Source organism: Eublepharis macularius, chromosome 5 (assembly GCF_028583425.1).
Source record: "Eublepharis macularius isolate TG4126 chromosome 5, MPM_Emac_v1.0, whole genome shotgun sequence".
Classification (NCBI taxonomy): Eukaryota; Metazoa; Chordata; class Lepidosauria; order Squamata; family Eublepharidae; genus Eublepharis; species Eublepharis macularius.
In genome coordinates this window covers 127,411,624-127,669,187 of record NC_072794.1, presented here as the reverse complement: position 1 = coordinate 127,669,187, position 257,564 = coordinate 127,411,624, and the positions used below count along the sequence as shown (strand labels likewise).

General features: G+C 43.2%; 3 protein-coding genes across 6 annotated transcripts; 1 reads left to right on the top strand and 2 right to left on the bottom strand.

Moving 5' to 3' along the window:
- Positions 1–33,311: 33,311 nt before the first annotated feature.
- Positions 33,312–91,577, bottom strand: IGFN1 (immunoglobulin like and fibronectin type III domain containing 1). The gene is made up of 24 exons (XM_054981183.1): positions 91,381–91,577; positions 82,082–82,150; positions 77,760–77,882; positions 76,902–77,041; positions 74,987–75,086; positions 73,704–73,751; positions 73,484–73,529; positions 72,463–72,640; positions 72,016–72,132; positions 71,109–71,280; positions 70,097–70,369; positions 63,449–67,477; positions 63,216–63,340; positions 61,241–61,382; positions 59,536–59,832; positions 58,403–58,702; positions 49,660–49,833; positions 47,856–47,984; positions 45,599–45,901; positions 42,431–42,519; positions 40,778–40,973; positions 37,503–37,802; positions 36,938–37,264; positions 33,312–35,658 (listed from the first exon to the last, which is right to left on the bottom strand). The coding sequence occupies exons 2-24, from the start codon at positions 82,098–82,100 to the stop codon at positions 35,645–35,647; spliced, it is 7,641 nt and encodes a 2,546-aa protein (XP_054837158.1). The 5' UTR covers positions 82,101–82,150; positions 91,381–91,577; the 3' UTR covers positions 33,312–35,644.
- A 3,262-nt stretch (positions 91,578–94,839) lies between these two features.
- Positions 94,840–142,370, bottom strand: LOC129329603 (uncharacterized). 3 transcript variants are annotated; one of them, XM_054979066.1, is made up of 6 exons: positions 142,183–142,370; positions 104,948–105,065; positions 99,543–99,602; positions 98,381–98,542; positions 97,054–97,138; positions 94,840–96,460 (listed from the first exon to the last, which is right to left on the bottom strand). In XM_054979066.1, the coding sequence occupies exons 1-6, from the start codon at positions 142,341–142,343 to the stop codon at positions 96,204–96,206; spliced, it is 843 nt and encodes a 280-aa protein (XP_054835041.1). In that variant the 5' UTR covers positions 142,344–142,370; the 3' UTR covers positions 94,840–96,203. The 3 variants fall into 3 exon arrangements, 1 of the variants encoding a protein (XP_054835041.1); XR_008596997.1 differs by having other exon boundaries at positions 96,447–96,460; positions 98,086–98,542; XR_008596998.1 differs by lacking the exon at positions 94,840–96,460 and having other exon boundaries at positions 97,072–97,138; positions 97,712–98,542.
- Positions 142,371–143,980: 1,610 nt separating this feature from the next.
- Positions 143,981–158,500, top strand: TMEM9 (transmembrane protein 9). Of its 2 annotated transcripts, none has more exons than XM_054981259.1 (7): positions 143,981–144,040; positions 145,666–145,695; positions 146,762–146,862; positions 147,556–147,647; positions 148,786–148,894; positions 151,507–151,638; positions 154,573–158,500. In XM_054981259.1, the coding sequence occupies exons 3-7, from the start codon at positions 146,797–146,799 to the stop codon at positions 154,720–154,722; spliced, it is 549 nt and encodes a 182-aa protein (XP_054837234.1). In that variant the 5' UTR covers positions 143,981–144,040; positions 145,666–145,695; positions 146,762–146,796; the 3' UTR covers positions 154,723–158,500. The 2 variants fall into 2 exon arrangements, with proteins under 2 accessions (XP_054837234.1, XP_054837235.1); XM_054981260.1 differs by having other exon boundaries at positions 144,004–144,040; positions 145,537–145,695.
- Positions 158,501–257,564: the final 99,064 nt, after the last annotated feature.

The window sequence follows — 257,564 nt, the reverse complement described above, 5'->3', positions numbered from 1 at the left end:
TCTCAAGGGCTGTCTCTTGAGCAGTTGCAAAATAATAGGCACATTAGCAGCAGCTCCTTTGTGCTACCCCCTACTGTTGGAGGGTACATATAGTGTACAGCACCTTCTTAGGCTTTCTCCACTGTAGCCCCAGCCATGGAACAGCCTTCCAGAAAGAGTGTGGGAAGCTCACACTTCGATATCATTCTGGAGATGCTGTTTGAAGCCTGTAAAAGGTCTGCTGGGTTTGCAGGTGATGAGTTTGGAAGTTTAGGTGGTATGATGCTTCTGCCTTGGGGCAGTGGTTTTACATGGTATATTATTGCTTGAATTCTTCTTGTTCCCTGCCTTCAGGCCTCAGCTAGTTTATAGATAGATAGACAGACAGACAGACGGATGGATGGACGGACGGACGGACGGATGAACATGTGGGTGGGCGGGCGGACGGAAACTTGCTTCCTTTTCTACCATCTTTCTTCCAGCCAAGAAGAGAATAAAGGGGACTTTAAGAGTGAGAGAAACCTGAGCCTTCAAGGATGTGAAGGCTGTAGTGGGACCCCTGTAAATCCTCAGGAACTAGACTGGAATGATGAGATAATAGAGAGATGTGAGTATTATGATGGACCCTAGGACAAGAGACAAAAGGACAGAGCAGCAATTACATTGGAGAAATATGCAGAACAAGATCAAATTATGTTCTGGTGTAGTGTACTGGTGTCGGACTAGAATCTATGAGAGCCAGTTTTGAATTCCCTGTCTGCCTTTGAAGCTCACTAGATGACCCTGGGCCAGTCTCTCTCTGCCTAGCCTACCTCACAGGAGGAGAGGAGGGCAACGTAAGCCACAGGAATGTAAATATCTAAATAAATGCTTGTGTAAAGTGCCGTTAAGTCACAACTACCTTATGGTGACCCCCAGAAAGGGGCTTTCAAGGCAAGTGAGAAGCAGAGGTTTGTCATTGCCTTCCTCTGAAGAGTCTTCCTTGGTGGTCTCCCATCCAACCCTGCTTCGTTTCCAAGATCTGATGAGATCAGGCTATACCATGCTGCTTTCCCTCCCATCTAAATAAATACATGTGGGTTTTTGGTGGCTTCTGATCATATTTGTATTTTGCTTTCCAGCCTAGTTTTCCTAACATTATCTATACATGATTTATTTTTGTCAAGGATAAAAATCCACAACAACCATTCTCTGGATATGTCATTACACTAAGTACTTTTCAGCTCAGCAAGCGCAATTGAATATCAGCTCCTACTATTTATGCAGGTTCTCTCTAACATGTTCTTGACTTCTACATTGGCACCCTTATACATTCCAAAACCTTCATGTATAAAATGGCTGCAATACGTTTGCATGACATCATGTGATATGAACATTTACCTTGTGAACGCTGGCTTTTCAAATGCTAGTAATGCAACAGAAGGCGCAGGCTAATGAAAGGCTTTGGCAGCTGTGTGGGATAGCCAGGACAAGGTTACAGCTTGCCTATTCATGATGCTGCTAAGTGTTATGATAGGAAATTGTATGTTATGATTGAAATAAGTGTGAAGGTCACAATATGATTCATTATTCAGCCTCCATATACTTTTGCCTCAGTCCTCTAAATCTATCTAACAATGAAGAACTCAGCAAAGATGGTTGGTTTGTGCTTCTATTTTCCTTGCATTATCATTTGAACCATCAGTGCCCATAGTTCTGAATCTGTCATGTTCAGAATTGTTCTGAGCATCTGACAGCTTATTACCCTTGCAAACTGATCATACCAGCTTCCTTTCTGTACTGGCCAATTTGACTTCAGAAAAGACAAGTGCTGACCAGATCAACATGGTCCCAATTATTTGCTAGAATGTAACAGAAAATGTATGCAGCTTCCCTATTAAATAACCTCAGCAAAACTGCATCACCATAAGAAGGGATGGTTTCAGACGACCAACCAGATCAAAATTATCTCCATTAATTTCCATTGGCATAATGGTTACAATTTGAGGAAAGTATTGCCCAGATCCTTAAATAACAAAAAATGTTTCCCATTGGCAAAAACAAACACACACACCCAGCAACCCACCCCAAGCAAAAACAAAAAGGAGTCTTGTAGTATTTTAAAGACTAATCAATATATCATAGTATGAACTTTTGTGGGATAGCTGACTTCATCAGATACATGTGTACATTTTGATAAATGAGCAAGTATACATTTATTACTACTAATAAAAAACAGGTCTAGTAATCGATAGAACTTTGTGCGAATCACAAAAACCCTTTCTAAACCACATACTTGGCAACCATTATTTCATGTCTCTGATTACGAAGTCAAATGCTGCACAGTAAGATGAAAGTTCCCCCAATGGTCTCAGCCCTTGGCCAGTGGCTGAATATTGGGTTCAAGTGACTGAAGCCAAACAAACTATAACTGGAAAAGTGAACGTCTTGGATACAATGTATTGCTTTTTCTAACTTTAATCAATCAAGTGAAAGGAGTCTGGGGGTTCTCGTGAACACAGCCTTGCTCATAAAGTTGGAAGTTGGAGCACTTTGGTTCATCCATCTTATTCATAGGTTGCCCTTCCTTCTAGATTCAGCTGATCCATATACATTGATCAGTGCTTCTCTAACCTGTAGCTGTAATGCACTCTATATGGGATTGCCCTTAAAGGCAAATTAGCAGCTTCAGTTGTTACAAAATGTGGCAGCCTGTTTCTGAGGGCCAAGCTACAAGTGACGAATGACACTTGAACGGCAAGTGTATTTCTCCCTGTTCACTTGCCCTCCGCTCGATCCACTTGCCATTCAAGTGTCATTCGTCACTTGTAGCTTGGCCCTCAGTGTGATGATCAGCAGCGATGCACAAATTACTAAATTATTAAAACTGCTTCATTGGCTATTTACATGTTTCCAAGCTCAATTCAAGGTGCAGGCATTACAGGTCTGTAAATGGCTTAGCTACAAGCCAAATATCTAAAAGACCCTCCTCTATAGAAACATGCAAGCCAACTGTGTCTCTGCTGTGTCCCCTTTACTCTGTTCTCATGGAAGATGGTATATGCTGCCACAGTAAGTCAGAACATTTTCAGCGTTATTCCTACCCCATGGAATGGGCTTTCATAATTTGTCCAGGCTTCATCTCAATTGGCTTTGAAAAAGGCATGCAAAGCTGTCTTTCTTGGGAGCATCTTCTGTTGACGGACTGAGATGTCTAACTGAAGGATGAAAAGTTTGACAAGTATTTGTTTTGTTTTACTTTTGTTTAAGGTAAACTGAATGAATTAGTTGTGAGGTATAGATGTGGTGGTTTTCTGTAAAAAATGTTTTAATTGCTGGTGTAAACTGTCTTGAACTTTACAAAAGAGTTGAATATAAATATTTAATAAACAAACTGATAATAAAATTATTAGTAGCTCTTTAAGGATTAAAGAATAAGGCAACAGAAACACTTCAGTGGTGGAAATCCTGAAGAAAGGCTGGAAGAATTTGAAGAAGCTGCTGCTCAGGTGCTCACTCTCACACATCCAGCATGCTGAGCATTCAGTGCAACATGATAATGCCATGAGTCACTCTGCACACCCTCTCATCTAGGGACACACCCCACACACCGGGCATGTTCAAAGCATTTTTGTTCTCTCTATCTTTGGCCCCTGCCAAAGCATTGATTGCAATCAAAGGGCTTTCTGATCTCACTGCACTGCCAAAACCTTTACAATTGTTTTTGTCAGAACTTGTCAAAACTTCTCAGGTTGGCAGAATATATAAATCCTTATTTACAGTGTTCTAGAGAAATGGTAGGGAAGGCAACAGGATATCTTAGGGTAGACAGCTGTGCTGCATTAGTATCCCAACATTTTTAAAAAAATGTATCGGGAGAGAAAGATGCCTAGGGAAGGGTGTGTCCCAAAGAGCTGTGGCAGAACAATCCCAAAGGAAACTCTAGGTGTTGTAAATTGGAAAATGTAAGAAAAGGAGGAGTAAATCCATGACTGAGTCACTGGAGCAGCAAGAAAACTGGAAGCCAACAAGTAGAGTTCCCAACTATGGGATGAATACCTCCTAAGCTCATTTTGACCCCAGCCTACCTTGCAAATGCTTCAAAGGGAAATAGAAGCTGTGGAAGAAGAAAGGAAACTGGAAGCAGGACTGGACAGAGAAATTTGGACAGAGAAATTTCCTCAAAGGGGAAAAAAATGTCTCCCAAAACAACACGAGAGATAGTTGGATAGTTGACATAAAATCAAAAAGCTGTTAAAACCTTTCAGAGTACTTTTAAAAAAACAGATTTTTATATGAACACTGTAATTATAGTGGCCTTGATCCAGCACCAGAGTGAGAAATCCTGTTCTTCAGTTTCCTTAGTGCATGGAGGATAGCCTCACTGCAAGGGGGAGCAGACAAAGGTAATGCTGCTGATGGCCATTTAATAAAGCTCTGGGTGAAAGCATTGATCACCCTTTCCATTGCAGTTAGTGCACGTCTAGTGACATTTTTAAAATTACAATAAAGTTCCCCAGTGGCACAGTAGTGTAGGTAAAATGAGGTAGCCTTGGTCACGATTGTTTAAACTGTCTTTTCTTAACTTTCATATATGTATATCAATCAATAACATTAATTCTGAACCATTCATCTTACATATATTTCCATTCCCTTTAAAAAGAAAAACATGCTGGATGAGTATTCCAGAATTGTAATGATGTGAGAAGGGAATGCACATGCAGAAGTATTTTATATAGTTTACAAACTAACATAAGGATTGGAGGGTGGGACTGCTGAGTCATCATCACTAACAACGTTACAAGTGCTATCCAGTAGGTGGCCACATTCTGTACATTTCTCAAATAGCAAAGGACGCCTACCTGAGGAATATTTTCCTATAGATTAAAAGGTTGACAATGGGATTATAAGGTGCAGGCTAAATTAGGTGTATTGGAAAGCAATATCTATACTTATGAGGAGATCGAAAGACAATTATGGAAGTAAGGAAGATAAAAGTATTTCTAAACATGAGTGGTGAAAACTGCAGGATCAGATCAGTGAGCATGAAAATAAGGTCAGAAAGAATAATTAAGGAGGGGAAGCAGTTTCCTGTCTCAACCTATCTTTAACAAGTTCAATACCAGCATCACAAAGGCACTTAGGAAGGAAATATTTTATCTTATTGATCAACATAAATGCACAGAGCTATCTTCTGCCAAGTCCATCAAGGTCAGTATTGTCTACTCAGCCTGCCAGTGGCTCTCCAGGGTCTCAGGCAGACATCTTTCTCATCACCTTTACTGGAGGTGCTGGAAACTAAACGGGAAACCTTCTGAGTGCCAAGCCGCTGCTCTTCCACTGCTGCCACCCCCCCTCCCCAGCACCTTTCAAAGAGAAACAAGCAAAAGGAAGTGTCTGATTTGAATAGGAGAAGAGGAAATATCAAAGGGTTGTACATGTTAAAGAGAGTGGCTACAATCCTTACCATATTTTCCTGGGAGTAAATCCCATCGAATAAAATGAGACTGACTTCTGAGTAGATGTACTTAGGCTTGCTCCCTAAGAGGTACAGTAGGGTGTAAGAAATTTTAAAGTACACATTCCCTCTTGCTCTGAATTACAATTTAGTCAGAAGAACGTTTATTCAAGATACCATTCTGGGTTATGTTGGAATTCTGTACATACTCCCATTTATTTTATTTTTATCATAAATAACTGTTGCCTGGATTTGGCTATTGCTTTATATGCAATAATACATATGAAGAGGGCAAACTATGGCCGTCATCACACGGGCTTTTATTTAGTGCTAAAATGGCGCTATTTCCCGGCAAACACCCACCTTATTCCAACACTGTAGTGATTGTCTCTCTTCTGCTTTGTGCTTGATAGTTGCGCTATTTTGTGCCTCGGTGTGAATGCCTCACATCGATGTATTTCGCCTCGCAACGTCCTATGCCCTCCCTTCAATCCCAGAATTCATTTCTTCCTGCGACTCCCCTTTTTTAATTTTATTATGTCCTTATAACGCCATAATGACATAACACAATGCAAACTTTCTGCTGAAGTAAAAATGACTCAATTGCCATGGCAGAGTCTTCAGTGATGGGGATCACGTCAGACAGGGGCAAAGGGCTATTTATATAATTTCAAAGTTGGAAAAACAAAAGGGTCGTAATGTTTTGCTCTAACGGAATGTTTATATGCTGTTATTCCGTTATAGCGGAATTAAACGCCAGAATAATAAAAAAAGGGGGGGAGCTGCTTCTGCGCGGTTAGAGAGAACAGAACAGAGTGCTTCGGTGTGGACAGCTGGTGGCGCGAAGAGCCGTTAGGTGACCCAAAGAAACGTTACTGTGCTGATAACAGGTAGGACGCTATATGCTGCAAATTTAACGGAAGAGATGCCCGTGTGATGACGGCCTATGCTTGAGTTATTCATTTGTGGATTATTTTATTTCTGCAAATTTCAAAATTCAGATTGAATACATTCAGACATGGATTGTGATGTTTATGTATTATACTTTGTGTTTCTTCCCAACTTCTTGTTGTGCCCTATGGTCTAATTACTGAGGGTTAATTTGGGGAAAGAAGTTGATTAATAAATATAAACCACCTGCTCCTTTCCAGATTTATGGTATATGGAAACAAGACATACAGCTTGAACTAGCTATTCCTATTTGTTCTCCAAGGCCAGATTTATCTTAGATGTCCTTTTTTGCATCACTTTACTTTTTTTTTGGACAGACAAGCCCCGAACTTTCTGCTGGATATAATGGCTCCCAGACTCACCTGGGGGCCTGAGTTGCGGGTGATGTGGGGGGGAGGCGACTGGGGAAGCGGCATGGTGGCCACCATGTTGAGGAGGGGCAGGGAATGTCCAGGGGCCAGGTGATTCCACCCATGCACATCCAACGTGGGCCCCAAGTCAGATAGCTGATCCCCGTCCCTCAGCATTTGTCCCGTGGCGGCATCCCGCCCAGCCCTCCCTTGGAGTGAGCAGGCTGCGGATTGGGGCATTGGGCATCGATCCATTTGGGGGGAAACAGGGCCCTCAGGCTCAGTTTCCCTATTATGGGGATCCCCATAAGGGGTCTGGGGAGTGACGAATGGCCGGTGCATGCCCAGATGGGGGCTGTCAGTCCGCCTCACTCCCAGGTGACAGGGGATGATCCACACAGGGGTGTACACTCACCTGGCATCCCACTGACTGTCATCCCATGGTCCCCCCCCCCTCAGCAGGGGTATGAGGGGGTGTGTGGTTCATCGGCTTGGAAGATGGGTCAGCTGATGCTCGGATCTGTGCCCTATGCACGCCTTTGCTCCCTGAGCTGTAATCTCAATAAAGTTGTGGCCTCTTTACCTCCAGCACTGTGTCCGAGTGTTTCTTGTCGCCATGCTCCCTCCCCGCTCTCCTCCCCCCATTTAGCACTCGCCTGCAACTACAAAAACACATACACTTCCCCATTCTAGGCCCATGTTCCCATTTCTATATTGAAATAGAAATTATGTTGCCTGTTTGCCTGCACTTGGGCAATAGACATTGCAGCGATTTTTATTCTGTATTACACTCCTGTTGTGGAGGTGTTACATCTTTCCTGTACTCAATAAGTATATCATCACCAGAAAAAATGTGTTTTTCCACATTTGTAGCACTTGCATCTAGAAGTACTGTGTGAAACTGCCAGGAGATGTTCATTCCACCGCCATTCTCTGACACTGCTTTCACTTTTCCATTTCAGCAGTTGTGTAAATTGCCTCAGGGATATTAAATTGTGACAAATGGAAATGGAACACCTGGAGAAGGTGTTCTGAAAAGTTGATCATTAAAACACTGGTCAAAAAGCAAATTCCTGGTTTGAAAGTTTCAGTTTGGTGCAAGACAGCTTTGGAACCTGTTAATTTGCTGTCAGGACTCAGGAGGACTCATGTCTGGAATAAAGAAATGGCTGCTGTTCAGCATGTACAGTGTCTTTCCCTCTCCTGTGTGTGAAATTATTTCCAGGGTGATTTTTCACCTCCATTTCCTCTTATTTAAGAACTAAAATGGTACTGGCTTGGAATTTCATTTTCTTTCACTTAGGACTAATAAAGACAACTATTATTTTTATTTTTATTTTTTATTTTATCGTATTTATATTCCGCCCTCCCCGCAAGCAGGCTCAGGGCGGATTTATTTCCATAAACTAGCATTTATTTCCATAATTATACCCTGCCTTTCTACCAATATTGGTACTTGCCAGCTTAATTTATCATTTACCAAGTGGTATTCATCCTTTACTAAATGAACATTTGCTCCATTAGAAATGAAACTATCTGGGAAACCAATTGTTTGCTCCAGTGATAAGGAGATATTTACCACTTTTTCTCTGAATTTCCAAATTATGTGTTGTATGTGGTCCACATGTGGTTTTATGCTTGCTGCAGGTTGTTCACCTGGTAAATAGTGATTTGCTTGACACAAACCTTTTCAGACTTTAAGCACAGCATCTTGCTCTAGGACCAGGTTATCAACCTACATAGATTGATAAAATTCTGCTGAAATTGGTCCAGGCTTCCCAGTTTACATCCCATGACATCTTTTCTTCTGGTTTAGACCTCAGCAACAGATACACACTTGATGTTTCCAGTTACCTTCTTTATTAAATACAAATATTTAAAATTATGACACAAACAGGTATTTGCACAATACAGAATAATCACATATCCTCATTAAGCAAATCATCAATTAGAACTTGTGGATGTAATCTTGAACTTATCACTTCACAGTAGAGATGGGCATGAACAGAAAAAAAATGAACATGATGTTCATTGTTCGTTGCCATCCACGAACAGGGACTCATGAACGATCACGAACATGGCCCTGTTCAAAAACATGTTCGTGGTTGGCTGTTTGTGGGGGCCAGCAGGCTCTCCTCCAGCCATCATCCAAGTCAAGTTCCCTACTGCACCACTCCCAGAAACCTGACCCATTCAGGCACCAGGAAAGTTACCAATAATAAATAATAGCTTGGCCCCAGAGCCTGGCAGCAGCCCTGGAACTTGAAGGGGTAGATTCCTATCCCACCACACACAAAGAAAATTCAAGCTCCAATGCACTCTATCAAAATGCCAACAGCAACTCTCTCCCTCTCCACTGTCAGCAAACTAAGCCAGAGCTGGGAGCCACCCTCCCCCCTGCTCTTTGCTCCCTTGTAACAAATTTGGAGCTCCACACTTGAAAGGAAGACCTGCTTATCAAGCTAAATTGGGCTTAAATTGGGGTTTCCAGGGCAACAGCAGGAGTTCAGCCAGAGTTCAGACAATCCCTGCCTAAGTTGCAAAGGGAATTGATTGCAGGTGCCAGACTGTCTGGCTTGACGAACAGCAAGACAAACAGCAACTAATGAGGCTTGCAATGACCACCTGTTCATTTAGAATGGGGCCTCACGAACAGCTTGTTCGTGAACAGTAGATTGGGCTGTTCGTGGCTTTTTTTTTTGTTCGTATTGCTGTTCGTGCCCATCTCTACTTCTGAGTAGGCAAAATATGAGACAGACTAAAGTATTATTTTGAAATGAAACAATGGATTTTCCAAAACATTACCTAACACTTTTCAATCATTGGTTTAAAAAGATATGCATAACTAAGCACCAAGTAAAAAAACAGGCTCTGATTGGGAAGGGAGGTGCCTTATAGCCAAATTAAAGCTGCTCCTTAAATCATATGACATTACAGCATAAAGTTAAAGATTCCCCTGGGCTTTCCCTCATATCACCCAGACCCAAACCAGACATCATATGAAATCAAATCACGTGGTTTGCCTAATTCCTGAGGCCCCTGGGATGACCAGGGCCCCCAGCAATTGGCCCCTTAGGTCATCCTTCTCAGTGGCAAGTCTGAGTTTTGCAGTTTCCTCTGTGTCTTGTACCCACCCTGTTTCCTTCTGCACTGCAGGTGGCCGCCAGTATGGAGTTTAGTGCAGTAGGACAAGCCTACATCCTCTAATTGTATGAAGTAGGAATATGAAAATCCTCTCAAACAAAGATTCAGTTCTCTAGGCAGGGATCTGAGCATATAGGCATCCATTAATTCAAAAAGCAATCCCAAGGCAGAGCAAGGTCCATGAGACATTGCAGCAGACACTGATTTAAGACAATGTGTAATCATGCATGGTTTAGAGCTAATAAAAAGTACACTCCATTTATAGAACAAGATTCTTGGGTAAACAGTTCTGCTATTAGGAAGAAAGGGGGAAGCAAGGTGGGCCTATTTCTAAGGTGGGATTATTTCTAATAAGGAAAAAAGACAGGATGTCTCCAGACAGGGAGAGGTGTCTTGGGAGACAGTCTTGGTTACCTCATTGGGCCAGGTTTTGGCAGGCAATTCATACAGTCCACATGACATCACTGGGACAGTCTGGCCTGTTAGAAGGAAATGCTAATGTGGGTATAGTTCTTTCTTTTGAAGGGTGTTAACACAGCAGAGTCCTCCTGTTCTGAGTAATAATAGTCTGACTGATCATTTGCAATGTCTGCGCCATGGTCTGATTTCCCAATATCTATTGAGGCCGTTTTCTCGGTATATGGCAAGATTGATTGTGGATTTATTCACCGCTCCTTTCTAGTGGAAATGGCCAGAAAGCTTGTTTTTTAACCTAATGTGCCACACAGAGGAGCTGTTTCCATGTCCAAGATGGGGAAGGAAAAGAAGCGTGATCCAAAATGGAGATTGGCAACGCAAACACCCTTTTCCTGTGGCCATGAATGCTGTTCAGTGGAGTGACAGCTTCTTGCTCTGTTTTTACACACCACCACCATCTTGCATTTCTAATAATTATTGCTGGTCGATCATTCCAAAGATAAGGTTTGCTTTGGAGATGTTACTTCATCACCCCCAGACCCACATCTCCAGTTCTCCATTGCACTGCTGTCTCCCCTACAAGGCAACTGTCTACTGTGAGTTTGCTATTGCAGTTTCCATTCTTCCTTGCCCATTTAGCCCTATCCCTTCACATGGGCACCCATTTATTGTATTGTGTGGAATGTTTGGACAACTGATTATGAGATCATTTTTCACATGTTGAGAAACAAACCGTTCTTAGGGGAGTGGATTGTGCCTTGGATGACTCTGATCAGGCCTGTTTCAGATATAGGCATGTAGCCGTGCACTTAAGAAGTCCTAAGGGTATAGTGGGTGGAACTAACTATACTCCTGGATGAAGATACATCACAAATAACATTTTAGGTTTATTACTGGGTCTAGTACACAAGTAACACTATTACAGAATCTCTATTTTCATTGTAAGCTTTTATTATTAAAACACGATTATTCAGCTTTCTTAATATTAGCTTAATATTTGCTTTCTTAATATTAGCTTGATCAACAGAAAATTATACCATCTATAACTACATGAGTCCAAGAAAGTATTTTACCCAAGTCATAGGCAAGGAGCTCCTCCTAGGAAGACACTCCTGATCAGTTTAGCTTCTCATATTTATAGGCTTTCAAAAGGTCTCACATTATAGGCTAAGTATTTTATAACTTCAAACACCAGACAAGGATATCTGTATTCGAAACATCTTCCTTCCCCACCCCCAGTTACTAAAATTCTTCTTTGCCCCAGTTTATTCTTCTTATTTATATACTTTGAGATAAAGTCTAACAAGCTCTGGATCCAGTTAAATGTGGCCTGGTTTACAGCAAGTTCTGGCTTGGTTTTTTCAGGGAGAGCTGATCATTGAGGATATTAAGAAGAGGATATTAATGCCTTGAAACATTAAGAGCCATCAGTACCTGAAGGTATGATCCTTTTTCGCTAAAATGACTCAGAATCTGCATAAGTTGAGCTGTGTCCTGCTATAAAGAAGCCAGAAAATCAACGGCTAGAGATGCAGAAGGAGGCAGGATATGCAACCAGAACTCTTTTTTGCATATCAGACTATCCTTGTTTGGGATTAACAACAGCTACAAAGCAAGGAAAAACATCTTCCTCTCCAGCCATTCCACATATTCTCCAAGGAGGCTCTTGCTTAAGGCTTGTTGGCCATATTAAGAACAGTTATTTTGCTACCCTGCACTGAAAAATGCTGAATGTTCATATATGAGACTGTAAAAGGTCATATATCGCATATAAAATCCCTTCCTTGCAATCCATGTATGAGAATTCTTGCATGTTGGCCAGAAAAAGTACCGCCAGTTCTCTCATCTGGATTTATTGGAGACAATACCTGCCATATGATAATTCATCTGAAAGTATTTGATAGTTTACATGCAGATATCTTGTTAGAAACTTGACTTAACAGCCACAGGCATATGGACATGAGAGGGTAGCTGACCCTAACCTTAGAACGCATAACAATGTCACAAAGCAACTGTCACATTCTGAACTAAAATTTTAATTTTGAAATTTGGTATGAAAATTTCACATTTTGAAATGTCTCTGGATTTCCAAACCTTTTCCAGCATTTATAGCAATGGATTATTATTTTTGACACTGCCATGTTTGTTTGCTCCAGTTCTGTATCTTCTGAATGTCCAGCCCTTTATGTGCTGCTTAATCTGCCTCTTTCCCCCCACTTAGGACAAGAAGGGAAACTAATAAAAAAAGCATTTTGACAAGGCTTTGCTTTCTGCCAACCAAAACAACCCTGCAAAGTGCGTTACAAAAAATTGTACTATTTTTATTGCTCATTTGCCCTGCCCAAGAATAAAAGACTTTGCTTTAAGACTTTGAGAACATGCATCCTTTTGTCATTCTCAAGGCTGGGAAAACTAAAGCCGAAGATATTATTATGGCACAAGTTCCACCCTGAAAGATGCACCTACCTAACACAATGGAATTCACTGTCCATTCCAGTTTGTACATTTTTGGACACAGATGTATACTTCCATGTACCATTCAATGTTTCACCACTATGTGAGCCTTTCATGAGCGCTCTCGTTTAAAATTATTATACAGGGGGAAGATTTTACCACCCTGTGCACATCAAATGACTCAAGCATACTCACATTCTTCCTATCAATAAACACTGAGGTCCACTAGCAAGGTGCGATGGTTATAGTATTGGACTAAGATTTGGGAGACCCACATTTGAATCTCCACACGGCCATGGAAGCTTGCAGCATGACCTTGGGCCAGGCACTCTCTGTCTGCCTACCTGACTCACATGATCATTAAGGGGATAAAATGCATAAAAAGAGAACAATGCTGTAATGGGTCCCCATTAGGAAGTAAAGCTGTGCATAAGTATCTAAACACTCCCCCCAATTAAGATGGCCTGAATGGTGATTTAAAAGTATTTGTGAAGTATTTTGTTCTTGTTCCTCATCTAACACAGCAAGGGCTTCAGCATGCTCTTCTGAAGATGTCCAGACTCAGACTCCATGCCACTCGGTCTCCATGCTCCTAGCATTTTCAACAGACGTCTCTATGCTGAGCATGTTTAGTGCAGATAAAACACCATGAGTGAAGACCCTTTGTTGGGATTATCATACATTTGTGTATTTGTCATATTTATATCACGTCTACATAGCTGATATTGTGCTATGTCAGTCTGAGTTCCGGCAAATAACACACAGACACCATCTCTTGGTTGGAATGGCCACAACTTTATTGATTACAGCTAGATGGAGCATTGGCCATGCATATGGGCAACGGCTCCTTGTTGGCATCGGAAAGCCCACTCACTGTCCAATGCATATCACTCCAGCCCCATACTGGTGCACCACAGCAAGTGCTGTTCTGCCGACAGCCATGCTGGTTGGCCCTTGCCTCCCAGTCCACAGGAGTGAGCTGCCCAAATGCCCCACTCACCCTTTTAGGATCTGGCCCAATGCCTCAAAACTGCCAAACCCGTAAGTGAAGCCCCTTTGTCAGGATTATCATACATTTATATGTTTGTTATATTTATATCATGTCTACATATACTATCGCTACATCAAGAACGGCTGATATTATTTGAATACTTTGAGCTGAGTTTCTCTCACAAGCTCCCACATGTCTAGTTGTATTTTGCAAAGCTTTTTAATCTTGCAGTATCGCTACAAACATGCAGTCAAGTGACATTCTCCCGTCTTCCATTCTTCTCTGGGAATCCAAGATCTTGCTCATTCTCTTCCTTTACTCCACTGGAACTCCAGTGTTACTTACTCAGTTTATATCGATTTATTAGGAATCTCCTTACTTTCCCGTCCTTGGTACTTTGCTGTTGTATTACAGGCTGCTGTGCTTGAGCAACATACCCTTGCTGGGAAATTGCTTTAGGTATTATAGATAAGCCATGTGAAAGCAGCTCCCTAGGCATTGCCACATTTGTGCTAGCTTGTTATATTCTGCCCTGTCGAAGTTCTCAGCTGAGCTGCCTGTAAATTTGGCATCACTATTGTCTTTGTTCTCTATGCCATGCAGTCAGTGACAGTCAAGGCCGCTAGCCACTTTCATGCTAAGAAACATCAGAGAATAATATTAGTCAGCCTTGGGAGTGGCTACTGTGCGTCTTATAGTCCTGCTATGGCCTCACACCCAATCTATTGTAAGGAGCAGAAGGGAAGAAAATATTGTATGTATATTTATGTATGCATGTATGCATGTATGCATGTATTTATTTATTTATTTATTTATTTCAAATTTCTATTCCGCCCTTCCCATGAGCGGGCTCAGGGCAGATAACAACACATTAAAATACAAAATACAATAAAAACAACATATTAAAATACAATAAAAATCCATACACATTTAAAACAGGATGGTGGACAGCCTTCGCAGGGAGGGTGTAAAGTGGTGGAAGGAAAATGTGATTTAAAATAATAGGTCTTAGCATTGGTCAAAGAATTAGCTACTTTACATGAACCTGGTATATAATACTAGCCTAAACAAAGATGGGATCCACGGTTGTGCAATGGCACTCAATTAGTACATTCCTATATTGAGACTAGTGACAAGTTAACTGCTGCTTTGTCAATCTATGAGCATTAGGCTGACAGAGAGAAGATTTCATACATTTGGAGGCTGTGTTGGCCAGTGGCGGACCTACATTTTTGGGACCCTGAAGCTTGAACTGTTATGGGTGCCAATGAAGGATTTGAGAATCCAGCTGCCAAAATGTAGGCTATGAATATATTCTGGCAAGCTCAGTGAGCCCATACAGCTGGGGGTTCGGGTGCTGCAAGCCCCTGAGAAAATTTTGAAATTTGACAGACATTTTGAGGCCATATGAAATGGGTATTAAAGCATATTCTAAGGTCAATATTAAGTACTTCAACCCATTGGCTTATGATTCTGTCACCAAAATAGCTTTATTTTAATAACAAACACTGAAAAAAACTCTTATCAATTTTGTTGAAAAATTTACTCATTTAAAAAGTTGTTGTTTCAGGGCCCCTCCAGCTTAAGGTTCATGAGTTTCATAGTAGATCCACCCCTGGTGTTGGCAGCATGAAACTTGGCTGGGCATAAGCTTTATGAGCTGGGCTGCTTTCACACCAAGCATTTCCCATGTTTCAGCTATCTGACTGTGCAAGGTTTTTTTTCCCCATATTTCCACATGACATCATCTTCTGTTTGTGCACAGACCATTAACAGCCCATTCCAACCATAAAAATATCTGCTTTATTGTGAAACTGTAAAAAATGGTGTTTCCTGAGCAGGGTGCTACTAACACACGTTTCTTACGGCTGAAAGGGAAACAGCATAATTGCAGGACTTCAATGAAGAGCTAAGCAATTACTCATCAATTATTCTTTTCATTTGTTGATGATCACAAGGACCCATCTGTTGCAGCAATGAGCATAAGAGAATCTCCTTCCTCTTAAACAAGGTGGGGGATATTCTCTGGAAGTGCCTCTGTAAATATAGGAGGGTTTGTAAAAAAAAGTGTTTAAAAGGTCTTGCATTATTCCTATGCATGCTCATGGAGGTTTTTTTAAAAAAAAAACAGAAAAGAATCCCTCATACCTCAGCCTGCCTTTTGGATAGGGGAGTAGACAGACAGACAGACAGACATTGCAAGGGTGATTTCACACATCATCGTGTTAGCAACCTGACCACCACAGAAAACATCCCTGGAGCTGAAGGAGCCCTAGGAAGTTCACTCTAAATCACAGCTCAGTTGCTCATGGGAATTCACAACAGTGTGCAATCAAAACGGAGATCCAGACAGCATCACAAATTATTGCCAGTTCTGGAGGGTTCACAGTTTCAGCACAGGCTCATCCTGTGCTGTGTCACTTTTGTTTTTTAATGTATAAAACATATCAGAACACTAAGAACAGAAAGTCCAGGAAAGCTGGGAGGCTTCATGATATTGGACTCCATAATCAGATCAACAAAGACAGTGAGGAGATGGACAAAAGAGGAAACGTGGAGTCTTATAGAGCAGATGGAGCCATAGCAGTAAAGGTACCTGTGACATTAAAAACAGTTGGGGTAGACAGATAGATGGTTCCTGGCTTTGGCCTGGAGCTGACAATGTCCAGGCCCAAGTTCTGTATCTTAAACCTTCAAAACTTTGAAAGCTCACTAGTAGGATTTCTGATAGAATATATATAAATATATGGAAAACCCTAAGAAGCCTTATCTACAGGTCAAGGTTTTAAAGTGCATTTGACAGTTTGACTTTCTAAAGAAGCAAAGGGCAGCATTCTTGAGTCTTCATTTCCCACTCTATGCTAAGTCTAAACTAGAGCTCTGAAATGACTTGAAATGAGGTATTTAAAGACTGTTATAGCAGGAAATAAATAGCAAGCATCGTAAGTGTCCACATGTCAAAACTAAGAAAGGACAATTGACTTTGGTTGCCACCCTAGTCTTGTTAATAAGGTTTACATTGTATTGTCAAAGGCTTTCACGGCCAGAGAACAATGGTTGTTGTGGATTTTCCGGGCTGTGTAGCCATGGTCTTGGCATTGTAGTTCCTGACATTTCGCCAGCAGCTGTGACTGGCATCTTCAGAGGTTGACACTGAGAGATCTCTGTCTTTTGGTGCTACACCTCTGAAGATGCCAGTCACAGCTGCTGGCGAAACGTCAGGAACTACAATGCCAAGACCATGGCTACACAGCCCAGAAAATCCACAACAACCAAGGTTTACATTGCCCTTTAAGCAGGTGCTGCAAGAGGGATTGCATCATTGAAAGGGGATTGCATCATTGCTGGAATGTTGCCCTTTCCTGGAACCCACACCCAGTTCCAGGGACTAAGGAAAAGGAAGACAAGGAACAGTATGGAGTTTTGGGGACCTTTGGGCTGACCTGTAATTCAGAATAGCATTTCTTGCTCAATACAAGGCACATGTCAGAGCTATAGACTCTGTTAAGGAACTGCTCATATGGGCATATGTTCTAAGGAGTCACAGAAGAGACAAAGTAGTGCCAAAGTAGTGCCACATGGCTTGGTTTTTGGTGTGCAGGGTCTGACACACAGGAAAGTGTTATGTGTATCTGCTGATCTGGGGTGACATGGATTGAAAACCCCTTTTTGTATGAATGTATTTTTGTAGGATAACATTGCTTATATTAATTACTAAAGACATTAACATTGTTTATATTGATTCTGCACTTGTACACTTTACATTAATATATCAAATAGAAGGTTATAAATTAATTTAATTTTAGTGAGTATTCAATTCCTGGATTGTGGTTTCCCACTTTTTGCTTCAGTTTTTCTGTCTGGGAAGGCTTGCCCTGCATGATTCTACAGTTTTTGGTTGATGCTGTGATTTGCCTTGCCCCCAAATACAACAAAGACAACAAAACAACTGTGTGTGGGTTCAACACACTCAGCACAAGACTCAGATCATTTGCACCCAGTGTGGCAAAATGAGCAGTATCACCACTGTCTACTGGATTATGTAGGAAGCAGGTCCAAGTAAAATGTCTCACTGACCCCTACCTAGAGATGTAAAATTTCCAGAAATTCTGAAGTCATAAGAAAAACAATTTTTCAGGGGGAAAAAATAGAAATTGAGAAAAATTGAAATGTATTCAATATTTTCCTGGCAATCTAAATGTATTTTACTGATTTTACAACATAAACGGTATAATTTATAATTTAACATATAAAATGGTACTATTTGGCATCTTTCTGACATTTACAATTTTAAATGTTTTTATTTTCTATCAGAAAACTTGCAAGTAGAGATGGGCATGAACTGGGAAAATACTGAACCATGTGGTTTGTGGTTCATTGTGTTTCATGAACCACTAACTTTCACGAACTTGCCCCGGTATGGTTCGTGAAAATGTTACTTCCAGGGCAACAGAAGGTCTGCAGAAAGCCCATCCCCCCTGTTGCCTAGGAAATGGATTGATCAGCACCAGGCTGTCTGCAGTGACGAACCAAAAAATGAACCAAACAAACTGGCCTAAAGTTTGTGGCAGTTCATCAGAAATGGGCTCTGATGAACCGCCTGTTCACGAACCATGAACCAGCCCAGTTCATGATGAAATTTGGTTCGTATTTCAGTTCATGCCCATCTCTACTTTCAAGTATAGCCAATGCTTGAGAGAGAGTTGCAAACTGCTGCACCATACACTACCATAGCCCATATATTTTAATATATGCCATCTGAGAGGCAAGAACAAATGAAAGTTGAAAGTAGAAACCAAATTCTGTAGTTAACAAAAGAAAGTAGATTCTCATACAGTCACAACAGGCAGAGTTACCAGCATTCTTGGATATTGTTATGTTTTATAACGTTGAAAACACCACTCACTATAAGCAAATTATAGCATATTGTTTCCAAAATTACTTACATTTAAACAAAAAAATCTTGACAATGTAGTTTGTTTATAGTATACATAGGAGTTATGATTATATAATGCTGTGACTATAGCCACCAGTCTACTCAAAGCATGGAAACAATAAAGCAAAGAGAATTCCCTGCCAGACTCAGGTAAGCAAGAAAAGGTATTTTAGCGCTTCATGTCATCAAAAACTGACCATTTTTGTACTGCAGTGCTGTAAGATCCACAACTAAAGCAGGAGGCAGTTTGGGAGCAGTTTAGAAAATAGAATTTCAAAAGGCAGAGGGACAGATCTCCTCTGTGCTAAGTATTTCATAGCATTTTGGATCAACAGAGCTACTACAAAGTGAGAACAGTTGTCATGTGATAAAACTTAAAAATTATAAAGTGGTTAAAAATGTCATGAATGCTGAGCTATGGTTAGAAATGCTGTGTAAACCAGCCATCTATTTGGCAATTCTGTTCTAGGAAAAGCAGTGGTTTCCATGATCCCTTTTTATGATGGGAAGGGGTTAGCATTCCCAGGAAATAAATAAAACCTGGGTGAGGCTTGAGCCATAAAAACTGGATGCTTTTCAGGTGTGGGAGAGCTAGCATGGGGATGAGATATTGTCTGGGAATAAGATACTTGCTTGAATTGCTTTACAATGTAAAAAAAGGGTTTTCAAAGGTATTGCTGCACCTGTTAATGATGGTTTGTGGAATTCCAGCCTTAGCACCTCTTGGCTGCCTGATACATAAACCTGCCACAAAACAATTTGCAACAATTAATTATTGGAAGGAAAGAGAGACCTTTGGTTTTTCAAGTCTTGTAAACACCAAAGTGTCTGTTCCTGCACAGTATGGACACTGCCAGGCCCTGCTTTTTGAAGATGGCTTCTGTCGCAAACCCTTTGCTTTCTCTAGCTGGTACTGTCCTTCCCCTATTTTGAGATAAAATTTTCCTTTCAAAGCGTATGAAGCTGTTTACTGGGATGGGAAGCCTTCAGTAGAATGGTTGTGTTGTTAAAGCTTTAACTTCCTTTATTGTCCCACCTTTAAGGAATGTATACGTTGTGATGTTTCCCATCCAGGTTTAAATAGAGGGAAAAACAGTGGTTTACATGTCCCTTAGAAATGAAACTGGCACATGAGGCTTAAGGGTTTTAAAAAGGAAACAAGGTTTATTTACATGTAGGTTGGATAGATAGGAAAGTAGGCAGGTACTTAAAATCTGGAGTAAGTAGGAGATTTTTGCGCAGATTACTTCACTGGCAAGAGAAACAAAACACTTGATATGGTTTAGTTTCTTAGGTTGCTGATTTAGATGAGAGAGATTGGTGTTATCAGACTTGATCTCTTTAAAGTGCTTTCTTTGTTTGACACTTTTACTGCAGACCTCAGGGTACTCCACTGAGTCAAAACCCTTTTCAGATACTGGGCAGGAGTTATACCAAAGCTATAACCTTGTTCGATGTATTGTCGAAGGCTTTCACGGCCGGAGAACGATGGTTGTTGGGGGTTTTCCGGGCTGTATTGCCGTGGTCTTGACCACGTGGTCAAGACCATGGCAATACAGCCCGGAAAACCCCCAACAACTATAACCTTGTTCCTTTGGCTGAAGGGGAGACTCCTTTCTACTCACTTCCTTTGCCCACTACAAGTTCCTAGACAGTAAAATTTAGTGCTGCCTGTCCCACTTTAGGACAAGGACTAATAGTACTGCATAAACTTGATGTTTTTACTGTAAGGGTACACTTCCCCCTTTTTTCCTCACATAGAAGATTCCCTGGCTCACCTTCTCTGGTCAGATACCAGGCTCCAACTCTCTAACTTTTTAGTTAACTCCAACTGTCAAGCCCTCATTTTGTTAGTACCGTCAACTCATCATTCTAACACCAACTGCCATTCTCTTTCTCTAGCTACAGAAGGGGGAAGAGACATGCAAATCAACTTCCCTTCCTGCTTCTGTTTCAAGCCTTTACCTGGCACTTGCTGGATGCAGCATTTGGCAATCCTAACATTTTTATGTCAATTCCATTACAGCTTCTACTCTGTATTACCCACAATCTCATGAGGTAGCCTGATCTCTCTGTGTTGGCTGCTGCTAGCTTTGATGAATTAATGAGATCAATGTATCCTTTCTTTCTTACTTACTCTATTCTTCTGACCTATAAATCTGAAGAAGTGGTCTTCAAACACAACCGAAAATATGAAGTAAGGAAGAATTCAGGCCAGAGAAGGTTAGTATGTAAGCTACAGAAAATCTGATTTCTTATAAGTTACCTGAATTCTCATGGCCTGACCTAAAAATCTGGCTAAAATGAGTAAATTTTCCACTCTTGAGTCTGTTAGCAATTTAGAAACTAAAATATCTAGTGTAGACTCTGTCCAGTGTAATGTCAGGGGGTTGAGCCATTTCTGTCTCACCTTGTTGTACCAAGGACTTGAGATGGGCATGATCTGGATTACGATTAAAAAAAACCCACGATGATGGCAATCTCCCAATCATTACCTGGTGGATTGTTGTCTTCCACGGCAAACGATCCAGCAGTCAGGACTCCAGGGTGATCGTGATAGGACCGGGAAGCTAGACATTCAGCCGCCAACAATCTGTTCCCCTGGCAACGGAGGCAGGGGAATGCCTGAGCTCTGTTTGAAACTTGATAATATTTCCCCTAGCGAGGAAAAGCTCTTCTCAGTGTTAACTCTTTCAAAAACCCCTTGCTTTGAGACCAGCTATCAAGCTGTTTTGTGCTCCTCTCCTGAGTTCATTCAGAGCTGAAAGAGTTAACTGAAAAGAGATATCTCTCTCCTCCTGGCTTCTCAGCCCAGTGCCTGCTTTTTCCAAGAGGTTGGTATGTGATTTGATGTTTCATTTGTGTTTTTCCTATTTAAAAAACCATAGGATCCGCGAGGATCCGTGTGGATCCTGGTTTTACTTTCTTCCTGTTTAAAATATGCTTTTGGAAGACTGGCTGCTTGCTTTTAAAATTGGGTGAGATGGAGGATTCTATCCCTGCTTTTTTTTAAAAGCTGGCTGAAACTTGTTGACGGGGTCTCTCTCTCTCTCTCTATTTGGAGGCAGGGACAGGTTAAAAACTCCCCCCCTCTGCTCTAAGTGCATGTGTGTGTGTAAGAAAACGCTGGGTTAAAAACTTTCCCCCCCTCTGCTCTAAGTGCGTGCATGTGTGTGTGAGAGAGAAAACGTCCCCTCCCTGAGGGGAGGCGGCTCGTCGCAGGGTTAAAAACTCCCCCCACCCCTCTGCTCTAAGTGCGTGCATGTGTGTGTGTGAGAAAACATCCCCTCACTGAGGGGAGGTGGCTCGTCACTGGGTTAAAAACTTTCCCCCTCATCTGCTCTGTGTGTGTGGGGGGGGGCGCCCCTCCAATCCCAGATCCCAGATCAGAAATGGGACTTGATCAGAGTGAATCGGTGATCTGGACTCGTCACCAGCGTGGATCCATGAACAGCTTGATCGGTATTTTTTTTTTTGGATTGTGCCCATGTCTACCAAGGACATTCAAATAAAACATGGGTTACAGATTCAGTCAGTCAGTCAAACAAGCCTTTATTGGCATATATAAAATATAAAATATTTAAATACAGAGACTCCATACAAAATGAGATTAAAATACAGATAGGAGCAGGGCAACAGTGCAGCTAAACCAGTACAGAATATTACTTGTCATGGCATATAGCCATGGCACTGTAGAGAAACTTAGCTACTATTTCAGTTATTTCCCCATTTGGGTTGTCAAGCAGGAACTGAACTTTAAAATCATCAGAAAACTTTGAAAGTTGGGCTAATATAGGATGTAGAAGATCCTGGCGTGGCGCCAGATAAAAAGGACACTAGAGAAGAACATGGGAAACAGTTTCAACACAGTCCATCAAACAAGGACAACACCTGCTATAATAAGGAATCCCATGAAATCTGCCAGATAAAATGGCTGAAGGAAGAACATTAAATCTGGCCAGAGAAAAGGCTTTACGTAAATTGGGAGCCAGGAGTTGGTGAAGGTATACTGCTGGGAAACTTACATTAGGGAAAATCCCCAAGTTTAGGGGAGAACAAGTTCTATTAGCAGAACTATAGAGAGTTTGGATTGGTCTAGCTGTTTGGCTTCTACAAACTAACAGGGCAAACTCCTTTGAAGCCAACTGATACACACACCAAAAGGAGATGTTTACATATACTAGCAAAGGAATGTTTTGATTGCTCCCCCCCTCCCCCCCCTAATTGCCTCTTCCCTCTCTTGCTCTTCTGTGTTTGTCCAGTCTCTGTATCAGGCATCTGACGAAGAGAACTTGATTCTCGAAAGCTTATGCTACAATAAAATAAAATTGGTTAGTCTTAAAGGTGCTACTGGACTCTTTTTGATTTTATAGAGAGTTTGTAACTCTAATCCCAAAAGACTGTATTTTATTTTTGAGAAGGCCTCAGACTCAGAAAGCAGGGATAAAGATTCTATAGATAAGTTCAAGGAACTTATTTTACCTTCAATACAGGCTGACCAACTAGAGTTGGCAAATTCCAATAATAAATGGTACGTATAACTGGGGAGATCAGAATTAAAATGGAGTTTCAACCAATATTTAATAGTGTGAAGCCATGCCTTTGTGGCCAACTAATTTTGACCGCACTCTAAGCATAAGGCAGCATATGGAACACACATAGGAACCCCCATGATCTTACACAGAAAGTTAGATTGAACACGTTCAACTGAATTGTCAATAGCATCAATCCAGAGCGGGGCCCCGTATAATAACTGAGCTCCAATTTTAGCATTGAAGGCTTTAAGAGCAGCAGGCACATATTGGTTACCTTGATCAGAAAAATAAAAGTGGGATATTGCTGCAGCATTAACTTTGGCTGTATTGATAGCCATCCTACGGTGAAAGGTCCATGTAGCATTAGATTGGAAATAGACACCCAGGTATTTAAAGTGCTTAACTTGTTCAAGTCTATTACCATTGACAATCCAGTTATGCAGTTTCCAGGAATTGGGGAGAACCAACACCTTAGATTTTTCATAGTTTAACTCCAGTCTGTTGGTCACACAGTATTCAAGGCAACGGTTCAATAAACGGTTCAATCCAACACAGGAAGAAGACAGAAGAACCGCATCATCCGCATATAATAACAAAGGGATAGAAACAGAGCCAAGTCTAGGACTGTGACCATCAACCAGTGACAAAAAAGGGGCAAGATCATTTAAAAAAAGATTAAACAATGGGGGGCTAAAATACACCCCTGCTTAACCCCCTTCTTAATAAGAATCCTGGGTGAGAGTCTCCTGAGGGAAGAACATCTGACCTGGCAAGACGTTGCTGAGTAAAGTCTTTTGATAAGAGATAATAACCTCTTATCTAGTGACATCCCCTCGAGCTTTGCCCAGAGAAGTTCTCTTGAGACAGAGTCAAAGGCTCCCTTAAGGTCCAGAAAGGCAATATACAGTTTAGATCTTTTCCTGCTCGTGTATTTATTAATCAAATGAGCAAGGACTAAACAATTATCCAAAGATGACTTCCCCTGGCGAAACCCCACCTGTTCTGGGCCTAATATTTTACTAGATGACATCCAAGTGCTGAGCTTAATTTGCAAGAATTTAGCGTATAGTTTCCCAATAACAGATAGAAGGCTGATTGGTCTGAAGTTAGAGGGGTTAAGATGACAACACTTCTTATAAATGGGAACAATAATCACATTGGTCCAGGCAGCTGGCATCTGGCCAGTCTTATTTACCATAGTGAAAAGAGAGGCAAGCAGAGGGGCCCACGGGTTACAGATTCAATAACACCCCAACTACAGCCACAATATCTATTTGAGAAAGGCACACCCAAAATGTGGCCTTCAGAGACTGCAGAAGGTAGTGCATTTAGTCTTGCAAGCATTTTGTTCATCTATAAGAGATCAGTGCATTTAGAGCACATCCCCCTTTCTAATGCCAGTTTGGTGCTATGATCTTCCCAGAGTGGCCAGAATATATGTAACACTGTACTGTATCTTCTTTGTAAGTCATACTGGATCATATTCTGCTAGTGGACACATCTGGTAGAAAGAACGCTCTCTTTATTCAAATTCCTGAAGGGTAGTCATGTTTACAGCAAAAATAAACAGGAATCTTGTTGCACCGCTCCAGCCTTAAGCTTGTGTAGAAGAAAACTAAGGTACTACGAGGGAGGATGCATTCAGAAAAATGTCATTATAATTTCAGATCCAGGCTTCATTTGAGAGGGATTTTTACCATGACTGCTTATTTCTGAGTACGACATTTATGGTTTAGGATGTGAATTTTTTGGTATCTGGAGTTTTGGACCAGTATTTTCAATGAAGAATGTGTACAAGGATTTGGTATAGCTGTTTAGAAAGATAATGGCACCAGATCTGCACATAGCACAATTCTCCCTCTAATCTAAAGACCCCCTAAATTTCAAGCAGATTGAACCAAGAGATTTGATTTTACAGACCCTTGAAGTAAGGCTGTGCTTTTCAGCTCAGCCACACTTCTCTATTGATTCCTATGCAGGGAAGGAATGGTGAAGTGGCAGCCAAGCATGAGAGTGCCAGCCAGCAACCAGCATTGAAAAAGTACTGTCTGCATTCATTTAATTTTGTTATGCTTATAGTAACTGACTGATTTAAAAGGTTTACCTTTCCACTGAAAACTCTGCATTTACCATCCTTCTTTGTTGTGGTCTGTTGTTTGTTTCCTTTCACAAAGTGAGGAAGGCTTCCTTGGGAGAAAACCTCCCTGTCCTTTCCTGTCTCATAGCTCTGCTATTATTCCCTAAGGGGGACTTGGGGGGGGGGGGGGTGAGGCTGTTTTTTAACCAAATGACACCAAAATTGCAGGGCGGCCTGTCTGCTAGCTCCTCCCTCCAAGGCCGTCATCACACGGGCATCTCTTCCGTTAAATTTACAGCATATAGCGTCCTACCTGTTATCGGCACAGTAACGTTTCTTTGGGTCACCTAGCGGCTCTTTGCGCCACCAGCTGTCCACACCGAAGCACTCTGTTCTGTTCTATCTAACCACGCAGAAGCAGCTCCTCCCCCCCTTTTTTTATTATTATTCTGGCGTTTAATTCCACTATAACGGAATAACAGCATATAAACATTCCGTTAGAGCAAAACATTACGACCCTTTTGTTTTTCCAACTTTGAAATTATATAAATAGCCCTTTGCCCGCAGAAAACTCCCTGTCTGACGTGATCCCCATCACTGAAGACTCTGCCATGGCGATTGAGTCATTTTTACTTCAGCAGAAAGTTTGCATTGTGTTATGTCGTTATGGCGTTATAAGGACATAAAATAAAAAAAGGGGAGTCACAGGAAGAAATGAATTCTGGGATTGAAGGGAGGACATAGGACGTTGCGAGGCGAAATACATCGATGTGAGGCATTCGCACTGAGGCACAAAATAGCGCGACTATCAAACACAAAGCAGAAGAGAGAAAATCGCTACAGTGTTGGAATAAGGTGGGTGTTTGCCGGGAAATAGCGCCATTTTAGCACTAAATAAAAGCCCGTGTGACGACGGCCCAAGTATCAAGGGAATTGGACCAAGGAGTCCGGTTCTACAGGCAGCTGAACAAGGTGCCTCAGCCATTCTACTTGTAGAGAGAAAATGGCCCTGCCCTCAAAATGGTGAGCTGTTAGGTGAAAGAACTAGCCAGACTCAGATCTGCTCCCTGGATCACTCACTACCTGGGAAAATTGGAGATTCAAAGAAAAACAATACACATGCTGCTGCCGATGGTAGGACCCAACCATGAAAAACAACATGGATTTTTCAGCAAGGGGGTTTCATAATTCCCAAGAATCCTGGATTTATTTTACCATTCTAGAATATCATGTTAGTGACCTGAACCAGTGATTTTTGTGTATATTTTCAGCTCAGAAATTTTGTAATGCACATTCCTAGATACCACAACACTACGGTTTATTTCAGCTTAGAGATGGATCAGGGGAAAAAGGCAAGGGCAGCATGCAGGCTCTTTAAATAAACCCTTGCTTGCCTGCAGATGATATTGTGTGCCTATACACTGGCACTGTGAAGCCACCAGCTCCCTTCCCCCATTGGTCTCCTGCAATCCCCCTCCTCCTCACTTCAGCTGAGGTGGAAGTAAGAAGGGCAATTTACTCATTCTTTGATATTCAGAACAATTAGGTGTTTGGTAGTCAAATTTATAAAAGATTCATCGGCCATAGTCTCTTCCTTTTGCATCAGCATAGCTCCCTAAGAATCTCTCTCTTTAACTTCCACCCCAGAGTACACACTTCTATGTACAACACTGCACTGTTATATTTTCTATTCATCCCACGTACTAATCTGGCCATACTGATCTATGCTTTTATAACCGTGCAGTTGGATTACTATAATGTGGTCTATGTTGGATTAACCTTGAAGACAACCTGAAAAAAAACTGCATCTGATTCAGAAGATGACGGCTTGAGAGACTAACCGATACTTACATTGGCTGCCAGTTTGTTTCCGAGTCCAATTCAAAGTGTCTGTTATGGCCTTTAAAGGCCTTTTTGGCTCAGGAGGACCCACATGTCCACAGGATCATCTCCTCCCATTTGTCCTCATGTGTCAACTACAGTGTTCAGGCTGCTATCTACTGGTTGTTCCACCACTTGATGTAGCCATCCTGGCAGCATCTAGTGCCTATGCCTTTTCCATTGTAGCTCCCACTTTGTGGAATAGGCGGAGGAGATGCTATCTCTAGAAATACTCAGGAGGTGCTGCAAGCCCATTTTATTTGCAACAACTTCTAATGAGGCATGGACTCATGTTGGGTGGTGGTGGTTATTTTTATGTTTACAATTGTGATTTGTAAGTCATGCGGAAATTACATTTAAATAAATAAATAAATAGATCTCTTTCTTCTTTTCCTTCTTTGCTTCACAAGTTACTCTTTATCTTCCTTTTGTACATCCTCCTTAATTTCTACCCACTTCTTTCTATTCCTTCTGAGTTTAGCAACTAGAGCACACAAGGCTTTCGCTCTTCCAGCAACTTGTTGAATGAGTCTTAGATGCAGGTGGATCATGGTTGGTTGGTGCAACAGGCTGGAAAGAATAGCACTATTATATTCCTCCATCTAGAAAGGGTAGAGGCAATGCACATAAAAGCCTACTCTCCTTCTAATCCTCCATTTTGATGTACTTGTGTGGACATTAGAAGTTCCTGCAAAGATATGGGGACATGTCACAATAATAGGTGTTGGGCTGCAGGTAGTTATTGAAAGCCACAACTGACCCACATCTGCCAAAGAGAAATATTTAGGACAAAGCCTGCTATAGCTATTGCTAGAATTAAAACATCCAATCTTATTCTGCACACTGCGTAAAAGATTTCAAAGTCTTTATTCTGAAAGGTTTATGTGAACTTGAGGGTTAAACAGCTGGTAAATAACCAAAAACAGACCTAAATAAGAGAATTCCAAAATGAAAACTTTGCCAAAAGGATTTAATTCACTGTTTTAAGTTCCTGGTTTACTTAGTATCGGACTTTTATGAACTTGGGTGTATAAGGCTTTTCCAGGCAACTCTTAGAAGTAGTCTCCCAAGCTAAGGCAGTGACAGACTGAAAGGTATGGGTAGGGCCAAGGAACAAGGCTGGGTCTGCAATAATGAGACAAGCCAACACCCAGTTTCTGAGCTGGAATGTTGGCATGAAGGCCAAAAGAGCAATAACTTTCTTTCCCCCAGGAGTCTGGTCTTGCTGTGGGCTATGGCCCTCTGAGGGTCCTGGAAAGCACCCAGATGGAGCTCATTTTGTCTCTGGAACAGGCCTTAGGAAATATAATAGCTAACAAACTTGGTGGGGTAGCAGTTAAGGGACACAATTGCTCTGAGAACTGCGGTGAGGATTTCTTTCCCCACCCAAACTCAGGTCTGTAGAGAGAGGCATTACACATCTCACATGGCAACTGGCTTCCTCTTGCCTTACTGAGTGCGACCTGAATCCAGGTGAAAAAACTCATGTGGCAGCCACTGGGGAGTCTTCTGATGCAACTCTTCCTCTGTTTCAGAGGATTGGCATTAGGCTTAATTAGATGTTTGTGAAGTGGCCAGATGAAAAGGCAATGCATTCCCACCAAGCAGAGCAGTTTGGTCTATGAGATCAAAGATGGGAAGGAGAACAGGGAGTTGTACCTGAAGCAGGATTTGTTTAGCACAGTGGCAGCATTGCATGGATGGAAGAAACGAAAGCATGCAGGTTGGGGAAGATTCTGTAGGAAGAGTGGAAAAATTAAACAGTGTAATGAGGCTATATTGGAGACCCAATCAGCAGCTCCCTAGTTCTGTCATGTGCACTGTCATCCTACCTGTCATGGTGGGCAGCCTTGGCATCGAGGTCCTGTCCAGTGAGTGCATGACCAGAGGACTGAGGTGCTGGCTGGGGATGAGTGTTGGCTCCCCTCGCAGGCCACTAATACCTTCACTTGTCTTGTGAAAGTGAATTGCATAGCGTAGATGCCACCCCTGAGCTGTCGGGTGCCACAGGCAAGGAGGCTGGGGGGGGGGAGGGGGCGGCCTGGGGACTGTCAAGCCAGTCCCAGCTCCAGGAGGGCTTGAGATGACAGTGGGGCTCTCATCCATGGTGGCAGGGCACCCTGCTGCAGACCCTGTGCCTAGGCCCCCCACTCCCAGCTTGAGGAGGGAAGGTTGGAAGAGATGGAGCTGGCAGGTTGGGGACGCAAACACAGAAAGAGACAGAGATGTGTGGGCAGCAATGGGAGAGGCATCTGAGCCATGAGCCCTTTACGACCCTTGCTGTGTGGCAAGAATGCCTGTCCTCTGGACTCTTGGCATCAGTGAGTCCCTGGCGGCAGTGACCATGGGGGATCCTGAGCCATGGGAAGACTCAACATTCTTTGAGGGGGCAGAGTAGCACCACCAGGAAATGCAGAGGGGGCTGGCAGGCTGTTGAAGTGGGAAGACCAAGAGCTGGGTGCTGCGGGTTCCAGACCGGAGGGGGATGTAGGCATGGGGCGTGGGGTGCAGGCATGGGGCCCTCACCCTGCTCAGTGCATTCCCCCACCCTCTCCACCATGTGGGTAGCGATCAAGAGGGAGTGGCTGGAGACCCACCATGGGTGGAGGGAGCTGTGTCCCAGAGTCATGAGAGTAGGGCTGGGTTGGGTGCATCTGTAGCAGCAGTTGCAGGCCACCTGGGGGATCTGTAGGCTTGCCACCAGCCCCCCTTCCATTCCCCTGTCTGCTTGGGTGGCCCTGGCCACATTGTGAGGTCATCCCCAGTGATGCAACTGGACTGCGGGGAGGCCTCCGCACTGGTAAGCACATCATGCTCTCAGGCAGATTGCAAAACCCTCCTCGTTCACCAGGGCTTTGCACCCACTTGCCATTCCTGCGGTGTGCTCCAAGCCCATCTTGGCTGGGACCCCCTAGTGGGTCCTTCCTTTGTGGTGGGGCAATTGCTGTTGGGAGAACTTTCTATTTTCAGCAAAAACAAAGATGTAGTTTTATCAGTTACAAATGTAACCAGTGCTTCTGATATTTCTCCTATAACCCAGAATAATGTGGTATAAGTCTTGGCTCCCTATTCTCTGACTGAACAAAAGTATCTTAAAGGGAAAGTGGACATTTCTCCAAGGATAGAATTGCTCATAAATCAAGGCATTTCCAGTCACAAGATTGTATATTGGATTATATAAAAGAATTTTAGAGTGCTGCTCCTAAAAATAACTCCCTGTCTCCCCCATCCAACCTAGCTCACCAGTTTTTTTCCAGCTGCTATGTTCACTCAAATTGAAGTCAGTCTTGCACCTGTAACTGCATCAGGTTAGACATTACTTCCTCCAGTGCTTTATTCCTTAAGAAAGAGGTGCCAATACTCCTGATATTTGCTGCCTTGGGAGCTCAAGTCCACCGGCACAAAAAGGTGCCAGTACTGCAGAAAGTTGTGCTGGTACTGCACACCAGTGCATACCACCAGAAAAAAACTCTGACTACTTCTATGTATCCCCTTTGTAAAACCATCTCAGCAAGTTAAGAAACAACTGAAGCCGAAGTAACAAAATAGCTTGAGAAATAAGCTGTCTCCATGATGGGGCAAGGCATGGCACCTTTCCAGACAATGAGACTGATGGAGGCAAATCAGTTGATAGGAGACATGACAATGTGGGTGAGAAAGAGATTATATTTGGTATGATGAGATGACCATGGGATTGGTTCTGTCCAGTCCTTCCCTTACTGTCCAGATTGCAGAACCAGAGTGGAGCCTTTGCATTCCAAGTTGAAAGTTCAGGAGGGTAGGCAAAAATCTTGCCAGAGTAAGACTCTGCTTCCAACATGGTGCGTGAAGCAAGTCTGTAATGATGACCAGAACCAGATTTTTTTGTAATTGTTGGTTTTGGTTTGGATGGTTGTTTTGGATTGCTCTGTCTCACTACTAGTCAGGATAAAATTACTAAATTGCCATTTAATTAAATGAGTTAACAAGCAAATAAGCAATGGCTCAGGGTTCTTTCTTCTTCTTTTGCCTTTGGGAAAAGGAGCATTCCAGTCAAGTGGCCACCACATTCTTATTCACAGTAGCTGCTTCCCTAGGATGCTCAGGGAAAGCACTGAAAGCCATTTGAATGAGTCACACTGCTACTATATCCCAACTCACAGTTTCACACATGCATTGTAGATGTAAGTACACATGAGAAGGGATAAGGTAATTCCTGATGACAAGCACACTAGAGCCAGGGTGACGTAATGGTCAGAGTGTCAGACTATACCTGGGCAAATCCCTCCTTTCATATGAAACTCCCTGGTGACTTTGAGCCAACTACTCTTTCTCTCTCTCCCTCCCACCTTCAGCCTAACCTACCTCATAGAGTTGTTGTGAGGATAAAAGTGGGAAGGGACCATGGGGGCCCACCCTGAACTCCTTGGAGGAAAGGCAGGATTTAAAAAAACCAAACAAAAAATAATAATATAAGCAGTACCATGCCACTGAAAAACAACTCCACAGCTATTTCAGTAACAAGATATTAGTATGTTTAGTATCCAAAATGTCAGGAAATACATCTACATGCCTGGGCCTGTGTATGCTAAAGATGCAGGTGGAGATTGTCAATTACAAGCAGCATACAAATGTCCACTGCTTGTAATACTTATCCTTACAACTTGAGCTGCATATTAATAACAAGATGTATTTCAAGCTGGCATCCTGCTTTTCCACCTGCACAGGTGGCATTCTTCAAACAAGGTAGATAGTAACTGTCATTGGCACACTTGCAGAACTGGATTGCTTCAAGTACTCCATCTCAATGAGAAACTGCCTTTCCTTCTTGATAGCTGAAACAGACTTTTTTGAAGAACGGCATTGTAATTTTCAATACAACTTCCCATCCCAGTCTGCAGTTCAGCAATCCAGTATCCTCATGAAAACCCAGGAGAGTCACATATGCCTCAAGGTCATGGCACACCTCTTACAAACGTGGCCTTTGCAAAAAAAAAATGCATGAGGGTTGGAGCTGGGGAGAGAAGAAGGCTTTTTATGCTGTCCACTGGGTTTTTGGGGGGGGGGTTGAGAGGCGGAACCCTTTCCTCTTCAACAAGTCAATTTCTGTTCCAGCATCCAAGCAGGTTCCTAGGCATCATGGCACATTACATACATTGAAGGAAAATGGAGCATTGTGCTATTGCTTAGGCAACACACTACTGCTTGTTAAACATCATAGATCTCAAGTAACGTTGCCTGAACATTGTAATACAATTGAAAAACTTGTAAAAAGCCACTTTTAAAATCATTTTGTAGAGGAAGATAATTATATCCTGGCTTTCCTCATGGCTCAAAGTAGCATATAATTACAATTTAAAGCATCACAATTTAAAATTTACAAAATAACCCCCCAATAACTCCCCCCCCCCAAGATTTCTGCAGTCTATACATCATTAAAATCCCTGGCAAATAAAATGGCAGTTCAGTGCCTCCTGAAAATTTCCAAAGACAATGTTTTTACTTCACTTTAAGAAACCCATTACACAAAGTAGGAGCTACAACGGAAATGGCATGGGCTCCTGTTAATGTCAGGTGAACTACCTTAAGTACAAACAGCAGGTGGTAGTCTAAGGACCAGAGGTGGCACACAGGTACATATGTGAGGAGATGGTCCTTTACACACAATGCTCCGAATATGATCTGGGAGGATTAATCTATTATGTATGCACTCGGGCATTATATATGAAAAGCCACAAATTTTGAAGCAGTAGAAGTATGTGTAAATTCACCTTATGTTAAGGTTGCCAGATCTGGTTTGAGAAATTCCAGGAGATTTGGGGGTGAACCCTGGGAAGGGTGGCATTTGGAGAAAGGGGGGACTCCATGGGGTATGATGCTGTACAGTACACCCTCCAAAGCAGCCATTTTCTCCAGGGGCACAGATCTCTGTAGTTTGCGATCAGTTGTAATTCCAGGAGACCTCGCTCAACCTGGAGTTGGCAACCCTAACTTGAGCACATTCCTCTGTGCTTTTGCAGATTCCTCACTACACTTAATCTGTGCTTATTTGCTAAACCTACATAATTTAAACATAAGAAATACTCTGTGAGAACATAATACTAGAAAAAGAATGGAAATTCCCTTATGATTTTTTTTCTGATGTCGCAATAATACATTTCAAACAGATTCTTTTTCCACAAGTTTATTGAAACCAGTTTTGGCATTCCAATGATGATATCAACAGTAATTAAAAAAACATGAATAGGGCAGTTTCAATTCTCTCTGTTTTACCAGGAAGAAGCAAATGTCCAATTTTGCATGTTCAAGGCCTTTGCTGAAGTTTTTCATGTATTTATGCTCCTTATTATTTTTCTTCATTTAAAACAACAAATAAACAGCAGAGGGAAACCATTTCCCTGCCTTAGCAACTTTTTCAATGGCAGATACAAAATCAAGACCACAAAGGCTTTATCAGAGCTCCCGCTTTTGGCCTTGGCTAGCTGTGTAGTAAACGTCCCTCTGGTGGAGAACTCAGGGATTTTTCTTCCTGATTTATCTCAAGTAGTGTTTGCCTTGCATTTTGCTTGCACGCAGTGCAATTCTAAACAGAGTTACTCCAGTTTAAGCCCATTGAAATCAGTGGACTTAGACTGGAATAACTGCTTAGGATTGCACTGATCTTGAAGCAGGAGGATTGATAGCATTAACTTGTCTAAGTATGAATTGTGTGGACTGCATTTTATTGCTCTGTCAGTGAACTTCAGCTGCTCAAATACCGCAATGAGCAGAATCTGGTTGCTTTGTGAAAACCTGAAGAGGCATGGTGAACTGCAAAGAAGCATTGATGTCCCCACACAAGGCTTCTCAACAGAAACTAAGCGGGGCCAAAGCTATGTGATATATAGTACATTTTTTGTCTATCCCAAGTCCAGTCTTTTGCATCTCTAGTTAAAGAACCTCATGTACTGCCAATCTGAATCTCTTTAGCCCACACAGTATTAATACTGAGGCAAAACCAAAACTCTTTGGAAACATCAGTATTTTGGAATCCAGTAAGCAACATTCTGAGACCTCAGTGAATGCCACTTCTTTTCTCTATGCTCCAATCCTACTGTTTGGCAGCTCATTGAGCATTGAAGTTCTAGAGTGGTACCCTTGTGAACTTGTTTTTCTTTTTAGCTATCATTCATTCAGTGCAACTTCAGTGGATTCTCCTGTCTCAGATAAAATCCACTAAAATCACCACAACTATGCCTTGAAGACTGGCAACACTTTGGGTGCAGACAGGGTGAAGGGCTGTAGCTCATTAGCAGAGCACATGCATTGCCTAGGCAAGGTTCCAGGCTCAGTCTCTAACATCTCCTGCTGTTGTTCCAGTTGGGACATCCTGAGACCCTGCAGAGCTGCTGAGTAGGGTGTGACTCAATATAAGGCAGCTTTATATGTCCATCATACATATGTCTCTTATTTAAAGAGACTGTCAACTAAATGTCTTTTTAAAAAAATAGTCATCTTTTTATTTATTAAATCATCTATAGAAAATACATACAGCAAAAATTTTGTCTTGGAGGTGGATCTCATTTTAGAAGTCATCAGGATGTAGAGCACTGTTCAGCAAGTGAAAAAAGTTTAATCTTGTTACTTGCCACCAGGACACATGTTTGAAAATCAGTAAAGCATACCCTTTCTTTAAAATTTCATTTCTGTTATCAAGTTAGTCTCAGTTAAGAATCTACCTCCAGTGCTGGAGATATTGCTTAGGTGGCATTCTCCCAAATATTTCTTGTTAAACCAATATTTAATTCAAGAAGGACGATTGATTACATTTTCATCCCCACTTTTTGTGGAATTCAAGAGAGTGTCTGAGGAGGCATCCCATACAAGTGTTGCGATGCAGGCCTCCTTAGCAAGGTTGCTACATCTTTAAACCACAACACGAGTAAGGTGTGCCCCAAGTGAAGGTTGAAACATCTCTAGTAAGACCTTGTATTCAAGAACAAAATCATTTAGTCCATACTCCACCAAATACATAAATCACATATTCCAACAGACCCCATTTGGGAGGGGACAAAACTTTTGAAATCCAAAGCGCACTAGGATGAACAGGTATCTCCTTACACAGCATCATTCTGCTTAAACAGATAATGCAGCCCTGTGAATATGCATCAAATAATTCTTTCAATACTGCAAAACCATCTTCTCTTGTGGCCCACCATCCAGCCATATTTCTCCCTGTCCCATTGTGTTGTTTCCACTGAAGTCTGAGATGAGACCAGCGTTCAGTACTGCAGAGGTCCATTGAGTAGAATTGCATGCATTGTTTTTCTTTTAAAGGCTTTCTTTTTATCAAAAATTGTAATTAAAAAAAGTCTTCCTTGATCACACGCACAACACCAAACATAGTCTTCTTAAGGCTGTTTTTCCACATGTGCCGATAACAATAAATATGCATCTTTCAGTTACTGAGTCGGTCCTACAGGAAAGCATTTTCATGCAGCTGGCTGAGCAAAGCTGGTATAGTGGAATCCATACTAAAAAGTAGATTCTTAACATAGGAAAGAAAAAGAAAGAGAACTGAAATTTCAGGATGGTATGATTACTATATTATTCAGATACTGTTTACTTAAACAGATTGTAATAAGATATAATCTACAAATTGTCTAATTTAACAAAGATTCTCATCATTCATTGGAATTAACACTATGGCTTGGACCTTAAGTTTCCTTTCTGCTTGCAATAGGCACTTATGCTCATGGATGAGGGGAAGGGCAATTTTTGCTGATTGTCCCCCTCTCGCTGTAGCCTTCCACTTTAATCCTATGATGTATCTGCAGTATTCACTGACCCACAGGATCACCATTTCAGGAGGAACTGCCTGGTTACAGTCAGACTGGGAAAGTGGGAATGCCACTGTTTATGCAGCATGTAGGACCCAAGCCAATATGCATGGGAGAGGGGGACACACTATATGCTGCTCTGAAGTCTATTCCATGAGTTATTGATTTGTAATTTGTATTCATACATTGCTGATATCAGGGAATGTACATTATCTGGGGACTCAAAAGGGATCAGAAGTGATAGAACAGAATCAATAAAATGCTGTGACCTATCGACCCTGAACTTGAAGTACAAATTCTGAGGACCTTTGAATCTCTGTTCAAATGACTCCCTTTGATTAGAACTCTGTCTAAGTACAGGTTGCACAAGTAACATTGTATGGCCTTTAACATTCACTGGTGAGCACAATCAAACTTTGCTTTCTGTTGGTGAAAGATCTTTGCTTCATTTTCCTCAGCTTATATAAAAATATCCCTCTTGTCCTTCCTGTTTTCAAAAGAAAAATTCTACAATTTTTGTCCCACTCTCCTATTTGTTTTCTTATCTGAAACTCCAAACCAAACCACAACCCTGATCTGCTTTGTTTTCTAAACTGCTTGCTGGCTGAATCCAGATAATTTTTTTTTGGAGTTTTCTAAAAGCATTGTGACAAGGTAGAGTACTACATCTTCACTGAAGGTCCTCCTGTCTAACATTTGATTCTACTGTGTGGTTGTTGATCCACCAATGAGAGATCAGCAATGGAGCAGAGCAACTGCTGAAGCTGGGAAGTCTCCCAATGTTGGCCTAGGACTTCCCTTGCCATGCTGTCTTTGAACACCTGTCCCTCTCATAAGTATGCTGATTTACCACTAAACTCAAGGAAGGACTACCAGAGAGTGTAGTATGGAGTACTATCATACCAACAGTGATCAAGTGCTAACTGGCTTCATATACTGAGCATAAGAATTGAGTGTGCCAGACCTTACCCACTCATTGGTCTTTACCTTTTATGGTGACAATAGCTTTGCTGACTGCCTGGCCGAGTGCATTGTTGGCAACCACTTTGTATTCTCCTTCATCTGATGGTGTGACTCCCGGGATCACAAGGGAACAGACCCCAAAATCATTTTTGCTGAAGAAAGAAGGATCCTGGGAGAGGCTCTTGCCATCCTTGTACCAAGTGATCTGTGGCACTGGATATCCAGTCACTGCACAGCTCATGTGACAATCAAATCCTAAAGTCACAATGTGTGGTTTCAGCTGGACAAGAAATCGCGGAGGCTGGTTTTGGTTGACCCCCTTATATCTTGGAAGCCTGACTTCAAATTTACCTGTAAGAGGCACAAAAATAAAATGAGATCACAAAGGGTTAAATTAAAGTTAAGCAAATGCCCTTCAGATATTTTGTGAATACACTTGGATCACTTCTGTTTATTCAAACAAGTTTTCTGGGGAAATTGTAACATGTAGGAGAAAAACTGACTCATGAGAGAATCCAATTACCGAATACTTCCTTTACAGTACAGGCAGTCAACAAATCAGCACTGGTTTACTTCAAAGCCCATTTACCCTTTGCTCGGTGAATACTCCAAGGTTGTACTGTTTCAGAAGGGTCACTGATTCCCATGTAGTTTTTTGCCAAAACCCTGAAATAATATTCTCGGCCTGGGACAAAATTGGAGACGGTGCACTTGTTGGTGTAAATGAGATCAGATACCATTTCCCATGATCCCTTGCTGGCATCACGTTTCATGACCATATAATAGAGGTTATTTTCTCTTTTCTCTGTTGGCGAAGGCTCCCAAATCAGAGTCACTGTATCAGGGACATTCTCAACCAGCTGAATAGGACCGGGCGATTCTGGGACATCTGCAAAATGAAAACAAATGAAGTCAGGTGCTATTGCTAGGATTTTGAACCACTTGTGCACCACCTCAAGTCCTCTCATAATTTCCTCCTATCGGAGCCCTCTATCAGAGCCATTCATTTGGCCAACACCTGAGCTTGCTCTCCAGGATGGATTTTCAAAAGAGGGCTCCTACTTTGGTCCAGTTCCACAGGCAATGTAATTTTTTTCCAAGTAAGATATTGATGGATATTAGGCCAGATGGTAGATTGTGTCTATTGCTATTAAGCTTATTATTTTGATGTCTTGTTGCTGCTAGATTTGGCTGGTTTTGTAAGCTGGCTTCAGTCACTGCTTATGGCAAGAAAGGCAGGATAAAAATGTTTTTTTTTTCAACAGGAATGCAGTGGGACAGAGTTCCGGAACCTCTTGAAAATGGTCACATGGTTGGTGGCCCCGCCCCTTGATCTCCAGACAGAGGGGAGTTTAGATTACCCTCTGCGCCATGTGACCATTTTCTCCGAGGGCAACCCACTGAGTTCCGCCACCTCTTTTCCCAGAAAAAAAGCCCTGTTAATAAATTAGTTTTAAAGTGAGGACTATGGCTTTTTTCGCATGGACAATTTTTGCCACTTTTGGCCCCATACCTCTTCGGGGTTTCTTTCAGATTTCAGATGATTAACTCCACCTTCAGATTTCAGTGTGGTGTTTCTTGAAATCTGCTGCATTAAAATCTGAAGAGGGAGATAATTGTCTGGAATTCAGAAGAAAACCCAAAGAGGTATGGGGCAAAAAGGAGCTGCTAGTTTGGAAGATGGGTACTGATGGAGATGATAAAGAAAAACGGTGTATAGGGAATCAGGAATGACACTGGAAAATCCTTGACTTGGCTCTTCTGTACATTAATCTTTTATAAAGAATAGCCACGGGAGACCCCAATTTGGATTGCAACAAAGGCTGCTTTCATACACATGGAATAATGCACTTTCGATCCACTTTCAATGCATTTTGCAACTGGATTTTACTGTAGCCATTTCCACACAGCTACTCTTTCCCATCCTTGTCCTGCTTAGTGTGTGTTTTGTTGAGTTGCTCTGAAAACTCAGCATCCACACACACTCCCCAAAAGCACTTACCTTGCACTTTGTGGTTGCAGGCAGCCTCAGCAGCTCCTAGAAAAAGTGGGTTTGGCAGAGAGGTCAGGCACTTTTGTCAGCATTGCCCACCTCCCTTTCAAATGTTTGTGTGTTTTTTTTTTGCTCTGAGCATGTATTATTACAGGCTGAGAACTTGGAGGGAGCTGCTGGGCGGCTATTGGAGGCTTCCTTGGAACACTTTTAGCATCTACATGCCCAGGAATGAAGAAAAAGTACTCTGACCAGCTGCGCCAAAAGAAAAGACTGGAGAAAGTGTGTTCGCAAAAAAAACACCTGGAAAACAGTAGGTATATGCCCTGCACCAGGTTTGCATAGCACCAGGAGGATGTGTGGAGGGAAGAGGAAAAGTCACCAGTGTTCTGTGAGTAGGCCATCCCTTTAAGGACATGTGGAAGCAGCCTGTGTGAGATGGGAAAATCCAGTTGTAAACAATCGCTAAAGTGGATTGCATGGGCAGTATTCAGTATATGTGAAAGCAGTTAAAGGCATGATCGCACTCTTCTCCCCCCACCCCAAACTGGGTGAGGTTTTTCAAACATCAAATCTCCCTTACAGAACAGATATTAGTTTGCATATCGCTCTACAGTACGTTCTCCCTAGTGGCACCTGATGCTGGAAAAATGGGACAAGACTAAAAAGTTAACCCCTCTATTCCTGATCCACATTTGTGTCTTCCCACTGCTGCTCTTTTTTGCAGGGAAAGTGTGCCAGAAACCAGATCATGGATCTTCAGCATCTTGTCTTGCTCAGCCCTGATTTTAAGACTTTAGTCTGGCTCATATTCTGCCTACTCAGAAGTAGAGATGGGCACGAACAACAATATGAACAAAAAAAGTCACGAACAGCCCAATCAGCTGTTCGAGAACAAGCTGTTCATGAGGCCCCATTCTAAATGGACAGCCGGTTGTTGCAAGCCTGTTTGTTGCTGTTCGTCAAGCCAGACAGTCTGGCACCTGCAATCAATTCCCTTGGCAACTTGGGCGGGGATTGTCTGAACTCTGTCTGAACTCCTGCTGTTGCCCTGGAAACCCCAATCTAAGCCCAATTTAGCTTGATAGGCAGGTCTTCCTTCCAAGTGTGGAGAACAAATTTGTTACAAGGAAGCAAAGACCAGGGGGGAGGGGGGCTCCCAGCTCTGGCTTTTCCGACAGTGGAGAGGGAGAGACAGCTGCTGTTGGCATTTTGATAGAGAGACAGGGAGAGTGCATTGGAGCTTGACTTTTCTTTTTGTGTGGTGGAATAGGGATCTACCCCTTCAAGTTCCAGGGCTGCTGCCAGGCTCTGGGGTAAGCTATTTTTTATTATTGGTACCTTTCCTGGTGCCTGCTCAGGTAAGGTTTCTGGGAGTGGTGCAGTAGGGATCTACCCCTTCAAGTTCCAGGGCTGCTGCCAGGCTCTGGGACCAAACTATTATTTATTATTGGTACCTTTCCTGGTGCCTGCTCTGGTCTGGTTTCTGGGGGTGGTATAGTAGGAATCTTGACCAAACTTGGATGGTGGCTGGAGGAGAGCCTGCTGGCCCCCAAGAACATTCAACCACAAACATGTTTGTGAACAGGTCATGCTCGTAAGTGTTCATGAGTCCCTGTTCATGGATGGCAATGAACAACGAACATCATGTTCAGGTTTTTTTCTGTTCGTGCCCATCTCTACTTGTGATCTCTAATTGCCTCACAAGCTTTATCCCTTTTATGGACAATCGAAAACCTGCATATCTCCTGCTTGCTTAGCTCAGAGACAATTCATTAGGCAGAATATGCTACTGAGCCTGTTTTCAAGAAGAATGAATGCGTCTTGCAAGTTCTACATGCACTGTTGCAAACCCTATGTGTGCTTGTTACCTGTGACTTGAACTAGAAAGCTGAAAGTCTCTTTCTTTCCACGCTCAGTTTGGAGGGTGATGGTATAAAGGCCACTGTCAGAAAACTCAGCTCCAGGTACAATGATCTGGGTGAGGCCTTCTCTGGTAGCAGTTGTGGCTTTATGGGGCAGAGAAAGCCCATCCTTCAACCAAATCACTTCAGGATTTGGGGAAGCCTATTGAAAAATAAACACACACTGAACCCACTCTGTTTTTAACAGTAGCATACTGTTCACCTAGGCCACTGGCACAGCCCCTTCCTTGTTCACTGGTGGGTCACACTCAATGGCTGGGCCCATGGTGAGTTCTGGGGCTGCCCTGGCCAGCCCCCCCCCCAGCGGGTCCCTCCCTTGCGGCAGGGCAGTTGCCACACACACACTCCTTGCTGTGGGCTGCACCTTCGAGGGGGGCAATGCACCCTGCCTGCTGCTCAACCATGTAGCTCACCTCACCCGCGTGCCTTCATGTGGGTGCCATGACCACAGGAGCATTTGCTTGCCACTCACTCACCTGTCATAGGGGCAGCACAGCCCTTGAAGAATGCTGGCAGGTTTGTCAGGGGAACGGTGGGATGTGCACTCCCAACTGCAGCCTCGCCTTGCTGGGCTCAGCTGCCAGTGTATCTCTCCCATGAAAGTCCTTAGGGAGCGGACGAGCAGTGCTGCAGGTACATAGGCATGCAAGTGCCTGTGGCACGGTGGACCTCAGGATTGCGCTGCCCATATATTCTACAATGCTTATACATACATTAGAACTATCCAGAACTAATGTAATATGCTGCATTGGGAGTGCCCCCCAAAAGTGTCTGGAAACTACAATGGGTTCTAAGTCTGATGATGAGAACTCTAATGGGAATGTTGTGGGGAACAGATAACTGCTAAGTTGTTTCTGGGCACAGTTATAAGTGTTGGTAATCCCCTTTAAAATCTTAAATGGTCTAGGATCTGAGTAGCTGAAGGACTGCCTCCACTCGTATATACCCAAGCATCTTAGATCTTCTGCTTGACTGCAGTTCCATGGTTCAATGGGGATGGAAATAATGGTTTCGTACCCCTCCCCCCTCAGGGTTGTGCTGTTGATCACTCACGTTACTTAGAAAATCAAAAAGAGCTACAATTTTTGACAATATTGTTCTTTGCTATATAAGTGAAGCTCTACAAACCAATCACTGAAAATTAATTAAAATGTGATAGGACTGCCAAAGGTGATCCCCTGTAAAACAATTTTTTTCAGGATCAAACCTTAGCTTATGGGGTGCCACTGGGCTATTACTGAACTTAGGTAGCTTTTTCACTTTGACTTTGAAAGGTCAACATAAGCACCCAATTATAAATCTTGTTTAGTTGGAAGCAAGATCCAATGACTTAAAATTAGGCTCCATTCCTAGTATATATGTGTATGAATGCATTTTTAGTACAAGTTGAGGTTCAAAATATTAGAGCTGCGGTGGGGACTCACTTACTAGCAGGGAAGATATTTTCAGTGGCATTACCATGGTGAATATTAAGTGAGACACAAAAAGATTACAAAATTTACCGGCAGCCTGTACAACAAAATTAAGAAATCCATTTGTGGTGTTGTAGTCTGAGTTTCAGAAAATAATGGAATGTTCTCAGCAATGAGCTATACTTACTTCAAAAGGAATGCGCACACGGATGGTATTCCCAGCTTTGACCATCATGAAGCTTTTCATAGTGTCATTTATTAGGAGCTTGGGATGGACTGAAATGAAAAAAAAACCAAGCAAATTCCAGATTTATGATGCATACCTGGAGACACCTTGAAACTATAGTGAATGCCTAGACATAACACTTACTGCATGCCTGTGCATGCCTGCGTACATACACACACATATATATGCACACACAGACACATATACACAGAGAGAGCGGACAGAGAACAGGACTTTCCTACCTTTACCCTTCCCACTGCATCCCATTGAGCTCCATGAAATTCTGCCCCTCTAGATCAGGGGACCCTCACAAACTGTGTGGATTAGAGGACCACAGTGGAATTTAGGAGTAGATAATAATTGCCCTCTTTCCTCCACCAATAAAAATGCCATTCCATTAGTGTAAGTGTTGTTACACCAGCAAAGCAGCACCTTTGGATCCAAGCCATCATTTACTTACTTACTTACTTGTTTATTTATTTATTAATTAAATGTCATTTATAACCCACCTTTCTCACTGAGACTCAAGGCGGATTACACAGTGTGAGTCAGTCCAATCAATATCACATTTCAATATATGTGTAATGGGTATATATATGCTATTTGCAACATATAAAGAAAAAAAAGATAAGTTTAAAGATGTAACAATGTTGAACCAGAGCTCAGGCAAATTCTGTATTAAACAACATAGAAACTACGCAGTAGGATCATTCTTATCACAGCAGTAGTGAAGCCTATGGTTCCTCACTGTTTACAGCAATAGTGTAAAGCCTGTGGTCCCTCCTTAACCCTTTACTGATAGATTCCCTATCCTTTAACTGATGGATCTCTTGAGACCACTTCCTTACAGTACAGCCCTCCTATCTCAGCAAAAAGCTCTCTTGAATAATTCAGTTTTGCATCATTTATGGATAGCAAGATGAGTGGGAGCTTTCCTAACCTCAGGTAGACCATTCCGTAAAGTGGGGGCCACCACAGAGAATGCCCGTGTATGGACATTTGTTGATTTTCCCCATGTGAAGGGTGGCACTTTCAGAAGGCCCTGTTCAGATGAGGGAAGTTGTTGTGGTGAAATACAGGGAGAGAGGTGGTCCTGTAGATACAATGGACCAAGCCCATGGAGAGCTTTATAGGTGATAGCCAATACCTTGAATTGGGCTTGGTAACTGATAAGAAGCCAATGGAGTGACTGTAGAATGGGAGTAATATTCATAATTCTTCTAGCTCCCAATAATAGTTGAGCTGCAGCATTCTGTACCAACTGGAGTCTCCGAGTTAACTTAGAGGGGAGACCAATGTACAGTGCATTGCAGTAGCCAAATCTCAATGTTACCATGGCATGGATTCAGGTGGCCAGATTGGCTGTGTTAAGGTAAGAGGCCATCTTCCAGGCTTGGCTGAGTTTGTGGAAAGCATTTTTTGCAGCTGCCTTAATTTGCTTTTCTAGCAGTAGCACTGGATCCAATAAAACCCTTAGGTTCTTGACTGGGTCTGCAAAGGTCAGATGAACTCCATCAAAAGTGAGAAACACAATGTCCTTCAAGATCTCTGCTTTTCCAACCAGCATCACTTCCATCTTGTCTGGGTACAGTTTCAATTTGTTTGCTTTTAGCCATTTGACCACAGCAGTTAAGCAGTGACTCAAGAGCTCTCCTGCATCCCATGGTGATTTAGATAGTGAAATATAGAGCTGGGTCGCATCTGCATATTGTTGGCATCCAATTCCATAGCTATGAATGAGTTCTCCTAAAACCTTTACATAGAGATTGAATGACATGGGGTATAAGATAGCATCATGTGGAACTCCACAAGATAATTTCCATTTCTGCAGATAGCTGGTCCCCAACAGCTATCCTTTGAGTCCATTCCAAGAGAAACTATTTAACCCAGTCTAAGGCACATCCCTTGATACCCACTTCTGCCTCCAAATGCCTCAATAAGATAGCATTGTCTACTGTATCAAAGGCTGCAGATAGATCCAGGAGGAACAACGAAGAAGCATGGCCCTTGTCTATGTGGAGATCATCAACTAATGCCAGCAGAGCAGTTATAGCCTGTCCTGAATCCCAAGTGAAATGGATTAAAAGCATCAGAGTTATCCAAGAAGATCTGGAGTTGGTCAGCTACTGCTCTAGAGATCACTTTGCCCAGAAGAGAAAAACCTGAATATATGGCACATCCAGATTTGCAGCATATTAAAAAGAATTATCTGTGCCTTTTCTCTGGTATCTGCAATAAGTGCTAGAGCTGTAAGGTATGGACCCAGCAGAGCTCTGCTGCATAAATGGGCATTTTCCTCTTCCCACAGCAACCTGCTACACTCTTTGAAATCAAGCTCCAGAGGTCAGTAAATCCCAGGGACCAGTATGGGAAGGAAATGGGACTCTGCAGGGGAAGAGTAATCACAAAAATTGCTTTTCCCCTTCATCTCCAGAGGATACACCTTCCTCACATGGAAAAGGACAGTCTTAAAAGCTAAAGTTTGAACAAATCTGTCTCAAATATACTTCATCAGTCTTTTCTTGAGACACTGCAGTCTATCACACCCCACCCTGCTTGTTCTGAATATAATATATTTTGATGCTTAGTTTTCCTTCTTCATTTTAGCCATTCAATCTTATTCTTTAAAACTTCCACCTTTGAACGAATCCTTTCTGCAACTCCCCTCACCCACCATTGCAAATTGCCCAACTGCCCACAACCCCTTGACATTCTGTGCCAATAGGCACCCTCAGAAGTGAACATGCCATATCTGTGCTGTGAGTTAATACCTAGGACAACCTTTACAATAAATACATGCATATCTATATTACTAACAGTAGTAATAGTACTATTAATAGTAGCAGCAGTAAGAATGGATTTTTTTTACAAAAATATGACATTTCTGGATTGTCTTTTATATACTAATAGACTTTGATCCAGAATAGTGTTTCTGTGTGCACAAGGATTTCTGCCCACATAGCATGTTTTCCTGCCTTTGCACCTTCTGTGGTAGCCCCAAATGCCTTCCAATCCTGTTCTTGGAAAAGGAAACTCATGCTCCATGGGTGGAAATCCTTGTGTCCATGGAAAGGGTATTCTGCATCCAAGCCATAATTCCCAATGCCCAAGTCGTCTGTTTTGACTCACCAGAGGGAGGAACAGTTTGGATGCAAGTGTCCAGTTCAACTGGATCTCCCAAACCTCCATCGTTGACTGCTCTCACACGCAGGAAATACATTTCCTTGGGTTTTAGCCCTCTCACTGTATAACTAGCCATTGGTATTGGGACAGGATTACACTGGGTCCACTTCAGAATGTCAGAGTGTCGTATTTCTACAATATAGCCCTTTGCTTGGCTTTCTTCCTCTGATTCTGGTTTCATCCATGACAAGGAGATGCTGGTGTAGTCAGCACTGACCATTTTAAGATCCCTCACTGGACCTGGAGGTTCTGGAAAAGGGATGATTAATTAAAATTTCTACATTTCAAAGACTTTTACATTTCTGCCTCCATTACCTTCATTGTTTATTGTAATGTGTATTAGTACCCTGTTATTATTTATTTATTTATATATTTATGTATTTCTTGTATTTATAGTCTACCTTTCTCAATGAGACTCAACTTACACAGTGTAAATTGATACAATCAATATAAAGAGCAATGTACTATGACTGGAATTACAGCAATCTGAATAAGAAGAGCATATTTGACATGAATGGACTGGGACCAGCATACCTGAGGGACCACCTCTCCCCATATGTACCTCAGAGAGCTCTTAAGATCTGCAAGTAAACACCTACTGGTGGTCCCTGGCCTCAGGGAGGCTTGGCTGGCCTTGACCAGGGCCAGGGCATTTTCTGTCCTGGCCCCTACCTGGTGGAACTCTGTCTGAAGATACTCGGGCCCGCCAAGATCTTGTATCTTTTCGGCAAGCCTGTAAGACAGAGATGTTCTGCCAGGCATATGGTTGAGGCCAGCACTGGATCCATCTAATTAGCCTCCCTGCTGGTCTCCTGTCAGTGGGGAGGAGAATATGGTCCATCTGCCTCTCCATGCTTGAGGAGTTAGAGGTTCACCAACCCACACCTCCACCCTTTTCTTCCCTTGTGTATGGTGGACAGGGAAAGGGGGAAGGGTGCACCACCTGGAATGTTGAAATCCATGTTGGTACTGAGTTTTATGTTACTGGTTTTATTTGTAGTAATTTATCTATGATTGTAACCCGCCCTGAGCCTGCTTGTGGGGAGGGCTAAAAATCCAATAAATCAATCAAAATCAAATTATGATACACACTGCAGAAACAATACAGAAAAATGGTATTACATCATTAGAAAACAATGCAGCAACTACAGGTCAATATGTGGAACAAAGTGAAGATGTTTCCTATACATACTGGTATCATCCAGAGTCCCTTTCCCTTTATAAAACAACTTCCTGAACCATTAGGTTATATTATAATTCTATTACCTTTTATAAAAGACTTCTTGAACAACTCCATTTTCCTAGGTATGGTGGAAAAGCTCTACTCACAGTTCTTCCTATAAGTGGCAATTGTTCCTTACTTTTTATCCACGTTAGTAAATTGTCCTCACTTTTTAATAATTCACTGGAAATCCCATAATGTTCCACTACCAACAGTATTACAATACCTTGTGTTACCATATTTGTTACATACTTGAGACTCATAAACTGTAATAAACTAACATGTAGAAATGCCACTGCTATATTTCCCTCCTTATGCTTTTTCTCATGATCAGTTCCTTGTGGGTGTGGCTAGTGAATATTTCTATCACTGCGGCTTTCCTTAACACAAGGTGCAGATTCAACAGTACTGAGGTGATTGGTTGTCACTTCTTGTGATCTATTTGACATAGAGATGGGCATGAACCAGGAAAAAAATGAACTGTGCAGTTTGTGGTTCGTCGCATTTCATGAACCTGCCCCGGTTCGTGGACCGTTTTGTTTGGTTCATAAAAACGTCACATCCAGGTCAACAAACTGTCACTTCCGAGTCAGCGGAAGGTCACTTCCGGGCCAGCAGAAGGTCTGCAGGAAGTCCATTCCTGTTGCCTAGGAAACTGATTGCTCGGTGCCAGGCTATCTGCAGTGACGAATCAAAAAATGAACCAAACGAACCAGCCTAAAGTTTGTGGCGGTTCACCAGAAATGGGCTCTGATGAACCAGTGATTCGCGAACCATGAACCAGCCCGGTTCATCACGAACTTTGGTTCGCATTTCAGTTCGTGCCCATTTCTAATTTGACATGTTAAACACAAATTTCATCAAGTGATCAGGTGCATTTATGAACATGTAAAAACATTTTGTGTGAATTAGCTTTCGACCCACAATCTATGTTGCTTTCCAGAGCCATATCCAGTAGGAGATATTGTCCAAACCACTTACTCATGGGATCACGAGCAAAAACAGCTTCTGAGGGTGAGCTAGCCTCACCCACCCCTGCATTATTGATAGCAGCCACACGGAATTCATACTGCAGGCCTTCCTTCAGATCAGTTACTGTGTACTTCCTGTCTATGGAAAGAAATAATAAAATATGATCATGAAACTTCTTTTTGCTATCTTACTGGTGTCAGTCTTTTCTTAAAGGTATCCTAGTTTGAGTTCGGTAGTAAACAGCTACAGAAGAAATAATAAGGTCTTCTTTGTATAATATAGTTGTCTGTTTCCTGGCCATAACACCACAGCAATATTTGCCTCAGCTTACACCTGTCCTATGAATCCCATCACAGAATGACCAATAAAGAGCTGTGGTGTTTTCACACGTCCAAAGCCTCTGGAAGATTGCGCAAAGTGGAACAATCCCATTTAATGGCATGATTTCTGACGTCATCATGCCATTAAAGGGGATCATGCCGGGAAATTGTGCTAGGAAGATGCTTCATGCTGTGAGTTTTGCACGATCTTCCAGATGCTTATGGGTGTGTGTGAAAACGGCCTGTGTATTACCACAGCATCGGCATCAGCACTACTAGGAAGAAGAAGGCCTGATAGAACTTCCATATGATTATCTGAAGGAGTTTGTGGTGTGGAGGTTACACAAATGAAATGTAAACAGTATAAATGAGTTGTGCTACCAGCTTCTCCTTTCAATTATCTGTGTGCATAACAACCTTATCACAAGTTTAAACAACAATAATATTAAGCCACAGTGTAAAAAATGCAGTTATTCTAAAACACACTTTGCTAAGCATGAGAAGTAAGAATTCTTTAATGAGTGATGGAATAGAAAGGTGAAATCCTGGCTGGGATATCCTGGCCCTTTAACCTTTTCCACAGCACTGATTCATAGCTTTGACCACTGTATTTCTTTCTTGCTCATGGCATAACCCCTGCCAAGTTTCATACAAGGTTCAAGTCCAATAGAACCTTAAAGACCAACAAAACAGTGCTTTTGATGGTCAAAGCTCCCTTCATCAGATACAAATAGGAATGGAGATCCCCAAGCCTTTTTATCCTAGTCAGGCCGCAGGCCAGAAGAGAAATCATCTGCAGCGGAATCAGTAGCAGCAAAGGTGATTCTTCTGGACTTTGCTACCAAGCTGGTGAGAGACAGTTTGGAGTAGTGGTTAAGAGTGTGGGACTCTAACCTGGAGAACTGGGTTTGATTCCCCACTCTCTCAGCCCCACCCACCTCACAGGGTTTTTTTTGTTGTGGGGATAATAATAACATATTTGTAAACCACTCTGAGTGGGTGTTAAGTCATCCTGAAGGGCAGTATATAAATCAAATATTGTTATCATCATCATCAGAACCAGCAAGACTTTTCTAAAACAACAATCCATTTCCCCTAGGTAAGCAGGTTTTCTACAGCCTTGTTCAAAGCCTTATTTTCTCATGGAAGAGCTACTAGTCCTAAAGAGTAAAGGAAACTTCCATATTCATAGGCAGTAAAAATCCAAAATTCAGTGCTAGCAGGATGCTGGACTAGATGGACCACTTATATGATCTAGCAGGGCTCTTCTGCTCATAACAGGATACAGCAGTGTCCAAACCAGCCTCATCTTCTCCCAGACCTAAATTAGTAACCTGCAGAGCAATCCTATGCAGTTACTCTAGTAAAAGCCCAAAGAAATAGCATTGCCCTGCTGCTGAGGCTAATCAGTCTTCTAACTTCTACCTTTAACCTCTTCTGCTCTCTTGCTCACTGAAGTCTTCCCAATATCTTCCTGATGTTGAACTGCTTACCTGTGATGGGCAAGTCACTGACGGGGGTCCAAGTGTTGCTGCCCTTTTTGCATTTCTCAATTGTGTAGCCTGAGATCCTTGAGTTGCCTGTTTTATGTGGTGGTGCCCAGGAGACACTGATGGCACCCTTGTTGGCACTGACAATTTTAGGAGGAGCAGGAGGGCCAGGAAAAACTAAGAAAAAATTATATTTATTATTGTTACAGCAATTCTACTTTATAATAAAAGGATAATTTCTAAGCACTTATATCTCTTGAACAGGTATTCAGATAAAAGTTTCTTTTCAAAAATTAGATAGTTAAGGAAGGTTGAGATTTTGTGGTGAGAGCTACAAGATGTTTAGTTATTCTCGGTAGGTTAAGTTCAGGATACATTTTATTTTCTTCTTGTTAGTAAACTGTAAGAATGCTGCTGAGGTGGCTGAGATTATATGCCATATTAAGTTTCAGTTGTGCTGATCTTTAATGCTAATAGCTGAGAACAATGGTAATAAAGGTTAAATTGTAAGCTCTCTTCTTAGCAACCATATCACTTCCATGCTCTGCATGCACTCACATAAAATAATAGCAGTGATAATGGTGAAAGGTTGCAGCCAAATAGACTGCTTAGTTGTCTAAACCTACATATACCTAATAACTTCCTCTCCTTGATTTCCTGGCCCACAATCCTTAACCTCCAAGTCTGTCAGACTTGTGGCTAGATAACGTTCTTACTCCAGACTACCTTCTGCAATTAGACAACAGTCCATTGTTTCCAAAAGGCTTTTACTGAAGAATTAGTTCATTATAGTCCACTAGCCTGATGGTTAGTTCATTATAGCCTGATGAATTAGTTCATTATAGTCCAGGATGGTACATGTGCATTGTTACCAATGACAAGCAAAGCATGAGATACAGAGTAACAGATCACAGCAGGCCCAACCTCCCCCCGCAGTTCTCAAAACAACCCCTTTGAAGACGGAAGAGCGAGAAGCTCCCAAGGCCGGTTCTTGGTGGAACGTCGGTAGCCAAAACAATCCATTTCTGCAAGATAGCTTCCTGGGAACCTTGGCACCTGGAAGAGAGAGCACTTACACACTGAAAGGATTAAAATGGAGTCAGTAAAGCAAAGGCATACATGAAAGCAGTCTGAACCTGACATTCTGCCCCCTCTAAGATGCCCCCCTCCAGGTTTATGTGGGTAGCGGGAGTGGAATGCCTTAATCAATCTAGGGGCACGAACGTGCATAGAGTTCACCCATTCATCAAATCCAGAATCAAAGTCCTTCCACCGAATGAGATAAAATAACTGGTTCCTTTGTATTTTAGAGTCTAGTATTTGTTGTACTTCATAGTGGGTTTGATCATCGATCAGAGTGGGGATTGGAGGTGCACGGGTGTGCCATTGGTTAGCAGGAGGGGCTTTTTTCAACAAACTCACGTGAAAGGTATCATGTACATGACGAAGATTCTTTGGCAGATTTAAAGCAACAGTCACTTTGTTGATTACTTTGCGAACAGGAAATGGTCCCAAAAATTTTAACGCTAGCTTGCGGCTGGTTTGGGTTGTTTTCAGATTCTTTGTGGAGAGGTAGACCAGATCACCCGGCTGTAATTCCCATTCCGCCGCGCGGTGGCGGTCAGCGTATTTTTTGTAATCCTGTTTGGCTTTGATGAGATGTTTCTTGATCTGCGTCCACTGTTGGGCTGCTTCCCCCCACCATTCGGTAACGTCGGTGGAGGCTGTAGCGGGGGGAGGAAGCGCCTCGAATGGAAAGGGCTTGAAGTGGAAACTATAGATGATTTTGAAGGGAGTTTCTCCTGTAGAGGCGTGCACGCTGTTATTATACGAGAATTCTGCCAGGGGGAGTAAATCAAACCAATTATCCTGTTGGAAATTAATATAACAGCGCAGGAACTGTTCTAATATCTGATTTGTTTTTTCTGATTGTCCGTCCGTTTCTGGGTGGTGGCTTGAACTCAGACCCTGTTCAATGCCCAGTAGTTGTAAAAGCTCCCGCCAGAAGTTGGCAACGAACTGTCCGCCGCGATCCGAGATCACCTTGGATGGAAAAGAGTGTATTTTTACAATATTTTTTATAAAGATGTCCGCTAGTTTTCTAGCCGAAGGAATAGTAGTACAAGGTATAAAATGAGCTTGCTTGGAGAATAAATCGACCACGACCAAAATACAATTGTGTCCCTTGGAGGGGGGCAAGTCTGTGATAAAGTCCATGGAAATTATTTCCCACGGTCGGCTTGGCGTTTCTAGGGGTTGTAGGAGTCCCAGAGGTTTTCCTTTTCGGGATTTGGTGCTGAGGCAGATGGGGCAAGACACTACGTATTGTGAAATGTCTTTGCGCATGCCCGGCCACCAAAATTGGCGCTGTACCAAATGAAGAGTTTTTAAGTATCCATAATGTCCCGCTGTGGGGGCATCGTGACAGCGTTGTAACACTTCTTTTCTCAAGCTTTTGGGTACATAGAAGCGATCCCCCCAGAGCCATTCCCCCTGGTTGGATTGTTGCAGTTTGTCTTTGGGCACATCCTCCCCCTCCTTTTCCACTTCAGCTTTCAACTTTTCTCTCCACCCTTGGTCAGTGTGAGGGAAATGGGTGGTGCGGCTGCGCGTTGTCACCACTCCCCCAAGTTACGTAGGTGAGAAGACTGTGTCTATCGTCTCCTCCCTTTTGCTTTTGTGCTGGGGCATACGTGATAGAGCGTCCGCCAAGAAGTTAGTTTTCCCAGGGAGGAAGTTTAATGTGAAATCGAATTTGGAGAAAAACTCCGCCCATCTCAGTTGTTTGGCGTTTAGCCGGCGAGGGCTGCGCAAGGCTTCTAAATTTTTATGATCCGTCCAGACTTCGAACGGATGGCGGGCCCCTTCTAACCAATGTCTCCAGGTAGTGAGAGCCGCTTTTACAGCAAAAGCTTCTTTCTCCCATACATTCCAATTCCTTTCCGCTTCTGAAAACTTTCTGGAAAGGAAGGCGCAGGGTTTGAGTTTTTTATCCGCCCCCCGCTGTAGTAGTACCCCCCCAATCGCCGTATCGCTGGCATCGACCTGTACTATGAACGGGCGACTTTCATCGGGGTGTTGTAGGACGGGTTCCGATACAAACTGCGTTTTTAGGTGGTCGAACGCCATTTGGCATTCTGCTGTCCAAGCCAATTTCGCACTTGGTTTTTTGGCTTGGTCCCCTTTATCTTTGGTTTTTAACAGTTCCGTTAGGGGGAGTGTGATTTGGGCGAAATTTGCAATAAACTCTCTATAGAAGTTGGCAAAGCCCAAGAAAGATTGTAATTCCTTGCGGGTTGTGGGGGTTTGCCACTGGAGTACTGCTTGTATTTTACTGGGATCCATCTTTAAACCCTCCCGGGAGATACAATAGCCCAAGTAAGTGAGTTCCGTCTTGTGAAATTCACATTTAGAGAGTTTAATAGGTAACTGGTTATTCATGAGGGTGGTTAAGACTTTCTTTACCAATTCTACGTGTTCCTCTTCGGTTTCTGAATAAATTAACACATCATCCAGATACACCACTACACCTTTATAGAGGAATTCATGCAGTACTTCATTAATCATGGACATGAAAACTGAGGGGGCTCCGGCCAAGCCGAAAGGCATAACTAAGTATTCAAATTGGCTGAGTGATGTGTTGAAGGCTGTTTTCCATTCATCCCCCTCTCGAATACGAACGTGAAAGTAAGCATCTTTCAAATCTAATTTCGTAAAGATCTTACCTTGGGCCACGACGTTGAGTAGATCTCTTATGAGCGGAATGGGGTAGGCATTGCTGGAAGAGACCGCATTAAGACCTCGGAAGTCCGTGCATAATCTTAAGCCCCCGTCTTTCTTTTTTACAAAGAGTACTGGTGCTGCATGGGGACTGTTAGCTGGTCGGATAAATCCTCTTTGAAGGTTGAGGTCGATGAAGTTGCGGAGCTCCTCTCTTTCGTTGGGACTCATAGGGTATAGGCGGCCTTTGGGCAGCGAGGCGCCTGGCAAAATTTCCACGGCACAGTCTGTCCTCCTGTGAGGAGGCAACGAGTTGGCTTCTTCTTCTGTGAAGGCTTGTGTGTACGCCCTGTATTGCTTGGGTATTAGATTGATTTCTTCTTGGGAGAGGAGAGCCAGTTCGGTTGTGGTAGGATCTTTTCCCCAATTTTGATTCCACCGATGACTTTTGCAGGACTCATGGGTGAAGGTGATGCTTCCTTCTGCCCAATTGATGTAAGGGTTATGATCGCATAACCATCGGCTTCCCAGGATCAAAGGGTACTTTGCGGTGGCACTAATAACGAAAGATCTTTTTTCCCAATGTTGCCCCATGCCTGTAATGACTGGCATGGTTTCTGTAGTTACTGGATTCATGTTAGTGCCATCCATTTGCTCGAAAATGACCGGTATGTCTAATTCTTTGACAGGGAGCACTAGTCCGTTTACCAAGGCTGGCGCAATAATGTCTCTAGAGCAGCCCGAATCAATGAGGGCTTGTACCCGGATATGCATCTTTTTGTCAGAATTTACTAAAGTCACTGGTATGAAGAGTATGGACCCGTACGGTCGGTTCGAAACTGGAACTGACTGAGGTTTGATCTGTCGGTTGGGTCCTTTCACGACAGATCCATTTCGTTTCCCAAGGAGGGGCTTTCTGGAGTCTCCCCTCCCGCCAACGCCGTCGGGTCATATTCCATAATTTCTTCCAATTCTAGCCCCCTCTCAGGGGGATTTCATCTCGGCGCTCCCCTACCTCTTGCCGCTCTGGGGGCTGGGGTAGGGCGCGTAGGCGCCGGGTAGGCAGCGGGGGCTGGGCGTCTGAGTTGGAGCAGAGGTCTTTGCACAGGCCGATAGGGACATTGCGCTGCAAAATGACCACTTTGTCCACACTGCAAACACAATCCTTGTTGCCATCTAGCATCTCTCGCTCCACGGATAGCGTAGCCAGCCCCCCGGCTCCCTCGAGCAGGAGTGGAGGATCGTCTTTGACCCGGAGGTTGTTGGTGTTGCTCCACCAAACGAACTTCCATCAGACGGTTTTCTACTTCACAGGTTAATTGTATCCACCCTAACAGCGTAGGAGGGTTATCTTGCATTAAAGCCCTGTCTAGCAATCTAGGGTTTAAACCCTGTTTGAACATGATTATTTTGGTGGATTCCTCACACCTTGGGCATTTGGCAGCAAGTTGTCGGAATTTGGCGGCATAGTCTCTAGCCGACATGTTGCCTTGCCTGATAGCCTGCAATTCTGTCCGGGCTCTGGTTTCTTCTAGGGGATCCTCATATTGAGCTCGGATTGCGTCTACCAGCCCTTGGAGGGTATCTAACTCGGGGGCCCCCACGTTATACAGTCCTACATACCAGTCAGCTGCTTTGCCGTGAAGACGTGACCCCAGATGTTCGATTTGACTAGCTTCACTTCCGAAAAGATGTCCCCAACGATTAAAAAATTGTACTACTTGTACTAGAAAAAATCCCAATTTGGAAGGGTCCCCATCGAACGTAGCATCCAACTTGACCCAACCCATCGGGAGGTCTTGTCGCGGAACCGGTGCCGGCATTGGATAGACATCGAGCGGTTCGAGGGGTTGTCGCGGGGCCGGGGCCGGCATTGGATAGACGTCTAGCGGGCCGAGGGGTCGCGGAGCTGGCGGCATCTGTGGTCTCTGTGGTAGAGGTTGTTGCGGGTGCGGTCGTGGCTGGCGCAGTGGAGGTACTCCCGGGCGCGGCTGGGGGAAAAGTCCTCTCGGTATAGGTTGCGTTGGCCGCGTTGGTGCTGGGGCCGCTGCCCCTCTTGGCCGCGGCTGATGAGGGGCCGGTCGTAATGGTTGGGGATGGAGTGGTAGTGGATGAAGCGGAGGCGTATCACCTCGCGGCCCCGGGGTTGGTCCCGCTTGCGTTGTAGGTGGAGGGGCTACCGGCTGATCAGCTTGCGTCGTGGTTGGAGGGAGGATTGGACCCCCCGGTTGTATTGGTTCCCCTCCGCCGTTGGTGGGACGGGGCTCCCCCGGTTGCGGTCCGTCACCCCCTCCACTGGTTCCGTCGTTAACTGGTCTGACCGGCTGGTCAGGCTGGGAATCATCTGGGCATGAATCATCTGGAACGGGTCCTTCTCCGGGGACCTCTTCCTCATCCCCCGTCTCTGGTGGCTGTTGCGGCCAGGGTTGGATCGGACCCTCCTGCCGAGGCAGGAGCGTTTGGAGATTGGCCAGACTCTGGCTGATGTCTGGCCATCCAGCGGGCCGCTCACGACCGCCGTCCCCCGCGACTAGCACCGACAGCAAGTGGACGGCACTGGCTAAACTTTCTTCCATATTTATGAGTCTGTTTTCCAAAAGCTGTACTCTCCCCATGGTTTCCTCACCCTCAGCAGCTTCGGCCGTCTGCGAGGTTTGCCCAGTTTCAGTCCGCGGCCCCGTGGTGAGCGTTTGCTGCCAAGGCAAGGGTGCCTCGTCTCCTCGCTCCTCTTGGGACCTCGCGGCTAAAACTCCTTTTGTCAGGCCGGTGATTGCCGATATACCTGAGTCAATGGCTAACGTTCTGCTCTGCAGTTGCACCCACTGGTGCTCACTTACTTCTTGTTGCCCCGACCACGGGGTGACTTCCGCATAATCCCAACTCAGGGTGCCACGGCGGGACGTATCCCACTCCGATTGTTCGGTCGTTCTATTCCAATATATCCAAGGTTGATCACCGGTTTGTTCAGGGATGGATTCCAGGCTACGCCGACTATCCAGCTGTAAGTGCGTGAACATCGTGCTGGCCCTCCTATCCCTGGTTTCCCTTGGTCGCGCACCCCACTGTGTCAGGGTAGGCAGCGATAGCAGTGGGAGAGCCATGGCCCGAGGCTGCGTATCAGCCCTGCTTGGAGCAAGGGTATAGATCGTTGTAACCGAGGAGTTATCCTCCCTCGGTGCAGGTACTTGAGTGTCCGAGCCTTGAGAGCCGGGAGAGGCATACGGGTCAAACAAAGGATCCCTGACAGGGACAGCTTTGGAGTCCGTCTGATCCGGCTTAGGCATTGGAAAATGGGATTGGTAACAAAATGTCAGACTTGTGGCTAGATAACGTTCTTACTCCAGACTACCTTCTGCAATTAGACAACAGTCCATTGTTTCCAAAAGGCTTTTACTGAAGAATTAGTTCATTATAGTCCACTAGCCTGAACACAAGGTCCAGGATGGTACATGTGCATTGTTACCAATGACAAGCAAAGCATGAGATACAGAGTAACAGATCACAGCAGGCCCAACCTCCCCCCGCAGTTCTCAAAACAACCCCTTTGAAGACGGAAGAGCGAGAAGCTCCCAAGGCCGGTTCTTGGTGGAACGTCGGTAGCCAAAACAATCCATTTCTGCAAGATAGCTTCCTGGGAACCTTGGCACCTGGAAGAGAGAGCACTTACACACTGAAAGGATTAAAATGGAGTCAGTAAAGCAAAGGCATACATGAAAGCAGTCTGAACCTGACACAAGTCTCCCTTGACTGTCCACTTCTTTCTTGTCTGTGGTGTACAGTTCTTCCTACTCGGTTCTTCCTACTCCTTCCTATCAGATTTTGTTCCATAAAACTTCCTCACTGCCCACTCCACTCCATTTTCTATCACCCATTGTTTCCTCAGGTCCCTGCTTTTCAGTCTACTACCTGCTACATACCACTTCCGTCAGCCAGCCTCTCTCTTATCTTGAGAGATGAGAGACCCATGCACCTTCCTTTCCACAGCTTCATGCCCCCTCTCTATCATCTTTTTGTTTTCATTTTCCATCTCCTCCTTCATTGTCCTCAAGTCTCCTTATCCAGTTTGTAAGGTTCCATTTTCTCAGTCCACTGTCTAATAGGCATTCTTCTGTCGGCTGCATTGTCTCTGTGCTCCTCTAAGTTTCTTTATGCCTCTTCCCCATCCTTGGCATACCCTTGTTGGCACTGACAATTTTAGGAGGAGCAGGAGGGCCAGTGAAACTACCAGTGAAACATTCCCTTACTACCAGTGAAAACGTTCCCATTCCAGACGCTGGACTGCAAATATCCTGATAGCTTTGTTTCCCAATAAGTTGGAAACGTTTGTGAACAACATTCCATGGCATCTCCCCAAATCCGTCAATTTGCAGCAGGGGCTTTATGGTCAAAAGTGTAATATAACACAGGTGTGTCCATTTTGTACTATGCATTTCAAGGCAGTTAGTGTCAGGATCAGAACGCTCTTTTGTATACCTATGCTTAACCGACTCCATATTTAATCAGTTCTGACAGTTAGGTTCTGTTAGGAATAAAGTAAATGCCATTTTCAAAAGTGAATTACAAGAATATTTATGAGTGATAATTCTAATTAATCCCCATGACATTGATGGCCAGTGTAAGTCTGTTTCTGAATCAAAATAAGAAGAGTTTGATAGACATTCAGCTTCATTTCTTCTATTGCTAATTAGATAATTAAAGTATTTTGGAGGATAGTGCAACAAAATGAGCAAATTGTGTAAAAGGCAGATACAAAAGGAGACATGAAAAGACAAAGAATATATATGAAAAGATAAAGACTATACAAACGCATGTGATTTTAAAAGATTACTGAAATTATGTATGTGAAACACTTTGCATGCTCAATAAGTGGTACATAAACGGTAAGCATTATTATGAGATAGAATGGGAATATCCAAATTCAGTTGAACCTAGTCTACTTTTCAGTTATGTGGCTATTCGTTAGTCGTTTGATGGGGTGTTAGACATTTCACAAATATCTGACAAACTTCCAGAAGCCCTCTATTACCTTTGGTAGCAGCCATCACCTCCTCCGATTCAAGGGCCTCACCGGTTCCCTCAGCATTCACTGCTTTCACCTTGAAGTAATAGCTTTTGTCATGTTCCACTTTGTTGGTGGTGAAAACAGTGCTGCTTCCTCTGGTTTCTCCCAATGTTAGCCAAGTTTTTCTGCCAACCTGCTGCCTCTCGATAATATACCTCTGTATTGGTTTACCCCCATCATCTTTGGGGGGCTTCCACTGGATTGTGATGCCACTTGCGGATGTGTCAACAACTTCTATTGGACCTACAGGTGGCTGTGGCTTGTCTGAATAAAGGAGAAAAACAAAGGATATGGAAAAGGTTGCCACTAGAACAGCAGCCATCTCTTTTGCAAGTAGTTGGCAAGATCTGTCCGGGTTCCCATCTGAAGATTCAGGCTGAAGACAGATGTGACATTTTTTTAAAAGCTCATATATTGAAACTGCTTTGTCACCTTTTCTTTTTATATTAATGTCAGTCTCTGGCATATCAGTGAATCAAATGGTTGATATGTTCATTTCCTTCCTTCTTTCTCCTCTGCCTGGTCTTTCCCCCCACCTTCTTGGAAACCACCGCACTCCATTGCTGGGTACCTAACCTGGAAGGGAAACATCCTCCTGCTATCTCAGGCACCAGTTGTGGAGAGCTTTGTTTCCTGACTGGAGGAGAAGAAGGCAGAAGTAATAAGTTAGTAACTGGGCAGGACTGGAAGAGAAAGACCAACACATCAGTATGCAATTTGCTGCTATGTTTCAGACCGATACTAATGTAGAAAGGGATCTGACAATGCAGCCATTCCTTTTAAATATACATCTGTCTTCAGCTATTGCCCAAGTAGAAAGCAGCTGGCTGTGAAATGCAGTATAAATCTCTATTTCCTCACCTTTCTTTCTTATTTATTTATTTCACCATTGCAAAACCATCACAAATCTAATTTAAAAGGGGGTTGTCCAGGTTGTCAACCAAGTCTGGGCCCAGGTAGAATGCAAGGCTGTGGCCTCCCCTCCCACAAAAGGCCTTCCTCATGGCAATGTGTTACAGTTCTAACCTAAAAGCCATCTACAAAGTGGTTTAATCATTTCATAAAAATGGCTGTCTGAATACTGGAGGACCTCTTACCAATCACTACTAGCTTAAGAGTAGCTTCCAGGCTTCCACTGTCATTCTTTAGCTTCACTTTATAATCCCCACAGTCCTTTCGGTTGGTGCTGGATATGGAAAGTCGGGTGAAGTTATCTGAATGGTCAGTGTGGATCCTGACATCATCCAGAAGTGCACCATCATCCTTTAGCCAAGTGGCTCTGATTGGTTTCTGGCCTTCAAATGGAATCTTGACCAAGGCATTCTTTCCTGCCTTAACCACTACAGGCTCCTTCCTCAGTTTTTCCAGGAGAGCAGTGTCAACATTGGGAGGGTCTAACCACACAGAAGCAAAGAATACAATGAGTTAACCCAAGGAACTGACTATGAATACCTTTAATAACTCACAATCTCAACAGGAAAGGCTCAGAGGTTGAGTAACAGGGATATGATAAGAGAAAGAATAGAGAAGTAAGCAAGAGGAAGTGCTTTTAAAAGGTTTTGTTAAAGAAATGGAGTCTGAGTAAGAGACTGAAACAAAAGAGTGAAGCTGCCTAATATAATGGCTCCAAACACAGAAAGTAGCATGGCAGATGGCAGAGAAGTGGGTAGGGGCAACAACAAGAAAGGTGGGGAATGAATCTGAGTACACTAGATAGCGCAAATGCGTATGTAGTGTGTAGATAGGGAAGGTATGGGGTTGTATCCAGCACAGTGTTTCTAAGGATTCAAGGACTTCAACCTGCATAGCACATCTTTCTCAACTACCTACTCCTTCAGGAGCCCAAAATGCCTCTTGAAATCCTGTTATTGGAAGTGGGGGAGCAGGAACAGGATTTCAGGGGTTCAGGTTTCTGTGGGACATGGGAGCTGAGAAATCATGCTTTGTGGGTAGATGTCCTTGCAGAAATGCTGTGCTGGATCCAACTCATAGTTTAAACACAAGGGCATTTTTATAAAGGAAATAATAAGGCTATAATATAGCAAAATGGTTCAGGAAGACACTTTATAAAGACAGTGGCACTGTGAACCATAACACTGTGTAGAGTATGTTTACCTTTTTACTCTGTATATTATCCTACTATCCCTTGCTTTGTTTTTATACTTTGTATTCTTTGATCACATTGTGTTTAATACTTTATGCCTTGTTCCAGATTGCTATAATCCTGTTGCTTTGCATTGCTCTTCTCCTATTGATTGCATTGATTTGCATTGTGCAATCCACCTTGAGTCTCAGTGAAAAGGCGGACTATAAATAAAGCAAATAAATTTTTAAAATTATGAGGAAGAATGAGAGGATTGAAATGTAATGCAAAGTATGACTGAAAGACACTGCAAAGAAGTAAGGAGGAGGACAAACAGGTGAGGTTAGTAGAGGCATTCTGAATCAACCAAAGATGTTCCACAGCTTTTGTGGCCAAACTTTGGTCTAGAATTTTGCTTGTGGTGACATAAGTATTGTATGCAGCATTTACATCTATTTAGAAAACATCATAGGAAGTAGTAACCACCATTTAATTATCTCCAAGATGATCCCTGTTCATTCCTTGTGGCACAGGAAGGTTCAGTTTATGTAGATTAATTTTAGGATGGGTTAATGCCTTGAGGGTTCTATCTCAGGACACATTGGAGAACTTTCTAGTCCCTTCAAGCACTGTGAATATATTGCATTAGGAGCATGATTCAACCTGCTGCATTTTAACATTAGTTTATTTAGTAGATGACACAACCTGACCACACTTGCCTTCAACAAAAAGAGATGCCTCTGTGCGGATGCCTTCAGTTTCAAATTTGTATTTCCCAGCATGACTGTCTTGTACTTCATCTATTATCAGCTTATGGACTGGACCATCCTTCTCAACAGAGATGCCTTCCAGTCCTGTTACCTTGTGGAGAAAGGGATAGAAGTTAAAGCAATAATCTTTTTCAGAAACTACATGCAATGCAGGAACAGCTACGGACCACAGCCCGGGCCACAGCTGCAATAGTCACAAGTGAAGACAGCCCCAAGGCCAGCCGATTTCCCTGATATGGTGTTCATAATGATCTTCAGCAGGCCCTGATCTAGTGGTTTCAAATATTGCTAAGAGATCCTGGAGAGGAGAGCAGCCAAAAAACTTTTTTCATCTGACCACCTGTTCCCATGAAGAGTCTCAAATAGAGATGGGCATGAACTGGGAAAATTGTGGTTTGTGGTGGTTCATGGTTCATGAAAAGTGACAAACCATGAACCATGAATCACCATGAATTTGCCCAGTTTGTGAACCAGTTTGCTCGGTTCACGGTTCGTCACTTCAGGGCAGCCGCAGCACTTTCCTAACTGTTTGCATTTACAAACAGCAAGAAAAGTTTCAAACTTACCTCTCTGCTGCTTTTTTTACCTGTTGGGATCTGGGAAACCTATCGAGTGAAAAAAGCAGGGTGGGAAGTTTGAAAGCAACACTTTTCTTGCTGCTTGCAAGTGGCAAGAAAAATGTTGCTTTCAAACACAGACAGCTTTTCAGCTGATGGGAGGGGGATACCCCATCAGCTGAAAAAAGCTGCCGGCATTTGAAAGCAGCTCCCATCTGCTGAAAAAAGCTGCTTTCAAATGCTGGGAGTTTTTTTCAGCTGAGGGAGGAGGAGGACGGACCCTTCGGCTGAAAAAAGCAGGTGGGTATTTGAAAGCAGCAACACTTTTCTTGCCACACAAGGAAAGTGTTGCTATTTTCAAATGTCAGCAGTTTTTTTCATCTGACATGAGGGAGATCCCTCTCCCATTAGCTGAAAAAAGCTGCTTTCAAATGCCTGCCACTTTTTTCAGTTGAGGGGAGGGGGAGGAGGGACCCCCTCCCCCTCCCCTCCGTTGAAAAAAGCAAGTGGGCATTTGAAAGCAGCAACACTTTTCTTGCTATGCTTTCAAAGCTGGCCGCTTTTTCCAGCTGATTGGGGATCCTCCTCCCATCAGCTGAAATACGGTTGGTGGTTTGAAAGCAACACTTTTCTTGCCATTTGCAAATGGCAAGAAAAGTGCTACTTTGAGCTTTGGGAAACGCAAGGGGATGCACACCTCCAGTGACAAATCAAAAAAGAACCAAACGAATTGGCCTAAAGTTCATCACGGTTCATCAGAAATGGGCTCTGACAAGTTCGCGAACCACAAACCAGTTTAGTTCGTGATTAACTTTGGTTCTTATTTTGGTTCATGCCCATCTCTAGTCTCAACTCATTTGCACAAGGAATTGTGCAGCACAATATGGCACTCAGGACACCCTTCATGCAGGTGAACATCTTCAGAGGAATTGGAGATCTTGTTCTATGGCTTTTACCTGCAAGTAGAGCAGTACAGCAGAATGCCTCTTTGAACAAGCCAATACTAAAGATTAGACTGTGAATAAAGCATGTATACTTCAGATGTTATGTTATTACAGTACAAAGTATAATTTTTTTAACAATATAGAGTAGCAAGATGTTGCACACTGCCACTAATGAATAACCATTTCTCTTGAAATGTGTCAGGAAGAAACTTCAAACATTACAGACTTGAGTTTATGCTTTTTTCAATTCAGTGTGTCCAGCAATAAAAAGTAGCAAGATCTTGCCCTTTTAGATGGCCCTATAATGCACCAGAACATAGATAATACACTTAATAAAAACATATATATGATTCAAAAAGTCTTCTCATGATGCAAATAAAACCATCCAAGGATCAAAAGAAGAATGAGTTATTGAAGACATACTTTGAAGCCATCTTTAAACCAGGTTCCCTCAAGATGATCATTGTTGAGACTGCATGATAAGACAGCTGACTTTCCTTTCTGGGCACGGACATCAAATAAACCTTGCGTGAAACGGGAATGTGGTTCTGAACAGGCAAAAAAGACAAAATAGCTAATTTTTGAAAGACATTTGTCATATATCAGACATTACAAGTATAAATTAAAACAGTATAACACAAGAAATGTACACATACCTCTCATATCCTCTTCAAGCAGACTTCCTCCTCTTCCCTTCCTGTCCCTCTTTCTTGAGACATCAGCTGAAATAAGTCCACTGGCATCAATACCAGACAGCTGTCTTTTTCTGTCACCAGCTTGGATATCACCATCATACAGCTGATTGTAACTCAGGTACTCCTCTCCAGGAACACCTGGAAGTGATCCATCAATGTGTCTGCCTCCTGCACCAACTTCTTCTAATTTCCCATCCCTGTCATAAAGGCCACCTATCGCTCCTCCACCAAGCCCAGCAACACCAGCTCCTGCAGGCCTACCATCTTTACCAAAGATTCCACCTACACTCTCAACACCATCAATGCCTGTTCCAGCTAGTACACCATCTTTCCCATACAGCCCAGCTCCAGCAGCAGGAGCTCCCCTACCAATTGTTCCAGCTAGTACACCATCTTTACCATAAAGTCCACTTTTGCCTCCAGGACTACCAATTCGACTGGCATCTTCACCATCTAACGTAACATCATTACCGTAGAGTCCACCTACACTTCCAGCACCTCCAAGTCCACCAGCACCTACTCCAGCTAGCATACCATCCTTGCCATAAAGTCCAGCTACACCTTCAGCAACTCCATGTCCACCAACAGCATCTCCAGGTAGCATACCATCCTTGCCATACAGTGCAGCAACACTTCCAGCACCTCCAGATGCACCAGCACTTGCTCCAGCTAGCATACCATCCTTGCCATACAGTCCAGCAACACCTCCAGCAACTCCAGGTCCACCAGCACCTGCTCCAGTTAGCATACCATCCTTGCCATACAGTCCAGCGACACCTCCAGCAACTCCAGGTCCACCAGCACCTACTCCAGCTAGCATACCATCCTTTCCATACAGTCCAGCAACACCCCCAGCACCTTCAGGTCCACCAGCACCTACTCCAGCTAGCATACCATCCTTGCCATACAGTCCAGCAACACCTCCAGCAACTCCAGGTCCACCAGCACCTACTCCAGCTAGCATACCATCCTTTCCATACAGTCCAGCAACACCACCAGCACCTTCAGGTCCACCAGCACGTACTCCAGCTAGCATACCATCCTTGCCATACAGTCCGGCAACACCCCCAGCACCTCCAGGTCCACCAGCACCTCCGTCAGCTAGCATACCATCCTTGCCATACAGTCCAGCTACACCACCGGCACCTCCAGGTCCATCAGCACCTGCTCCAGCTAGCACACCATCCCTGCCATAGAGTCCAGCTACAGCAACTCCAGATCCACCAACACCACCTCCAGCTAGCATACCATCCTTGCCATACAGTCCAGCTACTCCACCGGTGCCTCCAGGTCCATCAGCACCTACTCCAGCTAGCACACCATCCCTGCCATAGAGTCCAGCTACAGCAACTCCAGATCCACCAACACCACCTCCAGCTAGCATACCATCCTTGCCATAAAGTCCAGCTACACCACTGGCACCCCCAGGTCCATCAGCACCTGCTCCAGCTAGCACACCATCCCTGCCATAGAGTCCAGCTACAGCTACAGCAACTCCAGATCCACCAACACCACCTCCAGCTAGCATACCATCCTTGCTGTAGAGTCCAGCTACACCACCAGCACTTCCAGGTCCACCAGCGCCACCTCCAGCTAGCACATTATCTTTGCCAAAGAATCCAGCTATACCACCAGCACCTCCAAAGCCACCAGCACCACCTCCAGCTAGCATGCCATCCTTGCCATACAGTCCAGCTATACCTCCAGCACCTCCTGGTCCACCAGCACCACCGCCAGCTAGCATGCTATCCTTGCCATAGAGTCCAGCCACACTTCCAGCACCTCCAGATCCACCAGCAACACCTCCAGCTAGTACACCATCCTTGCCATAGAGTCCAGCCACACTTCCAGCACCTCCAGGTCCACCAACCCCAACCCCAACTAGCACACCATTCTTGCCATAGAGTCCAGCTACACCTCCAGCACCTCCAGGGCCACCAACACCGGCTCCAGCTAGCATATCATCCTTGCCATAGAGTTCAGCCACGCCTCCAGCACCTCCAGGTCCACCAACACCAACCCCCTCTAGCACACCATCCTTGCCATAGAGTCCAGCTACACCTCCAGCAGCTCCAGGTCCACCAATATCGGCTCCAACTATCATACCATCCTTGCCATAGAATCCAGCCATACCTCCAGCACCTCTAGGCCCACCAACACCAGCTCCAGCTAGCATACCATCCTTGCCATACAGTCCAGCTGCACCTCCACTGCCTTCACATCCACCAGCAGCACCACCAGCTAGCATACTATCCTTGCCATACAGTCCAGCCACACTTCCAGCACCTTCATATCCACCAGCATTACCTCTAGCTAGCATACCATCCTTGCTGTAGAGTCCAGTTACACCTCCAGCACCTCCAGGTCCACCAACACCAACTCCAGCTAGCATAGCATTCTTGCCATACAGACCACCTACACTGTGAGCTCCACCAAGTCCACCAGCACCTCCTCCAGCTAGGATACCATCATTGCCATAGAGTCCAACTACTCCTCTAACACCTCCAGGTCCACCAGCACCACCTCCTACTAGCATACCATCCTCGTCATAGAGTCTAGCTATATCTCCAGCACCTCCAGCTCCACCAGTACCTATTCCAACTAGCATAGCATCCTTGCCATCGAGTCCAGCTACACCTCCAGGTCCACCAGAACCTGCTCCAACTAGCATACCGTCCTTCCCATACAATCCAGGTACACTTCCAATACCTCCAGGTCCACCAGCACCACCTCCAGCCGGCATACCATTCCTGCCAAAAAGTCCAGCTACACCTCCAGCACCACCAGCGCCTGTTCCAGCTAGCATGCCATCCTTGCCATACAGTCCTGCTACACCTCCAGTACCACCAGCTCTACCAGCACCTGCACCAGCCAGTATACCATCTTTGCCATGGAACCCATCTACACCTCCAGCACCACCAACTCCACCACTGCTTGTTCCAGCTACCATACCACCTTTGCCAGACAACACAGCCATGCCATTAGTAGCTCCTGGTCCTCCACTTCCCACTCCTGTGAACACACCTTCCTTGCCCTGGAGTCCTCCTACATCCCCAGCACCACCAGGTGTACCTGCACCTACTCCAGATAACATATTCTTTCCATAGTATCGTCCCACACTATCATGCCCAGCTCCAAACCTACCAGCACTAGCACCATCTAATATACTATCTCTGCCATATATTCTACTCCCTGCACTATCTTTGGTGATACCAACCCCATTTAGCATACCTTCTTCTCCACAGACCCCACCTCTGGCCACCGCACCTCCAATTCCGGCTAGCATACCATCCTTGACATGGAGTCCATCTGAAGCTCCTGTAGTAATCGTACCACCATGACCTCGTACACCATCCTTATCATAAAGACCTCCAACATCATCAAGCATGGTTGCACGACCACCAGGACCACCTAGTACTCCTTTCTTGTCATAAAATCCCTCTACCTCTCCTCTTCCAGCTCCAGCACCACCAATTCCAGCTTCAGCTCCAGCATCACCAATACCATGTCCCTGTACAGCATGTAGTCCACCTACACCTCCAAATCCAGCACCAGAAGATACCCCACCCATCATAGCATCCTTACCATACAGTGCTCCCATGTCAACCAAACCACCTGGACCTCCACTAACACTACTTCCACCTAGCATAGTGTTCTGATCAAGTCCCATAAGGCCACCACTCTCCCCTGCAAATCCAAAAAACTGATTCCCTTCTGCCATATTCCTTCCTGTTCCAGAAAATTGTCCCATCTTCCCTTCTCTTCCCAGAGATCCATCTTTTCCCAAAGAATCATAAAATTCTCCACTGACATCTTGACCATTGCTAAACTGCCCATCTTTGCCCATTCTGAAGTCTGAAAGGGAATCTTGGTTTTCATGCCCTTCTCCTTGACGAAGTTTTTTAGCAACATCTTCCTCTAGTAGCTTGCCCTTCCAACCAGTCTTATCATCACTGTCTTCTTCAGTCTGTTTTCTCTTTCCTTTGGCAGCTGCATTAAAAACATATTTCTGATTAATGGGAAAACTCAAGATGATTTATACAAAATAAAATGGGACAAAATGCACAGAGCAAGACAATTACTTTGGAATGGGAACTACTTTAATAAAATAAACATTTAAACAGAAAGCCTTCCAATTCAGATCAGGAGGATGCAAAGACTAGTTTTCATTACCTATAGCAAATACTCACACTGGATGAAACTGTGAAGAGTAATTTGCAGGAATGAAAGGACCTAGTCAGGGTCTGTCCTCTGTTTAAATAACCATTCCCCATGGCCAGTTACTCCACACCTTTACAGCACAATCCTGAGGGGAGGGGCCAAAAAATGAACAGGGAGTCAACCACCTGCTATGTTGGTGCAACCCAAATGTGCCAGCAGAAAAACCTGGGAGCACTGTGGTGCAGCTGGATGCCAGTGCAGAAATGCCATGGACCATGCCAGGGCACTACAAGTACAATCTGCTGTGCTGTCAAAGAAAAAGGCAGGCCAGGGGGTGTGGCATAATAATGCAGCTCCCTAGACCACCCTAGTCTGGATACATCCCCCCCTCCCCAGAAGCAGCACAGAACTACACTTGCAAAACTGCAACATAGCCCATAGGTGTCCACTGAGTCCAGGAAAAGCCCCCCCACACCACACCCCCCCCCCCACACACACAGAAGCTGCCATGCACCTGATGCCCTAAAGACCACAGGAGGCTAACAGGCAGCTTGATCTGTACCCATTGCACCCATCAAATCCCCATCCCTGGCACTACAGCCAATTTAAACCTCAGGCCATGCACAGGCAGGCCAGATATTAAGAGCCAAGCTACAAGTGATGCCTGACACAGGTTGGACACTTGTCAGCTTCCCTCAAGTTTTGATGGGAAATGTAGGCATCCTGGTCTTGCAGCTGTAATGGAGAGCCAAGCTGTAAAACCAGGACACCTACATTTCCCATCAAAACTTGAGGGAAGCTGACAGGTGTCCAACCTGTGTAAGGCGTCACTTGTAGCTTGACTCTAAGATGCACATTATGATCCTATGTTGGCCAGCTACATGACTGTGGGATTTAACATCTTACCCCACACTGGCAGCTCAAACATGAGGAATGGGCACACCATACGGTGACACAGCTCACTGATATGACAGAGTCGGGGGTGGGAACAGCTACAGATCTGAGTCTCCCGTGGAAGGTGGACACATCCTTGAATGGGAGTGGCAGCTGAGGAGCCACTGTATCCTGGTCCAGCCCCAGTGCAACAGCCAGTGTGGCTGTTGGTGGGGCTGGGGACTTGGAATCAACTCCTAGCACGTCACCTCCCTGGCCCCTGCTGTATCCCCTTAAGGAACAGTCCAGTGGTGCAGCTGTTGCACAGTAGATAGCCATCTCAACCATGGCAGCCCTCAGGATTGGGCTGTTAGAAAGGTAAGGTTTGTGACTTGGAGAAGGGGAAAGTATCAAGGAAGGGCAGATACCTGTGCTGAAGCACATGCAAGCATTTTGCAAGTATCTTTCTCCGTTGAGCAGTATCTTGTCTGTCAAGCATAGCTAAATGTTTGATAGTAGTGCTCATAAAAACAGAAGAGGATCTGGGCTGACCAGGGAGGTTTGCACCTATCATTTGCACCATTAGTTGCTGTTAGGTGGGAAAGGGTTACACAAGTAGACTGCATTGCATTGCCTTGTTATGCCAATATAAATTAAAATCGTATGCCAATGATCAATACTGAACAATACTAGGCCTAGCTTCTATACTCTCTAGATGAACTTTTAAACTTTATATGAACTTTCAGTGTATTTTTTCTATGTGTAAGGTAATTCAACAGGTGTGCTTTCATCCTTTGACAATTAATTAAAATAGTGGACTCTACCGAGATTGATGTTCCTCTATCAGAGATTCAACCAATGGTGATCGCCCAACTTAACTTTTCTTGACACTTGTTAGAGATTTATAGTTTTCTTTTGCAGTTCTGACTATGACATAATTTTTTAACTAATTGGAAGGCTGTACTATGAAATTATGAATATTCAGTGAAGTGTCAAACCAATCAATATTTGTTTGTGCTATCATGTGAATAGACCCTAAATATTTGCATATGATTAGGTATATAATTGCAAACACAGAAAGAATAAGCAGGGTACTGATGGAAGAGATCTCTTGGGAGAATCTAGGTGAGAAACTATTTCTACCTATGTATTTCATAGAAACTTTGAGCAATGTTAAACTTAGGATTTATTGAGAAATGTTAGTGAACTTATTTCTTATTGCCTTTCTATTTTCTGTTGTTATAGGATTTATATTAATAGCCATTTATATTTTGATTGCTTGCTTCATTAAAAAACTAGGGTATATTTTCAATAAAGTGAAATAAACTCTAGATTGGTGTCTGTGTGTTTGATGGGGAGTTGCAAAGCAATATTGAACCCTATATAAATAAATGTACTGATAAACAGCTGGTTCAAAGAACTTATCTGTTTGACAGGTCTAAAGACTAACTGCTTTCGGCTTCCCCGGAGAGAGATCCATCTTTCTCCTGGCAAGTTGAAACTTGGTTTTAGACACGGGCAACTGTCCCGTTACAGCCTTATACTCTAAGATATCAAGATTAGATTGCCACTCACATTCAACCTCAAGCCAGGCGCTTGAAGAGCGGCTTCCAATGTCAATCGTATAAGTTCCTTTGTCAGAGAGCTGTGTGTTTTTGATGAGCAGACGGTGAATCAAGCCATCCTCTGAGACAGAGATATCATATTTGTCACTTGGCTCTAGATGGCAGTTTTTGTGCAACCACACAGCATTGAAGCAGGCATCATGGAGGGTGCACTGAAAGACTGCATTTCCTTGCTCGTGGCATCGCACCTCACCCAGTGGATAGCGGAAACTCATTGGAATAGCTGAAATGGAAAAACTGATGGTAAATGGGAGAGCTCTGAATTTTTGGAGGAAAGAAATCTAAATGGACCATGGAGAAAAACTTAGCTCCATTCTGTGGCATGCACACTATCTGATTTCGAAAATTACTATAAGTATCTATAACATATCCTTGGTACATATATTATATGCAAAAGTACATATTTATTGCATGCACACATTACTTGTTTTAGGTTTACACATTAAAAAAAACCAAGGGCACAACTTTATATGATATTTAGAGATGATTTCAAATTTCCTATATTTGCAGCTTCAATCCACCCCTATATATATCCATTTTCATTTTGCTTCCTCCTTGTGCAAACTGAAATCAATGTTTCTTTTCAAGCCGTTCTCAGCTTCCTTGAACTATTCCATAAACTGTGCACATTTCCAAGTTATCTGTATATCAATAAACCATTATTATACATTCAATCTATATTATATATATAAATTACAGATACTGTACATGTAAATATTGTATACATTGCATATAAAAACAGCATATAACATGCAGACAATACAATCCTCAAAGTCAACAGCAAGAAACAGATATATAAATGAATGGAAAAAGAAATGAAAGAGTGAAGTTTGTTCATTCCATAAAGGTAATGTGAGAAGTAACCGTGATATGAACACTGGTTTTTCATAGTTAAAGTTTTAAAACTAATTGTTGGTATTTCTGGATATTAAGCTCAGCATCCTGATCACAAGAGCCCCTACCTTCTGCTTCCAGATCAGTTGAGAAGACATCAACATCTTCCACTTTGATCTGGTACACCCCAGCATCTTCTGGCTGCAGATTATTGATGATGAAATTGTACTTTTTGCCAACCTTCCTTAAGCAGTGCTTCACAGTATCACTGTCAAACCCAAAATTGATCATTTGGCCATCCTGAAGGAAGAGGGAGGACGTTTACAGGAAGGTGAACAGATCATTGTCAGGTCAAGTGATTTAGAACAACATAGGGCCAATGTAAACATTTGCATCTGTGGTATTTCACCAAAGATATCTACAATCTTTTAGCATTGTTTCTGGAAAGTTAGATTGTACTGTTACCAAACTCTCCCTCAATTACTGATAAGAGGGTTGAGTCTAAGACATATACTGCATGGGCCTTTAAGGTAGTACAGTACCTGCTTGTTGCTGTGAAAAGCAAAAACATCTGCTTGCTAGATACAGACTAGAGCAGCTTTGTCTGCTTCAATTATTCCCCCTATTTTTAAAAAAATAAAAACATCAGACTTGTACATCTTACCAGCAGTCCACATAGCTTCAAGGCGTACCATTTTGGAAAATACACAGAAAGCGAGGGAGGAAATTGGAATACAAGCACTTCCTGAGAGTGAGAACGTTCCACAGATAGGGTACCACCATGGACAGCCATGTACCTCAGTTGAGTGCATGGAGGACTTCAGATAAAGATCTTGCCTGGTCCACATAGCTTAATACTATCTACTCTGTCTGACAGCAGCTCTCCAAGATTACAGGCAGAAAAAGGTCTTTCTCAGCATTTGCTGCATGATATCCTTCAACTAGTGACTCTAAGGGACTGAACCTAGGACCTGCGTGCAAGTTCTCTACCACTGAGCCCTAACCATTTCCCAATTCACTTTATTCCTTCTTTACCTTGTACAGGTAAATTCTGCTTTCTGGATTTTTCAGTTCCATCTCTAGATCAAATGAAGCATTTCCTTTTTCCTCATTGACTCTGACATGCCTCAGGTTTGTGATACTGGAGATATACTGTGAAGAACAAGGAGAAGATCCAAGGTATTAAGGGGCTCTCAGTGAAAGAAGTGGTGCTATATGGACTCAAACCAGTTTTAAGCACTGACAAATCTTTACAGCAAAAGCAACAAGCAGGATTACTAGTTTGGATGGTCTTCGGACATGTTTGGCCACATTCCTTTTCACAGCTTACTTTCTTTCTCTGGCAAAGATATGGTTTTCAAATGGAGATCTCTAGAGCCCTATGCAAATGTTCACTCCATGTCTGTTCACAGTTTGACACAGACATGGAATCCAGATTGGGATTAGTTTACCTGGGCATTGGTGTTGCAGAGATGGCCTTACCTGAGCTTGCTTGTCTTCCCTCTCCTTCCTCATTTCCTGAAGCTTCCTCAGCATCCCACGGAAGTCAACAATACCATATTTCAAGCAGACTTTTTCATAATCTTTCCTGTCTGCATTAAGCAACAATTGCCAGACTTGTTCCATGTCAATTTCCTTCTTAGGAAGAGCTGATGGTGCTCTGTGGGGCAGCCGTAAGAAGAGAAGCCCACATTGCATGTGAATGGCAAGAAATGTCTTCCCTCATTCCAACCCTTTGAATTTTATTTAAATTCATTAATTTTAAAAAATTAGACCACATCATTATTTTTAAAAATGGCATCACATCATTTTCCAGAGCATCCACCGTTGAAAAATATGCTGCATATCAAACTGAGTCAGTGTTTCAGTTGGTAAAGTTTCATTCAGTAGGTGGAAATTTTCAGTTATAATACTTTTGCTTCTCAAAATTGTGTGAGCACCAGAACTCCTTACCTGGAAAGAAGATGGGGCTTTTCTGTTGTTCAGATTCATTAAATGTGACTAAACATTTATCAAAAAAAGATATTTTAAATCAATCTGTAAGAACAATATTCTAGACAGAGTTTGATAAATGTAAACAATCACATCGTTCTCTTCTATGTCCAGGCTCTCACTAAGTGCATGAACTTAAATTTAGGAGGGAGAGGATGTGACTAGTTGCAAAGTAAAATTGAGCAAGGAATCCTACTACTGATATACCGGTAGCAAGTTCCACTGAAGGCTGATCCCTGTGGCTATTGGGAGTGCAAGAAAACAGCGTATTGTTAATGAGTAGGAGATAAATTCTCTGTGGAATTTTATTCTGTATGATTAAAAGAAAGGGGAGGGGGAATCATATATATTCTGTTCTGAGCTCCTTGGAATAAATGCAGAATAAAAATGAGCAAGAGAGCTAGGTAGACAATAGCCCTTGAAAGTGGACTATTTGCCTGCTTTATCTATGTTTGTTGCCCACACTGGAAAAAAACCCTCTTTATAGCAACCCATTCTTGGATGCACTCACCGTTTCTTTAATGTTTTTCTGAAGTCCTGAATCTCTTTCTTCAAGTCTGTAAGAGATTCCAAAAGTTCACATGCAGTGAAAATGGGAGCTATAATGCTTAGAATACAATAAGAACTTTAGGACAGTCAATGTGTAGCCAAGTGGCCACTCAAGCTCTGGTTTGTGGGTCTCCAGACTAAAATCACACAGGTCAATTTGACTGTGTAGCTGCAGCACTTACCTCCCTGACGTGCAGCAGGGACCTCCTTTGTTTTCTTCTTGAAGCCAACTGATGGGTTATGAGGGAAGGAAGAGAAGAGGTGGGGTGAGAGAGGAGGAACCTTTAATTAGCAACATAGCTGTAGAAATGCCTTTCCTAAGCAATGACAGATGCTCCAATCTAGAAATTAAGCAGACTCAATCCCCATAGAATCCAGAGGAATTAAGTGTACAGTTCATACTTATGCAGATTTCAGTGGGACAGGCATTCTTCCTTTTGCATTAGGTCATCTGGGATCTCATTTTCCACCAAAAAATACATTGAAAACATAACATTAAAATGGTGTAATGTAAAATTTACAGTCTCGTGGAAACCCCTTTGTTGGCCAACCAATGTGGGTCTTAACTTGTGACTTTTATTATTTTTATGACAAAAATATTACAATAGTACCCAAATAAGGCAAACATTTCCCCTAATGTATGCATATTTATGGCCCCCCTAGCCCATATTACTGCTAAAATCTGAGCAGTGAACTAATGTGGTTGCCTTTTCAGAATACGCTAAAATAATTTGCCCTTGATTTACATTCAGTTAAAGGACTCAGTAGTTCTCACCATTCAAAATAAGAGATGAAAGGGACATGGGGGTGCAAATAAAGATATTGTGACCAGTTTCACTTCAGTCTCTTCAGTACTTCTCTTGGTAATCTATCCCTTAGAGTCAGCTGCCCCATCAGACCCTGTTTTTATACCACATCATTCACAATGGCAGCAAGATTTACCCCACCCCCGTCCTCTGATCACAGCCCTGGAAAAACTCCCGATGATTTTCTGGTGACTCAAAATTCTGTCAAAACATCTAGTCCCTTGAGCACATTGATAGATGATCATTTACCATATTAGACTCTAAGGTCAAAAACTAAAAACACTTGACACAGGAATTAAATATAGAAAATGTTGGAGAACACAACTGGTTCTTTTCAGTATCAGTTAGTACAGGGATGTTTATTGAGCTTGATATCAGGAACAGTGGAAATACCATCCAGTGAATAGAGGATGGCAAATTCTCAGTAAACAATCTCTACAAAATTGCACTATAATGACTCAGTAATTAATTAATGACTCAGTAGTTAATTAATGGCACTTAAGAGTAAGAGGAAACTATCAATTGCTTTTAGGAAAAACATAAACTGGAATTGCTGGCCATGGCAAATTCATATTTTCACAGCTCTTCTAATATACCCCTCAGGCAATGAAGGTGAACAAGTCCAAGTTCATCACAACATGCTAGATTGTCCAACCTACCCTGTATAATCTTGAGCCCAGCAGTGCATGTGGCTTCCCCATACTGATTCACTGCAGTGCAACGGTATAAATCAGAATCGTCTGAAGTGATTTTGTTTATCTTTAAAAAGAAAATAGGAGTCAGGGCAGAGGATTGCTTTTGGTACTTCCATTGCTGGTGAAACGGGCCCACAATGTCTCCCATTCTCCCCCCCCCCCTCTTTTTTTGTCATCAAGTCACAGCCAACTCCTGGTATTTTCAGAGCAAGAGATTCAGAGGCCATAGCCTGCCTCTGCGTAGCAACCCTTGACTTCCTTGGTGATCCTATTCAGGTACTAGCCAGGGCTGACCCTGCTTAGCTTCCAAGATCTGACAAGATTGGGCTAGCCTGGGCTATCCAGGCAGGCCCATGCTCCTACCGCTTATGTAAAAACATTAGGCTGTTGATTTTACTGAAGCACTGGATTTTCTTTTGTTATACTTTAAGGAATTTGCCCATGTTCTGTAAAGCTGCCTTTCATTCTTGAACTACCACTGTAGATACATGAGGGCCCAACTAGCTACAATCTTTCCATTGTTTTAAAAATAGAAATATCATCCATTTGGGTCCCCCGATTCAGACTGTACAGGGAGTGAGAAGGGGTTTAACTCTTCCAACCTCGCACAATCCAACAAGTGACTCATATCCCCCACCCCCCACCATTATTAGTCTTGGAAGGAACAAATACAACCCCTCATCTTTTGCCTATGCTTTTATTTTCCAAGTCTAATAATAGTATATATGTGTGGAAAGATTAGTGAAATCACCAGGAATGGAAGAGTTAAACCCTTCCTTCTCCCTCCCCACTGCTAAGGGGCCTGTCTGACTGCTATTTATATTTTAGAAATGTTGAGAAGACCCAATCACAAGCCTTCTAATGTCTCATCTATTTAGCCTCTGGGACAATACAGACTTAGAAAAACGATGGTAGGAAATTCCACTTCACTGTATTAAAGGCTCTTTGATCCTAACCTCCTCCATCCACGCTGTATTCTGATCTCAGGAAAATCATCTTAAGTGTTTTCCTGCTATTCTGTATGCCATTACAATTCAAGAGTGTTGCTGCTTTAGACTTATGAAAGCTTTCTGAAAAGCAGCAAATAAAAGCAAAGACTATTTCACTACTTTCATCTTTGTTTGAGACTAGAACTTTGAGATTTTGTTTGAGCTGCAACACTATTTTATTGATCTTACTTCTCCTTTAATGATCTTACTTCACAATATTATGAAAGTCACTTGCTAAATAACAGACTAAACCAGAGCTACCATATTAATAAACTAGATAGGCAACATTTTGCTAAAAATAAAAGTAGCTGCTATACTAATACCTCATCTAACAAGGTTAGAGTACATTTAGTACATTTTTATCTCGTCTTCCTTCCATACACTTCAGTGTGCCATACATAGTTATTCCCACTTCCATTTATCCTCAGAACAGCCCTTTGAGGTAAGTTAGGATGAGAGAGAGTGAATGGTCTAAAGTGTCCCAGTGAACTGAGGAGTGCTCGAAAACACTCACTGGCTCAGTTTGTTCCTTACCTGCTGGTTGCGAGCAATACATTCTTGGGCTGCCTGCCTGTTTGTTAAGCCACTAGTGTATAGTATGATTCAGCACACTGCAATCCCTCCCCCTAGACTCAATGGTGCAGCGGTTGAGCGGGGAGGTGCAGGGGCCTGTGGCAAGGGAAAGGTGAAGTGATAGGAGTGCTGCCACCATTCTGCAAGCAAGGCTTAGTCTGTGGACAGTCACAGCAGCCAAGTTTGCCTGCTAAGTCTGCCTACTACGAAGTCTGCAGAATCCCTAATGCGTTTCATGACAAGTGGATGTCTGCACATGAGATGTCATCAAACACTCAAATTATTACACCAAACTGGTTGTCTTGGTTAATCCTCACCTGCAAGATGAACTCATTTGTGCCAGGACTGAAAGTTCTTTGGTATTTGGGGGAATCATCAATGTCCTTATTATTACGTTTCCATACCACCTCTGGTTTTGGGTCCCCCTTGACCACTGCTCGGAAAATGGCATTTTTACCTTGCAAAAGAAACAATGTCATTTGCAGAGAAACTCAAATAATAAAAGCAGAAACTCAGATAATAAAAAATGAACTGAATAACAGACTTTCCCTATGAAACATCTGATCTGCATTCATGCATTCTCCCCAACCTATTAATAAGAAATATTAGGAAAAGCACAGAACATATTGTTGGAGACTATACTGTGTATAGTACATAATGTCTGTTCCTGTAAATAAAATCCTACTATATAATTTCAGCATTGTTTAACACATCATGTTACTATGTAAGCTTGTCTCAGGTCTGTTTATAGAGATCTACTTGTTTTCAGATTTCTAAAATCCTTATGTTATTGCTTTGTTTACTGGATGTGCCATTCTCTTAATTGCATTTGACTTATACTATGCAACCTGCCTTGAGTATCAGTGAAAAAGGCAGACAATAAATAAATGAATAAAATAAAATAAACAGCAGCAGATCTTGCTTTTTTTCAAGCAAGGTTGTAAGGTGATTCCCCCACAAATTAGGTGCTATGCACACAGTACAGGTAGCGGGTTTAAATGGGCTCAGGATGTGTGTGTCGTTGTCCAAGAGGTGATGGAATATACTATTTGCTGGTACAGAGTATTTTGGCTGGGTCATAAATGACTTTCCAAATTAAATTTGTTAAATAATGTACTGTTGTCTTGGATCAGAAACAAGCCATAGGAAGATAACAGTTTCTCATGGCGACTTACCTTCCTGTAATGTTAAGGTAATTGGCTTCCGTTCAAAATCAGGAGTGCTGCACCCTTTAGGAATATCCTCAACAAACTGTGTGATATTTACCCCAGGGACAGAAGATTTCTTCACAGATTTAACTGGATGGGAATAAATATTGGTCAGGAAAAAGAAAATCTATTCAAAATTGAATGGAAGTTCAAATGTTATTTTCACAAAAATGCTTGTTTCTCACGTTGTTAGGTTTTAAAGACTACAAATGTAATATGTTAACATAGAGGTTGGCAGAAGGTCGCTCACAGGTGACCACGTACTCTCTAAGTAATGAAAAGTAGTCCTCAAGCCTTCCTTCTGTGCTGGAATAATAACTTTCTTATTCTTCCCTTTAAAACTACCACAGCAGCTTCTCTCTTTGTTTTCCATGCGAAGGAGGAGGTAGCAAACTCACCTGTGCACTTTTGCTGTGGATGAGCAAATGACAGCACCAAACACTTTTGCATCCACCTTTCCTCCTAGTTGTTCACATGTGCACACGTACACACACACACAAACTTGCTTTTGACAGGAGTGTATAGGGTTGCAGATGTATGGCTGGGATCCTGGGAGACTTGTGGGAGCCAGGCATAGGGAAACCTGGAAGTGATATGGCCATATTGAGTGATGCTCTAGGAATTCCACCAATCTCTATTGTTTTTACCTTAGAAATTGGTGGGATGCATAGAGTCTTGCTCCCAGAAATGATATTGTGTCTCCCCCCATTTCTTCCCTCTGCTCTGTTAAGCATGGGTGGGGGATGGGGAGCATGGCCCAGAAGTTGCTTGCTATAAGGAGGCAACTAGCAAAATGAGTATACTATTGACTCTTTCCCTCTGCACCAAAGCGGCTTTTTCCCTCTTCCTGGGAAAAACATAAGAGGTAACTGCATATTTTTTCCCTGTGGGGCAAATTAACATGGGGTAGGGGTGGGAGAATTGCAGGGAAAAGAGATATGCTATCATTTTTGTATAAGCTGCCATTTTGTGATTGATTCCACCCACCAAGCCACCATTTTGTGACTGGCAACTTCCAAAGCTTTTGAAAAAATTAAGTAGCTCTCAGAAACATTAAGTCTGCACTGTGCTAGATAACATATATCTGATAGAATCCTACAGCCAAAATTGGACCAGTTATTTTAAATCAACAGATAACATTCAAATCTAACCTTTTCCACAGCCATATCAATATAGTCTCTCTAATTCCTTAATCCCTTGTGTCTATGGTCGAATCCACATTACTCATTCTAAGTCGCGTGTTTCCCGCATTCCCCACGCAATCCCGAGTGCCGGTCACATTACCTCATTAAACAGACGCATTTCATTCGCATTTCTCCTGAATATGTGGTCACAGGTTTTCAACGGGAGTTTCACGGTGGCCATGAACGGGCCAATGCGCAATTTACGCGGTTTTTTTAAAAAACACCCCCCCCTTCCTGTCTCTCCGGCCGTTCCGAGAGTTCCTATTGGCTGATTCAACTTGCAAGTGCTCCGTAGTCTGCAAAAGACTGTTTTTGACTTCATAGCATTGGATTTATTGATTATGCTGTTTCTGAATCAAATCTGGTAGTTTGAAAAATCATTTTGGGGTGAATCCATCCTCAGAACGGACTCGCGAAACTTCCTTTTAAACTGTTTTTTATTTTTTTATTTTATATTACTGTAATATCGAAATTACAAAATATCGAAATAATGACACTCCAAGGAAGTGAAACTTCAGTAAAATTCAAGCACTGAACTGTCCTGCATAGGAAATGCCCACGAAAGCTTCCCACATGCTTCCAAATTTCCAAAAAAGAAACGGGAGAGAGCCATCAGGGCTGTCAGTGGGGGAAAGAGAGGCATCATTATTTTCAATGATGTTTCTTTATAAGGCAAGATCGAAATAACGGAAAAGTGCACTCAAAAATTTTTTAAAAAATGGGCGGGGAAAAAAGGTCCCGCCCAAAAAAGCTGTTTTCGAGCGGCCGTGTGACTGGAGGGACGCGCGAGAAAGACGGATTGGAAGCAGGAATGTGAATGAAGAGGAAAAAATTGCGGATTGGAGGCAAACGGAAGATATCCGATAAACATGCGGGTAATGGGTGAATGTGGATTCGACCTATGTCCTTTTCCTTCCTAACACCACTCCCATAACCAGCACTTATTTCCCTCCACCTCTAGGCCTTCTGTGACATTTTTTTCTGATAGCCAAATTACACAAGATGAATTACATGTGTACAGTACTTGAACGTACTTACATGTGTTTCCCCATTGCTTTCCTGTTCACTCACCCACTGCAGTCACTTCACGCAGTCAGTCTAGCATGGGTTTTTTCCCCATTCCTCCCAGACGATAGATGGTATCCCATGAGGCACCTTCTCTTTGGGCATGCTCAAACCTTCCTCTAGCTTTTCTGAGAGGGAGACTTGTTTACTCCACTGGACGTATTGGGGGAAAAACTCGCTGAGTTTCCTGGGGGGGGGGGGGCGCTAAAAAATGGGAGTTCCACACCTCTGCTGAAATCTTGCAGCTCAGCCCACCAGGAAGGGGGGCATCCATGCAAAGGGGAGTGGAGAATCTCCACTTAGAGAGCCGTGGCAGCTTTTCTTGATATCAGCTAGAATCAACTCTTTCCTGCCTGTTTGTTCCCAGCCACCCCTGATCTCCATTATTCCTTATGGGGGAAACTATGGAGGCTCTCCGGGAAAATGGGGGGTGGCATTTTGCAAAATAAATCTACAAAATTTTCAGGCGACCTACTGCTAACTATCCTCTAAAGACCGCCCCCCCCCCCAAGTTTCAGGGAGATTGGACTTTGGGGAGCTATTTTATGGCCCCCCCAAAGAAGTTGCCCCCAGCCACCCCACTTGTTCCTATTGTGGGGAAAAACTGACAGGAGCTGCAGAAATACATGGATCATTGACTCCCCAGAGTCCAATCTCCCTGAAACTTGAGGAGTCTTTAGAGGACAGTTAGGAACAGGTCCCCAGCAAATTTGGTAAAATTTGGTCCTAAAATGCTCCTCCCAGATCCCCAAATCGTATATTGCCAAATTTTACCCAATTTGCTCTGTATTGTCGAGCCAAACTGGAGAATGAGTACTCCCAGCTCATCTTTTTCAAGTTCATGTATCAGGCATGCTCCTGAACTTTTGCTCAGATGCTTAATCATGTTACCACGATCTTTCTTCCCACCCCCTCCTTATCCCAACCGAAGATACTGCATGGAGAGGAGGAGGAGGAAATTAAGGAGGAAGGAGGGTGAAGGAAGGAGAAGTAGGGAGGCAGCAACATCAATTAGAAAATGGGAGAATTTAAAACATGCCAGTTTGGGTGTAAGCTGGATCTAAGGGCAAAAAGAAGGGAGAGGGAAGCAGAAGCCACCCAAAATTGACCCTCTGCAATGGTGACTTGCTGGTTATGACCATGGACGCTTGCAACTGTGACTACATGGACTAGAGCTACAGGACACGTGTTCACCTGGAGTAAAATGGACACAGACCAATAGACACAGACTTGATTCTAGACACTTGCATAGCATTGTGCAATTGATCTCATCTAGTTCAGCTCTGAGCTAAGCCAATCTATTTTCCACATTGTAGCAGCTCTGATTGTTAGCATTCTACATCAGTGATAGATGTATTGGAAATGTTCATAGACATTCCATGGCATCAAGGAGCTTCATTAGCAGTTACAGGCTAGCATGTGGAGGGAGGGCATTTTTTTTGCATATATTGTACTAGTGAATTGATGATGAACCTGTCAGGGACTGACAGGGAAATCTCTTCCCCATACCCACTGACCCAGTCACATTATGTTCTCTGCCTTCTCCATGGTACTTATATAAAGAAGATTTGGAGTTTTGGCAGAGTTTTAGGCACTGGGGAAGCTTTTAAAGAGCAAGTAATCGTTGAGACATCAGAAACCAGTTATGAACTACAAGGAGTTTCCAGTGAATAGAAGGCATGGTGTCAGTGTCCGGTGCAGTTTTGTGTCCAGTGCAGTTTTGCGTCCTCCTTACTTTAGAGTTCAGCAGTGAGTGCTTACTTCCTTTGAATCAGTGATCCATTAAATAGGCATTTGACAGGGCTGTAACTTTTAGGAGCAGATGGGCCTGGGACCACATCTCGAGTGTGCACTGTGTACTTGTTCCTTGCATTTTTGAACGTCAGCAATTATAAGAGAGTACTTGTGATTCACTTGAGAACTGATGACAGCAACAGATTAAATATAGCTTCCACCATTCTAAGGCCAGAAACAGAGCTTCCCAAGAAAAATCATATTAGATACCATTGGACAGAAACAACATTGGTTGGTGTCTCTTACCTCCTCTCTGGCCTGCCATGGCTGTTCTGTAGACAAATGGCACTCAGAAGTGTAATCTGATACACTCACCTGCAAATAAAGAAAGATGGCCCCATTAGTGGCTATATAGTAAATCCTAATGGTTGAAATTCAGGAGAATACCCCATGATTTGCTTGAACCTGACAGTCATGTCAAATTCTAGGGCACGCACCAGTAGTTGCTGAGATCATTAGTTCTTAGGAGGTTTTTTCACACCCTGAACAGACTGAAGAAAGAGTCTGGATAATTCAAAGACCCTAAAGCTCCAATCATAAACTTGTGTACATGGAGAAAAGAGCCACTGAAACCAATTATACTTAATTTGCAAAGAAATATATAAGATTGTGCCAGGTAGAAAGCCCATTTTAGACTGGGTACTTGATTTTAGAGAGGATGATGATTTCAAACTAGGGCTTGCAGCTGGTTTGTGAATTACAGTTTGTACTAGGGATGCTCAAGCACCAGCTGATTAGACCCACAGTTTCAGCAGGGCACTTTTGGGGGGCTGATCAGTTTGGCTGATTTGTGAATAGTTAGAGCCTGTTTGTCATGTTCTCTTTTCATGTATTCAAACAATACAGTCCAGTGCAAATGGCCATGTTTCATACATGGCGTTCTCAAAGAGATGGATGGGAGCCTTGCCCTCCATGGACCTGCTGTCACTGCTGGCTACTTGGCAGCCAATTGTATAAATAGTGAGCAAATCAATCAGGCAGAGATAACAAACTCTACATTTTTAAAAAAAAGTCGTACCATTTGGTCTTCATTTAAATATGTTATTGTTCTTATTTTGCACATGCACATTTTTGCATAGTTTTATGGGAGGCATAGCTCCCACCTCACACCACATACTGTGCAATCCTAAACAGAGATACACCCTTCCATTGACATCAATGGACTCAGAAGAGTGTCATTCTGCTTAGAACTGCACTGTGCATTACCTGATCTGACCATCCATGATTCTGGGTAGAATCATCTCACTTACTGGCAGATGCAAAATCCCTGCAAGGCAAGGGAACGAAAATCTACCCTTACAAAGAAACAAAACACCATCCCCACAGCTACTGTGCAGCTGTAGAGCCACTCAGTAGCCATTTGAGGTGGACAAGCAAACAGATTGGAGGTCCAGCCGCTGGGTAATTGTGGCTCCTGCACACAGTATGTTCATTGAACAGGTTCACCACAAAGCTTGTGGCATTCACCACAAAGCTTGCAGCACCACAAAGTTTGCTTTAGGCTGATCCTGCACTGGGCAGGGGGTTGGACTAGATGGTCTGTATGGCCCCTTCTAACTCTAAGATTCTATGATTCCTAGTTTGTATAAATTCCAAAAACACAGGTTTTTGAGTACCACCATCCTGGCCAGACGGAAGAGAGTACAGTGAGGTGTGTATCCTACCAATCCAGGCACAGAGCACAGAGATTTCCTCTCCCACTTACAACCTCAAGAAAGATCACAACCAGTGATGCAAAGGAATAGCCGTGCTGGGGAGAAGAGGGAAAGTTGGCAGGAGCCTGAAGGAAGAATGAGGGATCAGAATTGTTTCCCCTTCTTCCTCTGTAAGTGTAGTTCTGCTAAAGAAAACTATTGATTTCATCCCCTTGTTCCTGCTCAATCCAGACAGAGACTTGTTGAATTCTTTGCTTTGCTATTCCCTCCATTTATCTAAGATGAGGACATGGCTGCTGTATTTAATGTATAAAGCCACTGGGTGGTACCAGAGAGACAAGTCGGAGTCTAGATGAGATCTTTACAACTATTTCCATTTCTTTTTGATTTCATACCTGGCCGGTGTCATTGATTTTCCTTTTACCTGGTTCTTGTTGTTTCGTTGTTTATTCTTTTGTATCTTTCATTTCTTGTAAGTCCTCTTCATGCCTTTTATATGAAACGTGCCATTTATACAGAACTGATGCAAAACATACATTGGAAAGGGGAGGTTTTATGGATACCCAGGTGTGCAGAAAAAATATGATTTCCCACAAAGATCCCCTAAAGAAAAAGCAAATCCCCAAGACTGTGTACTGACTGAGTTCTGTGCATAAGTTTGTAAAGGTCGGGGCTTGCCATTCAGGAGAATCCAGGCTCGACCACACAACTTTGCAAGGCTATGGGGCAATTAGTCCACAGGGAATTTTTAGGACTTAGCCGGTGAAAGCAGGGAGCTGGCTACACTGCAACATTTTAGCTCTGTACATATATTACAGTAAACATGTATACAAGCTGAGCACATGAATTTTTAGGTACATACCTTGTGCCATTCTTTAGTTACATGTGTGGCTGTATGTGCAATTTTAACCCCATATTAATCCAGATATCGAACTCAAATTTTATTTTTAAACAGATGTATGTGCATTTGCCATAATGTGTGTATAGGGCTTTTGTCACAGGTACTTGCTTATATAAACAAGTTCCTAACATTCCACTTTGCTTTAGTATGATCAAGATACAGAATCCAAGATGGGGCTGTGCAGGCAGAAGCATTCTTAATTACAAGACTCACAAGAGGCAAGAAGCAGGTTTAGCCTCCACCCCAAAGGTGTTTCTCTGTCAATTTCCATGAAAGTGGCCATCATTCACTCCTATAACAGAAGTAAAATGCTACTGTTCATAACACTGTTATAATCTGGGCAAGCAGGATTCCATCTTTCAAATGTTAGGGACAGTTATAGGCAGAAACAAACCCTTATTATTTACTTCAATTATTGCTTGCCTTTCTTGGAGAAATTCAAGGCAGCCTACAGAATCATAAAATAATTAAGAAAGAGTTATAAAACTCTTAATGGTGGCAGCTCCTAAACAATGGACCTTAGAACATCTACCTAGCAGCAGAGTCCTGAAATGGTTGCAAGATCTTTTTTTTTTTCAACAGGCATTTGCTTAATCAATGTTCTTCAGCGGCGGAGGTTTTGTATGTGAATGTGATGCTAAATTTTGTATTGAATTTTAAAAATTATTTTATTGTATTTTAATTGGAGAGGGAGGGAGGGGGTTGTGTTAGGTATGCTGTTTGGAACTAGCTTTGAAAAATGCTATACAAACATATCGGATAAATAAACCTTCCCTCTGAACATGACACTTGATGAACCAGCCCTCAGGGAAGTACAGACAGAGGCAATATACTCACATAGGGTCCTTGCAATATACATAACTCCTTCCACATAGAGATCACTCTGCATTTAATTTGTGTCACCATCACATCATAGTGAATGTGAAAAGTGAATCTACAAATTATACAATGTATTAGAGAACAGACCTTTCAAATATTTGGATCTTTAATGTTTGATTTGTGCCAGTGTACAAATTGATTTAATTTCCTTTGGATTAAATGAGGAAACTCACTGGGATGAAGGGAGAAGAAATAAAATGTCAAATGACTGTAATGCTTTTAAATAACATAACTACATACTGAAAGACGTATCATAAGGAGTTTGCCCCCTTTTCCCTAGAAAGGCATATTGCTATAAATGATTCCTTTAAAGCAACTGAACAATTTTACGTATGCTTTAAAATAAATAAAACAAAATGCAGTCCTATTTACTCAAAAGTGGTTATTATTATGTTAAATGAGGCTTACTCTCAGGTAACTGCAACAAATTATTTCAGTCCTAAACTCAGAAAATTACTCTGTAGCATTGCATTTAGAATGGAAGAGACAACTATTTTAGCTACAATTAATGCCTAAGCTAAGCAAAACCCCCCTGCATATTGGACTATCATCTACAGCAGTAATATTGGGCAAAATCACACGGACTTCATGGCCAAGCAGAGCAGGATGCTATCCTAGTTCTGTTCTTATTCATAACAAGTTAATCTAGTAGAAAGATTTATTTGAAGATGGAGACTTGGAATTAGTGTTACATATTTTAAAACTTTTATCATTAAACAATTTTAGATGAAATAAATCTAACACTTTCTAATATGAATAAGAATCAACACTCAACACAAAATGGTAAGAATAAAAAAGGCAAGCTTTTTTCCAGATATGCAGTCAAGAAAAAGAGATGTTGCATTAAATTCACATATGAGTTACAATTATGTACAGTAATTTAAAAATATAATGTTTTTAGAGGGGTCATTTTACATTCAAGGCTTTTTTCTGGGTAAATATGTTAATTAAATATGTCCATTATTTTAACACAAATTGTTGGGAATTGAGAATGTAGTCCATTGTCATCTGGAGCCATTTTGTCTATATTCTTCATCTTTTTTTTTTTAGTAGATACTCTTTTAGGTTATTTCCTCATCCATGAAAAGGGTGGCTGTCTGGTTATTTTCATCATTGCTCATAGAATAAGAACATTTTATCAAAACCCAGTGATATACAACTGTTTGTAACAGGATTATACAAGCAATAGAATTGTTCTAACTTCCCCCACCCATGTATCTTTTCTGTAATGAGTGGATGTAATCTTAGAATTCTACATCCATACCTGAAGGACTCCATATTTTCACAAGTGATGTCAATGGAGACACGAAGCATTGATGTCTTTTCCAGGATGCTGTCTTCTGCTTTCAGCTACTCAACCTCTCTAGGCACAGAAACCGTGCCTAGATCACTTAGGAACTCTTCCAGAGACTTGTAGGCACAATGAGACTGTAAAGTTTTCATTGAACCAGAAGATGACAAGCACATAAAGATGCTCCAAGAGGAGCTTTCCTAGGGTATCTTCATAACTTGTATAATATTGCCAAGCGGCAAAGATTTTATCATATCTCACATCCAAGTGTGGAAAATATGTAGGAAAATTATCATCTGCTATCAGTTTAATGTGCCCCCAGAATGTCACGTCTATTGGAGGAGACGAGTTGTTAACAATGAATAGTCAAATTTCCAAAAAAAGTTATTGGAAAACAACAGTTATCTGGATTAAGCAGCACTGTCGCACTTTATCCAATGTTACAGGCAACTCTGCACGGCGCCAAGAAATGTAATAGAAGATGTCACAACTCTCTATATTGCTTTTTTCCAGATTTCCCTTCCTTAGAAGCCACATGCTCATCCTCTTTGGTGAGTTTATCACATCCTAAAAGTATGTTTAAATACCATGCTATCCTCAGGTGTCATATGGCTAGCTGCCAACCCACTCTCATTATGTGAAGATGAGGATGTCACTGCAGGTGGCATCAGTAGCACTGCCTGTCATAGTAGATTTGGCACCTGGAAAAAGTCCTTGCAACAGTTTTTCTTTTTACTGTGGTTCACACGAGACACTGGCAAACAGGATTCTTCTCTTGCCTTCTTTCCATTTCAGCCCTGAAGCATAAAATGGAACCAGCATATTCTACAGATGGCTTGCTAACTTAAAACCATCTGCAAGGAAGCCAAAGTCTTTGGAGAGCCTGACCTTCTTCTATTTTGGAGTTTGCCTTGCCCCTCCCACCAAATTGCCATTAACTCTTGCATACCACCAAAAAGCAGTGAAATATCAGGATGGCGCTGCATGCATTTCGCCGTGGTGGATTTCAACACATTTCTTTCATATGACCAAGCAACTTTCTTGCTATAGTCAGTGAAAAAGGATCCGAGAGACACAGGGAGCATCACATCTTCTTCCTTCATCCGAGAATTAAATTTAACAGCGCCCTAGGGGTTAAAGTAGGATTCTCAGCTCCCTTCATTACTGCCAACTCCCAGAATACAAGAGTCAAACATTGAGCTCATCGCTGTCCTAATGGCACATGGTAGCAAGAAATGAACAGGAATCTTGCCAAGTGAAAACAATCTATGTTCCTCCTCCCATGCTACCTCTATTTCCCTAAGGGTCTTTGTCTGGGGAACATGAACCATAATCAAGTCCCAGCCTTTGATCAGCCAGCTTTTGACTCCTCTAGTCCATGGCATGTGCTGTGATAGCTGTGACAGGGAAGGTCATGAATCCAGCTTGGTAGACCTTTTCTGGGAAACAACTTCCAGGAGGATTTGGGCATAAACCGTTTAGAAATGGATCTTTAAAAACATTCATAAGAGACCATTAATGGGACTTAAAGAGTTTGAATTTCACCATTCACTTTGCAAAGCCTTTCCACAAAATCTATATATAACTTTTTAAAATGTTAGTAATTAGTACACCATAAACACTATGGGTGGCTGATTCAAATGTGCAAGATTTATGTTGGAAAGGTTTATGAGAACGCAGTCATTTTCTCTGTTATATGTTAATTCTGAGGATACAACCACTTATAACTGAGGCACACTTGGGTGAGCTGCTGTGTTGGGAGGGGAAAGAACCATTCATAGATCAATTTAGCACTGGCTAGCCCCATTCCTAACTGTATTCTACAAGTCAATGCTCTCAGAAGTCTATAGGGTCATAATAATAACCATCTCCATGCATGTTAGAAATCAGTGTGAACAGCTGCTTGCCCCACTAGGACCTTCTGTGAGAATCAGCATTAAGTTTCAAGAAAAAATGGTTAATTTTAGTGGAGCTGGTTGGCTACAGACCTTGATGGGCACTTTCCAAGTTCCTTTTAAAAGATAGAGATGTTCTCTCAGGAGCTACCAATTTATCTTAAATTACAAATATGGTCTTAGAAAAATATGCATCTTTTTCCAGATTGAAGATATGAACGTTTCATGAAATATATCTTCTGAAATAGATCGATTTAACTTGCTGACATTACCAGCTCGTGCCTCTTAAAATTTGTGTCCAAAAGCACATAGTTTTTTTAAAAATAACACAGGAAGTGAAAGAAATAATTACTTTCTCTTCTTTGGGCCATAATAAGGTCCATAGTATGACATGATTAAGAAATCATGAAGCTGTATCTTATGGCATGTGTACTCAGATGTAAGCCCTACTGATTTCAGAAAGATATATTCCCAAGTAAGTGTGCAAAGGGTTGCTGTGTTAAAATGACATCTTACAGTGAAATAGATCTACTTAGGTCTATTCAGTGGGGCTTACTCCCAAGAAATTGCTTCTAGGATTGCATTGTAAGGCAAGGAATTGCATTCGTTTTAATAGATTATGCAATAACACTATTAAATCCAAAAATGAGTTAAAAATGAAGAAATATATAAACTTAAGTTTTCAATTATGCATGTGATCACTGCAGATACTGTCTTAGAAAAGCATTACTCTGCACCTAAATTGAATGAGATACAGTATGTTTTCAGTTTTCATGTGGGAGCTGCTTAATAGAAGTAGCGGTATGAAATGCAGCAATCACTGTGAATGAAGCAGATGTCTACTGGCCTTGATTGTTCAGAGCTTAGACGCAGGAGAGTTAGTTGCAATTGATGCTTTGATGCAGGAATAGTGGGGGGTGGGGGGTGGGGTCCTGCCTTCAGTCTAGTTTGGCAGCAGTAAAAGCTCTCAATCTTTGTCCAGCTCCTGGAAGAACGAGCTTTTGAAATGAGATGTCTCTTTAGGGCTGGAGTTGATCCCAAGCCCAGTTATTCAAACCGGCTGATGCCTAAACTGTTCAGATTAGAAGAAAATTAGCTTGTAGATGGGAGCCTGTATGCCACAACAAATACGTATGTTTTCACAGATACCTTTGTGTTTATTTTCTATGCAACACTATGCTTTTGACAGTGATTCCAATAGAAGGTACTGGGATTCAGAAGCACTCCTGAGGCACAGATGGCCAAACTACAGTTTATGGATCAGACACTAACAGCAGCGTAGCTGGAGTTCTAACATTCTAGCGTGTTTCCTGGGTTCTCTTCTCCAGCAATAGTTCTCATTCTGGTATCTAAGCAGTAAGGCTGCATGTGTGTCTACCTTCTGGTCAGTGGGGATTAAATCTAACACTGCATACACTGAATGCAGCAACATGCAGTTTCCGAGCCATAAATTAACTTTCCTTCTCTGAGATACATAGAACCTCAGCTATGCCTCCATTTAAAAATGATTGACCAGTGTTGTTTGTCATCTTGATGCCTGATTTAGATAGGGGGCTGCTTTGCTTTAAATCAGTTACTCCCACCTCTTCCCTGTACTCCCTGCTCCTATGGACTTCCACTTTCCACTTGCAACCACCATGGTCAGGAATCAAATTCTGCTATCCCATTCTAAAGAAATAATGAAAGTAAAGTAGAAGTACAATGTGGTCCGACCATATAGGCCAGCTATATGCATCCTCTTCTCTTTTTTTCTGTACAAATATATCTTAATATTCTCTGAATTATATCAGGAACAAAAAGTATGTTCTGCAACGCTACTTCGTATAACCATATATGGTCACCGCGCCTCATCAGACGGCTTCTCGCTCTAGCTAAATTTAACAGCAGGGTTTCTAAACATTTACAGTGCAATTCTAAGCAAACTTACTCCAGTCTAAGCCCACTGATTTCAATGGACTTAGACTGGAGGAACTCTTCTAAGGATTGCACTGTCAGTATACCATGCTGTGTGGCACACATGGGGTTAACAATAAAATCACATCTATGAAAATGTCAATATAGCAGATAATTCCTGATTTTAAGGACAGCTCTTTTCTTATATTCTCTGAAATTGGAGACAGGAAACAATTTTATAAATATTGTTGCCCAACTAGGCTGCAGATCTGTTCACCATTTGATGTGTTCGACTGACACTGATTTCAGTGGGACTTGACTGTATTGAATTATGTGCACTAGTACTGTCAACAAATGTGTAAAACACAGCTTTTGCAGGACAGCCAACTTTTTTCTTTTTGGGAAAAAAATCTTCATTTTATTGCTTTCTCTCCTTACCTTGTAAGACATCTATGCCTGAAGTAACATTCTGATACTACTCAGTCTATGGGAAATCTCCCTATTTTAGTTTGCATTTTGCGTTAAAACTGAATTTCAGTTTCTCTCAAGTTAGCCAATATCTGATAGTAATGAATCATCAAGAGGACTGAGGAATCCAGCCCATTGATTTAGCATTCCCCTACTCGGCAATCCAAACTTCCTCAAGGAAAATGCTCTCTAAATCAGGACTGCAAGAAAGAAATATAGGACCTCCTACTCAAAGTCACAGGACTATCTATAATGCTGATCTGAAAAACATTAGAAATAACTGTAAGTAATGGTCCAGAAAGGACCTCCCTCATCCCTTATACCTCTGTTAGCCCACTCCACATCACACCCACTACCCCCATACCCTGGGATTCGGATGCTATTCAAGAGGCTATTTTGGAATCCATCCGTTTTTCCTGTCTAGTACTTTCAGGAAAATCACTGCTTGCTGGAGACCCAGCTGTCAAATGAACATTACCATCACCAGTCTCGCAAAAAGACACCGTCGTATCACAACCATCTACAATGAGTTTCTCACTAAACTTCAGACATTTGTGACTTACCTGTTTGTTTGGTATTCCTGTCTCCTCCTGTTCTCCTAACTGCTCTTCACCAGGATCTGTGTTGTAGTCAATACTCAGCTACTACACAGCTAACTTAGAACTAGGACACTAAGAGCCTCCTGTTCTCCTCTCAGCCCGTCTCACTTTCTCCCTCTTGCTCTCTTAATCTCTCTCTCTCTCTCGCCCTCTCGCTTTCATAGGTGAAAGTTTGTCACAGAGCTGTTAGCCTGTAATAAATCGAAATGATTTTTTTATTGGAAACTTATGGCATCTGCCTCTTAGCCACTAATATTTCCAGTCCATGCCAGAGACGGCGCTGCACAAATTTGAGATTAACTTAATTCTTTGACATTTCATAAATCATTTTGAAGTGTCAATTTTCTGCAGATCCCATTTCATCTTTGAATTATAGCCTTCAAAGCCTTCCTCCTATAAAATCTTTAAATATATCTCAAGTGAACAACTGCATAGTTTTTAAAGAAGAAAACTTTCAGATTTATTAAGATTTGGTATTGGGAGGTATTCAACACACACAGTTCTAACAGTCAAGAGCTAGCTTTCTGAAAAATTAAAAACACACATCTTATTGTGATGGTAGTAAGAGCTCTTAGGCGAGTGGATAGAATAATTTATATTCTTTTTAAAAAACTAATTTTCATAATAGTGTCAAGGGGTTTCTTTTCCTTTATGACAGCTTATAAAGTAAACTGAATTAGGAAGGGAAACACAAGTGGATTAAATGTTTGCATGCAGCTTTCATATAATCTACTGAAATATGAGTCCAGAAAAGATTCCCTCACTTTTTTCAGGGTAGGCAATAGACAAAGTAAGAGACAGTGAGGTGTGGGTGTAACAGAATGGGTCTATTTGCACTAGGGCATTTGTTGAATTTTTTGGAATTGTTTAAGCCTTGTCTTTACTACATTTCACCTTGATTCTTCTGTGCCAATGTTTATGGCATAGGCAAATGCATGCATGCATTTGTCTTCTTCATTCATTTCATTCTTCATATACAAAGGAAAGCTCAACTGGATCAGGTCTTTCCACTGAAATGAACAGAACAGCCTCCAGGTTCAACAGATCTGTGTGCACACATGACAGATCTCTGGATTGAGCCACCAGAGTTCATTTTTAGTGTTTAAGATATCATTGCTAACTTCCCTAAATGTTTAGAATAAGATTGGGAAAGAAATTTAAAATAAAAAACATTTGCTTCACATATTTTGTTTTCAACAATCATGTTGTATGACCGAGGGATCGTTAAAAGTCTGGTGAACACTGACATGGCCATGTGAAGGCGACATGATGGAAGAATTTTGTGAATGCCTGAAAATAGATATCTATTTCAGCTATCTCAACATCTGTTCCAAAAGTTTATTCATTATGCCTCATAATCCCATGTAAACACCACTCCCTGTCTGCATTCCTTCTGTATGCACTGGGGGTGGGAATGAAGGCAAGATACATTAAGTGGGCAAATGTAATTGCTTGCCCCTGTAGTCCAGTCCTAGAATCCTTCCTTTGGAGAAGTAGAAAATATGATTTGTATGCAGATAGTCCCAGGTTCAGGATGTGGTATATTCAGCTGGTGCAGGGGTTGGGAAGACTTTCTGCTTGTCCATGGTGGACAGTATTGAGCAAGATGGACCAGTGGTCTAACTTGGTATAAAAGAGTTCATATCTGTGCCTATGTATATATTAAAATCTCGGAATAAGTACTCGAGATAATAAGTAGTATCGGTGGCAGTGGCTCCCACACATGTAATAAAACATTGTGCCCTGAATCAGCTACTTTGCAAAATGCACAGCCAAGTGATCTACATTCTGAAGTTCAGATTGGCAATATGGTGTTTGGCCCAACATACACCATTTCCCCATGTGGCACTATTTACATTGGAGAGTCTAAACCAGCTACTGTGGTTGGAGAACACCATGCAATTAGAAGCAGGGGTGCCCAATCACATAATAATTCAGTTTGCAGCCCATCCACAAGTTGGGAACACTGTTGAATGCCGGACAAACTGAACAGTTCACATATATTCAGTCACATGCATGCTGTTCTGCAGCAAAACCACTGCTGCCACTGCCTCCTCTCCCCATCTGTTGTTTACCACATTCTTTAAGTACCCAGAACATTAACATTTCACAGATAGAGATTTACAATTGTGAAGTGTTTCCCTCTATTCCTTAGGGCTACCTAATGGTGTTTGTTAATGGAAAAGGCAGGTGACCTGTCTGGTTCTGGAACAATTTGTACATGTGCATTCTTGTAAGGTCTCAAGGGAGTAGTAGTTATTTGGGGATATTTGCTGGGCAATCCCATGGCTCTCATCCTGTATCATAGCAAAGATTTCCTCTGATTGGATGTGCCTTGCTTTTTAAGGAAACTTGACCATGGCTTTGTATCACATGAAGTACCTTATGCAGGAAAGCTTATATAAGTGTTCACCTTGGCAGCTACCAAAAACCGTGCATGTGCAAAGCTGATCATTGTGGGGTTCTGCCTCAGCTTTGAACAAATCAATGAAGACTTTGGCTCATGAGTAAATGAACTGTTCAATGAGCTGGAATGTCAACTGCTGTTTTCTAGTTCCTTGTAAGCAGAGTAACTTAAAGAACTGCGGTTTAATTGAATATGATTGCTACACGATGCAGTCCCAGTTGGGTCATTTGGGCCTTTCTGGGGTTAACTTCTCCATTTCTTCAATAAGTATAATTAGCAACAATCTGAAACAAAAAGATTCACAGTGCCACTCTAAGCAGCATTACTCCTTCTAAGTTCACTGAAGTCAACAGGCTTAGAAGGGAGTAACACTACTTAGAATGGCACAGTAAATGACTTTCACTTTTCTGTGTCCTTTTCCCTTGGCCCAATACCAAATTGCCTAAAATCCAGAACTTGTATCTATAAGGAAGATAACAGTACTGTTCTTTAATTAAGGCTTGTTTTAGCTAAGAGGTTCCTGTAAAATAAAATGTTATTGACTGGAAAGTAGAATTTGGCCAACAGTAATATGTGCTGGAGTGAGCTCAGTTGGTATTTGAATGGAAAAACTTTCTAACACCTACTTTAATTTTGTCACCTTCTCTGATCAGCTATAAATAGGGTAACCAGGGCCACTTGAGATCACTATTGCTTGCTCCACCATCCTCTGAGCAGCTGACCTGCAAAGGTCCCCTCAATAATCATATAGCCGAATCCAGGTAACATCCAGGCTCAAACTACACACCACGTGAATCACACCTCCCTCAACATAAATCAGTTGCCCACACTGAAATGTCCAAGGGAGCACTGGGATCAGGAGGAGAAGGGTGGGGCATCTTAGCTCAAGGAAAATAAACCAGTAACCAGATCTTTTCTCCTCTGGAGAAGGCATTCAGAGGTGGGAAACTGTCAGACTAGAAAGAGTTGATACCTCTCCCCTTGGGTGAGGTCTCCCAATGGAGACTGATCAGCTATAAATAGGTGAGGTCAACAAAGCACTGGCTAGCCCCACTCCTAACTGTATTCTACAAGTCAATGCTGTCAGAATTCTATAGGGTCATAACCATCTCCATGCATGTTAGAAATCAGTCTCAAGAGTTAATGCAGTTTGCATATTATCTGATCTGTTATCACTTAACACTTCATTTTCTTATGCCTCATTGAAGAGATCAAACCTTCCAAAAACAATCTCTGAATTTTTGGTTTGTGCTATCCTCTTTCCTAGTCTTGCCTTATTACTTTCTTTCTTGTCTAGGCAATGTTTCTATGGGGAATTCAACAGTTCAATTTTTTTTTAAAAAAATAGGGGTGGGGTTTGAACTAGAAATTTCAGGAGCAGAAAATGCACCCATAATGTGATTCAAGTTAAAGGCTAGAAGAACAAAGGCAAAAGATCCTAATGACATGTAGTGAGATGGCTGCAACAAGAGTACCCCCAAGAGAAGCTTGTCAGGTCAGACAATCTTGTTTTCCTAATCCACATCTCACACCTCCTTTTCCAAGCAGTCCCTTCAAGCTGATCTTTCTCCAAGTGTATCAGTTTCCTCACCTTCTCTACAGTAGGATCTGCAGCAGCAGTTATTATAGGCTGGACAGGGGTTTTGCCCAAGGAAACTGAAACACTTCCTCAAAGAATGAGAGATGGTACGTGCCCTCTTCCTTTTCCACTACAGGCCCACGTCTCACCTTTCAGTCCTATACTTAAGCAGCTTCACCTCCAACTTGTTATTCCTTCCACTGTTTCCACCTCCATTTCTTCTCTTCTCCTATAAGACGATGACATTTTGATTGTTTTTAATATGTCAATTTTCAACATGCATATGTAACAACAGAGTCTGGATAAACTATTCCTTTTAACAAAACCTTTAAGACCTTAGCCAGGAAAAAATATAAAAAAAATAGCGGCTGACATTTTTCATAGCCACAAAAACTCCAATGTTTCTAGTATATTAAAAGAACAAAAGAATTTAGAGTGATTCATTGGTCGCTTGATTCAGTCCAAAGGCATTAACAATGGAGTCTAGATTTAAAGTAGTGGGAATTGACTATGGCAGCCATGTGGAAATCACAAAATAAGCACTGATGTCTGTCGACATTTTTATCTTTCCCTTCTTGCATGGGACTCAAGACTGCGGCCTATAAGTTTACAAAGTATGAGGTAGGTTAGGTTGAAAGTGACCCATGGTCACCCAGCAAGCTTCATGGCGGATCGTGAATTTAAACTTGGGTCTCACTAGTACAACATTCTAACTGCGTCACTATACTCAGTCATGCTAGCAGATGTGGTCTTGGGGAAACTTCTTCTGCCTGATTTAAGGCTCTTGTCAAGAAGTCTTCTTCAGATGTCCCGGAAGAAAAGCTTTGTGCCTTCACCTTCCTCCTGTTCCCCAGTCAAACATGCCTTTTCAGCTGCTTCACTGTCCAGCTTGCAGATCAAAACTGAAATGGCTCCATGACTCCGAGAAACTATATTTACAGCAGACTGTAACTTCAAGGACACACCTCCAGTAGTATCATGTGGAAGCACAGATGTGAGCACCAGTGGCTCCATATTTCCATCAGGACCAATGGCAATGGAATTCACAAGTCTAGCACCTGTTCCAGAATAAACACATGATCCAGAATTTAACATCATAAGGAAATGCATCTTAGAATGCAATGCAGAAAGGCTCATCCAGAAGAAAAACAACACATGGAAATGACTACATGAATCTTTAAACCTGGTCATCTCCCAATGACACCTAGCAAAAATGATGGCTCAGTGTGATTAAAACAACAGCCGGGGGAGACCCAAAGTTCTCCCCATCTTCTTTTGGGATTTTGAACGTTACGGGGGAGGGCAGGGTAGGAAGATCTTGTTGGCAGCAAGATAGCAGCAGCTGAGTTCCATCTGAACCAGGCTTATCTTCCTCTCCTTGTAGAGACTATAAAGCCTGTATAAGGTCAGTACTTGGTTGCAAGCTGAAGGGCAAGAGTCAAAGACCTTTGGCTCTTACCCTGCGGCTCACAGACTGTACCTTCCTGGACTGGCCCAAGATGGATTTCTTTGGGTAAACTTGTTTGTGCTTTAGGATTCCTACTTTTTCTTGAAGACATCATAAAAAGCTGATCTTTCTCTCAGTTCCTTTTAATGTTACTGTTCAAAAGAAATCGCAGGTAAAACACTTAAATGCATCCTTATTGGTTACCTGGTTCGTCAGGTGGACAGCTGTAAACTCCACTTACATCTGTGAGAAACACAACTCGTCTAGGAGAAAATTTTTCAGCAAGAATCTGTAAGAACAAACATTTAACATGAAAGTACCTGAAGTTGCTTCATATTGAGTTGGCCTATCTAGCATAGTACTACCTAGTCAGACTGGTGGCAACTCTCCAGGGCCTCAAATAGTGGGGCTGGAAGAGACCTCTGCTAGAGATCATTTAAATGGAGATTCCAGGGATGCAACCTGGGACCTTCTGTATGCAAATCAAATGTTCAACCACTTAGGTATGCCCTCTTTTGAACTGTGCAATAACAAAATTCAAGGACCACATCTCATCATTCATTCTACATATCACTCTACTATCTGAAAATTCAAAGACAGTATTGCGAGAGTGACCACTTCTTCATCTATTTCAAAGCGAAGAGCCACAGAAATGAGACTTGACTGCAGCTCAGGGATTTTTTCTGCAAAATATTTGCATATATGCTCATTCTCAAAGAAAACTTACACATTTTCAGTTATAGGAGTGATATGCACATGGACATCTTTAAAACAGAAACATAGAAACATAGCACTGGAAGGGACCCTCAAGGATAATCTAGTCTAATCCTTGCACAGTGTAGGAAATTCACAGCTATCTCACCTCTCTCCTTCAGAGGAAGTCAAAAAAATTCAGGATACCCAGGATTCCTTCCTGATCCCAAAGTAGCAATCCGAATTACCTTGGGCATATAAGAAAGAGCCACGAGATCCATCCTAGCACCAGTTCATCCCTTCATGTTCCATTTAACAACTTATTAATGAAATTCATATTTTTTTCTTTTACATGTGATTTGTGCTATTGTTTCTTATGAGCATAAAGTATATAACTTGAAGGCATCCATCTCCTTGGCTACTTCTCATGTTGATGCACGTTTAACCCAATATAAACAAAGGCGATAGATGCCTTGCTTACATGTGGATTGACTACTCATCGTAACTGGGTTTTCAAAATGTCTTCAACCACAATTTACTCACCTTTAATAAAAGAAATCTCATTCTGAAGGCCCTGCCAAGCATGTTTACATGACAGAAGTTCAAAATGGTCAAAGGTCAACTCAGGAATCCAACCGGCAGGCATGAAAATAAAGAGTTTCCTCCCTAGCTTCACAAGAAAATATCTCTGTAAGGCAGATGTTAGATCTGAGGTCACTATCAAGTGGAGGGCTAATAATGAAAGATTGTGCCAAAGATGAGAATGATTCATTAAGGCAAAACCGAATGATATTAGGGTTGTGTACAGAAACGTACCCTCCCATTGCCCATCTCTTACCTCAATGATGGTATCACCTGATAAAATAGAGCAGTGCTGTTCCAAGTCCAGTGCACAGTCACCATGTAATACTGGGACATAACCGGAGTCCAAAACATCCTTCACTGTATCAATATCAGCCTGGCTGACATTTTTAAATGCTGTCCTCCAAGTTCCAAAAGGCTTTAAAAAAGACAACAAGAATAAGGACAAACAATATTTCAGTGCAATCCTAAGGAGAGTTACTCCAGTCTAAGCTCATTGATTTCAATGGGCTTAGACTGAAGTAACTCTTCTTAGGATTGCAGCCTTAGGATTGCAGTCTTTAGGATCCATAGTCTGGATCCTAAACCTTCACATTCTGCTGGTATGCATCTCTGGTTTAAGGAGCCTTCCTCTAGAGCAAGAGGCTTTTCCTCTGACAAAAGAAGCTTGTCTGTTGCTGGTACATTCCTTGTACTGGAGGAATACGAAGGTGGGACAGACTGGTGGGATACAGCCCCATATATTCATTATCTCCCAGGAGTTCCCAAACCATCAATCAGAATGTACCAATCAGATCCAGTTGCAAATTTGGAACCCTAACTCAGCCTTTTGCACAGCATTGGCCCAAGCATCATTGCTAGTCATCGAGCGTTATTAGTGGGTTACAATTAAGCAACAATTCACAATTGTCAAGTACGATGAATTCCTATGTAATGAATTAAGTCATCATATAAGACAAAATTGAAACAGTGATTAATGGATTAAGATGTATTGGTGAAAAGTTTATTTGATTAATTGGAAGAGCTACACATTTAAGGCTGCATTTTTGTTACTATTAAAAAGAATAGCGGCAGCATTTCTTTATTAAATTTTACGTTTCTTAACACTTACCTAAAATGCAATTACATATTTGGATAATATGCAAGTATATTTACAATTAATTAAATAACCATTTGAAGGGGATCCATCCACTAAAATGTTTTTAATTAGTTGACATGTTGTGAAGACCAAAGAACAAGGTGATTTAGGGCAGATCCAAGATTTATACATGCCCAGATGATGATCCAAGACCGATGTCTGCCCCAATTCCTAACTCCATGACAATTCCCCAATTTGTCTCCTCCACTCATGATAATTTCTTCCCTAAAAAGATATCATAACCGAAAAAGAGGAGAAGGCAAACAACAGGTGTCCTTACCGAAATGCCTACTGCTGGAACTCCAGTCCTTACCAATTCATCTGTCACCACATGGTTCAGCTGTGGGGAGGGAAAAAGTGTCACTGAAACCCTAAAAGCTTTCATGTCTCAGTTTCTTGTCCTCAGTTTGTAATATTAGTTCAATAACGGTTCTCCAATTTAAAGAGGTGTGGTAGGGAACAGAAAAGCAACAAAATCAGTCATGTGTATTTGTTTGATCTGTTTCAAAGATTTCATATGAAACATCTGGAGATACCAGATCACTTTACTTTGTTTGCAGTGTTGCTGCCTATACATATGGCACTTCCAGACACGCAGCAGACTATATTGATATCCAAGAATAAAGCCTGTGGACATTATAAGGCTTGGAAATGAACTGACTTTAAGCCAGCCTTCTATTTTTTCAATAGCCAAGACACTTGGAGGCTGAGAAAGCAGAACAGTGGTAACATGGGCAAAGATTTTTGCCATATTTATCACAAACCAGTCTAAAGTATGAGATACTACTCTTTGTAAACCATTTTGGCTGCTGATTGTTAGTGGGGGGTTGGGGCTATTCCAGATACAACTGGTTGCTAACTTAAAAAAAAACCCTTTTCAGACAAAGCCAATTATGTCCTGTTCCTTTCCCTGTAACTTAACAGCCTACAAGCCATGCATCGAAGCATTTTATAAAACTGTGTCCTATTTGAAATGCAGAGTTCAGCCTTTTTTTAAAAAAGCTATTTCCAATTCTCAAGTTTTCAATGAGCTTCCCATTTGCTATGAGTACTGTTTGAAATGTCCACAGAGCTTCTGACAGTGCCAACTTTTTATTTTCCTGCTCAGTTCCAGCACATTCTTTTTTGAATGTGTATATATTATTCATTTAAAAAGAATAGTCAGTCTCTGGCTCATTCAGTTGCAAAGATAGGCCTTTCCCCTTATATCTCCACAATGGAAGGCACTAGACGCTCTTTTTAAAAAATGAAAACGGGATTCAGAGAACCTGCTCCACCTATTGTTACAATGCTATAGTGCTATAGTGATATTTTTGTGTTGATCTGCAAAAACCTAGGGTAACCACTTCCTGTGCCAGAAGTAGTGGCATAGTTTGAAATGGCTGCAGTGATTCCCATGTGGTTCATAAATGGATGTAAAAGTTGTTTTAAACTGCTGCCCCAACATCACTTTCCATGAAGTCAGGGCAGCTATGAATAACAAGCAGGTTAAACAGGAAAGTTGAAAGGGGCCACTGTCACTCACAATACAATGGTGTGGTTCTGACTCTGATTTTCTGAGCTAAGGAAGAAGGCCAATGGGCCCTGCATGTGGGCTTCCCAATGGCATGTGACTGGCCACTGCTATAAACAGGATACTGCATTAGAAGAACCACTGTTCTGCTTCTGCATGGCTAATCTCATGCAAAGTAAGACAGATACAGAGTTCAGCCTCCTCCACAACTATGAGCATTCCTTTTCCTGTCTTGGAACTACCACTGACTAATAGCAGCTACTGGTTCAAGCTAGCTATCTCTTAAATTCGAGGGTAATTAGAGTAATTTCAATAACCATGTCTGAATGGGGAGTGATCAGAACTTTCTGAATTTTTTCAGTTTTATAAAATACAAGCAGAAACTTTAGATATCATTCTGCCTAAAGACAGCCAATCCTGGAGCTAGAATACCACACTCTACATCTCTGGAATTTTAATTTCACAAATATTCTTGAACTGTGGTGCGACATATCCCAGTGAGGAGGAGGTTTGCTGGACTCAAATCTGTACCCATGTCCATTTCCTTAGATGTGATAATAGCCTTTTGCTACGTCAAAGAGACCCAGGCACGCCATTACTTTGGCAACGAGTCCACAGAAGCACAGTGGACAAGTATCAGGGGGAAAAGCTTATTCACTGGCCCTTGTGTGAAAGCAGAAGGACCTCAAGATGCCCTAGTGATTTCTGATATCCTGCACAGATGCTAAGCCAATTCAGGGCTAGGATGGATAAGATTTCAACCCTACTCTTTAATGACAGTTTGAATATAACGTAACCATTTATGACGTTGGAGGAGCTGTGCCAGGTACAAGCATTAGATTCCCCTGAAAATACCACGTGGTTGTCTGAGGCAGGACAGTGAGCTATTGCTGCTGGCTGCAGACACCTTGGAGTCTAGTCAAGAGAGCATTGCTGCAGTGATATGATGCAATGGATTCCAATGGAGCTGTCTGGCAGTTCTGCTTTTGACATCCCTTCCCAGTTTAATTTGTTTTGTAAACCAAAACACCACCTCACAGTTCTGCATAGAATCAAGATATCAGGAATGTCTCAAAATTCAGTATTCCTAGGAACTAGAACCATTTCCATGCTCCTTCTCTACTATATTTAGAGTTAAGGGACAAAGTTAAGTTAGAGTTAAGGGATGGATCAGTGAAGTCCACTGATCCAGCCACTTACTGCCCAGTTTTGAACATTCAGTTTCTGGTTAAGATAATTGAGAGAGTGATGGCTGAACAGCCCCAGCAATGCATGGAAGATTTCTCTATCCTGGATTCATTTCAGTCCCGCTTCTGTCCTAGCCATGTGACAGACACGCTGGTCGCCCTCACAGATGATCTCCATTGGCACCTATATCGGGGCAGGTCAGCATTGCTGTTGCTATTGGATCTAACAGCTATGTTTGACATGGCTGACTATGATGTGTTGAGCCACCGCCTTGCCAGTGTGGGGTTACATGGGACGGCCTGACAGTGACTAGTCTCGTTTCTCCATGGTTGGGGACAAAGTGTGGCACTTGGGGAGCAGATGTCACAGTGCTACCCATTGGTATGTAGCGTCCCTCAGGGGATGATTCTCTCCCCAATGTTGTTATAATTTACATGCACCCCCTCACCTAGGTGATTCAAATTGTTGGGTTGAGCTGTCATCAGAATGCTGATGACACCCAACTATACCTGTTGATAGATGGCTGTCAGATATCACAACAGTTGTCTAGGCTAATGGGTTGGATGCTGTGGCTGTATGGGTGAGACAGAGTCGGCGGAAATTAAATCCCTTGAAGACGGAGGTCTTGTATCTGGGATGTGGGACGATGAGTATGGGGATCTGGCTCCCAACCCTTAATGGAGTGCCATTAATGCCCGTCAACAGTGAGGAGTCTGGATGTGATCCTGGATGCCGTACTTTCAATGGAGGCCCAGGTCATGGCGGTTGCCAGGTCTGCATTTTTCCATCTTCAACAGGACAGGCAGCTTGCTCCCTATCTCTCCTCCCGTGACCTAGCCACAGTGATCCATGCAATGATCACCTTCAGGTTGGACTACTGTAACTCGCTTTACACAAGGCTGCTCTTGGGCCTGATCTGGAAATTGCAGCTGGTCCAGAATGCAGCAGCACAGGTTTGTACTGGGACACTGTTTAGGGCACATATACATTTGGTGCTATGCCAGCTGCACTGTCTCCCGGTTGAGTTCCACATCAGGTTCAAGGTTTTGGTTTTGACATTTAAAGACCATAATGGACTGGGACCGTGGAGGGCTTTATGCTCGTCAGATAAACATTTGCTGGTTGTCACCGGCCCAAGGGACATTCTCCTGACTTGACCAGAGGCAGAGAAGTGGAGAATGCTGAAGAAATGCACTTTTTAAAATACAGCACGTCTACACAGAAACCCACTGTCTGGCCTAGCACCTGGATTACGCATTGCAATGCTACTTTCATGCTCTTCATGACAAATCATGCAATGTAACTGACACCACTAGTCCACTGATGCTCAAAAGTCTGGGCAGTGAGCTGAAGCACATGTCCAATACCAGATGGTTAGAAATTATCAATAACTTCATTATAACATTGCACAAGTGGTACTATCACTTTCCATGTATTTGGTGGGCAGAATCACTGAAGCAATGGCCATGCATATTTGTAGAAATAACAGAACAGGTGCTGTTCTGAAACTGAGGCTAACTTGAACTTCCAGTTCATGGTGCACATTGTTCTTCTCCAGAGAGTACCAGCTGAAAGCTGTGCATAGAAGTCGCTGTGACAGACTCAGCTTCAAATGCTGAGATTGCAGGACAGTAAAGAGGGGAGGATGATTTACATGTTTCCCTCCCCCGCTCTGTGGCTAGACTGAAATGGCAGTTGGTGATGGAATGTTGAGGGGTTGACAATTGGAGTAAACTGAAGAGTGAAAGGAGTTGGAGTCTGGCTTCTGACCAGAAAGGGTCAGCCAGCGAGTCCTCTGTGTGAGGAAGGAAGGCAAAGGTGTATCCTTTAAGGAAAAATCATTATGTTCATTAAGCACTTGCAATCCTTGGACTAAAGTGAGAAAGACAGCACTAAAAGGGGAAGTTGTGATCTCTGTGTGTGAAAATAGGAGCACTTAACTTGAAGGAGTGCCAACCTCAGAAAGAGCTTACTGTAACAACTTTTATGTCTGATAACACCAACATCTCTCATATAAGCCAGCAACTTAAGAACCATACCAAATGTTTTGTGCCTAACACCAGTAAAGTATTCATTTCATAAACCTCAAAGTTACCTCAGTTTTAAACACCTGCCTACATGCTTCTTATTTTATCTACTTGTCAATAAACCTTCTGTTTCATTTTGAATCTCCACAAGCCTTGTGTACCAGTTTCTGTTTAAGGGAAGCGCAAACCCCTGATCTTTCCCCTACTTGGACTTGGCAGGGTAACCATACCACTTACATGTTCCTGAAGGGTGGAACAAGAAAGAAAGTTGAAGCTAAATCTCAACCATGTTACTAAAGGCTTCCCAGCCCAGTATTCAGCTTCATAGGCTTAGAGATGAGAAGTTTTACCTCAGGATAGAGGAAGGTCATCCCAAGCCTGAGTTAAAGAAGGGTTTGTGACAGTCACACTCTCTTTAAGCAAGGCTCCTGCATCTTTATAGCTTGCAAATTCAGTATTCAGTCTCCCTTATTACAGACACTTTGAGCTGAAGAAACCGTACTTTATCATGTATCCTACATTCCAGTGAGCAAAGCTGGAAGCCTTCCATAGCCTAAGAAGCCTTCCTCTATCTTCAGAGGCTCTTCATCCAATGTAAGAGCTGCTTAAGTTGAAGGAAGGCTTTGTAGGCTGGAGGAGAGACACACAAATGATCTGGAAAGAAAGGTTCTGTCCTGGTTTAAAGCTACTAGCAATCAGTGTGTGTACAGAATGAAGATATTCTTAGATTGGAAATTGAAACTCACTTTAGGTAACAAATTCTGCAACAATTACTTTTAAAGGTTCAGAAAATCAAATTGCCTACCACCTGTTCCTGCCCCATCCATTTGCCAGAATTCTAACACAGCATACCTAAAGGTCCCAGCAGGAGCCCTGCATATCGCAGCATTAAAGAGATAATCTGAGGGCATTTACAAGGCTGCTGAGTGAAGCTGTTTGATAATGATTGTCAAGTACCTTGGTGACAGACAGCCTGGTCAAACATAGCCCTCGTCTCAAACTGGAGCTTGCAGCTGATCCTGATGATGACCCACAGGCAACGCCATGTTGCTTTGCTTGGAAATGCCCAAAGGAGCTGCAAAGAAAGAAGACTGGAGTTACATGGAAGACAAAGGCTGGTCCATTGCTTTCATTACATTTTTGAAGCCTGTAAAATATGGACTGGAGAGAAGGAGAATATCTATACGGCTACTCATAAATTCTGAGTCAGCTCTGCCCAGCAACATATTTTAAAGGTCTTGCCTTACAAGAGAAATCTGAATTAATGAAAGGCATGCTCACACTAGCTGTTTATTGCACGTCATTTGGAATGTCTTTTAGATCCGCTTTGGCAGAACTTTACAGTACAGCTGAATTATCAGCCAATTCATATGACCATCACTAACCTTCCCTGTGTAGCATTAGCTTTCTTCAATGTCACTGCAAATCCTTCAAAAACACATGCACTAGCATACCGAGAGATTAATATTGCACCACATAGCATCTATGCAAGTGGCTGGCCATAGCCAGGCAGCTAACATGCTAAGGTTTGTGAGAGTCATGTATACCATGCTTATTTGAACTGACTCTTAAATCTTTTTCTCTAAGCACTGTTTATTCTTCGTTTTCTTGGCTGTATACTAGAATTTAATAAACCAGCAAAAATAATAGTTGCCAGGTCCTCCGGCCTTAAAACCAGGGGATGGGGGTTTGTGGGGGGAGTGCTCTCTCAAGGTTCTTTCCTTCAGAGCATTCTTTGTTGCACCGGGAATGACATCATTCCCACTGCAACAAAGGAACTGAAGGCCCCCATGCAGGGCTATTTTGTTAAAATTGGCTGATTTTTAATAAAATAGCCCTGCAAGGGTTGCCAGGTCCTCCTACTCTCCTGGTGGGTGGGAGGGGACCTGGCGCGTACCTCTTCTTCACTCCCATTGTGTTCTGGGAAGTGATGTCATTGTGCTGGTGTGTGTGGGGGGGTTGTGCTTTGTAGTGGGCCGATTTTGGCCCCAAATGGGCCAAAATTGGCCTACTGTTGTGTCACTCCAGGAGCGTGCCCAGGAAGCCCATTCCCATGCTCCCCTCCCACCGGCCAGGTGAGTGATGGCAGGGGGCAGAGGGTGGGAACAGGGGAACACTCACCCTCACGGGGGGAATGGGATCCCTAGGTCCCAGTGAGTTCTCCCTCAAAGGCCAAAACAGCCTTGGAAAGGGCCCTGCTTCCTCCGCCTGGTATTTCTTGACAGAAACCAAGCCCAGAATACTGGTTAACGGTTGCCTAGCAACAGCCACTGAGGTCATCTGGTTAAAGCTGCAGGTGCTCCTTTTATTATTTTGGTTTTTTTAAAAAAAAACAATGCATTGTTTTGGGATTTCAGATTTTTCTGCAAACCTGACTCATTTTTCAGGTGTGTAGGAAGATCTGTCTTGTTTGTTCACGGCTCCAGTCTCCAGATTTAAGTATCCTCAGATCAGGGACACTTGGCTATTAGTATATTAGACAGGCAGGCAGGCAGGCAGGCAGATTTAAAGATGTCCCTTGGATGCCACCAACTGATTGTTTTATATCTCATAACAGAATGATGTCTGAGTAAAGTGATAAACTATTTATGATCTTATACTTGTGCAAGAAGGTGCCCAAGTGGAAACAGAAGAACACATTTAAGACCTTATATATTATTATTACATAAATTCTTGCACAAGCCACCAGCAATTTCCATCAGCAAAGCATGACTCCCTCACCTTACTCTTTCCACTGCAGCTGAAAATGTGCCCCCCCCCTCCAGCATGAGGAGTGAGTCAGAGGACTGCCCTGGGACAGTGAAACTCAGTAAAAATGGCTCCCTTTCTCTCTTCCATTTGTGGATTCCTCTGTCAGATCCAATCTGAATCTGGTCACATAATTTTGGTCACATAATTTTGATATGTGGGTTTCTATGTCAATATTGTATAGGATGTTATTACAGAGACTGATATATGAAATTCTTCCACTTTTAAAAAAATTGTCAGGTATATCACTTGTAAAGAATTAGTTCATCAATGCTTCATAATGTGCCGAAATTCCCAGATAGGTTCCTTATAGAACTCATTTGAGCCATGGCATTAATATAAGTCCTGTTTTCTTATCAGTGGGACCTACCTCATGAAATCTTGATGAAAAAAGAATCCTGGTCTTAGGAAGGCCATAGGAGGCTGCCTGTGACATCTTTTGTTGCCTTCAGTCTGAGCAACAGAAGTGCATGGCAGATTCTAAATCACTAACTCAAGGGATATCCTTATTGCTGACCTTGTTGACACCTTTCTAGAAAGCCAAACATATCCAGGCCATATACCAAGCTGAAGCAGGAGCTATGTGGGCTCAGGCATCTTTTATAAATAACTATATAAAGAGGTGATAAACATCAGTGAGGTAATTTACACTGTTCACCCAATTCATTCTTTAGAAGTGCCAGTGCACAGAAGCTGCAGTACCTCAGGCACTGGCAATACGAAATATACATACAGTTGCTCCCTCGCTTCTGTTTATGTAGATGTGCCCCCAGGGGTCATGGACCTAATCTCAGCATGATAGGTTCCCAGTAAAATCTATGCACGCACCAAGGCTAGTGGTGAAAGAACTTTTACTAGTCCTGGCAGTGTGGAAAGGGTAGTGGTGTTGATGGTAAACAAATACAGCTGCTGGCAGTGAGAAAGGGCAGCCTCTGTGGGACTGCTCCCTCAGGAATGTCAAGTACTGTTTGGATTTCTTTACTCAGCAGGGGATAGGAAATGAACATTTTGCTGATAGTTTGCAGCAATTCTTTTCCTGTTCCGGGCCCATGCTTTTACAGTATGGAAACTCTCGCATCAAGTAAACAGGTAACCATATCATCATCTTTGGATGTTATCATAAAGTAGCAGAGTGTTCAGGATATAGAATTGTTTAAATTGATCAGAGTTTTTAAGATCTCCCTTTTTGCAGTTGTACTATTTGTAATTCACTTCTGCCAAATGTCCTTGCCCTAGTGTTATTAAAGTCAAAGGAGTTCCACTATGGTTGAGGGAATTACACAGTTAGGATCAGGTTTGTGCTAAGGCTCAGGGCCAATCTAGACATTAGGGATCCTACCTGTAGGCACCAACACCATTTTAGAGATAAACTCAGCCATTTAAAAATGCCTACAACACAGCAGGAACAGGGGATTTTGTACCCCCACCCCAGTGCCTTTTCAAGCCATGGGTAACCTAGTTTGTATAGCAGATTTTTGTCTGTGAGACAAAATACAAAATAACTCTTGGGAGTCATAGTTAATTATGCTTTAGGTCCTGAAGTGATAACAGATCATGGTGTTGGGTATACATTTTCCTCACTTCCTTAAAATAGTGGCATGCTCCTGGAACGCAGGCAGCTTCTTCTTGCATTTTTTTTTAATGGATGCAGGGCATTTTTTCAGCGCATATTGTGCGAAGAAGCAGCCAGCGTTCCAGGATCATGCCACTATTTTAAGGGAGTGAGAGAACGGCCTTTAATGATATCATATCGATGCTCCTACTATTCAATTTTTTTGTTTGCCTGTGACTAATGGTATCATCCACACAAGGTAGCTTTGCATGGGTACAAAGCATTCATTTCATGGAGAATAAGGGCCAAGCTACAAGTGACGAATGACACAGGTTGGACACTTGTCAGCTTCCCTCAAGTTTTGATGGGAAATGTAGGCATCTCGGTCTTGCAGCTTGGCTCTCCGAATGCTGTCCAATGGACTTTTCAACTGCCACTTGTCCAACATTCTGCCAAGCTGCCTACATTTCCCATCAAAACTTGAGGGAAGCTGACAAGTGTCCAACCTGTGTCATTCGTCACTTGTAATTTGGCCCTATGATACACTTTTCTCCTAGACACCTTTAGCTCCTCTGACACTGAGGAGCAATGATCAAGATTTTCATAGAATTGTTAGATACAGGATCAGTCCTCACAGGAAATAAACATGTCATCAGTCAGGCTCTTGGTGCAAGTGGTGTACTATGTGCTATCACTGTGCACTTTCACCTCTGAGATCTGATCAGCAAAAGCCCATTTGGGCCACAAACTGGGTATATTCACCTCAAAACAGGGGAAAAATAATTGCTTGATGAAAAGAGAGAAGTTCAAGGCTACAGAATGTAAGATGAGATACGCCTGGAAAAATATATTGAATGAATCTAAAAAGCACATGACTGGCCTAAGGCAATGAGAGATTATCCATTCAGTGTCATGAAGATAAACATGTCACAGACAGCCTGTTGGACCATCTGGGGATACCTGATCCACCAGTAAAAGAGATTGACAGGAGCCTGCTGCCTTCATTAATGTCCAAGGCGGAAAACTGTTTGCCTGCCATTATCTTTGCTTCAAAGACTTGGATTTGCACCAGTTGAAACTGGACAATGAAAAGTGACCAGCATTATCTCCCTGTTTCCCAGAGGTTGATTTACACCTCCCAGCCTATTAATCAAATGATCTCTCTAGGAATTCACCACAAAGAACCTCTGTCTACTCAGCCACCTGTAGCACTTTCCATCCTGGGCTGCAAATAATTTTTTAGTACCTGCCTTGTCATAATTTCTGCTCTTCAGGACATTTATATTACTTTTACATCTACTTGGGTTTTTATTTGTCTGCCTCACTCACTTCTGTGGCATTAGGGATTGATCTTGGTGTCCATATGTGTCTGAATCAGCTGTCAAGATCGCAAATTCATCTGTCATTCTAATTTGCATTCAGCCTTTTTATCAAGTTGGCAAAAGCCTAACATAAAGACAGATTGTATATTTTTCTCTGAATTGCTATTTTCTGACAAATCTTAAAAGAATTAAACAAGTTAGTTTCTTTTTTATCAGTGTTTATCTCTACCTATATTAAAAAGCGTTCATGAGTTCTTCCCCTTCCAACTCAAATACCCTGACCAAGATAAATTAAAATAAAAGGATTTATTAGAAATTACCCTGCTTAATAATAACATACCTTGATTTTTATACTTTGATCTTCCTCTCCTTGGCTACAAGAGATCCAACACATTTTTAAAAAGGAAAACTGCCTTTTTAAAAACAATCAGACTTCCCATTTAACATTAGGTATGAGCATCCTTCAAACAATAGCTCAGTCATTCACACATTACAGAGTATGAAGCTTGTGGTCAAGGTCCCCACCTTGTGTTCTCCGTAACTGTCACATGTGAGTTGCAGGTTCTCAGCACCACCTTCTGATGAAGAAGACTTCCTCCAGTGCAAGATGCTTCCTGCATTGGAGGAAGGTGCTGTTGCTAACTAAGAAGACTTGAAGGGCATGATTTATTTAGAATATCTATTCTACCTCTCCAAAGATCATGTTTAACACCAATAACCCACCACATACATGCATTTCTTTTATCCAACTAGTGTTTCTAATCAAATAATAGTGGGCCAAAAGAAATGAGTACACCCCACAGGCACCAATGGTCCTACCACACACTTTCTTAAAACTGGTCTTTGCTCCAGCCTCATGGAATCTTGAACTGGAAGGGAGGTAGAGTCCTCTTATCATCAATGCAGTTTTTTAAAAAAATTACATTCAGTATAGATTATCAGAAATAAGATTTGGAAAGGCTAGTTTATAATCTGTACCAGTACAAAAAGAATGAATAGAGATTATCTTTAAACTCAAGAAGGTAAGTGAAGTAGGTTTTGCCAAGTGGAAGAAAAACACACTGGAATCACTAGCATTTTAATTTTAAAATAATTGGGCATTGTCCTTATCCAGATGCCAATGCCATAAGCATTAAAAACATGTGCTAGTTGAAAAGGACAACCATGTTTAAAAGCTCAGGTGGCCACAAAAAAGGAATCACTGAAGGTAGAAATGCTAGACTTCTACTCTAGGTTGAAACCTTGGAGAGCTGCTGCCCCTGAGAGCAAAAAACTCTAGGCTTCATGAGCCAGTGGTCTAACTACATATTATGATTGCTCCACATCACGGTGAAGTAATTAATACTAATCCCTAGAAATTTGGCACATATTTCCATTGAATATCCATCACATCACAAACTTGTAAAAGCTAATCAGAAGCAACTTCAAGAACAGAAGCAACCTCTTGAATATCTGGTTGCTCCAGATGTCTAGAAGATCGGAAAGTTGACACTGCAAGAGTTTTGTTCCTCCCAAGTGAACTTCAAAAACAGGGTGACATTGCAAATCTTTGCTGTGATGGAAGCAATGTAAAGAGAGGTTTCCACCATGAAATCTGGAGGGGGAGGAGCTGGCAGTGGCCTGAAATAAGAACCAGATTGGCTAACTCCACCCCCCTTTTCCCCTGATTGGCTGGTCAGGACCCCACCTTCTGAATGGGAAGGTTGCTGACAGGATTTACAGTTCCCTTAGAATTTGAAGAAAGTGTGTGTAAGAGTCTGACAAAGGAGGTCAGACAGTTACCCCTATGAAGTGAGGGAAGGATATCAATTGCCCTACTGTAACAACCTTGTTTGAGTGAGAATTCCCAGTATAAAACCTATTTACACAGTCACAATAGAATGAGGGTGTGTTTTTGGCTTAAAGGGAATTGGGTAGTATGTGAAGACTTCATTCCAGCCAAAGGAAAGCATTATTTCTTATTAGGAAAGGACGAATAACTCCTGTCCAGTGTCTAGGAAAAGGGGTTTGTCTCTGTAGAGGACCCCAGGACTGGTGTAAAGAGAAAACTGTGTGGAACTATAGTCTGGCAAGTGGCAACCTAAGCTTAAAAGGGGAACTCTGTGGAGAAACTTTGTGACTGTAACCCAAGGAGTAAACAAAACACCTCTCATTAATAAGATCTAAGAACATTGAAACCAAGCTGCCTTTTACTTTTAAAGAATTCTGTTCTACCAGCAAGTTTTACCTCAGTCCCTTCCATTCCTGCCTGTTCAATAAAGCTTCTGTTTCTTTTAAACTAGTGCCATTTCATATACAGAAGGAAGAGGGCTCCTGCTTTCCCCCCCATCAAGTCCTGGGCTGGGCTAGAAAGCCTAAAATCTTATCAGGGTGTGACAAAAGGAACTTTAAACTATAACCAGAGACACACTACTTGATGCTGCTCAGCCACAGTGAGCAAACTTCAGTTTTGGCGGGAAAATCTGCCTCACAGTGGGGAAGTAAAGAGGGTCTGTCATACTTGTCCTTTGCACTAAGATCTTTTGCTGTTACAGCACAAAGGTTACAATTGGGTGGTAAGGATCTGCTTGACTGGTCCCACCCACAGGGATCTGGGCCTTTAAAAACTGCAGCAGAGACATGGATTGAAAACATGGAAAAGCAACTCCTGCACTGCTTCTGTAATGTCTAAAGAGCATTTAGGACCATTCCTTTGAGCCAAGTACGCTGCAAGACCAATACTCTAAAAGCCCTGATACATAGTTAAAGATAGGAATGGTTGTCGTTCTTATTTAAAGAATCCTACAATCCACTGTTCCTTTCAGTGGGCCTTAGTAATGTTAATCCGTTTGGACCATCCTAAAACAAATCTGTTCAGCAGGCATTTGAGTTGTTCAGTGCTAAGCCAAAGAGGTGATTGGTTCATGTCTGTATGATATATTTGTTTTGAAATTTGAAGCACCCTCAGTTATGGATATACTTAAGCAGACAAATGAGAAGTTGAATGAACAACCTTCATATTTAAGAGAACTCAAGCTTGTGCCATTTTTTAAAAATCTCATTCTGCCAAACAGATTGCTTGTATGCAACAAGAGGCAGATAATGCACATCACCCATTTCAGCCTAGCAAAAAGTAATTTAGAAACAAACAAAAAAATGAGAATTCTGGAAATCTATGGTGCTGAAGTGAAGTTTTTAAAAGATATTCCACAAATGCATAAATTCAGAAATATTATGACAAAATAAAACATGGTTGGGCCAAATCCACAAGCACAACATAGCAAGATTTTGTTCACAGATTCTGTTTCCTGACATTTACAAAAAAAACTGTTCTGATGTAACTTTTTAACGTACATGTACCTAGAGAATAATCACCCATTTGCAAAGGAATTCTGTAAGCATTGCCATTGTTCCAAGAGACCTCAGCTGCGGAGGTTAGAAAAGATTAAAAACATAGCACTCAGGCTAGAACACCACATGCCCTCCAGTACATGCATACATGCAGTGTTTCTATGCAAGTAGGTCTTCCCATGAACTTCAACAATGTGCCTGATGCGTGTATGCATATTCCATACATTTAAATGAACAGCATATTCCTGGCAAACAGAGAGAAGCATTTTCTGCATAGCAGAACTCAAAAGGAAATCACTAAAATGGGGAAAACATGATCAGGCATAACATGTTACTTAAGCATTAGGGGGTTATTTTGAATGGAGAAAAATAGTACTGAATCCAATGGGTGTAACAAATCAACATTCAGTTGTTGATAGTAACAGCAGAGCTTAGTGCTTATTGTGCAAGAATCTCTAATAATTGCTAAAGATGGTCCCTCCATCTGGCTGCAAGAACCCCCCAAAAGCATCTACATCGGTCCTCTGAGAAGCCTTTATAAAGAAGCCTTCAAATTGTTGTGGACAATCTAGATCCTTTCTGTCCCAACTGGACATGCATGTTGCCAACTTTTTAAAGTATTTGAAAAGTAACAGTACAGCCAGTTACCAAGACAATGTGGCCATTTAAACATAGAGATTTTTCTTTCTTTCCCAAGAACAACACAAATGTCATCATCTGAAATTTTAGCAGAGGCCCTGATTTATGCCCCAGGATAGCAGGTGCCCCTATAAAAGAGTGATCCCACCCAGACAGTGCTGGGAGAGGCTAAACCATGATGTGCCAGCATTGGCAGTTTTTCAACCTCATTCCCTAAGGAAGCATTCCACTTCCACTGAGGTTTTAACATTTCCTCTAAATCATGGGAAGGAAAAAGCCGGCCTAAGCCAGAGATTGGGAATCTTCACAGGGATCAACAGGGGTGAGGGCTGCTTCCCTTCTCAGAAAACTGTCATCCTTTCTGATAACGCTAAGAATGAATAGTAAAGATATGTTTGTGCTTACATGCACATTACATATTCTCCATATATTTTGCTGATACAAGGAAGGATTCTCTTGTGTGCAGTGTCACACCCATTCTGATAGTAAGGCTCAGTGCCAGAATGCTCCTGCACAATATTGCTGAAGCCCATTCTTTCCCTCTGAATGTTGAATTCACAGGCTCTGAAACAGTCCAGTCTGCAGCAGTTTCAATGTAAAGGAACTCTTTATTCTTTTGGTCAAACATTCATTCATTTGATCCAGCGTAGTTTTTGATAACAACTCAAACTCAATCACATCTTTGTGCTGGAAATGGCCGGCTATGCACAATGTTGAACTTCAGCATTCACATGTATGTATTTCCAGCCAAGTCTGTAAGAGAAACAGTTCAAATACCAACTCTGTCATGAAGCTTGTTGGGTGACCTTGCAACACAGTCAGTCTTTTTCAGCTCAGCCTACCTCACAGGGTTGTTGTGAAGGTAAAATCCAGGGAGGGAACCACTGTATGCTTTCCTGAGATTGTGGGAGGAAGGGCAGAATGGAAATGTACAAAATAATACATAAATAAAATTCCAGACCTCTAAGATCAGTAACTCACACAAACAGCATTTTGAAAATACATTGTTAAAAATCACCCCAAAAGACAAAATGGGGATTTACTTGGGAGATCAGAAATCCAGATTACTCCTGGGAAACAGGAGTATATTGTATTTATCCACAGATCATCTTATTTTTTAGTAAAGGTTTTATTTAAAAAGATATGAATAACAATAGAAAGTCCATAGCAACTTATACAAGCACTACATTTGAATTAGATTTAAACTAACAAAAAAGCATATTCAAAGTATATATCAGCACAACTAAATTATATGCTAGCTCTCTTCCTTAGTTGATTATACTCAGACTTTAATGTTAATGATTTTTAATCAGTCATCTCTTCTGTATTTTATCTCTATAATATAATTTAGTTTTAACCTAAATAATTGAAAAAAATCCATTTCCCCCAGAATTCCGATATTGGTCTATTGTGCACATAAGAAGTTAATTTAGCCATTGATGCATATTCATACATTTTGTCTATCCACTCAGGCATGCATCTGTTTTTCATTTTGCTGCATATGGTACTCTCGTGGTCATTGCCATGTACTGGAAAAGATCTCTGTGTTCTTTTGTAATAATATTCAGTAAAATATTTAATAGCACATTTTTGGGTTCAAGCTCAAACCTGAGCCTGAGAATCTTTTGCATCTCTTCATGTGTCTTTATCCAATATCTTCGTGCTTCCTTGCATGTCCACCACATGTGATAAAATGTTGCATCCATACATTGACATTTCCAGCACTGTCCACTATAGTCCTTATTAATTCTCATGGTATCTTTGTGCGTAGTATACCATCTAAAGAACATTTTGTACCAGTCCTTTCTTAACAATTGGCAATCTGTAGATTTAATATCTTTGGTCCATAGATCTTCCTATTGATTCATAGAGCTGGTTTCTCCGAAGTTTTTCATCCATTTTAACATACAGTTTTTAACTTGTTCCATTCCTGTGTGATATTGCAGTAGAATTTTATAAATTTTTCCTAGTAAATACTTCAAGTCACTGCTTATCATCATTCAAATTCTGTTTTTTCTCTTAATCTGCCATCTTCTTTGAGAGTTTGTTCTTTGAACTTAGATACTATTTGATGATACATCAACCATGGAATGTTATTCCCTTGAGCTTAGATTTCTTGCCAAGTTTTCACATTACCTTGCTTATCTGTTATAAATTCATAGCTGAACTGATCAATTCTATTTCTGGTGGTGGCATCAGATCATCTTTGCTTTCTGTTGTCAATAGTGCTCCCCATTTTGCCAAATGGTATGTGTGCATTTATTTGGGGAATTTTTTTTTTGCCTGCCTTTCTTCTTTACTGGTTCTTCACAAGATTCAGCCCAGCTGGTGAGAGGCTCAAATCCTGCTATAAGTGTTTTGTGTGACAGCACGAAACTCTGAGAGGCCTGATGCAACAAAACCCTTCACAGCTCTGATGCTGCCTTCTTGCTGTTAGTTTGTTCTTTGGAGGTTTGCATGATCCACCCCGTTATGAACCTCCAACAAAGTATACAGAATTTAAGCAACACTTAGGATTGGCACTAGTCTCAAATGTTACTCTAATGGTATGGAAAGTGAGCTACAATTACTGAGGTAAACAGGGGGAAAGGGAAGCAAAAGACACCAATTTACAGTGCATTCCTAAACACAGTCGCATCCTTCTAAATCTACTGATGTCAATGGGACTTGAAGGGTGCTGCTCTGCTTAGTATGCAGAATATTCCATTCTGGAGAAGCAAAAGGTCTCTAGTGGCACTCAGCTTGCCAGTTCTCTAGAATGCAGTATTCTGTTTCAGTGTTTTATTGTTTCCTTTGCAGTTTGTGTCTTTCACTTCCCTTTCTCTTCTTATCCATGCAATTGTTCACAAGAGTTTCAGCAACTCAGAGTTGCATAAACTAGACTGGCATGCCTGAAGAAGAGCTGGGGAGGAGGGGGGCTTCAAAGACACTGCTTGGGGGAGGAGCCAGAAAGATGCACCTGTTGTGAGTGAGCAGCCAAGGCTTATGACAGAGTGCCACAAATATTCTCTCTCCACGAGGGCTGTGACCTTTTCAAGCATGTTTTATTATGGCCTGCACCCATTAAGAGTTACTTGATCTTCTGCTAATGCAGCAATTACAAAAGGGACCCTAGGGGCTTGCTTGACTGCCTGTCAATAAGATAAACGCTTGTACTGGGGAAGGGGTTGCTGAAAAGGTACACATTTTCCCATTCTGTCCACTGGCCTATGTGGTTCTCCCAAGCAATGAAATCAACTGACTTTTATTCTTACTGATAAACTTGCAGTGATCCAATACCACAGTAGCATGATATCTTGTCCTCATGTGATGAAAGGGGATAACCTAGTAGCTGGAGAGACAGCCAGACTGCTGTTCACAACTTCTTCCAAAATGCTCCTGCAACAGGAGAGTGAATAGTTGATAATGTTTTAAAATGCTGGTAAATATTCCTAGATGGATAGGGCACTGTTGGAGCAGGACTTGTTCCTTGTGACTTTGCAAACATTATTTTTTACTATTATTTAGAAATTTGTACTCCCCATTTCTCTGCAGTGGGGAGTCCCAAAATGTCTTAAGATATCCTTCTCCCCTCCTCCATTTTATGTTCACAACAAACCTGTGAGGTAAGTTAGGCGAAGAGACAGAGTGACTAGATCACTCAGTAAGCCTCCAAGACAAGAATGGGGGTTAGGAGGACCCAGGTCTCTCAAATCCTCATTCAGCACTCTAATGACTGCATGGGGGGGGGCACACCTTTACTGAACCTGTGAGCACATTTGAAATTCTGACACAGGGTGGTGGGCGCAACCACAAAATCGCTGCAGCAGGAGGTAGAGCCTCCATCCACACAGAGGAAGCCCAAGTGTAGATGAGAAGAGGAGCAGTTTAAAAAATACACTGGAAAGAGGGGCAAAATAGAATAAAACAAACACTGAGGGAACAGCTGCTGCTGAAATGATGTTACTTCAATCTGCACATCCAATCAGATCCCAGAAGCCAATCAGAAGCGATGCTGGCAAGAGCCCTCCTTGGCCCAACCCACTTTCTAAAAGCACCTGATAGATACCAGGAAAGATGCCCACAGACACCATGACACCCATGGGCACCTTTGGGGACCCCTATACTACACCATGCCAGCTCTCATTAATAACCATCCTCAGCATTTCTACAATTAAGTGTTTACAGAACCTCTAAATTATACAGTACTAGTGACCTACCAGACAGGATTATAATTTTTACAATAGCCTGTAGCATAGGCCATTATTGGTATCCTCATATTGTAGAAATGGGCTGAAACTAAAAGAAAGCAGCTTGCTTAAAACTACCTAATGAGTTCCTGGCAGACTGAGATGAGCAGGGGAGGGAAGAGTTGAGAAGCACCTTTACCAGCTGCACTATCTTGCTGAGGATTTTGCCTTCTTCTTGCTCAGTTTAGGACCATCCCAAGTGTTTTGGTGTCCTAGGCAGTCCAAGACTTTGGCACCTCACCACAGCCATTCAACTTGGGTGCATAAGAAGCAGTCGTAACTCATTCCCCACCCCACAATCTAGGTGCACACAGATCTGAGCAGGCAAGGAGCCACCACTGCTAGCTGGGTGGCATGAAGCTGGCGCTCTTCTTCCTCCCTCCACCAGGGGTGAGGAAAAGCAGGGTGGGTGAGCCTTGGCCTCTAGCATCACTGCTGATCATGCAGTGCCCCTGAAGGGCTGCATTGGTGCCAGTGGCACAGCCTTTGTCTCTTAGAGTATGGTTCACAGCCCAGGCCTTTGGAGCAACCAGCATATGAGTCAAGCACCATTCAAAGATGTAATCTGCTAATTTTGTATCTTTACTGATCTGTGTATCTCTTTTTGGTTGTAAGCTGCTTTTGATAGCCACTGTGGTATAGTGGTTAGAGTGTCAGATCAGGATATGGGAGAATCAGGTTTGAAGTCCCACCCTGCCATAGACTCTTGCTGGGCGACCTTGGGCCAATCTCTCAGTCTAACCTACCTCACAGGGTTGTTGTGGGGATAAATTGGAGAAGAGAATGATGAAAACTGCTTTGGGTTCCCATTGGGGAGAAATGTGGGGTATAAATGATGTAAAATAAATAAAAAATAAACAGTGGGGCCCAAATATTTAAATATATATAAGTGTGTGTGTAGCTTGCAGTGCAATCCTAAGCAAAGTTATTTCAGCTTAGCATGAACAAACAAAGGTACATTCATGACATGTGGACACAGCCTATGTACACTATTGTTAGCAAGCTAAATTATAAACAGCAGTGTAATTGTTTTGGCTGGCTGAAAATACAATTTTTTTCACTTGAATTGCACATATCCCTGAAAGAAACCTTTCCCATCAAAGTACCCTCTCCATTTGGTCCTGCAGGGAGTGAAACAAAGATATCACTTGTAAATGATTACACTAAGCAAATCTCCACTTTGTTATGACAAGATATGTTAGCAGTTAACAATAAATATCTTCAGATATGTCAACAGTTTACAATAAATGTCTTCATTTTCCAACAGGCGTCACTGCTAAAATATCTCACCTCTTATATCTGCCAATATTCAACATCTAACCGTATATTAGAGAGAGAAAGAGGAAACAAAGTTTTACTCCTCCGAAACAAACCAATCAAAATACAGTATTGGGATGAAATAAAGAAAAAAGAAGAATTTATTTATTTGGGCTGCTATTAGTCATGGTATTAAAAATGTTTGAAGCGTACTTCAATAGGAGCAGAGGAAAATACATTCTAAAACAACTAAAAATGAATGTCAATACCCAATTGAAATTAACAAAATAGTAAAGTAGCATTTAAAATATTTATACTCCTTATTTTTTTTTATTTATTTACATGATTTAAAGTCTGCCTTTCTCACTGAGATGCATAACAGATCACATAGTGTAATTCAAAGTGTCTAAGAAAGCAAGAAGAGTTAGGACAGAAAAACAATGCAAATATCCAGCACCATGGGAAAAAATTCACAGTTAAAAAGTGTACAAAACAAATGACAAAATGGCAGGCATTGTAAAAACAATAAAATTCAGCAAAGCCAGCAACAATATTAAGAAAATACAAAAGGTGAGTTTACAAATAACACTATATGATTAATAAAGTGCATGTACAAATGAAATGAAGTCTACCAATTACCTAAAAATTAAAAACCTAGGTGCTAGGAAAACAGTCATAAGGAGGACCATTCACAGCTGAGCAATCATCACAGAAAAGACCTGTTTCTATCCCCAGCCTCCTTATCACAGCAGGTGAAGGCACAAAGAGCATCACCTCAGGAACTGGTCTTCAGTGATGATCTCATTCACACAGGGAGTTACAGTCTTTCAGGAATCTTGGTCTCATGATATTCGGACCAGGTAAATGTAAGAGCCAGCACTTTGAATGTTGCTTGCAAATGAACAGGTAGCTAGTATAGTTCATTTTTGTGGGATATGAACAAGTCAGTCAACAACCTTGGTACCATAATCTGCACCATTTTAAATTTCCATACCTTCTTCAAAGGCAGCCCAATGAACAGTTTATAGCTGTGAACTAACCTGGATGAGATTAGAGCATGGATAACCATGCCTCTCAAGTCTGTGCTTGACACACCATTGGGGCTGAAGCTTTGCCTAGGTGATATATCTCATTCCCAATTTCTAGATGACTTTTCTCATAGAGAACAGAATAGAGCACAGCAGGACTTCATAGAAAAGATGCCATAAAATGGATTAGCTGTCTCCCAGCACCACCTTCTGGAACGAGTTAGCCAGATAGGAACAGAACCACCAGTGTATGATGATTCTGATACCCAGCTCAGCCATCCAGAATGATATCAGGGACAACAATATCAAAAATGGTTCAGGAGAATCAAGATGCATGTCTCTCTCAACAAAGGCTATCCATGAAAATGCCCAAGGCTGTTTAATTCCCCAAACTATGCCAGAAACTGGGCTGAAAACAATCTAAGGGAGCACCCCTAAGCAGAAAGTTCACCATTCTAAATTTAAGAAAACAGGCTCAGAAGGGAAGAACTCTGCTTGGGATTGCACTGTTGATAACACTTCTCTTCCATGGATGCCTGAAGTTCATGACTCCCATCTATTTAGCACTTTGCTTTAAAAGGTGGTATGTGCTACCAGTCAATAGTTATTAAGACCATTTGAGATCAAGGATGGCTTCTTCAGGAGGGGTGTCATGAGTGACACCATCCTGTACTTTAAAGAACAATTCACTATCCCCAGGACTCAACATTTAAAAACTAAGAAGGGCAAGGATCAAGCAGCCACACACTTTCAAGTAAATTGTCCATATCCTTGGGCTTCCCTAAATGAAATTCATCCAACTGATTGTGATTAGACTGGACTCTTGTAACCTTCTAAGTCTCAACTGATAAACTAGGGACAGGACACATTCAGGCTGTCAAATCAGGGATCCAATTGCAGAACTGCATTTAAATCACTCCAAGTATGGAGACATAGTATGCTCAACAGCACAACCACAGTCATGACAAATGAGAATTTAGCACAAAAGGCAGCAAGTTATTAAAAATGTTAAAGCCAGGGTGCAAAATTGCTGTTTACATTCTCCTTGGGCCAAAGAGCACATATGTCATTTGGAAAAGAGGCTAGACAAAAAGTAGATTCCAAAGCACAAGAGAGGACGGAATATAAGCAGGGATAGGAGAAGGCTAGGGGCGGGGGAGAGGAAGGGGAGACTTCATACTGATGGTGTGGGGGGCATTTTTTTTAAAGGAATGGATGTCTGTTTCAAACTATTTTTAATGTAACATAGACATAGGATGAGATCGCCCTCAACACACCAAAAGGACTGACTGGCAGGGCGGCTGTCACTGTTCTTCTGAAAGGTTAGCAAGTGAAAAGCACAAAGAGATGAAACCAAGAGGGCAAGATATTTGTAGCTGGATCCTTGCGCTAACATAGCCATATATAGGCATGTCCAATTGTTACATTGCAACCCAGCCTTTGAGTCTGTAGGGCTTCCACTACATTTATAACAAGCATTTTGTATCACCTCTCAAAGTGCATTCCATCCAGCAATTTCTAAGTACTATGTTAGCACTCCTCTGTCCATTTTGCACAGCAGAGTATAAAAAAATTGGGGGAATCGGAAGACCTCCCACATGTCACTCAAAAAGACAGCAACAGATCTGGTCTGGGATACGTTCAGACCCAACTGGGCCATAAGTAAACATGGGCATAAACCAAAAAAAATTAACGAACCTATGGTTCGTGGTTCGGTGCTGCCAATGAACCCGAACAAACGAACCGTAATGAACATTTCCCGTTACCAAACCGGTTTGCAGTTCGTGGGCGTTGGAACGGCCCCCATTGCTCTTAGAGAGCCCATATTCACAGGGACTGTTTAGCAGGCTCTCCTCCAGCCAGCACCCAAGTGTGGTCAAGATTGCAATAGGGATCTTGGAGTTATACCCTCTCCAATCCGAGGCCCCTAGAAAACTCCCACTCGATACAATTAGAGCCACCAGTTGACACTGGCCCAGTGTACAAGGAGTTGGCCATTAGAACTGCCTATCAGGGTTTGCAGGGATGAGATTGGAGTGCCCGTGGCTACAGAACACCCCCCTTTCCCCTCCCTCCCCCTGGGTGTCTTCTCCCATGTAACCAATTGTAACCAATTTGCAGCTCCATGGTTGGAAGGAAGACCTGCCGATCAAGGTAAGCTGGGATTCGATTCGGGTTTTCAGGGCGACAGAAGGAGTGCAGGCAGAGTTCAGGCATTCCCCCAGCTCCATTTCCAAGGGAATTGATTGATGGTGCCTGACTGTCTGGCTTCACGACCCACGGGCAAACGCAATGAACCAGGCTTTCTTTTTTTTTATTTTATTTTATTTGATTTTTCATAGCTACAAAACACTACACAAAACTATCACAAGGAAAGGGGAGAGGGAAGGGACAAAGGGGGGGTGGAAAAAGAAAAGGGGGGGAATGAACTACAAACACTAAACACTACACTTCAATGTTTCCCTTCATACTGTCATAATACAAAAATAGCTCCATAAAATAATGATGGAGTGGTTAATCATACAGAGAATAAACATTTCAAATTCTGATTAAACTTTCCTCCCCCTTCTAGGTCCCGGACGCAATTCTCTCTGTGCAACTGCTGTTGCGATGCTCTCCTCCTCCCCCCCCCTCCGGCTCCTCCTTTTCTTCGTTCTTGGTGCAGCAGAGTTCTGGGTTTTTATTCTCAAAATCCTTTAGTTGATCTTCTGATAATATCTTATAGGCCTGATCTTTATATCTGAACCATATTCCTTCCGGGAATAACCATTTGTACTTTATTCCATGGTCCCTCAGAAGTGCTGCAAACTTTTTATATTTAAAACGCCGTTTCCGGACTAGAAATGGAACGTCCTTCAAAATCTTGACTTTCAAACCCATAAAGTCCAAATCCGCATTGTATGAGTTATATAGGATGGTGTCCCGGATCTTTTTAGATGAAAAGTCAATAATGATCTCACGAGGCAACTGTCGCTTTGTTGCATATTTTGAAGAAGCCCGACGGACCTCCAAAATGGCGCTTTTGACCTCTTCTTTAGTCGTCCTCGCGGGTGTCGCCAGTAGTTCCGAGACCAAATCCCACAAATCCTCATTTTCCTCCTCTTTCACGTTTTGGAGACGCAAAATTGTCTGCGTTCGTTCCACCTGTAGCCCAATCAGCTGGTTCTCCACCAACTTCAGCTCCTTTTTTGTAGCCTTCACAAGTGACGCACTTTCCAGAGCAGACTTTTCTGCCCCCCCCCCGCTGCTGCCTTAATGGTTTTCACCTTGCTTTCGATTGAGCCCACCCTTTGATCAGTTTCGTTCAGCTTGTCAACAAAGGGTTTTATAGCTTCCACCACCGCCCTGCGTACCAACTCTTCGAGCGACTCCCCCTTCTGCAAGGTAGCCGAGATTGACTTACCGAGAGCGGGACTTTGCTTCCTTGCTGCCATTTTGGGGGGGGGGGGGGCACCAACAAAATTCTGGAACTCAACGAAGGGGAAGAGCGAGTCTTCTTCAGATCAACCTCTCCTTCACAAACGCTTGTAGAACAGAAGGGATTCGCTTGTTTACAGGCTTCCGCCTGTTTCTTTTACTTGCCGTTTCTCGTTGCCCGGCGGCACTCGAGGCGCCGCGCACATCTGCCGGCCTCCATAGGGACAAACGGGCAATCCCCCCCCCCCGCATTGATTTCGGGGAGTTCTTCCCGCCGCGTCCCGGACCCTGGCTCCCTCCCTGGGAGTCCTGGGGGCTAATCCTTGCGGGTCAGCCGCCCGGTCAGGGTGCCCGGTCGTTTCCTCCCGGACCAGCCGAGAGGAGCGTCTGGCATGGCTGAGAAAACGAAACCGAATCCGCAATGAACCAGGCTTTCAATGAACGCTGGTTCGTTGGCCATGGACCCTCACGAACCGCCGGATCGTGAACAGACGATCAGGCAATTCGTGGGTTTTTTTGGTTCGTAATGCAGTTCGTGCCCATGTCTAGCCATGAGTCCAAATGATTGGTCATACATGCCAGTTGGCTGAGCATTATTTGATTGCAACCAAATGTGATAAAATATTCCTTGAAGTCAGAAACATTCTGTGAGTGACTGCCTACTTTTATCACATCATAGAAGCATCTGTAATCAATAGCAGGAATGAGGGGCCTTTGTTCATAAGTTCTACAGAACCCCACAAAACCACACCCATTTAAGGACCAGCCCCCCTCCTGACCCAGCAATTCCCCCAGAGAGCTTCTGCCCTTTCAGTAAGACCCTGCACCTCCTAATGGTCAAGTGTTATAACTATGGGCTTTGAGGTGGGGGTGGGCAACTCACAATTAACATTTTTTGCTTTGCAAGCCAAGCTTTATTTAGTCCTCCTACTAGTTTCAATCTATCTCCCTGAGACCCTTCATATCGACCAGTGTCATTGGATGGTTCAAGACTTTGGGAGAAAAATCACAAAGGACAAGGAATAATCCATATGGCATTCTCACCAGCAACCAGATATTCAAGAAAACAGAGCAGAAACAACACACATGAGGTGGTGACAGAGACTGATGCCTGTCTCCTGACTCTCAAATCCTCTCTGGCATCCCCAGAAGGCATGCAAGTCCAGGCACTTGTCACAGGAAGATGATTCTCAGTTGGGAGATCATACTGAGGAGTTCAAAAGCTCAGCTCTGTAGGGCTACAAGCCAAAGGGATTTACTAAATAACAAATCACAAAGGGGTTTACTAAATAATAGGTTCATATTTCTTATGGATCAGCAAAATGACTGGAAAGCAGTATCTGATTCCCTTATTCCCAACCAAGAAGCATGACCCCAATATACTGATACATCAGCAGTTGTCACAGAGACAACATGATGCACAACAACTGTACAGTATGCCTGTGCTAGTGACACAAGGAAATAAAATATCTGAAAATGGAATAAAAAGATGAATATCAGGGAGGAGGCCTGAGTGAGCTGACCTGTCCATCGTTCTTCCATGATCCTCCTCCTTCCTTTCAACAGAGCCGGGAGGTTCCCATGGTACATCCCCTGGGACAGAACTCAAGATGCTTCACTTTGAAACCAGACTTGGTAATCCCCTACTTTGGGCTGTCCTCATTTTAAAGAGGCAGAAGAACAAGGAAATCCTTCAGGTTCATTGGAAGCACTGTTAAGCTTGGATCAAAGATGGAAGAACACCTGTCCTTGAAGAATCAAGACAGCTTCAAGATACCCAGACTGGGATGAATGGGGAGTTCTGGGGAAAATATCGGCAAAAGATCCTGGGTAGGGGCATCAGCAGTTTGGATATGCAAGGTCAGGAGGACTACAAAAGAGACAGAGGGATCCTGAGAGCTTTGCAGTCATCATTTTTGTCTTCAGTGGATGAAGCTATAAAAGCAAACCAAGAGGCATCTCCTGGACTTGATCTTGGAGCAATTATTGGCCAGGAATGAAACTATATTAAATGCCGAGTGTTCAGCCACAAAATATATCTCGTATCCCAGCATAAAAGCCACATAAATCCTAAGTTTTGCCATTTCAAAATAGGGGGTATTCAAAAACTGATGTTGAGAATCACCTTGAGTTCTATTTTAGGGGAAAGGAGATCTATAACTCTAGAAAAAAAATAAAGGTGGTTTTTAAAGAAAAAATAATCTGATTTTTATAACCATTTAAATCACAATTTTACAAATGTAAATTGGATTTGTCCTGACCTGGATGGCTCAGGCTAGCCCGATCTCATCAGATCTCAGAAGTTAAGTAGGGTTAACGCTGTTTAGTACTTGGATGGGAGACTAACAAGGAAGTTCAGGGTTGCTATTCTGAAGCAGGCACTGGCAAACCACCTCTCTTCGTTTTTTTCCTTGAAAACGCTAGCAGAGATTGTGACTTGATAGCACTTTATATACACACACAAATTGGATTTAATATGTATGTTATATTAAACATCGCCTCATTTTTTTAAAAAATCATTGGTTTAAAATGACATCTGAATGTAATCCAAACACGGGAAAGGATACAGGGCTGGAACTACAAGCCACAATCTCAGCACTACTGGTAGAAGGTGATTTCTACCCTTCCCTCCTGCTGAGTTCCCCAAAATGTTGCATGTGAACCACAGGCAAACCTCAGGAATGGCAATCCACCTTATCTCAAAGGGTGGGGGGTACAGAGAACACAGCTTCCAGATAAGCTCTTAACCGTTGAGCTGGTTTATATGGAAGCAGGAAGTCCTAAGCTAAGTAGATATCATGTCTGCCTGTTTCACCACTTAGGCAAGCTACAAAAATTTAGCTCTTTTAGCTATAAATATATTTAGCTTCTGATCCTCATGGATCAAACCTTCTCTGGACTCATTCTGGTTGCCTGAGTGAAACAACATTCCCAATTATGAGCTGTTTCATATGTTACTTTCTTACTCTGCTTGCAGAAGCATATTTGATTTGCCTGCAGTGTTAACATTCAAAGGAGGCCTTGAGTATCTTGCTAGCAACGAGGTCATAGTCCTCACTGTGTGAAATATTTATGAGCCTCACTTCAAATGTCACATTAATTGCAAGGAATCAGAAGCACAACTGATGGTTGCTTTTTTAAGCTGCACAAGTAATGCCCACATCTGCTCCGAAGCTCTCCTTCAAGATTCTGTAGGTCTGTGGATATGAAAAGGATACTTGGGAACCTCTTACATGAAGGTCCACAGTTTAAGTGCTCATCTCTTTTACAAAACTGCCATTTACTCCTTTTCTGGAAGCTCCTAGAGTTCCTTTTGTAAGCTATTTTTCTGACCCTCTTATTCCAATAAAGATTTATTTATAATATTTTTATTCTACCTCTTGACAAGTTTGTAACAAAGACTGCTTACAACATATTAAAACAATAAACCAACTGAAACCCCTCAAAGACCATCCTCTAAAAGTCAACAAAACACAGCAACAATGCCGATCAAATTTTTTTTAAAGCAGCCAACAATAAAAACTTATCAGATTAAAAAGGCTGAAACAGAGGATCCAAACACCTTCATTAAAAGACTAAAACAAAGTGTATAAATAATACAGGCACAGTATCTAAAAAACTAATTGTAGGTGAGTGTGAAATGCTTCTAAGAAAAAAAAAGTGGCTTTGCCCAAAGCTTCAAAGAAAGTAAGCTTGGTGCCAGATAAGTCTTTGGGGGAGGGCGGGGAGTTCCATAGTATGGGCACCACCACAGAGAACACTCTGTCTCTGTTATATCTAGCTTCAGTAAGTAGGAATCAATGACCTTAATGGACTGGTAGGCATGTATGGAAGGCAGTCCTTCGTGTACCCTGACCCAGACTGCCAGGAACTTTGTAAGTCAGCAGAACTTGGGATAGCTCTGCTGGCTTAGATAAAGAAATGTAGAGGTGGGTGTCATCAGCATATTGATGAAACCCAGTCCCAAAGATATGGACAATCACCCCTAAGATCTTCAAGTGCACAGTAAAAAGTATAGAAGTTAGGACAATATCTTGGAGAGCCCCACAAGACAGATCCCATGCTGATGATTCCAGATTTCCATCAGTGATCTATAGAATATGGTTGGTAAAAAATAATTTAAGTCACTCTAATGCTACTCCTCTAATCCCAACCTGTTTCCAAACATTTTAACAACAAAGGAGTCATTCTTGTCAAAGACTGCTGAAACTGTTATCCATACATAAACACAGATTGTCCACCAGGGGAACCAAAGCTATCTTTATCCTACAGATAGGCTTTGCAGCTAAATACCTTGCTTGAACATTATAGCACATTCATGAATTGAGCCTTGATCAGTTCATTTCCTCCTCACAGTTAATCACCCAACTTGAGCACCAAGCAAGGCAGCCTTATGGCTGCGTAGCAGCCAATAACCATGACATGCAGTCACAAGTCAAGTCAAAGCAGAAGACTATTCACAAATCTCTCAGTGCTGTGTTCAGTTTGGCCCTTAGAAAAGTCTTGCTGTCATATTTATTACAGGAAAAATCCAGCATTGGCATTCATCTGAGAATGAGCACTGGAAAACAGTTGGTGTAGCACACCTGAGAGTTGAGAGAAATACTCAAACATAAATAATGTGCAACATAACTGCAGATACAAAATTCAGTGGCTGGTTTTAGCATTCTCATGAAAGCAACCTTAAAACAGTCCATATCTGCAAGGGACTTGTCTCAAAGATGCTCACCCACATTGTCTAGCTGCTCTCCAATAGCCAGATCCCCTTCTTTTGCATTCAGCACCAATTAACTGTGTCATTGGGCAATTCATCATTTTTCAAGGAGCAATTTATTCTAAATAACTTGGCAAATAGTGCCCCCAACCCCAGAAAACTATGACTACTGAAATGGGAACATAAATTAATTTACTTTGAGTTTCACACCATCCTAATCCTTGGAGTTTATCAGTTTTTCACTAAAGCCTACTGTTAAAAGTGCTGGCAACATTGACTTCCCATCATGCCTGGAAGGGGTATGCAGAATTTGCTTCCCAACTGAAATGAGGCAGCTGTTTTGCAGTGAGTGGCAGTTCCATACAAATGTGGCAGGAGGGAAGGCAGAAGAATCCCATAGCTCACTGTGGAGTGCTGGGGGGTGGATTTTAGGAATGCCAAATGCCACTGCCCAAGCTGGAATTCATCCAGACTGAATGAGCTAACTCCCCTTCTCATGCCAAATGTCTTCAATGCAGACTTCAATGCAAAGCCATAAGAATGCAGAGTGACGCCACATCATGCTAGAAGACAGTGTGGGCAACAGAAACATGTTTCTACTATGCCATACTTCACAATGCTTGCTTAAGATCCACTCTAGACAACTAATCCAAGATCTAGCCACATTCTGCTGAGAGCACAGCTTCTGTTCTACATACTATGGATTTCTTTTTTACTACCTTTATCATGGATATCAAAGGAGCATTCAAAGTGCATTTCACATCCAGGCATTAATAGGCTGAAACCTGTATAGCTTCAGCAAAGTTGCAGTATCATGTGCCTGTGCCCCTCGGACAATATACTGGGGAGCAGGGACTGGGAATAAGTAAGGAAGAGAGCACAGCTGCAGGCAAAGAATTGTTGCTCTGCCCCACTCAACACTGAAGGCCACAAATGGTGTGTGGGGGGATGTGTCATCATATCAACATGAAACAGCAAAACACAGGTAATATAATGAGAGTTAATATAATGAGTGTTAAAGTAACGTCATTAAAAAGCATCAGACTATATAAAAGGCAAGCCATATTGGCAATGACTCATTTTTTATCTCTGAGCAGGCACACCCGTACACCCCTCCACAGGGATAAACGGTGAGTTGTCCACAACATGGCTTGCCTTGGAGGCCCCAAGGAGGCCACGATGGGGGCGGGGGGGGCAGCTGCTGCAGGGCCTTGAGACGGCCATGCCACCACACCAAGCCTCCCTGCCACTAGGCTGCCAATCCCCCGCTGGGGGCAGGGGATCCCCCGCTCCCACCCTCCACTCCCCCTCCTCCACTACCTGGCTGGAGAGGGAAAAGGTGGGGGAACGTGTCATCCAGGGCTCACTCCATGGTGGCGCAGAAGGTTCTTGCATGCCACAGTAGGCCAATTTCAGCCTGAAATGGGCCTGATTCAGCCTGCTGTGGAGCACAGGAGCACTCCAGGACCCACTGCACCGCCTCAGCAGAGCTCCTGTCTCTGCGGTGGCCCAATTGGACAAACAGGTCAGTTCCTTCGCAAAACAATGAATGGGCATGAATTTGATATCAAAAATCACAACATTCAGAACCCAGCGGGAGAACATTTTAATCTGCCAGGACATTCCATTGCTGACCTAAGAGTAGTAGTTCTCCTCAAGCAGAGAAATGTCAAAAGAAAATTACAATGTGAGACTGCTGAAACTGAGCGAGATTCAGATCCAGTAACACCTTGAAGATCAACTAGATTTCCAAGGCATGAGCTTTTGAGAGCCAGAGAGTGACTCAAAAACTCATACCCTGGAAATCTAGTTGATCTTTAAGGTGCTACTGGACCCGCACCTTGCTTTTCTACTACAATCCAATATGGCTACCCACCTGAAACTATTTTGCTGAAACTGAGTTTATATTCATATTTGAAACAATGGATCCCTCAGGGTTTAATCAGGACACAGGATTTTTCTTGCATTATAGACGCTAATTTTCTGTACTTTGCACCCCTGCTATCAAGCTAATTACAACATATATTATAGCTACCTTCCTGTCACACTAATTTACAATATCGCTCCCGCCCTCTGCCTGGGTTATAGGGGCCCCGTCCTTATTCCAATCCTCATACCTGATGAAGAGAGCTTTGACTCTGGAAAAATCATACTCTGGAAATCTAGTTGGTCTTTAAGGTGCTATTGGACCTTGCTCTTCTACTACAGACCAACATGGCTACCCACCTGAATCTACCTTATGTTCGTTTTGTGAACCTTTTCCCTTTCCCAAGCAGTTTGGCTGCATTTTGTTTCTCCTCTAACCCCATTCCAGGATTACCATCTTTCCTTACAGATGCTGATTTTCTGCCTTTAACAGAAGTCTTTCTTGCCACACAAAAATATAGTGAGTGTAGCTTTTCCCTTCCCTTGTTTACACACTAGGAAAATTTCTGTGTGTCTGTCTGACACTAAAGGTGTAGGAACAAAACCAGTAAAAAAAAAAAGGTATCCTACATCACTCTTTCCCCGTTCCAATATATGGTACCCCATATCGCCCATCTGTCTTGATAGCTGAAACTGATTTTTTTTAACTGGCATTATAATTTACAGAGAAATGGCCTGGCCTTAATCCCCAGCTCTGCAATGGAACGATCCTTAAGGAAGCCTCACAAAACTGCTTAAACAAAACTATGCAACTTGTCTGCCTCTGTACTACAATTCCCACATGGCCTTGCCAGTAGGCATACAAATCAACACATTTCAAGCCAATCGAGAACACCAGCGGGGGAGGGCTTACTGCTTGTCACATGGAGGGGGAGAGTTCAAAAATTAGTGACCCAAACACTGTTGTAACAGACAGATCGCCCATTGCTAATGATGTCACAAGCAAGAATTCTTTAAAAACGACATTCACCAGTGAGATGTGCAACAGTTCCTCCCCTCCCCCATATCTAGTTAAGCCACGAGTTGTAAAGATGCCATAAGAAAAGAATGGCTGCCTTTAAAGACTTGCACATTGAGTCAGACCTCTGACAGTGCAATTCTCCGAGATGAGACAAGAGTCATTCTGCACAGGGTTTCATTGGGATTCTCCCCCACCCCAGCCCTGCAAGCATTACTCATCTATCCCATCTGTGCAACCCTCTCCTTTCCAAGCTGTCCAGCTGAAATCCTTCAGAGCCAATGCTGACTTCAACGTAGATTTATTCGGTCATGGCTGTTAACTTAATGGCTGTTCACAGCCTCTTTTTGCTCCTACAGGGAGTAGAACCACAGGTCCCTTCACATCACCCCCTCTGTCTGTGTGTAACCAAAGGCCGGTCACTGATACTGTATCTGTCCTTCCATTCAGCACACTGGGAAATCCACTTTTCTGTCCCGCTTTGGGAGCACCTGCTTCTGACCTTGATTAATGGCAATTATGCATTAAGAGATTCTGGACAGCCTCAGATAGAATAATGAGCTTTGCATATCTCCCCCCCCCCCCCCACACACACACAATCTCAATAGGGAAAACAGCTGGGGAAATTTGGACAAGATGTAACAGAATTTTGTTGACACTCAATTACTAGATAATCACCAAGTTGGGGGAGAAAATCTTAATTGCAGGAGCAACACCCTATCTTCTTCCTAGCCTCATAGTCATCAGATTCTCTCCCAAAATGGGAATTTTAACAAAAAAGTATAAAGCCAGTCACTGGCAGTTGGCAATGGCCTGATCTGCTGCTACTCACACTTTTCTGAATACCTCAAATAAGCTCAGTCATCAAATAAAAGCTCAACCTTTTCCTTAGCCTAAGGCTCAATTGGAACAGGAGGCTGGTAAGGCCAAAACCACTCTTCCACAGAACTTTGCACTCATCCAGCATCTTATTTAAACTAGCCTTGTTACCCATTCTTAGCTGCTAAGCATGCTCACGCCTGTGCAACACCCACCTAGATCACCAGTTCCTGGCATGCTGATTAAACACATGCAACTGCTTTGCATAGGCAGCAATCAAGTTTAAATGGTACCCTGTGTAATTGCAAAGTCCTGCAAAAGAGAGCTGGTAGTATTTCCATTCATATCTCCTTGGTGCAGGGCAAGGAGACCATTCTTCCTGGCTCTTTAAATCATGATGAAGTACATTTACTATTTAGGATGAGAGATTTGTGGTTTGCTAAGATGCAACAGATGATCAAAACTGACATGCTGTCTAATTTGTGCCAGCTGCACATCATACCCCACAGTCACTTGAGTGTCTGTCTGAGGCAGCAGCCCTGTTTGGCTCTTCAAACCTTTGAAAAGTTTGCTGGGCAGGTGGTAATTGAAAGATCTTCACACCTGTTCATGAGACATGTTCAGAGCATGGGGCTAAGCCCCTGTGCATCAAAGCACATTGCTCTCAAGCACTGCATGTCACAGATCTTCTAGCTGGCTCCAATACATGCCACAGATGTTTCTATGCCTATGCAGAGCCACCCTCTGCATACTAACTCCTAACGTAACCCAATCGCTGCAGACAATGCCCAGCTAGTCCCATACCAACGGCATGCCTATCATTGCAGTCCTTAGAGTCCAGCTTGGCTCTTCCAGAACTAATACATGTTTATCAGCAGCAGTTGAGAAATGGCAGGCTGAGGAAGGCAAGCTTCAGAGGGAGTGTGTAAAAATCAGCCTTGGGTGGGAGAGAGACAACTTGGCCAGTTTCCTGCCTAGTCTGCGACTTCTCTGTCTTCCAGTTATAAAACAGCATGCAACAATGTACATTTTTGGTTCCTGGAAAGAAACCCAAATGGCAACCAGCACAGGAGTAACATAATAATAATAAACAAAATAATCAACGTTTTACTGCACTTCAACAGGACCTGAAAGTCTGCCACCTGAGGTCAGTCATCTCACCTTGTTTAATCTCTGTGCCAGACCTGCCAGCTATCAACAGAGAAAGCAGTTCCAAATGAATGCCTAATTCATGGTGTAATGGTTAGTTTCAGATTAGAACCTGGGAGACTCAAGCTGGAATCCACACTCTGACATGGAAGCTGGCTGAGTGACCTTGGTCCAGCCAGACGCTCGCAGCCTAACCTACCTCACAAGGCTGTTGTGAGGATCAAATGGAGGAGAGAACACAATGTAGGCCGCTTTGGGTCCTCATTGGGGAGAAGGAGGGTATAAATGAAATAAGTATATAAATACCCTTTCACCTCTAGTTCCTCTGATCTGATCCCACCTCCTAGTAAATGGAAGGTGTATTTAAAAGCAAAGCAAAAAACTAAAACACATTCTTTGAAGTGCTTTCCCCCCTTGGGTTTAGTACCTAGTTTCCCCAAAGATTAGAAACTTTACTTGCTGCCATCTTGACAAGTTCTTCCTGTTTCCTTGGTCCTGTGCTTTCTTTGCTAAAGCAGCCATCTTGCATTAGCAGGCACCATTTTAAAAACTCATAATGCAATACTTGCCTAGCTGGTCCAGCCACTATCATTGCCTACATTGCTGACTGACATTGTTGACAAGCCGAAGACTGATGCAGAATGCATCCCCAGGACCTGCAGCCTGTGGGGGTGGGATGGGCATCGGATGCCCATGTATTCCTTCGTATCTACCTCCTGGATTATTACAGAAGATACATTTTGTACTGTTATAACCCCTCTCTCTCCCCCGCACCAGTTATGAAAAACTGCACAAACAGTATTCTTCAAAATACTCAGTAGCAGGGCCATGTTGCTTGGGAATTTTTTGAATAAAAAACTATGATTAATTTTTAAGTGCATCCTTCTTGCATCTCTTATGCTCAGGCACTGGAAACTGGGTTCCAACCCATTCTTGGGCTGCATTCAGACATTACTGGATAGTGTACTACCAATATACTATAGCAGTCTATACTGGAAAATCAAATTGCAAACGACTGCTATAGCATAATATCCATTAATGTGTGAACGTGACTATAATTGCTTTTCTACTCCATTTCACCTCCAAAGCGCAGGGTTATCCTATTTTAATCTCACAAAAACATTCCGAGATACATTAGGCTGAGAGAGGGTAAATTTGGGGGCTCAGATGTCCACAAAGCTGCTGAAGAACTCCAGAGATATACCAGACATGTTTCTATCTGATAGCTGTAAATGCTGATGTATGCAAATGTATACAGAACTTGGATCAAACAATGAGTGGTCAGAGCCCAGAGAAATGTGTCCCATTCTCCACCATTCAGGTTACCTGAGTCTTGATACTCTCTAGTTCTTGTTCCCTGTAAAGTGCATAGCTATTAGATCTTTCTCTCTTATGCTGTAATCTATGGCCTCAAAAACCTACTTTGTGTTACCCTGAAACATTTCTGGAACCAATATAGCAAACAGAACAAATCAAATTCCCAGTTTATGGAAGATATCCGCTATTGCCACCTGCTGGAAATGAAATGAAATGCAATATACACTCCCAGGTAGCACAGAAAACATCAGGTTTTATGTTGTGTGTATAATGTGCCATCAAATCATAACCAAATTCTGGCAACTCTATGGAGTTTTCAAGGCAAGAGATAAACAAAAGTGGTTTGCCATTGCTTGCCTCTGCATAAAGGCCTTGGACTTCCTTGGTGGTCTCCCACTTAGGTAGTAACCAGGGCTGAACCTGCTAAACTTCCAAGATCTGATGAGATCTGGCTAACCTGGAGCATCCAGGCCAGGGGAAGCTTTACAGGAGGATTTCTTAAACACTGTCCTCACAAGCCTCCCTAAATTGGACAAAAAGGATTTTTAGCGATTCCTCCACAGACAAGACCAATTAAGGTGGGCCAATGCACCAATTATACATAATTGCTTATTCTGAGACAATTTCACACGCAAACTCCAGAGTCTCTTTTATGATCCGGAGCCCAGGCAAAGGGTTGTTTTTGGTTTGTTTGTTTTTTGCAGACAGGTGCTGTTTGGAATCAAACTAGAAGGTGCGGGTTCCTCCCAATGCCTCTTTCTGCTTTAGTCTGCCCCTTCCCTTTTGTCACGGAACTTCCCTGCTCCATTCTTCCGCCAAGGTCTCTCTCTCTCTATGTCCTGCCTTTTAGGCTTTTGAAGACAACTGGCTTGCCACTGTGTGGAGCAGGATACTGGATTAGATGGACCACTGGCCTTATCCAGTAGGGCTCTCTTTATGTTCTTACACTTCAACCATAAGCTAGGATTGGTAATAGTTACTGGGCAGTGCAGCATTCTCAGTGAGATGGAATATAAATGTCCATTCTTTTTACTGGTAGGTAGACTCACAAGTATATTCTGTTACTGAGCAGTCTTCAGGCAGTATTCAGGCAGTTCCAAAGCATTAAAAAAGGAATCACCTTGGGTCCTAGATGCTCGGGAGAAAGGTAGGCATGTAACTGTTTTACATATATTAAATAAAAATAAGAGTTAAAGGATCACCTGGACAGATCGCTCTCATTACCAAGCCACACTAGAAGAACATGCACACATGAAGCTGCCCTTATCCTCAGTCAGATCATATGTCTGTCAAGGTCAGTACTGTTTAATCTAACTGGCAGCAGCTCTCCAAGCTCTCAGATAAAGGCCCTTCACATCACTTACTGCCTAATCCTTTTAACTGGAGATGCAAAGCAAATGCTCTTCTGCAATAGCACAATAGTGCATGACCTGTTCTGCTAAATAATTATGTTTGTTCTGGATGACTCTGGTCAGGTCTAATTCAGATATAGGCACACACCTAAGAAGCCCTGACAGTACAGTTAGCTTTCCTATATCAAATCATTTAACCCCTGGCAAGAGGTGCACCACAGATAATGTCTGAGGTTCATTACCGAGTATTGTACCCAAGGAATACAGTTATGGAGTCCGTTTCCTTTTTAAGCCTTTATTATTACACCATATCTATTTAGTATTTTAATAACCCAATCAACAGAAAATCATACCATCTACTATAACAAATACAAAGTCCATTAAGGAGAGCAATTAAATGAGTCCAAAGCATATCTTACCCAAAGATAGAAAGGTCACAGGCAAGGAGACTCTTCTAAGAAGCAGCACTCTATCAGTATAGCTTGTCATACTTATAGAATTTCAGAGCCTTCTCTTAACAATAGCTGCTTCAAAGGCTCAGATTCTAGACTAATGTTTTCATACACCAAACAAGGTTATCCATATTTAAAACATCTTCTTGAAACATGTAACAATAGCTAATTCATTCTTGCTACTTTTTGTGTTCACAGAGTCTATGTAGAATTAGTGATTACAAGTTTCTCATACATCTGAGTATCTTTTGGCCCTCTACCAGTACATCTATAATATTGCCAGCTTCTATGAAGTCAGACATTCCTACCATTCTCAGACACTCCCTGCACGTGGGCCTTGGTACATTGTATACATTAGTAGGGGTTAGATGGCCCTTCTAATCTGCATATGGCAATACAAATTAATTAATTAATTTTAACTGGCCATAAATAAATTTCTGGGAAATCTGTGTAACTTTGTTTTATGCTCCTCTCCAAGGTTGCTACATTCTAGGCCTCTTTGTTGCCTCTCTAATTATGGGACCAGGCAAGTCCTTTTTCTGTGTGCATAGGTGTCTTAACTTTTGTGGTCATATCCAGCAATTCGTCCCCTATAGTTCTAGCCATATCCATGACAAGTTGCTTTCCACGAGTTTCTGGTTTGGTTTTCTTACCCCAAAAAGCAGCATTTCATATATGCTTTATGGTCAGATTTCATTTTGAACCCAGGTCATTATAAAGCTTCAGCTAGAGCTGAAACCTTCTAAAAAATCTTTCAAATCTATTTAGAAAAAGATACATAGTATCTGTCCTGCTCATCCATGCTTTCTTAAAGAGCTGCAGCTTTAGCTGGTTCATTGGCTCAGCATAAAAAGATCCAAATGTCACTGTTAATACTGCTGTGGACCATGGCCTAAACAGTACCACCTGTGCTCTTGGCACCATCAGAATCGTTTGTCACAGTCCAATCATTCTGGGATTAGGGATAACACGCAGGATCTTTTTCTCTTTCAGAGCCATTTACCTTACACTACAAAGAAAAGCAAGAAAAAGGAAACCAGAAGATTCTCCTTCAAGTGTCAAGTTAGGAAGACATCAAATGTCACCTGGCATTGTGTATTATATACACAAGAATTGCTTGGCAATGGAAAGAAACCTGAGAGGCCGTAAACTTATCACATGCTAAATGTCACTTGAAATGATTGAAGTGCCCGTGACTTCATCCTTACAGTGATAAACACAACAGCAAGCACAGCCGGCACTTCCATTAGGCAGGGTGAGACAACAGATTTTGGGGTTCCTTTTAAGGGCAGCAAGCTGTCAATTAGTTTATTTTTACACTTTTTGCCAGCACGGCAGGGGCGAAGAGGCGCCATTTGGATTTTCTGCCTCAGGCACCAAAGTGTCTTGGGCTGACCTTGAGGGCAAGCCATCCGGCTAAAAGAAATCTTCAATTTCTGAGCAAGCAACAAGTTGGCAAAGTGCCCCTCTGCCCATCCACAAAGAGACATTGCCATATACTTGGTATGAACATATCGTACAGGCTCCATTTAAAGCTGAAAAATAAAATATTTCCTTTAACAATGTCAATACTGGGCTTTTCAGGGCTGTATTTGATTTTTTTTTAAAGAATGTTTATACTAAATTAGCTCCACATTTGTATCTGATTAAGAAAGGGAAGAGATACAGAAATACCAAGTTAGACTAGATGTTTTCAGCCTATCAGAAACATACTTCATCCATTCTCCATTTGTTCAGGACTGAAGCACACAGAAAATTCCAAGAGATACTCAAGCCCAGGAAAGAGGAAAGACAGCAGCTACTGAAGGTGCCTGGTATTCCCATCCTCGGCACAAGGAGCGAGTATAGCACAGAGAACACTGAGCTTATATCTAGGCGGTTCCTGATCTTGACAGAAGGTCCAACCAACCCTCTCTCAGCCTGCCTAACCTATCTCTGTTATAAGAGATGATGCTTGATGGGATATCACAACCCATCATTAGGCTTGGACTTTTAAATACTCAAAATATAATGAACACCCAACCAGAAAAGTAATTGGGTTGAAACATCAACTCCAAAAATCTGGTCCATTTTAATTATAGGAGTCCACTGGCGATTAAGAACATCTCAAAGCCCAAGGTCTCTTTTAGGCAGCTGAGCAGACCAGGACCAATGCAGAATACATTTGTTTTGTTTATTTAAGTAGTATTATTTAAATGTTGTTGAAATTGTAGTTTTAAAAATTTCTTTAAGATGTTTGTTGTCTTTTCTGAGAAGCAAACAAGGTCACATTTTTATTTATTTGTTTATTTATTCATGCTATTTATAGTCCACCTTTCTCACTGAGACTCAAGGCAAACTACTCAACATAAATTAATACAGTCATTGACTGGAACAGTAAATAAACAATATAATTAAGATTGCAGAAAAAACAAACAGAAATCTGATACAGAGATGAAATTGATGATAAAAATAACATAAGCAAACTGGCAGGATATATTACAAGATACGGAAACTATCCAGTAGGACCGTACTTACAGCAACATACAGTACACAGTAGTATGGTCTATAATCCCTATCCCTTTCCAAAGGATTTCTCCAAATCATTTCCTTCTTTACTAAGAAAATAAGCCAAAACCCCCCAGTCGGTAGGATTACTGACCATTGATTGCATTTGCAGTGAAGTGTGACAACCAAATGCTACTGCCACGAATGGGCCATATAGCAGTTATATTGTTATTTTTTAAAATCCAAAGGAACACAGAAACTTTAGGTTTAGACACAGTAATCCCAACACAACTAAGGCTTGGAAAGCTTAAACCTTTGTCATCTTGTGACTTTTCATTTAACAAGATTCAAGTAGGAAGCCAACTGAGAGTTGAGTTTTGAATTATAACTGGCCATAAATATATATCTGGGAAATCCATCAGCTGTCAATTTATTATTGCTATTTATAAAGTCCCTTGAAAACCCCACCAGGGGTCACCATACGTCAATTCTGACTTGAGGGCTCTCTCCATTTATAAAGTCACCTGAATTGAGCTAGGAAAGAACTCTGAAATTATTTCCATAAAAGCCTGCTTTTGTACATGCAGCAAGATCAAGTGATGTGTTGTTAAGACAAGAGCTTTATGTTTTAAGGCTACTCCAAGGGGGGGAATCATATAGGGGGAAAAATGGCCAGGATATTGAACCCCTGTCCCTGACACGTTAAATTTCTACTTACAAGGTTTTTTCTTTTTGGGCAGGTGCCATTCAAACATGCCAAACTAAACCTGCAAGCTGAAGTGATACAGCATAGGAAATGATATAAGACACTGAAGTACATGAATAACTCGGGTAAAATAAGCTGTCCACACTTGAACTTTATGGTACTTTCTTTTATTTTCCAAATAATTAAATAGAAGCTTGCCGGTTTAGTTAACAATTGGGTGTAAATCTTTCCTCTTGCCAGTTTCTACAGCTGAAAGAAAGACATTCACCATACTTTAAAGAAATAACAGACGATGGAGCAGAAGGGACAAGAGGCTGGCATTTCTTCATCAACAAAAATAGAGGAAGACAATAGGATTTGAGTCCAGTGGCACTTACAGGCCAACAAGATGTTCAGGGCTCCCTTCTTCAGACACTACAGATGGTAATTTTTGCTCTAATCAAGCTGTTGTACCACTGTTTGTATATCCTGACATCTTCCTTTGCTACACCCCTTCCATCTAATCAAGTTGCATTGTATCTTCACGTCCTGATGCCCTCTGTTGTAACACCCCACCCACCTTTTGGTTAGGATGTAAAAGCTCAAGGATCTCCATTCCAACTCGTGTCTAAAGAAGGGAGCTCTGACTCTCAAAAGCTTATTCCTCCAAAGAATAGAAAGTAGATAAAAGCTACAAAGGATAATGTTAGAAATGTCAGGATACAGATGGACTTACAAAAAGCAAAAAGATATTGGAAGGAAATACATAGGAAAATGCAGAATACATTACAATTTAGATTCCCTATGGAACTAAGAATATGCTATTAGGAATATTGCCTAATAAATTACCACAAATCTTGGAAGAGATATTTGAATACATAGTGAAAGTGGCTAGAATCATTTACACAGTAAAATAGAAATCAGACATCTGCTCAAACTTAGTAGAATGGGAAAATAAACTTGCCAAATATGGAGTTACGGCAAAATTAATAGCTTATTTGAGAAACAGATCAATCACAAATTTTGAGGAGAGAACAAATGTGTATTACGCAAGCAGAAGACAAATTTAGGCAATGTAAAAGTAGAATGAGAATAAGTTGTAAATTAAGTATCTTGAATATAAATGTAAACAGTAGTAGTTTTTGAGCAGAAACCTTTTTCTTATTATGAGATGTATAACAGACCTTCCTTATGTATTTTGATATACTATCCATTTGTTAAAAGTTATATTGGCTATGAAGAAGTAGTGAAAGTATATAATACTGACTATGTAGCAATGATGAAATCAACAATGTAGTTGCAAAACAGATTAGTTATGAAATTTGTAATTTAAAATGTTGAATATAAATGTATCCTAACATAAGTAGTAGTAGTAGTAACAACAACAACAACAACAACAACATTCAATTTATACACTGTCCTTCAGGGCAATTCAACACCCACTAAGGGAAGTTTACAAAGTATGTTATTATTATCCCCCAAACAATCACCCTGTGAGGTGGGTGGGGCTGAGAGAGCTCCGAGAGAGCTGTGCCTGATCCACGTCAACCCAGCTGGCTTCAAGCAGACTCAGCTGGAAGATCACCAGTTCAAACCTCTGCCAACCACAAGAGTATATGAGCAAGCCACTCTCTAAATTTCAGTCCATCTCACCTGTAATACCAGGGTAACACTGGCCTACCTTACCAGGCTACTGATAACACCACTATACTATATGTGAAGCATTTTGAACATCGAGTGTCTGTGAATGCTAAGTGTCCATGCTAAGTTATTACCACTCTTTCTCTGTTTCTTTAGCAATTGCAATCAGTGTATATACCCCAGGACAGGAAAGAGAGAATATGCATCCCCATCCTGTGCATATTTTATACCCAATAAATATACACAGGAATGCAGCTTTAATCACACACTAGCACATGTCAAAAGCTGTAAGACTCGTTACTGCAAACACGTTTGTGAGGAAAGATATTTTCAGCCACTGCAACAGGGATCGCCGATGTCCATGTGGTAGCCACCAAATGTTTTTTTGAAAGTGGGCAGGGCCAGTTGGGGCTTTTGCCCAGCAAGACCTCATTTGGCCATTAGAGATTTGACTGTGTGCGCTGATGTTGCTTTGTCAGCAGATACTACCACAGAGCAAGGATTTTCACAGTGTGACTGATGGTAAGTGGTGGCAGCCACTCTGCGGCAGCATCCACCATACTGGGTCAGAATTCCAAACGTGCCTAGCAGACTTAAACACGTTTGGGACCTCCCTGTGTTACAACCATGCGAGGACCGAGCTATCTAAGATCCTGCTGACATGCATGGTCACCATTTCATGCATGGATTTCAATGACAGGATTTCCAATGCACATACAGCTTCAGAGCTCACTACATGAAATAGCACCAAAGTTATATATGCACAGAAAATCCATGAGTTGCTCTCTTCACAAAAAGTGGCAACTACACATATCAGGTGGCATTGGCAGTGTGCGCTTTTGTCAGTCAGCTCCCAACATGGTAGTAATATATAAAAAGGGCTCATTAGCCAAAGTACGACCATTTTAAAACTGGGGACTAGTATCTAGATAAACGTGGGTTTAAAACTTATTTTCAACCAGAGAGACACTGAATGTGATGCAAATATTGCACTAAAGGGAAAAAAAATCACAGCTTCACTGCAAAGCGGATCCAGGGCTTAAACGACACTACATTCAAGGTCAGAAGGCCGGACACTGCAGGCTGAAAAGCTGCACCACTCAGATCTTGTGATAAGCCCTACGCGACGCCACGCCGTCCGGAACCAGCCCTGCCTGGCGCGCTGCCTACCCTGCGCCGTGTACAACAATGCACCGCCTCTCTCCAGCCCCGTAGAGCCTCGAGACGAGAGCGGCCGCCCTCCGCAAGGCCCCCGCTCTCAGCGTCTCCAGCTGATCTTTCTGCGTCAACGCGCTGCCTCCCAGCTTAATGATGCAGTCCACAGCGGCCATCGCACCGGCGCAGCAGCTCCGCACACCTTTCACGCCGCAGGCAGCAAGCGCCCGCCCTCTGTGATGTCACTTCCTGACCCGTTTAACCCATTGCATGCCAAAGCCGACTGAGGTTGCATTTCTAGGTGACTTGCTGGTTTAGTTCCAGGTGGGTAGCTGACTAGCTGTGTTGGTCTGCACTGCAGTCGAAGAGCAAGTTCAAAATCCAGTAGCGCCTTAAAGACCAACTAGTTTTCCAAGGTCTGACAAAGGAAGCTTTGACTGTCGAAAGCTCATGCCTTGGAAAGCTCGTTGGTTTTTGAGATGATGTTGGACCCGCATCTTGCAGGTTTCGGGTGCGCGTTATCGCCTGTTAAATGTGCGCAGCATCCCTGCGGTAGTTCTCCAGCTGCAATCTGAAGGCTACAGCACTTTGGTCTCCTTGTGAGAAGACAAGGCTCACTGGAAGATGCGATAATGCTAGGAAAGGTGGGAGGCAGTAGGAAAAGACGAAGACCCCAAATGAGATGGCTGGACTCGGTAAAGCTAGCGGCCTCCAGTTTGCAGGATCTGAGCAATGCTGTTAATGATAGGACATTAACAGCACTAATGGAGGTTATTAATTCATAGGGTCGCCGTAAGTTGGAAGCAGCTTGGTGACACTTAACACACACACAATTTGAAGGACTGCAGTAGCGTTGTGGTTGACGGGAGAAGCGGCATCAGATGCACAGTCTCTCCCCTGTAAAATCTCTGTGGGGCAAGAATCCTGCACCTTTAAAAAAATTGCATTGCTGAATGTATTAAGCATTTCTGAAACTGAGTACACGTGGTACATTTTTTCTCGTTTACGTGGTGTTTTGTGGCAGTTACTGCTTGAAACAAACCCAAATTAGTTCCCATCACACTGTGCATGCTCGAACTCGGTGCTGCTTCTTTAACTTGATGTTGAAAATCAAAACTGGCTTCACAAAATCAATCCTACATGGGAGTAATCCTGGTTGGCTATAATGGGACTTACTTCCGAGTAGACACGCCTAAGATTGCGCTGTTGATTTCCTTTTACTATTGTTCCTCTCCCCCAGTCGAAATTTAGTTTGTCGCCTCTGCGACGACAGGGACCTGTCCCATTTCTCTTTTGCTGATGTCATTTCTGTAAAATTCTACAGTCATTAATGAGAAGATGGTGATGATCACCACCGAAAGACACTCTGCACCTGCTCGAAGCCTGCTCAGAGTGCAGTTCTGAATATCAGAAAGTTGGTGACTCCCGATGTGTCCATTTACAGTCGTACTGCTCGAGTAGAATCGCTGAACTCCCCCAGGCGCCAACCTGGAGCGTTACTCGCGGGGTGCCTGATGCCCTCGGTGCGTCAAGGGGACAAACTCCGCTGAGGTTGCTTTCCTTACTGGGCTGTAGCTGACCCACCAGAACCTATGAATCCTGATATCAAGAAAAGAGGAGCACAGGAGAGGCAGCGTAAACGGTCCAGCTCCTCAGCCCTACATTCTAAACTTTTGTTAGCCAGAGCTCCCTTGTCCTGGATTTTTTGTTCCTTCTGCGGCTAAGGGTAAGAATTGGTTAATGGTCTCTTAGGGCAACCTCTTGACAAGCCTATGGGTTGGCTGCAAGTGGTGTCTGTTAAGATGATGTCAGCGGAAAACGTGAGTGAAGACTAGCCTGGAGTCTGCTGTTTCTAGGAGCCAGTTCTGCGGGGGTGGGTATATTTTTTGTTACCTTGAGACGAGCGCTTGTGCATTTGGGGAGAAAACTTCGGGGATTATGTAGGTCAGGTTGCATCTTGTAATGCACGCGAATGTCATGTTCAGTGGCCGGAAATGGGTCAGTTTTCTCCCCTGTGATGAATGAGTGTGTGACAGTGGATTCCAACAGAGGTTACATTTTCCCGACAAAATATGATGTCTTGCTGTGTAGTTCCTCAAGAGACATTCAGAAATGCGCCAGTGCGTCGTCATATGTCTTTGTCCTCAACAATTGGCAACCAGAAGTATACTGCTTCTGAATATGGAAGCTCAATTTAGCTGTTACAGATGATTACCCTTGCCAGATCTGCCCACCACTAACCGGAATTTGTCTCCTCCTCGCTGAAAGCTGCTTTAGCCAGAGGCTAGCATATGTATTATGCCTTTTATTACAAAAATATTACCAAGAAAGCTTTCAAACTCTTCAGAACGCTTCATGAGGCCACTCAGTACAAAAAAAGGAGTGTCACTGTGTGATGCAAAAAGATATAGTAGAGGTCTGCAGTTTGTAGAGGTTTTACCGCGGAGAACAGGGAGCGTTGCAGACTTCTTTATATTGGATGGTGCTAGATACAAACAGTGAAATCCTAAGCAGAGTTACTCCAGTCTAAGCCCACTGCCTCAGGAGGTGGTGGGCTCTCCTTTGGAGATTTTTAAGCAAAGGCTAGATGGTCGTCTGACAGCAATGCTGATTCTGTGAACCTGGGCAGCTCGTGAGAGGAAGGGCAGGAAGGGTTACATCAGTGCTTAGTTCTCGTGACCCCTTCTAACATGCCCAGGATAAGGCCAGTCACCACCTTGGGGTCAGGTAGCAATTTCCCCCAGGCTAGAGACCCTGGTGGTGTTTTGTCATCTTCTGTGCATGGAGGAGGGGGTCCCTGGGTTACGGGGAGAGAAGGTAGTTGTGAATTTCCTGCATTGTGCAGGGAGTTAGTCTAGATGACCCTAGAGGTCCCTTCCAACCCTACGATTCTCTGAACTCTGCTTAGGATTTCACTGAAAATGTTTCAAGTTGCACCTAAGGCTACTGGGACAAAGAAGCGGTACAAAAATACCTTCTTCCCTTTAAAATACAATTTTAAAACTATACTTCATTCTGATCTCTAAAGCATTAGTTAGAATACCTGAGTCTCTTATGTGGTACAACAGAAGAAAAAATATAGATTACTCTTAGCTGGTGCCCTAGGTCCGAAAGAACACATGGACCTGCAAGCTTGGGCTAGTAGTAGTGGATCCCATGTACAAATTATGTTTAGTGTGAAGAGATACTTTTATTTTACCTGTTCTGAACCTCTTTCCTATCCTCTTCATTGGGTGATGCCAAGTTATTATGAGAGAGAGAAATTTGTTTCCTTGCCATTCCTAATTTTAATGTATTCCATTTGGTTAAAGAAAACAATTTCTTAAGGTGCTCCAGTCCTTCCATTTGACTTTTTGCTATCTTTTCCAGCTCTCTGAGATCCTCTGAGTAGAACTGTACACAGTATTCTGAATATGGTTGCACCAGAGATGTGTATAGCAGCGTTTTGATAATTGTCATTTTATTTTCAACCCTATCATTTTAAATTCGTGACGCCAGGCACTGAACCCAGCATCTTCAGTGTATAAGGTATGTGTTCCATCACTGACCTTTGTCTTGAGAGCAATTTGGAGCTTCCATAGGCAGCCAAGCAAGAATCTGTCTGTATCTCTGAACTGTTACACCAATTTTGGCTGTCTTCCAATCTATGGGTGTAACTTGGTCCATTAGATTAGGATAGAATGTGGAGGAACTAAGGACTCTGCAGACTGCAAGAGCTGATTTACTTTGATTAGCGATGCCACCCTAAGAACACTTTCCTCATAGTAAGCCCTATTGAATAGACTTTAGGATTCTGGGAAGATCAGTTTAGGATTGCTCTGTAATGTGTGGAACTATTGGAATAACACCTACCTACCTCTTCAGTACTGCTTGTCCTTTGCAGTATCTTGTATGCAAGCTGTGCAAAATTTCTCTCTCTTGATTGAACAGATAAAAGTCCCAAAAATTAATGGCTGCAAGAGTTGCATCCTTTTTCCAAGGGAGGAAGCCCCTCTTGAAGCATACTTCGCCTTCCCTTTTGAGACAGTTTTTGAGTTCCAATATTTTAGGGGGCGACAACAGCGGACAGTGCTACACCCACTCTGACTGGGTCATAGTCGTCACATTTAACAATCAGGCAACAGAAAGAGTCCCAACTTATTGCTCTAAAGCTTGACTGAAAAAATCTCGGAGACTTGGGCTTGTTAGTGATAATGAGGAAGATGCACCCCTATTGTCAACAGTATAGTGTGGATTAAACAGAAAAATGTTTAGATTAACAAATATTTTACCATGGAGGTAGGCTACCTTTATGGCCCTAGTGCCACCCCCCAAGTCTATCTGTGAAGATTTGGTGGTTCTGCTGGCAACAAGGGGGTGGGAAGACGACGTTGCACTCGGCCAGACACTTTGGGAGCAACCCAAGCCTCAGCCAGCCCTCAGTGACTCACTTTGGTCCCTTGGGTAAAGAACTGTCTCCATGTGCCGATCAAAATGGTGTGGCATGCAGCCTTGTAGCAAGTGTGCTGGGGGCCATCACCTAACCTAGTGTCACGGAACATGATCTGTGGTGCTCCACAAAGGAGAATTTTCTGATCTCTTTTCTTTGTTTCAGGCTCCTGTGGTGCTCATGCAGCCATCGGAGAAACCATGAAATTCTTGTCCCTTGCTGCTGTTATCTGGTGTGTCCTAGTACCACCATCTGAGACCACCAAGGTGTGGAAGCGGGAGGGTTGGTAGAGGGTTTTCAAAAGGCACTAAATGCAAGAGAGGGGACAAGCATTGCAGGGGACTAATTGTGTCAATTTCTAGCTACAGTTCCAGATCCCATTGATCATTTTAAGAGAAGAGATGCTTAAAAACACATGCTTAAAATTGCTTCTGATGCTAGTGGAGCTCTCTCAGGATTCATATGGGCAAGATTATTATGCCCAAGATTATTGTTGCTTTTTATATTCTTCGATAGACTGAAGAACATTTCTGAAGAACATATGTCAGACCATCCAGTCAAAGATACTGCCTTGTCCTTATAGAATTGTATGGTTGAGATAACTTGATGGAAGCGAGCCTTATTGAACACAATGATAACTTTTTCTGAGTGTACATGTATCTTAAACCTGTAAGACATGGGTTTCTGTTGAATGCTTTCTAGCTGAGCTGCAGCTAAACACAACTTGAGCCTTGCCTTTTATGAATAGGAAGAATTTATTTTCAATCTAAGATCATCAAGATGCTAAATCTAGTGGCATTTAGCTTTTTAAATGTGATCTTTTGGAGAAAGTTATTGAGCAGGAGAAAAAGATTGCTAATGAACATGCATTATGGTCCTATTGTATCTCCTTCTGTGATAGGCCTGAACATTTTGATGAGTATTCCTTATGATATTTATATTCTTTTTTGCATATGTAGAGCTTTGAGGATATCCGCTGTAAGTGTATCTGCCCCCTATACAAGAACATCAGTGGACAAATATATAAGAAGAATGTGTCACAGAAAGATTGGTAAGTTGGCCTCCAGCAACGACATCCAAGCCAGGGCCAGATTGTCCCTTGAATGTACAGGGAAATTTCCCAGGGGAAGTTCCCCAGATGGCCACTAATGGCCAGGAGCAAGCCTATCAGCAACTGCAGTGCTGGCAGCCCTCCAGAGACTGCTCAGCTTGATCATGGCTAGTGGTGATGACAAAGAACTGAAGCCCATCATTGCTACCACTGGCTGAGCTGAGTGAACTTGTGGGGCTGCCAATTCCACAGAGGCCTCTGAGTTTGTTCCTAGGCCATTTTGATGTTCCCTGATCCATAGCAAATGGCCTCTGTCAGTTAGAAATCCTGGTTTTTCATCTGGCCACTCTAGAAGGCTCTTTGGCTTCAATCCAAGTTTTAAGGTTTGGCCAGTGTGAATAGCTAGGATCCATAATTTTCTCTTCCTGACTCTTAAGCTGAAATGATCCTCAGTAAAATAAATTCAAATCACACATTTAAACATTTCTATCCTGCTCTCATTGGACTCAAGATGTTGAATGGTGTAGCAACCAAGTTGCAAGGACATAAATAGCTGAATTAGAAAATGAAAGCAGAATAAAACACACGTTACTAGGTTGGCATTACTGATCCAGAGAATGAAGTTTTAATGACAATTTTAGCAGTTTTCAGAATTGTATCTTTGGTGCTACATTTCCCTGCTTATAAGGAAACTGCCTGTTTTGAAATCATATGTATGGAAGTAACCTAAAATGGCCACTCTGAGTTTATGAAACACACACCTATGGACATTTTCATGGCCCCATAATCTGCACTTTCAAAATGCTGATGGAGAAGGTAACCGGGGCAGCAGTGAAAATTCCTCATGCCTTGTCATTTCCTAGAGCATCCTCTGTATTAAGACAAGCTGGGAAGGCCCTGTTCAGAGGAGGAATCCCGAGTCCCTGTTAAAGCCTACTCTTGAACTTGCTGATGAATTCTAATTCAGTGGCTGATATGGTGGTTCCAAATTCCATCCTTGTCAACTTGAGCCAGTGCTATTTCCCAACTGCCATCTTTTATTCAGATATCTCCTTCTTAGGAGCCAACACCTTCTGCTTTCCTCCATTGCATAACTTCTCTGACATCCACCTCTGATGCTTGTCTCTCACCATTACAGTAATTGCCTGCATGTGGTGGAACCAATGCCTGTGCCTGGAAATGATGTTGAAGCATACTGCCTGCTGTGTGAGTGCAAGTATGAAGAACGGAGCACCACCACCATCAAGGTACAAGCCAAGCCCATTGTTTACACAAGATAGTTATGCCTCTTTGGTCTTTCCTGATTGTAATCAACAAAGAACTGCAGCTACTGGCAATTTCCAGGAAGCACAGAGATTAAAAGGGTGGGAGAGTCACTGATGAAGGCGAGAAGGGACTATCTGTGGTGCCTGTGTGATACACATTAATCTAAAAGATGTTATGACATTCCCTTGTCCTTAAACCACAGAAATGGCTCCAGAGGTGTTTTTTAAAACACATTAGAGGGGATAGGTTACATGAAGTCAAGAGTTGAAACTTTTTGAGATAAAATTCAACAAATCAATATATATATAAAGACAAGTGTCCTGACTCATCAACGCCTAGCCCAAACCAGCCCAAATAGGAGGACTCTCCTCTCCTCACACTGGATCTCTCTCTGCTAGGACTGAAAAAGACCTTCTTCTTTTACAACCCTGGCTACTCAGTCAGAGTCCTAGGAGTAGCTGAGAGGGATTGACACTTAACAATCCTGCAAATGTGTGTGTACACAGCCCTTCCATGCTTCTCTAAAACACACACACCATCACATATGTCTAGATGGGCAGAGTGGAAAAGTTCCATTACTTGTGCTTCTGAAAGCTGCAATCGGTAGTGCCCATGTGGGTTTTAGTAAAGAGTCCAGTAGCACCTTTAAGACTAACCAACTTTACCGTAGCATACGTTTTCGAGAACCACAGTTCTCTTCATCAGATGTGGGTCTTCTGGCTGTAGTTGTGGCCAGAGAGTATGCTTACTGGCCGCTGATGTGGCCACAACAGATCAGTGTTCTATACCAGTAAATGCAACAAATGAATTCCTTGGTAGCCACATCAGAAATCCCTGGTGCTTCCATGCAGCCACTGCAACTGCATTCGATAAATTATGGTTTAGATTAATCCTATAAACTGTCAGGAAGCAGCTGAACCCATCATTCAGTTGTGTGGTAGGTGGCTTTTGGAAAGCTTAATCTAAAGTGCTTGTTATCTTGATTCATTAGGAGCCCTGTGGCGCAGAGTGGTAAGCTGCAGTACTGAAGCCCAAGCTCTGCTCATGACCTGAGTTCAATCCTGGCGGAAGCTGGGTTCAGGTAGCCAGCTCAAGGTTGACTCAGCCTTCCATCCTTCCGAAGTCCGTAAAAGGAGTACCCAGTTTCCTGGGGGTAAAGTGTAGATGACTGGGGAAGGCAATGGCAAACCACCCCATAACAAAAGTCTGCCAAGAAAACGTCATAATGCGACGTCCCCCCCCCCATGGGTCAGTAATGACTTGGTGCTTGCACAGGGGACTACTTTTACCTTTATCTATCTTGGTTCAGTCATACCATCTCTCCTGGTCATTCTGAAGCTACATACACTGGTCTAGCAGATATTTTTTTCAGATTTGGGTATCAGAAATTATTCCTGAAATTTGGTTCCAGGTTTTGGGGGCGGGATTCCAAAAATAACTGGGTCCATTATTCCCAATGGGGAAAACTTTCCGGGGTGTGTGTGTGCGAAAGGGCTGCTATTGGAGCAAATGACACCAAAATTGCTGCAGAGAGTGGTCTGCTTGTCTTCTACCCCCCCCCCCCCAAGTTTCAAGAAAATTGGGTCATGAGGCCCCATTCTATGGGCCCCTGAACAAGGTCTCTCCCTGCAACTTTCCATTATATCTTATGGGCAGAAGATGAATCCCATGCTTCCTCTAGGACAAAGTCAGCATCAGAAAGGCCATGTAGAGAAGCCTGGGGTGGGGGTGGGAGGTTGTTTTTGCTTTTCACAGATTTCCCAAGTCCAAGGAAGGGGGAGGGAGGCAACACGCTCAGGCAAATGGAATCACATGTTAAGGAAAGCTGAACTATCTGTCCAATCACACAATGATTCTCTTACGTGGTCTATGAGAAAATTGCCATGATTGGACAGAAATTTAATTCTCTTTAATGTGCATTTCAATATGCCTATGAGAGTCTCCTGATTCCATGGCCTGGAAAAGCTGTGAAAAACCAAAACAACAACCCAAACTGCAGCTTAAGGGCAAGGAGTTTGTGCCTTCTGCCAGATTGGTTTTGCTGAGATTCTTTGGTTCTGTTGGGCTTTATTCTTTTGGGGAGACTTTGGGTCAGCAGTTGATATTGTGTATTTGGCTAAGGCTTCTTTGTCCTGGAGAAAGCATGGGACACACACACACACACACCCCAATAGGATACAATGGAGAGCACCTGTGGGGACCTTGTTCAGGGGCTTGCAGAATAGGAACCCCTTGATCCAATCTTCTTAAAACTTAGTGGGTCTTTAGAGGATAGGCTGCCCTCACTCTGCTGCAATTTTGGTGTTATTTGCTACAATAATAGCCCTTCTAGCCCCCCACAAAGACCCATTTAATTACAAATATTTTTGTCAATATTGGTATATCTAAGGATTCTGGATTTGATTTGGTTTTGGGTATATTTTCAGCTAGATATACCAGTTCACACATCCCTACATGGGCTTTCTCCCTAAATGAGATGATATCTCCCTATTGTTGTATAAATGTTGGGGCCATGTGGTTATTTTTTTCTTAAACTGATGGCTTAAGAAGCCGGAATCCCTAATGATATATTGCTGTGGCTGTTCACGTACAGATCATAATAATCATTTACCTCTCGGTAATTGGAGCCCTTCTTCTCTACATGGCCTTTTTAATGCTGGTTGACCCCCTGATTCGCAAGCCTGATGCCTACACCCACCCACTGCACAATGAAGAAGAGAGCGAGGTATGTATGGAATAGGTCTGTTCTTGGCGGTGACTTGTGGGCTGCATTGGGGAAAAATTTGAAAGGGTGGAGGGAGAGTAACAGCACACCTCAAAGTTTAGTTGTTCAAACCAGCCCCTAAATAAGCAATTGGAATAGAGGGGAGCTACATTTTGCCGGTACAGTTTTCTGTCAGCCGGAATCCCAGATACATTAGTGATCTTTGAACATGTTCTAATGTCTTGGGAAACATTTTCTGTCAGATTTTCTCTTCAAAGATCAGCATTCTATCCAGCACTTTGAGAACAGCAATTGTAAAAGTTCTTTACGGCCTGGCAAATAGAAGTCTTTCAGTTCCAGATTCAATGCTACATGCATGATGTTCAGTCTGCAAAACACCTGAGAGCCAGCACAATACAATAGGTAGAGTTCTGAACTAGGATCTGGAAGACCCAGGTTCAAATCTCTACTCTGACATGAGTTTCCCTTGCACAAGTCACACTACTTCATGTTTTGTTTTGTTTTGTTTTGTTTTGTTTTGTATTGTTTTTAAAGATAAAGTAGGCAAGGGAGAACTGTGTACCCCAGGAACTCTTTGAGTGAGATGAAAATGTATGAGCTAGATACTCATGGAACCCATATAATCTTGACAATCCGTGTACCAATAAATATTTTGTTTATTTACTTTTCAAATATACCTGCCACTGTCTCTGGCCAAGTAGGCCCTCAAAGAGGTTTTGCGCTATGAAGGCAGAGACCTAGAGGGTTGTAGTAAAATCCCATTAGAGGATGATGTGACAGGGAGGGAGGGCCCAAGTGTTATATTTTCAGGCCTGATATAAATGTGTAACATGCCTCCACCATACCAACACCACAATCCTTCAACCCATACACATCTCTCTGCTCTCAGTTTCACTTGCACAGTAACTTCAGAATTAAAACAAACTTTTTTCATGGCTCACGAGATTGTATGTATATTTTATGATTGTATGTATATTGTATGAGCCATGAAAAAAGTTTGTTTTAATTCTGAAATTACTGTGCGAGTGAAACTGAGAGCAGAGAGATTTCCCCCCCTGTATTTGACATTGTTTATCATATCAAAAACAGTATTATTACCTGACTACAGAAAAACTTTTGTCTAACTTGAAAAACTGGAGGATAGATTGGTGTCTTATAGCTTCTGTTTGTTCTCTTTCTTTTACCTCCTTACATTTCTGGCTCCCTGATTTGTATTTATAGCCACATGGCAGCATGCTCTGTGTGTGTGGGGGGGCAGCAAATCCTATCAGAAGAAGCAGCAGTATTAGGGTTGCCAGGTCCCTAGGGGGGCAAACTGGGGGATGGGGGGAGTTACTTACTTTGTGTGCATGCTTTGAACCACCTTGTGTTGCACCAGAGATGACATCATTCCTGGCCCGATGCAAAAGTAATGGGTCACACCAAGGCCAATCAAGTGAAAATTGGCTCCAAATGCTAAATTTGGAGCTGATTTTCACTCAGTTGGCCCTCAGTATGACCCATTACTTCCACATTGCACTAGAAATGATATCATGCCTGGTGCAACATGGGCATGTGTGGGCGAGCTCTAGAGCATGTGGGAGTGCGCTTTACCCCCAGCATGGCGTTCTTGCACTTTTCTTCCCTCCAATGACCAGGTGGGAGGCAGTGGGGGGAAGAGAGGGAATGGCAAGCCTAAGCGGCACTTGCTCCCACTCTCTCATGGTGGCATCGCTCCCTCCTGCCTATGCAAAAGAAACTTTGGGACTTGTAGTTTTTTATATGATAAACCATGTCAAATATAGGCAAAACAAATCTCTCTGTGCTCAGTTTCACTCACACAGTCCTAGTTTAGCTGTCCAAGTATACTTCCTCTGTTCTAGAGAAGGGCCTTAGGTTGGGCCAAGAAGCCCAGCAGTTAGGGTTGCCAACTGTGGGTTGGGAAATTCCTGGAGATTTGGGGGGGGGTTGGAGGCTTGGGGGCTCAGTATCTGGGGAAGGGAGAGAGGTCAGCGGGGTATAATACCATACAGTCTGGTCTCCAAAGCACATATTTTTTCCAGGGGAAGTGATCTGGTTTGTCTGGAGATAATTTGTAATTTTGGGAGTTTTACAGGCCCCACCGGGAGGTTGGCAACCCTACCAGCAGTTTAGAATGTTGCTTGAGATTGCTGATCTGACACTGCATCTGACAAAGAGAGCTGTGGTTCTCAAAAGCTTATGCTACAATAAAGTTGGTTAGTCTTAAAGTTGCTATGGGACTGTTTATTATTTTGCAGCTACAGACTCTGGATCTCTGATCTGACACTGCTTCTGATCGGCTCCAGTAACTTTCACAAGAGATTTAGATGATAGATACAAAAAAATGGGTTTCTGTAAATATCCTCAGGCATGATTTACAGTTTACACTTGTTTTTTTCCTTCATGGTAATGGGGATTGCAACTTGGCTGCTGCTGGGCCCCTCTGGACCTCTGGGTGACAATAAATTGTACCCTCCCCCCATGTGGGGGTCCTGGTGACAGGATTCCCAGGATTCCTGGGAGCCTGACTGGCTTAAGGTGATTTTAGGTTATTAGTATAATTGATGGAAAATGTCTTATTACCTCGATGTTTCTTTGTTGTCCTTCAGTCTCAGGCCATGGAATGTGATTGATAGTTTGTAAGAATATGTTTAAGGAGGATATTTTACCATTACATGATGACTTTGAATTTTTGTGGGCATGGCATAGGCAACTACCGTTCCCCACTGAAGAATGTTAGGAAGACATTACTACATGATGATGTTTCCTCATGATCGATACTTACATAGTTTGCATTTATTATCTGTATAAAGTCTGTGCACATTTGCACTGTTCCATTTTGCTCTAAACCCCCTTTCAGGTCATGACCCAATGCCTCCCTGTCCCTTCCCTGCCCCACAGCTGCCTTTTATTCTTTCCCCCTCTGTATTTCAGGATGCCCATTCGCTGGCAGCTGTGCATCCTTCTGCGAGCACCAGGGCAAACACAGTGCTGGAGAGAGTGGAAGGAGCTCAGCAACGGTGGAAGCGTCAGGTGCAGGAGCAGAGGAAGACTGTCTTTGATCGGCACAAGATGCTGAGCTAGAGCTCACAGAGAGTTCCCACTCCCGGAGTGAACAGCATCTGCTGATCAGCTGGGCAGATGGTATCTATTAGCCAGTACAACATAAGTCTGTAGTTTGAGTCTGTTGCACCTATCCTGTTTGTTTATTTTGAAAAATAAGTGAAGTCAAAGCAAGAGCTACTGGCTGCACATTCCAAACCTATATATTGAGTACTGTGACCTACTGGGGGGGGGGGGTGGTCCCTGGCTGTACCTCACTTAGACACCCCACCAAAGTTTCCTTCGTGCTTTTCCCTTTCCCTAGAATAGCCTAAAGGACTTCACTGAGGTTAGAATAAGCTTTGTTATGTAAAATGGCAAGCCGGTAGCCCATGCGTGGGATGAGAGAAGCCCAGCACACGCATACGCACATGCACATGCACATGTGCCAGTGCTCTAAAGTGAAGAGTTTCTTTTGTAAAATACGCAATATGTATAGCATACAGTATATAAACATGAGGGAAAGGAGTTCAGTATTTCAATTATATTTGCTAAGGATTACATCCTGATATCCTTGTTAAACAACATTGGTATCAAAGAATCAACTTTTACTCAGCTAAACCCAGCTGCTTATGCAGTTAACTATTTCCCATGTGTCTAAAACAGTTCCCTATCAGGCTAAAAAGATTTAATTTAAAAATCCTTAACCCCTACATCTGACACTATCCATCTCTTTCCCTCTTCCCAGTCCTTTTCTGGCTGTGTCTGCAGTCCTCAGGGCCCTTTCCTGGGAGTAAGCCCCACAGAATACCATGGAACTTACTTCCGAATGAGCCTGTGTACAATTGCTCCCTAAGTCCCTTAGAACCCTGAACCTATTGGCTGCTGTAGCTGTGAATAAATTAGGATAATACTTCCATCACAAGTACATAAGGCCCAAACCTTCCATTCATCTGCCTGTATGGCTAAAGCTACCCTTCATGGGCCAAGCAGTGAGTGCTGCTACCCGATGTATTTGTGATCTATGGAAGTGGGAAAGTACATCTCCTGGCTGCAAAGTATCTATTTGATTTCAGAAGTGGTAAGTGGCAGTAGTGCATGCCTGGCCCTGTTGTCTGCAGGGCACACATCGTGCTGAATGATGACAAATGTGGAACTGCCCCCCCCCCCGCCCGCCCGAGAGAAGTGAGGGCATCACTAATGTCATTGGGGTGGAATTACTCTTATTCCCTCCCTTATATTTGATCTAATCGAAGAGTAGTTAGTGTTGTAACTGCAGTGGCTGCATTCAGTCATCATTTTAAACTGACTATGGTCTAGACATGACTAGTTTCCAAACTTGTGTGCATCTCTCTTCTGCTTCCTCACTTCTCCCTTTTCGTACAACACTACCCAGGAATGCTGTTTTAAAACCAGCATCAGTTACCATGTGCAGTTTGAATGTATGAATGCAGCCACCTGGTTTAACTAGAGTTAGTTTTCTCATTGCAAGCGGGGACTCTAAACCTGAATTAAATCATGGTCCAGGATACTGGTTAGTGGGAGGAAGGCTAATGCTAGATGACCCATGTGTCAGCATTTATGCTTCATGGCTAACTGGAGTTGTTAACCAGGACCCCTTCATTATGTGATGGGGAGGAGTCAGGAGTAATGAGCACACAGCAAGACAGGTTCATGCTTATAGCCCATGCAGCTGGATGTCTGAAAGCAGTTTGAAAGTCTTAATGTAAAGAAGATGGATTTGAGACTCTTAACTCTAATAATTTTTTTTAAAAAATTAACCAAGAGAACAAGTGTGTGCATAGGCCTTCCTTCAGGTGGCTAATGTTGTACCATACCATGAGAAAAGTAACTAGATCATATTCCTCAAGGTGATAAATAACAATTCCCCCTGAAATTGGGAACAGCATAATATATTGCAGAGAACCTATTGAAATCAGCAGTGCATTAGAGAAGAAAGCATAAGCAGTCTAATCTTCTGCAAACTCTGAAAGCACAAAAGTGTTGTGTTTTCCTGCCACTACAGTTCTTAATCCATTTTCCATTTGTGGCTCTAAGTCCTATTTGCAGGGAACTGTCAGTAGGAGTTCAGTCTGTTTGTAGTCCTGCCATTTACAAGCCACAGGGAATCTATAGAAAAGCTGAAGCTCAGAAACTGTGCTTAAGCATTTTGAAAGATTTTTTTTCAGTATACCTAGAATCCGCTGTCTTTGATAACAGTATTCCAAAGGTCTAGGATGAGAATCTCCTGGAGGTAAAGCAAAGGAATGGGACCGTAAGTTTGCATTTATGCCACAATTAATTTACCATCAGAGGCTTGTAGAAAGAGACCGGAGCACCAGGTTTGTACATATATCTTCACATGCAAATTCATAATAGCTGGTTACATACAAGGCAGGTTGGTATGTACTTGCTCTGGAAGTAACAGTGTCAAAACTGCACATGTGCAAAGTGTAACCAATCTAAGTAGACTGACAGCCATTAGCTAAAGACTGCTTAGATTAACCTTGAAGGATAGGAGGGTTTTTTTTTTAAAAAAAAACAGCATTTATTTATAACTGATTACGGATGTAGCCATTGATAGTTCAGAGCAAGCTATCAATTTCCTTGCATTTTTTTGGACAATTTTGCCCCTGGAAGGCTGTTGGAGTTTGTTTGGTTTTAATTAGTAACTGCTACTGCACTATTGTAATCTAACATTCTAAAGATGAATTGACACTATTGCTGAAGTCCCAGCTTTCATTTTAACCAAAGTCTCTAGTCCATTCTGTTACAGTGTTATAAGGGCAAATGTGCTGCCTGTATTAATCACAGTAGCTCAATAGCAATTATTGATTAAAAAACGAGCCTTCCAAAGCCTTCTAATGGCACAACAGGGAAATGTCAGCCCTGGCTGCAGGAAAAGCCAGTTACCTGTATGGCACTGTTGGGCTGCTTCACTTTGTATGTGAACAGCCATGAATTGGTCATGGAACAATTGAACCAATTATCAAAAAATTGTCTCCTTTCCTATGACTGGTAAACAAGGCTTTTTTTCAGGGGGAACGCGGTAGAACGGAATTCTGGCACCTTTGAAAATACTCGGCAATAGTGCTTGAAAATAATATTATTTTAAAGAATCCCATGTGTTTCTTCCTCCTTTCCCTCTTGAGAGTTCCGCCACCTCTTTTCCCAGAAAAAAACCCCTGCTGGTAAATGAGCCAAGCCAGTGGGTGTTCAAGCATTCCTACCTAAGACTAAGATCTGGAGAAGTGGGAATGGAAGAAGAAATGTTCACATAACTGTTCATGCAAATGCAACATGTTTCAAACAGTAACTGGTTTAGGTTACAATCTTAGCAATACTTTCCTGGCAATAAGCTACATTGCTTACTTAGTAGACCTGTTTAGGATTTCTCCCTTAATTGTACTTCTAAGCTGGGTAAAGGTTTGCACATGCAAAAGAAAATCTTTGGATGTGGCTTGATTTTCCTTGCGTGCATCTTGCACAAGGTGAATAGCCATTCTGCATGTACAAATCTGTTTCAGTTTGCAAAAAATTATTTCTAGATCCCAGTGTAAGATGTTACTTTTTCTCATGGGAAATGAGCAGGAATATTACTTTCCCCGATTTCCAGTTCAAATCTTTGTTTGTTTGTGGTACTACCAAAGTTTGGAATGGTCCATTTGTTTTAGCTTCACCAGGTAACAGGGGGTCCACCTATGACCCCCCTACACATAACACATATATATACTTGTTATCACATGCATGGTTCTTTACTCATTTTTCATTTATTTAAAATAGTTATGTTCTATGCTTTCAATAAAATATTCCTGGAGTAGCTTATGGTTCCCACAACAAATTTGTCCAGTAAATGAGTTGGATCCAACTATCTGCTGACACATCATGGATCTTTACTTTCTTCTCCTCCTCTCAACAGCCACTTCCAACCCCAGAAAAGCTGATTTCCAGTGTCGTGGGATCCACACGAAGTAATAGCGACAAAAGTATGTGGGCTGTAGTGGGGAAGGGGCAAGAAGCTAAACTGCTCTGTCTTGTCTCTTATGTCAGTGGCTCTCTACTGCTGAAAGGGACGCAAAGAGTGATTTTGCCTCCTCCTCCCTGTGGCCCACCAACCCACATGGCTATTATTTCACCTGGGAACCTAGTTCAACTTTCCCAGACTGGAAATGGCTACTAGAAATGGGGAAAGCAGAGAAGATTCACACCACTGGCAGATTGCTGGCTCAAATCCAGTAGCGTGCCACTGGTGAAGGGGAAGTAGAATGAGTCCTTGTGCACTGTAATATAGTAAGGGTTTCTCAAATGAAAGTGTCAGCAGCATAAGGGATCTTTACGTCTGGCCTGTTTTCATGCTGCATGAAAAAGTGCTTATGTACTAAGTAGATCTGTTTTATCTATTTCCCTTAAGGAATCTCTGGCAGAGTGGACTGGTCTTGTTAATATGCAGCATCTCTCCATTAAACAAACTGATGTGTAACAGTGATGTTTTTAATGACTTGGGTAGGGAAGAATGATCATTCCAAGCTTCCAAGGCTGGGTAGAAACCAAAAGGGCAAAGAATGCCTCCTGAAATGTCCAGGATTCAGCCAGTCGTGTATTGAAACACTGATGTTTTTAAACTTTTTAAATGGAAGAATTGAGGTGGGGGAGACATTTGGCTTCTAATATGGTATGGAGGTAGATTTGGGGTTCAGGTGGCATCTTGGACTGCATTTTGCCAATGACATGGCAAACAAAACTAGCTATTATGAAAGGTTAGGACCATTCTGGTCAGGCTGATTTGTATCCAATCAGACCATTTATCTATCATGCTCAAATTGTCCACTCTGGTTGGCAGCAGCTTTCCAGGGCCTCAGGAAACAAGTCCTGCCAGGCAGGTACTGTGCTGCTGAGCCATGGCCCAATCGTTTCCTGTAAGGGTTCCCTCACAGTATTTTAAAGTGTGTGCACATCTTGCCATCCAGAAATGGGTATAGCTTTTCCTTAAGACCAAATTTTTATTTTGAAGTTTTCTTTTAAAAAAACAAAACATGACATGGTGAAAGTAAGCCCTTCATTTCAACACCCCAGCAGTTTGTTGCGCATCGTTCCCACAGGATATCAGGCACTTTTCAAGTGTCCTGGATTCTGACTTCAGCCCCTGCAGCAGATGCTACAGAGCCAGAGAAGAACCATTCCCTTTGTGATCTCCTTTTCCATAAAAAACAATGTGTGTTGGCTGGGGGGCGGGGGGCAGAGTGTGAGCTCTTCATTCCTCTGAGTAAAAATAAAAAATAAACGGAGCTTCTGAGGATTCCACACAAAAATAAGCCTTAGTTTTTGACCTTTAGAACATTCAGTTAAAAAGTAAGTATGGAATTTGAATTTCTGAATGAACATCTGTTGCAACCTTCAGAAGTTAGTTTTTTTTTTAAAAAAGATTCCATTTTGTGTTGATTTTTTGTCCTGGACAAGAGAGCAGGGCCCAAGTGTTGGGGAGATGTGTGTGTGGGAAGACTGTGTTCCAATAAGGGATGGAAGGAATGAGGGTTAAATATTTGGGTTTATGCGTTTCCCTTCTCATTCAATTGGCTTTTATTTTAACCTTGTCTGTAAGGGAGTCAAGTGGGAGGATCCCATCCACTGTGCCACTTCCACTTAACTATGTGGCCTTTGCATTTGGAGTTATATATAATTTCTTGTGTCATCTTGGTTATTATAGCACCATCCTGCAGCAGTACCACACTGATTTAACTCAACAGCTCCCTCATGTGGATTCTGTTGGGCTTAGCAGAAAGAGAGAGAGACGCACAAACACACTGACCAGTGTCCCCACTGAACAATTCCAAGGGGGCATAATGCAGTAAGAAAACGTACAATTTTTTTTCTGTTGTGAGACTCAGTGTGTGTTTGCTCAGTAATCTGCTTTCAATGGGAATTAATCTCAAGTTTTAGTCAAGGAGCTTCAGTTTTAGTCAAGGAGCTTCAGTTACTGGTAGTCAAACTCCTTGGTTCAATTTGGCCCCAGCTTAGAATCTGAGTTTTTTTGACAAGCATTTTGTGAGGGTGGATACTCTGAATGGTTTCAGGCTGGTAGCCATGTTGGTCTGCAGTAGAAGAGCAAGATTTTGGTCCAGTAGCACCTTAAAGACCAACTAGATAGCCGTGGTATGAGTTTTTGAGAATCAGAACTCCCTTTGTCAGATGTGAAGAGTGGAAAAATCCTATGTCTTGATTCAACCCTGGGGGATCCATTGCTTCAAATTTACAATAAACTCGATTTCAGCAACCTCGTGGTGATTTTCCCTTGAAGTTTCTTTGCTTGAGAACTGCTACTCTTAGGTCAGCAATGGAATGTCCTGGCAGATTGAAATTTCTCCCACTGGTTTTTGAATGTTGTGATTGTGTTGTTGGAGTGAATATGGGGGCAGAGTTGGCATATTAGTTTATTGCAGGCCTTGGTCCCGGAGTTCTTGTCCATGTTGGGAAGTACATTGTTGTGAGTTAGGAGTTACTTAATGTTGCGGGGAGGTTTGCCTCCCAAAACCTGTGAGAGAGCAGTATCACTGTCCAGCATAGGTGGCAGGACATTTATGATGCATTGAACTAGTTTGAAATGGGAGCTGTACGTGACCACCAGTGTTGTTCTGTTATTGCCAACATTTTCATGGATGACTTGGAGCCATTTTCACCTGCTAACACCCCTCTTGTACTTGAGATTTATCTGGACTCATGGAAAAGAAGCACTGGAGGAATTTCACCAGGCCTTCGGCAGCTTCCACCCTGCTATCAGCCTGGCCATGAATCGATCCACACAGCAAGTACATTTTCTAGTCACCACTGTACAAATACATGATGGCAAGTTAAGGACCACCTTAGACCAAAGCACATTTTTCTAGGTCCCCCAGTGGAAAACAACAAGAAAAAAACTGCTCTACCACCAGCTAACTTTAGATACATAAAAGCTGTGATGGAGACATCTAGTGGGCAGTGGGGGTTATGGAGGTGCAGGGAGCGATTGTAGTCTTGGGGCCAAGCTACACCTGACGAATAACACTTGAATGGCAAGTGTATTTCTCCCTGTTCACTTGCCCTCCACTCAATCCACTTGCTGTTCAAGTGTCATTCGTCATGTGTAGCTTGGCCCTTGCTTTTGCAGGCTCCTGTGCAAGTGCTCAGAAAATTCAAGGGATATTTTTTAAGCATCACAGAGGAAGCTCACAGAATGTGATTGCAAATAAGCCCGTGCCTATCAACAATGAAAAGCAGCATGTGGCTAATCCTGTGAGCAATGTCTGACTAGCTTACTGACTCAGTGCTGCAAAGCTGCTATATATTTGCTTGCTATAATGCTGGAAGGGGGCATTCTGCTATAAAGCACACCCCTCCCCCAAGAAAGGTTCCAAGCAAGGTTACTGGCTCCATGTTGGGAAATTCTTGGATATTTGGGGGATGAAGCCTGGGGAGGATGGAGTTTCAGTCGGGCAGAGTCCTCAGCATGATATAATGCCATACAATCCACCCTCCAAAGCAGCTATTTTCTCCAGGGTAACTGATCTCTGTTGTCCAAAGATCAGTTGTAATTCTAGAAGATCGCCAAGCCCCATCTGAAGGCTGGCATTCCTAGCTGTAAGACATAATGTGTGGAGAGGACCATAACTAGGGTTGCCAGGTTCCCTTAACCTCCCGGCAGGAGGGGGGACCCAAAGCGTACCTTTCTCCTCTTCTTGGCAGCCTCCTTGTGCATGGCCCCATGATGGTGTGATGATGTCACTTCAGTTTGGGGCCCAAATCAGTCAGCTGTGAAGCACGGGCACGCTCTCAGGGCAGTGTGATGACTTCAGTGATGTTGTTGCACCGGCCCCAGGAGTATACCCAGGAGGCCTGTTCCCCGCCCTCCCCCCCACCAGCCAGGTATGCAGTGGTGGGGGGTGAAAGGTGGGAGTGAGGGATCCCCTGCCCCCAATGGGGGAATGGGATCCCTACCCATAACTAATTCTTGCTTGATTTATGTTAATCAATAAACAGAATATTGCAAAGATTCCAGACCTTGATTACTTAGGGAAAGATTAGAATCATTCCATTTAAGTCTACCATTTTGTGATGCACGTAGTAGGTTCAGAGGATCATGTTTACATGGTTAGTTTTCATGGCATACCCTTCAACTGTATATATTTTCACAGCCAATGCATGGTTGGAAACCAGGAAAGAAAACTATTAAGTGAGGCCTATCACACACCATGTCCATGTCTTCCCATGAGAGTTGTTCAAGGCAAAACATTGGGCTTCTGAGAAAACAGACCCATGTGTAGACTCCAGATTGTTTTAAGGCATGCAACCTGCTTCAGCCCTTGGCAAAACAGGAAGCATATCAATAAATCTGTGGGCAGGTTAGAAGGACAGTCACAGACTCACCCAGTTCTTTCACTGTCCTGTGTTTCTGGGTCATTTCCTGCTGTTTACCAAGCATCCTCAATGTCTCACCAGGGACAAAAGAGAAATAAGGTACATACTAACATCTGCTTTCTCCACTAATGACTATTGGGAGGTGTGGATGTGATGCTAACAGCCCAAAACCGCTTTGGGGCACAAGATGTTTGGAATCCACCTAGCTGAGTTTTATATAAAGGAAATAGTGAATTTATTATTGCAGCTGTCAAAGGACACTGCCAAGATGGGGGTTTCTCAGAGTTCAAGATTATTACTTGCAATGTTGTTTATAATTTATTGTATTTTTCTCTTTTTGATCTAAAACGTCCATTAAATAATTAAATAGACATTTAAAAAGAAATCTACAGTGATAAATTTAAACGGAGAACTGTCTTCAGCAGTGGAATGACAGATTTATATAACAGGGGAAACAACAGTGTATAGTTCTGCTTTTCTAAGATTAGAGCACATTTTGCTCTATAACTGCCAGGACATCTACTTAGGGGATAGATCTAAGAGCCTCTACCATGGCAAAGTCTTACTGCCCTGAATAAGATAATCATAGACTAAGTTATCTGGAGTGTTCTTTCACTAATTTAAATATTAATTGATCCTTAAGACCCTGTTCCACAGGGATAACCCTGTTAGTCTCCTGCAGCCAAAATTGCAGAAGAGCTTCATGGTCCCTTATGTATGTGTGTGCCATCTGGTTGCAATCAACTTATGATGACCCCCTCAAGGATCTTCCAAAGCAAATGAGGAGCAGAGGTAGTTTGCAATTGCCTTCCTCTACAGAATCTTGCTTGGTGGTCTCCTAGCCAAGTACTGACCCTACTTACCTTCCGAGATCTGATATGATTGGTCTGTACAATGCTACTTTCCCATCCTATGGACCCTTAAAGACTTCCAAAGGAATCATGGCAGAGGTTTTTTGAGCCAAAGCCCAAATGGTCAGGCGGATGAAGTACTGGCAGTCTGCCTCATTCAAGGTTACAGCACAGTAAACTTATTCATATCTAAGGGGCCACAAGGCACTTTGTTATCTTTGTACTGTGTTTACATTTCTTAGAAAGGATCAACAACCAGATTAAGATCAGAAATAATGAGAAAAGAATGTCACTCAGCTTGGGAGAACTCTTTTTCTGTTTGGCTACTCAGCCAAACTTTTTGGTGTCTGGGCAAGTACAGCAGGGTTTGGCAACCTCTAATATAAGCCAGAAAGATTTAAACTCCTCTGTTTGCTCACTGTATTTTAGTGTATAGTCATAGCAATGCTGCTGTGTTGCATGAAGTGGAGAAATGACAAGAATGTTGTGGAGCCCGATAGTTAAGGGTGCTTGGATAATTGGTATGGATAATCAATGGATATTCTTTCATCCTGTAATCCTAAAATAGGGGTCCCCATGTGACCCCCCCCCCATGAGTGGCATAGCTCCTATGACACCTTTTCTGGTGGCAGCCGACTGCTTTTAGAAAGAGAGCAGGGCTGGTGGGGCTTCTGCACAGCAAGACTTCTGATTGGTTATTGAAGATCTGATTGTGCAGATTTTCTTAAAAGTTGCTTTAGCAGCAGCTGCCACCACAGCACATGTATGACTGTCTGTTTGCAAGAAAATATTGTAAAATGTTCATTTTAAAAGGTGTCCTGTTAAACAGAGTGTGAATTGTTGAAGAGTTACTATTACTCTGACATTTTGTGGTGGGTTCTGCCACCAGTGGCATTGGCAGCCATTTGTGGTTGGCTCTGCCTCCTGTGGCAGCCATTTTTATGGTTGTGCCTTCCACAGTGGAAGCTAGAGTGGTGTAGTGGCTAGAGTGGCAGGCTATGATCTGGACAACCCAGGTTCGATTCTCTGCTCTGTCATGGAAGTTCACTGGGTGACCTTGGGCCATTTACACTCTCTCAGCCTAACCTACCTCACAAGTTTGTTGCAAGGAAAAATAGAGGAGAGGAGAATGATGGAAGCCATTTTAGGTCCTCATTGGGAAGAAAGAAAGTTTGCATTAGAATTCTTAAAAATGCCCGTAGGCTCAAAAGAGCCAGTTTGGTGTAGTGGTTAAGAGTGCAGGACTCTAATCTGGAGAGCTGGATTTGATTCCCCACGCCTCCTCTTGAAGCCAGCTGGGTGACCTTGGGCTAGTTTCAGCTCTCTGGAGCTCTCTCAGCCCCACCCACCTCACAGGGTGTTTTGTTGTGGGGATAATAATAACATACTTTGTAAACCGCTCTGAGTAGGTGTTAAGTTGTCCTGAAGGGCGGTATATAAGTCGAATGTCGTTGTTGTTGTTATAATAAAACAGTTGAGGACTCCTTCCCTAAAATCAGCATGTCATTGAGATTTGGGAATGGGATATGGCCAGAGAAAAATAAATAACTTTTGGATTACTGAAAATGTCTAACGTGATGCCACCTTTAGAGCTATGTGGGTGTGCTGTGGTTTTGCAAAGAGTGATCCTAGGTTAAGACTAGCATTACCTGCTCACTTGCCTGTTCTATCTCCACCCCGAAAATGTGTATGTTGCTTCTTCAGAGGATATGCCCCAAAAATAAATATGATAAAATCATAAAACAGCATACAATCATTAGAATAAACAAAACTATTAAGAACAGCATTAAGTTTGAGTAGGGGAGGGACCTCAGCAATGTATAGTGCCATCGAGTTCCCTACAAAGCAGCTATTTTCCCAGGGGAATTGGTTTCTGTAGACTGGAGATCAGTTGTTATTTCAAAAGATCTCCAGGACCTACCTGGAGGCTGGCAACCCTGATTCTATGCATACACATACACACACACACACACACACACACACAACTAGACTGCAGTGCTCTCTCACTGAAAACTAAACTAATCCTGGTAAGTAGACATGGTAAATGTATTCACTGGCCTTGAAATATGATCATCAGCTGGTCATAATATTCATCTGCAACACAAAGGTGACCTAAAGCCTAGAAAATTCTTCCTCTTTTCCTCTTTCCTACCTTCCCTGCATGACTTTATAGAGGTAGCAGGAAGCCATGACCGTCAGGGGGCTGGACAGCCTGAAAGGCAGGAGACTAGCTTTCTGCTTCACTCTCCCCAATCCTTTCCCAGAGCTTCAAACACTGTTTTCAAAGCACTTGAGGGGCCAAGCTGGTACGTTTTGGGGCATGTGAGATCAGATGGTTCAAAAGAAGTATTCTTCCCACAATACCTTGCTGATGCATGTTTTCTCACCTCAGAATTTCCTGGAGGTGTGAATAAAAACAAAACTAAGGTTAACACATTCCTAATAGCTGCAGTCACAAATACATGCATGTTGTTATTTATCAACCACATTTGGGAAATGTAGACCCACTGAAACCTTAGCCATGCATGGTTTCTTTTTCTTTTCTTTTTCTTTTTACCCTATTCACTTTCGTTTTGATCTGACTACTAGAGCCTTTTAGACAAATTTTCCAATATTAATATATGTCTTGGGGAGGGTTTTGCAGAAGCAAGTGTATCACTCTTTGAGCCTTGCTTCCCATCATCCTCTCACAGCTCTCACTCTTTTAAAAAGGAATTGCTTATCAGTAGATTGTTTCTCATATGTAGGCTAAACCGTTTTCAAGGGCATTCCTTTGTAGAGGACCTTACAAGATTGTTGGAGGAGCTGTATTACGTATTTTTGTAATATGCAACTGGATCCAGACCCACCCCCTCTATAAGCCATTCCCCAGTGACCATCTCATAGTTTTCATAGAAATGCAGTCTAGGAAATACCCCTGAGTAGCATATTCCTTAATTTGCACATGGTGAGAACTCACACATGAGCAAGTAGGGATTAAAATAAGAACAATAAAGATGTTGTCTGCTCAAGTAAACATGTTTATGAGCACAAAGTGGAAGCCACTGGCTGTAATCCAGACCACAGTTATGCACACTTAGGTCCCACTGAAGTCAATGGGAATTAACGACAAGCAGTAATGGGCTGGATTTCAGCCATAGTCTTTTACGCTTCTAATATTTCTCATGTGCTGGGTAACCTTCCAAATGACTTCTATGCTTAGTTAAAGGAGTAAAATCTGAGATGTGTAACTCTGAGCTTCACAAAACACACAGGGTTCTTCTTGGTGCTCCTCCTAACAGGCAAATGGGAAACATGTTCCCAAGAACAACAATCACAATGACAACAAAAATCTACTCCGCTCACTCACAATATTAATAACATTCGATTTATATACCGCCCTTCAGGACAACTTAATGCCCACTCAGAGCTCTTTACAAAGTATGTTGTTATTGATGTATTGTCGAAGGCTTTCACGGCCGGAGAACGATGGTTGTTGTGGGTTTTCTGGGCTGTATTGCCGTGGTCTTGGCATTGTAGTTCCTGATGTTTCACCAGCAGCTGTGGCTGGCATCTTCAGCGGTGTAGCACCAAAAGACAGAGATCTCTCAGTGTCACAGTGACTGTGACACTGAGAGATCTCTGTCTTTTGGCGCTACACGGCAATACAGCCCGGAAAACCCACAACAACCATATGTTGTTATTATCCCCACAACAATCACCCTGTTAGGTAGGTGGGGCTGAGAGAGCTCTGGAAGAGGTGTGTGACTCACCCAAGGTCACCCAGCTGGCTTCAAGTGGAGGAGTGGGGAATCAAACCCGGTTCTCCAGATTAGAGTCCCATGCTCTTAACCACTACACCAAACTGTTAATGAGACAAAGAGAATTATTATAATAACCAGTACAGAGAATCAGAAGAGAACAGCTAAAAAGGAAGAACAAGAGACCTGTTCCACAATATCCAGGAAATCAAAGGAGAATTCAAACCATGGGTAGGGATGCTGTAAGATAAATATGGAAATGCTGTATCCTGTCAGGACAAAGATGTAATAAATACACTGAAAAACTATACAAAAGAGATGAAAGGATGACAGATTCCATCGAAGAGTCTTTTGATGGAGCCTACAGTTTTAGAACGTGAAGTGAAAGCTTCACTCAAAGCAATTGGGAGAAACAAATAACTTGGTGTACTGGGGATAACAATAGAGCTATTTCAAGCTACAGAAACTGAGTTTATCAAAATCTTTATGACTGAAATTATTAAAGATTTTCTATACCTTGGCTCAGTTGTCAGCCAAAAGGAAGACAGCAACAAATAATTCAGAATGAGACTCGGAAGGGAAGCCATGAAGCATCTCAAAAATATTTGCAAGGACAAGGATGTGTCACTGGAGACCAACTGAAGATAATTCAATGTACAGCAGTAAATGTTGGACAATGAAGAAAGCTGATAAGAAGAAAGTTTATTCATTTGAAATGTAGCGCTAGAGGAGAGTTTTACAGAAACCATTGACAGACAAAAAGACAAATAAGTGGGTTCTAGATCAAATGAAGCTGGAATTCAACCTAGAAGCTAAAATGACAAAACCGAAGCTATCGTACTTTGATCACATCATGAGAAAACAAGACTCTGTGGAAAAGACAATAATGCTAGGAAAAGTGGAAGGCAGTAGGAAAAGAGGAAGACCCAACATGAAATAGACTGACTCAATAAAGGAAGCCACATTCACCAGTTTCCAAGACTGGAACAAGGATGTAAATGATAGCACATTTTGGAGGTTGTTAAATCATAGGATTGCCATAAATTGGAAGTGACTTCACAGCACACACATACACTGGTGGTGGTGGTGGTGGTGGTGGTGGTAGTAGTAGTAGTAGTAGTATGATGGCAGGATTTGAGTCCAACAAGCTTTTCAGGGTGTCAGCTTTCAAGAGTCAGAGTTCTGTTCTTCAGACATGCATCCCTGCTACTACTAGGGATTATTTAGAAAGGAATTGAAAAATAATGGCCAATACTGGAATGTCCTTATATAGATCTATGGTAACGCTTCATTTTACATGTTGTGTTCATTTCTAGTCACCTATCTTTTAGAAATTACAAAGCCAGAAAACATGCAGAAAAATCAACCAAAGTGGTCAAAATTTGAATACTTTCCTTAGGAGGAAAGGTTACATTTCTTCCACAAAAAATGCAGGGCATCTGTCACCAATCTGAAGTGCTGGGTTGTACAGAGAGGATTTGTTGTGGCTAACTATTAAATACCTTTAGGGATTTTTATTGTATTTCTTGTAAGTAAACAAACTCAAAGAACAAGAAATACTCCCTATCCAAATAAAGTAAAAAGTATTTGAATTAAGTAGTAAATTTGTCCCGTTTGTAACAGGAAATAGCATATAATTGTGCTCTTTTATTCTTATACATTTTCACTAACAGATGTTAGTCTGATTAAATCTATTCTCTCTTTTTATAATGTGTGATCAGGATGGTTTCTGTTTAAGATTCATTTCAGCAATCATTCATTGCAACAAAACAGTTGGCAAGGCTTTCGACTGAATTATAATGTGTAGTAATCCACCCACTGCTCCCCAGTTCTCACTGAATGCATTCAATCACATCTTAAAATGCCTCAGATTCCATGTAGGTCAAATAAATTTATTTGGGATATCCAGGATAATAGAGTCCAAAGAATACAGAGAGAGTGCAGATCAGAATCCGGTCTCCATATGGTCATAATTGCCAGCATCCTAACATTATCCATTTTGCCTTAATAACTGGAGATATTTTCCTGCCGTTCCTCCCCACTGCATAGTCCTTCTTTCATTGAACTTCCTTTTGATCACAGTTCTCCCCAAGCCCAACAAAGAGATTGCTTCTTACCAGTCATTTTTAAAGGCAAAGATATATTCTCAACATACATGTTTGGAAGGCTGACGCGACTGATCATGCTTACAAACCAGCAGAGAATATGCTCATATACACCATGGTGCTTGTATGACAAAAAGGGTTTGTTTTCAGCTGTTTGTAACAAGTTAGATCTATTGGACCATTTCTACTGTTGGAAGGATTTGCGCTTGTGGAGGGCTTTGCCGCCTAGCGCTGAGGGTGGGAGGGAGGAGGGAGCTTGCAACAAACACACAGACCACACCAAGCTGGGAGAAAACATAGCCACAACTTTATTGAACAGCAGCAAAGGAGGAGTATTGGCACAGCATGTGGATCAGATCCCCAGAAAGCATCGGCTGACCCGCCTGCCAGCCGATGGACCTCAACCCCCCCCCCAGCCCCCAGCTGGGGGAGGAAACCCGAGGAGTGGCATTTGAGGGGAGATCACCTTGGTGTACACCCTTGGGTGATTCCCCTGCCACCTGGGAGTGAGGATGCCGTGGCAGCCCCCGAGCTGGGCATGCACCCCCAAGCCTCACTCCCAAGATTCCATATGGGAATCCCATAATGGGGAGCCTGGGGCGCGGAGGCCCCCAGCTCTCCCCAAAAGTGATCTGATCCAATGCCCACCACCACAAGAGCCACTCGTGGCTCCTGCCAACACTCCTACTGCTGGCACCAGTCCAGAAGGCCATCCCGCAAGTCTTGGAGCCAAATGTCCTGTCCCCAGCTGGATAGGTGAACCCCATCAGGGGCGTAAAGGGGGTCAATGTGGAAAGAAATGTCCCAATGTGCAATAAAATGGCCGCCAGCCTCCACGATGTATCGGCCCATGGCACGAGCGACCCTCTGCAGCAAGTCCAACCAAATGAACGCCGTCTGAGAGAAAAGGCTCTGGAGATTGTCCAGATCTGAACACATAGCCTGTTGCAAGTCCGGCCCTTCACGCTTGCCCAAGTCGTTCTCCCCGAGCTGGATGACCACCGCGTTTGGAGGTCCCAGCCGCCGGGCCTGTCGAATAAGCATCGGCCAAAGGGCTTCCCAGAGCATACCCCGCACGCCCATCCAGTGGATCTGCAGATGATCTTCTAGGCCCAGGTGGCTGCCCCAGCCAGATGATGCCGTGTATTTCACGGCCCAATGGACTATGCTGTGTCCGCAAACCCACACCGACTCCCTCGGCCCTACAAGGATAAACATTCAAAACCACCTTATTAGCGACAGACCGCCCTGCTGGGTCGGATGTAGGAACGAAAGATGCTGGAGCGCCAGCGCCCAATGGCCATGATGCCATGCTGTCAGGCAGCCCAATGGTGGCTGCCTCGGTGGCGGCCCCAATGTGGAATGACTGTGTACTGAACTGCGAGGGGGGGAGCCCAGCAGCCTCCATGCAGGACCGCAGCAGGGCGGTGAACTGGTAGCGGGTGAGCAGGGAGTGATCCCTGTGTATGAGGGGCGGACGGATGTCCAGGTAAGCCCCAACCACCCGAACCAGGCAAACCGGCCCCCGCCGGGTGGCCCGCAGGCATATGGTGACCCCCTCCCCCGCTGGTCAGTCTTGGAGCGACGGATCATGATGGACACCTGTCTGGGAGACCAGGAGACATCCGCGAAGTTCAGTGCCCTGCCGCTTGGGTCATCCCTGGAGCCTGCCACCAGCTCACCCACCCGCAGAGCCCCGAAGAATGCAAGGGTATAGGCCGTGTGGAACAGATGGGCCTCGAAGGAGGACCGGCAGCGGCCAGGAAGGACCCCCAGGATGCGACATAGAATGGAGAGAGAGATGGGGCACCTCCCGTCAGGAGAGGGAGGCACCAGCCTAGCCCAGCCCTCCATGGCCCTGCGGGGAATGAAACCATGGCATGGGTCAGAGAATCCTAGCGCCTTACAGAAGAAAGAAACTGCCGCTAACTCCCTCTGCATGGTGCGGGGGGGGGGCACCCCAGCACCCGCAGGTGGGCCAGGTACCGAAGCACCTCTTCCTCAGAGGGGGACAGGGCAGTCCCCCGCCCCCCCCCAGGTGAAGCACGCAAAATGCTCCATCGCGGCCGTGTAAGCCTTGAGCGTGGAGGGTGCTACCGAACTAAGTACTCCCTGCATCACGATGTCATGCCAGCAAGCCACAATTCCTCTGGGAATGGATCGGGGGGGTGTAGAGCCTCCAGCGCCAGCGCAAAGAACCTCTCCATCTGGAATCGAGACAACGCGTCTGCAAGGCCATTATCCACACCTGCTACATGACGGGCTGAGAAAGTTATGTTAGCATCAAGAAAGACCAAGACAAAATGGCAAACCAGGCGCATCACCCGCTCGGAGCGAGAGGACTGCCTGTTGATGACCCTGACAGTAGCTTGGTTGTCACACCAGAACACGACCCGTTTGTCCCGCAAGAGGTCCCCCCAGATGGAAACGGCTACCAGGATGGAAAAAAACTCCAGGAATGTGAGGTCCTGGCAGGCCCTGGAGAGCCGCGTGCAGAAAGCCCGCCCCAGGGAGACCACCCTGCAGGTGCAACTGAGGTGGCCAATTATAGACTGCAACTCCAAGAGTGCATTTTTTGCACGTAAGGGTCCCCGCGAGGAGTTCCCGGAGGCGCTCCAGCTTGTCCGCTGGCAGCCGGGAAAGACCGGCCACTGAATCCAGCTCAATGCCCAGGTAGGTGAGGTGAGACGAGGGGCCCTCCGTTTTCTCTTGTGCCAGGGGAACGCCCAACTCTGCCGCCAGTGCTTGGAAGATGTGAAGGCGGTCGGCGCACGCCGAGCTATTGGGGGGTGCCATGATCATAAAGTCATCCAAATAATGAGTAATAAAGGGGGCCCCCATGCAGTCCTTGGCAACCCATTCCAGGAACGTGCTAAAGGTCTCGAAGGCTGCGCATGCCACGGAGCAACCCATGGGCATGGCCTTGTCTACGTACCACCTGTCCTGAAATCTGAACCCTAAAAGACACTGGTCATTGGGATGGACGGGCAGCAACCGGAAAGCTGACTGGATGTCGCACTTTGCCATAAGGGCCCCCCGCCCACAAGCCCGCACCAGCCTGACCGCTGGATCGAATGACGCATACTTGACTGAGCACAGCTGTGGCGGGATGGCCTCGTTTACCGGGTATGAAAGGTGATGTATGCGGCGGTATTCACCAGGGATCTTCTTAGGCACCACCCCCAACAGGGAAACCCTGAGGCTGGGCAGCGGGGGACTGGAGAAAGGCCCCGCCACCCACCCGGCAGCCACCTCCTTAGCAATTTTTGCTGCTACTACCTCCGGCAGCTCCCTTGCCGATTTAAGATTGCTGGAAGAGGAGGCCACTCAGGGGCCCATGAAGGGGATACGGAACCCAACTGAGAAACCCTCCAGCAAGAAATTGGCGGCCTGCCTGTCTGGGTATCTTGCAAGGAGGGGAATAATGGCACGGAGCCTGATGGGGGTGTGGGCGAGGCCCAGCCGCCTGCCGGAAGGGCTAGTTGCCGCCGCTGGTGGACTGGGAAGCTGCATATCCCGGCCCCCCGTCCTTGCGAGCGCTGTTGGCGGAGGACTGGTTCCCTCGAAAGGGCTGAGCGGGGGGAGGACCGCAGGGGCAAGCGGGGCGAGAGTGAGGCCCCCCGCAGGCATCGCAATAGTGCTCGAAGCGGCACCTGGGCTGCTGACATTTCCCTTGGTTGTACTCCCAGCAAAGGCCCCTGCCCCGGTCCCTGCGAGGGGGCCAGCGGCCAGTGTGGGAGCCATCCATCCTGCCCTTCATGTGGGGTCCCACCAGCCAGAGCCATAACTTCTGGTTGATGAGATCCCAATGTACCCGGGGGTTGTAGGAGGCCTGTTTGCGAAAGGCCTCATCGTAATCCAAGGCCGCTGAGTCCCCGGCAAGGGCACAAGCCTGTAGGACATTCCCCAAGTGGTTAGTGAGGTGCCACCCCCTGTCCGAATAAGCGGCCTGGTCTACCCACAAATAGACGGTGAAAACTTCCAACCAATTTGCGAACGTGCGTTCAGCTGCCTCCTTTTTTGCCCCTTTTTGTTCTTTCCTCGAGGGGGGGGGCGGACCTCCCATCCTCAGCCTCTGGCCTGAGCAGAGACAGGACGTCCATGTAAAAGCCGTCCAGGATGCGCTCATGAACCTTACGAGACAGGTGAATACCCGGGGGGTCCTCATCATCGGTAACGTCCGTGGGGGGCGGGGGGCTGTCATTGGGGGCCCATACCTCCCGAGGGTCCCCCTCCACCCCATGGCGCCTGGCCCGATGGCGCTGGGCCCATTCGGGAAGACATGGCACCTGCGAGGCCACCTCCCAATAATCCCCCTCCTGCTCCCCATCGTCAGAGGACGAGGACTCACCTGTAGTCCAGTCGCTGTCTGAGTCCTCCTGATGCTGCCGCTGGCTCCTTTTCCTGTGCCCAGCCCTCCTCCTCTTAGCCGATCTCTCTTGCCATCTACCGGTGGAACGCTCAGGGCTGGACGATGGGGAGGGCTAGTCCCGACGACCAGTCCGCGCCGACCCCCTCTTTGACTTGCTGCCCTTCTTTTGCTGGGGGACCTCGCCAGGCTCCGTGGCAGATGGTGCTGCCCTGAGCCCGGAGTTCCCCAGGTGCTCCACTCTGGCTGTAAGGGCCTCTAGTGCCCTGCTAATGCTTAGGAGTGCAGAGGGGTTGGAGTCCGGTGCCCCACTTATTCCCTTTTTCCTGACCTGCCTGCGAGCCTTTGCAGGGGATTCTCCCAGCCTGAGGCCTGGTTTTGCTGTGCCTATCCATCCTGCCCTGCAGCTGGAACCCTCCCCAGAAACTCCCCATGGCTTGCTAGAGGGGCGGGAGAGCATTGGCCTGCTGTCTTCGGCCTTGCCCCGGGCTTGCCTGGTCTTACTAGGCACCCTTGCCTTGCCTGCTGTAGGAGCGGCCGCAGCGGGCCTGGGGGTGGACCTCCCCCCCCCAGTTCCCTTGCTGGCCCCTGGAGAGGCTCCTTTTCCTGCTGCCTGCTTCTTAGATGGGGCCATGTGTGATCGGGAATCTAGCCAGCTAGATAGAAAATGGAGGGGTGGAAGAACTGCCGGCAGGAAAACCGACACCCCGCAAAGAGCCCTCCCAGGAAAAACCAACACCCTCCGAAGAGCTCTCCAACCGCGAGCTGCCCTGGTGAAGCATGGGGATCGGGACTCAGCTACACTCCGTCCCACATGTCTGCTTCCTCGGGTTCTGCCGCTGCTCTGCCGCTCCTGCTGACTCCTGCCAGGCGCGGGGGGGGGGGGTAGTGAGGCTTCCAGCTGGAGCGAGCCAAGGGTCAGCTCTACCCTGCTCCATGTCCAGCCACGCTGCCCCCGCTCAGTCCAGCCACTACTTCCTCTTCTTCTGCCTCTGACGTCCTCGTCACCCAGTCTTCACCGCGGCTTCCTCTTCCTGCTTGCTCCGACGTCCCCTCCACTCGTTCTCCGTGGCTGCTTCTTCAAATGCGCAGAGCCAAAGTGAGGAGGGGCGGGGACGGCAGCTAGCTAAATACCTAGCTGCCGGACCTGAGTGAAGACTGCGGACCTGAGGTCCGCAGCCTAGCCCCACCCCTCCAAGGAGCCGGCCCGGCCACCCTGATTGGCCATCTCCGCGGTTTGAATTTTCTTCGACAATGGCTCACCTGGGCATTCCCCGGATGAGCCAACGTGAAGAAGACGCTGCCCTCGCTCCCTCCCAGCCCGTCGGCAGCAAACAGGTGCCCGGTAAGTCCGGACACCTCCGCTTCTCGCTTCCTCTTCCCACTGCAGTTTAAAATGCTCCCAATGTTATTGAGAGGGGCACTGTTCCCAAGGAGCAGTATTTTGGAAGACATTTGATGCTGCAGCAGGAGGGGGGAAGGTGATAAAGTCATGCTCCATGGGTAGAAAGACTTCCAAAAGCAGAAATCCACCCTCATGGGTCCAAACCATTATCCTGGGCAATAGCAAAAGCAAAATATTCTGGAGATTTTCCAGCTTTTGTGAGTCAGAGCTCATTTCATCAGATACCAAATGAGCTTTGAGTCATGATAGCTTATAGCCTAAGAAATTGCTTTAGTCTTTAAGGTGTTACTGGATTCAGTTTTGTAAGACGAGGAGGACCATTTATGCTGTCCCTTTCTCAGGTTTCAGAGGGGGACAATCAAAGAGTCAGAGAGAAAGTAAGTTTAGGGATCTGTTTATCCTGTTGCTATCCTTTGATGTGTAGAATGTATTCTCAGGGACTTCTTCTTCCTTGCACCTCATCTTCCTCTCTTTGTCACACTCTCCCTCTTGCCACCATGGCTGCAGGACATACCATACTGCCATCCACTGATAGACTAGACAGCTAGAAAAAGCTAGATAGCTAGCTAGAAAGAGACTTCTCTCTTTCCTTTCCTATCCTGTATGGAGTTCCAACAATAAATGAATTCGTATTTCTTTTTTAAAGCTTAATCAAGGCTCTGAGTCCAAGTTTGTTTCACAGTTTCTCTAGTGCAGGTTCTCGCGCGCACATGCACACACATACACACTAACGCTTCTTTGCATATTATGTAACTCTGGTAACAAATTTTTGTTCTGCTACTATAGATTAACAAGGCTACCCTCCTGAAACACTTCTGGAGATGTTTCAGCCACAACAGCTTGCAGGTTCTCTAGAATCCCTCTCAGGTCACCGTGCTTTCAATGCAAGTGCATATTTCCCCACTCTCTGCACCCTCTGCTACGGCTGTCGTGATCACTTAGGATGGAATCAGACATGATGTGGCTGCTTAAAATTGGGCTCAGGATGAAATTGCTTGCCATATTTCGTTTTCATTGTCACAATTGTCCAATATTACTTCCCTTTTCAGGAACTGGCAGCACCTGTGAACATTGTTTCTCTGCTGTTCTTCCCAGAGTCAGTTTCCTTCACTCTCTTTATCCTCATTGGTCCATATTGTAACCCTACACATATTACAGTGAATGCATGTGCTCCCTACACGTGTGTGTGTCCATATGTTCGTAAGAAAGAGCCAACCTGTGTTCATTTTGCAACCGAAACAAGGAACCAGTACCTGGATAAATGTGAGGTTTGTATCACATGTTCAACTCTCCAATGCATTGAATGCCACATAAGAATTACCCAACACATGTATTAACACAACTAAATATACCCTGTACATGCATTATTTGTGTGTTCACTGTAACTTGTAGACAGGACTTGCGAGTTAATTCCTATCCTATGAGATTTTGTCACAGATGAGGGCGATGCTATGCAAGGCTGATGAGGTCATCATGGATTCTTGTGAACAAAATCACATGCGTTGCCACAGCCAATAGTATCAAATAGAATGTGCTTACAATGAGGCAAAGGACAGCAACTGCAAAATAAAGATGCAAAATTGAAATACACTAAACTATTTAAAAATGCAAACATTTGGCAAGGGTTTTTTTTTTTTGCAGTAAATGGTCTGGCGGCAGTGAATGTTCTAATTTGAAGCAAATATAGAAATAAGAAAATAATGATGTAATCCTACCGAAAATGTTTGTGTGTGGCACAGAGAAACTCAACAGCAGGATCTATCCACGTGGTGAACCTAGCATTAATAATTCCCCAGTTGCTCTGGTTTTTAAAATAGGGGCTAGTGCATGCCAATGCTTGGCTCACCTTGTGCCCTGAGCTGAGACACCATCAGCAGCTATTAATGCCTCGGTGCATTTGTTATGTCATATATGGTTGCCTGATACAGTCTTATTCTTACACAAAAGCAACATGAACCAAGGACCTTTGATTTTGTCCAGGATAATATGGACCCATTTCCATTATCTTCCATCTTTTTTCAGCTCTTGAACAAGTAAACAAATCAGAAGTTAAGGTCAGCCAAAGGATCACCGTCTGTGCCCAATGTAAGAGACCATAGAAACATCCCCAGAGGGGGAGGAATTAATTCTACTGTACAGCTCCCATTGTATATGGGCCGCTGATAGTGTTGTTGATCGTGATTAAACAGATTGTATGTAAAAGCTCTATGGGGCATCTGTATTCTCTAGAAGGATTCCAGGCCGTCTCCACTGGAAAGAGGATCCTGGGACTGAGCCAACCTCAAAAATCCTTAGTTATGAATTTTATACTAGTATATTGCCAAGAAAGTGCTTGCAAAGAGACATGATTCATACCAGATATTTTATGCACTAGTGAATACAGCACAACCTCGGCAAAGTACTGGATTATCAAAGTGTCTTTAACAACAAAAATTGTATCAAGAAATCTTTGGCCTATATTTTTCTCTAACTTTACTAACAGCACAAAAAGGACATTGTGATACAAGTGAAAATAAAAGACAAAATACAACTGGATAATGTGTCTGATGAAAGACAAAGAATAAAGAAAGAACCAGCAATTTTCTGAAGGACTTTCCCCCTAAAACACAATTACTTCATTTTTCATCAAGTCCTGACATCAATCCTTAATAGCAAGACACGGCAAGCATTTTTTTGCCTGTTGGGGTTCTTTGGGGGTTATTTTATGGCTGCTGATAAAGCCAGCAGTGTTAGGAGATTAATGCTTACTGTTCGATCCAAGCAGGGCAGTTTAATCTGAACAAATTAGTTCCAACAATTAGAAGACAATGGGCAGAATGATGTCATCCAGTGGTTTCTAGGAGCATGGTAACAGAACAAAACCAGTCTGGAAAGGCTCCCACTGTAGCCTTTAGATTTTCTCTGGTTTGCAGCTAAGGAACGTTTCACACATGAACAGAAATAAACCTGCATTCACCATCAAGGGTACATTCAAATGGGGCACAGCCAATTCCAGTCTTCTAATATGCCAATATGATACACATTTTCAAACACCTGTTAGTCATGTTCACATTTTGCATTTTTAGCGGCACCCTTAAAAATATCCCAGGTTTTCACCACAATAATGAAGTTCTCTCTCAGGCCTTTATTGTATTTAGTTCAATGGATGAGTTATGCCATGAGGTCCCCTTCTCAGCATATTGTTTATTTTCCAGAGACAGTTCCTGTTTTCCAGTACTTGTCTCCCGATTCACTATCCCTGTTTTGTCCATACGTTTCCCATTTTGGGAGGCCGTGTTCTAACTTTTAGTGTGAGGAATTGTCTTTCAGGGCCAACTCCATCTCCAGAATCTCTAGAAGCTGAATTTCAAAGTAGTGAGCGGCTGCATCTGTCTCTAATTAGTATCAATGGATGTACATGAACACTAGGGCACCAACATTGCATACCTGCCATTTGTACACGCTACAGCTGCTGAGGTACATATTTAACTATTGATATCCTATTTTAGGACAATTTGTGTTTTTCTGTTGAATCCCTGAAACATCACGCCTTTTAAATCCGGTCGGGATAGTCACTGAAGGATAAATGAATATCACATGCAGATAGGGTTGCCAGCTCCAAGTTGGGAAATTCCTGGAGATCTGGGGGATGGAACCTGGAGAAACCTGAAGAAAGTAGGTTTTGGGGAGGGAAAGGACCTCGGCATGGCATAATTCCATAGAGTCCATACACCCCACCCCCAAAGTAGCCATTTTCTCCAGGTGAACTGATCTCTGTGGCCTGGAGACCAGCTGTAATTCTGGGAGATCTCCAGCCACTACCTGGAGGCTGGCAACCCTACATGCAGAAAGTGTAATGAACATGTGTTCATGGTTGTGGGGATGGTGGAGGATCTGCCAGTTGCCCTTGTATGAGAACTGGGCCGATTCCAGACGGCCCTCTGCATTCTGAAATGTCGTGCGGAAAACGTGAAATATCGCGTTTTCTCGTGTGAGTTTAGCACGAGGTCGCGCAAAACTCGCACGAGAAAATGCGATATTTCATGTTTTCCGCGCGATGACGCGCGACGTTTCGGAATGCAGAGGGCCGTCTGGAATCGGCCCTGGTGTGTGAGAAGGATGCTGTGCTGGTAGACTATGGGTGATACACGGGAACAGATGGAGCAAAACAATATAAAAGGTGAAATTAAACGTCTGGTTCTTTTAAAAAATTTTAAATGTTAATCTGTCAACTTGAACTAAACAGACAGAACCAGCACAGAAGGGGTTTCATAAGAGACCAAATGTGGAAAACTCACTTTCTTTGTGCTATCTGCTTCAGAAAGTTTGTAGTAGAAAGAAGAGAAGGAGGTGATGCTCCGTGGTTCTCTAGAGCCAGTTTCCCCAGACCAAAATTCCATTTTATGCTAAACCACTTTCAAGCCCAATCTAGCTGTGGTTTCTTTTCACTATGAACTTTCTTAGATATTTCAGTGTTCAGTTTGGTGTAGTGGTTAAGAGTGTGGGACTCTAATCTGGAGAGCTGGGTTTGATTCCCCACGCCTCCCCTTGAAGCCAGCTGGGTGACCTTGGGCTAGTCACAGTTCTCTGGAGCTCTCTCAGCCCCACCCACCTCACAGGGTGTTTTGTTGTGGGGATAATAATGACATACTTTGTAAACTGCTCTGAGTGGGCATTAAGTTGTCCTGAACGGTGGTATATAAATCGAATGTCATTGTTGTTGTTGTTATTCAGAGTTGTAGAATAGGTAACGTTAAAGGGAAACCTGTAATTAATTGAGCTAAAAAAAGAATTCTAGCTAGACATCCATAAGTAAAATTGCATTTTATGTAAGATGTTACCATTCACAGATTAGTATAGGAGACTGCCAAAATAGTAATACATGCTTTAATCCTTTGTACAGTTATCTAAAAGGTCCCATCAACGCTAGTTCAAAAGTGGGCAATTATTAAGCACAGGATTGTAGCTATAGGCAACCCTTTTATATGGAAACTGCTTGAACAGAAACCTTTTGTTGCAGCCAAACAAGAGCATCTGTTTATATTATATAATGTGAGTATTTGGAAATAAGAGAACGAAGCTCCATGTTTAACATGGAGAGAAACTGGATTTACCGCCACCTGCTGGTTTATAACTGAGAACACAGGAGGACATGTTCCCCAATAGGGAACACACTAAGCAGGCTAGTATTTCATTATGGCTGGTTCTGAATATCAACTTTTTCTCTTTTGCTTCTTCTACCAAAGGCTGTGCAAAAGTGAACTGTTCTCAGAGAAATGACACCATTTCACAGCTAACGTATTATGATTTAACATACTGCGCAGAGTGAAGTTAAACAAATTTAGTAAATACCACAGTGCATCATCAACCGTGTTTAATTTTACCAACCTCTTTGTGTTCCATTATTTCTTTAATCTGATGCCTAATCCCTCTCTGTTTTAGCCCTTCAGTTTTTGTTTCTTATTTTTTTTTATGTTGTTGTAAAGCCACTTTGGTTAGGGACCAATTTAACTTTTTAGCCATACTCCCAAGTACTATGGAAATAAAAATCTGATTAAATGAATTCTACAGCACCCCATAACAGTTTTGTTCAACAACCATATTTGTTCAGCTCCATGAGTTTCCCGGGCTTTCCCACAAAGACAACCACTGTAGCATGCGAGCTAAGAGCAGTGTGTTATAAACCAGGAAGTCCTCGGGTTGAAGGTTGCCCTGTCATGAACTCAATAACTATCTGATGAAGGGAGTTTTGACTCTCAAAAGCTCATCCCCTGGAAATCTTGTTGGTCTTTAAGGTGCTACTGGACTCAAATCTTGCTCTTCAGTGGCTCCTGCAAGCCTCAGCTCCCCACAACTGGGATACGGGGATAATAATATTTACTCTACCTTATAGGGGTGTTGCAGGGAATGTGTACAATGTGAAACAGTTTGAAATTGATAAACAAATGCTAAGTATTACTTTTATGATTCTAAAAATACCTAGTCTGTTTTGTACAAAATGCTTCCATCCTCACATCTTCATGTGTTCAAAAGAAAAATTTCTCACCACACCCATTATATGGGGTTTTTGTTTGCATTATGAAATTATTGGAGGGGGTGGGGGGGAAGAATCCTTGAAGGGGTGATGTAAAGGTGTTACCCTAGGCTGCAGTATATATAACTGATGAAGATTAAACTTATTCCATAAAGGCTGGGGTGATGGTCCCATGTTTGAAACAGGCTGTGGTGTGTCCACTACTAAAGAAGTCTACCCTGGAGCCAGGAGGTTTCAATAACTATTAACCAAACTCAAATGTTCCAGTCTTAAGCATGGTGATTGAGAGGGTAGCCAGGTGCCTGCCAATTGCAAGTAAACTCCTTGCGCTTTATGCCTCTTCCTGCCAATTGCCAGCTGATCAGCAGGAGGAAGCAGGCTGGCAAAACTGAACACGCTCACATCCCCAACTGAGGACATCGCTTCTAGTGTGACCTGGAAGCAGCAATGCTGTGCAAGGGCTGAGTCTCTAAAACTTGGCCAAAAATGCACATTTGTACATTTGCATGCAAAAACAGTAAATTACTAGTGCCTCCATTCCCCTGCCCTGCTGCCCACCAACTGCCAGGGGGAACTTGGTGACCCTAGTGATTGAACAAGTGGTAGCTGGACAACTTCAAGCTTTCCCAGATGAATTGAATTGTTTAGCTCCTTTCCAATTTGATTTTAGGTCTTGTTATGGAACTGAAACAGCCTTTAGGGTCAACAGGTCCCCTTGGCAAATAGTGAGAAACTTACCTGCTGTTGGGAGGGGGGAGGTCATTATTGACATCCTCATGTGCTGGTGCTACGCTCGTATCAGTCCTGTGAGTCTGGAAGTGATGTCAGTGTGCTGCCGGGAATGCTGTCTTTGCGAAATGCCAGAGTGTCACTTACCACATCCAGTTTAAACTAGAAATGGTGCCAGCAATGCACCAGCCATTTTCCCCCTTCCCCCTTCCTCTCAGTGGCTGTCAGTCCTGGTATCCTCCTGAACTGCATCTCCATGCTGGGACTGGGAGGCACCATTTTGCAGCGGTTCTGGTACTACCTGGAGGGCAGGTTTCAGAAGGTAGTGCTGGGGATTACTGTTTAGCCCTTCGGCCAGTGGGGTCCTGCAAGGCTCCATCTTGGCCCCTGTGCTTTTCAACATCTACATGAAACCACTTGCTGAAGTCATCCAGAGATTCACTTTCAGCCAGTCCCAGGGAGACTGTAGAAACTCTGAATGCAGTTATGGAGTAGATATGAGAAAATAAACAGAAGTTGTAGCCCAAGAAGACAGAAGCGCTACTGGTGAGTGGAAGGTCTGACCTGAGACTTATGGTGTACCCCCCCTTCCAGATGGAGTTGCACTCTCCTTTAAGGAACAGGTCCATAGTTTGTGGGTGTTCTTGGACCCAGGCCTAATGCAGGATAAGCAGGTAGCAGATGTGCCTTTTACCAAGAAAAGATCTGGACACTGTGGTGCATGCCCTGGTGATGTCTAGGTTAGATGACTGCAATGCACCGTACACAAGGCCAGGGCCAGATCGAGGGGGGGCAGGGGGGTAGTCTGCCCCCGGCGCCGCCAGGGAGGGGGCGCCTGGAGCAGCTGCCAGCTGCCGGGACCACGTGGGCGGCAGCACGGGCAGCCTCGCAGCCCCCTGTGCTTCCTTTTGCCTGCCCCGCAGGACGGGGTGGCCATCTTGCCGCATGCCCCCTGTCCTGTGGGGCAGGCAAAAGGCAGTGCAGGGGGCTGCGAGGCTGCCTGCACCATTCGCCTGCCCTGCAGGACAGAGGGCGGGCGGCGCCCCCTGTCCTGTGGGGAGACGAATGGCGTGGGCGGCTTCCCAGCCCCGCATGCTGCCTCCGCCTGCACACTGCATGGGCAGCACACTCTGCCCTGTGTGATGATTTCACAGAAGTGACGTGTAAGGGGTCGGACTAGGGTTGCCCTGGGCGCCGGCAGCCCTAGATCCGGCCCTGCACAAGGCTGCCCTTGAAAAGCATTTGAAAACATCAATTGGTGCAGAGAATGCTGCAGCTAGGAAGTTGACCAGCGTAGGTCATAGGAACCATATTGTTCCAGTCTTAGGCCATCTACCCTGGCTCCCAATCTGTTTCTGGGCACAATTCAAGGTGCTGGTGTTTAAAGCTATACCAGCATATCTGAAGGATCACCACTGTCTTATGAACCTACCTGTCTGCTCTGACCATCTTCTGAGGCCTTGTTTTTGGTGCCCCCACCTTTTTAGTTTAGATAGTAGCAACCCCCATGAGAGGACTTCTTGGTTGTGGTACCAAAACTCTGGAACTCTCTCCTTAGGGGGAGTCCCCTGTCCCCTTGTGTTGCCATCTTCCGCCAGTGGGTGAAGACTTTTTTTGTTTCAGTGATCCCTCTGTCCCGCCCTATGCTTTAATTGTTGTTCTTATGCATGTGTATTTTATTGTACGATATGTGTATTTTAGCTTGTTTTTAAGCATTTAAATAATTTTTTTGGTTTGGGTTTCAAGATGTGTTTTTATTATATATGTTTTTAATCTATTAGCTGCCTTAGTGGCCATGATCGGGGCAGAAAGCTAGGGGATAAATTTTGTGAATAAATAACCATTAGCCATTATGAACTATTTTAATACCGTTCCACACAAACTGAGCCCAGTTTCTTAGATCCACAGAATCCCTGCTCCCTTAGGCGAAGAGTTCTTCTAATAGCATTAACTGCTTTCTGGATAATAGTGTTTGTCTTAAACGAGAGACATTGTGACTACAGCAGCATTGTACAATTTTGTAAATCAGGCAGAGCAACATGCTTGCTGCCAAGCCAAGATCAATGCAGTGACAAATCCTTGTACAAAGAAACCTTTCCTGCTCTGATATCTCTTTGCTGAATCAAGTTGGATGCAATTAGGTTTTTACTAATGAAATGCTGAATTTCCAAAGCTGTTTCATTTTCTCTGCAAAAGTTATTTCATTGAAGGGACGTGGAAACGTTGATCAAAAATCCTATAAAACCAACAAAACCAAACACCACATAAGAAATCAACAACTTAAAACCATGAAATCTCCTTCCTTTTAAAAACAGCTGCATGAAAGCAATTAACCAAAGATGCTTGTAATGAAAACCACCTTAAAGGCTTTGTAAAAAGTTCAAAGGGGTGCTACTGACTTCCATGGGAGGCCTGTTCCTGAATGATAGTGTTACCAGTGAAAAATCTCTGGAATTGGCAATACTGTCATAGGAGAAGAAAATGAGGAGAAACTGGGCATGATGAACAAAGTTAACACAGCAATATATATAGTAAGAGATGATCCAGGTATATGGATCTCAGGCTGTATGGCTCTTTAAGTGTTAACACCAGTGCCTGAAATGGAACCCATTTTAGCTCAGCATTACTAAAGCACAAAGCATGTGGAGGCAAAGCTGAGAAGGTTTTGTCTACAGGCTTCCTTCCCGTCAGTTCCTTGGTCACTGGATAATCTTCCCCCTTTCCCCAGATGTAAGGTGTTGGTGTTGCTTATTTTATCAAGGCACGGGTGACTTCAAGTCTAGCCCTTGCCTAAGCAGATCCATGAACAGGGATGTTAATGCATTTCTGGCTCAAGGCAAAAGAGACATTATCTAAGCGCTACAGAAATAAATTGTAAAATAAAAAATGAGGATTATTTATTGTGCCTATTTCTGTCCAAAGGGTCAACACCAGAAGAGAACTCTACAAAGCAGCAAAATAATTTTTTCCACTATGACTTTAGCAATGCAACTTTCACATTTGTTATGATAAAAGAAGATATATCAGCTATGCTTTATTTCTCAGAAGAGGCCAGAATACCCACATCAAGTTTTTTAAGTGGCTCACCCTCTTTTGTTAAATTTGTCATTTATTTTAGAATCATCATATATTTCCCCCAGCAGCCTGTGAATAAATTCTGTAAGTGAGTGATCAGTTGGGGGTTACATTTAAATATACATTTAGAATAGCATGCCTCAAACATATTTCTCTGTATTGTAGCCATGCCCCAAATAGGAAGTGAAAGTTGATGTCTACCATACTCTTCAGAACTCTCTTCTTGAGAGGTTAGGATTGTTTGCTGAACGAGTTGAGCTGAATGAAAATATACTTTGGAAAGTGTGATCACAACCCCCTGAACTGAAGTAGGAACATTTATCCCCGCAGGGAATATTCTACATGATGCATGACCTACGAGTAGTAAAAACTGGGCCATGCAATTCTGTAGTTATCATTCCTTTATCTTTGACCTAATATGGTAAAATGGAACGGTATATGTATGTACCAGCTTGGCAAAGCATCACAGCCAAATTTCTTCAGATTGTATTGAAAGAAAAGTAATGCTAACATCTGGCTAGTCCAAAACATTACAAATAAGAGACACAGAGACAGGAGGAATTAAAAGGGATGTTAAGCAATCTCATGAAATATCAATAGTTACTGATACTAAACACTAGAGGTAGATGTATCCTTTTGGAGACGAAGGAATAAGTCTAATTCTGGGAACTCTACAGAACTGATTAATGCACAAAACTGAATGACAAAAGAGGATAATTTAAAAGCTTCTTAGTATGTAGCAAGTCTACAGCATTTTCTATTGCTAGATCCTAGCATTACAGTGCAAACCTATGTTGTGTTATTCCAGTCTAAGTCAATTGAAACCAATGCATTTACACTACAACAACTGCATAGGACTACATTGTTTGTTTCAGCCTTTTAGCACCAGAAATAAATTAACCTGTAATACACAATGGACATAAACAATCAGATTTTAAAAACCCGGGTACAGATACTGGTGAGTATTTGTAAAGCAATGCACATTTGGGACTTCTAACATGGATAACTAACAAAAAAAACACAAGGAAAATGTCTATCTGTCTGTCTAATTGCTTAACTTAGCCAGCAAGCTCACTGGGTGACCTTGGATCAGTCATTCTTTCTTGGACTAATCTACCTTATAGGGCTGTTGTGACTCGAGTATAAAATCCTACCAAAATCAATTGGCTCGGTTTGGAAGAAAGGATCTTGAATAAGATGATCTGTGGAGTGTGAGATTATTCTATTTTGGCAGATGAATAACAGTGCAATCCTGAAATCTAATAAGGATTGCACTGAAGATATACTATTTACACACCGAGAAGGGAAACAAGGGGTGGGTGGGTAGGAGGGTGGGTGCGTGGTATTAAAAGAAGAGCTTAACCCTGAAATGCCTTCTCAAAGTAACCATGAATGCCTGAAACCCACTTGAAGGATCATAGGTTATACGCTTAGAGTCATTTGTCACTGCTATTTTAATCTGCTACACCTCAATACTTTATTGCACAATTTATCTTTGTGGAACAACAAGAATTTAAAAGATCTGCTGTTGCTTGTGGTCACAGAGGGGAAAAGATTTGAATAACCAAGTCAGGACTTTGTTTTTGTCATACTTGATGTAAATGATAAACTCCACTCCATGGGTCCCATTCACCCTAGTTGTAAGCAGACGACTTGGAAGTAAGCCCTACTAAAATCATTAGAACTTACTTGTGGGTAAAGGATCAGGATGACCTAGTTCACAAAGCATCCTCTTGAAGATAAGCCCCAGATGGTTTTAAAGTACATTAGGCTGGCATCCAAAATTCTCCATATCATGGAAAGTCATAGCCATGAAACAAAAATCAGTGATCGCTTGTCTTGAATGTCCACAAGACATTGAATTTACAATAGCAGGCCATGAAAGGAGACCAAATGGCAAATTAAAAGCCTCAAAAGTTGCAGAGTAGGCCTTTCCAGGGTATTACAAGTGATAGATTTACTTATTATCATGTCTAGACATTGGACAACCCCTCTGAAGATTGCCAGCGTTGGAAAATATGAGCAACGTCTTCTATCAGTGGCTTAGGCACATTGTTTTATCTTCTGTGTTGCTTCGAGCAGATATGGGGAGGGCTTGAATCATTTACACATCATTCCAGGTATCCAATCATGAGGATCCCTTGCAGAGATTATCCCAGTTCTGGAAATAATGAAAAATTAATCACTTTTAAGGGGAGGAAAAGCTCAAATATAACATTAAAAATACATAAAGCGTGAGCCACAGTTAGCCTCTAAGTTATGACAATGTAGATGGATCCTGGGACGATCTGCATGAAGCAGATCTGGATAACATCAAGGAAATGTAAAACTCACATCCTTTTCCACATGACTATCCCTCCAAAGCAGGATAGTCGGGAGCTATCCAATTATCTGGATGACTTGAAATATTACAGCAACATACTGCCAAGGGCTTTAAATCATTATAGTAAGTTGTTAAGAGGGGAGGAGTAAATAGGCAAATAAGCACCCTCTCCCTTCACAGTGTTCACTCTAGAATGATCCTGAAATGCCATGGAAGTTTTCTGGCCAATCTTGGGCTAGTTACACAGTCAGCCTAACCTACCTCACAGGATTGTTGTGAGGGATGAAATGGAGGATAGCAGAATGATGTGGCCACCTTTGGGTCCCCAGTGGGGAGAAAGGCAATATATATAAATGAAGTAAATTAATAAATATAGAAGGAGGTAGGAGGCAGATAAAAGGTAAGTTGTTTAGTGGGCTTGAAGGAGAGAAGTGTGTAAGGAAAGGTGAGCATATGGAGGAGGGAGCCAGGAGGAGAGAAAGAGGAAATAATGTTGGGAAGGGGATACAGCAAAAAGTGAAGTACCCCCTCCTACCAGTCCTTGCAGGGTCCCCACATGCAGCAGGGCCTGGCTTAGCCATCATCACACAACTGGGCCATAGGGGAGAGGCTGCCCGGGAGAGAGGGAAAGGTGAAGACCCGGGGTGGGGGGTGGGGGGCAGACAAATGTTGGTGGGAAGGAGAGAAGGAAGCACCCATGCTTTATATAAAGTGTTATAAAAGTGTATTGAAGTCAAGATTATATTCTGTCAGAGCAATATGAAAGATGCTTTTCTGGGAGTAAGCCCTGTTGTGTAGAACTGAGTAGGATTCTGAGCAGACCTACATGTGATTACTATCTAAATAACAAATATTACAGCATGATGGTTGTTGTGGATTTTCCGGGCTGTATCGCCGTGGTCTTGGCATTGTAGTTCCTGATGTTTCGCCAGCAGCTGTGACTGGCATCTTCAGAGGTGTAGCACCGAAAGACAGAGATCTCCCAGTCTTTCGGTGCTACATCTCAGAAGATGCCAGCCACAGCTGCTGGCGAAACGTCAGGAACTACGATGCCAAGACCACGGCAATACAGTCCGGAAAATCCACAACAACCATCGTTCTCTGGCCGTGAAAGCCTTCGACATTATAGCATGACTCCCATAAACATAAATTTTTTAAAAGGCAAGGAAAACAATTCACCAGAAATATTTCTTGATCTTGTTGCACAGCAGTGAATGGTTTGTGAGCAAGAGATATTTTTGAGTATTGTGCCGAAGCCGCTGTACTCTGTGCTTCTGTGCATTTTGTAGAAAGATCACTGAATGAGATAATGGGTAAAATGGATACGATAAAATAAATGGGTACATAAAATTTTACACAATAATATGTAAGATTTTACCAAATGAGTAAAATTACTGAATGTTTGCAGCCCTTGGTTTAGCCAAGGCTCTTCTTATGGCTCTTCTTACTAATCACACTGTAGAATACAGCTACCATTATGTTGCTCTTCACTTTGCATATGGCATACAGATGAGATCCAAATGGTAAGTGCTTTCCTCACCTAGTTATCCTATGTGGTTAATTTCTTTCTGACTCATTGACTCTGCAATCCTGTCAGCAGGAGAATTTCTGTTTGTTCACCATTTATTCTGTTTATAATCCTAACATATTAAATGTGGCATGTCACAGACTACTATGTGAATGCACCGCTACTTTAAGGTTACCTATGCATCTTAGCGTTCCCATTAGTCTTAGGCTCTTCCTTTGTGGTGCCCTGAACTCTCTGCTGCATCACAAAACAGCCTAAGTCCCATTAGCAGAAAGCAATACAATTCATGCCAAGTTGCATGTTTCTGTATTTTATCAGAAGCATTTTGACTTTAGATAGAATCTTAATTCAAGATGATAGAATAGGCATCTGCTGGGTTGTTTTCATTAGGTATATGATAGGACACTGGCTAGGGTTTTACTAAGTCCCTGCTGATCCTTGACGCCAAAAGAATTTGATGATGATAAACTCTCATGAGTCCACAGGTGTGAAGACTAAATCCTTGCCTTATGGAATCCAAAGAAAACTGGCAGCCAATTGGCTATCCCTGAAACACATCAGTCTCTGTTCTCCTTCCACCTTATGACATGGAACTTGAGTAGCTCCTGGGAAGGGGCTGGTGGCAAGAAAGAGATGCATATATTCTATTTCAGATGGAAGAGTGATGCAGGGAAACTGAAAATGTGAAAATATGAGGCTCCATCTACACATTACCTCCCAGATGCACATCAGTTCATTTCTGACTGACACCACAGTCCTAAAGGGGGAAGCAGCTTTGCTCCTGCAAATCACCCCAAGGGGCAATTATAGGCTCTGTTGTAAAAATCATATTACTTATGCGGCTACATGTAAGTTTCACAATGGAGCCAATATGTCTGAAGAAGGGAGCTCTGATTCTTGAAAGCTTACATCCTGAAAATCTTGTTGGTCTCTAAGGTGCCACTGGTCCCAAATAGAGCCAATAGCATTTTGTTCCCTAGAAAACACAAAAACTCTGTAATGTGTAGATAGGGCCTACCCTTTCTGAATCCCATGTCACATGTCATTCAAACCCTAGTGGTTTGCTCTAGATTAGAACATGCCCATTTGTGCAACCACAACTTGACATAAACACAAGCATGTACATCATATTCTTGTAAAGCTAGTTTGAATTGACAAATAAGCCTGCAATTGCCCTTTGGATAATACATGTATCTCATTCTTACTGAAACAGTAGCTTCTTGACACAATTAAGAAGGTGTGTTCTACAATCAAACAGCAGAGCTCTGTCTAATGACCATGTTCTTTTTAGTGAACATAGAGTGCAAATTAAACCAGACATACGGCACCCTTTCAAGTGTCTGCCTGAGTGGCTGACTGATTCTTGATATACCAAAACTGATAAGAGGCTAAAGCAGAGTTGCGAACTCCAGACTGGGAAATTCCTGGAGATTTGGGGGATGGAACCTGGAGAGGGAGGAGTTTTGGGAGGGGAAGGACCTCAGTGGGGCATGATGCCACAGAATCCACTCTCCAAAGCAGCCATTTTCTCCACAGAAGATGATCTCTGTGGTGTAGAGAACAGTTGTAAGTCTGGGAGATCTCCAGGCCCCACGTGGAGGCTGGCAACCCTAGGCTGAATCCCTGAAGTTTAGTACTCTAAAATACCAGCACTTATGCCAAGATATCTTAATTTAAAAGAACTGGAAATAAGACACTTGTGCCTCTCCATCAAAATTCAATGTTCCAAAAAAGTATCTCACAGTGCAATCCTATGCCGTGTTAACTCCAATCAAAGGCCATTGAAATCACTGGGTTTAAACTAGAGTGGATATGCAAAGGATTGCACTGTGAGGCACACAGTATCCCACTCCTACTAAAAAGTTGCCTGGTCCAGGCTATCACTGATGAAACAATGCATACATTGAACTTAAAGTGAGAGAGAGGTTTCCATTCATGAAGGAAGGGGGCAGGAAGCTTTCATGACCTTTAGCAAGCATGCAACTCTCATTTAATAGCTGGTTGAAGAATTTGTTTGAGATCAACCCCCAAACAAAAATGCCTTCACAGAGTTTCCTCACAAATCATCTTGCTGTTCCTATGTAGTGAAAGGTGCACGTGTTGCTGTAGTCCATAATCATTCAAGTTCTTTTGTAACCAGCAATAATTCCTCACTTATCTCAACAACATCCCCATTAGGAATGACTAATTTTAACACATTTATCAAGCTATGCAATATTGCACAAATTCAGTTAACTCCCTAGATTTCCATGAGTGTTCTTCATGGTGAAGAGAGCTGAGAAAGCCAATTTTCATTGGTGACTACATTTCTGAGCCACACCCAGTTCAGAATATAACATCCTGATATTAAAAACTAGATCATAAAGAAACTCCCAAAGAGCCATAGGACCAGGGCTTTTTTTCTGGAAAAAAAGGTGGTGGAACTCAGTGGGTTGCCCTCGGAGAAAATGGTCACACGGCTGGTGGCCCCACCCCCTGATCTCCAGACAGAGGGGAGTTTAGATTGCCCTCTGCACTGCTTGGCGGCACAGACAGCAGTCTAAACTCCCCTCTGTCTGGAGATCAGTGGGCAGGGCCACCAGCCATGTGACCATTTTCAAGAGGTTCCGGAACTCCGGCATTCCAGCTGAAAAAAAGCCCTGCATAGGACTGAGAGTGGAACTACAAGTGACAAAATGCACAGGTTGGACGCTTGTCAGCTTCCGTCAAGTTCTGATAGGAAATGTAGGCAGCTTGGTGGAATGTTGGACAAGTGACAGTTGAAAAGTCCATTGGACAGCAGTCAGAGAGCCAAGCTGCACGACTAGGATGCCTACATTTCCCATCAAAACTTGAGGGAAGCTGACAAGTGTCCAACCTGTGCCTTTTGTCACTTGTAGTTCCGCTCTAAGGGTCTGTCTAGTCTAGAAACCTGTGTCCCTCAGAAGTCAATCAGTGTCCTTGAAAGGGCCACAAGCAAGGCACAAAAACCAAAGCCTCTTCTTTTATTGTCACCCCCATTGTTATTCAGAGATATACTTCTTTTGACCACGCTGGTTCCATTTAGCCATCATGGTTAGCAGTCATCAATAGACCTATCCACCATGAATGTTTCTAATTCCTTTTTAAAGAAGGCAAACTAGCAGACATTGACATAAGTTAATCGTGTTTTGTGGACTACTTTCTTCTGTCTTAAATCTTCTGACTGTCAACTTCTTTGGGTGACCCTGAGTTACACAAAACGTTTTATGTCCAATTTCTCCATCTAATGAATGTTATAATTCTCCCTCTTAGTCAATTTTTCTAAACCAAAAATCCTCAAACTCTTTAGGGTTTTTTGTTGTTGTGTTATTGTTAGGCACTGTGCTTCAAATCTAATATACTGGGTATGGCATGTAACATTGTAATTATTTTTCCACACCCTAAAGAGAGTTGGTGACTGCTTCAGTAGATCGTCCAATATTATAAAAATTGTAGTATTACAGAACTCTAACATATGTACCAAAATCAAAGAACAAAACTCCTGTATTACACAGGAGCACTTGCAAGGATCTTTTGTGCTAATGATTCATCTCTTGTGAAATCTAATTGCCTATCACCGTTTATGAACACTCCACTCAAAAGAACAACACCAGACAGAAAAATAAATTCTGGACTGTATCCAATGATGTGTCCGGCATGGAATGCTGATTCCCCCAGCCCCATTCCTTTCTGTTCTTGCAGCTGCTCCTAGGCCCTGGAAAAAAAACATTTCTGGGGTTGCAGGACCCATATGGGAGAATAGCTGTGTGGGCTGGGAGGACTGCAGAGGGGGACATAAGATAGGACGCTCGCTAAGCTTAAAGACATATCCTTAATTTATATTAACATATATAATACATGCTACATTTTATCACTACAACTGCATAAGCAATTACCAAAAAAACCCATGACTCAGAAGAAGGAGCTGGAATGACTTCCTGCCATTATTAGGTTAAGTGACCAAGTATTTGAAGAATGATGAACCAGATCAGATGAATCACTAAGAAAATGTTGTCACAAAAGCTAATGTCAGTGATATGCATGTATTTCCAAATGGAATTTCAAATTGGAATGAGAGCTTGGAGTGTTTAAACACTATAGAACAGAATGTTGCTGCTTAAACTGTAAATCTTGTGCTTGAAAGAAATTATTTTTCCACCAGAGCCCAACCAAGGGTGTATATCTTCATTAAGGGTCACCCATTCTGGAAGGCATCATATCATCACCAGCTATTCCCTGTGCCAAATTGTCCAGAACGTGTACCAGTGAAGCTCCAGGGTCCTTCTCATAGAACATCCCATCACAGGAAAGCATCTGGTCTGCATTTATAGAGGCATTGCATCAGATCCAGGCAGCAACTTAAGTTGCAACAAGAAAATAAATGCTTGTAATTGAAAAAGCTATGTAAATTTTTACCCTAGGCTTTTCAAACTTATGTACACTCCCCCCACCAAAAGACAATGGGAAGAGGAATTTAGAATCAGACAGACATGTCCTCAACATCACAAAACACTTCATATTAAGAATAATTTTAATGTACTTTGTTTTCATTTTAAATGTATTCATTTTGTTATTTATTTATTTACTTTATTTATAGTTCACTTTTCTCACTGAGACCCAAAGCAGATTATACAGTGAATCGATGATAGTCCATACAAAAAGACATCTAATGAGCTTAGTGAAGGTCAATACAATCTATAGGAGACATTGAATGAGCAATGTTAGTACCAAAATCTGAATGAGCATAGCATATTAGAAAGCAATAACATAACAACATGCAGCAAATTGGTAATATGTCCTATACATAGTTGTATAATCCACAATCCCTAAAGCACCTTCCTGAACTATTCTGTTATAGTATAGCCTTATTACCTTTATAGAAAAGCTTTCCTGAAAAAATCAATTTTACATAAGTTGAAGAATGATGAGAGCATGGGAGCCTTCCTGACGTCATAGGCAGGCCATTCCACAAAGTGGGAGCAACAACAGAGAAAGCATGTGTTGATTTTGCTTGTTTGTAGGGCGGCACTTGCAGAAGGTCATGGCTAAGAGATGTGTGATTCGGGGGGGGGGAGCCAGACACACACACACACACCCCTTCTCCTTCCTGGGCTTCTCCCATTTTTTTTCAAGAAGCAGGAGAAGGGGGGAGGAGAGGGGATGGGGGCAGGGAGTGTCCAATCCGTGCAAGAGTTCTACTGTCTCCCTGGCTTCTGTGAGTAACACTGGTTCAGTTGGGCTGCCACAGTGTCCCTTACTTCGGTATGGTTTGGCTAGAATTCACTTTTTTGACGTGATTCTCTGGAGTGATGTTGGTCCCCTTGCTTCACTGTGGTTCTGAAGGGATTCCATTCCCTTGCTTCAGTTTGGTTCTGTTGGGGTCCTCTGGGTTGAGCATGCATTTGGAAGTGTGTCTCTGGCTAGTGGCAGCCTTGCCACGGTGTTTCTGCCTGTGAACCAGCTTGGAAACTTTCCCACTGTAGGAAACAATGGAGAATGGCTGGGCAGCTTGCTCAATGGGCACTTGGGGAGCTTCAGTTTGGTTCTGTTGGATTTTCTGTGTGTTGAGTTTGCATTTAGGAGTGTGTCTTTGCCATGGCAGCCTTGCCTCAGTGTGTTTCTGCAGTGGGAGTCAGCTTTGACTTTTTCCCCATAGGAAACAATGGAAACGACTGGGGTATCTTGTTCAGGAGCCCATAGAATTGGACCTCGGGGTCCAATATTCCTGAAATTTGGAGGGACTTTAATAGACAGGCAGGAGTAGGTTTCCTGAAAATTTGGTGGAGTTTTCTTGAAAAATGACTCCCCCATCTCTATAGATAGCCTCCAGATAGGTATCCCTATAGAAAATAATGGCTGAGTAAATATGAGATTCTCTAATTTTACCAAACTGGATTAATAAAGTTTACCTGGATCTCACGGAACCAGGATTTGTTTTGTTTCCATGAAACCAAGAACCAGATTTCCAAGATTTTTGGTGCACACTCCTAGTCATGGTGGGGCATAGGAGGAGAGACAGCCCTGCAGATATGAGGGCCCAAGGCCGTGCAGGGCTTTGTATGTGACAGCCAATCAGGTAGCTGATAAGCAGCCAAAAGAGTGACTGCAGAACAGGTGTATGTGAATGTCCTCTCTAGCTCCTGATAATAATCAAGCAATGACATTTTGTACCACCTGAAGGCCCCAGGTTGACTTCAAGGGCAGATCCATGGAGAGTGCATGGCTTGGATCCAGGTAGGTACATCAGCTGAGTCAAGGTAGGAGATCATCCAGTCTTTATGAAATTGGAAGAAAACGTTTTTTGCAGCTGCATTAACTTGCTTTTCCGGCAGTAATGCTGGATGCAGTACAACCCCTAGGCTATTTCCCAAGTCCAAAAATGGTAAGTGCAATGTCCTTCGAGGTCTCAGCCTTCTCACCTTATAAAGGAGATGAGGAATAGGGGGTGAAGAAAGCAGCATGAGAATGCTCTGGTCACAAAACATTTATGCGTGCGTTGAAAAAAATCCATTTCAGTTTTGAATCTGGGGTTTCCAAAGGACGTACGTACTATTATTGTTTCTTTCGGGGTGAGGTGTTACCATCACAGATCTGATCTGTTTTGTTGTAGTTGTTGTTGTTATGAGTTTTGGCCCCATTCTTTGCAATGAAGGCTTCCAGGCTCTTTGGGGCAGCTTTTTTTGCACTTAACTGTAGCAAAATTGCATAGAACACAGTACTCTCTCAAAGCCATCGACCCACTGAGTTTTTCTTAAGTTACATTACACACTCACAGCAACAATAGACCCTGAAGAAGGTGAGTGTCAGCAGGTACACACTATGGTGGGAAACTGGCTGGCAAAGGGATAGCAGGGTGGCGATGGCATTAAAAAAAATCCTGCTTCATGTTCCCTTTTTCTTTTTCTATACTGCCAATAAATTATTACCTTTGCATACTTCTGTTTTCTGTTGGTGACATTATTTCCTTAGGCTTTGCAGTTTTGTTCCCATAAAGAGGGGGTGTTTTCACATTCATCACCACCAGTCTCCATTGCTCAAGTGCAGGCAGGCAGGCAGGCAGGCAGCACCTTTGTCTGAATCCCTACTCCCACTCTCACTGCCCAAACAGACCTGTGTTTTTCCATTAATTTTCCTTTTGGGGTGGGCAGGCAGGATTGTGCCCTGATAGGGGTCAGAGAGACAGACCTGTGCCCAGGTAGCACTGCAAAATAAACCAAGATGCATGCCCCTAAAAGGTCTACTCAGGTGTAAGCCCCATGCTATTCAATAGTGCTTACCCCCAGGGAACTGTCTTTAGAATTGCTGCCTATGATTGATGTCTGCACATACCCATTCCAAATATTTCCAAAGCTAATAAGCGGGAAGAGGTCTCCCCTTGAAAGGACCCAGTTGACAGGGAGACAATGCCACTACCCAGTTAGCAATGGGGAGAAAAGATGCACTCATGCACATTGCACACATTCCCCCTTCACACCAACAGTTAATTAATAATTAATAGTAAGGACTGCAGGATTTGAGCCCAGTGGCACCATAGAAACCAACAAGATCTTCAGAGTGTAAGCTTTCAAGAGTCAGAGCTCCCTTCTTCAGACAAAGGGAAGGCACCACTGGACTCAAATCATGTTGTTCTACTGCAGACCAACACATCTACCCACCTAAGCATAAGGGCTGTCTCCCCTTGGAATCTGATTGGTGAATGCCATTAAGGAAAACAAGATGCTGCAGTGCAGACCCAGTGTTTGTCTGCTGCTGCTGCCACTACAAAGTAAAGACCAAAATAAAATTAAACACTAAAACCTTTTGGTGGGAGGGTGTTGTTATAATTTAGTTTCCTGGATCTGGTTCAATGTTCTGGAAGCTGTGTTAATGAATAACAATAACAACAACAGATTTATATACTGCCCTTCAGGACAACTTAATGCCCACTCAGAGCAGTTTACAAAGTATGTTATTATTATCCCCACAACAAGCACCCTGTGAGGTGGGTGAGGCTGAGAGAGCTCCAGAGAGCTGTGACTGACCCATGGTCACCCAGCTGGCTACAAATGGAGGAGTCGGGAATCAAACCTGGTTCTCCAGATTAGAGTCCTGCCGCTCTTATCCATTACACCAAACAAAACAGTGATTTCCAGGTGTATTTCCAGTTCATTTGTCTAGTTTTGCACACTCTTTGTAGGCAGCCTGGGAAAATCACATGCTGGACATAGAGCAGATTGCCAGTCCTTGCTATGTTCAGAGAGATCCTTTCCTTTTAAAAAACATACATATATCTTTCTGAACACCTCAGTAATCCTCCAAATATTCAGACTCCCTTGCCTAGTCTATGGACTCTTCCACCACTATGCTGAAACTGTAGGACCATTAAGTTCTCTGTTAGAAGATAACAGGCAGTGAATGTGATTGTCTCTTTGGATTTCCTGATTCCTAAGCTCAAGAAGATAACAGAACCCATGGTAGTGAAGGGGATAAGGAACCAGTGTCTGTCCTTCAAGGTTCCTTCTGGGCTTGCATTCTGAGATTTCAGGTAGTGGCCCAACATGGCCAGGTAACTCAAGAGGTATGAATTCCTCACCAGGATTATGTCTTATCCTAAAGGCTTAGCAAACAGTATAGATTTTTAGGACTACTGGAAAAGCTGCGTTCTGACCTTCAGTGCTACGGAGTTCACAAATAGTTCTAGCTAACTGTAGTAGAGGTAGGATGGATTCAGTCCAATGAAAAAAACATTTGTAATAACCATATTGAAAAAAGAGCAAGAGCAGACCCCATTATCTTGACATGAGTGGATTCTGGGAGTATCCATGAAAGTTATGTCCAAGAGATTTGGACATCTTAAATATGGAAAAAGAACCTAGCCAACTCCAAGGATAACCTGATATTTTAGATTTTCATTGGCAGGAGATTGTTGTAAAATTGGGGTGATATTTCATAGATCCAGGAGATTCAGGTAGGGGTATTAAACCAGTAAATTCATTTATACTGAATAGTCCCCAAATGTAAGAGCCTGAGAATCAGATCTGTATAATGAGGACTGTATTTAATGCATGCTGATTATATTTTGTAATGCAAGCATTATGAACGTATGCAATTACACAATTCTGTATACATTAGCCTGCATATATTCATCAGAACATATTAGTATAGCTACTGAGTGACCATCTTTTGTTAAACTGATTGGTTGATGTTTCCTCTCTGGGGACCAAGGACAGGTAAAGTTCTCCATAGTGGGCAGTCATAATGGGGAAAACAAAGGAACAGAGGTTTTAAACAATTTTGATAAAGATAAGGAATGCAAAGATAAGAAGTCGTGAAGCTGGGATCTACTCCATTGTTCTGGGAATCAGATACAGGATTAGCAGTTTTGCTGCCTGTTTGGCGGGGGACCTACTTGCTTTCAAAAGACTCTGCTTGCAAATTGCAAAGACTCTGTATGTCTGCACTGATCTCTCATCCAATATACCTCTCAAACCCATTCTCAGATTCCTTTCTTATGCCAGGGAGGGAGCTGTAGTTCTGATGACAGAGGTGGTCTAAGAGGAGCCAAGAATAACTGGGAGAGGACTCTCTTACTATTTCTCTCTATCCATTTGTCTCAACTGGGAGCAGAAGCTGTGCTGTGCTATGATTCTGTTGCACAGCTCCATCCCACCTTCTTTTGAGCTGTAGGCCAAAATAGGTCTCCATCCCCTGCCCCAGGAGTGCAAGATAAAGGAACTAAGCAGAGAATTCAGAGGATAGTGCTCATACGTGTAGTGAAATTGTGGGAAACCATTGTCATCTTGAGGAGTCAGGTGGTATGCCACAATTTTCCATTTGTGCAGATCTGAAGTCTTGAAGATCTAAACACTTTTCTCTGCTTTGCACATAGTTCTAGTTGACATACTGTAAGTTGTGGATAACTTCTGCACCTGGTAGTACTAGGAACATAGCACAGTATTCTATCTTGAATGTTTGCCACATACCACGACTAATCAGTTGGCCTTGGGAGAGTCTAAGATGTATCACTTTTTATGTCAGTTATAAATTACAAGCACTGGTGAAATTAATGACTCTTAAAATAGTATATAAAACTTCAGGATTAGCCATGAGATTAGACCTCAGCACAAGCTGATCAGTTCCAGGGGGTCCTTCTGTTGTCATTTTCCAGGGGTTCCCAACTGCTGAAGGAACGTAAGCATATTATTTTCTCACTTTGCTTTTTCTGTAGATGTGATTTTCTTCTGTCCACTACTGCCTCCATATCCTCTAGAGAAAAAGAACAATTGTCCCTTGGCAATACAGTAAGCTGCTCCTCATAAGCTGCAGAGGCCAAACCAGGAAACATGGCAGAGCAAAAGTGGCAATGAGTATGTGTCCCCTAATGTGAGGGACTGGTAAATTTCTCCTCCCCATGCTGGGCTTGAGGGTTCAGCCAGCCCACCTTCCTTCTGAATGAAAATTAGATAGATAAAAGGATTGTAGAGGGCCAAGGAAGCCTTAATACGCATATGCTGGGGGAAAATAAGAGTGTGGCATTCTTATCTGTGTGTTAGCAGCCAAAGAAGGACTGGCACTTTTGCTGTGTCCAGCACTGAATTCCAGACATCCTTGACTTCTTACCCATACCCCTCCAGCAGGCCTATAGCCTAGAAACTATAATGAATCAACCACAATTCTAGTTTTACCCCCTCCCTATTATTTAGTAGGGCTGATAGTGTGGGGAAATACTGATTTTTCCAAATTTAAAGGTATTTAAATTTTCTGATTTAATTAATATAATTTTGGAGTCAATTGGTTGACAATTCTCTTGTTATTTTGAAGACATTTTGAAGGCATTTTGAAGGCCAGGAAACACAATTAAATTTGAGGCTAACACTTTTATAAAGGAGGACTGTGTATACCTCAGGCAACTAAATGCTGAAAAAGTCAAAGAATTAAAAACTTTCAGTGATGGATCCCAGTAGCCTGACATGGAGAGTTTATGATGAGAGAATCTAGACATAATGCCATGTTTATTGCTATATGCTTGGAAATTTGTGGAACTGACTGATAATATATGCTGTTTCCCTTCACATTTTAACTAACTCTTTCAATATCTTTGGTCGCTGTTGAAGATTGTTTGCCATTTGATACTGGTATGTTTTAGCTTTAGAAATTCTTACCAGGCATCAGTGATGTGACTCAGCTTTAATAAATGACATTAATGAAAAGTGCTGAAATTACCCTGAGGATACTCATGAGAGTCATGACTGGAAGATTTAAAATAAATACTTTTAGTTAAAGATTTAAGAGTTCTGAAGTAGAGAATACCACAGCTATAGTTAGATGCAGTCTAATAACATTAAAATACTTAAAACCTCTAGGCTAATGCAACATGACCAGATAAGACCAGAAATAAAAACTGCATGCAGTGTTTTATAATGGCCAAATAACTCACTTTATAATAATGCATTAATTTTGGCCTGGCCATATTTTCCGGAATAATCTGACAGTAAGTAGTAAAAGGTAGTTTCTTCTACATCCTCTTACCACAGACATAAAGTTTAAGCTTAGTTTTAAAGATGTTTTAAATTTGTTGTCAGACACCTCAAACAGTTTTTCTGAAGAGACAGCTAAGAACTAACAGGGAAGAGGTATATTCTTGTGATTCTTGTTGAGAGTGAAGGCCTGTGCAATGGACTGAGCTCATGAGTATTTGGGGGGAGTGGAGAATAGAGCCAGCAAGGCAAGATAGATCAATTCTTCTTCTTTCCAGCTAACTCATTCTCATAGATGTACATATGAAGCTGCCTTGTAATAATCAGACTACTGTTCCATCAAGGTCAGTATTGTCTACTCAGACATCACCTACAACCAGATCCTTTTAACAGGAGATACCAGGGACTGAACCTGAGACCTTCTTTGTTTAACCACCATGGCAGCAAGATGTTTGAATTGTCAGCCTCCAGGTGGGACCTGGCGATCTCCCAGAATTATAAATGTTCAGACAATAGAGATCAGTTCCCTTGGAGAAAATGGTAGATTTGGAGGATGGAGTCACCCAATGAGGTCTCTCCCCTCCCTAAACCCCACCATCAGGTTCAACTCCAAAGTCTCCAGGAATTTCCCAGTCCAGAGTTGACAACTCTACAACATGCTGTCTGACATCTATCTCCATTCTTAGACAGATAACTCGATCCTTTCCTAGCCAGTATGGAATGCCTTTAAAATAAAGGATTTCTATTACTTTTCTAAAGCAACAAAACTGTTGTGAACTGTGTTCATAATGTAGCATTTCACTTCCACAGTACAATCCAAGCCCTAAACCCCAACAATTCTGCCCCTCCACTCCAGGATGCTTCAAGCTTTTTTGAGATCTGAGCCCTATTAGGCGAAATGAGTCCCATGAGTGAACAAGATCACTGCTGGATCAGACCAGTGGTCCACCTAGTCCAGCATCTTTCAGCAGCAAAGAAGACAGAGTGCCTGACAGCTTATAATTAGACATGGGCACGAATAGAAAAAAAATGAACATGGTGTTCATTATGTTGTCGAAGGCTTTCACGGCTGGAGAACAATGGTTGTTGTGGATTTTCCGGGCTGTATAGCCATGGTCTTGGCATTGTAGGTCAACCCCACCCCTCCTGAGTAGATATAAATGACCTGCCAACATCTTTTCCAACCTGTGACACTGAGAGATCTCTGTCTTTTGGTGCTACACCTCTGAAGATGCCAGCCACAGCTGCTGGCGAAACGTCAGGAACTACAATGCCAAGACCACGGTGATACAGCCCGGAAAATCCACAACAACCATGGTGTTCATTGTTCATTGCCATCCATGAACAACGAACAACGAACACTGACGAACATGATCCTGTCACTAACATGTTCGTTGTTTGTGGGGGCCAGCAGGCTCTCCTCCAGCTATCAAGATCCCTACTGCACCACTCCCAGAAACCCTACCTGAGCAGGCAGCTGGAAAGGTACCAATAATAAATAATAGCTTGTCCCCAGAGCCTGGAAGCAGCCCTGGAACCTGAAGGGGTATCCCACCACACCCTATCCTACCACACACAAAGAAAATTCAAGCTCCAATGCACTCACCCTGTCTCTCCAACAGCAGCTGTCTCTCCCTGAAAGCCAGAGCTGGGAGCCCCCCTCCCCCCTGATCTTTTCCTCTTGTAACAATTTTGGAGCTCCAGTCCACACTTGGAAGGAAGATCTGACTATCAAGCTAAATTGGGCGTAGATTGGGGCTTCCAGGGCAACAGCAGGAGTTCAGACAGAGTTCAGACAATCCCTGCCTGAGTTGCCATGGGAATTGATTGCAGGTGTCAGACTGTCTGGCTTGATGAACAGCAACGAACAGCAATGAACGAGGCTTGCAATGACCACCTGTTTGTTTAGAATGGGGCCTCACGAACAGCTTGTACAGCCCGGAAAATCCACAACAACCAGCAGATTGGGCTGTTCGTGGATTTTTCAGTTCATATTGCTGTTCGTGCCCATCTGTACTTATAATACCATGGACTGGGGATGGGAGGCATATAAAATAGCTGAGAAGAGCATACAATAAGAGACACATCCTCTCCTACATTTGCACCTTCCTATCCAGCTCAGGAAGGAGATAAAATATACCTTTCTTTACACTGTACCACTTAGGTTGGAGGATAGATGACCAGCTTCCTGGTCACCTAGCTTCACATTTCAGTGGTCAAGGCACTGCACTATAGCTTTGGATTGTGAGAGCCAGAACTCTGTAATCCCAGACTATTGAAATTCCCGTTGTTTATTTTCCCCTTCCCACCACTCCTGAAGTGTCCTCATCATGTACTAGTATTAATAGCCATCTTCAGCGTGTATGTTAAAAATTTCAAGCATTCAAGTCATTTTGCCCTGAAACAATTTCAAGCATTCATTTTGCCCTGAAACATTTGTTAATATTATGATACCCAAAGTACAAAAGGAAGTAGGAGAGAGAAGAGAAACAGAACAGTGGTGTTTTGAAAGCCACTGAGTTTGCTCTGGGTAAAGTGAAATTTTCATCTGGGTATTTACCGGCTCACTTGGCCATATTACACTATATCTTGTGCAGTAATAATTTTGATACTAACTTAACATTTATCCTTGAATGGTACTATAAGTAGACGGAGCATATGGTTTTCCTTGAGGAATAAATGAAACAAAGATTTTAAGGCCCATGTCCAAAAGGAATTTCATGGTATAGCTCAAACGTTGGAAAGAATGTGAAAAATGGCAGCTTTTATAGTATTTACAACTAATCTTTAATACTCTCCTGTTCTCCAGAGCCTTTTAAGAGCTGTTTTGACCATCTGTAGCATCCAAGACATACAGTGATGCCAAACTAAGAATAAAATTAAATTTTAGCAGTAATGCAAGCTAACACATTTTCAAATATCCAAGTGAAATCAAAAGGAGCAGGCTATCAAAAAGCCAAGCATGGCTTTAAAGGCCAAACAGAATTTTTTATTTCACAGGGTCTTTCCAAGCCACTTTAAATTAACAAGGAGGTTTTTAAAAAATATACTTTGCACCTCTTAAGATAATTAATAGAGGGTTCCTATGATTTCCAGATAGCTGAGGACCTTCTTCTATAGTTGTGGCTGTCCTAAACTGTTAAGAAAGCTTCTTCATAAGAAACAACTATATCTGCAAAGTGTTGGTTTCCATATTTATAGCATCAATGTCTCTTCCTGTTCCTCAAAGTAGCATTTTTACCTCAAGAATACGTGAGATAGATTGAACAAAGAGGGTGTGAATGCATGATTGGGCACTCAGTGAACTTTACTACTGAGAGGGGATTTGAATCTTGGTTTTCCAGGTCCAAATGCAGTAGGAGTGCCAGCTGCTCTTACTTTAACTAATAAACAAAAACTAACAAGCAGTGAAATCTAACTAATGAGCGTCTCTATTGTAAATCAATCAAATTAAAGCAACATTATAGTCAAATAAAGCAAGATAAACAGAGAATATATATACACACAGTGTAGGTGATTACAGAAGGCAAAGCATATATAAATAATTAAAATATAATTCAACAGGATTTCCTATACAGTATTAAAGTGCTATGTGCCTAGAATTGACCAGAGGTCTGAACAGTAATCACCAAAGTCCCAGTAAGTTTTGATGAAACAATGCCAGAAGGTCTTCAGTGCAGTAAGTTTCTATTGGAGAAACAGTGTATATGATCTCATATGAAGACAGTGATAGGCGGCAATGAAGAATGGATACACAGCTGCGATGGGAAGCCAGCAATCTGCCCGTTTCACCTCTTCATCCTGGCAGTCGTTATATTACAGGCAACGCCTAAGAAGTCCGTCATATAATCAGTTTTATACATATGAGACAAAAATTAACAATATCAGTTGCAAAGGTACTCACATATACACCTCCACTAGTCATTCGATATTCTTTTAGCCTTTAGCATCTGCCTTCCATTTTGGCACGTGTGAAAAGCAAGACCTTAATTGCAGTATATCAAGGGACTGGGGGAAAAAAGCTCAAAGCACATTCAGAAAGTAATTAAAGGGCCAGAACTGTTAGCATTCACAACTTCACAAGTAAGGTGTAAAGTCAAGATCAATGTTCAGTCCTCTAGGATGGACTGTATTAAGTTTAAAAATCCACCAGGTCTCTTTTTGACACAGTTCTCTCTTAATGAATTCAATTTCCTTATGATGAGATACAAAGATAACTGTGTAACCTAGATCCCTCTCTCTATGTTGTTCTTGAATATAGTGATTAACCAAGGGGGCATCTGCTGTTTTACAGCATATCCGTGATAGATGTTCCTGTAGTCTTATTTTTATTGCTCTTGTTGTATTTCCAATGTAAAATTTATTACAAGGACAACGTATCAAATATACTACAGTCTGTGTATTGCAGTTCGTGAAAGGCAATATTGGTAAGTTCAAACTAGATACTTCAGTCTTAGGCATCATCAAATTGCATGTTGAGCAAGTGCCACAGCTGTGATGACCTCTAGGTAGGTTATTAATTGGATGTCGATGTAAGTCAGAATGTATGAGTATATCTCTAACATTCTTGGTTCTCCGTAGTGCTATTCTTGGTTGTAAATGGCAGCCTGGAATGTCCTGAATCAGTGTCCAATATTTGAGTATGGTCTTCCTGATGGGATTCACTTACTTTACGCTCTTACTTTAACAGCAAGGTATGGGAACCAGCAGGAAGGTGGTGGGTGCCAATCTGAGGTAATATCACTTCCGGGGTAAACTAAACGTGACAGTGTATCTTTGTGGCCAAATTGGCCACTAACGTAGTGTTTGGGCCTGATTTGGCCCAGTTGAGACCCCATATCTTCTAGTTTTACACCGGAAGTTACATATTCAGGGAATCTGGATATGTACTATTTCACCATGTGTTCTGGGGCTCCCTGCCAGCCTCCCCCTCCTTGCCCCCTAACTGACCAGGTGAGCAGAGCAGGGAGGAAGAGATCCCCTGCCCCCCACTGGGGAGCTTGCATCCCTGTAATGCAGCACATCAAACTCATAATTTAAGGAAGTATGTTGGAGATGCCTAGTGTTTTAGGGAAATAACCTTTTATCACAGAGACTCTAGGAGGGTACAACTATTCAGTCTTCACAGGCTATTACCCCCAGTAGCTGACACAAGCAGCAAGCCAGTGTGGGCTCTTGAGTGATCAGTGCACCTGATCTTCCAATATGGAGCGCTTCACATGCCCTAAGCATTTTTCCCTGTATGATTTGTTTCATGGATTCATTGGAAATATTTTCTATAATAATACCTTTCAGTGTTTGTAATTCCACCACTATGGCTCAGGGAAGAGGTAGAAAAAATAGTAATCTAATGATTTTTTTTTGAGCTGTGTAAAAAACCCTGAGACTTGGAGATTCTCAAATACACTGTACAGATCCTCAGAGAGCTTGTTTACTTTTAGGAAATGGGATGGATCCAGTGAAGTAGGAAGATCTTGATGAGTCTGCTTCAAAATACATATTCAGCTCCTTTAAAGCAAAACACAGTCTAACGTTCAACAATATAGTACAAAAACATATTTCTGGATAGATATTCTAAAATTCTGATATCCCCTGAAATATCAAACTTTCTTTGAAGTCTCAAAGAGTTTAGGGCACAAATACATTGCAACATTAGGCCTCAGTCTATATTTAGATATTACATTACAATCATTCCTGTGTGAAATGAAAGGATGTCTCCCTTTGGTGAAGTTTTCTGTTTTATAACTGATAGTACAGACTGCAAAACCTTGTGCCAAATTACTGTCTAGCTCAAATATGCTTCCAGAAACCAGAGTTATAGAATAAAATACATTTGCATTTTAGCAGGTAATTGTTTCAAGGGCTGAGGAAAGGTGGTGGAGGCACATTTCTCAAAAAGAATTCCTTCCTACAAAGCATGCCCCCAGTTCAATGGTAATGAGCAGAGCGCTGTGAAATGAGGCAAAAGATTTTCCCCTTAAGAATGTCAGAGAGTGAGGGTAAAGATCATTCTGAAATGGTTTTATTGTGTTATCATGTAATGTATCTGGCTAGGTGATATCATGATATTAACACATTAGCTCCATGATCCCTGATTGGTTGGATCACATCGTCAAGAAGAAAAAATCTGTAAAACAAACAATGGCACTTGAACAGGTGCTAGGGAATGTAGCAAAAGGAATAAAATTAAGAAACAATGCAAAAAGCTAAGGCTTATGCGGATGGTCTTGCAGAAATATCTGCCCTCTTGAAACTACTTTTCATATTGAAAATGTTTTGACGTGTCTAGTTACTTGGTCCTTTTGGGAGGAAATTATTAGATATTACATATTAATTTGTATTAGAATACTCATTTATTTTTAAGGATGTTAATGTACTTGGAACTTAACCAATGGTCAATGGAAATGGACCCTCCAAGCCCTTAAGGTTGCTAAAAGACTTATATTACAACACTGGAAAGACAAAAATCCCACTTCGCATAACTCATTGGATTGAGGATCTTATGAATTTATCAACATCTGTATGAATTGCCTATAGATAGCAATTACATGTGGACTTATTTTTAGATATTTAGAAACCTTTTATAGAACCTTACGTATTTGTCAACACTGTTTTTGTTTTTGCTGCCAGCATTGTTTTTCTTTTTTTCCTGTTTCTTTTGTTTTGCACTAATAATTTTTTTTTTTTAAAGAAAATGTTTGCCCACAAAATTTTGATTCACCTCTTAATTGTTTCCTACCTTTGCAAGCAAATTCACAGCTGGCCAAAATAAACAACTATTTGTTGTTGTTATTGTTGGTATTAATTTTTGTGAGGTACAAACAATTTTTAAGATAAAATGAAGTCTTGATTTTGCTCCATGGGTTTGCAGCCTGATTTACAGCATCAAATTTCTTTGGAAAGGGCCAAAAGAAATAGGCTGTACTAATATATATTATTGACTACATTCTGATAGCTCTAGTGGTTCTTTGTTATATGTAATTCTCAACATGTCCAAATCTGTGGATTCTTACATACAACTTGCACGACTTCAACAGCAGCCACCCATGAAAGCAAGTGTTGTATAACAGTTAGAGTTTCAGATTAGGATCTGGGAAACCCAGAGTTTGAATTCCCACTCTGCTGTGAATGCCCACTGGGTGACTTTGGGCCTGTCACATGATCTCAGCGTCATCTACCTCATGGGTGCAAAGTGTAGGAGCACTTCTAGGGCCTGCACAATGATGTCACTCCACGAAATGACATTGTTGTGTTGTGCCAGAAGTGTACCCCTTGAAATTTGTTCCCTCACCTTTTCCCACTGCCAGCCAGGTGAGTGGGGAGGGGTAGAAGCTAGGAGAGGAGAATCTCTTGCCCCCATCAGGGGACCAGCAACCGTAACAGCGACAGCAACAAAGGATCTAAGCTGAAGTAGCATGGAGAAAGCGAGGTGCAAGGCTGTCAGCATTCCATCTCCCTGCAGACTCAGGTCAGGACTCGACAGCCATGATTCCTGCAGGACCATAGTCAGAGCAGAGCAAAGACTCCTAAGCTTCAACACCTGTGGGTAGATGCAGCTGAGCCAGATCACCCCTCAGCCTATTTAGTCTGAGACTTGGCAGAACTTCAGTGCTGGATCAGTCAGTTCACTTTGCATTAGCCTTGTGCTCCAAGCTTCCTCACAGGCCAACTGGTTAGGTAACCAACTCCTGAGAAGATCATCTTACCAGGCACAGGACACTACCTGAAAAATTGGGCAGATGGTAGGTTACATGGGTTCTGATCAGCCCCGCCCCCTGGGTGCTCTGGCCTCAAAGGAGCTGCTGCCAGGGACTGTTGCTGCTGAAGAACTGGTGCTGTTTATTGTTGCTTAGGATGTTTGTATGCTGTGGTAAGGGGATGGATATGAGGAAGGCATCTGAGATAGGGCCAGGGATACCAGTCCTCTGGGAACGGGGGAGGTATGGCGGTGGGGCCTGGTTTAAAGGGAGAAGGTCACGGAGATGTGGAAAGGCTCGGTGGTCTTCTAACCTATGCCCCATCCCAAGGCACGCCGGTGTTGGAGCTAGGAAAAATCCTCCTTCGACACTGATGTTGTGCAATGCCAGGTCCATAAATAATAAGACCAGTATGCTGCATGATACTTTTATGGCAGCTAATATGGACCTGGTATGCGTGACTGAGACTTGGGTGAGGGAAGGAGAAACAGTTGCTCTTGGTGAGCTGACCCCCCCCCCCCCAGGTTATGCGGTCCTTCATCAGTCACGAACTGAGGGTCGGGGGGGAGGGGTGGCAATCCTTGTCCGGGAGGGTTTCTCCTTCAAGCCGCTTCCCGCCCCGAAGATCTCTGGCATTGATTGTGTGGGCCTGGTGTGGAATGCCAAGGAGAGTTTGGCCATCTGCTTGGTGTACCGACCGCCCAGCGCACCAGCAGACGCCTTACCGTGCCTGCTAGAGGTGGTTGCTGGGTGGGCCTTGGAGTACCCCAGGTTGATGGTGCCAGGGGATTTCAATGCCCATGTAGATGATGCCATCTCGATACAGGCCATGGACCTGGTGTCAGCCATGGCAACACTGGGACTCTCCCAGTTTGTATCGGCACCCACACATGAAGCAGGCCACACGCTAGATCTGATCTTCGGGATGGGATTGGATGTGGTTCTGAATAAAATAGAGTTGGTACCATGGTCAGACCATGCGGTTGTGAAGGCCCAGCTGGGCATGCCACCCCCCCCCCCTGCAAGGGGGGTGAGCAAATTTATGCTCGCCCACGGAGACTTATGGACCCAATTGGGTTCCAGAATGCTCTGCGGGAACCAATGCTCCACGGTGGTTCATTAGATGAGCTAGTGGAGGGCTGGCAAGTCCGGCTCTCTAAGGCCATCGATGAAATCGCCCCCTGTTGTCCTCTTCGCTGCCGGAATTGCCCGGCTGCTTGGTATACGGAGGAGCTGCGGCAACAGAAACGGGAGCTAAGACGACTTGAACACGTGTGGCGGCGATCTCGTGACGATGAAGCAAGAACGTCTTATAGGCTGTTTATGAAGTCCTATGAGATGGCGGTGAAAGCTGTGAAGAAAGAGTATTATGCAGCTTCCATCGTATCAGCTAGCTCACGCCCAGCTAAATTATTTAATGTGGTCTGTTCATTGGTCTCCCAATCAGGTGGAGATCATCAAAAGTTGAATTTGGAGATAAGCTGTGAGGCTTTTGCGAGCTTTTTTACTGATAAGATCTTGCTTCTCCGCCGCGACTTACCAGCCACAGTTGATACAGTAAATGAACTAGAGGCCCCTTGGCTGTCTTCGGGACCCATATTAGATCATTTCAGCCCTCTTTTTGGGGAAGAGGTGGACAGGTGGTACGGCCTACCACGTGCCCCTTGGACCCGTGCCCGTCATGGCTGGTGAAAGCCAGTGTTGACGGGCTTCGGGATTCCTTGAAGGTGATTATAAACCTGTCCTTGAGCTCTGGGGTTTTTCCCAAGGCGATGAAGGAAGCTGTGGTACGGCCTCTTCTGAAGAAATCATCATTAGATCCTGCTGACCTGCTCAATTACTGACTGGTTTCCAACCTTCCGTTTTTGGGGAAGGTGATTGAGCGGGTGGCAGAGAAGCAACTGCAGAATTTCCTGATGGAGACCTTGGCCCTAGACCCCTTCCAGTCTGGTTTCCGCCCAGGACATGGGGTCGAGACATTGCTGGTCGCCCTCACAGATGATCTCCGCAGACATCTGGATCAGGGCGGATCAGCACTGCTGATTTTGCTGGATCTGTCAGCAGCGTTTGATACGGTCGATCATGAGCTTTTGACCCACCGCCTTGCCAATGTGGGGATTCAGGGGACAGCACTGCAGTGGCTGGTCTCCTTTCTCCATGATCGGGGACAGAGGGTGGCGCTTGGGGAGAGAGTGTCATCTCATAGGCCACTGGTATGTGGTGTGCAACAGGGAGCGATACTCTCTCCATTATTATTTAATATCTATATGCGCCCCCTCGCCCGGCTGGTGCGGACTTTCGGCCTTGGGTGTCACCAATACGCGGATGACACCCAGCTTTATCTGTTGTTGGACGGGCAGCCTGGATCAGCCCCTGATGCCCTGGAGCGTGCTTTTGAGGCTGTGTCTGGTTGGTTCAGACAAAGTCGGCTGAAATTGAATCCCACGAAGACGGAGGTCCTCTATGTGGGTCGTGGGGAGATGGCTTTGGGACCCCAGCTTCCTATACTTGATGGGGCAGCACTTACACTGGCCCCGAGAGTTAGGAGCCTGGGGGTGATTCTGGATTCCTCTCTGAAGATGGAGGACCTGATCACTGCAGTAGCCAGGTCTTCCTTTTATTATCTTCAGCAGGCCAGGCAGCTTGCCCCTTATTTGTCTCCCCGTGACTTGACTACAGTGGTCCAAGCAATGGTCACCTCTAGGTTGGATTACTGTAACGCGCTCTACGCTGGGCTTCCCATGGGCCTGATCCGGCGGTTACAGCTGGTACAGAATGCAGCAGCGCGGGTCATTGCTGGAGCACCGATGTGGGAACATATTACACCGGTGCTACGCCAGCTGCATTGGCTGCCAGTGGAGTACCAAAACAGGTTCAAGGTTTTGGTGTTAACCTACAAAGCCCTATGCGGACTGGGACCGACGTATCTGAGGGACCGTCTCTCACCATATGAGCCCCGGAGGACTCTCTGCTCTGGTGGAACACATCTTTGAAGTGTCCCTGGCCCTAGGGAGGCCCTCCTGGCGTCGACCAGGGCTAGGGCCTTTTTGGTCCTGGCCCCGACCTGGTGGAATGCTCTGTCTTGAGAGATAAGGGCCTGGCAAGATTTGCTTGCATTTCGCCAGGCCTGTAAGACAGAGCTATTCTGCCAGGCATATGGCTGACGCTGGGCAGTGCCCCCCATGAAGGGGGGGTTAAACCATCGCCCCTATGCGAACACAGAGGCATGTATGAACTACTATGCAGCATGAACTGTAATATTTAATGCTTTTAAATGTTTTTAAATGTATTATTTAATGTTTTTAAATGTTTTTAATGGTGTTTGTATTTGTTATCCGCCCTGAGCCTGCGAAAGCGGGGAGGGCGGAATATAAATATAATAAATTAAATTAAATTAAATGATCTTCCTATCCCAGTGTGTAGATGCATGCTGAAGCACACTCCAGATAGGTTCTGCAGGCCTGATGATGTCACTTCCCTCTCAACAGCCCCCAAACAGCATTTTCATCATGTTTTGGGCCACTTCCTAGAGAATGGGTCCCACCTCCAATCTCCACATGGCCAATGGCCACTGCCTTCAAGGAGCCAGCTCCAAGTTCTTTCAGCTTCCAGCTCAGATCAGCCAAAGAGACCCTCCTCTCTGTGCCAGGAGGTTTTATTCCCTTGCCTACCCCCTGGCTAGGTCATAGGGGTGGATCAGGGAGGCTTTTCCTGAGTGGTCCAGGAAAATTTTTTTCTGGCATATTAGTCTTCCAAGTCCCTGTTCTTCTCCCCACCCCCCACGGCCACACACACACCCCGCCACCCCAACCTAGAAGAGTAAACTATGCAGAAAGTCTTCTGGCTGCTCCTTTGTCAGCCCGCTGAGGCATCCACATAACTAAAGACACTAGATGAGGATGATAAAGTATCCCCTCCACCTGCACCTTTTCTCAGTTAAGAGACGTTTTTTTAAACTGGTGATGAATGTTTTGATACAGTCAGCACCTACAAATGAAAGCATTTCTCCACAAAAGGATATACTGGAAGAGAGGAGAATGAAGTAAGCTGCTTGGAACCCCACTGGGTAGAAAGCTGAAGATGGTGGGCAGATAAAAGGTTGGTTGGTTGGTATGTGGGAAGAAAAGAAGGAAACTGGGAAAGCTGAGAATATGGAGGCTGCCAGGAGGAGAGAAATAGCGTGGGGAGGGGTATACAGAGGAAGGTGAGGTGCCCTCTGCAAGTTTTTGCATGTTCTCAACTGTGCGGCTGGACTCAGCAGATCAGTCAGGCTGACACTGGATAATTGAGCCAGACTTTTCCCAGTTAGAGGCCACTGGGGGAGGGAGGGAAGGAAGGACAGGGTGATAGATAAAGGTAGGTTAGCTTCAGCATTTCAGCCTGCCTCACTGCAGCCACTTCTCTGACTCTTTTTTGTCCTGTACCACTCAATGTTAGTTTTATTTTTGCGTTTGCAGCTTGACATATAATGGATTTTATATCATCCATTTCTATTTCCAAGGATGCCATTTCACCTGAAACAAAAAAATAAAAAATAAATGCATTTTTATTACTAACATAACCAAAAGTAGTGGCATTGGAAAATTATTTGGAGCAACTTTTTTCTTAACAATAATATTTTATTCAAAGAGGGACCACAAAGCACAAAAGAAAAATACAGTACTGCACACACTAATGGCTTGCAAGTGATAGCCATCACTCCAAGAAATATTTTGCTGTAAGACCAATTCTGAATTTAACTTTTGATCTGACGTTTAAAAAATGGGAATGGATCTTTCTACAAAAAATTATATTTTATTTGGAATTTATGTTCCCCAAAATATGTATTTTGATACCAAGATTAGCAGTGTGCAGTGAATAGTTACTGAGATATTACAAATTATGGAAATATACCTGCCATCTTGCAATATGGTGGCTACACACAAAAATAACAATTTTTACAATGAAAAGAATAGTATATTTGGTTTTAGAAACCTCCCGCAAACCCACATTCTGACCCCAATATGATCATCCTACAAGAATATGAAAAAGATCCACCATCTTGAAAAATTGTGTCTACAGGGAAACAAATATAACAGTGCTTTATCAGCCTCAAAAATATGTATTTTGAGACCAACATGAGCATCCTATATGACTTTTAAATATTGAAACAGCCATATCTGCATAGCCATATCTAAAAATGGGGGCTACAGGTCAAACACCCCAAAATCAGAATGTCAACCAAAGAAAAATTTAAAGCAATCGTGCCCTGAAACATATACAAACAATAAAATGTTATACACACAAACACATGTGTGTGTGAGGGCAGGGGGTCTATTGTGGATCTGGACTATAACGTAGTACAATATTATTCATGCTCCAGCTCTGTGAGAGCTCATGCACTTTTTAAAAAAAAATAGTTTCTATAGTTTTCTGAGGATGCCCAGACATATTCTCAGTAATTTAGCCTTTAGTCTTGCATTGTACTATACTATTCAGCTGTCTGAATTCTGGGACACTAGAACATATATGTATGTAAGAATATAGAAAAACTGGGGAAAAGCACCTAGGCCCTAACAATTATCTCCCACTAAACGTGGCAAACATGCACTGGAATGAGGGATGCCCTGTGTGGCAACAAATCATGTGTATTCATTTAATTTGTTCGTTTATTTCTTTCTATCCGGCTCCCTTTGTACCTCAAGGTGTCTTAAAAATCATAATTTAAAACATCATGGTAAGAAAATGGAGCACAGGCAGGCATGGCAGTGAAAACCAAAATTGTTATTCTTTGCTTTTGTTGGCAAGATACTAATATCAGATTTATTCTTCCTTGCAGGCTACACAGCAGATCAAACAGCGGGGGCGGGGGGGGGGGGAGCATCAAAAGGCAGTTCCAGTACTGTTGCCCTCCCTCAGTGGGAGAATTCTTTGACAAATCAAGGACTTCGTAAGCACAAACTTAATGGAAATAGGCTGAATTTAGGTCTTGTGGAATATGGGGAAAAGTACACAGATGGACACGATCATTTCTCTGACAGCAAATGGGAATCACCCATCTCTAATGTAAACCATTATATACCAGAAATGCGGGAAGTGGGGGGAGAGATAACATTTTCTAGTGATTTATTTTTCTGTAGAAAAAAAATCACTTTAAAAATTCATTTTCCCATTAAAATTAATAACAATGAATTGATACCATTGTCAATACAATATGAGGCCAGCTCAGTGGTTTCAAAGTTGTAATTGATGTTTTTAAGATGATTATCCCTAGAAATTGTGTGATAGCATACATGGATGTAGGGGCATAAAACCACAATTATATATAGTAATCTGAACAAAAAATCCTGTTATGAATTTGCCTGATTGGCTATGTTGGTCAAAGGAAAAACCAGGTCTAAAATTCTTATTTGCAGTATTTGCAGTAGCCATGGAATTCTAATTCCATGTTTGATGTAGTGGTTGGAGAGTGGTGTAGTGTTGTAGAGAGCCAGTTTGGTGTAGTGGTTAAGAGTGCAGGACTCTAATCTGGAGAACCGGGTTTGATTCCCCACTCCTCCACTTGAAGCCAGCTGGGTGACCTTGGGCTAGTTGCAGCTCTCTGGAGCTCTCTCAGCCCCACCCACCTCACAGGGTGATTATTGTTGTGGGGATAAGAATGACATACTTTGTAAACTGCTCTGAGTGGGTGTTAAGTTGTGCTGAAGGGCAGTATATAAATTGAATGTTATTATTATTATTATTATTATTATTAATTAGTACACTCATGCCCAGTTGATAACAGTGAGCAATATTATGGTAGCAGAGAAACTATTATGGACCATGTCGGAGAATTTATCTATAAGCTGATTCTTTCAAGTTTATGAGTATATTGTTGTACTGATGCTGGGTGAGGATAATTTATTGACTAACCTATTTTGGTGCACCCTGACCTGGATATCTCTGATCCCAAGATCTTGGAAGCTAAGCAGGGTCGGACTTTCTATGGATTGGATGGGAGACCTCCAGTGAAGACCAGGGTAGCAGAGGCAGGCAACAGCAAACCACCTGTGTTAGTCCCTTGCCATTAAACCCCCATCAGGGGTTGCCATAAGTCAACTATGACTTGATGGCACTCCCCACCACCATATGCTGGTGCAAGTACCAGCCTCCATCTTCACAGGACAACAAAGATATTCAGAATTTACAAGGACAAATACATGTTGTACAATTGGAGAGCGCTCCAAGTCCACTGCACTGCTAAACAAACTACAGGTGTTTACCCAGTAAGCAGGTGATGCATTTTTACATAATGATCTTGCTTATATATCTCTTTTGTAGTATTGCCATTGTATACACAAAGAGAATGTATATTAATGGATTGCTAGTCAAGACACAAATTGGCTGAATGGATAAGTAAGTATCATGAACAAGAGCAGATCTATAAATAGGAGTTTTCCACCTGTTTGTCAGATGGCATCACCTTGGTAGTTAAAATCTCCACTGTAGTAGTTCTAGTAGATATTTGCACCTTTACAGAATATCTGCCAATATTCTTCTACTGCTAAAGCCTTCCCTGCCTCTAGATGGTGCCATACAGTCAGAAATTTAGAGGCAAAACCGGAAAGCATTTCCTGAGATCTTTTTCAAAAGATGATTTACAAAGGTTTGTAATTCTAGCATGCTCTTTTTGATAGCTCATGTCTGCTTGGGCTAACCCATATATTTCCTGCTGTCATCACACAAGACTTTAGGGCTTTATTGCCAGTTTACATAAACATAGAAATGTCATAGTCTCAAATGTATGCTCTGCTGTTTTCATGTTTAAGTCATAGCAACATAAAATGAAAGGAATCCTATTTATTTATGGAAACTTTTCAAACATTCTTTTAATCTGGAGGTAATACAAAACTAGAGAAGCTTTTCTCTAGGACACATCATAAGAAAGGGTGTAACAAAAAGAAGCCTTTCCAAAATAAGTCTTATCCTTTCAACGGGCTGCTACTTTTCTCTGACTTACTGTGTCCCTTTTAACTCCTGAGTCCTGACTCACATCATTTTAAAATTAGACATGCCACTGCTTGTGGGTCATCATGAGCAGGGAGCAGATTGTTTGGAGAGCTGTTTTGTTTCATATCCGGATATATCCATTTGCATAATGAACACTCCTCCTTGCACAATTAGACTTCCTTCCCACTGATCTCACTGCAACATCTGCTGCCACTGTTTTCATTTTTTTTAAAAAAAGACAATAAAAGTTCAGTTTGAGATTTTTGAACTGATTTTTACTAATCAGTGTCTTGGTGTCTGCCCATGAACGTAGCTTATCTTGCAATCTGTTCCTGAGATCACTTTTCAAAGAGATGCTGATGAGTGTTCTGGCTTAAAAGATATTCAATATCAATCGTTTAAAGGATGCATAATGAGGATTGCCAACTCTGGGTTTGGAAATTCCTGGAGATTTGGGGATGGAGCCTAGGGAGGGCGCAGGGGTTGGGGAAGGGCAGGACCTCCGCAGGGTATAGTGCTATAGAGTTCACCCTCCAAAGCAGCCATTTTCTCCAGGGGAACTGATCTCTCGAGTTCAGTTGTAATTCCTGGGAGAATGTCAGGTCCAGTGTGTGTTTAAACTGTACTGACTCCATTTTCTAATGCTTCTAGTGTCTAAGTGCTTTCCCCGCAGGTGCACCAGTTCCCAGGCAGCTTCCCCACCGGAGGAGACTGTTTTGTCTAACACCGTTCCACCAAGCATTGGCCTTGAAGGAGAGCAGCTTCCCAAGACTGAAAGATGTTGTTTTGAGAACTGTGGGGGGAGGCTGATGCAGATGGGAACTGTTACTCTGTATCTCATGCTTTGCCCTTCATTGGTAACAATGACTGTGTACCATCCTGAGTCTTCTATTCAGGACAGTGGACTATAATGGACCTTTTCTGCAGTAAAGTTTCCTTATTCAATCAATGGACTCTTGTTTGCTTTTGAAAGGGAACCTGTAGGAAGAGCCTTATCTAGCCACAGGCTGACATTTTGTTACCAATCATGCCTGAGTCGGGCCCAGCGGAATCCAAGGTAGTCCCGGACAGGGATCCTTTGTTTGATCCGTATGCGTCCCCCGACAGTCAAACAGCGCAACCCCAAGAATCTCAGGAACCGGTGCCAGCCGGGGCCGGAGCTTCGACTTCTACCCCGCCTCTCATCGACCTCGGCAGTGAGGGGACAAGGCCGACGGCTGCCGCTCTCCCCTTGATCTCGTTACCCACCCCGTCGGAGTGGGGAGCCAGACCCCGAGAAACGCGGGAGCGCCGGGCCGGTGGACTACACCCAAGAGTTTCGATGGACGGGCGCCGAAGCCTAGAGACTGTCCCTGAGCTGAATAGCAGCCAACCGTGGCTGTTTTGGAACAGGACGACCGAACAGACGGACGGGAACACATCCCGCCGCGGCGCCCTGAGTTGGGATTATTCGGAACTTGCCCCATGGAAAGAGCCAACGGAAGTTCCTGAACAAAGTTGGGTGCAGATGCAAAGTCGCACCCATGCTGTAGATTCCGGCATCTCGGCAGTGACGGGTCTAGCCAAAGGAATTCTAGCAGCGAGATCGCGAGTCGATCAAGGAGACCCTCCGCCTTGGGGGCCGTTTTCCCCGGTGAGTGCAACCGAGGGAAGTTCCGTGATGGGGCAACCGGGCCCAAGCCGAATGCAACAGTTGGAAGCTAGGCTGATCGATATGGAGGAAAGTTTGGCTCATGCCATTCACCTGATCTCAGCGATGGGGGCAGGAGAGAGACTATCACCTGAAGAAATGGCTGTACAAATAGCCACCCTCCAAAGCGTTATGTCCTATCCAGTGGAGGACACCCCGCAGCAGCCGCTGCCTTCCGGAGAGGAGGAATCCTACCCTGGAGAACCGCCCGCGGAAGTCCCTAGATTAGACGAAATTCCGCCTAGCGGGGATACTCCAGCTGAGGTACCTGGAGAGACTCCAACGGAACCCCCTAAATCGGACGGGGATCCACCTACCGAGGAAACTCCAGCTGAGAGGCCTAGAGAAGGGGAAGAAGGGCCAACCCGTCCAACCGGGACGACGGTGATACCCCCTCCCGCTTCTCCAATAACGGTTCGACCGGATCAGACGGAAGAGCCTCCGGCTCCTCCTGGAGAGGAATTGCCGCAACAACCGCTAGAAGTGGTCCCCATTCAGCAAACCCCAAGGGACGGTCTACCGGCACCTCAAGACCAGCCTCTGCTTCCCAGAGTCACGACGCCGGGAGGGGCAAGCCCGCGCGGCCCACCACCCATCAGGCCTTCGCCGCTGCGGCCCCTTCCGCTTCGACCGCAACTAACCCCGTTGCAGCAACCGATACGTTTGCCACCTGATCAACCAGTATTACCACCTCCGAACCAACCGGTGGGGCCTACGCCACTACGACCCCACCAACCTGCCCCTCAGCGGCCGGTCATTACTCAACCGCCCCGGCCACCTCCACCTCAACCGCTACTGCCGGCACCTCCGGTATTGCCACCACCAGCCCGACCAAGGTTGCAGCAGCCTGCCCCCCGACCACGACTACAGCCACCGGCCCAGCCGAGGCCACCACCGCCGGCCCAGCCGAGGCCACCACCGCCAGCTCAGCCGGTGATGCCGCCGCCAGTGCAACCAGCACCGCTACCACAACCGGGTCCCCAACCACTTCCCCTCGGACCTCAAGTGCCACTGATGCTTCCGATGGACTTCTACCCAGCACCAGCACCGAGACAAGACCTCCCGATGGGCTGGGTGAAGCTGGAAGCTACTTTTGATGGGGATCCCTCCAAACTGGGATTTTTCCTAGTGCAAGTAGTGCAATTCTTCAACCGGTGGGGACACCTCTTCGGCAGCGAGGCCAGTCAAATTGAGCATCTTGGCTCCCGCTTACAAGGCAAAGCAGCGGACTGGTATGTAGGTCTATACAATATCGGGGCCCCTGAACTCAATACTCTCCAGGGGTTGGTGGACGCTATTCGAGCACAATACGAAGACCCCTTAGAGGAAACCAGGGCCCGAACAGAATTGCAAGCCATTAAACAAGGCAGCATGTCGGCAAGGGACTATATTACGAAATTCCGACAATTAGCTGCCAAATGCCCTAGGTGTGAGGAGTCCACCAAAATCATCCTGTTCAAGCAAGGGCTAAACCCGAGACTTCTGGATAGAGCCCTTATGCAGGACAATCCTCCTACGCTGTTGGGTTGGATCCAACTTGCATGCGAAGTTGAAAATCGCATTTTGGAAGTCCGTTTGGTTGAACAACAACAACAAACGGGACAAAGAAGACCCTTGACTTTACAGAAGGGAGGACGGGGAGCTGGATACGCCACTCGTGGAGCGAGAGATGCTAGATGGCAACAAGGGCTGTGTTTGCAATGCGGACAAGCCGGTCACTTTGCAGCACAATGCCCCTACCGGCCTGTGCAAAGACCTCCGCTTCAACTACGGCGTCCAACCCTTGCTCCATTTCCTACTCTCCAACGCCCGATTCCCGCTCCACGAGCGAACAGAGGCCGCGGCGCTTCCCAAAGGCCCGCCTCAGAAAGGGGGCTGGAAGCGGAAGAAGTTATGGAATACGACCCCGCTTCCCCAAACGCAGAGGTAAATCCAGAAAGCCCCCAGTCGGGAAACGAGATGGATCTGTCGTAAAAGGGCCCAAACGACAGATCCACCCCAAGCCCGTCCCTGCGCGGAACCGGCCACCTGGGTCCATCTTATTCATGCCAGTGACTTTACTTAACCCGGAGAGGAAAATGCACATCCGAGTGCAAGCCCTCATCGACTCGGGCTGCTCAAGAGACATCATCGCCCCAGCCCTAGTCAACGGACTAGTTCTACCAACTCGTGAATTGCAAAATCCAGTAATTTTTGAACAAATGGATGGCACCAATATGAACCCTGTTACCACCGAAACCATTCCAGTAATCACCGGCATGGGCCAACACTGGGAGAAAAGGTCTTTTGTCATCAGCTCCACTGCCAAATACCCGTTAATTCTAGGCAGCAAGTGGCTATGTGATCACAATCCCTACATAAATTGGGCAGAAGGATGTGTCACTTTCAGTCACGCCAACTGTAAAAACCATCGCTGGAACCAAAATTGGGGTAGTGATCCAACTCACACCGAGAAGGCTCTTCTCACCCAAGAAGAAATAAACCAAATACCCGAACCGTACTGGCCCTTTCTGAATGCTTTCTCCGAAGAAGAAGCTGATGCTTTACCCCCGCACCGACGTACTGACTGTGCGGTGGAAATTGTACCTGGAGCCTCACTGCCCAAAGGACGACTCTATCCCATGAGTCTCCATGAACGAGAGGAGCTCCGAAAATTTATCGACACCAATCTTCAAAGAGGGTTCATCCGCCCAGCCAACAGCCCCCATGCCGCTCCGGTACTCTTCGTGAAGAAAAAGGATGGGGGACTTCGACTGTGCACGGACTTTAGAGGACTTAATGCTGTATCCACCAACAACGCCTATCCCATCCCGCTCATCCGAGACCTTCTCAACGTCGTGGCCCAAGGTAAGATCTTTACAAAATTAGACTTAAAAGATGCTTACTTCCACGTCCGTATCAAGGCAGGGGATGAGTGGAAAACCGCATTTAATACACCCCTCGGACAGTATGAATACTTAGTTATGCCCTTTGGATTGGCGGGAGCCCCGTCTGTATTCATGTCCATGATAAATGAAGTTCTACACGAGTTCCTTTATAAAGGTGTGGTGGTGTACCTTGATGATGTATTAATTTATTCGAACACAGAGGAGGAACACATTCAAATGGTGCAAAAAGTCCTGGCCACTTTGATGAATAATAAACTACCCATCAAGTTGTCCAAATGTGAATTCCACAAAACTGAGCTCACTTACCTTGGGTACTGTATCTCCCAAGAGGGTTTAAAAATGGATCCAACCAAGATACAAGCGATCCAAGAATGGCAAACTCCCACCACCCGCAAAGAACTGCAATCGTTCCTGGGTTTTGCCAACTTCTATAGAGACTTTATAGCAAACTTTGCCCAGATCACGCTCCCCTTAACCGAATTGTTAAAGACTAAAAATAAAGGGGACCAGGCTAAAAAACCCTCCTCCAAAATACAATGGACATCCGATTGCCAAACTGCTTTCGAATGCCTGAAAGAGCAATTTGTAACAGAACCCATCCTCTGCCACCCCAACGAGAATTACCCTTTCATAGTACAAGTCGAAGCCAGCGATGCGGCGATAGGAGGGGTATTATTGCAGAAGGGGGAGGATGGGAAACTACGGCCTTGTGCATTCCTGTCAAGGAAATTTTCAGAAGCAGAAAGGAATTGGAATGTGTGGGAGAAGGAAGCTTTTGCAGTAAAAGCAGCCCTCACTAACTGGAGACATTGGCTGGAGGGGGCACGATATCCCTTCGAGGTCTGGACAGATCATAAAAATCTGGAGGCCCTTCGAAGCCCTCGCAGACTGAATGCCAAACAATTACGATGGGCAGAATTCTTTTCCAAATTCAATTTCACTTTAAATTACCTCCCGGGCAAGACTAACTTTCTTGCAGACGCTCTATCGCGCATGCCCCAACACAAGAGCAAACGGGAGGAGACTGTAGACACGGTCTTCTCACCTACGCAATTGGGAGGCGTGGTGACTACCCGCAGCCGCGCAAACCAACCCCTCCCACATAACCAGGAGTGGAAATCGAAACTTAAAGTGGAGGTGGAAAAGGAGGGGGATAAAGCACCTAAAAGTAAACTGGCTCAATCCCCACAGGGGGATTGGCTAGCGGGAAGCAAATTTTACGTCCCGGACAGCCTCCGACGGGAGGTATTACAGCGATGTCACGATGCCCCCACTGCTGGTCATTATGGGTATCTGAAAACGTTGCATCTAATACAACGGCAATTCTGGTGGCCGGGCATGCGCAAAGACATTTCCCAATACATTAGCTCCTGCCCCATTTGCCTCAGCGCCAAAACCCGGAAAGGGAAACCGCCAGGTCTCCTACAACCACTGGAAACGCCTAACAGACCGTGGGAAATAATATCTATGGACTTTATCACTGATTTACCCCTTTCGAAAGGACATAATTGCATTTTAGTCGTGGTAGATCTGTTCTCCAAACAAGCTCATTTTATTCCATGTACTGCTATACCCACTGCTCGGAAGCTGGCAGATTTATTCTTAAAACACATAGTAAAATTACATTCTTTTCCGTCCAAGGTGATTTCGGATCACGGCGGACAGTTCGTTGCCAACTTCTGGCGGGAGCTTTTGCGAATGTTGAATATTGAGCAAGGAATCAGCTCAAGCCACCACCCACAAACCGACGGACAATCCGAAAAAACTAATCAGATTTTAGAACAGTTCCTTCGTTGCTACATTAATTTCCAACAAGATAATTGGGTGGACCTTCTTCCTTTAGCTGAATTCTCATACAACAACAGTGTGCATGCTTCCACTGGAGAGGCCCCCTTCAAAATTGTATATGGAGCTCACTTCAATCCATTCCCGTTGGACACTCCCCCTCTCCATTCCTCTAGTTCGCCTGATGTATCTTCATGGTGGGGGGAGGCCACACAACAATGGACTCTTATTAAAAAACACCTCGAAAAAGCCAAACTGGATTACAAAAAGTACGCAGATCGCCATCGTGCGGCCGAATGGGATTTGCAACCTGGAGATCATGTTTATATTTCCACCAAGAACCTGAAATTAGCTCAGACAAGCCGCAAACTAGCATTGAAGTTCCTTGGACCTTTCCCTGTGCGCAAAGTGATCAATAAAGTGACTGTTGCTATAAATTTACCCAAGAACTTGCGCCATGTTCATGATACATTTCATGTCAGTCTCCTTAAAAGAGCTCCCACCGACGACAAGTGGCACATCAAAGCTCCACCCATTCCAACTTTGATAGACGACCAAATACACTATGAAGTGCAACAAATTTTGGACTCTAAATTCAAACGGAATCAGCTTTTTTACCTCATTAGGTGGAAGGACTTTGATTCTGGATACGATGAGTGGGTGAACTCTGTACATGTTCATGCTCCTAGATTAACCAAAGCTTTTCATACTCGTTACCCTTATAAACCAGGGGGGGATCTATTTTAAGGGGGGCAGAATGTCAGGTCCAGTGTGTGTTTAAACTGTACTGACTCCATTTTCTAATGCTTCTAGTGTCTAAGTGCTTTCCCCGCAGGTGCACCAGTTCCCAGGCAGCTTCCCCACCGGAGGAGACTGTTTTGTCTAACACCGTTCCACCAAGCATTGGCCTTGAAGGAGAGCAGCTTCCCAAGACTGAAAGATGTTGTTTTGAGAACTGTGGGGGGAGGCTGATGCAGATGGGAACTGTTACTCTGTATCTCATGCTTTGCCCTTCATTGGTAACAATGACTGTGTACCATCCTGAGTCTTCTATTCAGGACAGTGGACTATAATGGACCTTTTCTGCAGTAAAGTTTCCTTATTCAATCAATGGACTCTTGTTTGCTTTTGAAAGGGAACCTGTAGGAAGAGCCTTATCTAGCCACAGGCTGACAGAGATCACCTGGAAGTTGGTAACCCTAGATGTATTTGACAGCACAAGCACAAACAGGTGATCCTGTGCTTCCTACAAGCTGGTCAACTGAATGGCTCTAATGACCATGACCATGAGGGACACTGCCTCTTTCCCACTAAATAAGATTATTTAGTTCTTACATTGAACCAACTGCAATGACTAAGCAGCTACTACAAAGGCATAAAGCTGACTGACACGGAATTTTGCTCATGATGAACTTCACCAAAGTGACCCAATCAGAATCTCACCTTGTGTGTAGCTGAGGGAGTTCCAGCAAGGTATGTTTGCCTATATAAGCCTGTCTGCCATGAAGTTCTCAATGTACCTATTTCAAATACCATTTAAAGCCCAGACTCAAGACCAGTTCCTCTTCTCAATTAAAAGAGGATTGCCCGCCCTCTCTGTCATCACCATCACACTAACAGTTCCTTGATGCCTGGAAGTCATGTCATCATCACATTGCTGGTTGAAGCTTGGTATTTTTGCAAAAAACATTGGGTTTGCCCAAATATCAGGATGGTTCCAGCAGCTGATGATGTGAAGATGGAATTGACCTCAGCACATTGCTGGCGATATCAGAGCCAGTTTGGTGTAGTGGTTAAGAGTGCAGGACTCTAATCTGGAGAACCAGGTTTGATTCCCCACTCCTCCACTTGAAGCCGGAGAGGTGACCTTGGGTGAGTCACAACTCTCTCAGAACTCTCTCACCCCCACCCACCTCACAGGGTGATTGTCACGAGGATAATAACACACTTTGTAAACCGCTCTGAGAGTGGCATTTAGTTGTCCTGAAGGGCAGTATATAAATAGAATGTTGTTGTTGTTATCATCATCATCATCATCATCATCATCTCACCACAAGCACCACGGCAGCCAGTAAGTTTAATATCCCCCATCCCTGCCTTCTCCGTCCCCCATTGATTGCTTGGCAACTCTAAGTCAAACTCCAAGAAAGGGGATTAGATGGATGGGCCAAGGAAAAACTAAGGCCCAAGGAAAGGTGTGCTGAACCGGGAGCTGACTGCAAGAGAGAAGATAGGCATTTTCTTTCCAAATTGTTTCTCTGAAGAAACAGTGGATAAGCATATATGACATTTTCAGGGCAGGAGCGTGAGTGCATTGTCTCTAAGTTATGTCTCTAAGTTATGTATGTGTGTCTGCTGTTACAAGTATTAAAAATGGGATCCAAACCTTATGGTCCAGGACAGAATGCAGTTGAGTTAGAAGTTTTGCAGTCAGTTACCAATGATACTTATGCCCATAATAAGTTATGTCAGGATATCCATCTCAGCATGTATTGAGGAAGCCTCTGGTATACAAAAGGATTGGAAGCAAACAGGCCTTTCTCCATGATCTTCTAGAGGGCTATAAATAAGTGTAAAAAAGAATAGCAAAAGTGGATGCAGGCTTTCAGCTCTGAGGGGTGGGGGGGTGGGGAGGTAGAAAATGGTCATTTGCAGAGGTTGCCACAGTCATGTGGTAAATGTCCACAAACAAATAACAAAAAATTAATGCAATTTTCATTTGTAGATTTTTAAACCTAATGGTGGATGCTGACAAATCTTCCAAATTGGTGGATCAAGGTTTTCCATTTTAATTCTTTACTGAGGCAATGTTCAAAGCATTTGAGTTTGGAAAACTTCCACACACTTCTATCATGTTTACAGTCAATTGAATACAAACCAGTTGGTTATTCTTTCAAATTCAAGCATTTGCTGGTTATTTTTTATTTTTTGCAAACTTCACGAGAAAACAGACTTCCAACTCCACTAGTGAGTGACACAATATATTTTTTAAAAGTACAGTCTGCACTGAGGTGAAGGTGCATATTAAAAAGCTGTTGCTCGAGGAACTCTTTTATGTCCAGGGTTTAAGATCTAGGAAATGATTCAATAGATTGTCTCACCTTGCTGTTAATTGGGTGGTTCTCTTTTCTAAAGTGACTTGTTCTCCATTACGTTCTCTTTTATCAGGAAGACTTGGAGGAAAGCCAGAGAACAGGCAACTAATTACAAATCACTATGTTTTAAACATGGCTGCTATTCACCAATCCAAACAAAGCCTCAGCGAGTTGCTTTTCTCTTGTGGTTTCATTGTCACAACAGACAGCACTGTGGTATACCACAAATATGAAAAATTACTTAATTTATAGTCTGCAGAACAGTTTAAATGGGACCACTATGAACAACAAATAATAAATCCACTGGATTTGATCTCCTTAGTGTTGCCAACTTGAGGCTGGGAGATTCTGGAAGGTTTGGGGGTAGAAGGCAGGGTTTGGACAGAGGAGGGACCTCAGTGGGGTATAATGCCTTATAGTTTACCCTCTAAAGCAGCCATTTTCTTCAGGGGAACCGATCTCTGTATTCTGGAGATTAGCTGTAATTCTGGAAAATCTCCAAGTTGCACCTGGAGGTTGGCAACTCTAAATTTACTCAATAAATTGCAATTCAAGGATATATGCAAAAAGAATGAATTTTAGAAACCATTTTGAAAGGGGAAAACTTGAGAAGTTTATAGAGTTGGGAATAAAATCAGTTTTTTTCTTATATATCAAAGCAAAAAAAGAATATGAATGAAAACTTTATAAACCTATCCTGCATCCTCAGATGTTCAGGAGAAAGGTGAACATAAATATTTTAAATAAATTAACTAAACAAATAGAGGAACCCCCTAGAAAAATGTTTTTTGATTGATGTGCCAAATCATTTGCAAACATGGGGCAGGGGGAGAAAGTTTTGGGAGTTTAGATAAAATACTTGTCCAGATTTGCACTGTCCGAACTAGAGACATTAACTTCTAATTGGGCTCCTCTGGTCCCCTTGAGGGACAGTCTGGGAACTTTAAATGGTCCAGGAATAAGTCAAGCCAGGCACTTACCTTTCTCCATGGAGGCTTACCTAGTGGATGTCTTCCCAGCTGGAGTTTCTACCACACCTGTTGAACTTTTTGCATTATAAGTTGGAATTATATTTACTTTGTAGTGGCTTGGTATAATCCATTGTTGTTATATAGAAGTGATATTATGTTCACTGAGATTTATGCATAGGTGACATCATATTCACGTTAATTCATTACATCTGATGTTCTTTCACTTTATTTTTTGTCTATTATTGTGTGATTTAGACTTTGCCATCCTCCATGTCTGGTTTTCCCACCCTCATCATTAGCCTTAGTCATTTGGAGGAGCCTCTTTGTTTGTTGTGAACTTGTTGGTAGGCAACAGTGACTCTCCAGGGCAGCATCCCACTGAGAATTTTGTCAATAAATTAAATGGCCAACCGGCCTCTATCCAGCTTTAATATGTATAGATATTAGGGATGCCAACAACCTGGGGGGGAGTCCTGTCCCTTAAACAGAGGCTTGATGAGTGAAAATTAAAAGTTGAAATAAATTTATTTTATTTATTTTGCTCTTTTATATCCTGCCTTTCTCTCCATTGGGGACCAAAAGTGGTTTACATCGCTATATTCTGCTCCATTTTATCAGCCCAACAATCCTGTGAGGTAGGTTAGGCTAACATTTGTGACTGGCTCATGGTAAACCATCTTCCATGGCAGCGTGGGGATTTCAACCTGGGTCCCCTGGATTCTAGTCCAACATACATATTAAGGACGGTTATTTCCTTAGTGTGGGTGTGTGATGCAGCTAGTGGCGGAAGTGGGTGAAGTGTTAGAGATGGAAAGCATCCCACATTTCCTGCTGTTTAACTGGAAGTGGTATCACCATATTGCTGGATGCTTACTTCCAGTTGTGTGGACAGAAATGATGTCATGGGATGCCATTCCAGTGAGTCCCTACCCTGAAGTCTCCTGATGGGAGCCTTTGTTGAGAAGGTAGGGCATTTTTTTTAATCTATTAGATTCTTCCTCAAAAATAATTATGCTGTGAAAACTGTACTGGCTGATTTTTGCAGACTGTGGGGGTCCGCCCCTTGGTTGACAGAGCCAGTATGTGTGTGTGTGTGTGGGGGGGTGCGCCCTCCAGTATGGTTTCCCTCCCCAGGGCTAGATCAGGGTATGCCTCAGAACTGAGGAGAGGAGAGGAGGGGGTTTACCACACCCTCAACCCTTGCTCCTTCCATTGGTTGGTCAGGTTCTCTCTGTGCTCTCTCTGCTGCTCTCTTGCCTGCCTCCCAACTACTCCTCCCTGGCATCCCTGAACTGCCCATTTTTGGGGGGCCCTCCTGGGAGGCATCCCCACCTCCCCCCAGTTCCACTCTATCCCACTCTGTGCCTCCCCACACCGCAGTGGATTGCCCTTTCCGTGGGCCTATGGGAGCACCACCCTTGGCATCTCCCTGGTCAGAGTCCCTCCTCTGGCTGATCCCGCCTCTTCACAGGGCAGGGCTGTCTGGCCCCGATCAGATCTGGTGTCGCCATGTCCGCAGGGGTGGGGCCCACAGCTCCAGCAGTCCAGTCTGCTGCCACTGGGCCTCTCCTTGGGCTCACCATCTGCTTCCAGCTGCGGACGGCTGTGTAGCTGGCCTGGGGCTTGCCCTGGGCCAGGCCGCCATTTGCTCTGCAGCGGCAGGCCGTGTTGCTCCGGAGGCCATCACTGCCAGACCTGCCATTCCTCCCGAGCTGTAAGGGGGCTCGACTGTTGCCACAGTGTAAGGGGGCTCGACTGTTGCCTCAGGCCTCACTGGCTGCCCTCCATCAGCTCCATGCCTGCTTGCCGCCTCGGTCACCACTGCTGTTTTAGCTCCAACCAGGGGCCTCATCGCCACGGCAGGGACTTTCTGACACTTGGCCCTGGCTGTCCCAGGCTCCTTGGCCTCTTCCTCTCCTTTGGGCCTCTTCCTGGGCCAGTGATGTAAATCCAGGGGGGACAAGGGGGCTGCCGACCCTTGACACAGACCAAGCCATTGTTACAGGACAATCCTAAAAGCACTTCCCTTGAAGTAAGCCCCATTGAATAGACCTGCTTAGGATTGTGGAGTTAAAGACACAAGAGTTGGCCTAGTTGGTTTCCTTTTTGGTCAGCTGGCAATGCTAATGTGCTGGTCTCCTTTTATTTCTTACATCTTGCTCTTTCTCAGCATGATATGTTCCTTATTGCCAGTAACCTTTCCAAAGTATTTCTTCAGTACTCATTTTTTCCTTCATGTTTTTTCTATGATGTCAAGTAATAAAAATGAAAAGTGTTTACTCTGTAATTAAGAACTTGGAGAGAGGAAGAGTTTAATCTGGATTTAGGAAATCTAGCCAAAGGGCGAAAACACAGAAAATACTTTACAAAAATGTAACAGTTCATTTAATGCAGCCCACAACTAAGTTTTTCACTTTATAGGTGACTTGTTCCAGCTTTGTAAAAAGGAAATCATGGGAGTTTTTTCACCTCCAAATGGTGGATAACACTGTAGTTAAATGTCACTCACATAAATGACATCTCTTAGCACAACAGGAATTTAATAGGGAATAAATAACTAATCGTGATTCTGAAAGAACCCAATACAGTATATGTTTATATTAATTTAATGCCATTTAAACTAAAGAGCACTGGGAATTTAAAGTTTGGAGAAGTGGTAAGAACTCTAGCTTCTCTGCTACATTTTACAAGCAACGAGGGAGTCACTACAGTTTGGAGGGATATGTAGCATAACTTTCTTCCATGCGGACCTGCCTTCTCATGTTACTTCACCAGCCTATGAAGGAATAATACATGGGAAGCAGGGTTGCCACCTGCCTGGAGAAAAAAGTCCTGTCCCTTTAACATGCCATGAAAAAATTCAGCTAGGTCTGTTGGCAGTCTTAGTGAGAAGAGAGCTTTTGATATTAGGGGATGGGGGGGGGGGCATTACACTTTTTTAAAAACATCCATGAGTGCTTACCAGAATTTGTTGTTTAATGCAGTCTCTTGTACTTACTTGAAGTTCTTACTGGAAGTGACAAAGCATAGCTCTAGAAATTGCTGGAAACTCTATAGTAAAACTCTATGGTAAATCTATAGAGTTTCTGGAAATTCCTAGAGCTACCCTTTGTCACTTCCAGTAAGAACTTCTGGTAAGTACAAGAGACTGCATTAAAAACATATTCTAGCACAATTTCTCCCACATAGATTGGGAGATTCTTAGGTCTTTGGATGGGGATTCCTCAGTAACAATAAAACCTGCTGATAAGGGTGGGGGGATCGTAATTTTGGATACTGAAGTTCATGTTGCAGAGGTTGAAAAACAATTAGGGGATGAGACTATTTATATTTCTATCCCTCATGATTCCACCCGCCAGATACAACAGTTGATTGGGATTATCTTGGATGAAGCCTTACTAGCTGGTCACATCAATGACAAACTACACAAAGCCCTTATTAATCCTTCTCCAAGAACTCCTTTGTTTTATATACTACCAAAGACACATAAAAATACTTTTCCACCACCAGGACGTCCCATTATTTCTGGGAGTAACTCTATACTGGAACCTTTAGCCAGATACTTAGACCAGTTTTTGCAACCTGCAGTTACCCAGATCCATTCCTACATCAAGGATACCGGAGATTTTATCAAGCAAATTGAGGAACGACACATAGGGGACAATTTGTTACTGGTAACTATGGATGTCTCATCCCTCTATACTTCAATACCCCATGAGGGAGCTAGGAGTGTGGTTGAGTCAATCTTGAGATCCCGTCCTAGTGAACCTCCCCCCGCCCCCCCCCCCACAGAGTTTTTATTACAATTATTTGATTTCGCTGTGGAGAAGAATTTTTTCTGTTTCTCTAATAAATATTACCTGTAGACAAAAGGAGTGGCCATGGTGTGCGCCACTGCACCTAGTGTGGCAAATCTTTATATGGTGCATCCCGAGGAGGCTACTGTACTTAATAGATCTACTAATCCTTTTTTTTTTTACATCATTCAGATGTACCGTAAATATATCAATGATTTATTTTTAATTATTTCTGTGGCTGATAACATTTCAGAACTTGGGACTTGGTTTAACTCCCTTGATGAGAATAGTCACTTTACATGGCATACTGATAGCAGCAGTATTAATTTTCTGGATATCATTGATTATAGAAAATGTGACAACACATTGGGAGTGAAACCATACAAGAAGGGGGCTGATCACACTTCATATTTGAGATATGATTCTTACCATCCCCGTCAGTTGAAAAACAATATCCCCTTCAGACAGCTTCTGCGTTTGAAGTGGAATGCCACCAATACACAGGATTATGAGAGAGAATCCCTAAACATGATGCAGGCTTTTTAAAACCGAGGGTATCCCAGTGAGGTATTAGATAAAGCTCATGAACGGGCCAGCACATCTTTGAGAAAGGATCTTCTTGTGACTAAAATCAAAACTTTCTCAAATCAGATTAGGAGGGCTATTGATTTTACACTGAAAGCCCACCACATTTGGAAATTGGTTTATAAATACTGGCCATTGTTATGGTATATAAAGGGGTGTGAGCAACCTCCAGCCACTGGTTTTAGATGAACTAGAAACCGTAAGGACCTCATTGTCCATTCAGACTTCTGTTCTACTGAACTAGACCAGTCATTTCCAAGAGGACATCATAGGTGTGGATGGTGCCATTTATGCCCCCTAGCACTCAATGGTGACCACATCAGCATTCCATCAATTAATTTCACTATTCGTTACGTGTCAATCTGTGGGTGTAGTATACTTCATCATGTGTAAGTGCAATAAATTATATGTGGGTAGCACCACGAGGCAACTTAAAACCTGCTTATTAGAGCACATTTCCCATATCAGGTCCAATATTACTGAAGCTCCCTTGTTAGAACATTTTCATTCATGTAAGCATCAGGAGGACAAGTTCCAATATACTGTGTTGTTTTCTGGGCAGAACCTCTCTCTGCGTATTTTGCACAAAGTTTTGTTAAAGAAAGAGGCACAATGGATACATACATTGAATTCATTAAAACCCAACAGCTTAAATAACGAGTTAATTTGTCTTGTTTTCTATGAAATGCACATGACACTTTATTTAGCCTTTACATCCTGGTGTGAGTTACCTCTAAATTTTAGTGCATGATGCATCCGTGATCTTTAAATCTCTGTCTGTTACAGTCTTTGCATGAGGATGCCACCTTTGCCTGATTAAATTGAAAGTGCTATGCATGATTAACTATTATTAACTGGTAAGACTTTTAAATGCTTTTACTATTTAATTGCATTATATATATATATATATTTATTTTGAGTATTTATTGTATTGTACAAATTGTTGAAATATTTTTGTAGTGTGATGGAATTAGCTGATGCCCCTGAAGAAGTCATTGCACTGGTCTCAAGCCAGCGCTGTATGTTGGGTGCCACGGGAGTACTTGCTTCTTCCCGCTCCTTTCATTTCCACCTACAACAAAGAAAAAGATTTATTAGAATTGAATCTGCACAGCTCTTACCTGTTTATATGACATTATGGACATTATATGGCATTACTCTTGCATGTCGTCCTGAACTGGAATTCTACTGTACCAATCAGATTGTTCACTTACCTGTTGGTTATCTTCCTGTCTGTAAGACTTTTCCTGTTTGGAAGTCTCTTGTTTGAAAGACTTTATACAATGTTACTTTGACTGGTTTGGCAGAACCTTTTGAATTGACTAATTTCACTTTATATGACGAATACATTTTGACTGGACTTTAATTATTTGTTATTTGTTTATGTTACCCTGCTTTTGGTATTCTGCCCTTGCTTTGTGCTTATCAAGCGGGTACCTCTTTATTTTTTGGAGTTAGCTTCAAGCTATGGCAGGCAAAGGGACCTGGGAGTGAGGGATCCCTTTTTGACTCTGTGCTTACCAAGTGGCTCATCTCAGAACTCAAGTTCCAGGATTCCCATAGAGGAGATCATTAGTGTTAAGCAGTTTAAGGTGAAGATACGTTCCATCTGTTCTACTGAGGAAAGGATTTATTAAAGCATAAGGGGCTGCCAGTAAAGCACTTTACACAGTAGTTGAAGACAATGAAAATGCCCCCCAAATATCGATATTGTACCTCCCATCAAGATAAACCAGACTGAGCAATAGGGTTACAAAGTCCCTTTGGCAATTGGCAGGGGTTGAGGGGTGCTGGTAACTTACTGATTTGTACATAGTCTGTGGCACCATGCAACATGTGGCCTGAAAGTGATTGTGTTGTGCCCGAGCTGATTGTCTAAAACTCAGCCCCAAAGACTATATTTTAGAGAATTGCCCCTGGTGCAATGCCATCATTTCTGAGTTGTACCAGAAATGACATCATCAACTGGGGACATGGGCTCACTCCTACCCATTTTGCCTGCCTCCCAGCCTGCCTCCTCCCACCAATAACTTGGTAGTCAGTAGACAGAGGCACAAATTGCCAGGAGTTTGCCTGTCATCAGCAGGTACCTGGCAACTCTGCTGAGCAAACATGATAATTCCCATACTAGTTAACTCAAGTAAACTAGATAGCAAGTTTGCCCTACAAATTTAGTTGCTGAATTACTGTTTTCTAGTCAGCACTGAATTGCATTTTGCCTTTATTTTTAAGCATTAAATGTAATGCTTGACTGTTTTCCTTTCTATTCCTGAAGAATTAAGTGGAAGCCAGATCTTAAACATAACAAAAATATATTTTTGCCATAAAAAATATAATTTATTCTCTCTACATATATACAAAATCTGCAAAGCAGTAAATCTGACAGAGGAATGTCTATGGACAAGTAGGTATGGAGGGCAGAATATGAGTAGTTCTTGTTAAGCAAGAAATAAAAAGTAATGAACATAGAAACTAAATCCAGAGGAGTTAGCCATGTTAGTCTGTAGTAGCAAAATCAAAAAGAGTCCAGTAGCACCTTTAAGACTAACCAATTTTATGCTACAATACTTATGCTACAATGAAATTGGTTAGTCTTAAAGGTGCTACTGGACTCTTTTTGATAGAAACTAAAATTACCAAGATTTTCGGTATATTTCAAGTTCCATTGGGGTAGTCCATCACAGCAAGACTAAAGCATTGTAAAAACTAGCACATGTATTGCAGCATCCAGCACCGGATCCAGGCTCACGGGCGCCCACGGCAAACCATGCCTGGGTGTCCCACACGCGTGCAAAGCGCACATGCACTCCCGGCACTGTGTGATGACATTACTTTTGTGACGTCATCACACGGGGCGAGAGCCGTGCGCAGCAAGCCAGCCGCTCCATCGCCCGGTGAGCCGTGGAACTGGCAGCGACGTGGGCGTGCGCTGGGGCGGCTGGCTGGCTTGCCGCGCACGCAGAACATCCCAGCCCTGCGCTCATCTACTCACGCGGCAAGCCAGCTGCCCCACCACACGCTCTCACTGCCGCCAGCTCTGCGGCTCACCAGGCTTGCCGCGCGGCCAGCTGAGCGCAGGGCTAGGAGGCCCTCCGCGCAGTTAGCGTGTCCCACTGCCCTGTGCCGCCCGCACAGCAAGCCGGCCGCCCCAGCGCACGGTGAGCCGTGGAACTGGCGGCGGCGAGGGCGGGTGCTGGGGCAGCTGGCTTGCTGCGCTGGTGGCTGAGCGCAGGGCTGGGAGGTCCCGCGCGCGCGGTAAGCCAGCCAGCCGCCCCATCGGTGGGGCTGGCGAGGGTCTCCCAACCCTGCGCTCAGCCTCCTGGGCGGCTGGCAGTCGCGCCCGGCGCCCCCTCTTTGGCAGCGCCGGGGGCAGGCTACCCCCCTGCCCCCCTTGATCCGGCCCTGGCAGCATCATATGCAGACTAGCATCCATTTCATCAGATTCAAAAGCTTATGCTTCAGGAAATCTGTTAATCTTTAAGATGCCACAGGACTCTTCCTTTGGTATATTTCAGTATGCCTCCACCACAGAAGTTTCAGCATTTACATGCACAGTGTTTTCTTGTATGCAGGTCATCATGAACGACTATAGCCACATCTGGCAACTCAGTTTGACATAAAAGGTGATAAACTGTAGAATACAAATCCAGAGGAGTTAGCCGTGTTAGTCTGTAGTAGCAAAATAGAAAAGAGTCCAGTACACCTTTAAGACTAACCAATTTTACTGTAGCATAAGCTTTCGAGAACCACAGTTCTCTTCGTCAGATGCAAGATTCAAACTACTTTGTCTAACAAACAAATATTGTATCCTATTTTATTCTTGAATCCTGTAAACATTAATGAATTTTTAACCCAACAGATTAAAACAAATTCTCGGCAAAGCGTATAAACTCATTCATCTCCAATTACATACATTCTGATCAAACAGGCTTTTATCCCTACTCGTAACATAACAGATAATATTCATAAAACACTGCACTTAATAATTCACTGTAAAGCTCACAATACTTGTTAATCTATGTTATCTTGTAATTTGTTGTATGCTTTTTATTAATAAAATTTTGTTTAAAAAAATTCTGTCCACTAATGAACAGCTACACTCAAAAAATCCAATTATATTTTGGTGTTCACCAATATCTCTCAGACCAGTACTAGAACAGCAGCTTATCAACAAATTTTTTGATACTTTCAAAGATAACGCTTAAGCAGGTCTACTCTGAGTCCTACTCAGGTCTGTTCAAAGGGGATTACTTCCAGGAAAGTGTTAATAGGATTTCATTGTAAGTAACTCATTCTAGGTTACCTTAATTCCTTTATTTCTGCTGTTTTTTCATAGCTCACAAAGAGCAGACCCACACTTTGTACGTACTATTTGAATCGGTGCTCCCTGACTATTTATTGGATGTTTTCAGCCCCCATGGCAAACGTATAAGAAAATTAATTATGTACAGTACTCACATATGGCCTTCTGCCCCTGTCAGGGAGATAATGTCTTGGATTCAGCAATGTGCAAGCAGAAACATAAGCAGACTTAGTGCAGTTCCACTTGCACAAGATCTTTTGCAACACCTAGCACTTTCATCCCTATATATCATAGTGCCCATAAATAGGTGGCACAAGATCTTGCGCAAGCGGAAATGCAAGTGGGCATACAATAAGTATGACCTAGTGTAAATGATTACCATTGTCTTTTTTCTTCCATTTTCATGTGCAAAAGTTCTAGTGCAAGCAGAAATTTTGCATTGGATCGACCTGATGTTAATTTAATTTAATTTAATTTATTATATTTATATTCCGCCCTCCCCTCTTTCGCAGGCTCAGGGCGGATAACAAATACAAACATCATTAAAAATATTTAAAAACATTAAATATTACAATTCATGCTGCATAGTGGTTCATACATGCCTCTGTGTTCGCATAGGGGCGATGGTTTAACCCCCCCTTCATGGGGGGGGTGGGCACTGCCCAGCGTCAGCCATATGCCTGGCAGAATAGCTCTGTCTTACAGGCCCGGCAAAATGCAAGCAAATCTTGCCGGGCCCTTATCTCACAAGACAGAGCATTCCACCAGGTCGGGGCCAGGACCAAAAAGGCCCTGGCCCTGGTCGACACCAGGCGGGCCTCCCTAGGGCCAGGGACACTTCAAAGATGTTGTCCACCAGAGCGGAGAGTCCTCCGGGGCTCATATGGTGAGAGACTGTCCCTCAGATACGTCGGTCCCAGTCCGCGTAGGGCTTTGTAGGTTAACACCAAAACCTTGAACCTGATTCGGTACTCCACTGGCAGCCAATGCAGCTGGCGTAGCACCGGTGTAATATCCTCCTACATCGGTGCTCCAGCAATGACCCGCGCTGCTGCATTCTGTACCAGCTGTAACCGCCGGATCAGGCCCATGGGAAGCCCAGCGTAGAGCGCGTTACAGTAATCCAACCTAGAGGTGACCATTGCTTGGACCACTGTAGTCAAGTCACGGGGAGACAAATAAGGGGCAAGCTGCCTGGCCTGCCGAAGATAATAAAAGGAAGACCTGGCAACTGCAGTGATCTGGTCCTCCATCTTCAGGGAGGAATCCAGAATCACCCCCAGGCTCCTAACTCTCGGGGCCAGTGTAAGTGCTGCCCCATCAAGTGTAGGAAGCCGGGGTCCCAAAGCCATCTCCCCACGACCCACATACAGGACCTCCGTCTTTGTGGGATTCAATTTCAGCCGACTTTGTCTCAACCAACCAGCCACAGCCTCAAAAGCATGCTCCAGGGCATCAGGGGCCGATCCAGGCCACCCGTCCAACAACAGATAAAGCTGGGTGTCATCCGCATATTGGTGACACCCAAGCCCGAAACTCCACACCAGCCGGGCGAGGGGGCGCATATAGATATTAAATAATAATGGAGAGAGTATCGCTCCCTGTGGCACACCACATACCAGTGGCCTACGAGATGACACTCTCTCCCCAAGCGCCACCCTCTGTCCCCGATCATGGAGAAAGGAGACCAGCCACTGCAGTGCTGTCCCCTGAATCCCCACATCGGCAAGGCGGTGGGTCAAAAGCTCATGATCGACCGTATCAAACGCTGCTGACAGATCCAGCAAAATCAGCAGTGCTGATCCGCCCTGATCCAGATGTTTGCGGAGATCGTCTGTGAGGGCGACCAGCAATGTCTCGACCCCATGTCCTGGGCGGAAACCAGACTGGAAGGGGTCTAGGGCCAAGGTCTACTTCAGGAAATTCTGCAGTTGCTTCTCTGCCACCCGCTCAATCACCTTCCCCAAAAACGGAAGGTTGGAAACCGGTCGGTAATTGAGCAGGTCAGCAGGATCTAATGATGATTTCTTCAGAAGAGGCTGTACCACAGCTTCCTTCAGCGCCTTGGGAAAAATCCCAGAGCTCAAGGACAGGTTTATAATCACCTCCAAGGAATCCCGAAGCCTGTCAACACTGGCTTTCACCAGCCATGACGGGCACGGGTCCAAGGGGCACGTGGTAGGCCGTACCACCTGCAGAATCCTGTCCACCTCTTCCCCAAAAAGAGGGCTGAAATGATCTAATATGGGTCCCAAAGACGGCCAAGGGGCCTCTAGTTCATTTACTGAATCAACTGTGGCTGGTAAGTCACGGCGGAGAAGCAAGATCTTATCAGTAAAAAAGCTCGCAAAAGCCTCACAGCTTATCTCCAAATTCAACTTTTGATGGTCTCCACCTGATTGGGAGACCAATGAACGGACCACATTAAATAATTTAGCTGGGCATGAGCTAGCTGATGCGATGGAAGCTGCATAATACTCTTTCTTCACAGCTTTCACCGCCATCTCATAGGACTTCATAAACAGCCTATAAGATGTTCTTGCTTCCTCGTCACAAGATCGCCGCCACACGTGTTCAAGTCGTCTTAGCTCCCGTTTCAGTTGCCGCAGCTCCTCCGTATACCAAGGAGCCCGGCGATTCCGGCAGTGAAGGGGACGACGGGGGGGCGATTTCATCGATGGCCTCAGAGAGCCGGACTTGCCAGCCCTCCACTAGCTCATCTAATGAACCACCGTGGAGCATTGGTTCCCGCAGAGCATTCTGGAACCCAATTGGGTCCATAAGTCTCCGCGGGCGAGCATAAATTTGCTTACCGCCCTTGCAGGAGGGGAGTGGCACGCCCAGCCGGGCCTTTACAACCGCATGGTCTGACCATGGCACCAACTCTACTTTATTCAGAACCACATCTAATCCCATCCCGAAGATCAGATCTAGCGTGTGGCCTGCTTCATGTGTGGGTGCCGATACAAACTGGGAGAGTCCCAGTGTTGCCATGTCTGACACCAGGTCCGTAGCCTGTATCGAGGTGGCATCATCTACATGGGCATTGAAATCCCCCAGCACCATCAACCTGGGGTACTCCAAGGCCCACCCAGCAACCACCTCTAGCAGGCACGGTAAGGAGTCTGCTGGTGCGCTGGGTGGTTGGTACACCAAGCAGACGGCCAAACTCTCCTCGGCATTCCACACCAGGCCCACACAATCAATGCCAGAGATCTTCGGGGCGGGAATGCCTTTTTTAAGAAGGGGTGGGAATGCCTTTTTTAAGAAGGCATTATATACATGAGATGTTCCCAACTGTAATTCTAGGCCAAACTTCAACCTAAGGTTCCTTTTGGCCATTTTTATGTAAAAAAATGATGTACTGCCTTTCCCCTGTAAACTTGGCTAGCTGTCCCTCAGAAGATCACTGACTTCCCTTTTTTTTACAGACTTTGTATAAAGGAGTACAACTGGCCCTGAGGTTGAGCCATTTCTTGGTAGATTTCATGACATGAATGCACTTTTGGAAGAGATACCTTCAGGATACAAAAGTCTGATTGTGGAAATATTTTAGTTATTGAGTAATACTAGCATATTCAAAATAGGTAAATACATAAAATCAAGTGAGCAAAAAGCAAAAGACATAATGTAGACTAAACCTTGCAATTGCTATATTCTCTTGAAATATAAAACATTAGGCAAGTAATGACACAGAATAATTTTAACAAGTATAACCAACTTTAGTCCCCCATCTATAGTAACCATTAGAAATATAATATTAGCCCCTATTTATATATTTTGAATTACTAGTATAGTTCAAAAAATTTTAATGTAGAAATGTGTGTAATGTGCTGTCAAGTTACAGTCAACTTGGACTTCCTTGGTGGTCTCCCATCCAAAGTTAACCCTGCTTAGCTTTTGAGAGCTGTTGAGATTGAGCTAGCTTGGGCTATCCAGGTCAGGATAGATACAGAAATAATCACTCCTTAAATGTTAGTATTACTTTAGTAATTAGGTAACGGTAGTCCCCTGTGCAAGCACCGAGTCATTACTCACTCATGGGGGGACGTCATGACGTTTTCTTGGCAGACTTTTTATGGGGTGGTTTGCCATTGCCTTCCTCAGTCATCTACACTTTACTCCCAGGAAACTGAGTACTCATTTTACCAACCTTGGAGGGATGGAAGGCTGAGTCAACCCTGAGCCGGCTACCTGAACCTGGTTTCTGCCAGGATCATACTCAGGTCGTGAGCAGAGCTTGGGCTGCAATACTGCAGCTTACCACTTTGCACCACAGGGCTCTGCTTTAGTAATTAGTTAGTTAGTATTACTCATTTTTTCTCTAATATCCATTTTAAAAAGTCATGTATCATATTTATAGAACTCTAGATGTTGTAAGGGAACATCATCGTACTCTTGCTTGAAGTCATCAGCCAGAAAATGCCCTGGAAATAATTGCTATGGCTTTAACAAATCATGCCCCTGCCTTTGTTTGTACAGATTTTTTTTGAAGTAAAGATTATTGTTGCTAGGATGCTTCCACATGGGAGGTTTTGCTCCAGTTTGGCCTTAAAGCTGAGGATTTTATAAAAGTAATTAGACAACATTGTCCCCTAATCATCCACATTATCCAGGTTTTGTTCTGCTTCATTCTTTCCTAAACCTGGTTTAATATATTTTGGGAAATCATAGTCAAATTGTGTTTGTATGCCATCTGGGTGGAAGGTACACATTTTCCATAGGTTCCACTCACATTTGGTGCTATTTTCCTTGCCCCAGCCTTTACCACCACCACCTCTACCCCCCGCCACTCCCCTCCAAAGGCTTTTTTAAAAAATCAGTAACTGATATACAGCTATACTATTAGAATGCAGTGCTATGGCAATTATCAATTTTAAGCTACAGCAATATATCAGTTACCAAATGTGATTTGGTAATTGCTATAGCAATATGAAGGTTTTTTTTAAAAAAATGAGAAAAACAGTAGTTGTGGAGGACTGTGGCAAGGAAAGTGTGGGGGGAACTGTTGCATGGACTCTACATTGCTACTGTAAATACCTCTGCATCCTCAGTAGCAATGATATCTCCATGGAGGATCATTGCTGTGTAGAAGCAACCCAAGAATATACCTCTATTTAATCTAACATTTTCTGTTTTGATGGACAGTAGCCCTCCAATATTTCAGGCAGAAGATTTTCTCATGTGAACTCTCTGAGATCTTTTAGCCAAATATCAAATCTTGGAAATTCTAAATGCAATGCCCTTGTGCTTCTTTATCAAACAGTTTCCACTTCCCCTTTCACCTTTGTTTGGGTTTCCGCTTCTGTCCTGTTCCAAAGGCTCTTTTCATCTAGCCCCCACAGCAACTCTGTAGACAGCTGTTATAACAGATCCAGAGGAGTTAGCCATGTTAGTCTGTAGTAGCAAAATCAAAAAGAGTCCAGTAGCACCTTTAAGACTAACCAATTTTATTGTAGCATAAGCTTTCGAGAACCACAGTTCTCTTCATCAGATGCATGGAGGGCAGAAAGAAACTGGTCAAATATAGAGGAGGAGAGGGGAGGGGAGGAGGAGAAGAGGGATGCAAATAACTCCTTTGATATGGAGATGCAAACAGCTCCTTTTGATGTGGGGATCAGTTTGCTTGTGTAAAGGTTCAAAGGAGTTTGCCGTGTTAGTCTGTAGTAGCTACATATCAAAGGAGTTGTTTACTGTAGTAGCTACATATCAAAGGAGTTGTTTACATCCCTCCTCTCCTCCTCTATATTTGACCAGTTTCTTTCTGCCCTCCATGCATCTGATGAAGAGAACTGTGGTTCTCGAAAGCTTATGCTACAATAAAATTGGTTAGCCTTAAAGGTGCTACTTGACTCTTTTTGATTTAGCTGTTATAACAAGAGTTGTTATATATAACTACTTGCCATTGCCCAAGAGCACCCAGAGAATTTCATGCACCTAGGCACCCCCTGGTCAAACCAGTTTATTCGCCACAACTCCTCGTTCACTTGAATTTGTTGAACAGCTTCTTGAGGTGTGCTAGGGGATAAGTTCATGCAGATGCCAAAGGCACATCTGCACATGGCTGTGAAACTTACATTCTTCAGACATTTGGCAGGCTTTTCCTCTCTCCTTTTAAAAACTGATATGCCTTTACTGTTGCTTTTTAAAACCTTGATTTACAATATGTACCTTCTCACCCACCCTTAGCATTCTTTCAATCCTTTCTTCTCTTAGTTACTCAGAAGAATTGCCTTTTGACTTTATTTCTTTTCTTCAGACCAAGATGTGACCATCTTACCTCTTGCTGCCCATCCTCCCACTTCTTGTCCTTCTTTAACAACACCTGGCTCGCAGGTTGTAACCATAAAACATATAAAAATAGATAATGGTGACATGGGGACTTCAAAATTCTGCTGTATGCTTGCCCAGAGGCACTGTTGGTTCCCATTTTGTTCCTCCCAGTGCATGTAACAGAAAGGCATCAGCCTGAAAACATCAAGGCTATGCAGAACATGAAAATAGCTATCAAGGGTGTGGGAGGGTACCACTGATTTTGAATGCTTCTTTTCATGCACCCAGCTCAGAGTGCTACTATTATACCGGTGGCATGAAAACTGTAAAATGAACTCCCAACAGAGACTTTGGCACTGTGGCCCACCTAGCGGCTACATGACACCAGTAGTAGTGGACCTAAGCTTTCCAGTTGCCTGCCAGTGGCGGGCAATCTCCTGGAGGTTTGCTCCACTGCCCATTGATCTCTGGTGATCTGTGGGTGGCAAGTTCCCCAAATATTGCCCGTCACAGGCAGGCAACCTGGGAAAGCACACATCGGGCACTCTCCTGGTGGGGCACAACTATGTCACTTCCTGAAGTGATGTCATTGGGCCAGCCACAGGCATGCTCTCATGCTTTGTTGGGGCCAGTTTTGGCCCCTAATGGGCTGAATTTTCCCCACATGAAGTGTGGGAGCACTCCCATAGCTGGCATGATGACATCACATAGAGACATCATGGTGCAAATGCTGGGACCCGCGTGCATGCTTTGCATACACATGAAAAGAAGCAGGCATGAGGTAAGGGCCAGGTCTCCCCCGCTCCCACCAGGAAGGGTATAGAGACCTGGTAACTCTAGGTGGAGCATTGATGGCCCAGTTGGAAGTAAACACAGCTGGGTTGGAAGTGGCATGCCATTGCTTTCGGAGGGGCAGGGGCAGTGATGGGCTGGCAGGAGGAGGCCCAGAGGAGTAGCTGCAGAGGCCAGAAGAGCCTGCCTGCTGGAGGCAGGGAAGAGCTGGCTCCACAAAGCTGTTCTGCTTCAGGCCTTGAGCAGGCAGAAGAACCCTGAGGACTCACAGAAAAGTGGGGAAGACTTGGGAAAGATCCCCAAAAGGGCATGCAGTAGGACTGAAGATCAACCAGGGAGGCGAGCAGCAAGGGCCCAGCAGAAGGCACAGAGATATGAAGGCACTATGCATTACACATTGGACAAAGGGAGACTGGAACTGTGGAGGGGAGAACTCCTGAAGTGGTCAAGGAGGAACTTGTGGGAACTTTAAACGGGCTGGGAATCTAATCTGAGGCAATGAAAGGTGTGACAGGCACCATTCTCTTCTTACAGAGAATAAAACTTCTGTTGAACTCTCTTCACAGGCTCTGTCCCTCATATATAGAACTTCTAAGTATGAAGGTGGCACATTTATTATTCTCCCACTTGCCTAAACCACCACAATCCATTACCTTAATGTGATGTAATGTAATGAGAAACTTAATCTATATAATAAAGACAAGTGTCCCTCCTGACTGAGTCATCAATGCCCAGCCCAAATCCCTGGATACAGAAACATGGAATTTGGGGAGAACATTCCTTTCATGATGTAAAAACCCACTAAGAAGGGATTTTAAGAAATTTGCCCCATAAGGGGGTAAAAAAGGTTAAAATGTGTTTTTCCAAAGAGATACAGCTTCCCTGTGTGGCTGGCAGGCTGCTGCCTGTTTGTGCCCCTGCCCACTGCCAGCTCAGCCACTCTTCCCTGATTGGGCCAGCCTTTCAAGGTCATTTGCATATGCGGGCTGATTGGGGCTCACAACATTCCACACCTCATCCCCTTCCCTCCCCCGAGACAGTTGGAACACAGAGGTCATTTGTATATGAGGCCTGATTGGTCCTCACCTCCCACATTCTAAACAGTATGCAGTTGCTAATGGGAGTCATTGAATGTGTCCTGAGGTAAAAATGCACCTCCCACTCTTCTCTTAAAAGTTCGCTAGAGTTGCCAATCTCCCTGTGATATTTGAAGAGACATATGGGCTGAATCCACACTTACCGGCATAGCGCTAACCAGACGGAATGATAGCGTCTTCCAGGCGCATTTTATGATGTTATCGCGACACAATGCCACTCTCATGGTGCGATGACATCATAAAATGCGCCAGGAAGACTCTATCATTCCGACTGTTTAGCGCTATGCCAGTAAGAGTGGATTCAGCCGAGGTTCATTACAACAACTGACTGAGTGGATGTTTTCCATGGTACTGTATAGTATATTTCTAGCTAATCGTCTTTACTGATAGCATAAATTTGGGTCATTAAAGAAAATCTATGAAATTAAAGTTCTCCTAGGATTCAATCATTCTTGTCCAGGCAAGAATTTTTGCCTGGGATTTTCCTTTAACATATGGATACAGATGACAGAAGACAATTATTGTAATATTTATTAAAACAGGAATCCGTTGGGTTTATTAAATATTTATGGTTGGGATGGTGAATAATGGGGTATGTTTTTCAGGGAATCTACACAGCTCAGTTATCATAAATTTGGAACTACTTACAGTCATATAAATGCAGGGGAAGCCCTACTTGTGTTTCTGCAAGCTAAACCAGCATTTCTTTGATGTCTTTCCAAAGTGTGCCAAAAGTCCCTGGAGGGTATTTAATGTAATGCACAGATCTCAAGTCAGTTTAACAGAACTTTCATAATGGAGTCTTAATACACTGCAGCCTCTACTTCTATGGTCTGTGTACTCGTTTGAAATTGCATTGAACTTCATATAAAAGAAGCCAGTAATACCAATAAAGGAAATGAAACTTTTATTGGGAAATACCCAATGAAGTTGGTGGGCAATAGATTCAGGATGGATGAAAGAAAATATTTATTCACTGATAATGATAATTTGGAATACACAGCCAGTGGACTTTGAGGTGGCTTTAAAGGGGACTGGAAAGATTCACGAAGGATAGGTCCATCAATGGCTGCTAGCCCTGGTGACTAAAGGGAAAATTCATATTCAAAGGCAGTAAACCTCTGATTACCACTGCTAGGAAGGAACATTAGTGGAAGGCCTTGGCTTCTATGCTCTGTTCTTTGGCCCTCCAGGGAAAATGATTGGCAACATGGCCTCTATCATCCTGCCATAGGCTTTTTGAGCAGAACCTGAGTTTTTTCAGTGGAAAAGCTGTTAGGATCCAACTTCCTGTTTTTAACCCCCACCCCTATTGTGCTATGAAGTGACCTTGGACTCTTTGCTATCTTTCAGTCTCATCCACCCAACAGGGTTGTGGAGAGTGTTGCCAGGGACCCCCCTCCTCCTCCTGTTATGAGGCCTGCCATGAACTGTGTCAGTTTCCTGTGTTGCTGTTTTAAAGATCTACAAAAGACTCTGTTTCAGGGCAGCATTGCCCATGCCTATTTCCTGTTCTCACTGCTGCAATGGACTGTACAATCTATGCCTGTCTCCTGCCTCCTTGGGCATCTATCTCACCTGGGCCCAGAGCCACGCTGCCAGCAGCACAGTGCCAGCCGGAGGGAGCCTCCCTGGCCAGGCACCCCCTAGTTAGTTCCTGTGGAGGGCCCCTTACAGGCCGGTCGCTGAGTCTGTCCTCGCCACTGGGCAGCCTGCTAGCAAGCCCAAGCCATGCCAAGGAAGAAGCCATGTTCCCATGCAGCAAAAGAGCCAGCCTGGACAGTTTACCTCAAGGCTGCCATTTTGTGAAAGCGAGCCGGTCATGTCCACAGCAGCCAGCCTCGCCCCACTCTGCATACCTTGGAAGCCGCCCTGGAATGGAAGCTAAGTGCCGACTGTCCAGAACAGCTAATGGACACATCTCAATGCAGCCACCGCATTCCAGAGCTGATGCTGTCAAGACAACGCCAGTTCCCTGGCAGACCCAATCAACCCACCCCGCACTCCCCTCCCCTCCTTTGTCCCCACTTCCCAAGGTGTCACAATCTTACAATCAGACACTAAAGTGGCCCATCAAGGATAGTTGTAGAGCCATTAAGCCTTTGTTCCCCTTTTGAGAACCACAGGGAAAGGCACCTGCCCCAGGGTACGTTTTGGGGTATTTAAGCCGGCCTCCCTGGCCATGAGGTGCGTGTGCCATTCCTATCCTGAACCTCCGCTGCCTCTCTTTCTACGGGTCTAGTGCAGACATTAGATACCACCATGCTTTGCTGCTACATCTTTCTTCCACGCCGTGACCAGGTGAGTATACCTAGTTCCGTCGATCTCAAGTGGGCTCTCCTGCTAATGCAACTGGCTCTATTTTTCCAACGCTTTATTTCCTAGTTCCTTGTATCTACCTTGTTTGTGTGTGTTATTTTAGGCATACACAACACTATTAGTAAAACACATTTTATCTTTATTAGTCTCGCCTCTTTATTGCACGAGTGATCTGAAAGAGGGACTCTGGTATAGCTGGTTAAGATCCGCACTAATTAAAATCCAGACTGCAAGCCAATTCCCCCATCAAAATAGCAGTTCTGGTAACAAGAGAAAAAGTGGGGACAGGAAATTTTGGTAGAAAGGCAGGATAAAACTGTATAACATAGATATATATGTCCTAAAATGGCTTTCATAGTGGCTGTCTGTATTATAAGTTGATCTTGCAGCAATTCTGTTGTACTTAGCTTCAAAAATGCATCAAAAAGAACTTCTTTCCATTATTGTTGGGTTTTTTTTCCAAAATATATCCGGTGTACATCAGAAAAATCAGTTCCAGGCCCTAGGGAATAATTAGTTATATTCTATAAAGTTAACAGTGGTTCTTCTTCTGATGCAAGAGGCTCTTCCACTGGTGGAAGAGCTCCTTATACTGGAAGAGGGTGTCCTCGTGCCAGAGAAACATATTGCCATATTCTGCTCACTACTGGTCAGACCTCTGGGTTTCATTTTGGGAACAATGCAGACACTAGAAATGATTCATAGAAAAGGTTCATGGATGATAAAACAATTAGGAGACAAGTTTATCAGGAATGATTGATGGAACTGGGCATGTTTAGTCTACAGAAAAGAAGATTAAGGAAAGACATTTTAAAATGTTTAAAATAATGTCAGAGTACTCTTGTTCAGTAAACCTACCGTGCATATAACAAAAAGCTAATGAGTTAAATCAGATAGATCTGAATTACATACTAGAACAATCTTCTTAACTGTTAGATCAGCTGACAACAGCAGCAATGTCCTTAGGATCTCCTTTGCTTAGGATCTCCTTTGCATTTCATCAAGAGACTGGAGAAAAAGAAGTACCCAAAATATGTTTTCACTACCAGATGGGTAAAACATAAGTAAAAACATGTCTAAGTAATAGCTGTTCATGCACATGCTTTGGAATTGGGAAGGTGGATAAAGCAGATACTCTGAAAAAGCAAGCACATTGGGTTGTATACTGCCACTCATTCAAGTAAGAGATGCTCATTCTGTTAACACAAGCCATGTTATTTTAGCACAAAGCATATTTCACCAAAGCATATTTCACCCCTGCCGGTGTGCTTTGTAATGATGGAACTCACCTTCTGATGATGGACTGCACTGCCTGGAACAGAGTAGTGGGATGCAACCCAATGGGCTTGTGGTTCAAATTGTGGACATCCAAACCTGCAATAATTCTAATGTCTGCTGTATTGATAGGCAGAACTAGCCAGTGAGAGATGAAATTATGGCCAGTGAGACATGAAACTATGGAAGAGTGCTGAATGGATATTGATTGTCTTCAAAATTGAGTTCAGATGTACCCTGCATTTCTGTCACTCATCATGATAGCTTGCCAGTTTCAAATCTGGCCTTTAAACTTCTGTTGCCTTCTCAGCAGTGGGGAATAAATACCTGCAGAAAGTTAAATGAGAAGACAAACTACCTGACTTTGTCCACAATAACACCTTTATTTACTCAGGTTAAAGCATGATAATTTTGATGCATTCACCCATCCTGCTGAGGATACGAGGCCATTCGTGCATCAAGTCAACACAAGCCTTCCATTTCTGCATGAGATCCTTGTAAGTCTACATATCTGATCCTATAATCCGCTTCACACAAAGCACTTAGCCTCTGCATGACCGAGGACTCCTTGACTGGCCAATACTGTGAAAGAAAGTATAAAAAGGGAGTTGGGCGAGTTAATTTTTGATTAATGGGACACAAATGGGACACAAAATGTCTAAAATCTCTCATTTTGGCCAAAACCAATAGCCAAACTGGTGACTAGCTAGAACATGACACATTCGACTTGGAACCAGAAGTACCTTAATCATGGAAAAAGATCTTTTCAGTGTTTTATGGTGTTAATTCCACACGTTCTTGTGTGAGATTTAGGGTTTGTTTACTCTGATAATCAGTGACATATCATGAGATTTATCATTCCACATGCTGGAGAAGCCAAAAGCCTTGTCAGGCTTGCATCCATTTTTTTCCTGATAACTAAGTAGATATGTCAGAATATTTGGTCAACGCACACAACATTCTGATTCTGATGAAAAAATTACTGTTCTTAGAAGGGAACTGTATTTACCAGGACTGATGCTACTGTCCTGAATCATGTCTGTGGCACAATGCCCATGAAGTCAGGGAATTTTGCTGAAATTGAATTTAATAAATTGGCTCATTGGGAAAGATGTTTGCACAGAGTTTATTTTGTAACCTTTAGCACAGAGTGCTGATCGGGGGACGGGGGGATGTTATAAGTAGCAGGCAAGGTAATAGCAGGCAAGGTAACATCACTCATGTATTACACTATGTCCACCATAATAATCCTTGAATAGATCTGACCAATATTGTGAACTGTCTTGAGCCATGAGGAAAGGTAGGGTAAAAATATTTTAATAATAAATAAATAAACAATCCATTTTTTATCTAATGTGTGTTGTTGATCTTTGTGGTCAGCATGTTGTGGGCATGGTTCTATGTCCCCCTAAAGGCAAACCATGAAATGTTGTGTGTGTGTGTGTGGGGGGGGGGGGGTGATTTTCACTGCTGCATGTGTGCAAAGCATGCTCCTTTGTTGCCATTCCAGCATGACTCAGGAGCAACAGGTTGTGCCAATGCCGAGTCTGTGTCCATTTCTGCCTCATGCCTCCTAGGTGGAGTTCCTGTGGTTAGGCCAGCCCTCACCCTCCCCCCCCCCGGTGGCCAGGTGAGTGGAGGGGGTGGCGGTGGCTGGGGGAAGGGGATTCCCTGCCCTTAGCATGGTGCTGGCAATCCTAGTTGTGGGAATCGAATAGAATCAGGGTAAGGAACATGATTATTGCTGCAATCCTAAGAGCTTTTTCCTAGGAGTTACACCCATTTGAATAAAATGAAACTTACTTATGATTGCACTTAAAAAGGAAAACTTCCCCCTCACTTCTGCAGTCTATTTACCCATTAGAAATTCATGTTAGTGAGGGTATACCCGTACAACTCTTACAGTCTTCTAAGTCCATTGAATTCAGCATGCTTAGAAGAACAATATAATTTTGCCTATGATTGCTTTGCAAAGTTTGTGTAGTGGTTAAGAGCAGCAAGTCTCTAATCTGGAGAACCAGGTTTGATTCCCCACTCCTCCACTTGAAGCCAGCTGGGTGACCTTGGGTCAGTCACAGCTCTCTCGGAGCTCTCTCAGCCCCACCCACCTCACAGGGTGATTGTTGTGGAGATAATAATAACATACTTTGTAAACCGCTCTGAGTGGGCGTTTAGTTGTCCTGAAGGGAAGTATATTAATTGAATGTTGTTATTATTTTACTGAAGAATAAAATACATGCATTTATATATTGCTTCTTGTTCATCTGGATTTGAACTTGCTGTATCCCCTCAAAGGAAAGGAAACTTTGACAGCTAGGACTGTGACAATGTTCCTGTATGTGTGTGTGTTATGTGACATAAAGTCACCTCTGACCTATGGTGACCCTATGAATGAAAGACCTTCAAAATGTCCTATAATTAACAGACTTGCTCAGATCTTGCAAACTGGAGGTGGCTTCTTTTATTGAGTGCAGCCGTCTCGTTTTAGATCTTCCTCTTTTCGTACTGCCTTCCACTTTTCCTAGCATTATTGACTTTTCCAGGGAATCTTGTCTTCTCATGATGTGACCAAAGTACAATAGCCTGAGTTTTGTCACTTTAGCTTCTAGGGAGAATTCAGGCTTGATTTGATCTAGAACTGACTTGTTTGTCTTTTTGGTCATCTGTGGTACCCGCAAAACTCTCCCCCAGCACCACATTTCAAATGAATCAATTTCCTACTCAGTAGGAAGTCCCAGTGAGTACAGGGAGATTTCCTTTCAAGTCAAAGTGCATAGAGTTGTTGTTTTAAAAGCAAATGTTTTCACATAAATGGGTGATAGACCAGAGGATAGGAAAGGAACCCAGGAACAGAGCTGTGAATTAATAGCAGTTATCATTGCACAGATGTTAAACTTTCTCATATTTTAGTAAGATGCAGTGAAATCTCCCATGCTTATACTGAGTTTTCTTGGTTCAAAAAGCTCACTATATCCTTCATATGATGAGAGGATTGAAATATTATTGTGTATGGAAACTTGACAGCTTATTTGCCAGACTAGTAGGAGCGTCACAGTATCTGTCAACACCTCAGAATTAGATGGGAACAAGCAACTCTTTTTTCCTATAATAAATTATCCAAGAAAAGAGCCCACTGGGAAGCGTGGTAGTACTAATACACAGTCCTAGTTAATGTGCCAGCAATATTATTATACAGATGATAAGATTTATTTCAGCCAATGTATATGTTTCCTGCAATTCCCTGGCTACCTCTTCGGAATTTGGGTAAAGGCTGCATTTTGATAATATAATGCAAAACACCTGCCATTTAAACCAGTGGTACAACAATGAAATCCTAGGCCATTCCCCTCTCCCTCCAGCCCACTGATTTCAATGGGCTTAGACTGGAGTAACTCTACACAAGATTACATTGTAAACCACCTTTTAAAAAGATCTTATTTTGAATGCAGGCCACAATCCTGCTCACTGCACTTCCTATCAGCCAAGCTGTCAAAGAAAATACACAATATCCAACTGAGAAAGGTACAAAAAGGCAGTTAAAATGAGAACGGAGTATTTCCTCTATTACAAAAAGAGGCTGTGATTTTTCAGTATAAAAATGACAGTTTGAATTGGGCAGAAGAGCAGTTTACGTTTGGTATGGAGTGAATATAAAGAAGTGAGCATATGAAATTACCTAATCCCAAATCAAACCATCAGCCCATCAAAGACACTATTGTCTACTCACACTACCAGCAGCTCTCTAGGGTCCAGGGTCTTCATATCATCCGCTGCCAAACTCTTTAGCTGTAAATGCTGGGAGATTTAACCTAGGACCCTCTACATGCCAAGCATATGTTCTGCCACTGAGCCACAGTCTCTTTCTTTCTTTTGAGGTCATCTAATGAAACAGATTAGCAGTAAATTCAAGGTACCAAATTCAATCAATGCTGAATTTGCTTTTTAAGCGTGCTGATGGTGAGGCTAGCTCATATGGCTTTAAGAGGATCAGACAAATAAACCCCTAGTCTATCAGACCTCTATGTCCACAGGCAGTTGACCTCTGATTAAAATGCTCTGGAGATGAATAACAGCAAATTATTATTAGTATGAAAGCCTTCTTGTGAACTTCCTGGGAACTTCTGGTTGGCTTCTGCAGGATTCAGAATATAGGGTGGGTGATTGCCTACAAATCTAGAAGGAAAGCTCTCTTCTTCTAAGCTGATTGATCTCAGTGGACTTAGAAGGGTATAATTCTCCTTAGGATTGCACTGGCAATGTGTGAATTATTCATCATGTAAAACAAAACACCATTCTTTAACAGCCAAAGCTAGCATATCAGGCAAAATATTTCCTGAACATGCTCATTATTTTATTTTTAACTAACATCCTGGTTTTGTTTACACAAGGAATTTTTTTGTATGATGGAGCATTTGCAGTCTCAACAGTAAGGCCCTGTGACAGATATATCACAAGGCTCTGCTGATTAAGAGTTTCATTCTAAGTCTTCAAATAGAATAATCACCCCTATGAGCAATTTCATATTGATTGTATTGGGATGTGAAGGCAGAAATGGTATGATATTGTTTACAAAGCTGAAGGAGAGACAGGCTTAATAGAGCAGTTAGATAGAAGTTTTGCCCCAAAGAAGTCTGTGGTTTCAACCATGGCATCTCTCCTCAAAAAATCTCTGAGAATGAAGCTGAGAAAGACCTCTTGTCTGAAAATCCAGAGAAGTTGCTTCAAGGCCAATTGTATGTAATAATTGCTGTTAATGGGCTAAAAGCCATTAAACCTGTAGGGACCACATCATTCCAGCATTATTCTACTTCCACTGGCTCCCAATTGGCTTCTAGGTCTAATTCAGGATGCTGCTACTGACATTTAAGGCCCTATATGGTTTGAGGCAAGCATACTTTAAGGACTACCTACTACCATTTTAACCTACTAACCATTGTGGTCAGCTTCGGAAGTGCTACTTTAGGTGCCCTCACCATATGATCTAGTGGGAGGCAACCTGAGTAAGGGCATTCTCAATTGTGGCACCAAAGTTATAGAATTCTTTCCATAGGGGAGACTTGTGTACAGTGCATTACAGAAGTCAAGTCTCAATGTTACCATGGCATACAGCCAGTTAGCCAGACTGGCCCTGTCAAGATAGGGGCCATCTTCCAGGCTAGGCTGAGTTTGTAGAAAGCATTTTTTGCAGCTGCCTCAACTTGCTTTTCTACCAGTAGCACTGCATCCAGTATAACCTCATGGCTCTTAACTGAGTCTGCAAGGACCTTTGTTGAAAGTTGGGAGCACAATGTCCTTCAGGATCGCTGTCTTCCCAACCAGCATCACTTCCAACTTATTTGAGTTCAGTTTCAATGTGCTCATTTTCAGCCATCTGACCACAGATGTCAGGCAGCAACCCCAGATCTCTATGGCATCCTGCAGTGATTTGGATAGTGAGATATAGAGCTGGGTATCATCTGCTTATTCATGGCATCCATTTCCACAGCTTCAAATGATTTATCCTAAAGACTTTATGTAGAGGTTAAATACCATGCAGGATAATATCACACCTTGTGGAATCCCATAAGATAATTCCCACTCTGGAGATAGCTGATCTCCCATAGCAACCCTTTGAGTCCGTTCCATGAGAAATGATTTAAACCAGTCCAAAGCATATCCCTTGATACTCAATACTTCCTCCAAACATCTCAATAAAATGGCATGGTCTACTGTATCAAAGGCTGCAGACAGAGCCAGAAGAAGTAACAAAGAGACATGGCCTTTCTCTACATTCAGATGGAGATGATCAACTAAAGCCCCCCAAGCTGTCTCTGTCTCATAACCTGGCCTGAATCCAGACTAAAAAGGGTCCAGAGCACTAAAGTTGTCCAAAAAGACCCATAATTGGTCTGTAGGAGTGTGCAAAACGAAAAAACCTGAGCCAAAAATATACACAGAAAATATTATTTCAAATCATTACTTTGATTATCTGGAACAGTAACACAAATCCAAGATGCTTGACAAAACTAAACACCCTCCCTGAAAAAATCTATTGTTGTTTTTCTTCAGGTTCCTATGATTACCAGACATGCAAGGTGAGAACATTTTCCGCCTCTCTGTATTGATTTCTTGGAAATGGCATCTCACCTTTCCAATCAAATCGTTGCAAAGGAGGCGCAAACAGCTCTCCCAGCCAATCCAAACTGCAGAGAGATGCCCCCCCCTTTCCCCTCCATTGCCCTTCACCCCTCCTTGTGGGTTGAAGTTTTTCAACTGCAGCCCTGACTCCGCCCTCTTCACATCCATAGAGCCCAAAACTTGCAGAGAATCTTCAGCAGCCTCTGCTCCAGCCACCCTCCAAGCTTGGTCAAGTTTGCATTTCGGATGTCCGAGTTACAGACCTATCAAGGTTTTGAAGGCTAAGATTGGCTGCAGAATAACCACCCCTCCATTGCAGAACGAGAGCTCTCTGGTTGGCAGGCAGAGCTGCCTATCAAGGTGTTGAGGGCTACGATTGGCTGCAGAACGTCCACCCCTCCGTGGCCTAAGGAATTCATTCTTCTTGCTCGCATAGAGCAGAATGGGAGCTGTCTGATTGGCAGGCAGAGCTGCCTATCTAGGTTTTGAGGGCTAAGATTGGTGTTGCCATGGCTGCAGAACGTCCACCCCTCTTTTGCCTAGGGAATTCATTCTTGTTCCTTTCTCCATAGAGCAGAATGGGAGCTCTCTGGTTGGCAGGCAGAGCTGCTTATTAAGTTTTTAAAGGCTGCAAAAGGTCTGTGGATGTCCTCTCCATTGCCTAGGGAATTGACAGATTGGCACCAGGATGTCTGGACTCATGGACCATGGGCCAATGGACCAAAATTCATGAAAAAAGTGAGTCCCACACACTGTGTGTTCATGAACCACGAACTAGGCCAGACCGTTCAAAATTTTGGTCCGTTTTCCAAACCATGCCCACCTCTACTCAATTTTTTTATTGTTTGCCACTTGACGAACCCTAAATTGGATGGGAATCTGTCTTTAAAATATATTAAATAAATAAATAAAACTTTATAAAGCAGAACTCTCATAGTAATTGTGGCATTATTCCAAACTCTTCTTTCTTTGATCCAGAGGAGTTAGCCGTGTTAGTCTGTAGTAGCAAAATCAAAAAGAGTCCAGTAGCACCTTTAAGACTAACCAACTTTATTGTAGCATAAGCTTTCGAGAATCACAGGTCTCTTCGTCAGATGCATCTGATGAAGAGAACTGTGATTCTCGAAAGCTTATGCTACAATAAAGTTGGTTAGTCTTAAAGGTGCTACTGGACTCTTTGATCTTCTCTCTTTATCAGCCATGTGAGTTGACAGGCAGGTTAGGTCAAGAAAATCTTCAAATGAGCTTATCAGTCTATTAAAATCCATTGCCCCTTTAAATCTTCTTGTAGGTTTGTTTCCTTTCATGATGACCTATCTCCTTGGCATGGAGGTCAGACTGAAAACCACAGCATTTTTTAAATGTCCCACTAGTGTCATAATACACAGCAGAATTTCCTCAGACCTTCTGTATATGAATGTGATTTATAAGGCTTTGTGATACCTACTATTGATTGCAAATGTTAGTCTGGGTCTGGTCCTCTTTTAATCTACTTGGAGGGTGGTGCTCAGAGTGCCAGTCTGGGATAATAGTTAGATGACAGGCTAAGGGAAACCTGGGTTTGGATTCTCAATCAGTTCACTGGGTGACTTTGAGCCCTGTCATTTTCTCTCAACCTGTAGAATATATAGAAGGGGGGAATGATGTAAGCTTTCCTGGATTCTTTGGATGAAAGACAGGATTTTATAAATGAGAGAATGACTGAATTCTTATGCATAGAAAATAAACCGGAAAATAATTGAATTAGTGAACCATTGAGAAGGTAATAGGAGTTCTATTGTAACCCTGTTTGTGCCTCCTTGAGCTTAGGCTCTAAGTATTTATCTTGGTTATTAGGAGGATTTCCCCATTATTTTGGCTAGAAAAACAACAACAACAACAACATTAAATTTATATACCATCCTTCAGGATGACTTAACATTTACAAAGTATGCTATTATTATCCCCACAACAAAACACCCTGTGAGGTGGGTGGGGCTGAGAGAGCTCCTAGAAGCTGGGAGTGACCCACGGTCACCCAGCTGGCTTCAAGTGGAAGAGTGAGGAATCAAACCTGGCTCTCCAGATTAGAGTCCTGTGCTCTTAACCACTACACCAAACTGGCTTTCCATCCACAAGGGGAGAACAGAATTGGATAACTGGATAATTTCCCTAAAGGCAGGTATTCAGTCACATATGGATGGAAGTAGTGTAGCCCAGACACAAATTTCTCACCAGAGTGAGAAAGAATGAGGCCTCTAAAAGAAATGCTTGATAAATCAAGGAGAGTACAAATTATTCCAAAAAGTCCTCTGTGTTCCATTAGGCTTGCTTCCAGGCAAGTATCTAAGTTGCTTACCTGTGTCTTTTATCTCTTCAGCAGTGCTCCAGTACTGTTTTGATGTTTATCAGAAACCATTTTCTCCAAACTCTGATTTATAACTTTAGGAACTCAATGTAACCTTAGTTCCTGAGAAACCAGAATCCCAAGGACTCTATGGAGGAAGGGGGAATAGGAGGGGAATTCTCAGATCATAGACGGTTTCACAAAAATAAACACTTGATCCATCCTTTTTTTTTTTGCAATGTTTATGAAAGAAGGGAATTTTTGCTATTAAGGGTTATTCTAATATGCCATGAGAATTTGTTGAGAAAGCTCTCTAGGGATGGGCATAGGTCCAGACCCGGCCGTGCTCATGCATTGTGATAACAAGACGGAGGGATTGTTGATGATATATTATGCAAAACTTTTAAAGTGCCATTTCTTTCTTTAAAATAAACTTGACAAAACTGTATTTTGATAAATATCAGCACAGAAATTCTCAAGGGAAGAAATATGGGAAATGCTTAGCTGTACAGCGTAAAGCGGGTTCCATGGACACTTTCTAATGTGCCACTGGCAAAGTCCAAATGAACTCTTGAATTCTCCCAGGGTAATCCCCCCCTTCCTTAAGAAGAGAAAAAAGAATGCTCGAAAACATGGGAAAATAAAGCACAAAAGAAATTTCACTATGATCTTCTAGAGAAAGTGATGGACAGTGCACTTCGACACAGCATTACACTCTTCTAAGCCCCTTGATGTCAGTAGCTCTAGAAGGCTGTAACTCTGCTTAGGACAGAACTCTTGATCCCATAACATTAGACTTCTTCTAAAAACAAATGGTCCTATACCTATAAGCATGGCCGCAGACAGAGTCATCCACAGTGGCAGTTTGGCATACTCACAGAATATTGTACACAGAGTATATAATATACTGAAAAATGTTTATCCATTCCTTTAAAAAAATTAATGGGAGGAACTAGTGTTGCCAACTCCAAGTAGGGAATTTCCTGGAGATTTGAGGTGAATCATGGGGAGGGGATGAGCTCACAGTGGAAGAGCTTAGCAGGCATGTGATGCCATAGAGGCTACTCTCTGAAGCTGCCATTTTCTCCAGGGTGGTCTAGAGATCAGTCACAATTTTGGGAGAACTCCAGGTCCTACCAGGAGGATGGCAACCCTATAAGGAACCCTGAAAAGATAGCCAACTAGGGTAAGCTTATTGATTTCCCAGCGGTACAGAAAGTTGAAGGTATTTGAACATCAGAAGAAGAAACGGCAGAAATTAGCTTGATCAGACCCTAATAGCATATAATGGGAGGGAAGGTGGCATAGTATAGCCCGATCTTGTCAGATCTTGGGAACTAAGCAGGGTCTGTACTTGGATGGGCAACCACCAAGGAAGACCCTGGGGAGGAAAGCACTGGAAAACCACCTCTGCTTCTCACTTGCCTTGAAAGCCTCTTGTTAGAGTAGCTGTAAGTTGGTTGCAGTTTGACGGCACATACATATGCAATAGCATATAATATGCTCAGTTGTGGGATGTGCACCATGGAACAATGATCTGCAGGCCTGAAAGATCTATAATGGTTCTTTGCTGTGTCACCACCACTATATTGTTCATTATGGAGAACTTCTAGCCACAAGATCAGCTACTACTTGATATGTTTGATCCCTGGTAAACCTAACGGATAAACAGAATCAGTTATTTATTATGCAGCATGCGCACTAGGAAGTAGGGTTGCCAGGTCCACATTGGGAAATTCCTGGAGATTTTGGGGTTTAGGGAGAGGAGGGGCCCCAGAATGGTATAATACCGGGGCTTTTTTTCAGCCGGAACGCAGTGGAACGGAGTTCCGGAACCTCTTGAAAATGGTCACATGGCTGCTGGCTCCACCCCCTGATCTCCAGACAGAGGGGAGTTTAGATTGTCTGGAGATCAGGCGGTGGA

Bases quoted from the DNA above. Each gene is read 5' to 3' on its own strand.
- IGFN1 (XM_054981183.1), bottom strand. The intron at 63,341-63,448 runs GTATGTGTACAT...TTGCCTGTTCAG, and splicing joins GCTTGAAGAGGATATGAGAG to AACCACATTCCCGTTTCACG. The intron at 59,833-61,240 runs GCAAGTGTGGTC...CTGTGTGGTTAG, and splicing joins GGCATCTCTTTTTGTTGAAG to ACCCTCCCAATGTTGACACT.
- LOC129329603 (XM_054979066.1), bottom strand. From the start codon at position 142,343: ATGGCCGCTGTGGACTGCATCATTAAGCTGGGAGGCAGCGCGTTGACG. The intron at 99,603-104,947 runs GTACTTGACAAT...CCCTCCCCACAG, and splicing joins CCAGGCTGTCTGTCACCAAG to CTGAACCATGTGGTGACAGA. The intron at 98,543-99,542 runs GTAAGGACACCT...TCTTTTTTAAAG, and splicing joins TTCCAGCAGTAGGCATTTCG to CCTTTTGGAACTTGGAGGAC.
- TMEM9 (XM_054981259.1), top strand. From the start codon at position 146,797: ATGAAATTCTTGTCCCTTGCTGCTGTTATCTGGTGTGTCCTAGTACCA. The intron at 147,648-148,785 runs GTAAGTTGGCCT...TCACCATTACAG, and splicing joins AATGTGTCACAGAAAGATTG to TAATTGCCTGCATGTGGTGG. The intron at 151,639-154,572 runs GTATGTATGGAA...TCTGTATTTCAG, and splicing joins ACAATGAAGAAGAGAGCGAG to GATGCCCATTCGCTGGCAGC.